Below are 220037 nucleotides of genomic sequence, written 5' to 3' on the forward strand. Positions count from 1 at the left end.
GAATCAACCTGTGGGGCGCAGCAGTCCACCTGGCGTGGACCGTCCCGACTGGCTGCCTTGGGCCGACGGAATGAATTGGTATTGGGGCGGGGCAGCCCAGGGGCCAAGGGTGGCAGGGCTGGAGCCCCGGGCGGGCCTGGGGCTGGCTATATAAGGCCGGGCTCTGGCAGGGGAGCTCCCTTCGGCGTTGGACGGACGGCGCACCGCGGAGGTCACTGCAGGCTGCGGCTCCACATCCCGAGGAACAGAAGCGGGCCAGCTCAGCTGTCTGCAAGGACCGGCGTTCCAGACCCAGTGGCCCGCTGCGCCGAGGACCCAGCTCGCTCCAGGTGGTGGGGACTCCCCGCCCCGAGGCCTGCGGTCCGCGAGGACCAGCGCCCCGGAACCAGTGGCCCACTGCTCCGAGGACCGAGCTCGCTCCAGGCTGCGACTCCACATCCCCAGGTCGCTGCCTGGCGACCGGGCAGCGAGGACCGGCCACCCCAGACTTCGTGTGTCCCGCCGCCCCGAGGACAGAGCCGCGACCGCCAGGGCAGCGACGCCCGCACAGCTCCGGTGAGATGGCGGCAGGGTCCACTACGCTGCGCGCGGTGGAGAAGCTGCAGGTGCGTCTGGCCACTAAGACGGACCCCAGAAAGCTAGAGAAATATTTGCAGAAACTCTCCGCCCTGCCCATGACGGCAGACATCCTGGCGGAGACTGGAATCAGAAAGGCGGTGAAGCGCCTGCGGAAGCACCAGCACGTGGGCGACTTTGCCAGAGACTTAGCGGCCCGGTGGAAGAAGCTGGTGCTTGTGGACCGAAACACCGGGCCTGACCCACAGGACCCCGAGGAGAGCGCTTCCCGACAGCGCTTCGGGGAGGCTCTTCAGGACCAGGAAAAGGCCCGGGGCTTCCCAGAAAACGCGACGGCCCCCAGGAGCCCATCTCACAGCCCTGAGCACAGACGGACAGCGCGCAGAACACCTCCGGGGCAGCAGAGACCTCACCCGAGGTCTCCCAGTCGCGAGCCCAGAGCCGAGAGGAAGCGCCCCAGAATGGCCCCAGCTGATTCCGGCCCCCAACGGGCCCCTCCGACGCGCACCGCTCCCCTCCCGATGCCCGAGGGCCCTGAGCCCGTCGTGCCCGGGAAGGAACCCGGAAGAGGCCACGCTCACGCAGCTCAGGGCGGGCCTCTGCTGGGTCAAGGCTGCCAGGGCCAACTCCAGGGGGAAGCCGTGGTGAGCCACAGCGAGGGGCACGAATCGTCCCGCTGGGCTTCGGCTCACAGATCGCCTCCTGTGCAGGAAAGCCAGTCAGGGAGGCTGCAGGCGGCCGGCGCTGATTCCGCCGGGCCGAAAACGGTGCCCAGCCCTGTCTTCTTAGAGCTCTGGGACCCCTCAGCGGCCTGGATGCAGGCCAACTACGATCTGCTGTCCGCTTTTGAGGCCATGACCTCCCAGGCACAGCCAGAAGCACTCTCCGCGCCAACGTTCCAGGAGGAAGCTGCTTTCCCTGGACGCAGAGTGAACGCTAAGATGCAGGTGTACTCGGGCTCCAGGCCTGCCTGCCAGCTGCAGGTGCTGACGCTGCGCCAGCAGTGCCTCCGGGTGCTTAGAAACAATCCGGACGCCCTCGGCGACGTGGGAGGGGTCCCCTACTCGGTTCTTGAACCCGTTCTGGAAGGGTGGACGCCTGATCAGCTGTATCGCAGAGAGAAAGACAATCACGCACTGGCTCGAGAGACAGATGAATTATGGAGGATTCATTGTCTCCACGACTTCAAGGAGGAAAAGCCACAGGAGCACGAGTCTTGGCGGGAGCTGTACCTGCGGCTTCGGGACGCCCGAGAGCAGCGGCTGCGAGTAGTGACCACGAAAATCCGATCTGCACGTGAAAACAAACCCAGCCGCCGTCAGACAAAGATGATCTGTTTCAACTCTGCGGCCAAGACGCCTCAGGATGCTTCCAGCAGGCAAGGGAAGTCCGCAGGAGCAGCTGACCCGGGAGATGGAGGGATCAAGCCAGCCCCCAAGCCCGCAGGAAGCAGCCAGGCTCCCTCCAGCCAGGGCGCCGGGGGGCTCGGGGACGGCGGCGGGGGCGGCATCATTAGCGGCGGCAGCAGCAGCAGCAGCAGCAGCAGCAGCAGCAGCAGCAGCGTCCTTCACCGGCTCCCTGAGGAGCGGGCCAACCCCTGCCAGAGCAGCAGCAATGAGCACGGGGCGCCCGCGGCCAACACCCGGAAACAGGCTGCCAAGAAAGTGGCCCCGCTGATGGCCAAGGCAGTTCGAGACTACAAGAGAAGATTCTCCCGACGATAAACTCAGGACCTGCCTTACAGATAAAATCTGGGGGGAGGAGGACCAATGCAAAGTCAATGCGGGTTGGGGAAGGAAACCTCCAATGGGCACCAGAACCCTTGGCTTGGTGCAAACTTGAGCCTCTGAATTCTGCAGGGGTCAAGTGCTGGCCCTGTGACTTTCGCCTCCCACACCCAGCCACTGCCTCCCTGCTTGGAGGACACCTCAGAATTCAGAAGATATTCTGAACGCATTCGAATCAATTCTACTTTGGTGGTTCACTGATTGTTTTCTAAAAAACGCCCTCGTTGCAATCATAAATCAGGTACAAGATGTGACGTTCCCTTTCGTCTTCCTTTCTTGGGAAATCATCGAGTGCATAAGGACTTCTTAGACACAAACTCTCAATCCATTAGTCGACACTGATAACTGCGACTACGCAGAAGGTTTTGTTGCTGTTGTTGATTTCTTTTAGATAAAAGGCCGGGCATGATCCTGTAATCGCGAGCCGTCCTCCTCTGGGAGGCCGGAGGAAAGCAGCTCGCTTGAGCCCAGGAGGTGGAGACCAGGCTGCGCCAAACGGAGAAACCCCATCTCCACAAAAGATACCAAAATTAGCCCAGCGTGGTGGCACGGCCCCTGTTGTCTCAGCTTCTTAAGGGGTTGAGCCATAATCCTATTTGCTCAGTTGGCTGAAGACCTTGCCAGGAAGCTATGTATTTCCTCATGTTATATTTTTGGAAGGAGTAACATAGGAGTCCAGTAGACTTAGGAAGCAAAAAATTTAATGCTTGGAGATAACTGTAGCACTTTCCCCAAACAGACTCCCGGAAGTTCAAGTGCCTAGCTCTTAAAAACTTCTATTCTTAGGAGAGAAAGCCCCATCTATATGCTCAATCATATCACAGGGTTGCACGCCCTCCTAGAAATAATCACTGACAAAACTGGCGGTGTTTTGACTCTTTTTTCCTAGCAGAAAGGCCAAATAAAAATGCCATGTATCAAAATAGACTGGCCTTGGACTCTTTCCTCTCACCTGAATAACGGGTTGTGAAAGATTCAACTTAACCAATTGTTGTCTGCAAATAGATTTTCAAAAATAGGTGGTCAAAAATATGGTCAGTGACCTTACAAAGTTGGCAGATGTGCCTGTACACGTTTGGCAGAGCTTTAATCCTATGTCTTTATTTGAAAAATCACTTCCAGCTGTGGGAGAATTCAATACCCTCATTGTACGTTTATTGCTAGTAATAAGAACTTGCTTGCTGCTCCCCTGTGTATTACCATTGCTCCCACAAATGATAAAATATTTTGTTGCTACCTTGGTTCATCAGAAAACTTCAACACAAGTGTATTACATGAATCACTGTCACTGTGTCATGTAGAGAGACTTAAAAAGTGATGATGAAAGTGAGAACTCCCCCTAATAAGTGAGATTCTCTGTGGGGGAAAATGAGGTGGGATACCACCACTTCTCCTGCTGCCCACCCCCACTCCCACCGCCCCTGCCACCTTGCCTAGTTTATAAGACGTGTGGTAAGGGAGAAAGCAAAAAGTTAAAAGGAAACAAAAGTAAGATAAATAGCCAGATGGCCTGGAGCCACCACCTGGTCCTCGTAGTTAAAGAAAAAAATTAAAAAATCTACCCCTGACCTAAACTACTTTTGTTATCTGTAAATTCCAGACATTGTATGAGGAAGCATTGCAAAACTTTCTGTTGTGTTAACTAATGCATGTAGCCCCTAGTTATGTCCCCCATATTTGCTCGATCTATCATGACCCTTTCACGTGGTCCCCTTAGTGTTGCAAGCCCTTAGAAGGGCCAATAATTTCTTTTTTAGGGAGCTCAGTTCTTAAGACGCAAGTCTGCTGATGCTCCCAGCCAAATAAAGCCACTTCCTTCTTTAACCCGGTGTCTGAGGGGTTTTGTCCACATCTCGTCCCTCTACACTTTAGTTACTTGCAGATCAGTTTCTTCATATCAGACCTTGTTGTTAAGCTTTGTTAGGTAAGGGATATCTAAAGTAGCCTTTATTCTAGGCTGTGCCTGGCTTTGCTTACTCTTATGCATAGCCTTTCTTGGAGCTCTACTAAATGCTCTTCTGTCCCACAAAATTTCTCCACTTAAGTTGGTCACAATTCAAATGTCTCTAAATGTTATGAAAGCAGTTTTATATGTTTTTCCTCTATGTATGTGCAGCCCAGTATTCAGCCAAAAGTCAATAATTGTGGAGCTCTTTTTTGCATAGCTCCTCCTCTCTGAAACTATTCCCTCCCAGTTCTAACCAACTCAGTCTTCCCAAACTCCAATCTCTATTGCTTCATCTTAGCAAAACTGCTGTGCATTTTTTTTTTTTTGAAGTTTCGCTCTTGGGTTGCCCAGGCTGGAGTGCAATGGAGCACTCGGTTCACTATAACCTCCGCCCCCCCAGTTCAAGCAATTTGTCTCCCGAGTAGCTGGCATTACAGGCGCCCACCACCACACCCAGCTAATTTTTTGTATTTTTAGTAGAGATGGGGTTTCACCATGTTGGTGAGATTAGGCTGAAACGCCTGACCTTCAGGTGATCCACCTGCCTGGGCCTCCCAAAGTGCTGGGATTACAGGCATGAGCCACAGTGCCCAGCTGCTTTTTTTGGGTTCTCCTTCCAGAACCAGAATCTAGTTATTGCTTCCAAATAGAAGGTCTTCTCTCATAATTACATTGTCCAAAAAATCACATAATCCAATGCTTGAAAAGAGTTTACTCATATATTTAGTCCAGTTTTCTAGTTTCTTACAGGAGACCTGGTCTGGTGCCAATTATGCCATCTCAGTTGAAAGTAGAAGGTCATATCAATTTTTTAAAATGTTTATAGGATGTATTTGGGTGGTGAAATTTATACTTTGGGTATTTAAAATTAAAAACTGGCCAGGCGTGGTGGCTCTCACCTGTAATCTCAGCACTTTGGGAGGCCGAGGCAGGCAGATCACTTGAGGTCAGGAGTTTGAGGCCAGCCTGGCCAACATGGTGAAACCCCATCTCTACTAAAAAATACAAAAATTAGTCAGGCATGGTGGCGGATGCCTGTAATCTCAGCCACTCAGGAGACTGAGACAGGAGAAAAGCTTGAACCTGGGAGGCGGAGGTTGCAGTGAGCCAAGGTTTTGCCACTGCACTCCAGCCTGGGCGACAAAGAGAGACTCTGTCTCCAAAAAAAATTAAAAGTAAAACCTAACAAACATTATTTTTACAAAAGAAAGCAAGTATGTTTTGACACAAAACATGAAATACACAAATTTATGTCTGTATATTCTCAGTTAGTTTTTAAAAAAAAGGTTCCAAGAGTACTAATGTGGCATTAGCAATGTGTTCCAGGTTGTCTAATTTGTCTCTTTTGTGGTCCAAGTATAAGAAGAAAGTGGTTCAATAGCAGCCACAGCATTTTAAGAGATGCCCACGAGGCTGTAGCAGTAGTCAGAATTGAAGGGGTTAATCTTCCTTGTATATGAGCAGAACAGAGCACTTAAAATGTAAGAGTTACTTAAAATTCAGCTTAGCTTTATGGTTATTTAGAGTTTGTTTAATTAGTATTTAGAACTGCACATTTTTTATAGCTATTGGTATTTCAATAGATGCTTAAATGTTTGAACATTTGAAGTTTAATAAGCTTCAGTTATTTGAAGAAAAGCACTGATGTAATTAAATTTTCAATTACTCTTTTTTTAGGAGCCCATGCAATTAATAAAAACTAAGGCATTTTAACAACACTCATGACCTTACTAATTAGCTAACACAGTCCATATTTTGTAATATAAAAGGTTTACCAAGGCAGAGTAACAACTTTTGAAAAGTATGTATAATGACACATGAGAATAAACAAACATGACTTTGTTTTAGGATTATTTTGTGCATACACATGAATGTGTGGATCAATTCCAGTTTTCCAAAAACCATTATCGTGCATTGACTCCAATTATTATTTTGTTTGTTTTTAATTATGCGGTCAAATTAAAAACAATGACATAATTCTTTGGCCTTAGAGCATTATAGAGGATTCTTACATTCAGTTAAGAAAAAGAAAGTGGCAGAGGTATACAGATTATGTACAGTCTTATTTGTATTAAACACTAAATTTAAAATGGAGTAGGAGAAAAATCTCTATTTCATATCTTTGCTACCAAAAGATCACCAGCAGCATCAGAAGTAAAACATAGAAGCTTGTGATACAAATCTGTATTAGTCACAGCTCTCCAGAGAGGCAGAACAAATTATATAAACATGCACACACACACACACATGCATGCACGTGTGTGTATAAATATATGTGTGTATATATATTTTTTACTAGATTTATTATTTACTAGATTATTTTGTACTAGATTATTACTTTTATTAGATTATTTATTATTTACTAGATTTATTATAGGGAATTTATAATTATAATGATTTATTATTATAACACTCATGTGATTATAGAAGCTGACAAGTCCCAAGATCTGCAGTCAACAAGCTGGAGACCCAGAAGAGCCAATGATACAGTTTCAGTCTAAGTCTGAAGGCCCCCGAACCAGGAGAGTAGATGGTGTGGTTCTAATCTAAAAGCGGCCAGACTCAAGACTCAGGAAAAGCCAATATTTCAGTTTGAGTCCAAATGCAGAAAAAAAAAAACAAAACAAAACACTGTCCCAGTTTAAAGACAGTCAGAAAGGAGGAATTCCCTCTTACATGTGGGAGGATCAGTCTTTTATTCTATTCAGACCTTTGACTGATTGGATGAGGCCAATCCACATTAAAGAAGGCAATCTGGCCGGGTGCGGTGGCTCACACCTGTAATCCCAGCTCTTTGGGAGGCTGAGGCAGGTGGATCACGAGGTCAGGAGATGGAGACCATCCTGGCCAATATGGTGAAACCCTGTCTCTACTAAAAATACAATAATTAGGCCACGTTCGGTGGTTCCCACCTGTATTCTCAGCACTTTGGGAGGCCGAGGCGGGCGGATCACCAGAGGTCAGGAGTTTGAGACCAGCCTGACCAACATGGAGAAACCCTGTCTCTACTAAAAATACAAAATTAGCCAGGCGTGATGGCGCATGCCTGTAATCCCAGATACTTGGGAGGCTGAGGCAAGAGAATCGCTTGAACCTGGGTGGCAGAGGTTTCAGTGAGCCGGGGTCATGCCATTGCACTCCAGCCTGGGCAACAAGAGTGAAACTCTGTCTCAAAAAAAAAAAAAAAAAAAAAAAAAGGGCCGGGCGCGGTGGCTCACGCCTGTAATCCCAGCACTTTGGGAGGCCGAGGTGGGCGGATCACGAGGTCAGGAGATCGAGACTGTCCTGGCTAACACGGTGAAACACCGTCTCTACTAAAATACAAAAAATTAGCCGGGCGAGGTGGCGGGCGCCTGTAGTCCCAGCTACTCCGGAGGCTGGGGCAGGAGAATGGCGTGAACCCCGGGGGGCGGAGCCTGCAGTGAGCCGAGATCATGCCACTGCACTCCAGCCTGGGCGACAGCGAGACTCCGTCTCAAAAAAAAAAGAAGAGGGCAATCTGCTTTTCTCAATCTACTGATTGAAACGTTAGTCTCCCCCAGAAACACCTTTACAGACAGTCAAGGATAATGTTGACTAAACGCCTGGGCACCCCATCGCGCAGTCAAGTTGACACATAAAATTAACTGGCAAAGCAGTCCCACTCCAAAACTTCTGGATCAGAATATGAATTTTCTTTTTCTTTCTTTCTTTTTTTTTTTTTTTTGAGATGGAGTTTCGCTCGTGTCCCAGGCTGAACGGCACGATCTCGGCTCACCACAAACTCCACCTCCCAGGTTCAACCAATTCTCTTGTCTCAGCCTCCCAAATAGCTGGGATTACAGGTGCATGCCACCACGCCTGGCTAATTTTTGTATTTTTAGTGGAGATGGGGTTTCATCATATTGGTCAGGATGGTCTGGAACTCCTGACCTCAGGTGATCTGCCTGCCTTGGTCTCCCAAAGTGCTGGGATTACAGGCATGAGCCGCCACGCCTGGCCTCAGCATATGAATTTTCAAAACCTCCCAGGCGTTTAATGTGCGCACTAAAGACTGAGAAGCTCTGCAAAAGCATGATCAATTTGCTAGTCAGAAAAGAAACTTGCCAGAGTTCTTGCTCTTAAGGAGCCTACAGTCTACTGGGATGGGGGGAAGAAAGCAACCAGTAAACATTCAAATATAATTTCCTGGGATAAGAATGGTGTGGTGATATCTACTCCCTAAATCAAGAAGGGACACTTTATTAAATTGGTAAAGGGGCTGGTCAGAAAAGACAAATTTAGATCCTAAAGAACAAGAATTTAAGGGGCAGAGAGAGAGCATCTCATCAAGGAGACCAGAAAGAAATGTAGGAAACAAAGAGACGGTAGTATCATGAAAACCAAGAGAAGATGGCCTTTCTAAAAATAATCAGTAGTGTTAGTGTCACTAATCCCATTTAGGCATATCTCAAAACACCAGTACCATGTTTTACAGAAAGTAGGCACTAAATTGTGTTTATCGTATGAGTTAATGAATAAATGATATAAATTCAAAAGCATCTAATACCCCCTCTCATGCTCAGCCACCAGACCCTACAATATCCAAAGAAATAACCATACTGAAAACTAAATTTGAATATGTAAACATGTGTGACAAATGCCTAGCTTGAAATCAATTTAAAAAATATTTTAGATATAAATCATATGTTAGTCAGTTTTTTAAATATTCACTTCTCTGAAACCACCCTCTGCAATAGCAACTAGTAGGATTCTTTGTACCCAGTAGGCACTCAATAAATATCTAAATAAACAGTGTTCTTGAGACCACTTATCTCTGCTCCCTCCCAAAGCCTTATTAAAATGATGGTAAAAGAATAAAAAAATCTATGACCCAAACCAGGCAAGCTGGCTCACACCTGTAATCCCAGCACTGTGGAAGGCTGAAGTGGGAGGATTGTGTGAGGACAGGAGTTCAAGACTGACCTGAGCAACATAAGGGACCACCATCCCTACAAAAAATTTAAAAATTAGCCAGGAATAGTGGTGCATGCCTGTGGTCCCAACTACTCCAGAGGCTGAAGCAGGAGGATGGATTGAGCCCAAGAGGTTAAGGCTGCAGTGAGCCTTGATGGCACCAATGCATTCCAGCCTGGGCAAAAGGGTGAGACCCTGTTTCCAAACAAACACAGAAAGAAAGAATGAAAGAAATAAAGAAGGAAGGAAGGAAGGAAGGAAGGAAGGAAGGAAGGAAGGAAGAAAGAAAGAGTCAGGCGTGGTAGCTCATGCCTGTAATTCCAGCACTTTGGGAGGCCAAGGCGGACGGATCACCTGAGGTCAGGAGTTCAAGACCAGCCCGACCAACATGAAGAAACCCTGTCTCTACTGAAAAACAAACAAAAAACAAAAAAAAACCCCACAAAATTAGCCGGGCGTGGTGGTGCATGCCTGTAATCCCAGCTACTTGGGAGGCTGAGGCAGGAGAATCACTTGAACCTGGGAGGCAGAAGTTGCGGTGAGCTGAGATTGTGCCATTGCACCCCAGCCTGGGCAACAAGAGTGAAACTCTGTCTCAAAAAAAAAAAAAAAAGAAAGAGAGAGAGAGAAAGAAAGAGAGGAAAGAAAGAAAGAGAAAGAGAGAGAAAGAGAAAGAAAGAGAAAGAGAGAGAAAGAGAAAGAAAGAGAGAAAGAGAAAGAAAGAAAGAAAGAAAGAAAGAAAGAAAGAAAGAAAGAAAGAAAGAAAGAAGAAGGAGGGAGGGAGGGAGGGAGGGAGGAAATTGACACATGGGAAGCAAATGGATAAACACCAGCTGACTTAAAGCAAAGAAAGCCAAAAGCAAAGAAAACCAAAAATAGAGAAAACCAACACCTACAGGGAAAGAAGCCAATAAGAAGCAGAGGCCAGGCACAGTGGCTCATGCCTATAATCCCAGCACTTTGGGAGGCTGAGGCAGGTGGATCACTTGAGGTCAGGAGCTCAAGACCAGCCTGGCCAACATGGTGAAACCCTGTCTCTACCAAAAATAAAAATAAAATACAAAAATTAGCCAGGTGTGGTGGCATATGCCTGTAGTCCCAGCTACTCTGGAGGCTGAGGTGGGAGAATTGCTTGAACCCAGGAGGCAGAGGTTGCAGTGAGCCGAGATCACGCACTGTACTCCCGCCTGGTGACAGAGCAAGACTCCATATCAGGAAAAAAAAAAAAAAAAAAAAAGATGAAGCAGAAGGAGAAGGAGAAGGAGCAGAAGAAAACATATATCTATAACAGAACCCTAGAAAGTTACAGGAATGGGGACACCAGGTTCCTCTGGAGTCATCAGGCACCTCCAAGGGCAGAAGTGAGGTATAAAGAGCATGCTGAACAGAGTATTGCAGATTCCCTCCCCTTCTCCAATCAGGTTACAATTCCTCCCCTACCCAGGCAGAAGATGGGACTACCAGGACTACCTGGACTACCTGAAGAAAGGCATAATTCAGTGGAAGCGTATATACTGAAGAGAGAGGTGAAACCCCATCTTCCATTCCCTGCTTTCACCCCCACAAAGTCTTCCTCTGTTCTCTCCAACACTGCTGGCAACCAAACTTATTTTGCCCTTATTCCCTGAAGGAGAGCATAGAAATGAAAGGCCTCAGAAAAAAGACCTACACATAACTGACATTTGGCATGCCCCAATGAAAAGGGCCCTGGTACCTGATTATCCTACAGAAAAACTGTCTGTGTGAGACAGGCCTCCTCTAAAACACAAAAATTCTAATTAACTTTTAGGTGTCTTATTCTTTTTTTTTTTTTTTGAGACAGGGTCTCCATGTGTCGCCCAGGTTGGAGTGCAGTGGTGTGATCACTGCTCACTGCAGCCTCAACCCACCGGCCCCAAGTAATCTTTCCACTTTAGCCCTCCAGGTAGCTGGGACCACCAGCACTTGTCACCATGGCCAGTTCATTTTGCTTATTTTTTGTTGAGAAGAGGTCTAACTATGTTGCCCAGGCTGGTCTCAAACTCCTGGACTTAAGCAACCCTCCCACCTCTAACACAGGGGTGGTGCCACCATGCCCGGCTAACTTTCTATTTTTAGTAGACACAGGGTTTCATCACGTTGCCCAGGCTGGTCTCGACCTCTGGCCTCAAGCACTCCACCTGCCTCGGCCTCCCAAAGTGTTGGCATTAGTGGTGTGAGCCACCATGCCCAGCCTAGGTGTCTCATTCTTAAAAATAAATGGACAACCATGTATCACTGACTTTTGAGGAAAATATCCCACATGAAAAACAAAACCACAAATTAAAAAATACAAAAAGGAACATAAGGGAAAACAGACAAAATGTTAGAAGAGAGAAAGAAAAAGAAAAGAAGGAAGGTGCCGGGAGCAGTGGCTCATGCCTGTAATCCCAGCACTTTGGGAAGTTGAGGCGGGCAGATGATGAGGTCAGGAGATCAAGACCATCCTGGCTAATACGGTGAAACCCCGTCTCTACTAAAAATTCAAAAAATTAGCCTGGCGTGGTGGCACACGCCTGTAGTCCCACTTACTCAGGAGGCTAAGGCAGGAGAATCGCTTGAACCCGGGAGGCAGAGGTTGTAGTGAGCCGAGATCATGCCACTGCACTCCAGCCTGGGCAACAGAGCAAGACTCCACCTCAAAAAAAAAAGAAAGGAAGGAAGCAGGGAGGGAGGGAGGGAAGGAAACAAAGAGAAGGGAGGAAGGAAACAAAAGAAAGAAAAAGAAAGGCAGGCAGGCAGGAAGGAAAGGAAAACCTCCTCAGAGAGACAAAAGAAACCATGACATCTTGCAAGAACAGGATACAGTGAAAAAGGAACATTCAGCCATCAATAAAAAACATACCTGGGCCGGGGGCAGTGGCTCATGCCTGTAATCCCAACAGTTCGGGAGGCTGGGGCAGGTGGATCATGAGGTCAGGAGTTCGAGATCAGCCTGATCAATATGGTTAAACCTCCATCTCTACTAAAAATACAAAAAGTAGCCGGGCGTGGTGGTATGCACCTAGAGTCCCAGCTACTCAGGAGGCTGAGGCAGGAGAATCGCTTGAACCCAGGAGGCGGAGGTTGCAGTGAGCCGAGATCGCACCATTGCACTCCAGCCTGGGTGACAGAGTGAGACTCCATCTCAAAAAAAAAAAAAAAAAAAAAAAACCATACCTGCAGGCTGAGTGCAATAGCTCATGCCTATAATCCCAGCACTTTAGAAGGCCTAGGTGGTGGGTAGGGGAAGATCACTTGAGGCCAGGGGTTTGAAACCGCCTGTGCAACATAGTGAGATCCCTGTCTCTACAAAAAATAAAAAATTTAACCAGGTATGGTGGTGCACATTTGTAGTCCCAGCTACTTGGGATGCTGAGGTGGGAGGATCATTTGTGCCCAAGAATTCAAGGCTGCAATGAGCTAAATCATGCCAATGCACTCCAGCCTGGGAGAGACTCTGTCTATCTCTAAAAAAGAAAGAAAGAAAGAAACTGGGGCCTAGCATGGTGGCTCATGCCTGTAACCCCAGCACTTTGGGAGGCCAAGGCAGGTGGAGCACTTGAGGCCAGGAGGTCGAGACCAGCCTGGGCAACGTGGTGAAACCTCGTGTCTACTAAAAATAGAAAGTTAGCCGGGCATGGTGGCGCACCCCTGTAATCTCAACTACTTGGGAGGCTGAGGCATGGGAATAATAGCTTGAACCTGGGAGGTGGAGGTTACAGTGAGCCAAGGTCGGGCCACTGTTGACAGAGCAAGACCCTACTCAAAATAATAAATAAATAAATTAATTAATTAATTAAAAAAGTAATGGAGCAATGCCTTCTCAATTGAGATGAAATCAGTCCCAACCTAGAGTATTAACGTCAGCCAAATCACCAATCAAGGTGAGAGGAAAAGTTTCATAGATACTGTGTTTACAAAGCTTTACCTCCCATATATCTTTTCTCAGATAGTTATTGGTTGATATTTTTCACTACAAGAGGGATATAGGGCAAGAAGGGGGAAGACATGGAGCCCAGGAAGCAGGATTTCTAACACAGGGAAGGGAGGAAGGGATTTCCTGGGGGAAAAAAAAAAAAAAAAAAAAAAAAAAGCTGTATAGTAAGCCCAAAGAGCAATGAGTTGACACAGCAGGAGAATCTCAGAGATCCAGAAAGGATGCCACCCAGTAAAAAAAAAAAAAAAAAAAAAAATAGGACTTAGAAATTACCTGATGAGCTTCCCCACACTGAGAATTTTACAGTTCTGTTGGAAAGGAAAGGAAGGAAGTGGTACCAGATATACAGAAAAGTGGCCGGGCGTGGTGGCTCACGCTTTGAATCCCAGCACTTTGGGAGGCTGAGGCGGGCAGATCACGAGGTCAGGAGATCGAGACCACGGTGAAACCCCGTCTCTACTAAAAATACAAAAAATTAGCCAGGCATGGTGGCGGGCACCTGTAGTCCCAGCTACTCGGAGAGGCTGAGGCAGGAGAATGGTGTGAACCCGGGAGGCGGAGCTTGCAGTGAGCCGAGATTTGTGCCACTGCACTCCAGCCTGGGTGACAGAGCAAGACTCCATCTCAAAAAAAAAAAAAAAATACAGAAAAGTAAACCAAAGAAGAATGCATTGGTTAATATATGATTGAGTCTTGTCCCAAAAGTTAAATAAAATATAAAATATAACCAAAGTGCACTGTATGGCTCAGCTCTAAATAGTATTTACGCAATCGGATTAATATTAATACTGAAAATTGATTTAATGAAAATTATGATAGAATTTCTCTCCGTGTTGAGAGAATGAGGGAAGGGAAGTACATACTGATGGTGGGAGGAGGCCAGGGACAGGGAGAAGTAGAAGAGAGTTCAGTGCTCATCTTCATAAAAGTGAGTAGACTATAACTGAGAATGAAAAATCAAGCTTCAGGAGTATGAACATCGCCAGGCGCGGTGGCTCACGCCTGTAATCCCAGCACTTTGGGAGGCCAAGGCAGGCAGATCACCTGAGGTTGGGAGTTCGAGACCAGCCTGGCCAACATGGAGAAACCCCGTCTCTACTAAAAATAAAAAATTAGCCTGGTGTGGTGGTGGGCGTCTGTAGCCCCAGCTACTCAGGAGGCTGAGGCAGGAGAATCGCTTGAACCCAGGAGGCGGAGGTTGTGGTGAGCTGAGATCACACCATTGCACTCTAGCCAGGGCATCAAGAGCGAAACTCTGTCTCAAAAAAAGAAAAAGAGTATAAACATGTTATTTTGAAGAAGCTGCTACAAGTCGAAGTAGTTGCTTCTGGGGAGCAGTAATTAAGTAAGGTCCAGTTGAGGTGAAGCAGGAGACTCAGTTTTTTTCAAATTTTGTTGAACTATTATAATTTTAAGTGATGTGCTGCCATTATTTTGTTAAAAATTAAAAATTGAAAATATATGTGTAAATAAATAATTTGAAACAACAAAAATAAACCAAGTACAAAGAAAATATTCCAAAAATCCCAGTATAGTAGATGATGTAGGTGATCAGAGTGTCTTGTGGACGTGCAGTCCTCTTTATATCTAACACACTGGATCACATCCCCTCCTCCAGCTTCTCCAGATCCCTACTCAGCACAATTCCTTGCACACAGACCCCAAGAGATCAAACCATCAGTGAGCATACCTAAATATTGCTCTTAGCACTATCTAGGGACTAAAACAAAAAATAAGGCTTGAATTCCTGTGTTGCTTTCAAGTTCCAAGAACAGATAACAATATAATTAATCCAATTAAATACTAAATGTATGGCATAAATGCTATGGAGTTGTCAGACGTCAGATTAGGGAGAATGTGGCTGGAGCACTGAGAGGCAACACAGAAAATGGAGAGGAAAAGCATGGAGGCGGAGGTTGGGCTTTATTGCAGTGCTTTGTAGGTCTTGTCAAGATTTGGAGGGTTTATCCCAAGTGTAATGGAAAGCCATTAAAAGGATCCCATTAAAAGAGTGGCACTATTTTAAGAAAATCACCCTGATCATTGGATGAAGGATGGACTGAAGAGAGGCAAAAACCAACGGGGAATAGCTAAGATGCTATTAACGTGGTTCCAGTGACAGGGCATGGAGGTTTAGATCAGGAGGTGGATGTGAATATATGGATTATTAAAGATACATTATAGAAGTAGAATCGATAAGATTTGCTGATGTCTTCCTCTTGTAGAGGACAGAGGAGAGGGACTAGGAGAAAGGAGGAGCTAAGAATGACCCCCAGAATTATGATTTGAGCAATCGGATGAATGGTGGTTTCACTGGGGTGGTTTCCCCTATGGGGAAAGACTGGGAAAGGTACAGGTTTTAGAGAGGACAGTTAAAAGTTAAGCATTAAGCCAGACACAAAGGCTCACGCTTGTAATCTGAGCACTTTGGGAGGCCAAGGCAGACGGATCACTTGAGCCCAGGAGTTTGAGACCAGCCCAGGCAACAAGGTGAAACTCTCTACAAAAAATACAAAATTTAACCAGGTGTGATGGCACATGCCTGTGGTTCCAGTTACTTGGGAGGTTGAGGTGGGGGAATCACCTGAGCTTGGGAGACGGAGGTTGCAGTGAGCTGAGATCACACCACTGCATTCTAGCCTGGGTGACAGAATAAGACCCTGTTGAAGAAAAGAAGAAGGAGAAGGAGAAAAAGGAGAAGCAGAAAAGGAAAAGGAGAAGGAGGAGAAGAAGTAATTAGGCATTAAACAAGTTAAGATGCAAGGCATAGTGGCTCATGCCTATAATTCCAGCACTGTGGGAGGCCGAGGTGGGAGGATCACTTGAGCCTAGGAGTTCAAGACCAGCCTGGGCAACATGGCAAAACCCATCTCTACTAAATATACAGAAAAATTAGCCGGGCATGGTGGTGCATGCCTGTAGTTCCTGCTACTTGAAAAGCTGAGGCAGGAGGATCCCTTGAGCAGGTTGAGACTACAGTGAGCCATGATCGCACCACTGCACTCCAGCCTGAATGACAGAGTGAAACCCTGTCTCAAACACACATACACACACATACAGACACACACAATGCAGATACTTGCAACACCCCAGTAGATATGTCAAGTAATCAGTTGATCCATTGTCCTATCCATATTTTATCTTCTGGATCATTGGTCTGGGGCTTAACAAAGAAGTCCAGTTGAGGTAGGTTGGGGGAGTTTTTGGCATATAGATAGTATTAGAAGTTTGGTCGAGCACGGTGGCTCATGCTTGTAATCCCAGCACTTTGGGAGGCCAAGGCAGGCGGATCATTTGAGGTCAGGAGTTCGAGACCTGCCTGACCAACATGGAGAAACCCCATCTCTACTAAAACAAACAAACAAATTAGCTGGGCATGGTGGCACATGCCTGTAATCCCAGCTACTCGGGAGGCTGAGGCAGGAGAATCGCTTGAACCCAGGAGGCAGAGGTTGCAGTGAGCTGAGATCACACCATTGCACTCCAGCCTGGGCAACAGAGCAAAACTCTGTCTCAAAAAAAAAAAAAAAAAAAAAAAAAAGAAGAGGAAGAAGAAGAAGAAGTCGAAGTCGGCCAGGCACAGTGGCTCATTTTATCCTAGCACTTTGGGAGGCTGAGGGGGGAAGACTGCCTGAGCTCAAAAGTTCGAGACCAAACTGGGCAACATGGTGAATCCCCGTCTCTACTAAAAATACAAAAAATTAGCTGGGCATGGTGGCGCGTAACTGTAGTCCCAGCTACTCGGGAGGCTGAGGCAGGAGATTCACTTGAACCCAGGAGGTGGAGGCTGCAGTGAGCTGAGATCATGCCACTGCACTCCAGCCTGGGCGACAGAGCAAGACTCTGTCTCCAAAAAGACAAAATTTTAAAAGATAGTACAAGAAGTCATGAAAATATATGAGAACGTTTACGGCTGTGTTTTTCAAACGTAGAGTTCGTTCTTAAAGTGCAAGTTTCAAGAAATCATCCCAGGGGCTTTCTGATTCAGTGTCTTCATGAGGCTCAAGAATCTGCGCTATTAAAGGGTAACCCAAAAGATTCTGAGGCAGGTAGTTCATGCTCAGATTAAAATAAGCTTAAGTACAATCCGGAGGTGAGGAATTAGCAACAACATGTGTAGCCAACCTTTTCTAGAAGATGGAGAGAAATGAACAGAGGCTGGTAACTACAGAGGGGTATGAAGCCAGAGGGTTACCTTTTTGTGTATTATTAGTCTTTAAAAGGTAGGAGATACTAGAGCTGTGGTTCATAACCTTGGCTACACACTGTAATCGCCTGTTGAGCTTTCTAAAAATATTGATGCATAGGACTCATCCCAAGCCAGTAATTCTGAACCTCTAGGAATGAGATCCAGGTAGAAGTATTTTTTAACTTGAATTTTATTTTTCCTTCCCCCCCGCCCCCACATTGTTTTTATCTCCCCAGTGCCTGGCAGACAAGTGTGTCCTCAATTCATGTTCATCGCTGTGGAAAGAATTGCTGGCCAGTAGCAGGTGATACAGACCACAGTAAACCACTTAATGTATTGTAGAGCTCATATAATCTTCGTGTGAAAAAGATTACAGTCCAATTCCCTGACTTTCAGAAGGAGAAACTGAAGCCCAAGAGGGGAATTAAATGCCTAAGATCTCTCGCCTTAGTAATGGCAAATCAAGATCAGAAGCCAATATTCTAACTAACTCCCAGGTCAATGTTTTCCTGTCTTTCAACAATCTAATTTTGACCACTCCCCAAATCCATTCACCCAATCAAGATCCAGTGTCTAATAACACCTCCCCCTCAATACCTCATTTCCTCAATCAGGAACCGACGCTGCCGTCCCTTTCATCCGACCCGTTGTCACCCCCAAACCCGCCTGTGTCTCATTTATTTTTCCCTCCATCATGGCTGCAAGCCCAGCCCGGGATTTAACCACACAGGCTGAGCGCCTCTCACTGCGTTTGCGCTGCTCTAGTAGCGGACTCTGTCGCCATAGCAACCGGAGACTCGGAATCGCCCTGCAGCAACAGCAGGCGAGGGGTTCTTGGTATAGTCATTTTTTATATATGCGTTCCTTACCGCTTCCCGCGCCTGATGCGTGAATTTGAGGGTCTGGTAGGAAAGCTCCATCAGACACTGTGCTAGGACCCTAGAGAAGGGAGAAAAGGAGTCAGTTACTGGGCTGACCGGTCGATCTAAGGAACCTGGCGCTTAACCAGCCCGCCCCTTTCCGGATTGGCTAGATCCTAGACACGCCCGCCAATCGCTGGCCACAGAAGGATTCTTTTAACATGCCAATCAATGTTAGACCATGCATGTTTAATCCAGAGTGTTTGCGTGACACTGGCCAATGAAGAGATCGAAGAGGGAAGATTGTTAGAGCATGGGGCGGGCTTTGCAATTGTTTCGGTTTTCTCAACTCGTTTCTAAAATACAAGCTGACCCAGGGCCATATACCATATTTGTCCTTGATTTCAGCAGTTGTTCAGGCCTTTGCGACCCAGTGCTTCTATGCCCAAGACTATATTTTGACGTCCCGTCTTCTACTCCCTGGATTAGGATAAAGGTTTGGAAATCTATTCTGCTTTTCTTTGAAATTCTCTGTGCATGGTCTATCTAGACTGGACGAATCTGCTGTGGACACTTTGGTTGTCAAGAGCCTTCTGGGATGCAAACTGTGCATCATCAAACTTCCCCTTCTCCTCCAATTCCTTTCACATCAGACCTGTTCTCATTAGACGTGGAAAAACATGGACGTGTTGTCCTCTGCTCTATTTTCTTCACGTGTTAATTAGTCTGTTTCTTCAATGTCTTTCCCTTCTGTCTCTCTTGCTGTGAATCCTATTCCAAATTATCCCTTCATCATTATCTTCGGTCTTCTTCATCCATTTCTTCTTTCAGGATACAAAAATATTCAAGTCTCCTCAATCTACAAAAAAAAAAGTTCTCATAAGTGTTGAACTGAATCACCTCTCTCCCATTCAGGGCAAGCTTTCTGAAAGGACTAGCTATCTTCTTCCTTATTTCCTCACCTTCCACCCATTTCTCAACACATTCTGGTTCTGCTCCTTTGAAGCAGTTCTTGCCAGAGTCGTCAATGACTTCCTAATTGGGGAATCCGATTATAGATTATTTAATATTCTTTATCTTATTCCAACTTGGCACCATGTGAAATTGTTGACCACTTTCTAATTAATAATCATAACTGTAACTTAGTAAACATCTACAGCACCAATGTACTATGTGATTTACTTGGCTATCTAATATAATCCTAACACAACATGGAGAAGTTATTAATGCCCCAATTTACAGTTATGCAAACAGGCCCAAAAAGCCAAATTATTAATAAGTAGTTCTAGATAGAGTTAGGATGCAAACCTGTTTCCTGACTGAAGCCAGTGCTCTTTTCACTATGCCTTGCTTCCACCCTTCCTGTCCAGTCTCACCTCTAATTCCCACCTGGATACAGGCAACCCCACTCTAACACAAGCGAACTGCTTACAATGCTTGTGAACGACCAATGAGTAGTTTATTTGGCTTGGAGGACCACTCTCACCCCTGCTGCATAAGAAAAGTCTATATTGCTTGCTAAGACAGCTCAAATATCACCTTCTAGGATAACTCAATGGCGTTTTCTCCTAACAATCACTATACTTACCCTAGGCAAAGCTTAGGCAGAGAACAAATTAGTTCCTGATTCCGCAACATACTTTTCATACTGCACTGATCACATTGTTTTGTTGACATGGTTTTCAAAAAGTTAAAAATGTGATTCTTTGATATGAATGAACACCTGTCAATGATTTTGCCTAACTCATTAATGAGGGAGCCAATAAGATGGTAAAGCTGGTTTAAAGAGCATTATAAGGAACTGAATATTTACAGACATTTTTAGAAAACAATGTTAGTATAGTGTCCCTTAGCATCTACTGGAAACTAGTTCTATGGTTCTCACTGATACCAAAATTGGGGATGCTTATGTTCCTTATATGAAATGTCATGCTACTTGCATATAAGTACGCACATCATCCTGTATACTTTATTTATTTATTTATTTTTATTTTTATTTATTTATTTTTTTTTGAGACAGATTCTTGCTCTGTTGCCCAGGCTGGAGTGCAGTGGCATGATCTTGGTTCACTGCAACCTCCACCTCCCGGGTTCAAGCAATTCTCTGCCTCAGTCTCCTGAGTAGCTGGGATTACAAGCGCATGCCACCACGCCCAGCTAATTTCCATATACTTTATTTTTAATTTTTATTTATTTATTTATTTATTTTGAGACGAAGTCTCACTCTGTTGCTCAGCCTGGAGTGCAGTGGTGTGATCTCGGCTCACTGCAACCTCTGCCTTCCTAGTTCAAGTGATTCTCCTGCCTCAGCCTCCTGAGTAGCTGGGATTACAGGTACCCACCACCACATCCAGCTAATTGTTGTATTTTTAGTACATGTGGGGTTAGACCATGTTGGCCAGGCTGGTCTCGAACTCCTGACTTCAAGTGATCCACCCCTCCCCCCGGCCTTGGCCTCCCAAAGTGCTGGGATTACAGGTGTGAACCGCTTCTCCCAACCCATCCCGTATACTTGAAAACATCTCTAGATTACTATAATACCTAATACAATGTAAATTCTGTGTTAATACTCATTATACTGCATTTTTTATTTGTATTAATTTTTATTGTTGTACTATTTATTTTTAATATTTTCAATTCTTAGTTGGTTGAATCCCCAGATGCCAAACCCATGGATACAGAGGGCCAACTTCATAAGACTGCTAGGTTAGATACAAAACTTGTTAATGTCTTACAAGGCAATGAAACTATAATCTTTGAAATTGTCTTTTCTAAGGGACGCAAATCTGTTAGTTAACATTTTGCTACAGAAATGTTTTCAAGGAGCTTCTTCCTCTGGCCATATCAAGTAACTAGTACTGGACTAGACCTGCTACTCTAAACAACTAGAAAACTAGACCACTACACAACAAACTAGACAAGATAAATGAGAAATAGTTTTCGCAAATAAGACAATAGGCATCACAGAACTGAGATACAAGAGGGAAGAAAAACAATTAAGGTGAGCCCTACAATCATGCTAGATCTCTGTGTGGAAGTCCTTTTTGGACTTTAGTACAGGAAGAAGGAACAAAAATAGAGCATGTTAGCTTCACTAAGTTGAGAGGTAGAAGTTTGGGGATGCTAAATCAGGTTAAACTTGCAGGACAAATTGTTAACAGAAAGGAGTCCTGATACAGACCCCAAAAGAGGGTTCTTAAATCTTGCACAAGGAAGAATTCAGGGTGACTCCATAAAGTGAAAGCAAGTTTATTAAGAAAGTAAAGGAATGGCTACTCCATACGCAGGGCAGCCCTGATGGCTGCTGGTTGCCCATTTTTTGGTTATTTCTTGATGATATGCTAAACAGGGGGTGGATTATTCATGCCTCCTCCTTTTAGACCATATCAGGTAACTTCCTAACATTGTCATGGCATTTGTAAACTGTCATTGTGCTGGTGGGAGTGTAGCAGTGAGGATGACCAGAGGTCACTCTCATCGCCATCTCGGTTTTGGTGGATTTTGGCCAGCTTCTTTACTGCAACCTGTTTTATCAGCAAGGTCTTTATGTCCTGTATCTTGTGCTGACCTCCTATCTCATCCTGTGACTTAGAATGCCTTAACCATCTGAGAATGCAGCCCAGTAGGTCTCAGCCTCATTTTACCCAGCTCCTATTCAAGATTGAGTTGCTGTAGTTCAAATGCCTGACAAAATTACTGGAAAAGAATGAGTACACAGAAAAAAAATTCTAGAAATTTGTATAGGAGTCTCCTTGGGTCTCTGGATGGATTCTAACTTGTGTGTGCCAAGGATGAGAGTCTATGAGACCATACACATCAAAAAACGCAGAAAGAACAACTTCCAGAGTGCTGTAAGTAGAAAAATTACCATTACTCACACAGGCCTGAGAGAAATTCATAGTTGGAGTAGTCAGAGTACTACTCCAAACCCTGTTGGCCAAACCCTGACAAGGTTTAAAACAAACCTCAAAAGGATAGAGTTGATCTGCAAGTAACTTATCTGCCTGACAAAATAAAACCCAGCATTCTTTAAAGGAAGAAAACAAAATTTAGGTACTCAACAACATCTTATTCACAATATCCAACATCCAACCAAAATTGCTAGACATGCAAAAAAAAAAATTACAAAAGCAGAATAATGTGACCAACGAACAGGAGAAAAATAAATCATTAGAAACATATCCAGGAATTACAGAGATGATAGAATAGCAGACAAGGACTTTAGAATAACTATTATTGTAGTCAAGCAAGGAAAACTATGAGCATAATGAGACAGATAGAAGATATTATAATAGAACAAAATGAACTTTTGTTTGTTTGTTTGAGATGGAGTTTTGCTCTGTCACCACACTGGAGTCTGGAGTGCAGTGGTGCAATCTCAGCTCACTGCAACCTCCGCCTCCAAGGTTTAAGCGATTCCCCTACCTCAGCCTCCCAAGTTGCTGGGATTACAGACACGCACCACCACGCCCGGCTAATTTTTGTATTTTAGTAGAGACGGGGTTTCTTCATGTTGGCCAAGATGGTCTCAATCTCCTGACCTCGCGATCTGCCTGCCTCGGCCTCCCAAAGTGTTGGGATTACAGGCATGAGCCACCGCGCCTGACCCAAAATGAACTTCAGAAATTAAAAATTTACTGGATGAGCTTAACAGCTGATTAGAATTGCAGAAAAAGGATCAGTGAAGTTGGTAATGTAACAGCAGAAACAATCCAAGATGAAATATATGGAGAACAAAAGGCTGTATTAGATATGAGTTCTAAATTTCTTTTCAAAGAATTAATATGTCAGTATGTTCAATTATTTGCCTTCTACTTTTAAACTTAACTTCCTTATAAAGCAACCTTTTTCGATTACCTACTTCACCCTGACTCATTCCGATTACCTGCTACCTGCTCTGCCCTGACTCCTGCCAAAGCACTCACCCTTTAATTTAAATTAGCCAATCGGAATTAGTTTAACCTGTGCCGTCTAACCCTAGCCGGTAGAGAACGACACAGCAGCAGGCGCACCCCTTCCCCTCCCTGTCCAAGTGTGCGCTCACCATTGCTACATCTGTAAGGGTAGGCACCCTTCTATAGAAGTAACTTGCCTTGCTGAGAATTAAAAAGAAAATTTTATATTCGAGTGCTATTCCTTTTGCCACACTGAAACTTTATGTGTAACAGCTGGAAAACAAGAATAAACAGAGCCTTTTTAGGATAATATTAGGCATTCTAATGTGTGCAAAATTGACTCCAAAATGGAAGAAAGCAGCACTTTTTTTGAAGAAATTATTTACACACCTATAGTCCCAACTACTCAACAGGAGTGAGACTCTGTCTCAAAAAAGAGAAACAAAACTATACTATTTGGTGGATACGAAAATAGAGCTCAAGCCTACCATTTGTTTCTCAAGACATATTATTTTTATTTTTATTTTTTGCTTTTCCTCCCCACCCCTCCCCACCTCCAAGGCACATTATTTTTTAAAGTATTGAAAAAATATAATCCAATTTTAGTTGGAGAAAACCAATTATTCCACTTATTCTTTCTGTGACAGCAAGGATGTTTTGTAAGGTGATTTCTGAATGGGTTTTTTTATTTGTTTGTTTGTTTGTTGTTTTTTGAGATGGAGCCTGGCTTTGTTGCCCAGGTTGGAATGCAGTGGCATGATCTGGGCTCAGTGCAACCCCCACCTCCTGGATCAAGCGATTCCCCTGCCTCAGCAGCCCCCCAACCCCTACCCCCAGTAGCTGGGATTACAGGTGCTTGCCACCACACCTGACTAATTTTTGTATTTTTATTACAGATGGAGTTTCACCATGTTGGCCAGACTGGTTTCAAACTCCTCACCTCAGGTAATCCACCCACCCGCCTTGGCATCCCAAAATGCTGGGATTCTGAGTGTTTTTTAATCATAAGTTTTTTTGTTTGTTTATTTTTGGAGACAAGGTCTTGCTCTCTCAGGCTGGAGTGCAGTGGCACCATCATAATAGCTCACTGCAGCCTGGAACTCCTGGGTTCAAGTGATCCTCCCACCTCAGCCTCCCAACTATCTGGGACTATAGGAGTGTGACACCATACACAGGTAATTTTTAAATTTTTCTGTAGAGCAGGAGTCCAGCTATGTTAGCCAGGCTGGTCTCAAACTCCTGGCCTCAAGTGATTGTCCCAACTCGGCCTCCCAAAATGCTAGGATTATGGCTAATCATAAGCTTTTTGTTTTATGAACTCTCTTCAAATCATACATTAATTCATCAAACCCTTTCTCTCCTCGTCCCCTCCCTACCTTGGAATTCTGTCTTCATAGCCTCATTTATGTCAAACTGTCTTCAGCAGAGCTTCTCTAGGCATGCGAGATTGAGAGGGAGTTTTCAAGAATGACAAGAAATGTGCCTGCCTAACTGCAAACCTTGTGACAGTCAACTACAAGCCATCTCTGAATATATATTGTTAAAACTCCATTTTTTTATGTTTCTAAAAAATGTATCCTGTCATTCTTTAAACACTGTCAACTCTGTCAAAGAGAGAGAGCGTTTTAATCACACAGACATTCTGTGTTGGTATATATCCTCTCTGCCAAAGATTGTTGGAATTTAAGACTAAAGAGCTTTTATTGGATCTTATCCACAGACAGAGTGAAATCTGGTTTTTGCCCCATCACTGTGTAATTTTCTAATTTACCCTGAATGGTATCAGAATGTTGGCCCTGGCTTCCCAACTTCATCTCTGCTGCAGTCCTATTACTGGCCTTCCTGTAGCCCCACATAACAGTTCAGAGCTCTGCTCTGGAGTCATACAGGCCAGGGCTGGAATCTTGCCCCATCACTAACTCCTAATTTTAGGAAAGGTATTGGACCTGTTCAAACCTTGTTTCTTCATATGCAAAATGGGAACAGTAATAATCTCTCATAATGTGGTAGGGATTAAATGAGTCAAGGAGTGGAAAGGACTGCTTTACTCAAGTTTCCTTGATTTAGAGATTGTTTGCTTTTTTTGTCTTTAAGAGAATGAATAATCAACAAAACAAAGAGACTTAGCTCTGTTAGTTTTAAAAATGAAGCGGGTGTATTTTACTGGAAGGATAGCAGGGTAACCTATGTCATTAAGCCAAGGAAACATTGAGCAACAAGGTTCAGAAAGGGCAGAGACCAGTGTAGCTTCAGGGGCCTCACAGCTGTTCCCTTCACTCAAAAGTGTCCTGCCATTAGTATGACTCATCTTCAAACTTCTTTAGCCTACACATCAATCAGCTCAAACTTGCAAGGAAAAGAATGCCATCTCTGACCAATGGATGGACTTTTCTCTCAATCAGTGTTGCTTTCAGATCAAATCAATTGTGGCTAGCATGCAGGATCTCAGATATGAATAGGTCTGCAGGGCCTGTAAGAAGGAAAACAAAGTTGACATGCACCCCAAAAAGTATGTGATTCCAGTGCTTGGAAATGCCTGGCACACGATGAATACTTTATGGGTTTTGGCTTTTAGTGTTGTGACTGTTGATAGAATACCCTGTAAGTTTCAGCCTCCATACATTTGATTCTGCCATATTTTACCACTGAGATGACATCCCTTCTCTTTTTGAATGAAAATAAATCATGCTTTTCTTTTTTCTTTTTTCTTTTTTAATTGTGAGACGCAGTCTCATTCTGCCACCCAGGCTGGAGTACAGTGGCACAATCTCAGTTCACTGCAACCTCCACCTCCTGGGTTCAACAATTCTCCTGCCTCAGCCTCCCAAGGCACTACAGGTGCGCGCCACCAAACTCAGCTAATTTTTGTCTTTTTAGTAGAGATGGGGTTTCACCATATTGGCCAGGATGGTTTTGATCTCCTGACCTTGTGATCTGCCCACCTCGGCCTCCCAAAGTGCCAGGATTACAGGTGTGAACCACCATGCCTAGCCTCATTTCTTCATTTATTCTGAAAATACTTATTTCATACTTGACGTGAGTCAAACAATGGGGATAGAATAGAGAATAAAGTCCCTGCCTTCATTGAACTCATATGCTAGTAAAGGACTGGGGGTTCAGGAATTGATCATACCCATAATACATGAATATAATTTGAGGTAGTGACATATTCCATAAAGAAAATCAAGCAGTTTGAGAGGACAGATAATGATACTGGAGGAAATATAAGTGAACCAGGGATAAAGGGAGTTGAAACAAGGGACTGCGGAATGTGGTAAGGCACTTGATTCTTAGAGTAATGTAAACCCATTGAAAGGTTTTGAATAGGAGGGTAGTGAGATCTAATTTATATTTATAAAATATTATCATGGATGTTATATGGAATGAGAGAGAAAGCAAGGAGATAAGAGAGATGGCTACTGCAAGTTATCCAGGTCAAATGGTGGCAGTAGCAGTGGAAGTATTGAAGAACGATCAGAGTTAGGATATATTTTGTGTTTATTTTGTTATAAAATATCTTAAGCATACAAATGTAGAGAATAATACACTGATATATTCACCTTCCAGATTTATCAAATCCTAACATTTTGCCTTATTTGCTTCAGATCCTTTCTTTTTTAAAGAAGGAAAACTGTGTAAGTATAGTGGAATCCCCCAAATAGCCTTTACGGATCCTATTCCCATCCCCCAGAGGTACCAGCCGTCCTGATTTTGATAGTCACCATTCACATGTAAGGTTTTGAATTTTTTATCACATATGTATATATCCATGAATATATAGCATTTATGTTTTTTGAAAAATGTATATAAAGAGTAGACAACTTTTTCCAACTTGACCTTTTCATTTAACATTGTTTTTGAGATTTGCCCATGTTTTTATATGTAGCTCTAGTTTATTCATTTTTTTCTTATTCTACACAAAGCATTTTTTTTTAAAGTTTTTTGAGACAGAGTCTTGCTTTGTCACCCAGGAGTGCAGTGGCACAAACATGGCTCACTGCAGCCTCAACTTTCCAGGCTCAAGTGATCCTCCCACCTCAGCCTCCCAATTAGCTGGGACTACAGGTGTGCACCACCATGCACAGCTAATTTTTGTATGAAGGGAGGTCTCCCTGTGTTGCCCCAGCTGGTTTCTAACTCCTGGGCTCAAGTGATCCTCCTGCCTCGGCTTCCCAGAGTGCTAGGATTACAGGTGCAAGTCACCAAGCCTGGCCTACATAGTATTCTTTTGCAGGAATATATCACAGTATCTACTATCATGTTGATGGACAGGTTCAGTTTTCATTTTTTCACGATTACAAACAGTGATGCAATAAATATCCTTGTACGTGTTTCCTAGTGCACATGTACATGTATGAGAGTTTCTCTAGGTCAGTGCTTCCTACACTTTTTCAGGTCATAGAACTCAGAAATGATAAAACTTGTGTGTTACACTGGTAAGCTGGAGGGAATTTAGAAGCATCTATATATGCGGCTTGGTGAAAAAGATCACACAAACATTGATACATTATTATTAACTAAAGCCCATACTTTATTCAGATTTCTTTAGTTTGTACCTAGTGTTCTTTTCTGTTTCAGGATCCCAGCCAGGATACCATATAATATTTAGCTATTAAAAAAAATTTTTTAAAAACAAAAATCATTTAGCTATTACGTCTCCTTAGTCTCCTCTAGGCTGTGACAGTTTCTCTGACTTTGTTTTTGATGACCTTTATATTTTTAGGAATACTGGACAGGTAATTTGTAGAATGCCTCTCAATTGAAATTTGTCTATGTTTTTCTCATGAAAAACTGGGGTTATGCGATTTAGGAAGATCACAGAGGTAAAGTACCATTCTCATCAGACCATATCAAGAGTCATACTCTTATAGTGGTTTCTCACACCTCATCAGAACCTGGAAAGTGATGAAAAACTGCCTCATGACAGACTTCCTGATAGAGAGGTGAGTGAAAAACAGATTTTTAGCAGTTCCTCACAAACCTCCCACATTGGTTTATAGTCACTTAATCTTGTTTTCTGGCATACCTAGTCATTTTTTTTTTTTTTTTTTTTTTTTTTTTTTGAGAAGAAGTTTTGCTCTGTTGCCCAGGCTGGAGTGCAATGGCATGATCTCGTCTCACTGCAACCTCCGCCTCCTGTGTTCAAGTGAATCTCCTGCCTAAGCCTCCTGAGTAGCTGGGATTACAGGCACCCGCCACCACACCCAGCTAATTTTTAAAATATTTTTAGTAGAGATGGGATTTCACCATGTTGGCCAGGCTGGTCTCGAACTCCTCACCTCAAGTGATCTACCTGCCTCAGCCTCCCAAAGTGCTAGGATTACAGGCATAAGTCACCGTGTCTGGCCCATAAATTTGGATATGTAGTATTTTCATCATCATTCAGGTAAATAGTTTTAAAATTTTCATGGTGATTTCTCTTTTGACCCCTAGATTATTTATTTGAGATGGAATCTCGCTATGTTGCCCAAGCTGGTCTCAAACTTATGGGCTCAGTCGATCTCCCCACCTGAGCCTCTTGAATAGCTGAGAATACAGGTGCATACCACCATGCCCAGCACCCCCAGGTTATGTAGAAAAGTATTTCTTAATTTTTAAATATAAAAATTAAGATTTTCTGGTTATTATTCATTATTGACTTCTAGCTTAATTGTGCACAGACCATACTCTGTATGATTTCAGTTCTTTAAAATTTATGGGCACTTGCTTTATTGTCAGAGTATGTTCAACTTTTACAAATAGTCCATGTGCGCTTGAAATAATGCATTTGTGAACATTAATATATAAATTGGGTTATGTTTGTTAATCATGTTATTTCAAAAATCTGTATCTTTAATGACGTTTTGTTTGATTTGGGGGCTCAGTTACTGAGATAGGTATGGTAAAATGTTCCACCACAGAAAAGTGGATTTTGTCTGTTTCTCGTTGTGGTTCTGTATGATACACTGAGGCCATATTATTAGGTGCATACAAATTGAAATTGTTATATTTTACTGGTAAATTTAAGTCACTCAAGGAAGTCTCAACTATGGCATCCTCAACAGATATTTATAGTTCATTTATAGTTCCTCCTGGTCCAGAGGGTCTTTTTTTTTTAATTTTGAGATGGAGTCTTGCTCTGTTGCCCAGGCTGGAGGGCAGTGGTGAGATCTCAGCTCACTGCAAGCTCTGCATCCCGGGTTCAAGCGATTCTCCTGCCTCAGCCTCCTGAGTAGCTGGGACTACAGGCACACACCACCATGCCTGGCTAATTTTTATATTTTTAGTAGAGATGGGGTTTCACTATGTTGGTCAGGCTGGCCTCGAACACCTGACTTTGTGATCCACCTGCCTCGGCCTCCCAAACTGCTGGGATTACAGGTGTGAGCCACCGTGCCTGGCCTCTTTTTTTTCTTTTTCAATGTAAATTTATTTAAATACATAAAACTATCCTGTTGCAGTGGCACATGCCTGTAGTACGAGCTACTCTGGAGGCTGAGGTGGAAGTCTTGCTTGAGCTCAAGAGTTTGAGTCCAGCCTGGACAATATAGTCCATTTAGCCTTTGAAGTCTGCAGAAGAGATATTTTTGCTGCCCCAAAAAGGTGGTGGCACCTCCTTAAAATACCTGTGCTGGCTGGGCCACTTTGTCAGAAGCTTCCTCAGGAAAAAATGGCTGCAGAGCTCACTTCCTGTTGGGCTTCCTGTGCCTTGGTCTCTCCTCCTAGCTGACTCAGGGAGTCAGTGGGTGTTGCGGCCCTAAGTAGTCTTCTAGCACGTGTTCTGGTTACTAATTATCTTAAACTGTGTGCAATATGCTATTAAATCTATACATTGAGTTCTTAAACCTATTAATTCTAGAGTTTCTATTAGGTTTTTTTTTCAAGCATGCACATGTGTAAGCATGCTCTTATTGCAGTCTTTTTCTGGTTGCTCTGGTAGGTTTCCTTTTGTTTGATATTTCTGTTAGTTCTGACTCAAAATGTTTGTTTCCATGTATGGTCTGCTAATTTTTGACTAAATACTGGTCATTTTTTGAGCAAATTATTTATAAGATATTTTGACATTTAGCCGCATATCTGCAACTATCTGATCTTTGACAAACCTGACAAAAACAAGCAATGGGGAAAGGATTCCCTATTTAATAAATGGTGCTGGGAAAACTGGCTAGCCATATGTAGAAAGCTGAAACTGGATCCCTTCCTTACACCTTATACAAAAATTAATTCAAGATGGATTAAAGACTTACATGTTAGACCTAAAACCATAAAAACCCTAGAAGAAAACCTAGGCAATACCATTCAGGACATACGCATGGGCAAGGACTTCATGTCTAAAACACCAAAAGCAATGGCAACAAAACCCAAAATTGACAAATGGGATCTAATTAAACTAAAGAGCTTCTGCACAGCAAAAGAAACTGCCATCAGAGTGAACAGGCAACCTACAGAATGGGAGAAAATTTTTGCAACCTACTCATCTGACAAAGGGCTAATATCCAGAATCTACAATGAACTCAAACAAATTTACAAGAAAAAAACAAACAACCCCATCAAAAAGTGGGTGAAGGATATGAACAGACACTTCTCAAAAGAAGACATTTATGGAGCCAAAAAACACGTGAAAAAATGCTCATCATCACTGGCAATCAGAGAAATGCAAATCAAAACCGCAATGAGATACCATCTCACACCAATTAGAATGGCGATCATTAAAAAGTCAGGAAACAACAGGTGCTGAAGAGGATGTGGAGAAATTGGAACACTTTTACACTGTTGGTGGGACTGTAAACTAGTTCAACCATTGTGGAAGTCAGTGTGGCGATTCCTCAGGGATCTAGAACTAGAAATACCATTTGACCCAGCCATCCCATTACTGGGTATATACCCAAAGGATTATAAATCATGCTGCTATAAAGACACATGCACACATATGTTTATAGCGGCACTATTCACAATAGCAAAGACTTAGAACCAACCTAAATGTCCAACAACGATAGACTGGATTAAGAAAATGTGGCACATATACACCATGCAATACTATGCAGCCATAAAAAATGATGAGTTCATGTCCTTTGTAGGGACATGGATGAAACTGGAAACCATCATTCTCAGCAAACTATCACAAGGACAAAAAACCAAACACCGCATGTTCTCACTTATAGGTGGGAATTGAATAATGAGAACACATAGACACAGGAAGGGGAACATCACACACCGGGGACGGGGACTGTTGTGGGGCGGGGGGAGGGGGGAGGGATAACATTAGGAGATATACCTAATGCTAAATGACGAGTTAATGGGTGCAGCACACCAACATGGCACATGTATACATATGTAACAAACCTGCACGTTGTGCACATGTACCTTAAAACTTAAAGTATAATAATAATAAAATTAAAAAAAATAAGTTGAGATCTTACTAAAGGTCTAAAAAAAAAAGTTCTGTATCTTGGTAAGAATTTTTCTACATGTACCTTAAAACTTAAAGTATAATAATAATAAAATTAAAAAAATAAGTTGAGATCTTACTAAAGGTCTAAAAAAAAAAGTTCTGTATCTTGGTAAGAATTTTTCTATATGGATTGAAGTGTTTACTTCAGATATAAGGATTTAACTATATTATGCTAAATGACGAGTTAATGGGTGCAGGAAATCAACATGGCACATGGATACATATGTAACAAACCTGCACATTGTGCACATGTACCCTAAAACCTAAAGTGTAATAAAAAAAAAAATTTTTCTATATGGATTGAAGTGTTTACTTCAGATATAAGGATTTAACTATATTATATATATAATATATAACATATATAATATTATATATTAGAAAAATATATAAATTTCTATATAAATAGAAAAATATATATAACATATATAAATTATATATTATATATTAAATTATAAATCTTATACAGATGACCATTCTGCTATGCTTTTGAAGTTTATGTTTCAACTTTTTATTATTTATTTATTTTTGAGATGGAGTTTCACTTTTGTTGCCCAGGCTGGAATGCAATGGCATGATCTCCATTCACTGCAACCTCTGCTTCCTGGGTTCAAGCGATTCTCCTGCTTCAGCCTCCCAAGTTGCTAGGATTACAGGCATGCGCCACCACACCTGGCTCATTTTATTTCTTTAATGGATAGAGATGGGGTTTCACCATGTTGGTCAGGCTGGTCTCGAACTCCCGACATCAGGTGATCCACCCACCTCAGCCTCCCAAAGTGCTGGGAATGTAGGTGTGAGCCATCGTGCCCAGCCTCAACTTTTTGTTTTTTAATTATTTGTTTTTTTTTTAAAAAAGGCTAGTCAAGTGATGCAGTGAAAGTGGAGAAGAAACAAATTTGTGATTAAGGTTTTCAGAATAAAAAGTTGAGGCTGGGAGCAGCAGCTCACGCCAGTAATCCTAGCACTTTAGGAGGCCGAGGTGGGAGGATCACTTAAATCCAGGAGTTTGAAACAGCCTGGGCAACATGGTGAAACCCGTCATTACAAAAGATACAAAAATTAGCTGGGAGTGGTGGTGTGCCCGTGGTCCCAGCTACTTGGGAGGCTGAGGTATGAAGATTGCTTGAGCTGGGAGGTGAAGGTTGCAGTGAGCTGTGATCATGCCACTGCACTCTAGCCTGGGCGACAGATTGAGACCCTGTCTCAAAAAAAAAAAAAAAAGTGAGGAAAAAAAAGTTTTAATTCCTTGTTCAGTTTCCTTGATATTAGTTTTGGTAAAGTCTAAGACTAAGACACTATTGGCAAAGTGTGTAGGAGTTAGGAAATGTGATATAAATAGATATATGCTTAGCAAAAGAAGAAAAGTGGCTTGGAAAACATCTGGGAGGCCTGAGCACTATTACAGGGAGAGAGGAAGTAATCAGTGGGAAGGAAAAGAGAGATATTAAAATCAGTAAAGTCTAATGGGTTCAGAGACAGATGTGAAAGGATTAAGAAGACAGGTGCTTGGAACTAAACTCAGTGTTACATGGTTGGTCTAACCAGGTTGGAATACTCTTTGCTAAAATTACTAGGATATAACATATGGTTCTTAATTATGTTTCTTAATGAAGTGCTTTTTTTTTTTTGGTATGTGTTTATCAGCTGTTTAGATTCAAAATCAGCTTAGTCAGCTGTTTAGATACAAAAAATTTACCATCTTTCACTTTATAAGTTTACAGAGTACACTCATATACCTGATCTATCAGATCAGGTATCTCATCCCAAGATAGGTGTAGTCATTTTTCTTTTCCAGATTAGAAAAATTGAGACTTTGCTAAAGTTACACAGCTAGTAAATGGAAAAGCTACTCCTGAGATTTTTGACTTCGTGTATTAAAATCTTATGACACTTTATGCCAGGCGCAGTAGCTCACGCCTGTAATCCCAGCACTTTGGGAGGCCAAGGCAGGTGGATCACGAGGTCAGGAGTTCAAGACTAGCCTGGCCAAGATGGTGAAACCCCATCTCTACTAAAAATACAAAAATTAGCTGGGCGTGGTGGCAGGTGCCTGTAATCCCAGCTACTTGGGAGGCTGAGGCAGAGAATTGCTTAAATTCGGGGAGCAGAGGTTGCAGTGAGCCAAGATTATGCCACTGCACTCCAGACTGGGCAACAGAGCGAGACTCTGTCTCAAAAAACAGAAACAGAAACAAAAAACAAACAAACAAAAAAACTTAGGACACTTTAATCACAGTACTTATAATGAATCTTCTAATTTGGAGCCATTTTAAGAGGGTGGCCTAGCCAGGTAATTGCCTGGAGGTTCAATCCATAAAGACCACTAAAACATTTTATCATTGGAAACGTAGTAAAGAAAAGGGTATATTTAATAGAATTCCTCTGGTAGAACAGTTCAGCATGTGGCTGGAACTGGTACTTTATTATGTGGCCTTTTGTGAGTGATGAGATTACTGCACCTCTCTCCTTCTCCACTCCCCTTTAAGGGTATATCACATTACTATGTTATAAGGAAGTTGGATTCAAGTAAGTGCAGGGATTTCTTTTTAATGAGGATATGTAAATCTAGACCAGAGCAGAAATGATCACAATAGTGAAGAGAGACATGCCCTTTCTACCCTTTACCACTCAGCCATTCTTTTGAACTTATATTGAATGATTATTGGGGAGTATAGATTAGAAAAAATGACAAATTAATAATCTGGTCTGGTGAGACAAAGTAGCACCCTATTTCAGAATTCTTTCTATTGCAACTGATAGAAATCCCAACTCAAACAATCTAAAACCAAGAAAGGCATTGGCTCAAGAAAACTGGCCAGTACAGAGGCAGGGTGAGTATCAAAATCAATGCTGAGATTTTGTGTGTGTGTGATTTTTCTGCTCACAAGAAGGGTTGGTTCTCAGGTTGGCTCTTCACTGTACACAATGGCGAGTGTTCCACATGCCAGAAAGTCTTATCTCTAATCACTGAATAAATGTCCTAGGCTTCCCTCTGATTAGCATACCTTAGGGCATGGGTCCACACTTGATCTACTTGGCAAAACCTATAAATGCTCAGTACTAATCAGATTTATATGCCCAGCTGTGATCTAATACTGTGGCCAGAATGACATAACAGTCCTTAATGACTCAGGCCAGTCTAGGGCAGCACCTAGAACTCTTTGCAGTCAAACCTACCCAACCCATCCAGGAGCTGCTACACATTGAGGAAGGGGCAGAATGAATGCTGGGAAGCAACTACAACGAACACTGCACGTGAGTTTCAGCGGGGCTTTGCTTTGCTTCTCTTAATTGTTTTGTGTTTATGTTGGTCCCCTTTATGGGTGTAAGCTCCTCTGTGGCAGGGCTGTATTGTACTCTGTTCGTCTATTCCTTGAAAACTCCTCCCACAGTGGCATTCACTTAACGTCTACTAAACAATGTTAAATTCTACTGAGGTGTAAATCGAGGTCTACGGAGAATAAATCAAGAGAAAGAATAAGCCAAGCTAAGATCACAAAGTTAATGGTGGAGAGACAGATTTAGAACCTGGACATTGTTCATTCATTCCTTTATTCATTAAACAACTACAAGGCCAACTATTTGTTAGGCATTTATCAGCCATTATAGTCTAATGGGTTTACAATTTTTTAATATAAAATTTTAAAATAATTATTTTTATTTTTTGAGACAAAGTCTCACTCTGTTGCCCAGGCTGGAGTGCAATGGCGCGATCGCAGCTCACTGCAACCTCCACCTCCTGGGTTCAAGCAATTCTCCTGTCTCAGCCTCCCGAGTAGCTGGGATTACAGGCATGTGCCACCACACCCGGCTAATTTTTTTTTTTTTTTTTTGAGATGGAGTTTCGCTTTTGTTGCCCAGGCTGGAGTGCAATGGCGCTATCTCCGCTCCCTGCAACCTCCGCCTCCCCGGTTCAAGCGATTCTCCTGCCTTAGCCTCCCGAGTAGCTGGGATTACAGGCATGCACCACCACGCCTGGCTAATTTTGTATTTTTAGTGGAGACAGGGTTTCTCCATGTTGGTCAGGCTGGCCTCCAACTCTCAACCTCAGGTGATCCGCCCGCCTCTGCCTCCCAAAGTGCTGGAATTTCGGGCGTGGGCCACAGCTCCTAGCCTAATTTTTATATTTTTAGTAGACACGGGGTTTCACCATGTTGGCCTGGCTGGTCTGGAATTCCCGACCTCAAGTGATCCACCTGCCTCGGCTTCCTAAAGTGCTGGGATTACAGGCATGAGCCACTGCACCTGGCTAAAACAATATGTGTGTGTGTTGTGTATATATATACACAACACACATACATATACACACACACACACATATATATCAAATAAACAATTACACAAATACCTACATAATTACCATGGAGACATCTCAGGAAGAAAAAGTTCAGGGTCCTAGGAGAGGATGTAACAGGGGAATTTGAATTAAAATGTGGGATGTGAGCAAGGGATGGTCTTCCTGAGGAAGTGACACTTAAAGTGAAACCTGAAGGATGAACAGGAGTTAGGAACAAAGAAGAGAGTGGGAAATTATTGTTGGTTCAAGGATCAACATTTAGAGGCCTTAAAACTTGCGGGGAGGCCGGGTGCAGTGGCTCACGCCTGTAATCTCAGTACTTTGGGAGGCCGAGGGGGGCGGATCACCTGAGGTCCGGAGTTCGAGACCAGCCTGACCAACATGGAGAAACTTTGTTTCTACCAAAAATACAATAGCAGCTACTCGGGAGGCGGAGGTAGGAGAATCGCTTGAACCCGGGAGGCAGGCACTGCGGTGAGCCGAAATCGTGCCATTGCACTCCAGCCTGGGCAACAAGAGCAAAACTCCGTCTCAAAAAAACAAAACAAAACTTGCGGGGTGCGGGGGCAGGGGAGTGGAAGGAAGACCTGGAAGTGCAGTGCGGATGAAACGAGGGGTAGTGGGAAGAGGCAGTAGGTAGGTGGCTGATTAAACAGGGCCTTAAAAGTTACATTGTTTTAAAGACCTTTCGTGGGTGGGTTCCATCCAATGCTTCAAGGAAATTGAACCCTGGACACCGTCCAGCGATTTTTCTGACCATCTTGACTCAGCATCTTTCTTCATCCTTTATCAGCACATTACGGGGGGCCATCAAGCTTCCTTCTATCTACTTACTCTGCTTTGGCGTTTGACTCCTTATCAAATTTCCCTGACTTTTTAGCATGGCCCCTCTGAGCGCTCTTATTTCACTTCTACCCCCAACCCCACCCCGTAACTCTCCCAACTCTGCAGTCCATGACCTTCAGGTGCCCTTCAAAGTCAGAAAAACTCGGCAAGGTTGGTACTTGGAGGACATTAGCAATTCAAAGAGGTGTCACACAACCTCACCATTAGATGGGAACAATAGCTTACCCAACACCCATATTTAGATTATTCCGCCACAACTACTCTGGGGGATGGTTTTATTTGCGGCGGCTTTCTCCGTCCATAGCCACCGCGTGAACGGCACCGTAAGAATATTCCCGAATGCTCCTGTCACGCGTCCCGGCCGCCTCTTCTTCCTCCCCGCCATTTCCCCAGGCCAGGCCCGCGGATAACGCCTCAGTTGCGACCCAGCTCTAGGCAGTCCGCAGGGGCCTCCGCCGGGGACGGAAGGCACGACCCGGGGCCGAGCGGGGCCAGGCCGCGGGGCAGGCGCGGGCGGGCGCTGTCGCCGAGCGGACGGAAGGCGCGGGCGGAAGGCGGTCGCGCGGGTGGGCAGGGGGCACCGCTAGGGGCGGGGCTTCGGCGCGTCGGAGGCGGGGCTCCCGCGCCGTTCACGTGACGGGCCCGGCTGTAGCGGCGGCGGCCGCGGCGTCTTAAGCGGCGCCCAGTGCAGGATGGTGCTGGAGGCGGCGGCGGCCGTGGTGGCGGCGGCGTCGTCGTTAGCGGCAGCGGGAGTGGGTGCGGCGGCAGCGGCGGCGGCGCCCGCGGGTGGTATAAAATGGCGGATTTCGAAGAGTTGAGGGTAAGCGGGGGCGCGGGAGTGGAGAGCGGAGGCCGCGGGGGAGGGGATGGGAGAGGAGGTGGGGAAACCGCAATGTCGCCGGCCGCCGCCTGCTCGTGCCTCCGGGGCCGGTTGGCGGAGCCCTGAGCCCCGGCCCGCGGACGAACGGGCGCCGAGGGCGCGGGGGAGGGGAGCGGGCCGGCGGAGGGCACGCGGACGGCGTGGGGGCGGCGGGCCTGGGCCGCGGCGAGCCGGTCCCTGAGTGCTGCCCGTGGTCCGCACACCTGGCGCGGGGGGCCGCGGCGCCCTCCGGGAGGGGCACATGGGGACCCGACATCCCGGTTCGCAGTGAGGGCCGAGGTGGGAAGCAACGTTTGATCTCGCACCTTCACTGGGGTGTACGTGTCTGTGGCGATTCACAAGTCTGCATGCTACTCACTTGGTGGAGGACTGTTTTCTGAAAGCTGAAGTTGCGTTTAGGAATCTCTCCTCTTCTTATGGCTGATGCTACCGTTTAGTCAGGTCTGTCACGAGAAAAGGCCCCTTCTCACACCCTTGCCTCCTAACATCTTCGAGAGGAGCCTGGTGTTTGGGGATCCCTGCCTTCAATAATCGGCCTTAAACCTCGATGTTTTCTTAGTGCTTTAGTAAGAAATCTGCAAAGTCTATGTTGTGAGGTTTGTGCATCCCTTTTACTCTTGAGGAAAAATATTTTTTTCTTCTTAGCCTTAAAACAAGATCGTAACTTTATTGCTGATACCTTTGTATAGCAGAGATCTGGAATAGGGCTGTGATGGGGGTGGAACAGAAAAGACTTTTTCCCCCCAGACTAATAATCTTTAAAGTCCTTAACTAAAACAAAACTAAGTGTGACGAATGAGATGGATTTGTGTGTATCGCTGAATTACTGGCGACATAAATGAGGTGTTTACAGACAGAAACCCTGATTTTTTTTTTTTTAATGTATCTTAAGGTAGAGATGAGTATAAACTTAAATTTACTGCAACTCGTTTGTGTAACACTTACGATGTTAGGATTTCTTTTTCAAATAAGGAAGAGGGATCCGGTAAAAGGTTCAGTTTTGTATATTTATTGTTTTCCGCAAGGGATGGGATGGGGGAAGGATGTTGGCTGGTTACCTGCTTAGTGGACATGAGCAAAAGAACGTATGCTCTGCTCTAAACGGAGATTGTTGGAGTTTGCACAGTGCCTGCCATATTCCCTCCTGCTGTTTCAAAAATAATTATTAAGTTCCCAGTAAACACGTATTCATACATGTTATGCCACATACTAGTTTATGCAGAGAACCATGATTGTAGGTAAAGGGTGTTAATACTTGATAAGTTTAAGGGTTTTAGTGGCTCAGAGCCCCAGCTGTAAAGCTTTTAACACCTGTGGAGCTTTTCAAACCACGAACCCTGAGCCTCACCTCTGTAAATTCATGCGTTAGATTTTGAACTCTGAAGTTACATATATTTTTACCTGCCATCTAGTTTTAATTTTTGTGTAGTAACAGATGTATACAAGTTTTCTAAGTTTTTTTTTTTGTTAATGAAAACTTTCCGGGATTTTTATTAGATCTCTTATGAATGTTGTTGGCCAAAGCTTAATGTAAAGCGGAGAATTTACTCGTTCTTATAGAGCAGAGTAAAAGCAGTCAGTGCTCAGATTGGAGTGCAGCCAGCAACTGGAAAGTGATAGAAACCAAGGAAGCTTTTTTCTCTTCCTTTCTGCCTTCCTCTCTCTCTCTGTTTTGTTTTGTGGATCAGCTTCATCCTCTCTTCCTGTAAATCAGCTGTCTTTACTTCTTGCATTTGTTAGAAGATGGCCCCTCTCCCACAATTCATATGACGTGTCCAGCAGAGACTAACTGGGGAGAATTTTCAGAGGAGGGAGGGATACAGGCTGGGCACATGCAGTAAGCATCATCTGATTTTCTTTGCCTTAACTGCTCTGTGCAGACCCGTGTCACCCTACACCTGAAGATGAACTGTACCCCGCTCCTACACCCCATTACAGACAGTAATGATGACGATGGTATATACCCATTTTAATATAGTGGTTATTCCATGCCTGATTCTGGTCTAAGCATTTTTTCTATACTTATTTAATTCTCACAATTTTTTGAAGAAATTGAAGCACAGAGAGGTTAACCTGACCTAAATCACACAGCTTGAGGTTTGAAAAGCTAAGATTTTTAATCTTAGACATGTAGCTTTAGAGTCTGGGCTTTTCAGAGCCCGAGCTACACTGCTTTGTTCTGGTATCTTGGGGTCTAGGTGGAGCTTCTAGCCATCATCCTGCGATTGTTCCTAAATTAAATGATTGGTAACATCTTTCTTGTGTGACATTATAATAAAGGAAGAAAAACAGACTAAAAAACTGAATAGAAAGAAAGAAAAGGGGAAGAAATAATCTTGGATTCTCAAAATGATGGTCCTTGGATCAGAATATATTGTGATGGTCAGAGTGATGGTCAAGTAAATTATAGGACAAGGAAAAATTGTGGGCATTAGTTTGTTGGCTAACTTCTTAGCAGTAGAGAAATTGGTCAGCCGATCTGGATGCCACATTTGGCTGCTGATATGCCACAGAGAGGATTTCCATTACCCTTCAAGGCCACTCATTTTGGACAAGTATAACCAGAGCAGTTCACATCCTGGCTAGTGCTGCATCTATACTGGAGGTAGGGAATTTTGGGAAAGGTCATCCTCAGTGTGGTTTGGTGACCCTTGTGCCTTTGCTTTTTAGACTTGTTTGGGGGGGTGGGGGAGGATTGGTTATTCGATTAGGCAACTGTTACGGGGGTTGCCTGACCATTTCAATTTGGAGACTGCTGTGTGAGCCAGTACCAGAGATCTTGGCTGGTCATAGCAGAATATGGCAGCTCTATACCTTGTTGCCTTTCAGTCCCGGTGACCAGAATATCAGCCCACCTCTCTTCCAATTCTTCTGGGAGAGAGAATCTGATTGGCTGAGTTTAGGTCAGGCTCTACTTCTGTGCTAATCATCCATAGCCAGGGGCTTAGAGACAAAGCACACAAACCTGATCAGCAGATTATCCTGATGGATTGAAGGAAAGGAAGTGGGGAAGTTCTCTGAAAAGGGAAAATGTGGCCTGTGTGCTCAAAGATGATTACAATAATGTGTTATATATTAGAAGCTTTCAAGGTGCCAGAGAAGAAATTACTCAATTTGCCAGTTGCTTATTTATGGCATCTATGTTGTTAGGAGTTGAAGGAGTGATTAGTTTGTGAATGAACAGGTTTTGAATTAAGTAGTTGTGAATTAATGTGGGACAAGATCATAAGATTTGATGGCCTGAACTTCTGTCACTGCCGCCTTGCTTCCTCCTTCAAAAATGGTCTGGAGGGCAGGGCGTGGTAGCTCACACTTGTAATTCCAGCGCTTTGAGAAGCAGGAGGATCGCTTGAAGCTAGGAGTTCTGGGTTACAGCTAGCTCTGATCTTGCCACTGCACTCCAGCCTGAGCGACAGAGGGAGACCCTGTCTCAAACTAGTCCGTAGAAGAGCTAAGCACAGGGATGGAGGAGAGCAGGAGTCGAGTTTCTGGAGTCACTTACCTCTTCTTTAACCAGAGCAGCTTTTTCTTTACCCTTGTATTTCCCTTCCAGTTGCATATTTCCAATACTGTGGTCTGCTGGTGGCAGTCATTCACAAAAAGGTCCCTGCTACACTTTAACCTGGTTAATCTACTTTCCCTACTTCTCATCACTCAATGGGGAGAAGGGGATCTATTGTAGTGACTTTTTTTTTTTTTTAAAGGATCTCCCTTCTATATTCTTCATCCTCTTCTTTTCAGGCATTGAGAATTTATTCTGTGTGTGTCTCAGAATGAGAGTGAATGTGCCTGTGAGAATCTGGTTGTGCATTTGGCCTGAGAGAGCCAGCGATGATAACTTTATCAATAGTTAATGGGTAAACCAGAACATTTACCAAACTGGGTAGATTTGTTGTGTCATAAATTGAAGATCAGATTTGGGTCTTTCATGCTAAGAAACTTAAGTAATTCTGTAACAGAAGGTCTTCTGTCTAGGAGGCTTAAGTGTTTGGTTTCCTTCCACCTACTAGGAGTCACCATCCTGATGACTTCAAGTGCTGTTAGGATGCAGAAGGAGAATGGGAAGTTAATGGGGGATTTGAGGTTAGAGGTCCTCATCACGCTCCCCTCCCCATTTATTGGGCAGGGATATAGACTAATAGCTATGATAGATATAACAGAATCTTCCATATGATCCAAAGCTATTATGGGACGCAACTAAAATTTCCGAGGCTTCACCTGAGCTCATGTCTATGAAAGCACGTTCGAAACAAAATATATTTAAAGTGAAATAGGCTGTGCGCAGTGGCTCAAGGCTGTAATCTCAGCATTTTGGGAGGCTCAGGTGGATGGATCACCTGATGTCACATTTTTTATTCTTTCATTTCCATTTCTCTTATTTTTTAAATGAAAACAATATTTGTGCAGACAGTACTGAAAAAATTCAAAATAGTGGAAGTCTTCCCTTTTCCATTAAATCCCACTCCCGTTATGCTTTTAACCATTTTTTTTTGTTTTTAGGGTTTTATTGTTGTTGTTCCAAAAGTCTAAAAATATTATACTATGGCTTTCTCTATATTTTTTCAACTCAAAAAAAATATTTCTTAACTTTCTGCTAGATAAGAAATTTAGGTCATTTTCCACCTGTCCTAGACTTTGATTTCTATCAGTTACATTTTTGTTCCTAATTTTGCTGTTATTTTTAACTTTTTATTATAAATTTCTGTTTATTGACCTATCACTTTTAGACAGTACATTTGGCCCTTCATGTCTGTGGATGAGTTATCTTTGGTTTCAACCAACCTTGGATCAAAAATATTCAGGAAAAAAGGATGGTTACATCTGTACTGAACATGTACAGACTTTTTTCCTTGTCAGTATTTCCTAAACAGTATAGTATAACAACTATTTTGTAGCATTTGCCATATATTAGGTATTGTAAGCTAGAAATGATTTGAAGTACATAGGAGGATGTGTATAGGTTATATGCAAATACTATGCCATTTTATATAAGAGACTTGAGCATTCTTGGATTTTGGTATCTGCAGGGGATCCTGGTACCAACCCCCTACGGATACTGAGAGACAACTATATTTCCTCACTTCCTGGTTTTTCAGAAAAAGATATAACACCCATCCCTTTCCTTTTGAGATTTAAAAGCCAAACCTTGCCTTTGTTTTTCCCTCCTCCCTTCCTAGCCTTTGTTTTCTTTTTTCCTTTTTTTTGAGACGGGATTTTGCTTTTGTTGCCCAGGCTGGAGAGCAATGGCGCCATCTTGGCTCACTGCAACCTCCGCCTCCTGGGTTCAAACGATTCTCCTGCCTCAGCCTCGCAATTAGCTGGGATTACAGGCACCTGGAACCATGCCTGGCTAATTTTTGTATTTTTAATAGAGACAGGGTTTCACCATGTTGGTCAGGCTGGTCTCCAACTCCTGACCTCAGGTGATCCACCCCCCTGCCCCTTGGCCTCCCAAAGTGATGGGATTACAGGCATGAGCCGCTGAGCCCGGCCCCAGCCTTTGTTTTTTGTTAGTACTATTACATTGGCAAGATTTATAGCATTTATATAATGTTTTATAACTCTTCTAACGTTTCCTGTGCTTCTACAGGAAAATCTAGAAATTGAGTACTAATAGCCACTCTTTTAAATATGTATGTTGACATGAGTATTAGTTACTATAGAACCAAGTACTGTGGAGCCATAGAGGAACTTTACTTCTGTTAAACCTGTGATCCTTAAAAAAGAAATATAACAGTCAGCTGGGCACAGTGGCTAATGTCTGTAATCCCAGCACTTTGGGAGGCCAAGGCGGGCGGATCGCCTGAGGTCAGGAGTTCGAGACCAGCCTGGCCAACATGGTGAAACCCCGTCTCTACTAAAAATGCAAAAATTAGCTGGACGTGGTGGTGGGCACCTGTAATCCCAGCTACTCGGGAGGCTGAGGCAGGAGAATTGCTTGAACTCAGGAGGCGGAGGTTGCAGTGAGCCAAGATCGTGCCATTGCACTCCAGCCTGGGTGACAAAGTGAGACTTGGTCTCAAAAAAAAAAAAAAAAAAAGAGACATATAACAAAGTCCTGCTTGAATGAGGAAAGCTCACTGAAGTTATTTTTAAAATTTAATATTATAATGGGTTCTCATCTTGTAACCATTCAGCTTGTCTTGGTAGACTTTCTGGAGTCTTGGCCTGCCTTTTCTAATTTAAGAAGCTTTGTAGACCTGTTACCCAGCTGTCGTCCTGGGATTACTTCACATTGTTCTCCTGGGTTAGATGTATTGTTATTTGGATCCCATGTTTTTCTCTTTTAGGTACCTTTTTTATTTTACAGGAATACAGTCTTCAATAGTTGTTTCTGGAAGGATATGCTGGTGATAAACTTTCTAAGTTCTTGAATGTTGAAAATGGCTTGTCTTTGTTCCTGATTGAAAGTTTACATGTGGAATTATAAATTCCTCAGAAATTTGAAAGCTTTGCTCTGGGAATTTAAAATACTCGGTGTGGTAATGAGAGGTCCATTGCAGATCTGATGGTTATTCTCTTGTAGAAGATTGTAATCTACAATTGTAGTCTACAATCTACGAGATTTGTTTACATTCTGAAAGGTTTCTTTGATTTTGTCTTTGAACTTTTCTATAAAATTTATTTCAGTAGTTATCTTTATAAGAGCTCTTCTATCATCTTTTTCATTTTTCTTTCTTTTTAAATAGCAACCTGTCCTTGATTTATGGGGAAATACCTTGAATTTCTCTGATGCTAATTTCTCTAGAGTTCTTGAGATACTTCTCTGAATTGGTGACTCTTAACAGTGGGTTCGTATTTAGGTATTCCATACTAATTTTTGTCTTTTAAATATTTAAGTTATTTGATAAGTACAAAAGATTATAACAGGTAAGGCGTATGTAAACAAACATACATGTAATTACCAACCAGTTTACTAATTCATTAGTATAACTTTAGAAGGATGCCCTTTCCTGATCACATCCACTGCAACCATGCCCACCTTCACCAATGACAGTAGCCAGTGTGCTGAATTTTGGGTTCGTCATTCCTGGTCTGTCTTTATACTTTTAACATATATACATATGTAATATTTATTTATTTATTTATTTTTTTATTTTTTTTTGAGACGGAGTTTTGCTCTTCTTGCCCAGGCTGGAGTGCAGTGACGCAATCTTGACTTACCGCAACCTCCTCCTGGGTTCAAGCAATTTTACTGCCTCAGCCTCCCGAGTAGCTGGGATTACAGGTGTGCACCACCGTGCCCGGCTAATTTTTTTGTATTATTAGTTTTCACCATGTTGGCCAGGCTGATCTTGAACTCCCGACTTCAGGTGATCCACCCGCCTCGGCCTCCCAAAGTGCTGGGATTACAGGTGTGAGGCATTGTGCCCGGCCATCCATATTTCTTAAATCCAAATGTTTGAAAATGAAGAAAAAAAAATTGTAAAGTTTCACCAAACTTATCTTGCAGAAAAACCCTGACCTGCACTGATATTGTAATCTTTGTTGATCTCACTTAGTGTGAATTTTTGTATGTTTCACTGTAGAGATTCTAGGAATAGAATTGCTGGTATTTAAGAAGAATATGTGCATATTCACCAATATTGGATAATGTCAGATTATCTTCCAAAGAAGGTGGTGTCAGTCTTCTTTCTCTCCAGCAATGCAGAAGTTTTCATTATTCAGCTTTCTTGCTAACATCTACTTTTGTCACACTTCAAAAGGTTTTATCGGTTGGGCACGGTAGCTCACATCTGTAATCCTGGCACTTTGGGAGGCCATGGTGAGTGGATGGCTGGAGACCAGGAGTTTGAGACCAGCCTGGGTAAAATGGTGAAACCCCATCTCTACCAAAACAAAACAAAATTAGGTGGGCATAGTGGCCCACACCTGTAGTCCCAGCTACTTGGCAGGCTGAGGTGGGAGGATCACCTGAAGCTAGGAAGTCAAGGCTTCAGTGAGCTGTGATCATGCCATTGCACGCCAGCTTGGGCAACAGAGTGAGACCCTGTCTCAAAAAAAAAAGTTTTTACCCGTGAGTATAAAATACCACCTTTTAGTTTTCATTTTCTTTTGCTAATGAGTTTGAGCATCTTTTACTATACTGATTAGCCATTCTTCTCTTTTCTCAGATTCATATTCATGTCTTTTGCCCAAGTTTGTACTAGATTTTTTTAAAAAATTATTTCTTACTGATTTTTAATAGTTTTACAGTTGGATGCATGTGGTGCAAATTTCTCCTTTCAATTGGGCTCACTTTTAAATCATTTTTATTTTTATTTTTTGAGATGGAGTCTCACTCTGTAGCCCTGGCTGGCGTGCAGCGGTGTGATCTCAGCTTACTGCACCCTCTGCCCCCAAGGTTCAAGAGATTCTCCTGTCTCAGACTCCTGAGTAGCTGGGATTACAGGTACCCGCCACCACGCCCGGCTAATTTTTGTATTTTTAGTAGAGACGGGGTTTCACCATGTTGGTCAAGCTGGTCTTGAACTCCTGACCTCAGGTGATCTGCCCACCTTGGTCTCCCAAAGTGCTGGGATCATAGGCATGAGCGACTGCATCCAGCCTTATGCATTTTTTGACGAGTACAAGTTCGTAATTTTTATGTGATTGCATTTATCAGGCTTTTCTTTATGGATAGTGCTTTTGAATCTTGTTGAAGAAATTTTTTAACAGAGTTCTCGAAGATATTTTCCATTATTGTAAAAGTATAAGACATAGTTTTTTTGTATTTTGTTTTTGTTTTTTTTTTACCTTTTCTCATTTAAGGTTTTAATCCACCTGGAATTGATTTTGTATACAGTATGAAGTGGTGGCCAAGATGCATGGTTTTTCCTCACAGAATAATAAATTGTTCCATCACCTTTCATGCAAATTTTTTTCTTCACTGGATGGGATGCCATCACTCATCTGTGCTTTGGTTCTGGACTCCAGGCCGTTAGTCTGTTTTTATAGAAATTGTTAAAAAGTTACAGTAACTAAAGCAAGATGATGCTGCTGCTAGCATAAACAAACTTCTTACCTGGTGAGGTGGCTCAAGGCTGTAATCCCATTACTTTGGGAGGCCATGGTGGGAGCATCACTTGAGCCAGGAGTTCAAGACCAGCTTGGGCAACATGTTGAGACCCCATCTCTGTGTAAGATAATATTTTTTATAATAAAAACCAAACTTCTTTTGATATGTAGCATACACAGAGAAAGTACACAGATCATGAAATTATAGCTGGATGAATTTTCTCAAAATAATAATCATGCAGGTCAAGAAAGAGAACATTACCAGCACTCTAAATATTCCCCTCCCCAGTGGCTAACCTCATTCTTCCAAAAGCGACCTACTATCCTAACTTTAACAGATTAGTATTGCCTGTTTTTGAACTTTATATAAATGGAACCTGTATAGTATATATACAGTTGCCCCTTGGTATACCTGGGGGATTGGTTCTAGGATCCACCCTCCCAATAGGAAAATCATATGTACTCAAGTCCTGAAATTGGCCCTGCAGAACCCATGTATAGGAAAAGTTGGCCCTCTGTATATGTGGGTTTCGCATCCTGCAAATGCCGTATTTTTGATCTGCATTTGGTTGAAAAACAAATATGCATATACGTGGACCTGCACAGTTCAAACCAGTTGACGGGATACAGTTGACCTTTGACTAACACAGGTTATTGTTATTGGATAATGAATAACAATAACTATATGTTATTGTTATGCAAAGGTCAACTGTATCCTGTTTCTGTATATGTATTCTGTTGTTTCTGCCTTTTTTTCTGTTTTGTTTGCCAGATTCATCCTTATTGTGTTGTCTGTAGTTGTAGTTGGTTCATTCCCTTTTGCTGGTGATATAGTAGAGTTCCAGTTGCTCCATATCCTTATCCACCCTTTTAATTTTAGACACTCTGGTGAATGTGTAGTAGTTTTAATTTGCATTTCCCTAATAAGTAATGGTGTCAAGCTCCTTTGAATGTGCTTATTGGCCATTTGGGTTTCTTTTGTAAAGTGGCTTGCCAAGTCTTTTACTCATTTTTATATTGGGACATCTGTCTTTTCCATACTGATTCGTAGGAGTTCATTATACATCTTGGAAACCATCTCTTGCTGGTTATGTTTTGCAAATACCTTCTCTTGTTTCCCCTGCCTTATGAGTCTATTCAGAGTTCTGCTGGACTTTTAACCTCTCCATTGCCCTTTTCCATTGGCAAATATCTCCAGGGAAGGCATCAAGAGACTCAGCTTTGCAGGCTCTCCTTCTTTTCACAGTCTTGGTGTCTCAGGTCCTTACTGCCTTTGTAGTGCCTCCTGCATTCACACAGATTTTTGTTTTTTAATATTATATTCAGTTGTTAAGTTCTCACAGGGAGGGTTGGTCTGAAACAGTCTAGTCAGTCATTGAGGGACACAGAAGTAACACAAATCCTCCTGGCTTGTAGTTGTTCAAGGAACTTCTTGATTGTTTGCTTCTCTGTGTAATTTTAGAATCATATTTTCATGTTATACGCCCCCCCACACACACACATACATTTTGTTGGTATTTTGATGGGAAATGCACTGAATCTGTAAATTAGTTTGGAGAGAATTACATTTTGCTGCTAGGTTTTCTTAACCACAATCATTGTAATCTCCATTTCTTTAAGGTTTTTTACAATGTCTTTCAATAAAGTATTGCAAATATTTCGTTAGATTTATTTCTAACAAATTATTTTTATAGCAAATCATAAATATTAACTTTTTATAATTTTACTTTGCTGGTGTATGGAAGTACAGTTTGTATAACAACCTTGCTATACTCCTAATTGTGATAAATTATCTTTAGATTTCTTTTGGATTTTTCTGTGCAGACAGTCCTATCTGTGAATAATGACCTCTTTGTTTCCTCCTTTCCAATTCTTATGCTTTTTTTTTTTCTTTCTTTTTCTTGTCTTAATGTGCTGGCTAGGATCTCCAGTACAATGTTGAATAGAAGCTGTGATGGGGGCATCCTGATCTTGTTCCTGATTTTAAAGGGAATGCTTTCAAAGTTTCACAGTTAAGTATGATGCTTGCTGTAGGTTTATTATAGATAATCTTTTCAGGTTAAGGATGTTCCCTTTCTTAGTTTGCTAATTAAAAAATCATGAATGAATTTTATCAGAAGCTTTTTCTGCATCTTTTAAGAAAATTATATATTTCTCTTTTGTAATCTGTTAACGTGCTGAGTTATATTAATTTTTTCCCAATATTTAAACAAACTTTGTGTTGTAAGTATAAATTCAACCCTGATCTATCTGTTCTTTTTTTTCATTGGGCTCAGTTTGGAGATACTTAGTTTAGGATTTTTTGTCTCTAATAATGAGTAAAACTAGCCTATAGTTAAAAAATATACCTTTTCTCTTCTGGAAGAGTTTATGTAACATTAGAAAGATCTATTTCTTAAATATTTAGTAGAACTTGCTTATAAAATTATTACTATTGTTTTCTTTGAGGAATGCTTCAATTGCTTTGGTTGTAGGACTGTTCATATTTTCAAGTTTCAAACCTGTTTAAGTAGCTCCTACTTTTATAGAAAGTTGTTCATTTCATCCACATTCTTGAATTTGTAGCATTTAGTTGTTAATCTCTTATTTTCAGTTACTTGTAGTTAATATCCCCTTGTCTTTTTTTAAAATGCCTTATTTGTTTCTTGATAATTTTTGGCTAAAAGTTTGCCAATTTTTAAAGATTTTTTCAGAGAATCAAGTTTTTGATATTGTTTATGCTCTTTAGTGTATTCTTCCCGTTTCATTAATTTTTGCTCTTCTTTTCTTATATTTCTTTTGGAGTTCTGTTCTTTTTTTCCAATTTCTTAAGTTGGGTGCCTGTCATTTTCAGCATTTTAACATGGTTATTTAAGATCATAAAATGTCTGTGTATTGCCTCCTTGTTATATGTTTTGATGTGTAATATTTCCGTTATTTTTACTTGTATTTTTCTATTTTCCATTGTGAATTCTGTAACTTATGAGCTATTTAAAAATTTAATTTCCAAACATATGAGAGTTCCTCTAGTTGATTTGGCTGTTGATTTGTAATTGCATTTTGGTTAGGCAGCCTGTTTGTGTGTGGTGCCGATTGGTGTGTATAATGCCAATTCTTTGAAATATGTTTAGACTATTAAAAATGTGGTCCATTTTAATAATTTTTATTTGTATATGAAGCGACTGTATTGCCTGGTTTTTGGTGCAGTTTATATATGTCGATTATGTAGGTTTGTTAACTATGTTGTTCAAATCTCATATCTTTATTTTTTAAGAGAGCAGAGTTCATCTTTTACTAGAATTTTGTTTTGTTTTTCATTTTTCTTTGTAGTTCTATCGATTTTTAAACCATATTTTAACATTATTACTAGCACATGAAAGCACCGTAATCCTGTAATCTTAGCACCTTGGGAGGCTGAGGTGGGAGGATCACTTGAGCCCAAGAGTTTGAGACCATCCTGGGTACCATAGTGAGACCCCCATCTCTTTTTTTTTTTTTTTTTTTTTTTTCGAGACGGACGGAGTCTTGCTCTGTCACCCAGGCTGGAGTACAATGGTGCGATCTCGGCTCACTGCAACCTCCGCCTCGGGAGTTCAAGTGATTCTCCTGTTTTCAGCCTCCTGAGTAGCTGGGACTACAGGTGCCACCATGCCCGTATTTTTAGTATAGGCGGTATTTCACCATGTTGGCCAGGCTGGTCTTGAACTCCTGATCTCAGATGATCTGCCCACCTGGGCCTCTCAAAGTGCTGAGATTACAGGTGTGAGCCACCGCACCCAGCCTTCTAGGTTATTTTTCTTTTTGTCAGTTTTGCCTAATTAAAAAAATTTCTCCTCGCCCTTACATTTTTGTGTCCTTTTATTTCAGTTTTATCTCTTTTGAATATAATGCCATTGAATTTTAAGAAAATTAAAAATCTAGTCTGATAGTCTTACTCCTTGTAGTTTTAATTAAACTTTTAATGAAGATAATTGTCAATTCACTTGCATTTCCAGGAAATAATACAGAGACATTCCGTATACTCTTTCTCTAGTTTTTTTCAGAGTTAACATCTTAAAGACCATAGTACAGTATCACAACCAAGATATTGACATTAACACAATCAAGATATAGACCATTTTATCACCATAAGGATCCCTCTCTCCAAAGTATTGTTATTTTATAGTCACACTTGTTCCTGTCTCATCCAGTTCCCTCACTCTCTGGGGCCCACTCATCTTTTTCATTTCTACGATTTTTGTCTTTTCAAAAATATTACATAAATAGAATCACACAATGTGTAACCTTTTGGGTCTGGCTTTTTCATTCAGCATAATTCTGGAAATTCATCCAAGTTGTTGTGTATAAACAGCTCATCCCTTTTTATTGCTGAATAGTTTTCCACGATATGAATTCACTATAGTTTGTTTAACCATTCACCTGTTGAGGGACATCTGGGTTGTTTCAGTTTTTTGATAATTATGAATAAAAATGCTATGAAGATTTGTGCATAGGTTTTTTTGGTAAACTTACATACACATCTTTCTCGGAGATAAATGCCCAGGAGTGCAGTTGCTGGGTTGTGTGGTCATTGTATGTATAGTTTTTAAAGAACTTGCTAAACTGTTTTCCAGAGTGGCTGTACCATTTTACATCCCTACCAGCAATGTATGGAGTGATCCAGTTTCTCTGCATCCTCGCCAGCATTTGGTGTTATCAGTGTTTTTCATTTTAGCCATTCTGGTAGGTATCTAGTGATATCTCAGTGAGGTTTTTATTTGCATTTCCCCAATGGCTGATGATGCTGAACATATTTTTATGTGCTTATTTGCCATCTGTATATCCCAATCCATGACATGTCTCTTTGTGTCTTTTGTCCTTTTTCTAATTGAATTCTTTTTCTTTTTCCTTTTGAGTTTTCAGAGTTCTAAGTATATCCTGGTTAGTAGTCCTTTGTCAGATATGTGTTTGCAAATGTTAATATTTTCTTTGAGTCTGTTGATTGTCTTTTTATCCTTTTAAAGGAGTCTTTTGCGTAGCACAAGTTTTAGTTTGTGTGAAGTCCAGTATGTCATATTTCCTTTTATGGATCTTGCTTTTAGTGTCAAATCTAAGAACTCTGCCTAGTCTTAGATCCTGAATATTTTCCTGCTTATTAAAAAAAAGTTTTATAGTTTTATTTTTACATTTGACTCTGTGATCCATTTGGAGTTATTTTTGTATAAGGTATGAGACTTAAGTGGAAGTTCATTTTTCTGTCTATGAGTGTCCAGTTGATCCAGCACCATATATTGAAAGGCTGTCTTTCTTCCACTGAGTTAATTTTACACCTTTATCAAAAATTATTTGGGTGTATGTGTATATGTCTATTTCTGGGTTCTGTATTCTGTTTGCTTGATCTATGTGTCTACCCGTCCACTAATACCATGCAGTCTGTCAGTCCTATCTAAGTTGTAAAATGGGATAGATTGATTCCTCTACCTCTGTTCTTTTTAAAAATTGTTTTGGCTGTTCTATTAATATTTCTTTTGCCTTTTCATATACATTTTAGAGTAATCTCATCTATATCTACAAAAATCTTGCTGGAATTTGGATAGGAATTATGTTAAACCTATATATGAGTTTGGGGAAAGTTGACATCTTTACTATGTTGAGTTTTCCAATCCGTGAAGAATGTATTTATTTAGGTTTTCTTTTCTCTCTTTTTTTTTTTTTTTTTTTTTTTTTTTGAGACACAGTTTTGCTTTTGTTGCCCAGGCTCACTGCAACCTCTGCCTCCCAGGTTCAAGCGATTCTCCTATCTCAGCCTCCTGAGTAGCTGGGATTACAGGCATGTGTCACCATGCACGGCTAATTTTTTTTGTATCTTTAGTAGAGACGGGGTTTCTCCATGTTGGTCAGACTGGTCTCGAACTCCTGGCCTCAGGTGATCTGCCCACCTCAGCCTCCCAAAGTGCTGGGATTACAGGCGTGAGCCATCGTGCCCGGCCTTTAGATTCTTAGTTTTTTTTTTTTTTTTTCCCAATGTTTTGTAGTTTTCAGCATATAAGTCCTGTACATGTTTGTTACATTTTTACATATGTATTTCAGTTTTCTTTGGAGTGTTATAAATGGTGATGTTTTTAACTTGTTTTCACATGTTCATTTTTAGTGTATAAAGATGTGATTGGTTTTTGTGTGTTGATTTTATATCCTGGGACCTTGCTGAACTCACAAGTTCTAGGAGTTGTTTTGTAGATTTGTTGAGATTTTCTATGTAAACAATCATTCCATCTACAAATATAGTTTTATTTTTTCCTTTCAACTCTTACTCCTTTTATTTCCATTTCTTGTCTTATTCTGCTAGGTAGAACTTTTAGTACTGTATTGAGTGAGTGGTGATAGTAGGCATCTTTGCCTCAGTCCCAATGTTAGAGGGAAAGCAATCTTTCACCCCTGAGTATAATATTGGCTTAATTTTATTTTGTTGGTAGACCTGTTTATCAAATTGAGGAAGCTCTCCTCTATTCTTGTTTTTGAGGGTTTTTAAATCATGAACAGATGTTGAATTTGTGAAAAGTGTTTTTCACATTGATTGATTCGATAATATGATTTGGTTTTTTGTAACTGTTAATATGATGTATTTTATAGATCTCAAAACAAATACACAGATAAGACACAGTGAAAATGCTGAGCAGCAGTGGCATGTAATGAACCAGCCATGCATACTGGAATAAACTCCACTTGGTTATGGTGCATAATGACCATGGTGTTTAATTCTTTTTATATGTTGCTGAATTTTATTGGCTAATATTTTGTTAAGGATTTTAGCATCTGTATTCATGATGAATATTGGTTTGTAGTTTAACTTTTTTTTGGAGACAGTTTCACTCTTGTAGCCCAGGCTGGAGTGCAATGGCATGATCTTGGCTCACCACAACCTCCGCCTCCCAGGTTCAAGCGATTCTCCTGCCTCAGCCTCCTGAGTAGCTGGGAGTACAGGCATGTGCCACAGCTAATTTTGTATTTTTTGTAGTGATGGGGTTCTCCATGTTGGTCAGGCTGGCCTGGAACCCCTGACCGCAGGTGATCTGCCTGCCTTGGCCTCCCAAAGTGCTGAGATTACAGGTGTGAGCCACTGCACCTGGCCTGTAGTTTAATTTTTTGTGTTGTCTTTGTTTTGTTTTCTTATCATGGTAATATTAGTTTCATAAAATGAATTTGGAAATGTTCTCTCAGCTTCTAATTTCTGGAAGAAATTATATTGAATTGTTGTTAGTTCTTCTTTATTTTTATTTTTTAATATTATTTCAGACAGAGTTTCGTTCTTATCACCCAGGCTGGAGTGCAGTGGCACGACGTCGGCTCACTGCAACCTTGCCTCTAGGGTTCAAGTGATTCTTCTGCCTCAGCCTCCTGAGCAGCTGGGATTACAGGCGCCTGCCACCCGGCCCAGCTAATTTTTGTATTTTTAGTAGAGATGGGGTTTCACCATCTTGGCCAGGCTGGTCTCGAACTCCTGACCTCGTGATTCACCCACCTCGGCCTCCCAAAATACTGAGATTACAGGTGTGAGCCACTGTGCCCAGCCTCTATTTTGTGTTTTTTTCAGATGAGGTCTTACTCTGTCACCCCAGGCTGGGAATATTGGCATGATTATAGCTCACTGCAGCCTCAAACTCCTGGGCCCAGGGTATCCTCCTGCCTCAGCCTCCTAAGTAATCAAGACTACAGGTGAGCACCACCAAGCCGTGGTAATTAAAAACAATTTTTTTTTTTTTTTGGTAGAACCTGGATTTTACTTTGTTTCCCAGGCTGGTCTTAAACTCCTGGCCCAAGTGATCCTCCTGCCTCAGCCTCCCAAATAGCTAGGATTACAAGGTTGGAGCTACTGTGCCTTGCCTATATTATCCTTTTTTTTTTTTTTTTTAAAGACGGAGTCTCACACTGTCACCCAGGCTGTAGTGCAGTGGCGTGATCTCGGCTTACTGCAACCTCCGCCTCCTGGGTTTAAGCGATTCTCCTGTCTCAGCCTCCCCCAGTAGCTGGGATTACAGGCTCCCACACCACACTCAGCTAATTTTTTATTTTTTGTAGAGACTGTGTTTTACCATGTTGGCCAGGCTGGTCACGAACTCCTGACCTCAAGTGATTCGCCTGCCTCGGCCTCCCAAAGTGCTGGGATTTCAGGCGTGAGCCACCATGCCCAGCCAATTTTTGTATTTTTAGTAGAGACGATGTTGGACCATGTTGACCAGACTGATCTCAAACTTCTGGCTTCAAGTGATCTGCCCACTTGGCCTCCCAAAGTGCACCCTTGCACCCTACTACCAATTTATATGCCTTCATTGCTCAGCATTTTCATTCCGTCTTATTTATTTTTATGTTTTTCCTGATGCTGTCAGGATGAGATCTGTGTTTTCTTAACCTCACAAATTTGATACTGCTATTTCATATAGTAAAGGTTTAGTTGACTACCTCCCTCCCCACATTTGTTTTCTGTGAAAAACGGACATCATTCTGTGATCTTAGTACTCATTCTGGGCCCAGCATGGTGGCTTATGCACTTTTAGAGGCCAAGGTGGGAGCATCACTTGAGCCCAGGAGTTTGAGACCAGCCTGCAAAACATAATGAAATCTCATCTTTACTAAAATTTAAAAAATTAGCAGGCATGGTGGTGTGTGCTTGTAGTCCCGGTTACACTGGAGGCTGAGGCAGGAAGATCACTTGAGCCCAGGAGTTTGAGGCTGCAGTGAGCAGTGTTTGCACCACTGCACTCTGGGCAGCTGAGCCAAGACCCTGTCTCAAATAACAACAAATACTCATTCCTCTAGATTACTCTGGTTCGGCAGTGGTGAGCTTTTTGTATTTCACTTTCATTGAGTGTGTTAGGCCTGCCTTTGTCTTCAGGACTTTTGCATTTGCTATGGAATGCCTTGGAATGCTTTTCCTCAGATATCCATAGAGTGCTTTCCTCCTGCTTCAGTTACTTATTCAGTTACTATTTCAGCGAGGCCTTTCCCCTTTAAAATGGCAGATTCTCTACTTCTTCACTTTTTGTGTCCCTTCCTCCTTTGTTTTTGTTCATTTTATTCATCATGACCTGCCATATTATATGTTTTATTTAATTCTTTATTAAGGTTTTGGTCTGTTAAGCTCTCCAAATCATTAACCAGTCGTTGGAATTTTTTTATATTTATAACTTGGAAACAATTGATACCTTTTCAGTGTTGAGTATTTTTATATAGTAACATGCATGATACAGTCTCTTTAATTTATTCAAAGCTTTTTTTTTTTTTTTTTTTTTTGAGATGGAGTCTCACTCTGTCATCCAGGCTGGAGAGCAGTGGTGCAATCTCGACTAACTGCAACCTCTGCCTCCCAGATTCAAGTGATTTTCCTGCCTCAGCCTCCCAAGTACCTGGGATTACAGGCACCCTCCCACCACGCCCGGCTAATATTTGATTTGTATTTTTAGTAGAGACGGGGTTTCACCGTGTCGTCCAGGCTGGTCTCGAACTTCTGACCTCAGGTGATCCACCTGCCTCAGCCTCCCAAAGTGCTGAGATTACAGGCGTGAGCCACTGCACCTGGCCTCAAAGCTTCTTTTATTCTGTAGTTTTTTAATGTACTCTTGCAGAATTTTAAAATTTATTCTTTTGCATTTTATGTTTCTGTGTTAGGTTTTTTTAATACTCTTTTTCAGTCATTTGAAAATATATTTGATATATGGAAAATTCAATGTTTTGCCTTAATACTATTGGGTTAAATTTTTCAGTGGATTGTCTTATATTTCTAATATAGAGAGTCTTGTCATTTGTAAATAGTAAATGTTACTTTTAAAAAATTTGTATTGCCTTGCCAGGCATGGTGGCTCATGCCTGTAATCCCAGCACTTTGGGAAACTGAGGTGGGTGGATCACTTGAGGCCAGAGTTCAAGACCAGCCTGGCCAACATGGCAACCCTGTCTCTACTAAAAATACAAAATTTAGCCGGGTGTGGTGGTGTGTGCCGGTAATCCCAACTATTTGGGAGGCTGAAGCACAAGAATCCCAGAGGCAGAGGTTGCAGTGAGCCAAGATGCTGCCACTGCACTCCAGCCTGGATGACAGAGTGAGATTCTCTCTCTCAAAAAAAAAAAAGAAATTTATATTGCCTTGGTGTAGTAGCTCACACCTGTAATTCCAGCAATTTGGGAGGTCAAGGTGGAAGGATCACTTGGACCCAGAAGTTTAAGACCAGCCTGCACAACACAGGGAGACTCTGTCTCTACGACAAGTAAAAATTAGCTGTGCTGGCCTCCCAGCTACTCTGGAGGCCGAGGTGGGAGGATCACTTGAGTCTGGGAGGTTGAGGCTGCACAGAGCCAAGATCGTGTTGCTACACTCCAGCTTGGGCAATAAAGCGAGATCCTGTCTCAAAAAAACCCCCAAAATTATATTGCCTTGTATTATCTAGAATTTTTGGAATACTGTCAAATGACAGAACATAGTATACATTTTAGAAGTCTTAGCTTTGTGATTTAGTGTTTCATTTTTAGTATATTAGCTATTGCTTTCTGACAGATACCAGTTATCGTGTTAACAGAATTTCCTTCTATTCTTGTTTATTGAGAGATTTCATCAGGAATGAATAGAATTTTATCAAATGCCCTTCTAGCATTTAGCCCATTAATCATATGGCTTTTCTACTCAAACCAAAAATCTTTTTGCATTTTCTCTCTTTATCAGTTGTCAGAATAATGATGAATTTTTCCCTTAACATCCTTTAAAGGAGATCAGTGATTTTTAAAGTATTATTATGAATAAAATGAAACATTACTATATTTAATCAGTTTGAATCCAATGCAATTATTATTCTTTTTGATGCTCAAATTTTCTCATCTTAGGCTACTAGGAGCCCATTCTGGATGTTTTCTTTGCCCTTCTGACAAGGCCCCTGTGATCTTTGATAGCTTCTCTGTTTTCTGGTGCGATAAAATGTTACAGGCTCATCTTGTGCATTTCCTGCCCCAGACCTGCAGTCAGCCGTTTATTTCCCCAAGGAGTCTGGGTTTCTTTTATGGGAAATAGTATTTATGCCATAATCACTTTTTTACCTCACCTTCAAACAGACTAACAGTTTTTGTTTAATGAAATCTAGAGTACCTTTAGATTACAGAAAACTTGGGAAGATAGTAGAGTCCCCACATGCCCCACACCCAGTTTCCCCTGTTCAAGCAAACTTTTGAGTTATTGAAACATTCTTAAATTTACAATGATAGAAAATTCTTTGTGTCCCCAGTACACAGCTTCAGAAGTTAATCAACTCCAGTCTTTTGTCATATATGTCCCCATCTACTTCCCCCGAATTATTTAAAAGGAAACTCCATATATTGTATAATTTTATACGTACTCAATCTTGTGACTGTAAGGATAGAAATAATCTTAACCAAGTAATTAATTTATGTTAAACCATTCTTATATTGGTAGATTAAACTGTATTGGGTGCATTGAGGACTTTCATGTCTACACTCATAGGAAATGTTGATGTGTTAATATTGGTTTATGAATTGTGTTACACAAAGACTTCTTACGGTCCATGTTGAGAAATGAGAAAGAATGTATGGTATACTAGGCCCACCATTTAATAGGCTTTTGCCTAAAAGTTTGGTTGGATAGGGTGGACTTCTCCCTGCTGAAGTTTGAAAACCAGTAATTTGCATGTTTTTTGAATTTTGTGTTTTGTGTTCATCATTTTTCTATATTTGTCTTCTAACACATATGTATTTGACTCCCTGGCTTTTATTCTCTTGAACAGTTTAAGGAACAGAATTCCATCCTTTCCTTGAAAGCTTGATGGAGTTTATTCATGAAGCTGTCTTGTTTGGGTAGATGTTTTTGGATGTGGAGGGAGGGCAAAACAATATACCTCTTCTTGAATCAGATGGAGTAATTTATATTTTTCTAGGAAACCACTTTTATCTATATTTATTAGAATATATAGTTGCATGCACTATTTTCTTTGTTCAAAGAAATTTGTTTAGTTTTTTGGTCTTTTTTTTTTTTCACTTATAAGACCATACATTTGTCTACTTTCGCTTTTGTGGGTCTGACTTCACTGCGTTTTGCTTTCTAATTAATTTTTTTTTTTTTTTTTTTGCTTTTTTGTTTTTACCCTGTAATGCTTCCCCAGCCCTTTTGGTTTATTTTATTATTACTTTTTTACTTCCTTAATTGACTATTTTAAATCTTTGTTGTATAGTAATAGAAGCATTTAGGGAGATGTTTTCCCTGAATTTGGAATGTAGCATTTTCTTTATTGTTTCTTTTAATAGTTGATTTTCAATTTGATTTCTTTAGCTTAGGAGTTATTGTAATCGTTATCTTGTAAGGGAGAAATCCATTAGTCTCTCAAAAGTGGATTTAATTATAGGGATTATATGATTTCAACAGGAATACAGGACCAGGAACTGGGGCCTCCAATGACCTTTGAAAAGAGTAAGCAGTTAGGAATTAAGGTATCTTTCTGGCTTGCCACATAGTTCCTCTTATGTATGGCATTAGCTTGGTCACTCTTTTTTGAGGGATTATGTTAATCTGGTAGTTTTTCTTTATTCCTACTTATAAATGAAGATGTAGATGATTATTATTCTTCTTTGAGATGGTCTTGCTCTGTCACCCAGGCTGGAGTGCAGTAGTGTGATCTCTGCTCACCTCAACCTCCACTTCCTGGCTTCAAGCATTTCTTCTGCCTCAGCCTCCCTAGTAGCTGGGATTACAGGTACAAGCCACCACACCCGGCTAATTTTTGTATTTTTAGTAGAGACGGGGTTTTGCCTTGTTGGCCAGGCTGTTCTTCAACTCCTGACCTCAGATGCTCCGCCTGCTTCGGCCTCCCAAAGTGTTGGGATTACAGCCCACAGTGAGCCACCTTGTCCGTCCTGAAGTAAATTATTTTAATATTGTAGCTGGAGTAGGCAATATTAATAATGCAATTTGTCAGTTGCCCTCAGCAGCTTCCCGTCTTCTCCTGTATTATATACGTCATAGCAGATGGGGATTCTACAGAGTTCATATTGACCTTTACCATGATTTCTAACCTTATTAGCACTTCCCCAAATTCTAGGCTGTTTTTGCAGTTTCTATCTCATGTTTTAGAATTGAAGAGCTATCTCAGGGAAATATTTTTATTCACTGGTGATTACATGTAACTATCATGTATCATGTATACCTGTTTGATGAGGGTTTTTTTTTTTTTTCCGAGATGGAGTTTCCCTCTCGTTGCGTAGGCTGGAGTGCAATGGCATGGTCTTGACTCACTGCACCCTCTGCCTCCCGGTTTCAAGCGATTCTCCTGCCTCATCCTCTTGAGTAGCTGGGATTACAGGCACCTGCCACCATGCCTGGCTCATTTTTTTGTATTTTTAGTAGAGACGGGTTTTCACCATGTTGGTCAGGCTGGTCTCAAACTCCTGACCTCAAGTGATCCACCCACCTCAGCCTCCCAAAGTGCTGGGATTACAGATATGAGCCACCGCGCCCAGCCTAATGAGGTATTTTCTACCTAATGAGGTAGCCCCTTCAGCTTGCCTTCATCTTTGTATGTAGTGTTGCAATTATGTAATATCCCAGCTTTAAAATTTTTAATAGTTTTGTGTTTATTTTCGTTTGATAAAGGAAAGTAGGCTGACTTGGGAGCCTTTGAGAGGCAGCACAGTGGAGTGGAAAAACCGCATGGAAAAAATTAGACTAAAGATACCGACATCAGAAGTTGGTAGAGAAAAACAACTGAAATCCATTCTTGGTAGTGTTCATAGCAGGCTAACCTTAACCCCCATGTGGGCTCTGGCGACCCTCTGTATTCACCACACCCATTCACTGTGGGGGAAGGGCTTGAAACTTGGTGGAAGACTAAGTTAAGAAAAAATAGGTATTAACTTCTAGAGGAAGTGGGATCTGGTAAGGTTTGCCAAACAGCGTATTTGTAGAATTTTACTTAGTAAGCTGCTTTGAGATTATTTTATCAGTAAGTGCTAAATAAAGGAAAGGGATTTTTGTTTTTTGCTTTTTGAGATGGGGTCTCGCTCTGTCGCCCAGGATGGAATGCAGTGGCTCGGTCTTGGGTCACTGCAACTTCCACCTCCTGGGTTCAAGAAATTCTCCTGCCTCAGCCTCCCGAGTAGCAGGGACTACAGGCATGTACCACCACGCCTGGCTAATTTTTGTAATTTTAGTAGAGATGGGGTTTCACCATGTTGGCCAGGCTGGTCTTGAACTCCTGACCTCAAATGATCCACCCGCCTTGCCTCCCAGAGTGCTGAGATTATAAGCCTGAGCTACCGTGCCTGGCCAAGGAGAGGGATTTTTTTGGGGGGTGTTTGTTATTTTAAAATAGAAATCGATGACCAGAGGGATGAAATGACTTTCCCAGGGTCCAAAGTCTTGGTGCTTGGGCTTGAACCAAAACTGCTGATTGCTGGCTTGAAGTTTTTCACAGGGCCCTTTTGACTTCATTACCTTTGGCTGTGTGTCCAGCAATACTTTATCTTTGCAGCATTTTGTAATGCAAAGACTGTCCCATCTACTGTTCAGAATTCTGTGATTCCACATTCATAGTCTAAGCTCTTATCTCTTTCTTACTTTTTGTTTGTCTATTTACAACAGCCCATAGAGCCAGCTGCATTAATATCCTTTGCCAAATAATGTTATCACTGGAAATATGAGATATGAGACCTCCTAGAAATTCCTTTGAGAGTCAAGCTTAGGTAGGGTGACTTTGTGCTTTGTTTTGTCATTTCTGTAAAACAGCTTCCCTTAAAATTAATATCTGACAGTAACTATAAGGAGTGAAGCAAAGTAGTGAATTCTGAGTTAGAAAAAAATCATAGTTATATCTGTGTGATTGCCTTTTTTAGTGTTAGTGTTCCACAATCAATTGAAGTATTTACTAAGATCGAGGGAAAGATGCATCGTATTACTCGCTTGGGTAAACCCTTCCCAAGAAGCTGTTGTCTTCCGTTTAATGCATGAGATGTTGAATAAGCTGTGACTGGTTTGTTATGAGATAGGCCAAAAGTTTTCTTGTTTTCCTTCTTTGTTGTCTGCACTGTAGAGGTGACACACATTGTGGTATGTGTTGCTATTAGAGTATGATTTAGAGCTGCACTGTCCAGTGTGGTAGCTAGTGGCCACATGTGGCTCTTAAGCACTTGAAGTGTGGTTAGTCTAAATTTAGATGTATTGTAAGTATAAAATATACACCAGATATTGAAGACTTAGTATGAAAAAATAACCCACTGACACTTTAAAAAATGATTATTCTTAAATTACAAAAATTGATTGCGTGTTGAGATGAAAAGATAGTTTTGATATATTGGGTTAAATAACTATGTTAATGTAAATTATCATTATTATTATTATTATTTTCGAGACAGTCTTAATGTTGCCCAGGCTGGAGTATGGTGGCATGATCACAGTTCACTGTAGCCTCGAATTCCTGGGCTCAAGTGATCCTCTCGCCTCAGTCTCCTGTGTGGCTCGGACCACAGGCACACACACCACCACGGCTGGCTAATTTTTAAATTTTTGTAGAGACGGGGTGTGTTACTATGTTGTCCAGTGTGGTCTCAAACTCCTGGGCTCAAGTGATTCTCTTGTGTTGGCCTCCAAAAGCACTGGGATTATAGGTGTGAGCCACCGTTCCTGGCGTAGTTTTTTTTTTGTTGTTGTTTTTTGTTTTTTTTTTGTTTTTTTTTTTTTTTTGAGACGGAGTCTCGCTCTGTCACCCAGGCTGGAGTGCAGTGGCGCAATCTCGGCTCACTGCAAGCTCCACCTCCCGGGTTCATGCCATTCTCCTGCCTCAGCCTCTCCGAGTAGCTGGGACTACAGGTGCCCGCCACCACACCCGGCTAATTTTTTGTAATTTTAGTAGAGACGGGGTTTCACCGTGGTCTTGATCTCCTGACCTTGTGATCCGCCCGCCTCAGCCTGTAAATTAGTTTTTTTAATGTGACTACTAGAAGGTTTAATGTGTGTCTTCTATTAATTTGTGTTGGACAGCACTGAATTAGAGTATAAAATGGCTTGCCAGGATTACAATTTAATATTCTCTCACTTGGACATTATGAAATATGGTGACATATATAGTACACAAAGTACAGTTATGATAGTGTACATGGATTACTTTGATATATTTAAATCTGTTTGCATTTTAGTAAACTAGCAAGTATTTATACCAACAAGTATTTAAAAACCATATAGGGTTTTAAACAATTGCTTCTGGGCTGTCCCAGACTTAAAAAGTACAGAGCAACTGCCCCACATTTCCACTCTACTGATGAGATGAGCAGGCTGAAAAGGAATCCCAAGTGACTGTGGAGTGTGTAGCACGGGCTGGGTTGGGGGAGTGATGAGGATGGGATGGGACACCAAACCACAGGTAGATCTCCTGGGTAGGTTTCTGACAGGGTTTTGGTCAGCTCCAGGTGTTCTTCCTTTTTCTTGCTAGATGGTGCATGTGTGGTATCTGACCCAAGTGTGATTTGTCTCTGAGTTCAGAATTGACTGGAAATCACTAAGTAGGTGGATTCCTGAGGCTGCAAGGGGTTAAAAATATTCATTAAATTTTGCTGAAAAAATAGAAGGTGTGATGTGAAGCTGCAACTGCTTATAACCTTTGTTTTACACCCAAGCACAAGGCAGTAGAGTAGTGTGGAGGAAATGTTGCCCTTTAAGATTGATGACTGCTCATTTCCTTGCCCTTCAGAGGTCTTTTTCTCATTTAGATACCCAGCTGGGAATTTCAGTCATTTTAGAAGTTTGACTGACTGCTAAATAAGATGTATGTGATTTTTAGCTTTAATATTTTAAAATGTCTTTATTATGTTGTTTGTTCCTTAATGTTTGAGTTGGGGTAAAAAATTCATTGCATTTTGGATCACAGTTCTGACTTGATTTTTATGGATTTACTACTCAGCGTCAAAAGTTACACATCTAACATTGTGAAAATCTGATTTTTTGTTTGGTTAATTGGTGATAATTCTGTAACAAACATTACATTGCATATTGGGAGAGGTTGGTTTTGAAAAGGAGTATATTCATTGGTGATAGATTTTATAGTCATAAAGCAAATAACTGTTTACATTAGAGCATAATCAGATTATGAAGTGGTTAGTAGAAACCAATAGACTATAGATTACCAAAATTAAGATCTCATACAACAAAATATAATTAACACCATAACTTGAATGTAATTTTTACGGGATTGTCTTATGAATGGTAATGATTCTAAGTGGTATGTGAAATGCTGTTACTAGCACATGCCAGTTGATAGAATGCTGGAAAAATCACATTTTACATTATATTTTAGAAAGGATTTTTGTATGCTTGAGGGTGACTTGGCTTATGTTTTTTTTTCTTTCCTTTTAGAATATGGTTTCTAGTTTTAGGGTTTCTGAACTACAAGTATTACTAGGCTTTGCTGGACGGAATAAAAGTGGACGCAAGCATGACCTCCTGATGAGGGCGCTGCATTTATTGAAGAGCGGCTGCAGCCCTGCGGTTCAGATTAAAATCCGAGAATTGTATAGACGCCGATATCCACGAACTCTTGAAGGACTTACTGATTTATCCACAATCAAATCATCGGTTTTCAGTTTGGATGGTAGCTCATCACCTGTAGAACCTGACTTGGCCGTGGCTGGAATCCACTCGTTGCCTTCCACTTCAGTTACACCTCACTCACCATCCTCTCCTGTTGGTTCTGTGCTGCTTCAAGATACTAAGCCCACATTTGAGATGCAGCAGCCATCTCCCCCAATTCCTCCTGTCCATCCTGATGTGCAGTTAAAAAATCTGCCCTTTTATGATGTCCTTGATGTTCTCATCAAGCCCACGAGTTTAGGTAAGTGTTAGAGAATTCAGTTTCTTCTGAACAAGGTAGTAAATGAAATGAGAGACCTTCAACTATTGATTAGTGATGTGCTGTTAATATAGTAAAATTGAGGCATCAATGCTGAATGCTTGAATATACGGATAAAAATTCGTCAACCATGACTGAAATCTAATAGAAGATTTATTTCGTATCATTTGATCTTTCTTCTTTTCCAATTCTTTTATTGTGGTAAAATACACATAATATAAAAATCTATCATGCTGATCATTTTAAAGTGTACAGTTGAGTGGTATTATGTTGGTAATGTTGTGCAGCCATCACTGCCATCCATCTCCAGAACACTTTTCATCTTCTGAAACTGAAACTTTGTACCTATTAAACAATAGCTTTCCTTTCCTCCCCTCCTACTAGCCCCTGGCAGTTACCATTCTACTTCCACTGTCTATGATTTTGACTATTCCAAGTACCTCATGTCATTGGAATCACACAGTATTTGTCTTATGACTGGCTTATTTCACTAAATGTAATGTCCTCAAGGTTCTAGCATGCTGTAGTTTATGTTAGAATTTCCTTCCTTTTAAAGGCTAAATAATACAATAGTATACATTTTTAAAGAAAAACAGTAATCTTTTGCTCACTCCACTACTCACCCCCAATCTCACTTTCAGGAGGCAACAACCTTAATTATTTTAGCTGTTTCTTCTGGTTTTACTTCTATATTTCTGTGTTATAGGATACCACATTTTGCTTATCCATTGGACACTTGGGTTGCTCCCACGTTTTAGCTATTGCGAATAATTCTGTGGACACGGGTATACAAGTATCTCTTTGAGACACTGCTTTTCAATTCTTCTGGCTGTGTACCCACAAGTGGAATTGCTGGATCACATAGTCATTCTGTTTTTAGTATTTTGAGGCGTCACTGTACTGTTTTCCATGGCAGCTGCACCATTTTACATTCCCTTCAACAGTGCACAAGGGTTCCAATTTCTCCACATCCTTAACAACACTTTTATTTTCCTTTTTTTTTTTTTTATAGTGGCCGTTCTAATGGGTGTCAGATGGTATCTTATTGTAGCTTTGATTTGCATGTCTGTAATGATGGTAATGTGCATTTTCATGTGCTTTTTGGCCATTTATGTATCTTTCAAGAAATGTATAGCCAAGTCTCTTGCCCATTTTTGAATTGGTTTGTTTTATTGTTGTTAAGTTTTAGGAGTTCTCTATATATTCTGGATATAATCCCTTATCAGATATATGAATTTGCAAATATTTTCTCCCATTCTGTAGGTTGCCTTTTTTACTCTGTTGATAGTGTCTTTTGATGTACAACTTAAAATTTTTTCATGAAATTCCAATTTGTTTATTTTTTGTTGTTGTTGCCTATGCCTTGGTGTCATATCCAAGAAATCATTGCTAAACTTCATGCTGTGAAGGTTTTGCCCTGTGTTTTCCTCTAAGAGTTTTATAGTTTTAGGTCTTACATTTAAGCCTGATCTCTTTTGAATTAATTTTTGTATATGGTATTAGGTGAGTGTCCAGCTTTGTTCTTTTGTTTGTGGATATCCAGTTTTTCCCCACCATTTGTTGAAAAGCCTGTCGTTTCCCTCACTGAATGATCTTAGCACCCTTGTCAAAAACTATTTGACTGTGTATGTGAGGTTTTATTTCCAGGTTCTCTGTTCCAGGGTTCCCAAGTCTCAGGCCATAGACTGGCACCAGTCCACAGCCTGTTAGAAACCAGGTCACACAGCAGGAAGTGAGCAGCAGGAGTTTGACCATTACAGCCTGAGTTCCACCTCCTGTCAGATCAGCAGTGGCATTAGATTCTCATAGGTGCAGGAACCCTATTGTGAACTGTGCATGTAAGGGATCTAGATTGCATGCTCCTTACGAGAATCTAATGCCTGATGATCTGAGGTGGAACAGTTTCATCCAGAAACCATTCCCCTGGTCTGTGGGAAAATTGCCATGAAACTGGTCCTGGCCAAAAAGGTTATGGACTGTTGATTTATTCCATTGGTCTAGATGTCTGTCTTTATGCCAATATCACAGTTTTGATTACTGTAGCTATGCAATATGTCTTCGAATCAGAAAGAGTGAATTCTCCAGCTTTAATTATTTTGTAAGATTGTTTTGGCTATTTGGGGCCCTGGAGATTCCACATGAATTTTAGAATGAGTTTTTCTATTTCTGATAAAAAAAAAATTGGTATTTTGAGAGGAATTGCAGTGAATCTGTAAATTGGTTTGGGTGGTATTGATATCTTAGGAATATTAAGTCTTTCTTTTCCCACATAGGCTGATGGGGAAAAAAAAATTAAGTCTTCCACTATATGAACATGAGCTGTGTTTCTGTTTATTTATGTGTTCTTTAATATCTTTCAGCAATGTTTTATAGTTGTTATTGTACAGGTTTTCATTTTCTTGGTTAATTTTGAAAGATTTTTTCTTTTTGATGCTATTGTAAAAACTGCATAATTTCCTTTTCATCATATTTATTATTAGTTTATAAAAATGCAATTGATTTTTGCATGTTGACTTTGTATTCTGCTACTTTAGTGAATTCATTTATTCTAACAGGTTTTTTGTGTGGAATCTTTAAGGTTTACTGTATATCAGAGCCTATCATCTGTGAACAGGAATAATTTTGCTTCTTTTCTATTTGTATGCCTTTTATTTCTTTTTCTTGCTTAGTTGTTCTGGCTAGAACTTACTCAAGCATTCTTATGGTGTAGAACTCAGATTGCTTCTGTGTGAATGGGAATAGATACAAATCTTATTTATTGATCCTGATTTTGTATTTTGATACTTTTCATATTTTTATAAAGGGACTTGCTTTCCATTTAATGTAGCTTTTAAACTGATTTTCTAAGAAATAAACCTTTTATATTTAATTTTATTTCTAAAGTGGCACAGGGAGTTTGACATGAAGTTTTTTAGCTTTTATTTAATGCCCATCAATTGCTTACAATGTGACTAAGAAATTTTTGCTTTGCTGTGTTATAATTCTTACTGCCTAATGAAATTATTTACAAATATATTTGGATTTCTTTATGAAATAAATTGGGAAGTAACATTTCATAGTTGATCTGGAAGATTGCTTTCTTTTCTTTCTTGGGAAAACCCTTTTTATTTTCAGTCATGTGAAAACTCTTAAACGTATCAGTGTGCTTTTTTCCTGTCTTACAAGATTGTACTGCAGTCTGTCTTGGTTAAATCAGAAGGTTGTGAGAGGTAGAGCTAGTTAGTGGCGTTAGTATGGCCTGACTAGTGGCAGGCAATGTGGCTATTTTCTTTTTTTCAATTTTTTGCTTTTTGCTTTATTTATGTTTTAGCAAAACTGGTGATCCAAGCAAGTGGAGTATTGCATTTTATCTCTTTATTACATTCACTTTGAAATAAGGGTTGAGTGTTTGTTCACGTTTTATTATTTGTTTGTACAGAGTCCTATGAGTAGAATTATTGGATCAAGTAATAAGAACGTTTTAGACTCTTGATAACATATTGCCAAATTATTTTAGTGCCAGTTTAAATTCCACAAGCAAAGTGAGAGAATGCCTGTCATATCTCATTACTTTTTGCCTTTGTTGGGTGCTATTAAAAACAGATCTCTGTGATTTTTAGATGAAAACTTGTATCTTGCTTAAATTTTTATTTTTAAAATTAGTAACAGGAGCAAGTATTTTATTTTATTCTATTTTATTTTATTTGTTTTTTTTGGGGGGGGAGGGGGGACAGAGTCTTGTTCTGTCACCCAGGCTGGAGGGCAGTGGCGCTGTCTCGGCTCACTGTGGCCTCCACTTCCTGGGTTCAAGCAGTTCTCCTCTCTCAGCCTCCCGAGTAGCTGAGGCTACAGGCGTGTGCCACCACACCGGGCTAATTTTGTATTTTTAGTAGAGATGGGGTTTGGCCAGGCTGGTCTCGAACTTCTGACCTCAGGTAATCCACCCACCTTGGCCTCCCAAGGTGCTGGGATTACAGGCATGATCCACTGCACCTGGCCAACAAGAGCAAGTATTTTAAATGCTTATTACCCAGTTGTCTGTCTTTTATAATTTTACTTTCATCTTTAGCCTTGTTTTTAAAGAGTTGATTTATATAGTTAAAATATTTCCCTAATTTGTTTTCTAATTCCTCCTTTATCATGGCATTTGGACAGTATCATGCACAATGTCGTGGCTCATTTATATGTTCTGTCCCAGCAGTTATTATAAATTTATTACTTTAAAAAAATTTTTTTTTCCTTATTTATGTTGAAGGACCAGCAAATTTATTACTTTCTGTTATTCTGAGAAAGATTCAGACTAGTGATATGCTTGGGTAGCCCTGCTTCATGAGGCCCCTCAGGAATGTGGCTAAGCACAGGACAGAGAGGATAAGAGGGTCTGTAGGGTAGTACAGTGGAATGTGTTTTAGAGACATGGACAGAAGACTGGGGACTAAGTGAAGATGCTGTAGTAGGCTTTTGCTCAGTGGTACTCCAAGAGGGAGACATGGGAGAGGCCTTGTCCTTTTCTCTTTCCTTACCTTCCTGCTTTGTTCACAAATAGAAATAGAAATTTTCTTACTTTGTTCATCACAGAGTTTCTCTTTTATTAACCTCAGTAAAGTTAAATAGTATGCTCTTTATAAATTTACTAAAATAAAACTTTTCATATTTGATATTCAAAACTATCTCATTTGGCGTAGATAAAATAATGCCAGAGATATTTTGTTTAGAAGAGTAACTAAACTCCCTGCATTTTGGTCATAGCTTCAGTTAGAATGCCAGAAATACATATCCTCATGGCTTATACACTTTCTACCCTTGAACTAAAAACTATTAATGTTTTTCAGGAATCCTACCTATCACTGTTTTTTTTTCTTTTTTTTTTTTTTGAGACGGAGTTTCGCTGTGTCGCCCAGGCTGGAGTGCAGTGGCGCGATCTCGGCTCACTGCAAGCTCCGCCTCCCGGGTTCACGCCATTCTCCTGCCTCAGCTTCCCAAGTAGCTGGGAATACAGGTGCCCACCACCATGCCCAGCTAGTTTTTTGTATTTTTAGTAGAGATGGGGTTTCACCATGTTAGCCAGGATGGTCTCGATCTCCTGATCTTGTGATCCACCTGCCTTGGCCTCCCAAAGTGCTGGGATTACAGGCATGAGCCACTGCGCCTGTCCCCTATCACTGTGTTTATAAACATTTTCTTATCTTGTCTTCCCAAAAGAGAAGAAAAAGTGATTTTCATAAGGTGTAATCTTAAGATGTCAGATTGATGAAACAATTGGATATAAGAAATTATCTCGTAGACTTTAGGTAGAAAGTTAAAATGTCAGTAAAATACCATATAGTTTGCCCAATAAAAGTGGAAAAATTTAATCATTTCACGTGATGACCTTTAATTGAATATTTTTAGAGCCACAGCATCTAGGGCAATGGAATTACTATTCAGAAGTTGCCTTAATTTTTGAATGATTAGGTTTTATGATGTTGAAACTACTTAGAAAAATAAAAGTTTAGTGAAAATCACATATTTAGAATAATGCTATGGAGAAACTTGCTTACATTTGGGAACTGAGAATTAAAAATCTTCAGAAGTCAAAAGAGATACAATCAAATCTATGTATCAGACCACATATTCCTGATGTTCTAAGGCCAGGCTGTGTATTGTGATTTATGCACAGTTGATTAAATGATTTCTAAGCCATCAACATATTGTTGAGTAGGAATTAGTTAACAAGGGAGAGACTGGAAGAGCTATGGTAGGAAAAACAGACACGAGGTCAAAAATGTCATTCCAGAACCTCTTGGGATTTTGAAACCAGTAGCCATATGTCAAAAAACCATAATGAGTATATGCTTTTTTTTTTTTTTTTTTTTTTTTGAAGTGGAGTCTTGCACTGTCACCTGGGCTGGAGTGCAGTCGCATGATCTTGGCTCGCTGCAACCTCTACCTCCCAAGTTCGAGCAATTCTCCTTGCCTCAGCCTCCCAAGTAGCTGGGATTACAGGCACCCGCCACCACGCCCAGCTAATTTTTTTGTATTTTTAGTAGAGACGGGGTTTCACTATGTTGGCCAGGCTCGTCTCGAACTCCTGACCTTGTGATCTGCCCGCTTCAGCCTCCCAGACTGCTGGGATTACCTGCATGAGCCACTGCCTGTGGCCCATAATGAGTATATTCTATTTAAGAAGATACATTAGTATATAGTTTTGCAGCTTGGGATTATTTCTATTCAAAAGGGTTGATATAAAATTTTTTTTATCACTTGAAGTGAAAAATTGTGGTATCTTGAAAACATGAGTGTATACAATAATACTAAATAAAGTGCTGTGTAGCTAAGGTTCTACTGTTAACAAAATGGATAATCCCCTAATCTAAAAACAAACTAGTAAAAATCTCCATTTTCTTTCCTTAAATAACTATCCTGATGTGCTCTCACAGGCAGTCTTGATTTCTTCTTCAATTTTTTAAGGTTGTTTTTTTTTTTTTTTTGAGACAGAGTTGCTCTTGTTGCCCAGGCTAGAGTGCAATGGCGTGGTCTCAGCTCACTGCAACCTCTGCCTCCCGGGTTCAAGCGATTCTCCTGCTTCAATCTCCCGAATAGCTGGGATTACAGGCATGTGCCACCACGCCTGGCTAATTTTTTGTAGTTTTAGTAGAGACAGGGTTTCTTCATGTTGGTCAGGCTGATCTGAAACTCCTGACCTCAAGTGATCCGCCCGCCTCAGCCTCCCAAAGTGCTGGGATTACAGGCAGGAGCCACAATGCCTGCCTGGCAAGATAATTTTTAAAAAACATGAGGCCAGGTGTGGTGGCTCACGCCTGTAATCCCAGTGCTTTGGGAGGCCAAGGTGGGCAGATCACGAGGTCAAGAGATGGAGATCATCCTGCCTAACATGGTGAAACCCCGTCTCTACTAAAAACACAAAAAATTAGCCAGTATGGTGGCGGGCACCTGTAGTCCCAGCTACTCAGGAGGCTGAGGCAGGAGAATGGTGTGAACCTGGGAGGCGGAGCTTGCAGTGAGCCTAGATCGAGCCACTGCACTCTGGCCTGGGCAACAGAGTGAGACTCTGTCTCAAAAAAATAAAAAATAAATAAAACATATCCTTTGGGAATTTTCTGTTTTAAAAATTTGTGTTCTATTTGTACAAAGGAATATGTATATAAAACATGTTAAGTTATAAAGATTCAAGGGAATGAACACTTGTGAAGCTACTACTTTCTGAAAAAGGAACATTACCATATCTTTAAAGCCCTCTCTTTTCTGAGTTAAATCACTATCCTGGATTTGTGTTTCTCTTCTTTGCTTATTTCATCATATACGTGTATTTGTAAAAACAGTTTAGTTAGCTTGCTTCTGAAATTTATATAAGGTATTCCTTTTGTTTTTGTTCTTTTTATAAGGTCTTGCTCTTTCATTCAGGCTGGAGTACAGTGGCATCACTGCACCCTCTACCTCTCAGGTTCAAGTGATCCTCCCACCTCAGGCCTTCCAAGTTGCTGGGACCCACAGGTGTCTACCACCACACCTGACTGATTTTAATTTATTTATTATTTATTGAGAGAGGGTCACTTAATTGCCCAGGTTAGAGTGTACAATCTTGGCTCACTTCAGCCTCAACTTCCTGGGCTGAAGCAATCCTCCTACCTAGGCTTCCTGAGTAGCTGGGACTACAGGCATGCACCACCATGCTTGGCTAATTTTTTTGTATTTTTTTGTAGATAAGAGATTTTGCTGTGTTGCCCAGGCTGGTCTCGAACTCCTGGGGTCAAGAGAGCTGCCTGCCTCAGCTTCCCAAAGTGCTGGGATTAAAAGGCATGAGCCATTCTGCCAGGCCTTGATTTTTTTATTTGTGGAGGGGAGGTCTCTCTATGTTGTCCAGGCTGGTCTTGAACTCCTGAGCTCAAGCCGTCCTTCTGCCCCGGCCTGCCAAAGTGCTGAGATTACAGGCATGAGCCACTGCACTTGGCCCTATATAATTATATTCTTATATGTATTCTTCTGTGACTCTTTGTTTGTTGTTTATATGCATTATAAATATTGATATGTCTGGCTGTTTGGTGTTATGTGAAATACCTTCAAAGTTTTATGAACCTTTGATTCCTTAGTTTCTTCATTGTTCTTTTCAGATTACAAAAGTAGTTAATATTTGGAATCAAAAATAATAAAGGGACAGTCCTTCATAATCTCATTCATTGCTCAGCTAGAGTCATATCAAGTTTATTTGTTCTCTGCATGTATCATGTTAATGCTTTTTCTCTTTTCTCTCTTTTTTTTTGTTTTTTTTTCTTTTGAGACAAAGTCTCTCTGTCGCCCAGGCTGCAGTGCAGTGGTGTGATCTTGGCTCACTGCAACCTCTGCTTCCCGGGTTCAAGTGTTTTTTTTTTTCCTGCCGCAGCCTCCTGAATAGCTGGAATTCTAGGCACCCGCCACCACGCCTGGCTAATTTTTGTACTTTTAGTAGAGACAGGGTTTCACCATGTTGGCCAGACTGGTCTCTTAAAACCTTTTCCAACTGCAGAGTGTCTGGTTGAGGGAGTGGGGGCACTATTCTGTTTGTAATATCTGTGAATAGTGTTCCCTAGAGTTTTGCACCGTGACAGTCTTTCTTAACAGTATTTCCTGGAAATTTATTACAGCAGATTTATTGTAGTAGTTCTAATTATCTTATAGATGTACTGTAACTTACCCGGTACTTTTTTGATGTACATCTTCAATGGGCTTTCACTGTTTAAATTATTCATTCAGAAGTATTTTTGTGTATGGCATGTATCAGGCACTATTCTTGCAGTTTTACAGACATTGCAGCTATGAACAACTTTTGCATATATTTCTGAATACTTGTACACATATATATGAAGGATAAATGCCCAGATGTGAAGTTGTTGGGTCAAAATATGAACATTTAATATTTTGATATTCACTTTAGAGGGAAATTCGACAGTAGCTTCCACAGCATTGCACCAATTTGTACTCCATTTGTGTGTGTGGAGGTACTGTTTTCCCTATACCCTCATCAGCATTGTATTGTTGGTCTTTTAATTTTTGCTAATCTGAAAGGTGAAAAATTAATAAGAATCAATCTCTTTTTTTTTTTTTTTTAATTTTTTTATTATACTTTAGGGTTTTAGGGTACATGTGCACAATGTGCAGGTTTGTTACATATGTATCCATGTGCCATGTTGATTTCCTGCACCCATTATCTCGTCATTTAGCATTAGGTGTATCTCCTAATGCTGTCCCTCCCCCCTCCCCCCACCCCACAACAGTCCCCGGAGTGTGATGTTCCCCTTCCTGTGTCCATGAGTTCTCATTGTTCAATTCCCACCTATGAGAGAGAACATGCGGTGTTTGGTTTTTTGTCCTTGCGATAGTTTACTGAGAATGATGTTTTCCAGTTTCATCCATGTCCCTACAAAGGACACGAACTCATCATTTTTTATGGCTGCATAGTACTCCATGGTGTATATGTGCCACATTTTCTTAATCCAGTCTATCGTTGTTGGACATTTGGGTTGGTTCCAACTCTTTGCTATTGTGAATAGTGCTGCAATAAACATACGTGTGCATGTGTCTTTATAGCAGCATGATTTATAGTCCTTTGGGTATATACCCAGTAATGGGATGGCTGGGTCGAATGGTATTTCTAGTTCGAGATCCCTGAGGAATCGCCACACTGACTTCTACAATGGTTGAACTAGTTTACAGTCCCACCAACAGTGTAAAAGTGTTCCTATTTCTCCACATCCTCTCCAGCACCTGTTGTTTCCTGATTTTTTAATGATGGCCATTCTAACTGTGTGAGATGGTATCTCACTGTGGTTTTGATTTGCATTTCTCTGATGGCCAGTGATGATGAGCATTTCTTCATGTGTTTTCTGGCTTCATAAATGTCTTCTTTTGAGAAGTGTCTGTTCATGTCCTCTGCCCACTTTTTGATGGGGTTGTTTGTTTTTTTCTTGTAAATTTGTTTGAGTTCATTGTAGATTCTGGATATTAGCCCTTTGTCAGATGAGTAGGTTGCAAAAATTTTCTCCCATTCTGTAGGTTGCCTGTTCATTCTGATGATAGTTTCTTTTGCTGTGCAGAAGCTCTTTAGTTTAATGAGATCCCATTTGTCGATTTTGGCTTTTGTTGCCATTGCTTTTGGTGTTTTAGACATGAAGTCCTTGCCCACGCCTATGTCCTGAATGGTATTGCCTAGGTTTTCTTGTAGGATTTTAATGGTTTTAGGTCTAACATATAAGTCTTTAATCCATCTTGAATTAATTTTTGTATAAGGTGTAAGGAAGGGATCCAGTTGCAGCTTTCTACATATGGCTAGCCAGTTTTCCCAGCACCATTTATTAAATAGGGAATCCTTTCCCCATTTCTTGTTTTTGTCAGGTTTGTCAAAGATCAGATAGTTGTAGCTATGCGGCATCATTTCTGAGGGCTCTGTTCTGTTCCATTGATCTATGTCTCTGTTGTGGTACCAGTACCATACTGTTTTGGTTACTGTAGCCTTGTAGTATAGTTTAAAGTCAGGTAGCGTGATGCCTCCAGCTTTGTTCTTTTGGCTTAGGATTGACTTGGCGATGTGGGCTCTTTTTTGGTTCCATATGAACTTTAAAGTAGTTTTTTCCAATTCTGTGAAGAAAGTCATTGGTAGCTTGATGGGGATGGCATTGAATCTATAAATTACCTTGGGCAGTATGGCCATTTTCACGATATTGATTCTTCCAACCCATGAGCATGGAATGTTCTTCCATTTGTTTGTATCCTCTTTTATTTCATTGAGCAGTGGTTTGTAGTTCTCCTTGAAGAGGTCCTTCACATCCCTTGTAGGTTGGATTCCTAGGTATTTTATTCTCTTTGAAGCAATTGTGAATGGGAGTTCACTCATGATTTGGCTCTCTGTTTGTCTGTGATTGGTGTACAAGAATGCTTGTGATTTTTGTACATTAATTTTGTATCCTGAGACTTCGCTGAAGTTGCTAATCAGCTTAAGGAGATTTTGGGCTGAGACAATGGGGTTTTCTAGATATACAATCATGTCATCTGCAAACAGGGACAATTTGACTTCCTCTTTTCCTAATTGAATACCTTTTATTTCCTTCTCCTGCCTGATTGCTCTGGCCAGAACTTCCAGCACTATGTTGAATAGGAGCGGTGAGAGAGGGCATCCCTGTCTTGTGCCAGTTTTCAGAGGGAATGCTTCCAGTTTTTGCCCATTCAGTATGATATTGGCTGTGGGTTTGTCGTAGATAGCTCTTATTATTTTGAGATACGTCCCATCAATACCTAATTTATTGAGAGTTTTTAGCATGAAGGGTTGTTGAATTTTGTCAAAGGCCTTTTCTGCATCTATTGAGATAATCATGTGGTTTTTGTCTTTGGTTCTGTTTATATGCTGGATTACATTTATTGATTTGCGTATGTTGAACCAGCCTTGCATCCCAGGGATGAAGCCCACTTGATCATGGTGGATAAGCTTTTTGATGTGCTGCTGGATTCGGTTTGCCAGTATTTTATTGAGGATTTTTGCATCAATGTTCATCAAGGATATTGGTCTGAAATTCTCTTTTTTGGTTATGTCTCTGCCAGGTTTTGGTATCAGGACGATGCTGGCTTCATAAAATGTGTTAGGGAGGATTCCCTCTTTTTCTATCGATTGGAATAGTTTCAGAAGGAATGGTACCAGTTCCTCCTTGTACCTCTAGTAGAATTCAGCTGTGAATCCATCAGGTCCTGGACTCTTTTTGGTTGGTAAGCTATTGATTATTGCCACAATTTCAGAACCTGTTATTGGTCTATTCAGAGATTCAACTTCTTCCTGGTTTAGTCTTGGGAGGGTGTATTTGTCGAGGAATTTATCCATTTCTTCTAGATTTTCTAGTTTATTTGCATAGAGGTGTTTGTAGTATTCTCTGATGGTAGATTGTATTTCTGTGGGATCGGTGGTGATATCCCCTTTTTCATTTTTTATTGCATCTATTTGATTCTTCTCTCTTTTCTTCTTTATTAGTCTTGCTAGCGGTCCATCAATTTTGTTGATCTTTTCAAAAAACCAGCTCCTGGAGAATCAATCTCTTTTTATCCTTAAATTCCTGAACATTAGGACACACTCATTAAGCTTCTGGATATGATTAAACAGTATTCAAATCATATGCACATTAATGTTAAAGCCATTAAAATAGAATATTCTAATTTACTGTATATATTATTTTTATTAATTCAGTTAACAAGTATATAATAAAGACTTAATTTGGATATGGCTGTGTAGTCTTCCCCACCGCCCCCCCCCCACCACCACCGAGACAAAGTCTTGTTCTGTCACCCAGGCCGGAGTGCAGTGGCGGGATCTTGGCTCACTGCAACCTCCGCCTCCTGGGTTCTAGCGATTCTCCTGCCTCAGCCTCCTGAGTAGCTGGGATTACAGGCATGTGCCACCAAGCCCAGCTAATTTTTTGTATTTTTAGTAGAGACAGGGTTTCACCATGTCGGCCAGGCTGGTCTCGAACTCTTGACCTCATGATCTGCCTGCCTTGGCCTCCCAAAGGGCTGGGATTACAGGCATGAGCCACCATGCCTGGTGACTGTGTAGTCTTAATTGTGGAGAAGCCAGAAGTATGAGATGGGCTTTAAGGTGTTTGTTACACAGTTAAGGAGGTAATGTTCACATTCGAAATAAGTAGCAAGTAGATATGTGTTTGCATGATGAAGCACTATCAATTGTACATTTAAAGGTCAGTTACTGCATTGGCCTAATGAATGGAGAATTCAGTCAAGGCTTCTTGTAGTGAGACTTGAGGGAGCTTTGAAGGATGAATGCGCCTACTTTGGATTGGCAGAGTTTGTAGGAGAAGAAATGCCAAGAAAGGGAAGAACTGTGAGTGGTCACAGAAATAGAAAATAAAATGGTTTATTTTAGAAATAAATAGAATAAAATACAGTTGCATCTATATAGCAATATTCAGTTTTTTACAAATATAGGTTTCACTGAACACTGCTTTAAATTATAATTCCATTACATACACCAAAGTTTTTCTAATTTAATCAGATTTATTTAATCAGAATAAAATAGAAAATAAAATGGTACACACCCACAGGTAGAGTAAGCCCTTTGAACTGAGTAAGCCCTGGAGGGGGCTTGAAGAAATGTAGGTTTGCTAGGAAAGAGCCTGGGGTCCTTCAGAGATAGGACATTGGTGAGCATTTTTGAGCAGAGGAATGGGGTTGAAAGTGATAAGATGGACTAACTCCACACTGATGGGAGACTGGCAGGAGTTGGGGCTCCTGTTTCATTTGAAGAAGGTTATAATAGGCTTCCAGTAGGGTGGTGGTAGTGAAAATGGAGAGGAAGCATCACTGGTGATTATTAATAAAATGATAATTTCTGTAAAGATAAATCACCTACAAATAACTCAGGTTTGCTATGTTCTATTTAAATCTGATTAAATTAGAAAAACTTTGCTGTATATAATGGGATTATAATTTAAAGCAGTGTTCAGTGAAAACTGTATTTGTAAACAATTGGATATTGCTATATAGATGCAATTGTAAAGTGTTTCTTGAAAGCATTGTGTGTGCCTGTTAGTTCCAACATGTTAAGAAACAGGTTATCACAAATGAGCTAGTTTGCTAATACAGAAGAGAGCCTATATTGACTTTATGTATATCTTCTGTTACAACTGTATGAGAATGTTCTTTTTGTGTGTGTATTTTTATTTCTACATGTTTGAGGGACAGCCCCTATTTATTTTTAAAGAAATTTAAATTTTTTGTCCCAATTTTTAAAAATTATTTTTTACTTTTGTAGTAGACAGGGGTCTCACTATGTTGCCCAGGCTGGAGTGCAGTGGTTATTCACAGGCATGATCATTGTGCACTGCATCCTTGAACTCTTGGCCTCAAGTGAACCTCCTGCCTCAGCCTCCTGAGTAGCTGGGACTATAGGTATGTGTCACTGTAGGTGTGTGTCACTGTACCCTGCCCTGCCCAGTTTTTTTTTTTTTGAGACAGGATCTCTCTGTCTCTCACCCAGGCAGGGTATAGTTGTGAGATCACAGCTCACTGCAGCCTAACCTTCTGTGCTTAAGTGATCCTCCCAAGTAGCTGGGACCACAGGTGTGCACCACCATGCCCAGCTAATTTTTACATTTTTTTTGTAGAGACTAGGTCTTGCCATGTTCCCTAGGCTGGTCTTGAACTCCTGGGCTCAAGGGATCCTCCCATCTCGGCCTTCCAAAGTGCTGGGATTATAGGCATGAACCACTGTGCCCATCCCCAATTTTTTTTTTTTTTACTGTGGTAAAATACATACTGTCTTGACCATTTAAAAATCCAGTGACATGAAGTATATTAATATTGTTGCAACCATCGCTGCCATCTATCTCCAGAGAACCCTTTTCATCTTGCAGAACTGAAACTCTATACCCATTTAACAGTAATTCACTATTCCCTCTTCCCCCAGCTGCTGGCAAACACCGTCCTGCTTTCTAAGATTCTGACTACTCTAGATTTCTCATATAAGTAGAATCATACTTATATGTCTTATTATTTGACTTACATGTCATATTATTTGTCTTCTTGTAACTGGCTTATTTCACTAAACGTAATGTTCTCAAGGTTTGTCCATGTTATAACATGTCAGATTTTTTTTCCTTTTTAAGGCATGGTAATATTCTATTGTATGTATACACCATGTTTTATTCATTTATTCTCCAGTGGACACTTGGATTGCTTCCACATTTTAGCTATTGTGAATGATATTGCTGTGACTGTGAGTATACAAACATCTCTTCAAGATTCTGTTTTTTAATTCTTATGAGTATACACCCAGAAGTGGAATTGCAGGATCATATGGTAATTCTATTTTTAATTATTTGAGGAACCACTAAACTGTTTTCCACAGCAGCTGCACCATTTTACATTCCCCACCAGCAGTGCACAGGGGTTCCAGTTTCTCCCTGTCCTCATCAGCACTTATTATTGTTACTATTTTTTTTTTGATAGTGACCATCCTAATGGGTGTGAGGTGGCATTGCATTATAGTTTTGATTTGCATTTCTCTAATGATTAGCGATGTTGAGCATGTTTTCATTGCATATTTGCCATTTGTATGTACTTGGAGAAATGTCTATCCAAGTCCTTTGTCCATTTTTGAATTGAGTTGTTTTTAGCTGTTGAGTTTTAGAAGTCCTGCTCCTACCCTACCCCCTTTTATTTTAGTGCAACATTGCAGTGGGAGAAGACATTCTTTAGTTGGTGATGACACAGTAGCTGGTAGGTGATGAGAACCAGATAGCTCAGGTTCTTAGAAAATGCAGAGTAATTAAACTGATTCATTCGTTGTTACTTTATGAATTATTTTACTGTTAGATTGGCTAGACTGAGCCATTTTAATCCACAAAGCTACCTATAAAACCTCTTGGTTTATCTTTTCCCTATGTTAGCCATATTATGAGCCCCTATTAACCTGGGCAGTAACTGCTAGGAAGCATTCTTGTTTTTGTTTTTTTATAGATGGAGTCTTGCTCTAGTTGCCCAGGCTGGAGTGCAGTGGTGTGATCTCCGCTCACTGCAAACTCTGCTTCCCAGGTTCTAGTGCTTCTGCTACCACAGTCTCCTGAGTAGCTGGGCTTACAGGCATGGGCCACCATATCTGGCTAATTTTGTATTTTTAGTAGAGACAGGGTTTCGCCATGTTGGCCAGGCTGGTCTCGAACTCCTGACCTCAGGTGATCCTCCTGCCTTGGCCTCCCAAAGTGCTGGGATTACAGGAGTGACCCACCACACCTAGCCTAGGAAACATTTTTACTGAAATATAAACCAGTTTATTAAAAGGTGTCAATATAGTGATTGCAGGGAGTGATGCTGGGGGATGACTTGGCAGGTTTTATATTAAGTGTACTTAATATTTAGGCACATTAAAATATTAATTTTTACCTAAATGTCTTATCAAGATAAAGTCAATGTTATGAAATAGGTGACAAAATATATCTGTTGAACTGCTTGTTTTTTCCTGAAATTTTGGTATCTTTTAAAAAGCATAGGCTTTTGATGAGGACTTCCAGAAGTGAAAATATATTATATGTATAGTATCTTACTGTTTTCAGAATGCTTTCACATGTTCCTGCATTTAGTCCACAAAACCATCTTAAAAAGGCAGGTGAGAAAAGTGTTGCTCCCATTTCAAATGAGGAGTAGAGAGACTTGTAAATTTCCTAAATAACTTGGATAGTAACCAGTAGGGCTAAGGCTAGGATATAGGACTGTTATATTCTGGTCTAGTTAAGTTTAAAAATTTATAAAGAGGAAAAAAGGATCCATAGACTGAGCTGTCATAACTTTTATACCAGTAGCCTACTCATTTAGTAATTATAAGTGAATCTGAATATAATACTTGGAATTGATAAGATTATGCAAAAATTCATGAAATTGTGGCGTTATTTCATGTACTGTTGCTGTATAATATAGTCTTCCAAAACATAGTGATGTAAAGCAGGTATTTTATTATGCTTGTTAGAAACGAGCTCGGAGGGGGAGGAGTCAAGATGGCCGAATAGGAACAGCTCCGGTCTACAGCACCCAGCATGAGCGACGCAGAAGATGGGTGATTTCTACATTTCCAACTGAGCTTTGAAGAGAGTAGTGGTTCTCCCAGCACACAGCTTGAGATCTGAGAATGGGCAGACTGCCTCCTCAAGTGGATCCCTGACCCCCAGGTAGCCTAATTGGGAGGCACCCCCCAGTAGGGGCAGACTGACACCTCACACGGCAGGGTACTCCTCTGAGACAAAACTTCCAGAGGAACAATCAGGCAGCAGCATTTGTGGTTCACCAGTATCTACTGTTCTGCAGCCACCACTGCTGATACCCAGGCAAACAGTCTGGAGTGGACCTCTAGCAAACTCCAAGAGACCTGCAGCTGAGGGTCCTGTCTGTTAAAAGGAAAACAAACAGAAAGGACATCCACACCAAAAACCCATCTGTACGTCACCATCATCAAAGACCAAAGGTAGATAAAACCACAAAGATGAGAAAAAAACAGCAGAAAAACTGGAAACTCTAAAAATAAGAGCACCTCTCCTCCTCCAGAGGAACACAGCTCCTCACCAGCAACGGAACAAAGCTGGACGGAGAATGACTTTGACGAGTTGAGAGAAGAAGGCTTCAGACGATCAAACTACTCTGAGCTACAGGAGGAAATTCGAACCAATGGCAAAGAAGTTAAAAGCTTTGAAAAAAAATTAGACGAATGGATAACTAGAATAACCAATGCAGAGAAGTCCTTAAAGGACCTGATAGAGCTGAAAACCAAGGCACGAGAGCTACGTGACAAATGCAGAAGCCTCAGTAGCTGATGCGATCAACTGGAAGAAAGGGTATCAGTGATGGAAGACGAAATGAATGAAATGAAGTGAGAAGAGAAATTTAGAGGAAAAAGAATAAAAGGAAACGAACAAAGCCTCCAAGAAATACGGGATTATGTGAAAAGACCAAATCTACATCTGATTGGTGTACCTGAAGGTGACGGGGAGAATGGAACCAAGTTGGAAAACACTGTGCAGGATATTATTGAGGAGAACTTCCCCAATCTAGCAAGGCAGGCCAACATTCAAATTCAGGAAATACAGAGAACGCCACAAAGATACTCCTCAAGAAGAGCAACTCCAAGACACATAATTGTCAGATTCACCAAAGTTGAAATGAAGGAAAAAATGTTAAGGGCAGCCAGAGAGAAAGGTCGGGTTACCCACAAAGGGAAGCCCATCAGACTAACAGCTGATCTCTCGGCAGAAACTCTACAAGCCAGAAGAGAGTGGGGACCAATATTCGACATTCTTAAATAAAAGAATTTTCAATCCAGAATTTCATATCCAGCCAAACTAAGCTTCATAAGTGAAGGAGAAATAAAATACTTTACAGACAAGCAAATGCTGAGAGATTTTGTCACCACCAGGCCTGCCCTAAAAGAGCTCCTGAAGGAAGCGCTAAACGTGGAAAGGAACAACTGGTACCAGCCACTGCAAAAACATGCCAAATTGTAAAGACCATCAAGGCTAGGAAGAAACTGCATCAACTAACGAGCAAAATAACCAACTAACATCATAATGACAGGATCAAATTCACACATAACAATATTAACTTTAAATGTAAATGGACTAAATGCTCCAATTAAAAGACACAGACTGGCAAATTGGATAAAGAGTCAAGACCCATCAGTGTGCTGTATTTAGGAAACCCATCTCACGTGCAGAGACACATATCGGCTCAAAATAAAGGGATAGAGGAAGATCTACCAAGCAAATGGAAAACAAAAAAAGGCAGAGGTTGCAATCCTAGTCTCTGATAAAACAGACTTTAAACCAACAAAGATCAAAAGAGACAAAGAAGGCCATTACATAGTGGTAAAGGGATCAATTCAACAAGAAGAGCTAACTATCCTAAATATATATGCACCCAGTACAGGAGCACCCAGATTCATAAAGCAAGTCCTTAGTGACCTACAAAGAGACTTAGACTCCCACACAATGATAATGGGAGACTTTAACACCCCACTGTCAGCATTAGACAGATCAACGAGACAGAAAGTTAACAAGGATACCCAGGAATTGAACTCAGCTCTGCACCAAGCAGACCTAGTAGACATCTACAGAACTATCCACCCGAAATCAACAGAATATACATTCTTTTCAGCACCACACCACACCTACTCCAAAACTGACCACATAGTTGGAAGTAAAGCACTTCTCTCAGCAAATGTAAAAGGACAGAAATTATGACAAACTGTCTCTCAGATCACAGTGCAATCAAACTAGAACTCAGGATTAAGAAACTCACTCAAAACCGCTCAACTACATGGAAACTGAACAACCTGCTCCTGAATGACTACTGGGTAAATAATGAAATGAAGGCAGAAATAAAGATGTTCTTTGAAACCAATGAGAACAAAGACACAACATTACCAGAATCTCTGGGACACATTCAAATCAGTGTGTAGAGGGAAATTTATAGCACTAAATGCCCACAAGAGAAAGCAGGAAAGATCTAAAATTGACACCCTAACATCACATCACAATTCAAAGAACTAGAGAAGCAAGAGCAAACACATTCAAAAGCTAGCAGAAGGCAAGAAATAACTAAGATCAGAGCAGAACTGAAGGAAATAGAGACACAAAAAACCCTTCAAAAAATCAACAAATCCAGGAGCTGGTTTTTTGAAAAGATCAACACAATTGATAGACCACTAGCAAAACTAATAAAGAAAAAAAGAGAGAAGAATCAAATAGATGCAATAAAAAATGATAAAGGGGAATCACCACTGATCCCACAGAAATACAAACTATCATCAGAGAATAATAAACACCTCTACGCAAATAAACTAGAAAACTTAGAAGAAATTAATAAATTCCTGGACACATACATCCTCCCAAGACTAAACCAGGAAGAAGTTGAATCTCTGAATAGACCAATAACAGGCTCTGAATTGAGGCAATAATTAATAGCCTACCAACCGAAAAAAAGTCCAGGACCAAATGGATTCACAGCCGAATTCTACAAGAGGTACAAAGAGGAGCTGGTATCATGCCTTCTGAAACTATTCCAATCAATAGAAAAAGAGGGAATCATCCTTAACTCATTTTATGAGGCCAGCATCATCCTGATACCAAAGCATGGCAGAGACACAACCAAAAAAGAGAATTTTAGACCAATATCCATGATGAACATCGATGCAGAAATCCTCAGTAAAATACTGGCAAACTGAATCCAGCAGCACATCAAAAAGCTTATCCACCACGATCAAGTGGGCTTCATCCCTGGGATGCAAGGCTGGTTCAACATATGCAAATCAATAAATGTAATCCAGCATATAAACAGAACCAAAGACAAACACCACATGATTTTCTCAATACATGCAGAAAAGTCCTTTGACAAAATTCAACAACCCTTCATGCTGAAAACTCTCAATAAATTAGGTATTGATGGGACGTATCTCAAAATAATAAGAACTATCTATGACAAACCCACAGCCAGTATCACACTGAATGGGCAAAAACTGGAAGCATTCCCTTTGAAAATGGGCACAAGACAGGGATGCCCTCTCTCACCACTCCTATTCAACATAGTGTTGGAAGTTCTGGCCTGGGCAGTTAGGCAGGAGAAGGAAATAAAGGGTATTCAATTAGGAAAAGAGGAAGTCAAACTGTCCCTGTTTGCAGATGACATGATTGTATATCTAGAAAACCACATCATCTCAGCCCAAAATCTCCTCAAGCTGATAAGCAACTTCAACAAAGTCTCAGGATACAAAATCAATGTACAAAAATCACAAGCATTCTTATACACCAATAGCAGACAAACAGAGAGCCAAGTCATGAGTTAACTCCCATTCACAGATCCTTCAAAGAGAATAAAATACCTAGGAATCCAACTTACAAGGGATGTGAAGGACTCTTCAAGGAGAATTACAAACCACTGCTCAACGAAATAAAATAGGATACAAACAAATGGAAGAACATTCCATGCTCATGGATAGGAAGAATCAATATCATGAAAATGGCCATACTGCCCAAGGTAATTTATAGATTCAATGCCATCCCCATCAAGCTACCAATGACTTTCTTCACAGAATTGGGAAAAACTACTTTAAAGTTCATATGGAACCAAAAAAGCACCCGCATCACCAAGTCAATCCTAAGCCAAAAGAACAAAGCTGGAGGCATCACGCTGCCTGACTTCAAACTATACTACAAGGCTACAGTAACCAAAACAACATGGTACTGGTACCAAAACAGAGATATAGACCAATGGAACAGACAAGAGCCCTCAGAAGTAATGCCACATATCTACCACTATCTGATCTTTGACAAACCTGACAAAAACAAGAAATGGGAAAAGGATTCCCTATTTAATAAATGGTGCTGGGAAAACTGGCTAGCCATATGTAGAAAGCTGAAACTGGATCCCTTCCTTACACCTTATACAAAAATTAATTCAAGATGGATTAAAGACTTAAATATTAGACCTAAAACCATAAAAACCCTAGAAGAAAACCTAGGCAATACCATTCAGGACATAGGCATGGGCAAGAACTTCATGTCTAAAACACCAAAAGCAATGGCAACAAAAGCCAAAATTGACAAATGGGATCTAATTAAACTAAAGAGCTTCTGCACAGCAAAAGAAGCTATCATCAGAGTGAACAGGCAACCTACAGAATGGGAGAAAATTTTCGCAACCTACTCATCTGACAAAAGGCTAATATCCAGAATCTACAATGAACTCAAACAAATTTACAAGAAAAAAACAAACAACCCCATCAAAAAGTGGGTGAAGGATATGAACAGACACTTCTCAAAAGAAGACATTTATGCAGCCAAAAGACATGAAAAAATGCTCATCATCACTGGCCATCAGAGAAATGCAAATCAAAACCGCAATGAGATACCATCTCACACAGTTAGAATGGCCATCATTAAAAAGTCAGGAAACAACAGGTGCTGAAGAGGATGTGGAGAAATTGGAACACTTTTACACGGTTGGTGGGACTGTAAACTAATTCAAACATTGTGGAAGTCAGTGTGGCGATTCCTCAGGGATCTAGAACTAGAAATACCATTTGACCCAGCCATCCCATTACTGGGTATATACCCAAAGGATTATAAATCATGCTGCTATAAGGACGCATGCACATGTATGTTTATAGCGGCACTATTCACAATAGCAAAGACTTGGAGCCCACCTAAATGTTCAACAACGATAGACTGGATTAAGAAAATGTGGCACATATACACCATGGAATACTATGCAGCCATAAAAAATGATGAGTTCATGTCCTTTGTAGAGACATGGATGAAACTGGAAACCGTCATTCTCAGCAAACTATCGCAAGGACAAAAAACCAAACACCACATGTTCTCACTCATAGGTGGGAATTGAACAGTGAGAACACATGGACACAGGAAGGGGAACATCACACACCAGGGACTGTTGTGGGTGGGGGGAAGGGGGAGGGATAGCATTAGGAGATATACCTAATGCTAAATAACGAGTTAATGGGTACAGCACACCAACATGGCACATGTATACATATGTAACAAACCTGCACGTTTTGCACATGTACCCTAAAACTTAAAGTATAGTAATAATAAAATTTAAAAAAAAATGAGCTCAGAGTCACAAGGAAAATGAGCACTCAAAGGAAGGATTTCTCAGCAAGGCAAATTTACTTCTGCAAAAGGGTGCTGCTTGCACTTTTGGCCACTGTGAGAGCACACCAAACAAAGGATGGAAGGGGTTTTTATCCCTAACGCAGTTAATCTCTGGTTCTGTGTCCTGTCCCCGTTGGCTGGAGTCAGACTGCACACTCTACACTGACTCAGTTGGCTACTGTTTAAAATTGAATATGGCTGAATAGGTAGGAAGGGAGAGGCTGTCTGTTATGGTACAAGACATGTTTGGGCACGTCAGGGTGTGGCAAAGGCAGGAAGGGTAGTTTTGGTGGGAAGAGCTGTTTCGGCAGGAGGGGCAGTTTACAGAATGGGTGGTCAGGAGTGAAGAGGATGCTTTCCAAATAAGGAAGAGATGTGAGTTACAGATTGGGACTGGTGGGAGAAGTTGTTTACAGAGCAGGTAGCTTAGAAGAAGAGACAAGGAAGTTGATCTCGAGAACAAAGAACAAGGAAGTTACAAATTAAACCTTTGAAGAGGAACTTACCATATCTGACAGTTCCCTTCTTTTGATTTTTATAATTCTTCCTCTTCAAAGGTTTTTAACATTTCTTGACTGTGTTATTCTGCCTGGTTTTCTAAAAGTAGGAGCTTATCTGAATAAGGTGGTGGGGGGATTGAAAAAGTTTTTAGTAAGAGCTGTTTCAGTAAGCCTTTGTGCTAGGCTTCCGGCACAGGGTATGATATAACATCCTACAAGGATAAGCACACCTGTTACAAAGGCAAGAGAAGTAAGGATTGAGGACATAAGTCCTTTCCATTTGCCAAACCATTTTTCCATTAAATTAGTGAAGGGGGCTGGGCGCTATGGCTCATGCATATAACCACAGTACTTTGGGAGGCTGACGCAGGCGGATCACGAGGTCAGGAGATTAAGACCATCCTGGCTAACAGGGTGAAACCCTATCTCTACTAAAAATACAAAAAAAAAAATTAGCTGGGCTTGGTGGCGGTCACCTGTAGTCCCAGCTACTCGGGAGGCTGAGGCGGGAGAATGGCGTGAACCCGGGAGGCAGAGCTTGCAGTGAGTTGAGATAGCGCCACTGTACTCCAGCCTGGGCGACAGAGCAAGACTCCGTCTCAAAAAAAAAAAAAAAAAAAAATTAAGGGATCATTTATTCCTGAATTTTTAGCTAGTTCATTGGATAAAGCAGTAAGACCTTATAATGCTTTTGTTGTTATGGTTCCATCGGGAGCAGTATTTTTAGGTATAAAAGTACAACACTGAGTTCCAGTGACGACACAAACTGCACCTTTCTCTGCTAGTATCATGTCTAATGCTATTCTATTTTCCAAAGCCATTTGGCAGGTAGGTCCTAATTGTTTAGCTATCCCTTTAATAGCATGTCTAATATAGTTAACAAATCATTGCTGGTTGTAGTAGATGTAATGTATCCAATCTACATTTTTATTTACAGTTAACCACCAGAGTAGTATGGACTCAAACCCTGCGCTATCTGATTTTGCACCTTAAATTCATCTGGCACTCCTCTGGGGATTTCAGTGGCATCTACATAAACATGAGGGTCAAAGGACCCATGAGGGCTATCTCTTGTTTTACGATCCTTTGTCTTTATCCTTTTTGGTTGATGAAATTCTAGGGTGAAAGGGATGGCCAATTGAATCAGAGCACAAGTGCTGCTCTAGTTACTTGGCAGTGTGTGCAGTAATGGTCCGCCACAATACCACCATACATCCACTTGGGGATGGATCAGGGCAGACTGGTAGGTCAGCTCTCAGAATGACTTAAACTGACTGTATCCCTTTAGGTCTCCAAGAAATGCTAAGTTGTCCCCTTGTCGTGAGAGACATGAGGTAAAACTGACATGGCCCTCAGGGCTGACCCATAGGGTGCCGAACTTCAGGGAATAGCCGAGAGAGAGCTTGGCATAATTCATTACCCTAGGCTGTGGGGCACTGGAAGAGAGCTACCATACAGTTCATGCCTGGTCGGCTGGAGGACCATCTGAGTGGAAAGGGGACAATCTGGGCCTCTGGCCTGTGGTGTGCACAAGCATAACAATCTCTTTTGTTTAGAGTGCGGATGGAATATTTAATCTATTTCAGCCAGGCATTTGCATCTTTGTATCCCGTCTCTAGAGCTATAGTCTGCCTTAATTCTTTTACCTCCACAGCCATTACCTTATTTGGGTGATTCTGGAGATGGGAGGAGAATGCTGAGCATGATATGTTTGGGGAAAGTGTTGGATCCCATACATTCCCTGGACTCTGGGTCTGGATTCCTTGATTGTTTTTAACCAATGGTCTAGCCTACCTCAGAGAGAAGATTCCTATGGGGTCCCATCCTATAACATCTGCTTCTAACCCATACCATTCGAATATGGAGGGTTCTTGGGCCATTGTTTGGGGATTATCTATAATTAGCAATAAGGGGATAAGGGGTTACATTGCAGTGACTTACAATTTGGTGGGGTGGGACCACGAATAAGTTGGAGTTTCTGTTTCAGTCCTTGCAACTTGTTTGAAGAAGGGGGCCTGGCTGTCCATCCTCCATATTGGGTGGTCCGCCAAACATCTGTCCAGTCACCGCAGGGACTTTTTAAGGCTCCATACTTAATACTTTGTTGATTTACTACAGTATGGGCGTAGATACTTATCTGCATTTGGTAGCTGCCTTTGAGTTCGTTCATCTCCATATGAGATGACTGAACAAGCGTCAAACTGAAGGGTTAAGGGATGGTTAGTTTGAGTCACATAGATGACAAGGTGACCTTCTGTTGGAAAGAAAAGGGAAAATAATATTAAGCCCTTTTTAGAGTTAATTTGGTGCGGGTGGGCCCTGGGGTGACGGCTCATTTTGCTCTGGCTGTGGAAGCCACTCCTTTGACTCGCGTGTGTGGTGTGTCCATCCCCTTTTGGCCGTGCAGATAGTGGTTTCTGTAGTTAGAAGCACTAGATAGGGTCCTTCCCAAGCCAGTTCGCGTTTTCCTTCTTTCCAGCTTTTGATGAGAACGTGATCCCTAGGCTGATGCTGACATGCTGGGAACTCCAAGGGTGGTGTCTCTGCTAAAAGGCCTTTAGTTCCGAGGGAAGAGAAAGTGGAAGACAGACCAAGTATATAACTCCTGAGAAATTGATCTTTAGTTTCAAACGTAGGAATGTCAGCAGTGGAGTGTAAATAAGGCAACCCGTATAGCATTTCATAAGGAGATAAGCCAATATCTTTCTGAGGGGCAGTTCGGACCCTCAGTAAGGCAATAGGAAGGCATTTGGTCCATGGTAGTTGAGTCTCTAAAGTTAATTTGGTTAGGTGGCTTTTTAGGGTTTAGTTCATTCTTTCTACTCTTCCTGATGAAGGTGAGTGCCAGGGGGTATGGTATTCCCATCTTATTTCTAATAGCTGGGCTAGCTTTTTAATGACATGTGCAGTGAAATGGGTTCTATTATCTGAATCAGTATTTTCTAGTAATCCAAACCTAGGTATAATATTTTTGATTAATGCCTTAACTACATTACTGGTGGCTGCACTTGAAAAGGGAATAACTTCTACCCAGTGAGTAAGGTGATCTCGTATTACTTGTAGATACTTTAGGTGACCTATTGGGGGCATTTCAGTGTAATCTATTTGGATGCTTTGGAATGGCTCTAATCCAGGGTTTCTTCCTCTGATGGGTGGTTTTCTTAGGGTTTGCTTATTAGTTTTTTTTGCATATTAAACAGTTATCTGTAACTTGTTTTGCTAGAGTATAAATTCCTATACATCCGTAGACTCCAAGAACTGCATCACACAGAGCTTGAGGTCCCCAGTGGGTTTCTTGATGCAACTGAGATAAAACCTCCCTCATGAGACATTTGGATAGCATTTCTCTTTGATCTGGTAACACCCATTTCCCTTCTGAGTTTTCCTTGGCTCCTATTTTTATTAACTTCTCCTATTCAGCGGGGGAGAAGATGGGAATGGTGGTAGGGGGAGAAAGGCAAGGAGGGAGATGAAAAACGGGCGTTTCAGAGGAAACGGCAGCTTGTTTGGCTATTTGGTCTGAAGGTTATTCCCTCGACTTTCAAAAGAAGGATTTTTCTGGTGTCCTGGAACATGAACAATAGCTATTTCTTCTAGCAACTGAAGGTTATCTAATACCTGAGTGATTAATTCTTTGTGGACAAGGTCTTGGCCTTTGCTATTAATGAGACCTTGTTCAGTCCAAATTTTTCCAAAGGTATGGGCTACCCCAAAGACATATTTAGAATCAGTATAAATATTCCTTTCTTGGTTTTGTAAATGTTTTAAAGCCTGATTTAATGCAAACAATTAACATGTTTGGGCCAACCAGTTATTGGGCAACTTCCTGACTCTACTTCTGCAAGAGCTTCTCTGTCAACCACTGAATACCCATTACTTCTTTTTCCCCCAATTACCCTAGAGGGGCCATCTATGAATAGATGTCCTGTTGTGAAAAGGGTCTCTCTTAAATCGGCCTTGACCTTTGTGTGATAATCAATTAAATCTAAACATTTATGCTTAAGTCCTTTTAGATTTGGGTTCCCTGTCAGGAAACCTGCTGGGTTAAGTGAATTATCAGTGGTTAATGTTAAGTTACCTCTTTCTAGTAAGATAGCATCGTACTTTAAAATCATTAAGTCGGTGAGCCATCTTCCTGCCTTTTAAGATTGTCCTAACCTGATGGGGTGTGGTCACCACCAAGTTTCCCCCAAAGGTTAGCTTCCTGCTTTCGTTAGTTAACAAGGCGGTAGCCATGATAAATTGAATACATTTGGGTCAGCCACAGGTTACTGGGTCAAAAACTTTTGATACAAAGGCCACAGGTTGTCAGTGGCCCCCATGTTCTTGAGTAAGCACCCCTAAAGCTACCCCCTTGTTTGCGTTAATGAAAAGGTGAAATGGTTTTTCTAGGGAAGGAAGGGCTAAGACAGGGGCAGTGATGAGTAGGTGTTTTAGCTCCTCAACCTGGTGGATTTCATCAGAAGTCCATAGGAGAAGGTCAGGCTTTTCCTGGGTGAGCTTCAGGTATAAGGGTTTCATCTTTAGGGCATTTAATCAATCCATCGTCAGCAATAGCCAACTAATCCCAAAAATTTTTTGAGCTCTTGCTTGGTTTTAGGCAAAGGTAAGGACACGATTCCTTCGACCCATTTGGGCCTTATCCTTGGCTTGCCTTTACTTACTAAGTGTCCTAAATATTTAACCTTGGGTTCCACAGATCGGAGCTTTCCTTTTGAAACTTGTAACCCCTTCTCTTGTAAATGGTTAAGAAGGTGTGTGGAGAAGACAGCCACCTGTTCTATAGCTTCACCAGATATAAGCAGGTCATCCATGTATTGGAGCAAGCATAGGTGTTTTGGGCGTACAAATTTGTTCTAGAATCTGTTCTAGGATTTGACCAAAGAGGTTAGGTGAATCTGTAAACTCTTGGGGCAAGACTATCTATTGGTATTGTTGCTTTCGCTGAGAATGAGGATCTTCCCATTCGAAAGCAAATATGTCCCTGCTGTCCTCAGCCAAGGGGCATGCCTGGGAGGTGTCTTTTAAGTCTATCACTGTAAACCATTGATGGTCATATGGTATTTTGCTAAGGATAGTGTAAGGGTTGGGAACAACAGGGTGGGTAGTCTGGACTATTTAGTTAATAGCTCTGAGGCCTTGCACTAGTCAGCATGCCCTGTCTAATTTCTTTACAGGCTATATTGGAGTGTTATAAGGGGACATACAGGGTTCAAGGCACTTATCTTGAATGAGACCTTCGACTACAGGTTTTAGGCCTATCCTGCCCTCTAGGGGAATTGGATATTGCTTTCTTCTTACTATTTCCCCTGGAGATTTTAACTTCATATGTATTGGAGCGACTTGAAGTCTTCGTCGATTTCCTTCTCTCGCCCATACATCAGGATGAATATATTTTTCATTTGCAGTGGTAAGTAGATTTAATGAGGTGAGAAATCCATTTGGACTGACATATAAGCCTATACCTAGTTTTAGCATAAAATCTCTTCCTAATAGGTTAGTTCCTGCCTCAAGGATTAACAGAAATTGAAAGTGGGCTGATCAATTTTTATATTTGACCTCTGTGTCTTCTAAGATTCTTGCTTCAAACCTTTCTCCTTTCACCTCCAAGACAAAAAGTTCTTCTGAGGAGCAAGGGACATTAGGTAAAGGGAAAGCTGCTCCTGAATCTGTTAAAAGGGTTATAACTTCATGTTTGGGTCCCTACCTCTAAGTTTATCAAGGGCTTTTGGTAGGATTCAAGATAAAAAGAATAGAGCTCCTGACTCCCTTAAATGGAATGACTTCTTTCTCCTTCTCCCATTCAGGACATTCTCTCTTAAAATGACCACTCCTCCGCATTTGAAGCATGTATTTTGTCCCCCCTCCCTTCCTGTTCTGAGGTTACCTGGTCTTGTCTCCCTATGTCCTTTATATGGTTTAGCATGTGAGGACTTAAATCCTTTGTAAGCTTTGGCCCCCTGTAGGCCTTGTTTAGGGGTGTGGGGTCCCTAGGTAATGGAGAGTAGTATCGGTGGGCCTTGTCTTTTGGAACCCATGTTGGAGGGTTGGTAACATAATTTTTCCTTTTTGTTTCTGCTTTTCTTCATCTCTTCTCACATATACTTTTTGAGCTTCTCTTAAAAGCTCTTCTATAGTCCAGTCTTTCCAATTCTCTATCTTTTGTAATTTCTTAGCAATATCTGGCCAACTGTTTGTGTAACAAAATGTAACTTGAGTATTCCGTGCCCAAGAGGGTTTTCTAAATCTAGGCCTGCATATTGTCTCATTTGCTCTTTCAGCCTCTCTAGGAATTCCATAGGTCCTTCATCCTTTCTTTGTTGTATATTGAACGCTCAGGAAATATTTTGGGTCCGAGGTACTGATTCCCGAATTCCTTTTATTACCATTTCCCTGAGATCTTTCATATTTTCTTGGTGAGCTGCATTGTTATTGTCCCATCGAGGGCCTTGGGCTGGAAATATTTGGTCGGCTGCAGGAATGTTTTGGCCAGGAGGATGTTCACATTCCCAGACTACCATAGCAACCCTATGGATCATGCTTCTTTCTTCCCCTGAAAAGAGGATGCCCAGGTTGGTCATTAACTCTGCCCAGGTATACAGCTGTGGCCCTAAGAATTGATCAATTTGATCTGCTACCTCACATGGGTCATCTAATAATGACTTGAGTTCCTTTTTTTTTTTTTTTTTTTTTTTTTTTTTTTTTTTTTTTTTTTTTTTTTTTTTGAGATGGAGCCTTGCTCTGTCGCCCAGGCTGGAGCGCAGTGGCGTGATCTCAGCTCACGGCAAGCTCTGCCTCCTGGGTTCCTGCCATTCTTCTGCCTCAGCCTCCCGAGTAGCTGGGACTACAGGCGCCCACCACCATGCCTGGCTAATTTTTTTGTATTTTTAGTAGAGATGGGGTTTCACCGTGTTAGCCAGGATGGTCTCAATCTCCTGACGTTGTGATCCGCCCGCCTCGGCCTCCCAAAGTGCTGGGATTACAGGCTTGAGCCACTGCGCCTGGCCTTGAGTTCCTTTTTTAAATTTCGAACTTCTGAGCTAGTGAAGGGAGCATTTACGAAGCCAATTCCTTCTCCTCCAAGGGGCACTTCCCTTAAGGGGAAAAGAGTTGGGGCTGATTCCTTAGAGGTGGAGGAGAAAAGGAGTTCTGAATATCCTTTTTACACTGTTCTGTCTCACGCTAGAGCCTTCCTGGAGGAGGCATAGACTCAGACGTGTGGTTAGGGAGGTCACGGGGCATTGGGGCAGGCATTGACTCAGGGTTATATGGAGGAGGAATTGAGTGAAGGGGGTCATGTGCACCCGCTTGGGGTGGGGGATTTGGCCAGAGGTAGGTGGTCTGGTGGGTCTCATACATTGGTGGATTGTTTTGGGGTAGAGGTCTTACTTTCCTCAGAGGAACTGATTTCTGGCTTACTTCCTATAGCTTTTAGGGGGTAAAGAAGGACGGGTCCCTGCTGCCAACACAGGGCATAATCTACTTCCTCCTGGCAGATGGGACTCTTGTCATTGACATACTCTATTAGAAGTTGATAAATCCAATCCTCATTTGACGGAAACTTTGGCCAGAAAACTGAGGGTTTGAGGGTGAGCTCTATGGTCCAAATGAAACAACAATATTTTATCATTTGTTGTTTTTTCTTATGTTTAGTCCTTTCACTGTCCCTCCAATATGTTAACATGAGACCTAAGGGACTACCAGAGGGAATGTTGTTATCATCACTAGCTTTATATCTTTCATTTCCTGTCTTACTTGGGGTGTTTCCCATCCTGGAGGTTTGATGTGAGGCTCAATGCCTCATGTTAGAGATTTCTTGCCTTCTCTCCTCTAGAGGCTTGCTGAGGCTCAATCCCTCGTATTAGAGATTTCTTGCCTTCCCTTCTCTAGAGGTTTGCTGAGGCTCAATCCCTCCTCGTATTAGAGATTTCTTGCCTTCCCTTCTCTAGAGGCTTAACCCCCCTCTACTGGAGGTCTTTTTCACTCTCCTTTGCTTTGTCCTTCTCTGGCTGCTTCCCTCGTGGGAATTTAAGTCCCTCTTAGCATCGGTGTGTCGGTATAAGCCCCATAACAGGAATCTGCCATAAGCCGTATGAGGTGACCACGGAACTGCAGCTCCAGACTCCACGCTTGCTTTGTGCTTAATTTTACATCTCATTCACACACATTCAACCTCCAAGTTGTCCCAACCACCAAGGAAATACTTTGTCGCCCCCATGACTTTTCTTACCTTGGTTTGTGCACAGAGTTACTTGGTGGCCATGGTGTGTGAGGATCCTTTTCACCCGCGTTGCTGAGAGTCCAGGTTTATTCGTCATGCTGGGGGAGGTCTTGATCCCTCATCCGTGAGGCCACCACAGTGAGGCAGGGGGACATGTTTCCTCATGAGAGATGGTCAGGGACCTCTTCCTGGATGAGTAAGGCAATCACAGATGAGCCCCCAAGTTAGAAACAAGAGCTTGGAGTAGCAGGGAAAACAAGCACCCAAACGCCAAACGAAGGATTTCTCAGCAAAGCAAATTTACTTCTGCAGAAGGGTGCTGGTCGCACTTCTGGCCACTGCGAGAGCACACCAAACAAAGGAGCGAAGGGGTTTTTATCCCTAACACGGTTAATCCGTGGTTCTGTGTCCTTTCCCCATTGGCTGGAGTCAGACCGCACAATCTACACTGACCCGATTGGCTACCATTTAAAATTGAATATGGCTAATTAGGTGGGAAGGGAGAGGCTGTCTGTTACAGTACAAGGCACGTTTGGGCATGTCAGGGTGCGGCAAAGGCGGGAAGGGTAGTTTCGGCAGGGAGAGCTGTTTCGGCAGGAGGGGGAGCTTACGGAATGGGTAGCCAGGAGTAAAGAGGACTCTTTCCAAATAAGGAAGAGATGTGAGTTTACAGATTGGGACTGGTAGAAGAAGTTGTTTACAGAGCAGATAGCTTAGGAGAAGGGACAAGGAAGTTGAGCTCAAGAACAAAGAACAAGGAAGTCAGAAATTAAACCTTTGAAGAGGAACTTACTGTGTCTGACATGCTCATGGATTCCTTAGGTCAGGAATTTGGAAAGGCAGTGTGTGGTTGGCTTGTTTCTTATCCCAAGATCTCTGGGGTCTTAGCTGAGAAGACATATGCTTGAGGCGCACTTGGCTAGAAGCTCAGATCACTTGGAGGCATCTTCCCTGACGTGTTTGGCAGCTATGCCACCTGATGACGTGGACTTAGCTTGGCTGTGGGCTGGAATACCCGTATGTGGCTTCTTCACGTGGTCTAATTTGGGCTTCTTTATAGCATGAGAGCTAGGTTCCAAGAATGAGTGTCCCCACAGAGCAAGGAAGATGTGTGTGGTATTTTTATGGTTCAGCCTTGGAGCTGTATAGCATCACTTAAACTGTACACTGTTGGTTGATGCTATTACAAAAGGTCATTCAGATTCAAAGGGAGCGTGATAAAGACCCCACTACTCAATTGGAAGAATGTCAAGTTTACATGAAAAGGAGGACATGATGGGAGATAATGTGGTTATATTTGGAAAATAGAATCTACATTATGAAGGGTTATTGAAAAAGGAAAGGTTTGAATAAAGCCACATTTAATTCATGCCCTTGAGCCATGATCTTTTTTCATTTCATGTACTCTTAAAGGCATTCATGGAATCTCTGCAGAATTGGTTTTCTGATTCCCAAATTGTAGACAATGGGGAGAAAATAAACTGCAAAACCTGCATACTTTACTTTGCATCCTGCATTCTTTCTCATGGTTTATGTTAAAATGACCATTTAACTAACAGATTTACTTTATGGAAAGTTTGGTATGCTTTTGGCTGCTGTTCTGTCATAAAATTGACTTACCTAAGAACTGTCAATGTTAATACAAATTAGATTTTTATTAGCATATGTGCTATTTTTTGTTGCTGTAAGTTCCTGGAGTCTGGTTATAGTATATAGCAATGACACAGATCCATTTTTCTATAGATACAGGGTGGTTATTTGAGATCATAATCTGGATTGAAAATTTGACAGCAAATATAGGTAAAGTCAGAGATAGGTCAGAAAAATAAAAGGCACACCAAGAATATGTCTTTTATGACACAGACTAACATTAAGCTGCCAGTTCCATAAATTATACATATATGTTGCATATGTGCAACATGTAAGTACAGTTTGACATAAAAGTACATGTTGAACATACATGTACAAAATGACTGTGGAACCATTCTCTTTTCAAATGTTAAGGTTCATGGTTTTTGGAAACTTCAGGGTAGGTTGACTCCAGTCATTCAGACAGAGCCTCAAATATTGGCATTTATCCTGGTGAATTCACAGAGGGTCTTGTGCCCAACTTTACAGGTGTAGATACCTGCTGCTTTTGGCACGCGAAGAGTGGATTGGTCTTTAGAGAGATTTAGTTAATCAGGTTTATCAGATAAAAGCAGGAAACACAACTGTGGAGGAGATAATTTCCTTTATCTACCCCCTCCATTCTTTTTGCTGTTCTCATATTTCCTCCCTGTGTTAGAAATCCTGCCTTTCAATGCTATCACTTTAGCTGTCAACAGTTTTTTGAAGGAAATTACAAGAAGAAAATACAGCATACTGTTTTACATTTACACCTATTTACTGTATGATTTTCATTCCCAGAGATGCAGTTTTGAATTTATATGTTTTTAAATAATCCTGGTGATTTTGTTTTACATTTCTTGTAATGCATGTCTGCTGTCAACAAATTCTTATGTCTTCTATTTATCTGAAAAGTTATTCTTCCACCCTGCTTTTGAAGGGTATTGAATTTTCAGTTGAGTTTGTTCTTTCACCACTTTAAAGATACCTTCTGGCCTATATTGCTTCGGATGAGAAGTTGGCCTTGAATTATATTGTTCCCTTGTTTCTTTTTTCTCTTGTTGCTTTCAAGATTAATCAGACATAATCAGTAGTTTGACTATGATGTTACTAGGTAGTTTTCTTTGTATTATTTTACATGGAGTTTGATTTGTAAATCCTTTTTCCCCCTCCATCAAAGGTAGAATTATTGATTCATTATTTCTGCAAGTAGTTTTCTTTTTTAATGCCTCATTTTGCACTGTCTTTTTTTAGTTCTCCATTTGTACTTACATTAGACCTTTTGAAGTTTCTGGCTCAAGAGACTGGATGCTCATGTCATTAATTAATTACGACTAAAATACAGCATGTTTACTTGTAATTTCAAAATACACGTTATTACATTTGGCAGTTAAGAGGTCATTGGTGACCTTAGCCACAGATAGAGAGTGAAAAGTGGAGTCCGAACAAGAAAAAAAGGGTTGAGGAGTGAATAGGAACTGGATAAATGGAGAGGCTTACTTATGTTTCTGTGTTTGATGCTCCATAATTATGTTTATAATCCAAAGTTTTATTTTACTTTTTGGCCTTCATCATAAATGGCATCTCCGTCTTCCCTCCTTTTTAAAGTGTTCGGAAAAAATATGAACCGTTTTGTGACATGATTTCTAGGAGAATAATTGCTATAATAAACTGTGCTTAAAAGAATATTTTAGCTAGGGAATTAATATTTTTCTGACTTGATGTGACTTGTGGTTGAACCTCTCTGACATTGGATATCCAACTGGCATCTTTTTTATCTTCATGTAGCAGGAAAACTGGACAGTGTTATATACAAGGACCATTTGCCTTTTTTTTTTTTTTTTGAAGACTATCACTGTAGTGCAATGGTGCAATCTCAGCTCACTGCAACCTCCACCTCCTAGGTTCAAGCGATTCTCCTGCCTCAGCCTCTGGAGTAGCTGGGATTACAGACACATGCCACCATGCCTGGCTAATTTTTGTGTTTTTAGTAGAGATGGGGTTTCACCGTGTTGGCCAGGCTGGTCTTGAACACTTGACCTCAAGTGATCCGCCTGCCTCGGCCTCCCAAAGTGCTGGGATTACAGGTGTGAGCCACTGTGCCCGGCCCCATTTTGCCTTTACTTGTGTGATGTTGCAATTGTTAGGAAGCAAAAGACTTGAGGCCTCTATATATATTAACTTTTTTGTTTGTTTTAATGGACACTAGAACATTATTGAATAATTCATTATTAACCTATTACAGGTTTTTGTGAAGTCATAAATACATTTCAGGTAATAATATACATAAGGATGACTTCATTAAGCAATATTTTTTAACTGGGCAGACTTTTGTATGCAAATTAGGAATCTTCAAAACTTAAAAGTTTTGACATTCAAAATTTTCTTATATGAGTGTTTTGTGTAATTAAATACAGAGCACCAAAAGCAAAATACAACAAAGAAAAATAAAAAGCATTTAATTCTTGAATAGAGTTCTCCTGGGGAGCATTTTGACTTCCTTTCATTAGATAATATTATAGTTAAGAATGAAATGTAATATTGAAGGGTTTTGTTATATTTTTACTGTGCATTAGTATTTTTTTTTTTTTTTTTTTTTTTTTTTTTTTTTTGAGATGGAGTTTCACTCTTGTTGCCCAGGCTGGAGTGCAGTGGTGCAATCTTGGCTCACTGCAACCTCTGCCTCCTGGGTTCAAGCGATTCTCCTGCCTCCGCCTCCCATGTAGCTGGGATTACAGGCATGCACCACCATGCCCAGCTAATTTTATATTTTTAGTAGAGATGGGCTTTCTCCATGTTGGTCAGGCTGATCTCGAACTCGCAACCTCAGGTGATCCACCCACCTTGGCTTCCCAAAGTGCTGGGATTACAGGTGTGAGCCACTGCACCCAGCCTGCATTAGTATTTTAAAATAAAGAATGGTTACATACTTAACGTTAAAGAAACCCCTTTGTAGTGACTTTACTCATGATTCCAAGATGAATGCAGTTTAGTACTTCCTGATTTTGGAGTATTTTAACCATAACGTTTCAGAATTTGGCAGGTACTTTATAAAAAATGCCTGGTTATTGCAGGTGGTTGTAGTGTTGGATTTGTTATTGAAATACTATCTTTCTTTTTTTTTTTCTTCCCAGTTCAAAGCAGTATTCAGCGATTTCAAGAGAAGTTTTTTATTTTTGCTTTGACACCTCAACAAGTTAGAGAGATATGCATATCCAGGTAAGAGGAATATTTGGAATATATTTCTCATGAATATTGGTTTATTCACCTGTAGGGCTGCCATAACAAAATTTCACAGACTGGACAGCATAAACAACAGACTCTCGTTTCTCAAAATGCTAGAGGCTTCTGTCCAAGATCAAGGTTTTGGCAGGTTTGATTTCTCCTGAAGCCTTTCTCCTTGGCTTGCACGTCTCAGATGGCCTTTTCTCTGTACTAGTACATCCCTGGTGTCTTTCTTTTCTTGTAAAGACACTGTCATATTGGATTAGGGACCTACCCTGTGGCTTTATTTAACCTTAATTTCCTCCTTAAAGGCCTTGTCTCCAAATACAGTCACATTGGGGGTTAGGACTTCAACATATGAATTTTGGGGATACACAATTCAGTCCATAACAGTTGACTTGTTTCTCTTATGAAAGGGTAGTATACTTTGACTAAAGTCAGCCAAATATTTAGTAAATACTGTGTATTAGAATAAAATTTTTAACCTTTGAATAAAACCTCAATGTCTTTCAGATTACTTTTTGTTATATTTGGCAATACTTTTTTAAATGAAAAATTTATTCCCGGGCTGGGCATGGTGGCCCGTGCCTGTAATCCTAGCACTTTGGGAGGTGGCAGTATCACTTGAGCCCAGGAGTTCAGACCAGCCTGGGCAACATGGTGAAACCCTGTCTCTACAAGAAATACAGAAATTAGTGTCACCTACTCAGGAGGCTGAGGTGGGAGAATCACTTGAGCCTGGGAGGTCAAGCCTGCAGTGAGCTGTTGTGATCGTGCTGCAGCACTCCAGACTGGGCAACAAAGCAAGACCCCGTCTGAAAAAAAAAAAAAATTAGGTAAAGCAATATAAAAAGAATTTATAGTAGCCCAAAGACGGGGTGACCGTAAGCTTTATCATTCCAAACTGGGGCATTTTTGAGAGTGAAAGTAAACATTACTAATAATTATTCTGGGATAAGAACATAAACTGAGGCAGTTATGGGTAAAGTGAGCTGTATAGTCATCCTGACCAAAAAATTACTAGATATATGAAAACAATTATGCAAAGTATTGGTAGACCCATTTGTAAAGAGCAGATGAACTAAGAGATGTAAGAAGAAAGAAAAGGAAATCTGTAGCATTTAATTTTCCAATTAAAAATATTTTTAAAAAGGCTGGGCGCGGTGGCTCATGCTTGTAATCCCAGCACTTTGGGAGGCTCTGGTGGGTGGATTACCTGAGTTCAGGAGTTTGAGACCAGCCTGGCCAACATGGCAAAACCTGTCTCTACTAAAAATACAACAAATTAGCTAGGCATGGTGGTGGGCGCCTGTAATCCCTGCTACTCGGAAAGCTGAGGCAGGAGAATCACATTAACCCAGGAGGCAGAGGTTGCAGTGAGCCGAGATCGCACCACTGCACTCCAGCCTGGGCAACAAGAGTGAAACTCTATCTCAAAAGAATATATATATATATATGTGTGTGTGTATATATATGTGTGTATATATCTGTATATATATGTGTATGTATATATATACGTATATATGTGTGTATATATATACATATGTATATATGTATACACACACACACACCTTTAGTGTTAACAAAATATTATTTATATGACTTTAAAGTTGCATTCTTAAAAGATTCAGCATAATAAAACTAAGGCTTCTGGAGGTTAATGATTTTTGGGGACTGTAATGTTAAAAGCAGAGCAAGGAATTGAGTAAATTAGAGGTGTTTACTTCCTTTTCAACTATCCATTAGAACACTCTTTGAGATGATAATAAGAGTTTTTCAAAAATAAGATTGTTGCAGTTGAGTAAGTTTGGGAAATTCTGTACTTAATTACGTAATTTTTTTTTTTTTTTTTTTTTTTTTTTTTTTTTTTTTTTTTTTTTTTTTTTTTTTTTTTTTGAGACAGAGTCTCGCTCTGTCATCCAGGCTGGAGTGAGTGCAGTAGCATGATCTCGGCTCACTGCAACCTCCACCTCCCGGTTTCTCCTGCCTCAGCCTCTTGAGTAGCTGTGACTACAGGCAAGTGCCACCATACCTGGCTAATTTTTGCGTTTTTAGTAGAGACGGGGTTTCGCCATGTTGGCCAGGGTGGTCTTGAACTCCTGGCCTCAAGTGATCCACCTGTCTCGGCCTCCCAAATTGCTGGGATTACAGGCATGAGCCACCATGCCCGGCATAAAAACTTTATATTTTGTAGTAATTTTTATTTAGATAAAAATTATAGAAATAGTACATATATTCTTTATCCCAGTTTCCTTTAATATTAAATCTTTTATCACCATAGTACAATGATCAAAACCATGAAATGAACATTGGTACAGTACCATTAACTACAGACTTTATTCAGATTTCACCAGTTTTTTGGCCAATAAATGTCTTCTGTTCCTAGATACAGTCCCAAATTACATTTAATTGTTGAGTCATCCTACTCTGCTTCAATCTGTTAGTTTCTTAGTTTTTTTTTTCCTTTTTTTTTTTTTATTTTTTTTTTTTTGTCTTTCACAGTGTGACACTTTGAAGAGTACTGGTCAGGTGTTTTGTAGACTCTTTCTCATTTGGGGGTATGGTTGATGTTTTGCCATGATTAGATGGAGGTTATGCATTTTTGAAAAGAATACCTCAAGTTATGTGCCCTTCTCAGGGTACCATATCAGGCAACATAATATTGATATCTTATTTTTGGTGATGTTAACCTTAATCACTTGGCTGATACTTGCTGCCAGGTATCTGCACTGTAAAGTTACTGTTTGTTCCTTTGTTAATGATAAATATTTTGTGAAGATAACTTTGCAACTAGGCACCTAGTATTCTGTTTTTCCTCAAACTTTTGCCGATTAATTTAGTGTTCACTTGTGAATCTTGGCTTTAGTGGTTACTTTAGCAAAAACATTCTTGTGTTCTGTTGTCCTTAATCTTTTTTACATTGGGGTTATTTTATTTTTACAAGGAGGAGCTGTCTCCTTTTCTTTCATTCATTGTTTTGTTTGTTTGTTTATTTTTTGAGACAAAGTCTCGCTCTGTTGCCCAGGCTGGAGTGCAGTGGCACAGTCTTGGCTCACTGTAACCTCTGCCTCCCAGGTTCAAGCGATTCTTCACCACGCCTGGCTAATTTTTGTATTTTTGGTAAAGAAGGGGTTTTACCATGTTGGTCAGGCTGGTCTTGAACTCTTGACCTCAGGTGATCTGCCCGCCTCGGCCTCCCAAAGTGTTGGGATTACAGGTGTGAGCCACCACACCCGGCCTTTCATTTTATTTTATTTTTGAGAGAAGGTCTTGCTCTGTTGCCCGGGCTGGAGTGTAGTGGTGGTGATCATGGCTTGTTGAATCCTTGACCTCCTGGGGTCAAATGATCCTCCCATCTCAGCCCCACAAGAAGCTAGGACTACAGGTGCACAACACCACACCTGGCTAATTTTTGTGGTTTTTGTAGAGATGGGGTCTCACAGTATTGCCTCGGCTAGTCTCAGACACCTATGCTCAAGTGATCTTCCCTCCTTTGTCTCCCAATCTATTGGGTTTATAGGTACGGCTTTACAGATGTGAGCCACCATTCCCAGCCCATTTATTCGTTTATAACAGTGTGGACTCATGGGTGCTCTATGAGTTATATTCCAATGTTACAGTAATTGATATTGCTCAAATTGTTCTATCTGTGGCTATTAGAAGTTCTTTCAGGTTGGCTCCTATGCCCTTTTGATACACTTCTCTCCCTGAAACTCACTTTGAGCACTCTTTAATATCTTGCGCCAAAAATGCTGAAGACTTATCTTGTATTTTCTCTGCTGCAACTGTGGAATTGATCAGTTCTCCAAGGAGCCCTGGTTTCTCTCACTAGACTTTATTTTATAACACTACTTTCCAAAAAAAGGGATTTATTTGATCTAGCATATTGTACATTCTGGATTCGGATGATTGCTTCTTGTGTCATTTAACTACTTCTCTCCCCATGCTTCTCAAACTTTGCTGCATATTAGCATCAGCTGGGGAGATTTAGGAACTTCACATACTCAGGTTTTATCCCACATCAGTTAAATTAGAATCTCAGGATTGAACCCAAACATCAGTGGTTTTTAAAGTTTCCCAGGTTTCCGGTATGCAGCCAACTTGAGAACCACAGCCGTGTTTCTAGCTCCCTCCCCTTTGCCTGTAGTGGTAGTAAGATCTAGACTAGACGCTTGAATACATTCTTGTCCAGGTTTTTTTGTTCTTTCTGTTACATCTTGTGAAGATTGAACATTGGATTCAGTTCTCTTTTTGGCCTTAGTGCTGCTCCTTCCATTTGGTACTAGTATATTTTTAACCATGCTCTCAGTTCCTCATACTGACTTCTTGTACCCATTTTAAGGAATCAATCTGAGATTCTCTTCTTGCTACTCTATGATAATATTCATTAATGTGTTTTGTTATTTTTATATTGGTGGCTGCAAAATTACCAACACCTCCCTCCAGACACCTTTTTCAGTGCCTCTCCTTTGACCTACAAGGGCATCAAGCACAACACATCTAAAATTGAACTTGCCTTCCGTCAAACCTGCTTGTCTTTTGTTCTTTTATTCGTTCATTCACACATTTATTAACTGTCTACTATGGACCAGACAATATTCCAGGCACCAAAGATGCAAAGTTGAAAAACAGATTGGCCTCAAGGAGATTTTTGCTTAGTATATTTCCTTCTGCATTACTCGTTTCCTTAATGGCATTGGAATCTGCCTTGACAGAGACCTCTTTGTGATAGGCCACTCATCATTTACCACATCTTGTCTGTTTGCTGCACTTCATTGATTCTTTTTTTTTGAGATGGAGTCTCGCTGTGTCGCCCAGGCTGGAGTGCAGTGGCGTGATCTTGGCTCACTGCAAGCTTCGACTCCCGGGTTCACGCCATTCTCCTGCTGCAGCCTCCCAAGTAGCTGGGACTACAGGCACCCGCCACCACGCCCGGCTAATTTTTTCTATTTTTAGTAGAGACGGGATTTCACCATGTTAGCCAGGAAGGTCTCGATCTCCTGACCTCATGATCCACCCGCCTTGGCCTCCCAAAGTGCTGGGATTACAGGCATGAGCTACAGTGTCTGGCCCTTCGTTGATTCTTTTATGTCATTCTTAATATTTAAAACTCAGCAAGGCAACTCTACCTTTGAGGGAGCTAGTATGGTCTTTAGAGTACTACTAAGTAGAAAGTGAATTCTGACCTTTGACCCAACCACTTAGGTCTGTATGCCCCTAGACAGGTGACTGAACCTCACTTTCTCAGCATGCAAAATTGGAATAATGATCACCACCTCATTGGGTGGTTTGGGAGACTGATGCTATAACTTGCTCTGCCTCTTATTGTCCTGGTGAGTAGCATGGCCATCTCTTCAGTTGCAGCATTCCAAAACCTGGATACCCTCCTAGAAACTCCCCTTCCCTTATCCTGCCTTCTCACATCTAGTCATTCATCAAGTCTTACTATTTTTTATGTTTAAATATCACTCAGTGATATTTATGTTTAATAGCTTTCACGCCCTCATTTGAAATTACTATTATTTTTTTAGCTAGGGTCTTGCTCTGTCACCCAGGCTGAAAGTACAGTGCCGCAATCAAGGCTCACTGCAGCCTTTAATGTCCGGGCTCAATTGATCCTCCCACCTTAGCCTTCTGACTAGCTGGGACTATAGGCATGCGTCACCATGCCAGGCCAACTTTTCTATTTTTTGTGTAGATGGGGTCTCGCTGTGTTGCCCAGGCTGGTCCTGAACTCCACCTACCTCAGCCTTCCTAAATGTTGGGATTACAGGCGTGAGCCACTGCATCCAGCCTCAAGCCCTTGTTTTTGCCTCTTCAATTGTAATGTTTTCCTAATTATGAGATCTTTCTATTAGAAAGCTCCTATGTATGATCTTTCTGAAGCCCATTCAGTTTTTTCTCTTTGATGCTTTAAACACACTCTAATGGTACCTTTTTCTCTTTGATGCTTTAAACACACTCTAATGGTACCTCATAAAGTCCACACTCCATTCCCTGGCAGTTGTTTTCAACATCTTGCTCTGTTTTTTTTTTTTGTTTGTTTGTTTTTTTTTTAAATCTTATCTCCTGTTACTCTTTTCTAACAACCTGTACTCTGACTAGGCTTTCCCATTTGTGTTTCCTAGGTTAACTATGGTGTTCACATCTTTGCACCTTTGCTGCCTTTTTTCTCTGTACTCTGTCTGGCAAACTTCTTGAGCCATGTTTCAAGGGCCAGTTCAAGTCATATGTCCCCTGTGATGCCTTTCCAGATTTGCTTTAATGTGTCCTTTGTCTCTCACTGTGCCATGTACTTATTTTCTGTTAAGGCGTCATTGCATTTATTTCACTGCTTGCATTTGCAGCCTTCTTAACGAAAGCAGCATCTTTTACTCATTTTTATCATCTCACAACCCATTACAGTACCTAGCATATAGTAAATGCTTCTTTTATATCTGATGGACCAATACGTATAACCTCCTAGAACAGTGATTGGCAGAAAATGAATGTCAGAAGATGCCTTGGTCATTACTCATAATGTTTGTGAAGATATTTAGCACATTGTATTTCCCAGTTTTTGTTAATTTCCCTTGCCAGAATAAAGTATAACTCCTTAGTGAGCTGTTCAAAACCCTTTATGCTCCCATCCATCTTTCTAGGCTCATCTCTTGTCTTTTCTCTTTCTTCACATCATGTTTCCCATCTAACAAGTTTCTGATCTGTATCTCTGGCCTTTCTTTTTTGCTGGGAATTACCGCACTAGATACCCACAGTTACTCATGTTGCCAGTGGAGCCACTAAGCAGAAGTAGGCAGAACCACTGCTGTAAAAACCCTGTTTTCTAGTTAGATTGGACTAATTGTGATAATGACCTTGAACTTTCAATACAAAAATTTTCCCTTTTTCTGTAGCACTTACTTTTCATAATGTACTGTACCACTTACCATATTTTATTTTAGGTGTTGTATGTCTGTTACCCACTTAGCATATAAATCCTTTGAAGCAAATACTCTGTCGTATTTGTCTTTGAAGCTCCAGCGCCCAGAATATGAAATGTTTCTTATTTGAATGAGTGGAGTGATGTGGGTTGCTCAGAAGAGGTCAGTATTGTCAAGGATATGGGGATGTTTCGAATAGCCATTTGAGAAGGCTGCTCTTGGTAAGGAGAACAGTGGGAGCAGTGGAAACAGTCACAGCAGCCAGCTGCTCCGATGTGTTGAGCACATCTTATATTTAGGCACTTGACATGTGTTGTTAACATGTTTAATTGTCACAGCAACTTGATGAGGTTGGTGCAGTAATTTTCCATCTTTAACAGATGTAGAAACTGAGGCACAGAATAGTTAAGTAATTTGCACGATGTTGTGCAGCTTGGGACTGTAGAACTTAAGGGGTTGTCACTGGTGTTCTTTACTGCCTTCCAGTGGAGCTTGAGGATTGGGAACAGTGAGAAGACTGGCCCAGTTAGAGCACCTTGAGGGCTCAGTGTACTCCAGTCTTCTCAAGAAAGGACTACACTCTAGTGATCTCTCTGACAGAGTCCAAGATTTATGACAATGGCTAAGGATGATACTTCTTAAAACTGTAATGGGTATACATGTCACCTGAGGATCTTGTTAACATGCAGATTCTAATTCTATAGGTCTAGGATGGGGCCTGAGAGTCTGCATTTCCAGCAAGCTCCTAAGGAATAACAGTGCTGCTTCCCCGTGGACTCCATGTTGCGTGGCAAGAGTTTGGAGGGTTCAGTATGAAATATATTTTACATGGGACCATTAGATTCTCATCTAGAAATTGTAAGAGGTTCTGTATCTTTAATTGGATACATAATTATGAAGTTGCGTGGTATGGAGATGCTGAGACTCTAGGCACTAATTCTTTATCCTGGGTCTATATTAGAATCCTTCTAGTAGCTATAAAAACTAATGCTTAGGCTGTACTTGAGATCAATAAGAATATCCAGTGAATAGGTCTTTATATTAAAAAAAAAAAAAAGTCTTCGGCCAGGCACAGTGGCTCACGCCTGTAATCCCAGCACTTTGGGAGGCCGAGGCGGACAGATCACGAGGTCAGGAGATCGAGACCATCCTGGCTAACACGGTGAAACCCCATCTCTACTAAAAATAAAATCAACTGGGCGTGGTGGCGGGTGCCTGTAGTCCCAGCTACTCGGGAGGCTGAGGCAGGAGAATGGCATGAACCTGGGAGGCAGAACTTGCAGTGAGCCAAGATCACGCCACCGCACTCCAGCCTGGGCGACAGGACGAGACTGTGTCTCAAAAAAAAAGAAAAGAAAAAGGAAAAGTCTTCAAGTGATTAGAATGCTCTAAGCAAATAGATTTGTTGATTAAAACTCTTTCCGAACTTAGGCTGCTTTCTTGCATGTTACCAAGTTTGATGTCTATTGAAATAAATTTTGCATCATCAAAGTTCCTGTGCATTGAAAGTAACTTAAAATTGCCATAAAGACATGGCTAGAAGTTAAGCAAATCAGGTTTATCATCATTACAGTGATTTCATTAAGGCTTGTATTATTGGCAGTGTATTGATCACCTTTCAGGGAATAAGAAAAATATAAATAATGCTTTTTCCTTTTTTTCCTCCTGGGGAGACTGTTCTGAGAATTCTCATTGTACTTTTTTAACCCATTTTCTTTCTCTTTCCAACAGGGATTTTTTGCCAGGTGGTAGGAGAGATTATACAGTCCAAGTTCAGTTGAGGTGAGTTTGAAATTTTCTGTTACCTTAGTTTTATACTTGCTTACTAGGTGCATGTAGTTCTGAATTTTAAAACATATAAGAATGTTTGAGCACACTACTTAAGAATACTTTTTTCTTTTATTAATGCAGACTTTGCCTGGCAGAGACAAGTTGCCCTCAAGAAGATAACTATCCAAATAGTCTATGTATAAAAGTAAATGGGAAGCTGTTTCCTTTGCCTGTAAGTTGCTTTTTATTCACCAGATTTGCATATAAGTTTAATATAAACACTGACAAGGCCTAGAAACAGTGCAACAGTGACAACGGAATACCAGTGAACAGTTTTAGCATCCAGATTAAATACTATTTTCCACTAGAGTAACCCATGGCTTCTTGGATAAATAATAAATGGCTTATTTCAGGTCTGAAGGAGATGGAAAACATGAGCCTGGAATATCTTTTTTTTTTTTTTTTTTAAAGAGACAGGGTCCTCCTAGGTTCCCCAGGCTTGACTTGAACTTACAGGCTCAAGCAATCCTCCTACCTCAGCCTCCTAAGTGGTGGGGACTATAGTTGTGCACCACTATACCTGGCTAGAGCCTGGAGCATCTTACTTAAGAAATCAAGGATGCTGTGAAACACTCTTGGGATCATATCAAACAGCATTGTTGAAGGGGAAGACTTGGGCACTTTCATGTATAGGACAGCATGTGTGGGATGTCTGGATTAGCTGGGCCTGGCCTGTGAATGGCATGGGGAAAAGCAGAGGCTGCTGAGAGTGGCTAACTACAGAGATCAAAAATTCCCAGCTTGAGCCTTGATGATGCATTCACTTGTGGTGGGTGGGTGCAATGATAGTTGGTTGACAACACATTTAAGCAGTGAGAGAGTATATGGGCTTCAGCACCTAGGATGTATACAATGTAAATGCATGCAGCCTGTCTGTGGCCTAATAGATGGCTTTTGACTCTTCAAATCCTGATAGTCAAGTCTTAATAAAATAAAATAATAAATGTAGAACTGGACTATATATTGGTTTCCATTTTGGATACATTACTAAATTGATACCATTCCGTAAGAAGGCCAGCAAAGCCATAATCAAAAAAATAGTACAACATGGCATGTTTGTCAAGCACTACAAAGTTGGAGGTGTATTTACTGTAACCGAATCACTAAGAGAGCAGTGACTCCATGACTAGGCCCAGTTGTCATTTCACCAGAGCTGACACTCTTTGCAACTATTGAGGAAATGGGGAAGCTGTGTAATATCCCTGCTGAACATGAGACTGGGCTCTGAACTAAATATATGAGCAGTACTCATGAGTAGCCAAGCAAGTCAGACAGTATGATCTAGGACTCTGGGCTCTCCAGAGCCAAGTGCTAAGAATTGAGCCCCAAAGTGAAGAAATTCCATGACTGAGAGTGACCCTGGTCTTGTAGACAGAGGGATCTGACTTCTCTTGGTTGTCAGAGTCTCATTTGTTGCATACACAGCCTGTGGACTTAGAGACCTGAGAAGTACTTGTTTTGTGAACTTTTAAAGGGCTTGAGTAACACTGCATCACTGACGTGACTCTTTTTGAAAGATGTGTCTGATACTGAAATCCATTGAGACAGTCCTGGGAATGAAGGGGAATTGCAGAGGCTGAGTAGGTATGGTCAGGGGGGATTGCTTACGTGACCCATACATGTTTCCCCAGGTGGGACATTTAGTTTGTCAGGTTTCTGGCTACTAGCAACAAGATTCTCAGGAGCTATCCTTTTTTTCTGCTCCCCTCCCTTCCCCACCCGAGATAGAGTCTTGCTCTGTCACCCAGGCTGGAGTACAGTGGCGTGATCTTGGCTCACTGCCTCCTGGGTTCAGGCAGTTCTCCAGCCTCAGCCTTCCGAGTAGCTGGGATTACAGGCGCCTGCCACCACACCTGGCTGATTTTTGTAATTTTAGTAGAGACAGGGTTTCACCATGTTGGCAGGCTGGTCTCGAACTCCTGACCTCGTGATCCACCTGCCTCGGCCTCCCAAAGTGCTGGGATTACAGGCATGAGCCACCACACCTGGCCGCTATCTTTTATTTGGCTAGTTTTCACAAAGATCTGAACCAAGGGAAGAAGCAGCCCTGCTTGGAGCTGAAAGATACCAGTGGGTAACTGCATGTGTGGCAAAGAAAGCCTGGCAAAACAGATTAAAACACAACCCTGTGCACCTGTCCCATGGCCTTTTCATATCCATTTTTCTTTGCCCTGGATGTGCTAAGATTTATTTTTTCCTTTTTTTTATTAAAAAAAAAAAAAAGGCTCTCAGGTCTGTTGCCCAGGCTGGAGTGCATTAGTGTAGTCTCGGCTCACTCTGCAGTCTTAGCCTCCTAGAGGCTCAAGCAATTCTCCCATCTCACTCTCCTTAGTAGCTGGGACTACAGGCATGCACCGCCATGCCTGGCTAATTTTTGTATTTTTTGTAGAGGCAGGGCTTCGTCATGTTGCCCAGGCTGGTCTTGAACTCCTGGGCTCAAGTGATCCACCTATGTTGGCCTCCCAAGGTGTTGGGATTACAGGTGTGAGCCACTGCGCCTGGCTGCTAAGATTTCTTTGACCTTTGACTCTCATTGCTATTTGCCCCTCCCATTATCTATGATGAAAGATAAGACTATAGAGGGCTTCTTGGTGTCTGTGGACTCACCTTGAAGGCTTATCCTGTATCATCGTGTGACTGTGCCAGTGATGGGAGCTGCATCTGAAATGTGTGAGGTTGTGCCTAAACTCTGTGGCATTGCTATGGAAAATATGGTGGCTACAGATGTGTAAACATAGAAGTTACCAGAATTTCCAAATGGACCAGTCAGTGTCACATTTTGGGATGATACCTTCCTGTAGGAGGTCTACAGCACCACTGAGGATGGCTTGGAGTTTGTTACTCTTCCAGTTCTTTTGAGGCAGAAGAAATTAGGCAGTTGAGTACTTCCTCTGGGGCACTGTTACTTAGTTACTGCTGATTTCTGTCCCAAAGCACCCACTAACCCTTGATTACTTGTATTAGGCTATTTGTGAACATATTGACTACTACATAAAGCACCCTTTGTCTGATGAGTCTGGCATCCCTGGAGCCAGGGGCCTGCAGCAGCTCCATGGGCAGTTGTGAAGGAAGAGAAGAAATGGAGCATTGAGAGAAAGGCAAAGACATATTTCAAAAATAGAAGGCAATGGGGATGACCTGCCTGACTCTTATAGGGCCATCCCGAAGAAAATCAAATGCCTGCCTTTCCCAAAGAGTCTCTTTACCCTAGCTCCATAAAGTCCTGTAGAACAGCTGATAGAAATTCACATGCGCATCTGATGGAAAACATCTTAAACCACCATTTGATCCACAGTTGCTATTGATTGGGATAATGAAATATGGAGTCTTTTTTAATGTAAAACAAGATTCTGCAGTTTTTAAGAATTACATGAGTATGCTGCAGCCTCAGAAGAAGAAAGCTGCTGTGGCCCTATAGGAGTTATATTGAGCTCTTGCCACCATGGAGAGCCTCAGGGACTTTGTTCCAGTTTTAAGAAGCATCAACAAGCCACAAAAGAAGTTCGATAGGTGGCCCTTGCCCGTGATCCTGGTGTATCGAACCATGAATCCTGGAGGGAGAAGCTTGACACAGTCATGAATTGCCCATTAGAGCTCTGAATATGGTGGCATTTGTCTGTGTCCTAGAGGAAGTCCTTATATGTATTATCTTACTGTAATATCCAGTCTTTATGGACCCATGGCAGTTGACCGCTATACTTCATGTACAAAGTAAACATAGGAATGTGAAATGGTATTACTTTGAAAATGGCAACATGTCCCTAGACTGTTAAGGATCAAATAGTGATGCAAGCAGCATATGTGCTTTTTAACCTATATCAAGATGCTGAGTTTTACAAAACACCTTCATGCATTCATTTTCCAGGTTCCCTTGGTGCAAGGAAGACAGCAGCTCATAGTAGGGCTTGTGGGATGGTGACAGGCAGTGTGGACAGACAAGAACCTGCTGCAGCGACCATCTCCCATCTTTGACTCCAAGGGCTGCCAGTGTACAGACTGACAGCCAGATGAGAACATTCCATGTTTTTAATGGGCAGAAGAAAGAAAAATGCCCTCTTTGTTTAGGGAGTTATTTTAAGAAGCTGGATTATTTTTCTTCTAAACAGTTTGTGAGAAATGTCTATAAAACTTGTGTAGCTCTAAGGTTGAAGAAAGGAAGAAGGGTTGACAAGAATATTTCTTTGAAAGATCCCAAAGAGTAGAGAGGATATGTGCTGTAATTCAGCTGGCAGCAATCTCCAAGTAGTTCCTTTGGTGCAGCCAGAAGACTTATCAGTACTGGCCCCCTTCTCCTTACAAATTATATTTCTGAGCTCATGGATTTATGTTCCCTGATGCTGTGTGTTAGTTACCCTGATGGCCTGCCTCATAGTAAATCAGGACTGACATAAACTCAACATTTCTTCTTTTAAAACACATACTTGTGTGCACACTCATCCCAATTTGAAGAGGCACCTCCTTACCTGAGAAGGGATAATTTTGACATCTGAAAGAATAATGATTATAGTAGACTCAAAACTATCAAATATGTAAGTGTGTTTATAATAATTATACTAAAATAAGCCACTGGAGGTTACACTAACCCACTGCTCTGAAGATTGATGAAGGAAGAGAGTCATTTATTTCAAAGTGACCAGCTGTTGATGTGGTCAAGCTCTTTATGGAAGCATTTTGGCTAATACAATCAAAAGGGTAATAGAATTAGAAAACCATTATTCCACAATTCATAATCATACAATGGGTCTAGGTAGCTATCATCAATGGATGCCAAAACTTGACAGGGAACTTTATAGTGGAGGGATCAGGCTGACATCCCCTGAACTCCTGATCAGTCCTGACACCACTGAAAACAGGGCAAACAACCTTCTGTGCCTTATGATGCTTAATGATGTAGCACCATATGAAGCATGCAACATTTTCTGTGAAGTTTTTTGTTTCTAAAATTTTTACCCCCAGTTTAATCAAGCTTATACAACTAATTACTGGTTTTAAAAATATATGGGAGGTAGAGCAGCAAACCTCATACTTCAAGGAAGCAATATACCTAATCTAGAATGCGAAGTCATCAGGTCAGAAGTCCTCGTTTCTCCGATAGAACAATAGCATTGGGGAAAAAGTGTGTGTGTTTGGAGATGGCAGGGGTTATGTTTATAGAATAAAGGAGACTTCAGAGACCTAACTAAATGCGGTGTGGGGCTCTAGTTTTGAATTCTGATTCAAGCTGTAAAAGGACATCTATACTAAACTACATCTGGAGAAAATAGAAAATATATCTGAGATTTGCTTTAAAATAATCTAGAGTGGGAGTTGGGTAGAGTAGGTAAAGATTGTTCCTGGGTAAATACCTTACTAAACTGATAGATATACACGTATTATACTTTTTTCTCTATTTTTGCGTATGTTTAAAATTTTCAACAATAAAAGGATAAGAAAAGAAATTTTGAGGCACCTGGGAAATCTGAATCGAAAGACAAGGTATTAGGTGATTTTTTAAAATTGTGGTTATTTTTGTGGGGTTGTAATACTGTGGGTTTTTAAAGTCTTGTTAGAGATGCATGTTAAATACCTGGGATAAATGTCATGTCTAGAATTTGAGTTTAAATACTCAAGGACAAAAAGAAATGTGTATTCTTGTGGTGTGTGTGTTTTAGGGCAGATTGGCTTTGGGGCCAAAAGCATTTGAAACAAGAATGGCAACATGTTGATAATTATTGAACCTGGTTGGTGGGTCCCTGTTATTTGTTCCTTTCTTGTGTATGTTTGAAATTTCCATAATTTAAAATTAAAAAGTAAATCTGTGTTAGAAGTATTCAAGTAGTAGTGGTATTTAGAAAATTTGGAGGAAAATGTTAAAGTACAATAATTGTGGACAACTTTTGTCTCAGTTGCAAGTAGGGTAGGGTGTCATCAGAGCATGAAACATAAAAAATTCTTTGAGTGTGTCACAGGACTACCACAAAGTCTTCTGCTGGTGCTGTCCAGCGGCCTTTGCTTAGAAAGCTTGCAGATTTGCCCCACTGGTTCCCTGTCACATGAACTTGACTTTATTTTTGCTTGAAATATGGAAAATTGTTAGAAATATGTGTGAAGGCTAAACTTTATATTTTATAAAATTCCAACTATTAATATATTATCAATAACCAGGAAATTGATGGTTGGGTAGGGGTGGTGCTGAGGTAGAATACAAGTTATCAGATAACTCAGAATTACCAGTAAAGTCACACTACTCAAATGGGATACAGAATAGATTGAAAACACTTTATGCTGAGTGAGACTAACATGATTCTGAGTTTGCTGACACTTCATTCTTACGTGAGTGTTACTCTCCCTGCTTCTGTTGCCCTTTTCTACTGTGTCAGACAGTGTTATGTCTTAAATTCTAATTTCCAGAGTGCACATTTTAGTTCATGAGTTATTTCTATCCTTCTGACAGACCCTGTATCATTATTTTTATTTGGTTAACCTACCAGTGGACATACCAGCAGACAGAATTATCTTCCAGGCCCAAAATAGACAAAACAAAAGTTTCGTTCAAAATTACCTAGATACTGGTGTCGATGCTCCTTGTGCTTGATGCTCATTCAATCAGTTCCTTGAGTCTTTATAAGAGGACTTTTCTTAGGAGTTGTTTTTTTTTTTCTGAGCAACTTTTTTTTTTTTGCTTGAGCAACTTAAGATGGGCATAACCTTCCTTCTCTCTCTCTCTCTCTCTCTCTCTCTCTCACACACACACACACACACACACACACACACACACACACACACAGTCTCTCTCTTTCATTTCTGTATTGTAATGCAAGTTATTTAAGTTCTTCTCTTTGTCTTTTACTCCCCTGCTCAAACGTTTTTAATGATTTTCAAAATTTTGTTGCAAGTTATAGATTACCCATTATCATGTGGACTACCATTTAATAATTACTGTCTTGCCTCTTATGCGACAGTGAAGGGTGTTCCCAAGTTGTGGTAGACAGGGTGTGTTCCTCTTTGCGTGTGATACTACCAGTACTAGTTTTCATTGGTTCTAAGGTGCATATTTTAGCATTGCCAAAATCCAGAAGTGTCTTAAAATTGCTGGTGACCAGGTGTCAGCTGTGATGTATTATCGTTGCCTTTATCTGTACAACTTTGATGTTATTGCCGTGGCATGACTGGTTAGCTGTACTCCCTGGCTTTTCAGTTAATAAATAATTTAAGGACATTTTGAGAAAGAAGCATGAATCCTGGCTGTTGTCTGAAAACTTTTCATTGATGAATTCTCATAAGATCCAGATTGTATCCCCATTAACACATCCAGTTAATGGTGTCGGTGACTTGCAGAGAAATCTGAGACATTAGTGGAATGAAAGACAGTTTTAAAAGATACTTTTCTCTCTAAAATTCCTGCTTGCACATAGGAGAGTGTCATGTGGAAAAATGTATGCATTAATGACTGAGTGAAAAGTGATTCAGAAGATTCTTGTGTACAAAAGGGAATATGTTAATGCATTTTGCTTCCATTTCTTTGCCATATATACATAGTATTTTCTCTCTCAATAGTACATAATTAAATTAGATCAATGACATCCTAGCATCAGTGAAATATGGTATCTACTTTTCAATATGTAGATTTTTTGCAGCTAAGACATTTTAATTTTCTAAAAAATATGTTATTTTGGCTCTGAAAAATCAGAGTGAAGTCTTGCAGTAATTGGGAATTGGATATACTGCGAATCAGAAATGAGTATACTTGCTATTTAAAACAAACGGTTGGCTGGGCGCTGTGGCTCATGCCTGTAATCCCAGCACTTTGGAAGGCCGAGGCAGGCAGATCACGAGGTCAGGAGATCGAGACCATCCTGGCTAACATGGTGAAACCCTGTCTCTACTAAAAATACAAAAAAATTAGCCAGGCGTTGTGGTGGTGCCTGTAGTCCCAGTTACTCAGGAGGCTGAGACAGGAGACTGGCATGAACCCGGGAGGCGGAGCTTGCAGTGAGCCGAGTTCGCACCACTGTACTCCAGCCTGGGCGACAGAGCCAGACTCCGTCTCAAAAAAAAAAAAAAAAAAAAAAAAAACAGTTGATGACTACATAAAAGTAGATTAAAGCATAAATAGCAGTATTATGATCGCCATCAAGCTCATTTAATGACAATTGAAATGTTGATTATCCTTATTTGTTAACTTGACCTGGTTTAAAAGATTACCATTTCTGTTCCACCCAGAGAAAAGGCAGTGGAAAATATTTTTATCACTCACCAGATTTTAAAAATGAAATTCATTAGTTCTTTCTTTCCCCTCAATTCCCAGTTTGCTTTCTTTCTTTCCCACCCCCAACATATGCATGTATTTTGAATGGGGACTGCTGAGGATGAATCATTATAAAAAGTTGTGACTTTATCTGTGAAGCTTGGTGTCCTATAAAAAAGGAAAACGATTCATAGCCAATGTGGCAAGATGTCAGCATCTTTAATTTTAATGATGGAACATGGATTTTTTTCCTACATTTCTGGACTTGTGAAATATTTCGTAACTTTTTTTCAAAGGTTATTTTCCTATTTTGGGTTGATAATGATAATAAGGGCTATATGATTTTTAGGCTAAAATAAAAATAGTGTAACTGAAATTGGGCAGCATCCTGTATCTATCTTGGAGAAAATGTTTAATCTTCCTGCAGATAATTTGAAACAATTTTTCTTTCTTACGGTTATAGGGCTATGCACCACCGCCTAAAAATGGGATTGAACAGAAGCGCCCCGGACGCCCCTTGAATATTACATCTTTAGTTAGGTTATCTTCAGCTGTGCCAAACCAAATTTCCATTTCTTGGGCATCAGAAATTGGGAAGGTAAAAGCTCTCCATTTTGGATAGCAGGACAGTGACCCCACTGAGGGTTGATTTACTGTGTTTTTTCTTAAGCTGTTGGCTTCAGCTCTTTTTGTTTTTGGATTGTAATCTCTAAAAAGCAGTAATTTTCAGTTCAGACACGGCAGTGTGGAGATTCTTAAAGTTAAAAACTTTAACTCTGAGCTTTCCTGAATATCATCTCTTTATTTTCCTGGAAAGGAAATATGCATATTTATATTTCTTAAGGTAATGATTTAACCACAATTGTATGTATGTTTGTGTTTAGTATTTTAATAGAAGCTTTGGATGATAAATATTTATGAAGAGGAACAAATAAAGTTTTATCAGTTTGGGGGAGAAATGGTTAAATGTACACATGTTGTGATTAGAAATAATCTGTTCTAGCCTTTCTATAAACAACTGATATTTCAGATAACGTGTAAGCATTTGTATAAAAATATTTACTTAGGATTATAATATTTTCTCTATACCTTCAAGTTGATAAACTTGACTTTCTGCTGATTTTTGGTCTTATAATAAATTTTGTCAATCTTGAGATACCAGTTAATACAACAAGGAATTTATATTTTAGAATTACTTGTTTATATAACTGAAATAACGAACGGACAGGAGATTTCAGTTAATTTCTGACCATCAGCTTCAGTGTTAATATTACATGAAGCATCAATTTCAGTGTTCCTATTACATGTTCCTAAACAGAATAATATTCCTGTTTTATGGATGGAGAAATTGAGGCATTATTTATAGCAGGAATTTTTTGTGTTTACCACCAAGGTAATTGCAGAGCTGGGAGTAACTTTACAGAGATTGGAATAAATGATTGTAGACATTGAAAACTTTTGCCATGTAATGGGGATAATACTCTTCCTTATAATGAAAATGATTAATTGACCTAAAATTTACACCATAAGTTGGGTATTTAGATATTTAAAAGAACATTAAAAAATATTTTAAATACTTGGTTTGGCAGCTATTAAAAGTATTATGTTTATTGTAGAATCAATTGAATGTATTTAATAAAATGGGAAGATAGGTTTTTTATTTTTAGCATTTATGTGAAATTATATTTTGTCTCTTCATAGCTCTATAAATAGCTAATGAAGGTTCCTTTGTGCCAGATCTAACAGGTATGGGATTGGACGCTGTTGTTTTCTGGCCTTGACTTTTTAATTTTTATCATTTCTTCATGTGTCTTACATACTATAGTAGCTGCTGCTTGTCAGTAAAATACCCATTTGGGGTACAGGAGTTAATTTATCAAAGCTTTCCTCAAAAGAAAGCTGATACCTGGTTCATTTGAGTGATTTACTCAAAGGCCATGTAGTAGCAGGTGATCTCTTCTGCCAGAATTAGAACTTTGGAACTCTGGATTTGCAGTGTTAATTCAGACCACTGGCCTTTGGAATTTGTTTCTGCAGTGGAATTCCTCTTTTAAGTGAAAATATGAGAGCCCCATTACATAAAGTCGATAAAAGCAGAATGATTTTGGTTAGCAAGATTCTGGTTAGTCATAGGAGGGTACATTTTCAGGGTGGCCCCCAAGGTACCAGTTTTGCTAAATAAGAACCATAGTTTGGAAACCATTGATCCAACCTATGTTCCCATACCAGCGAATGTTTTAAAGTGATAAATGATCAAGAAATACCTTTAAAATGATTGAGCTTTTATTTTCACTGAAGTAGCTTGGTGAATTTTGTCCCCTTCGCAGTCATTGACCATTTCATGGAAGTTATTTTGAATGTTATTTTTAGAAACCAGAGTTTCTTAAATAAGTATTTCATGTAAACAAAGAGAATATTATCTCTCATCTTTAATGCAGGTTTTTTTTTTTCCATTTGTAGAATTACTCCATGTCTGTGTATCTTGTACGGCAGCTTACATCAGCCATGTTATTACAGAGATTAAAAATGAAAGGCATTAGAAACCCTGATCATTCCAGAGCACTAAGTAAGTAATGTTTATAAGACCAAGCATTTATAAAAAAAAAAAAAAAGATTGAGCATATGAGATGCTTTAATGCTTTAAATATTGTTCACATCAATATATTAGTATATATTTGTTAGCTTGTGTATATACTAATTTATATACGTTACTGGTGAGTAAAATTGTAGACACATTACCACATAGTAGTTTTTAATTATCAAAGGAAGTATAAATATTTTTATCTTTTCTGTTTACAAATTTAATAATTGTTGGAAACAAACAATAGTGCATAATAAAAACTGTGATGAATGTGTGTTGGAAAAGCTTTGAAGCTCAGGGTACTTCCTCTCCTAATTGTTGTTCTGTTCTTAAGTCTTACACAGCTTTCAATTTTGAAAATCTTGCTTACTAGCAGTTTTACTTTTAAAAAGAAATTTTAAGAATTTAAACAAAGAAATTTGCATGTTCATAATTCTTTAACTTATATTGGGAGTGTGATTGTGTTGTCAATACATTAATATTTAACATTTTGTTTTAAGATGCTGTATATTTCTATAATTCCATTTCTTTGTCACCCTTAATTTAAAAAAAAAATTTTTTTTTTCTCTTCTTTTTAAAGTTAAAGAAAAACTTACTGCAGATCCTGATAGTGAAATTGCTACAACTAGCCTTCGGGTATCCCTGATGTGCCCTGTAAGTAAAGCAACAAAACATTCTGGGGAATTTGACTTTTTGTAAATGATTAACTTTCCTTTAAAAGTAAGTGTGGGAATGAATGATATATTATGAAGAATTCTGAACTTTTATCTTTTCCCATTAAGGAATCTTCATGATTAAGTCACAATTCTTTGTATCATTTGGGCATGCAAAGAATACAAAGGGGGAGGATAGCTTTAGGCTCAGAATAATCTGTTGTAATTAATGTTGTAGATAATACACAGCTAGTAATAAAAATATATTAAGAGCTGACTCCTTTTATCAGAATATAAATGATACTGAAAAATAGCAATAAAGTGACTAGGGCCTGATAAATGCTAATTGATGGTCTTGGTTTAGTGAGTTAGGATGTGTAGGATGTCTTTGTAATGTTCTTTTAAATTGCACAATAATTTTTCTTTTATATCTCCTTACATAGAAAGTATGAGGGAGAAATCAGTCAGCAACTCTCACATCCTCCTGTGTACTTGCCACTGAGCTAATTGTGGGAGAAAATATTGAGGCTTGCTTAGAATGTTAATAATTGAGTTTGAAACATAAAACCAACTTCCATAAAAATGGTGCAGACTTCACTTACAGTTAGGCTGTTTTACTACCAAGAGGAGATGGGAGGGTCAGGAGCAGTGAATGAATTGGAGGGGATCCCTTTCTGGTTAAGAAGAACTTAATGAGAAAAGTCGTGGAATCAGGAATTTATAATGTAGATTTGTGGGCATTTGATGACTACCCACCATTTTGAGAAATGTACAGTTTTTTAAATGGGAAGAAATTGTGTCAGAAAGAAAAGAGAATGATTTGTTGAGTTTCTACTGTATGTTCTTTTATTTAACTGTCTTAGCAAACCTGTGTGGAGGAGTTGTCTTCATTTTGTAGATGAAGAAACTGAGACTGAATGAGGTTGGCTAACCCAAATTACACAGTTATTGGTAGAACAAGGATAAAGATTCTAGTGTTCTGATATTCCTGTTCTTTTTCCAATATACCATGCTGCCACATTGGGCTAAAATATACATGTCCTGATTACAAGTACATCTCTTTTATTCTGGAAAGTGGTATTTGCAGATCTTTTTTTGAAGTGTCACTCTTTTAATCTTCATTAACTTAAAAACATAAATTTGCCTTTATTGAAATAGAATTTTTTGATATCAGTATTGCTTGGATACTGGGAACCTGCTCTTAGCAAACACAGGGAAGAGGTGTGCAGTTCCAGTAGGGTAAGACCTGAAAGTCCTGAGGGTGTTGGCAGAGGCTCTAGGAGGCATGCAGAAAGACCCACGACTTCCTCTGAGTGCAAGCTCTATGCCAACCTTCAGGCATGAGTTCTTTTCATGTCTTCAGGTTATTATCTTTTTCTTCGCTCTCATGTTAAAATTAAAATTGACAGTAGATTGAAACAAGTGAAATTCCCTTTTTGTTGGTTAAAAAATGGTTGGATATTGACGATTTTTTATTATGTATCCCTAGTATATTCAAGCAAACATTAATTGCCAGCCCTATTCCACATACAGTCACCATATGGGGAGGAAACTTGTGTCACCATTATGTTTTAGATGTCAAACTATTGTATCAGGAAGAAAGTCTTCTATACAACTTACCTAAGGAGTTTCACAGTTGTGCAGTACCATTTTCTTAGAATCTTTTAAATTTTTTTTCTTCATACAGATTGCCATTCTACATGAGAGCAACCAAAACAAAATGCAGTGGCCAAACATACTAACGGATTCTCAGTCTTTTTAAATTTTTTTTGAGACAGGGTCTCTCTCTGTCACCCATGCTGGAACACGGTGGCATGATCACGGCTCACCGCAGCTTTGACCTCCTGGGTTCAGGTGATCTTCCCATCTCAGCCTCCTGAGTAGCAGGGACTATCGCCACACACCACCACACCTGGCTAATTTTGGTGTCTTTTGTAGAGATCTTTTGCCATGTTGCCCAGGCTGGTCTCAAACTTCTGACCTCAAGTGATCTGCCCACCTTGGCCTCCCAAAATGCTGGGATTACAGGCATGTAATCCAAACTTTCAATAATAGTGAAAGTAGTGTATCAGAGAAGTTAGGATTCCTTCTATGTAAGAATAGGGAGCAGTTCCTTCCAAACATTACCAATTTTTAAGAAAATTAACTTTTCAGTTACTTGAAGAAATGAAGTAACAGATCAAATAGGTTTTTGAAATCTTGTTTTAAGTTTCTTAAATGTTTTTTTCTCTCTGCTCAGAAGTGACAACAGGTCTATTCGTGAGACTGTCTTTTGAGCTTTTCCTTGGGGTTCATCAGTCTTTTCAGAGCACTTTCTAAGAAAAGAATGAATGCTACTCTTTGGGCTATAGTAGTAGTGTTAACTACTTTATAGTTGGGTAGCTAAACTGTAATATGTGGTATATATTAATTAGAATACCAGACACAGGTGTTTTGATTAGATTTGGTGGATGGATGGATGACAGAAGTTAGATGATGAAAGCAGTGTTTGAGAAAGAGTTAGTCCTAGTATCAGCTGGAGAAAGCAGAATGGAGTCCAGCCAGCTAACAATGGAAATAACATGGGATCTGGTGCAGTAATGGGAAACGGAGAAGGAAAAAAATAAATCCCGGGCACTTGAATAAGAACTGAACCCTGGGTTATTTGGCAAAAACAAGAGAAAATGAGAGTGTAGGGTAATAGAATAAATGTTTGTTACATTTCACAATGTTTTCGTAAAGTGATTTGCAGTGGAAGTGAGTCTGAATAGTGGGAGCAAATTCTAAAACCTCTGTCCTTGGAACTAAGGAAAGTAATGTCTCACAGTAGTTATTGAAGAGGATCTAATTGAGTGTGCATAATTATATTTCTGAACACCATATCTGAATTTTACGTAGGAGTTTCACTTTCGTGATTTCAGCTAGTGATTTTCAATCTGTCCTGCAGAGGTGGGCTGGGTAGCTGGGGGAGAGAAAAAGAAAGAAAGCTAGGTTTGATTTTATCTCTTGAGATTCTAATATGTTTTAAAAAAAAAAAAAAGTCCTGCTGAAAATAGTTGGAAACCATCAGTTTGGGCCTTTTCAACTTAAAAACTCTCTTAATTTAGATTGGTAGTAATCAGTCTACAGTGAATAGAATTTGGATAATGCCAGCTTAACGTTTTATAGGAAAAAAGTGTTGCATTACTTAGATAACCATTCATAAAAATAATAAATTTCAAAAAAGCATCATCATCAGATTAAATTAGAATTTATTTTGATGGCACATTCAGGTCCTTTTTAATAACATGCCATAGTCACTAGGCAATTGATAAAATTTTGCTAGCTAGTAACAAATGCCTTCGTAGGAAATGCTCATTAGTTCTTATAAGACAACTAGAGTAGGATTAAATTTAGGGTCAGCAACTTTTATAATCCTGGATATTCTCGTTTCTGTATGCTGTGGAAATTTTAAGGCCGTGACAGGAGAGATGGAAACAGCATGGAAGAAAACGACAAAAACAATCCCTAAACAGCGGTTTGCAAAATGTGGCCCATGGATACATGAAGGTCCCTGACACTCTTTGAAAAGAACTACAAAGTTAAAACCTTTTATGATAATATTGACACACAATTTTGGCTTTTTGTGTTCTTTTTCTTTTATGAGCATAAAGTGATGTTTAACGTGGGTTACCGGATAGATGATGATGATGTCATTGCTCTGATGGCTAATGGAATGTGTACTTGTGTACTCTTGTCTTTTAAAAATATGTTTTAATTTCTAATATACAAATATTGATAACTATAGCCCACATACATAAAACATCTTTGAAGTCTTAATTTTTTTTTCTTTTTCCTTTTCTTTTCTTTTCGCCCATGCTGAAGTGCAGTGGTACGATCTCAGCTCACTGCAACTTCCGCCTCCTGGGTTTAAGCAATTCTTCTGCCTCAGCCTCCCAAGTAGCTGGGATTACAGGCGCCTGCCACCATGCTCGGCTAATTTTTGTATTCTTAGTAGAGATGGAGTTTCACCATGTTGGCCAGGCTGGTCTCGAACTTTTGACCTCGTGATTCGCCTGCCTCGGCTTCCCAAAATGCTGGGATTAGAGGTGTGAGCCACTGTGCCCGGCCTTTTTTTTTTTTTTTTTTTTTTTTTGACAGAGTTTTGCTCTTGTCGCCCAGGCTGCAGTGCAGTGGTATGATCTCGGCTTACTGCAACCTTGCCTCCCAGGTTGAAGCGATTCTCCTGCCTCAGTCTCCCGAGTAGCTGGGATTACAGGTGCCCACCACCACGCCCAGCTAATTTTTGTATTTTTAGTGGAGATTGGGTTTCACCATGTTGGCTGGACTGGTGTCGAGCTCCTGACCTCAGGTGATCCACCCTCCTCGGCCTCCCAAAGTGCTGGGATTACAGGGGTGAGCCACCATGCCTGGCTGAAGTCTTAATTTTTAAGAGTCTAAAGGGGTTTTGAAACAGAACAGAGCCCTCAGAAATGATGCCGCATAGCTACAACTATCTGATCTTTGACAAACCTGACAAAAACAAGAAATGGGGAAAGGATTCCCTATTTAATAAATGGTGCTGGGAAAACTGGCTAGCCATATGTAGCAAGCTGCAACTGGATCCCTTCCTTACACCTTATACAAAAATTAATTCAAGATGGATTAAAGACTTATATGTTAGACCTAAAACCATTAAAATCCTACAAGAAAACCTAGGCAATACCATTCAGGACATAGGCGTGGGCAAGGACTTCATGTCTAAAACACCAAAAGCAATGGCAACAAAAGCCAAAATCGACAAATGGGATCTCATTAAACTAAAGAGCTTCTGCACAGCAAAAGAAACTATCATCAGAATGAACAGGCAACCTACAGAATGGGAGAAAATTTTTGCAACCTACTCATCTGACAAAGGGCTAATATCCAGAATCTATAATGAACTCAAACAAATTTACAAGAAAAAAACAAACAACCCCATCAAAAAGTGGGCAGAGGACATGAACAGACACTTCTCAAAAGAAGACATTTATGCAGCCAGAAAACACATGAAGAAATGCTCATCATCACTGGCCATCAGAGAAATGCAAATCAAAACCACAGTGAGATACCATCTCACACCAGTTAGAATGGCCATCATTAAAAAATCAGGAAACAACAGGTGCTGGAGAGGATGTGGAGAAATAGGAACACTTTTACACTGTTGGTGGGACTGTAAACTAGTTCAACCATTGTGGAAGTCAGTGTGGCGATTCCTCAGGGATCTCGAACTAGAAATACCATTTGACCCAGCCATCCCATTACTGGGTATATACCCAAAGGACTATAAATCATGCTGCTATAAAGACACATGCACACGTATGTTTATTGCGGCACTATTCACAATAGCAAAGAGTTGGAACCAACCCAAATGTCCAACAACGATAGACTGGATTAAGAAAATGTGGCACATATACACCATGGAATACTATGCAGTCATAAAAAATGATGAGTTCGTGTCCTTTGTAGGGACATGGATGAAACTGGAAAACATCATTCTCAGTAAACTATCGCAAGGACAAAAAACCAAACACCGCATGTTCTCTCTCATAGGTGGGAATTGAACAATGAGAACTCATGGACACAGGAAGGGAACATCACACTCCGGGGACTGTTGTGGGGTGGGGGGAGGGGGGAGGGACAGCATTAGGAGATACACCTAATGCTAAATGACGAGTTAATGGGTGCAGGGAATCAACATGGCACATGGATACATATGTAACAAACCTGCACATTGTGCACATGTACCCTAAAACCCTAAAGTATAATAAAAAAAAAAAAAAAAAAAAAAAAAAGAAACCAAATGAGAACTGATAACTGTAAAAACCGTGGTAGGCAGAGTTAGAATGTTATTTTAAAGAAAAAATTATAAAAATTGACAAATAATACCTACTTTTAGATTATTCAAATAGAACCGAAAAGTAAAAATGATAATTTTAAATTCTTCACAAGGTCTGTTATTCAGAAGTAACATTACTAGTAGCATGATAGATTTTTCCAGATTTAATTCTCTATAATTATATGTATGTTTATTGGAAAGTGTATATACTGTCCTATGGCTTACTGTTTTTTAATTAACAGTGTATCTTAAGTATATTAGTATGTGTAAATTGGTCTTATTTTAATCATTGTGGGCATTTTGTTGAATAGGTATAGGGTAATTTAATAACGAGTTTAATGATTGAGTTGTTTCCACACAGTGATTGTGTAAAGAAGCCAACTCACTTATGTTGGTGGAAACTTTCTAAATAACCAGCCCATATTTATGTTGGTACTACCTAAAAAGAATAACATGTGATTTTTAAAAAGGATAATATGAAAATCTATTAAAATTATTCATTTTATAATTGAAAGGATATAAAAACCCAATTATCTCATTGGGCGCTGAATAGGTATTTAGTCAACATTCATTTTTAATGGAACAAAAATTTAGCAAAAGAGGAAAAGGTGGGTAATTAAATTAAAAAGCTAACACCATTTGTAATGTTATAAAACTGGGATGTCTCTGGGATATGAGGACCATTTGGATTTGTGATATAGCTCCATCAGCTGTGTCTCAGTGAGTGTGTGGTTTTAACCTCTTATAGCTTCAGCATCTTCATTTCAGAAATAGAAATATAGATACCAGCTTTTCTGGAGTCATAGAGTTATGAAGATTTTATGAGATTTATATAAAAGCCTTGGGCGTACTGTAAGATTGTGTTTAAGAAATTTGTTTTTAAAGGCAGGAAAAATATAGAAAGATGTATCATAAGAAGAGAAGCTGCCCCAGGTTTTATTCTGACCTTTTTCTGTTCTAAGTGATGAGTTATATTGTGCCACATACCTTAATCGAATCACAGTAATTTCGAGGCTCCCTTTTAGAACTCTGGTTAGACACTTAGGTAGAGGCAGTATAGCAGTGAGAGAGTGGACTCTGCAGGGCCAGAGCTTCCCAGGTCAGACCTGCTCTGCCATTTTCTAACTTTGTTGTGTTAGGTTACTTAGTTTCTTTGTGCCTTAGTTTCCTTATTTATAAAATGGGGATGATAATAATACCATCCTTTTAGTATAATTGTTATGTAATTGTAAAAGTGTTTTTGAGATTAATGTGAAGTAGTCAACACTGTACCTTGCACGTAGGTGGAACTATATAAACGTTACGTCTGTGTTGATGATTCAGCTAAATTATTTTCATTTTAAATTACCACATTACCAGGTGTTCATTTTAGAGGAATTAGAAATTACAGATGAACCAAAAGAAAAAGAACATCCTAAAAAGCCTACCTCCCAGGCAGAGCTAAGAATGTTTTAATTTTGCCATGAATTCTTTCAAACTTTATAACATAAAAAGAGGTCTGTCTTCTTCGTTTCCTGTTTGTTGTTTTCCCCATTTCCAGTCCGTCTCCATTCATTCTTCTATCTGGTCAACAAATACTGAGCACATACGGTGAGCTAGTATTGTGCTAGGACAGTGGGATTCAGTGGTGAGCGGAGATCTAGACCATCTTTTTGGAGCATAAGATCTAGTGGGAGAAACAAATTTTCCATAAAAATAGCAGGACTGGTTATAAATAGTGATATTTTCTGTAAAGGAAATATATGGGGAGATTTGAAGGATTATGTAGGAAAACCTGGTCTGATCATATCTGGGTGTTGTGTACGTCTTGGTGCCAGTGGACCACTACTGGTTGGAATAAGAATTTAACAGCACTAGAGTTAATCAAAAGTATATTGAAAAATTGACACAGTTGATTATATAAAAACAAATTTTCACAAATGAAAAATATATTTGCAGTTCATATTACACACATGGCTGATTTCTTATATAAAGAATGCCTATAAATAGATAGCAAAAGATTAATAACCAAATGGGAAATGCGAAAAGGTTATAGGTAGAAAGTTCTTAGAAACACAAGTGACTCTTAGAAGTAAAAGAAGAGGCTCAACTACCACTTATAATAAGAGAAACGTAGTTCACAACTGTAATGGGATATTTGTCACCTTCCAGATTGGCAGAGACCGAAGAATTTAATAACACTATATTGAAAAGGTTGAGTGGAACAAAGCACGTTAATACACATGTATGCATAACCCAATAGGTACTTTTTGTGGAAGATAGTGTGTTAATGTGACAAAAATTACAAATGTACTTTTCTTTCCACCAAAAAGTTATACTTCTAGGAATTATAAATATTATAAATATAAAAATCTTAGAAATATTCATTACAGCATTGTTTGTAGTAAGAAAAGATTGGGAACAATTTAAATGTCAGTCATTAGTGTACTGATTAAATAAATTATGATACCTTCATATAATGGTAGCTTTTTATATACCGATTTGTGTGCAGTAGTCACCAAGTTATATGACAGAAGTGAGTTGGAAAACAGTGTGTATTGTATACTATCATTCCTGGGAAAATATTTCTTGAAATACACACTTGGTTTATGCTTAGAACATCTATGAAAGGACATGCAAGAGATGGGTAACAGTGGTTCTCTAAATAGGGAAACTGGGGACCAGATAGGAAGGAGTCATACTTTCATTGTATATGAATCTGGATTTACATGTTACCTGTTTTGAAAAAGTGAAATGGTTTTCAAAAATCATAGGGCAATCAATGAATAAAAATATATTGTAATCTTCTTGGGAATACATTCTGATTTGGATTTCTGTTTCATTTTTATCATCTTCTTGTATGACATCTTCTGACTTTTACAGCTGACCATGTTCCCTCTGAGCTCCTTCTCCTTTCTGAAATAGTTTTCTTTGTGTTTCCTGTCCCGTAGTTAGGAAAAATGAGGCTGACAATCCCATGCCGTGCTGTGACTTGTACACATCTGCAGTGTTTTGATGCTGCCCTTTATCTACAAATGAATGAGAAGAAGCCCACCTGGATTTGTCCTGTGTGTGACAAAAAAGCTGCCTATGAAAGTCTAATATTAGATGGGTAAGTATTATCCCTTTTAACAGCTGACATGGACTAATACAACAGCTGTTGGCAATGCCTTTGTTTACTACAACTTACTGAACTAAATTCTAAATAAATTCTACTCTAGTATAAATCCAGATGTTTGTATGTTTTCTGTCTTATACATAATTATACTCAATCTTATTTTTTAAACTGTGGCTAGTGGCATTTTTATCTCTATAATATGATTTGCTTTGAGGGCAATGTTTTTGCTTTCCAAGATTATATTTTATAAAGCCCACAGGAAAGAGGGAAAAGTTTGCTTTGTGATGTCATTTTGCTTACCTAGAATTTCTTGAAGTAGCATTTAGGGTCTGTGCAAAAACCAGAGGAAGTGATAGGGTAGATACAGACATAGCTCTTAAGTTCAAAACTGGAATTCATGCCCAGGTATTTCTGACTCTGGAGTCCAAACTTTAAGCATCATCTCTCATATTATATTGCATATCAGAATTTGGAAAATGACGTGAACTAATTTTTAGTATCTTTTTTCAAATAATACTTTTTAAAAAATTGTACATCATCCATGTACCATGTAAGATTTAGAAAACACAGTTAATGAAAAGATGAAAATAAAATTAGCAGTACCATCCTATGGTGGTGATGACTTTGTTATTGACATTAAAAAAGACTGAAATGATACTTTATGTAATGATTTATATTAATATATACATATGATTTTCACTCAATATATAGTGAAAAGTATCCTAGATTTTTAAAGATACTTGTACAACTTGAACATGTTTTAAGCCAGGCACTGTGGTACATGCCTGTAGTCCTAGCTACACAGGAAAGTGAGGTGCAAGGATCACTTGAGCCCAGGAGTTCAAGGTGAGCCTGGGCAACATAGTGAGTTGCATCTCTAAAATAAACAACAAAAGTTTTACAAGAGTATTATCTGTGGAGAGGAATGGAGAATGAAGAGTGAGTGGGACTTTAATGTTCCTTTCTGAACTTTTCCTTTGCTGAATTTTTATTTTTAGCTTATTTTGAAAAAATTTCAAACCTACAGAGGGGTTGGAACAGTAGCACAAAGAACCTCCCATGTAACTATGACCCAGATGCTTCAGTTGTTAATGTTCTATCACAGTTGTTGTATCACTTTCTCCCTTAATATGTGTGCATATACACATTTTTGGTGTGTGCATTTATGAATGTAGAGAGAAATGATTATTACTATTTTTAGAATTCTTTTGAACCATTTGAGAGTTACATGTCATGCCCCTTTGCACATTAATATTTTGTGATGTTTACTAAATTCTTGATATTACATATTTGTTTCTACTTTTTCAATTTAAAATTGCCCTGTGATGTTAACATTTTTGAAGGTGGCATTTTGTCTATGTCTGTGGAGTTTTCTTCAAGTTCTTAGAAATAGAAATACTCAAAGGGAATGTAAGACTTTTACTATTTATTATTAAGATGCCTCCCAGGAGGAGTAAGCTATTTTTCCCTTCTAGTAAATCATTTCACTCTCATGCCAACAGGCATAACATCGTCCACTTCTCAGCCCTCTTAGCAGCCTTACGTATTAAAACTTACTTTAAAAATGTCTACTCGTGGGTGTGGTGGCTCACACCTGTCATCCCAGCACTTTGGAAGGCCAAGGCAGGACGATTGTCTGAGACCAGGAGTTTGAGGCTGCAGTGAGCAATGGTCATGCCATGGGTGACAGAGCAAGACTGTTTCAAAAGTAAACAAAACAAAATGGAACAACAAATAAAAATGTCTACAAATTTCCTAATTGAAAAGATAGCTATTTTAATTTTTGTATTATAGGAGTTCTCAGATATTTCTTTAATTCCATATATTGGTCATTATCTTTTACAAATTGCCTCTTAATATTCCTTTTTTAAAAAAGATTTTGCTATGGGCTTGCTCATCTTTTTCTTACTGGCCTATTCATAGTCATTATAGATTGAGGATATTAATTTCTCTGTCCACATGGGCCAAATGTATTTTCCCAGTTTGCCTTTTATTTGTATTTATTGTGACCTTTGTTTTCCATTCAGAAGCTTTACATTTTTTTCATCAAGTCTTGTCTTTTCCTTTTTGAACGTCTTCCTTGAAAGTGTTTAGAAAGTTGTAGAGATTTTATATGAGCACTTGCTTGTTTTCATCAGACACATTTGTGATTCCTTTTTCCATTGTGCAGTTGTTCCGTCATACATTGCTTCATGAATTCATTCAACACAGTACTTACTAAATACCTATCGTGTCAGATACTAGGTCTAAAAATGGTGAGCAGAGCACTTCTAGTATGGGAGATGGTAAAAAAAAAAAAAGCATATTAAGTGTAAAGTGCTGTGAGGGTAAGGAGTGACACCGTGGGAGGAAAATTGGGGATGAGGAAGGAACATTACAATAGGGAATAGGTGATGCCATTAAGGTAGGGATCACCTCACCCTAGCACCCAGGTTATTCTCAACCACATTTACTTGAATAATCTCTCCTACAGATCTGAGATACTACTTGCATTATCTAATACATTTCTTGTAAATACTAGTGTTAACTTCTGAACTGCTATTTGTTCCATTGATCAGAGTATTGGTGGGCCAGTACAAGACTATTTTAATTATTAGATTTCTATTCTGTGGTAGTATCTCTTAGGCCATTTCTTTTCAGAATGTTTTTGACTAGTGTCACAATACATTCTGCCATATTCACTTGAATAAAAGCATTCTCAAATTACACAGAACCTTTTTGGATTTTGATTTTCATTATGCTGAATTTTCAGTATAATTGAGAAAAATAAACCTTATGAAGTAGGCATTTTTGGCATAAGAACTACTCATGTAAAATGTACAATTTGATAAATTTTGACCTATTATAAACCTATGAAATCATTATCCCAGTCAAGATAATGAACACACCCATCACACCTAAAGTTTTCTCATGTATGTTTTCAATCTCTCCCTCTCAGTCCTCAAGCAAACACTGATATGCTTTCTGTTTCTGTAGTTTGGATTTTCTAGACTTTATATGAATGGAATCATAAACTATGTGCTTCCTTTGTCTAACTTCTTTTACTCAACATACTTGTTTGAGATACATTTATGTTGCATATACCAATAGTTCATTTTTATTGCTTAGTTGCATTCTAACCCACAGTTTGTCAGTTCATGCGTTGATGGGTTTTTTCTGGTTTGGGGCTGTTGGAAATACAGCTAGTGTGAACATTCATGCCCAAGTCTTTGTGTGGACTGTTTTCATTTATCTTGGGTAAATACTTAGGGTTAGAATGCCTGGTCACATGCCAGGTGTGTGCTTAACTGCAAGAAACTGTCAAACTGTTTTCCAAAGCGGTTGTACTATTTTGTATTATATTTCCACCAGCAGTATATGGAGAGTTCTGATTTCTCCTCATTCTCATTAACATTTGGTATGGCTTATCTTTTTTTTTTTTTTTTTTTTTTTTTTTTTTTTTTTTTGAGAAGAGTCTTGCTCTGTTGCCCAGGCTGGAGTGCAATGGCACCATCTTGGCTCACTGCAGCCCCCGACCCCAGGTTCAAGCAATTCTCCTGCCTCAGCCTCCCCAGTAGCTGGGATTACAGGCATCCGCCACCACGCTTGGCTAATTTTTTGTGTCCTCAGTAGAGATGGGGTTTCGCCATATTGGCCAGGCTGGTCTCCAACTCCTGACCTCAGGTGATCCACCCACCTCAGCCTCCCAAAGTGCTGGGATTACAGGCATGAGTCACCACATCCGGCCAGTTAATCTTTTTAATTTTAGATCATGCTAGTGGTATATAGTGGTACTCCATTGTGGTTTTAATTTGCATTTTCCTTATTACTAATTGTATTGAGCATCTTTTTGCGTATTTATTCTCTATCTGTATGTCTCTTTGGTAAAGTGACCAAACTTTTGCCCACTTTTGTTTGTTTGTTTTGAGATGGAGTTTCGCTCTGTCACCCAGGCTGGAGTGCAGTGGCATGATCTCAGCTCAGCTCAACCTCCACCTCCTGGGTTCAAGCAATTCTCCTGCCTCAGCCTCCCAAGTAGCTGGGACTACAGATGTGCACCACCACACCTGGCTAATTTTTGTATTTTTAGTAGAGACAGGGTTTCACCATGTTGGTCAGGCTGGTCTCGAACTCCCGACCTCGTGATCCACCCGCCTTGGCATCCCAAAGTGCTGGGATTACAGGCATGAGCCACCGTGCCCGGGCTTTTGCCCACTTTTTAATTGGGTTTTGTTTTGATGTTATTGAATGTTGGTGATTCTTATGTATTCTGGATACAAACGTCTTACCAGGTATATGATTTTTAAATGTTTTCTGTCATTTTATCTTTTCAGTCTTTTAACAGTGTAAGTCAAATAGCAGAAGTGTCTACTTTGAATGAAGGCTAGTTTACCAAGTTTTTCTTTTATGAAAGATTGTGCTTTTGGTATTATTTTAAGACATTTTCCCTAACTGAAGGTCACAAATATTTATCTGAGCTTCCCGTAGGAGTTTTATAATTTACTTTTACACTTACGTTTATTATTTCTGTCAAGTTAATTTTTATGTATGGTGTAAGATAAAGAACAGAGTTTTTGTTTTTGTTTGGTATATGGCCATGTGATTGCTGCACCATCATTTGTTAAGATTTGTTTTTCCTCATTGAATTGCTTTTGCACCTTTTACAAAAATTAATTGACTATATGTGTGGATCTCTGAACTGTTCTATTGATTTATTTGTCTGTAGTTATGTCAATACTGCATTCACTGGAAGTCAGGTAGTGTGACTTTTCCAACTTTGTTCTTCTTTTTCAAAATTATCTTGGCTATTGTAGATTCTTTGCATTTTTATACAAATTTTGGAATCAGCTTGTCAATTAGGGGAAAAAACCTGCTGGGATTTTGATTTGTTTTTCATTGACTCTGTAGATAAGTCTGTGGTGACATAACAATATTGAGTCTTCTGATTTATGAACAGGATGTATCTTTCTCTTTGTCTCAGCAGTGTTTTGTAGTTTTCAATGTGTCTTGTACATCTCTTGTCAAGTTTATTCCTAAATATTTCATATCTCTGTGGTATTTAAAAAATTTTTGTGATTATGGCTAATATATAGAAATGTAGTTGACCTTTGTATATTGCTCTCATATCAAGATATGTTATTCACATCCCTTAGTAGTTCTAGTAGCTTTATTATAGATTACATAGGATTTTCTATATAGTCAGTAATGTTTTTTAAATAAAGATAGTTTTACTTCTTCTTTCTAACGTGGATGGCTTTTGTTTTCCTGCCGCCTTGCATTGACTGGTCTGGTAATATGGTGAATTATGTTGATTGACTTTTGGATATTAAACTAATCTTGTATTGTGGGAATGAACCCCATTTGGTCATGATTTGTTATCCTGTGTATATTTGTTGTTGGATTTTTTTTGCAGAGTTCATGGGGGATGTTGGTATTTAGTTTTGTTGCAATGCCTGCCTGGTTTTATTATCAGAGTAATGCTAACCTTGTACAATGAGTTTGAAGTAGTGGTGTTATTTCTCCTCAAATATTTGGTAGAATTCCCTAGAGAAGACTTTGGGCCTGGGATTTTCTTTGTGGTAAAGTTTTTAACTACAGATACAACTTATTTAATAGACATAGGGCTTCTTAGGTTATCTGTTTCTTTTGGAGTGAGTATAAATAAGTTTGATTAGAAGCTGATTTTTCTGGTTTTCTTTTTTTCTATTTGTTTTGTTCTTTGTTATTTCTCTTTTCTTGCTTTTACCATAATTTGCTTTTTTTTCTAGTTTCATAAAGTTACTGATTTGAGACTTTATTTTCTAATTAGGGAAGATTAATGCTATAAATTTTCCTTTAAATACTACTTTAGCTACAGTCCACAAATTTTATTACATTTTTTCAATTAAGTTCAAAATCTTATTTTTATCTTTGACTCATGTTTCTTTTGTTTCGTTTCCAAATATTTATGAATTTTTCAGATTTTTCTGGTACGGACTTAATTTGAACTTAATTCAAATACACTTTGCTTATTTTAAATTTATTGAGACTTCTTTTATTTCTCTTTTATTCCCTCCTTCCCCTACCCCATTATCCTTTTTTCTCGAAGTTAAAGTTTATAAATTATTTTACTGTATAGTAACCTTTGTCTGCTGATGTTTGTTTTGTGTGCTGTGTTAGAGGTTGTTCTTACTGCCAGCCTCAGCTAGGAGGCTCCAGGTATGTACTTCTCTCTAGCCATTTATACTCATTGAGTTACACAGGTGATGCTCAGTAAGTTACTTAACTATTATGTTGCCTGTTACAGATTTAAAACATAGGACAAAGGGAGTGTAATAATTGTTGTAAAGTATAAAGTATTGCAATACCAAAAGAAAAGGGGGTCAGCTAGTATTACTTATGTTTTCAAGGTAATGTGTATTACTTTCTTATTTCACCTTTAGGCAAAGCTGTTGATCACATGTATGTACTTCTTAATTGTTTTTTAGGCTTTTTATGGAAATTCTCAATGACTGTTCTGATGTGGATGAGATCAAATTCCAAGAAGATGGTTCTTGGTGTCCAATGAGACCGAAGAAAGAAGCTATGAAAGTATCCAGCCAACCGTGTACAAAAATAGAAAGTATGTGTAGAACAGCAGCAGAGAGCAAAGCAGTGAGACTCGTGCAACATTATCATTAATCTTGGACCCTAGAACTATACATTTGGAATTCAGCTTGTTGACTCAGTCTTTTGATTATATATAATTTTCCCCCAAATGATTTTTATTCTTTCCTGAATGAATGTGCTAAAGTTTATACCATCTTATCAGCTATTTCATAGTATATTTTTCCTGTGTAGAATAAAGGAAACATTCATCCAAAATCATTTTAAAATATGATGTTTGTTACAAAACGAAAAGTTACAAATGAATTTATATGGACAGTTTTTCAGAATTGTTCTTAGAGTATCTATAGGTGGAACCCTAGGTGGAGGTGAGGTTAGAGAGGCTGCATCATTGGTTAATGGCCTTGGTGGTTTGGGGATGGTCACAGGTTAGTTGCTGAGAAAGTAAACAAATTGTTACCTTCCATTTCTTTGTGGGGAAGAATTTTAACATTACCTTGATTACCTAGAATGTATACTCATCCATCAGCTGCCTGCATCCATCCACACTAGGGAAACTGAGGGCATTTGGAGTAATTGAAACGCACAGGTGAACTTAAGAGTTTCTTTTTATCTAACAGTCTCATTGAAACCCACATGTGAACTTAGAGTTTCTTCTTATCTAACAGTCTACTCACTGCATTTCAGTTTTGTTCTGATTACATTTGAAGTTCTAACAAACAATGTAATGAATGGAGTAAGAAGAAAGGGGGAAAAATAAAGGATTTATGCCATTATTAATTATTCCTCTGTGATTGACACTGAACCTGAGTGCAGTGACCAAGGTTTCTCTCATCTTTCAGAAAAATGGGGAGTGATTTAGTTGATAAGTTTCTATTGCTTTTCCATTATCAACTGTCATTCATTTTTAACTAAATACATTACAGATAATAACACACTTTTCTATGAAAATGTGAGTTAACAAATATGATATGTGAGACTATCTTTGTGGGTAGAAAGAACCTATGTGATTAGCAGGTAATTCATAAGAAAAGTTTAAATGTCTGAGTAACTTAATTGAGAGGTTTGGGTTTTTTTTAACTTATCAAGATGAAAGTTTTTATTAAGTTCTGGTTTATGGTGAAAAGTCTGTACTTTCTTTGATATGACCATAATTGCTAGACTGGAAATGTCTGGTTCTGAGCTAACTGTGCCACATGTCTGTGAGAATACATAGCTGGTGAACTCACCCATTCTTGTCCCATGGCCTGAGACCAGTTCCCTAACTCTACGTGTCTTTCTATAAAATGACTGCTGACCTGCAGAGACAGGATGAGCAGTAGGAGCTGCACAAATCCTTCAGTGGTATTGGAGGCATAACTAAGAACATTCTGTCTGAATGAGACTTCTAACCTTCTGTCAAGGAATAGTGCTCATCTGTCTCCCTAGGTGAACAACCATTTTACAGACAGAGGTTTGGAGTTAGGGAGTTGGTATCTGTCCATGGGTTGGAGCATGTGGCTTCCCTGGCTATATGTTGTCAGGAACATACTATACTGAATATACTAGACTCTACCACTAGAGTTTATTTGTGTTATACCTTTAATTTTTTTTTTCCTTTTGTTTCCTTACATGCAGATTCAAGCGTCCTCAGTAAGCCTTGTTCAGTGACTGTAGCCAGTGAGGCAAGCAAGAAGAAAGTAGATGTTATTGATCTTACAATAGAAAGCTCTTCTGACGAAGAGGAAGACCCTCCTGCCAAAAGGAAATGCATCTTTATGTCAGAAACACAAAGCAGCCCAACCAAAGGGTTTGTTAATTTATAGTTCACTATTGTTCATTACACTTGCAACTAAATGCTCTTGGATAGATTTATAAATGTCTCTTTGGGAAATGGCATAACTGTAGAAGGCTATTTTAATTTGCCTTTGTTGAGTTGAAATATTTTCAAGTAAGCACATTGTTTATAGGAAGCAAATTTTGATGGAGAAAATATTTACATCTTTGGAAGGTGAGCGTGTGAGGTATTTATTTCCTACCTGAGACTTTTTGTTATTTTCTTGAACCTGTTTGTAAGGAAATTTGGCATCTCAGACTAGATGAGGAAGTCTGGTGTAATGGAGTGTGGAACTGGGAATCTGACAAGTATGGATTCCAATTTTGGCACACCATTTCTTACTTCTGTGATCTTAGATGAAATACTTAATTTGATTGAGCCTCTTTTTTGTTTTCTGTTAAATGGAGCTAAATAATGCCTATATTACAGGATCATTTTCAGGTTTTAATGAGATGAAAGAAAGCCTCAGTGTCAGGCACATGGTAATTTCCCAATAAAAACTGATTCCTTTCCCTTCTCACCCTCTCCAGGGCAAAATATAGGTGTGTAGGATGGCATTCTACCTGAATGTTAGCATGGATTCTCTATAAGTTATCTGGCAGAAGGCATTACTGACCTGCATTAAAAATCAGGTTTGGGTATTTAGCAATAGTTGCTTTTTCAGAGAGGTTTTGAACCATAAAAGGAGGTAACAGGAGAGTTCTCCTGGCTGTCTACGAACACATACTTTCAAACTTGGGTTTGCTAGTGTCATCTTTTTGGCCTCTTGGTCCACTTGGTTTTCTGATGGCTTTACTGAGTTATAATTTACATAGCATAAAATGTACCCATCTTAAGTATATAATTGCACAATTCAGCGATTTTAGTAAATACATAGAGCTGTGCAATCATCACGATTCAGTAGTAGAATATTTTCAACACCCAAAAAACTTTCTTCATGTTGTTTTGTAGTTTATTCCTATTTACACCCCAAATCTAGGCAATCGTTTTTTTTTGTCTCTATAATGCCTGTTTAGACATTTTATATAAAATGTCTCCTTTTGCAACATTGTTTATTTTTATAATTTTATAAGAATTAAACCTTTTCAGCTGCCTTCTTTGCTGTTAAAATACTTACATTTCCAGATATAATTTACACATATATTAAAGGCATATATTTACTTCTACCCGTTTAATTAGAATGGGGTGGGGTTTTTGTGTGTGTGGAACAAAATGAGGAAGTATTTCAAGTGGATTTTTTCCTGGTGTGCCAATCATTTATTGCTCCTTTGAGACAAATTGGTTGGTATATCTATAATTTAAATGATAAACAGAAAATGAAGTTATAATTTTGAAATGGTTACGTTCAAAATGTATCTTAAGGGGAATGAATGCTTAGATGTGATGTTTCTGGATTTTACTCTGTAATGATACCCTTTAGAATATAGTGGAAAAACATGAGTTGCAAGTACTGTAGTTGGCTGAATTCATGCCAGGTTGAGAGGTCGTGCCTAGTGATGCTGACTCATGAGTTGTTGTGATCTTGGAGCATGTCTCTGGTGGCATGCCACAAGGGTCTACCCTCTGTCCTTTACTACGTTTTTATCTATGTTTGTAACATAGATATTGTATTGTAACATAGTCTAGTATATTCAGAAACAGGAGGGATGGCACATACACAGTGGGCGACAAAATCTGAAATGATCTCAGTATGCAGAGGAATAAGGATAGTTTATATCTGTGATCAGCTACTACAGAGATAAATGTTAAGGTTCCTCATTTAGGCTGAAAAGAAAACAAAAACTAACTCTGGTAAGTATAAGGTAGAAATTTGTGACTAAACCAGCAACACATGAAAGTTTATTTTAAAAGTCTGTATAAAGCGCAGCTACGTAGTTCATTCCATGAAGCTAATGTAGCCCTTAACACCCAAACTAGACATACATACACATTAATACACGGAAGAACTCTTAAGAAACAGATTCACGTAGAAAGATAAATGAAAATTCTGAATTCAGTCTTAGGAAATCATTTAATTATATATTAAAATGACATCTGTGACCAACTAGAGTTTATCCTAGGAGTGTTTTAATATGAGGAAATACATTGATAAGATGGATCTTGTCATAAGGACAACTTTGTAGTCATCTTCATAGATATTGGAAAGGCCTTCAGTAAATTAATTGCCATTTCTGATATAAACTCTTTCAAATGTCAGGTTTCAATTAATGGTTTGAAGAGTTCACCACTGAAATCAATTTGTTCTTAGCATTAATAAAATAAGCATAGTGTCCAGGATCCATACCATGCCGGTTTTGTTCCATTTTAGGCTATATGACTCTCAGAGCATTTGAGTCAGTGCCGATCATCAAGAATGGTATTAACAAATGAGTATGGCCAGAGCAGGGGAACAGGAAGGTGAATAGTGGAATCTGGAGCAAGATGGATGAGTGGATCTTAAGGACTGAAGCTGTTAAACCAGGAGAAGAGATTATTTGATAGCCACCTTGTAGTTCTTAAAAGGGAGACAATGGCTAGCTGGATTAAGTTTGTTCTTTATTACCAGATTTAGGTCCAGTGGACTAAAGATACATGGATAAACTTTCTATTAGAGCTTTCTGAATACTAGGAAATTTAATCTTTTGTCCCGAAATCGTATTTTCTGTGTTAGAGTGGCTGCCACCTGTCGCAGTGTCATAGTAGAGGCTCATGCTGTAGTTACATCATCTCTGTGATCCCCTCCTACCCTTAGACTTTTGTGGCTTTGTTCTTGGTTGTCCTTTTCATATCCTTTCTTGTAGTTCAGCATCTAGAGTTTTTATGGTTTTCCTATGCTGTGTTAAGTTTATCATAGGATTTCTTGGCCATCAAAGATAGTAAGCAAGTGAGAAAGAATAGAGAATGAGAAATTAGGAAAACTTACTCTAATTTACAGCCCCGAAATTATGTGAGCAACTATTTTTTTTTTTTTTTTAATTTTTTGAGACAAGGTCTCAGTTTGTGACCCAGGCTAGAATGCCGTGGTGTGATCGCAGCTCACTGCAGTTTTGACCTCCTGGGTTGAAGCGATCCTCTTGCCTCAGCCCTCCAAGTAGCTGGAACTACCACCCCCAGCTAATTTTTTTTGTATTTTTTTGTAAACATGGGGTTTTACCATGTTGCCCAGACTGGTCTCGAACTCCTGAACTCAAGCCATCCACCTGTCTTGGCCTCCCAAAGTGCTAGGTTTACAAAGTGCGTAAGCCACCATGCCTGGCCTGTGAGCAACTATCTTTTAAGAGGTATTATTATTTTAGTAAAAATTATTCTTATAAACAATTTTACAAAGCACCAAGAAGAAAGCAAAAAATATCTCACCTAGAGAGAATCATTGCCATTTTGATGGCAGTCCTATTCCCTTTCTTTGCATATGAACCGGAGTTTTAAATGCAGTCTTATAATACCTGTCAGAAGAAACTTGTATGTTAATCTTAAGACATTTAGAAAACCTCTGATGTTTTTCCATATTAAAAGATAATTTTACATATTATGCCCCTTCTGAAAAATGAGTGGTTGCTTTGCCTTAATAAGAAGGTATTCTAAAGACAGGAAACATAATAAGGATAAATCTATATGTCTCCAGATTAATAATCGTTAAGAATTGGTAGCAAAATTGCATCTTTTTTATACTTTTATGACCATAAAGTGGGAGCATACAGTGAACTTCAGGGTTATAAATAGAAATGGTCAACCTATTTTCAGACATCCAAGTCTGAGCCAAATGTGAGTTTCATGCAATTCTCTGATCCAGCATATAATCCGGAATACTAATATTTGCTATATAGCAGCATTCTAGCAATTCACTTTTGTGCTGTGATATTATGGATAAAGTTACAAACGTTTAAAATATAAATGATCACTTGCATAATGTATACACGTATGTGTGTGTGTTTACCAATCCTATGAAGAGGCAGTAACAAGTTTTAAAAGCTTTAAATCTTTTTATTAACATGTAGCATCACATTTTTACATCCATCATTTCACCATCCATAGCCATTTACATTTTTTCATGGAATCCGTTACTCATATCTATTTTTTGCATAGGCTTTAGAATCATTTTGTTTCTGAATGTGGTCCTTGTGAGGATTCTGATAACAAAAACCTGCTACCAGTATGTAATTTGATAATCCTAACTAATGTCTACTTTAAGCCATTCCATGTAAAGTTGAATTTGTATTAATGGTTGCAACATTCAGGTAATGGGAATTAACCAACACTAAATAGTTTAGCTTTTCATATGTTTGCTGAGATTTTATATGTTGATTTACTAATTTGTACCCCCATTGGATTTTCACATTTCACATATTTTGGCAGTCAACCTTTTGGTGTTGCCTAAGTAAGGAGTAGCTATTTACTCATTTAAAGTTTCATGTTACTGACAGGACACGTACAGTTATTAGGTGTTACTGTAGTGACAGACAGGTGTGTAGGGACATTCACTTGACTCCTTTATAGATGTAAGTCAAAGGATCAGGGAAGGAAAGGGAGCTCTGTTATTGTTGTTACGTATAAGTCTATTTCAAGTTGAAGGGTCAATCAGAATCAAAACAAAAGAAAATCTCCAGTGTGAAATAGCAAAGGAAGAGAAGGGGGAGTGGGAGAAAGACATTCATTGGCTTTTTCTTGTACCAGAAAGTCTTTTAGTTTATTTCAGTGGCAGAGAAAAAAAAAACACGATAGGTTAAATGTACTTTTTTTTGAGACGGGGTCTTGCTTTGTTATCTAGGCTAGAGTGCAGTGGAGCATTCATGGCTCACTGCAGCCTCTACCTCCTGGACTCAAGCAGTCTCAGCCTCAGCCTCCCAAGTAGCTAGGACCTTAGGCATACTTCAGCACGTGTGGCTTTTTTTTTTTTTTTTAAATTTTTTGTAGATACAAGGTCTCCCTATGTTCCATAGTCTGGTCTCAAACTTCCAGCTCAAGCAATCCTCCTGCCTTGGCCTCCCAAAGACCTGAGATAACAGGTGTGAACCACCTTGCCTGGCTCTAAATGTACTTTTAAGTAGAAACTTTTTAAATTAAATGAAACTTTATATATATTTGGTCTTCAAAGCCTGCCTGTTAACATTTTAAAAACAATAAGATATTAATACTTTGAGACAGCCAGAATAATCAGAGCCACTTCTTTAGTCCCCTCCCCAGCACTCACATATACCCCAGTTTCTCTCTCTCTCCTCTTTATCCACTGTGTCCTTCCTCCAGTTTCTCATATAAACTCTTGTGTGTGAGAGGTGGTCTCATGTTATTTGAAAAACTTTTGATGATGTCCTGTTCTCCTTTGATCCCTGTGGAGGACCACTGTTTTCAAACCTCCAAAAAAGATGAGCTTTAGATACAATATAACTTATTTTATCTCCTCCCAACTTCTCTTTTTCCTCCAGAGTCTGCCTTTTCTAACATTGCTCAAATACTGCTTGTGGTTTTAGGTCTTCGAGTAGCACTGGAGGCCAAGAAATCTCCAGATTCTAACCTACAGACATGTGGTTGATTTTTGGAAGATAACTTCCTTCTGTCTTTATCTACCTCGGGAAAGTGTATTTTCAAATACCAGGCTTATGTTATTGCCTCAAACATATTATATGTCATAAGCTTCCTAAATGGATCAGTTTTTGATCAAAGATTTCTGAACTCTGACCTAGGTTATTTATTCACTTTTCTGAGACTAACATAGTTGCCAACTCAACAATGTATGTACTCTCAAGATGACTGTTTTCCACATTTGTAGTGATATCCATATTTAAGTGGTTTGACATTTAAATCGAGGTTATGAAATAGTTTGTCAGAGTACAAAGAATATCATGCAATTTGTCATCATTTCTTATTACTGATATTTAATAATCAGCAATAACAGGAAAGAGAAAGGATGCCCAGAGGTTATCCCAGTCTAGTTTTGTGACCATGGTTCCCACCATCAACCATAAGACCAGTAACGATGCTCAGTTTCCTACATACATTCAAGGATGTCTTTCTTGTGAAGTTGTAGTTATTTACCCTGGGCTAAGAGAAAATGCAGGTTAAATAGGAAGAATGCAAAAAAATCTCTGTTTAAGCTTGAACTTTTTCAAAAGTATGTTTAATTATACTGCTTCTTGAAATTATAAAGTAATTCTATAGTGTATATACAGTTTTATATAATACCAGTTGTGAAGTATTTATTACATATGTTTAATTTGTATTTTTGGTAGCATGAACAGCTAATTTTAAAATCATAAACTCTCTTGGGATTTCACCTACCCGGTAGATGCTATCATGGTAGCCAGCATTTTTATTTCTGGATATTATATTTTAAATCCTGAACACTCATCCTTGTTTCTGATTGTGGCCTATTGCCATCAAGTTGGTCGGCCTTAAGATTGGGTAATTTTGCTCAGATGATTCCCAGAAAAGATTGCAAATAATTAACACAATTCAAGTTAGACTTGAAGAAATTTGGGTTGTGCTACAGTGAGTAGCTTCACTTCTCAAGGTTCCCTGATTTAAATCAAACCTTAGGGATCTTCTATGTTAGTTTTAAATTTCTTTATAGATAAAATCACTGCTACCCATATACATATTACATATACATTAATAAAAGTGATATCTATTTCTATTTGTGGATGGAAGTGTTATATCTCACTCCAGCACTGTACATTGTGTTTGAATATCAACTTGCTCTTATGTCGCAGCTGCTGTTGAGAACCAAGATATGTTCATGTTAAAATGAAGACTGTTATGGGAGAGGAGAGTAGAGTGGAGTGCTGTGTAGTGAGTAGCTGCCGTATAGTTGTGCTGAAACTGGTGAACAAACGACTGAGAATGCCCAGTGGTGCCGCTCTTCTCTCCTGTGAACTAACAGCCAGATTGTTTGTAATTTCCCATGCTATTTAAAACAGGGTTCTCATGTATCAGCCATCTTCTGTAAGGGTGCCCAGTGTGACTTCGGTTGATCCTGCTGCTATTCCGCCTTCATTAACAGACTACTCAGTACCATTCCACCATACGCCAATATCAAGCATGTCATCAGATTTGCCAGGTATGTGGAGTGTTTTTGTTTTTTTTTTATGAAAGTTTTTTTTTTTTTTAATCTTAATCTGTGAAGCCAATATAGTTTTGAAATTTTCAATAGAAGTGCTAAGGAAATTTGAAGGCTTCAGGTAAAGGTCTTATCTGTTTTTATACATCACATCCAGTTGTTATTTTAACTACAGAGCAATCTGTAGATTCCTGGTGATAAGAAATATAGTAGAATAGTAAACATCAGAGATTTTATTCTCCCTTTTGGAGAATTTGTACTTAGAAACTTTTTCTTGGTTTCTTTATTATAGAACCTCACAGGTGAAGGGAAAATATTTTCTCATACTCTTCTTGGTAGCTCATCAGAACTTCAGAATATACTGATGTTGTTTGGGGCTGATTTTTCCTACAAGCTGTGGGTTTTATTCTCCTTACAAAGATAGGGTCTACCATTTGTTTCCCTAGAGTGGGGCTTAATACTTGGGATATCTTTTATATGTACAGTAGTTTCCCCTTATCCACGGGGGATAAGTTCCAGGACCCCCAGTAAATCCTGAAACCACAGATATTACAGAACCCTATATACTGTTCTTTTCTATACAGATATACTCATGATAAAGTTGAATTTGTAAATAAGGCATAGTAAGAGATGAACAGCAATAACTAATAATAAAATAGAACAATTATAACAATATGCTGGCATCACTACTCATGCACTTTGGTGCCATTATTAAGTTAAAATAAGGGTTACTTGAACAGAAGCCCTGTGTACTGAGATAGTTAATCTGATAAATGGCTACTGAGTGACAAAGCTGGGAGCCACTGGACAAAGGAATGGTTCATGTCCTGGGTGGGATGGAGCATGATGGAGCCAGTACAGCATGAAATTTCATCAGACTATTCAGAATAGTGTGTAATTTAAAACCTATGAATTATTTCTGGAATTTTCCATGTGGTATTTTCTGACTGCAGTTGACCACAGGTAACTGCAATCATAGAAGGCAAAACCTTGGATAAGGGGGAATCTACCGTAAAATATTAAGGTTGCTAGAATTACCTTAGTATGAGGACTTCTGCAACCAAGGCCATATTACAAAATTTAAACTTCCCTCCTTTACTCTTCTTCCCTCTCTCCATAGCTATTGCTTTTGCAGACATTTCTGTCGATTATATTTGAGCAAATTAGAACCAGTACATTCATGACTTCCCTTCTCTCTGAAGGCCCTTTTAGTGGAATACAATTCTCTCCTCATGTTACTAATTTTCTTCTCTAGATTTATGAAATTAATTTTGACCTATGATTTATTATTTTTCTCCCCTTAGTGAGGTCTTTATTTTAAGCACAATGCTTATCCTGTTGGTGAAAATTTATGTTATTGAAACAGTCGATAATTGGTTCAGTATAATTTTGCTACTTGAACTTTGTTTAGATTATGTGAATAAAATTTAGTGGAAAAGAATAGACATTTTAAAGTATCCATTGAAAAAAATGGCTTTTAAAATTATTTTTTGCTTCTTAGATATAGTTACTCCATATGTAATTTGGGAGTTGGTATTTTAAGAAGTTCTTTGTAGACCCAGCTAACACAAATTGTAAAGTATTTGTAAAGTATATACAAAGTCTGATGCTAAGGTACAGGTGAGGATTCATGTCGGTGACAAAGATGGAAATTCAGAGATTCTTAATTCCCAGCTGCCTTTTATGGCTGTAACATTGGCTAGTTGGAAGAGTGTCTGCATGTCATCTCAGTATGTGTTATAAGCAAGCATTCTGAAAGGATTTGTTTCCTAAAGACCTTGAATTAAAAATTAATCCTGAAAAAAGATAATGAGCATTTCTGTTCATTAAAGTGATCCTACCGTTTAGCAGTAGCATAGACACAATTTACAAATCACTTGCCCTGTTAGTTTTTCAGTTCTGTGAACCTGGATTAATTTTTAATTGGGGGAAATTTACATTATTTCAAAATTTGGGCATAAAGTGAGACTATTTCTTTTTAGAAATGTGCAAACTTGAGAAAAATGCAGTAAAATATGTCTGAACTGGGCATTTGGTAAAAATGCATTTCAAGCTGATATTGAGCAAACAAGACTAATATCCAAGGCTGATATTTAGCCAATATTAACAATTATGGTGATATACTGGTTGTTATTATTGAAAAGCTTTCTTACCAGTTGATAACTGAATAGAATAGGATCTATTGTACTTTAGAAGAATTGCTAGTTTATCATCATGTATGAATTATGTAGCAGTTACTTTATCTAAATAGTTTAGTTTTACTTTGATTTTATTGTTAATGTGCTCTTTTGTGATTAGTAATTTGGTTTTATTTTTATGCATAATTTTTATGTAGTTAGTCATACTGTGAAGAGTTTTGGTATTGATAAACTTAATAATTTATAATAAAATATTAAATAGAACACCAAGAATGGAGAGATAACAAAGTTTTAATACATTTCTTAACATTCCTTTTAAACATCATAAACATGAATCTTCTGAATCTGCAGGAGAACAAAGAAGAAATGATATTAATAATGAACTGAAGCTTGGAACATCTTCTGATACTGTGCAACAGTGAATACAAAATAAAACAAATAATTTGTATTTATGGAGTGGAAAACAGCTTGATTATTTCAAGGAAAAATATGACTGCCTTATTATTGCTAGTGCCATATTGTCAGGTGTGAATGGTGCTCAAAAGTTGTATCATTAAAATTTGAAAGTGCTAAACATTTACATATTTAATCATGTAGCAGTTATGTTGTGTTAAAGTTTATGACTCAAATAAGGAAAATATGTTGTCATCAATGAGAAAAAATCTGAGTCAATTTCACAGTGAAGCACTTAAAATTTTTAAATTAAAATTTTATCAGTGTTAATAAAATAATGTTAACACTACCTGCTTTTTAGTTAAAAGTAATTGAGCATTTTCAACCATGAAATACTTAGGAGGGCATAAAAATATATCAGTATGACACGCTGCAATTGAAACTTATGGTGAAATAAGAAACAGCATTTTGCTAAACTTATGAAACAAGGCAGTAAAATTTTAATCACTACTGATGAAACTTGATTTCATATAAGAGTTTTAATATTCTGCTTAAAATGTAAAATGCAAGAAGACTTTGATGGTTTCATTTTTTGTTAGAAAGAATAGCATCTAAAATACCATATCAAACTTCACTGTTAGTACTTGAGAAAAAAATGGTTTCAGTGAGAGAAATATTTACATTAAACAGGTTTTATATAGACAGCACCCTTGTAATGCTTGGTAAACAATCTAGAATTCCAACCAAAATTTTAGAAAAATTTCTAGGTATTTTATTATGGTGTTGTATAAGTCAGCACATTCAATTTTCCATGGATGAGGTATCAATATGCAGATAAGTAAATCTCTTAATTGTTTTCTAAATAAACTTTATATTTACCACACACATGAAATCATCAAAGAGAATTACAGTACATCTGAAGAACTGGAATTGAAATAACGAAAATAGGATCCTCAGTGGGTATTCTCTGGTGATAGAGCTTCAATTTTTAATTTCAATTAAAATAAATACACAGTCTTGATATAATTTTCAAACTGTTTTATATCAAGCTTGCATATTTATTTTAATTGAAATTATGAAATTGAAATAGTTGAACATTTAGAAAATGAGCATTTTTGAGTGGCTTGGCTTCAGTACACAATATTCCAACACCATTGTCAATACTTAGCGTTATAAAAAGGTTTCAGTTACTAACATGAACTGAGAGATACAACAAATATTAAAGGTGATTGAACATATGAAACTGAAAAACTATAAAAAGGTAGAAGCTATTGTAAAAATGAAGAAAACTGAAAAACTGAAAAGATAGAAGCTACTGTAAAAAGAAAACGGTTATACCATTTGAAGCAGAACAAAACGTTCCAATAAACTTTTTTTACTTAATAATAGAAATATTGAAAGTGCAAAACTCTGAAGGTATTACAAGGGCTAGACAAATTTTGAATGACAAATTTGGCAGAAGCAGAGAGAGGATTTACTGAATAGTATTAATATGAAGACAAAGTCTGCTTATTGAGATATCTCACCTATTGTCATTTTAATAGAGAAGTCATTGGAAAAGTTTGTTGTAATTCTCTTTGGTTTAGTATTGGCTCAAACCACCATATCATATAGCTAGTGACAGACATATGAAATGAAAAATTACAGCAAGCTGGGTGTGGTGGCTTATGTCTATAATCCCAGCACTTTAGGAGGCTGAGGCGGGAGGATTGCTTGAGCTCTGAAGTTCAAAACCAACCTAGGCAACATAGCGAGACCCTCTCTCTACAAAAAAAAAATAATAATAATTAGCTGGGCATGGTGACACATGCCTGTAGCCCCTGCTTCCTGCGAGGCTGAGGCCAGGAGGTAAAGGCTGCAGTGACCTATGATTGTGCCTCTGCACTCCAGCCTGGGCAACAGAGCAGACTCAGTGTCTCCCAAAAAAAGGAAAAAAAAAAAATCTATAGCAACAATTTTCAAAAGGCTTTAGAAATCGTTGGAATGATTTCTTTCAAATGATTGGTGCTATAGCTTGTATCACTTGATAAGCATTTTTGTAATACCTTATTTGGAGATTATGAGAGAATAAATATATTTAAATTTTTTGAGTTATAAATTCATACTGGTTAGTAAATATTTTAAATGTCCCCACTGATATTCTCTATTTTGCATAAAAGCATAATGTCAGACTTTCTCTGTGTGGTGGTTATATTTGGGGTGTCTCTGAATGCCAACATAAAAATTCACAGAATTGAATAGAAATTGGCCTGTCTTAATGACCTGTGGTTTCTTTTTTAATGTTTTGAAATAATTAAAGGGAGTTTAGTCACACAGGGAGGTCTAGGTGAACTGATGTTGAAGTTTATTGCTAGACTTTTAAAACCTAAAAATTTCATTTATTGTTATTACTTGAATACGTCAAAAGTATATTACCGGACAACCTTTTACACATTCCTCTTTCTAAAATCGAATTGGACAATTACAGTTCTCTGGCTCAAAAAATTATATTAGCTCAGAACCCAGTAACCCTTGATAACCCTGTCAGCGCAGCAATTCCCGAGTGTGTGCTTTATGCAGAGCGTTGGACTATGTACTGCTCTTGATGTGGGGACAGCGGGGACAGAGAGCTATCATTGAAATAGACATCTGTTTAAGAAGCGATACTTAGATGAACCTCTGTATTTCTGAAAAATAAATGTGAAATATCTTAAGAGCTTAAGTATGTTTTGTTTTTTAGATGGTTCAAATCCAGATCATTAGCTCATCATTTTTATTGCTTCTCATTCTGTTAAGCGGCAGAGGGGGAAACATTTGTTTTGACTAGTCCTTCGCTGGAAATTTTTGGACTTCTGCCTTTGAGTCTCTGGGAGCTAGTTTTTCCAGTTGTTTTATCGGAGAATATATTCATCTTTGGGTTTTAAACACTTCAAGTATCACTGATCATGGTATAGAACTTCCCTGTGACAGAGTGGTAAGCACTTACCACAAATGTTTTGTGATTTGTGATAAATAAAGATGATTTAGGGAAATAATTCTGGTCTCCCAAAATAAGAGACAACTATTAACAAAGCATTTTTGTTTTAGGTTTGGATTTTCTTTCCCTTATTCCAGTTGATCCCCAGGTATGTATCCTGAATTTAAGCAACTAATTTATATTTGATTGTTGGTTATGTCATACTAACTAAAAATGACCAGTTGCATAAAATCAGGACAGTCAACTCTGAATTACTTACATTGATGGGAAGGAAGTACTGTGCAAATATTTCACAATTTTATTTGAAGGAATAAAGTTGTTTTCAGTTTATGATTTTTGTCTTTAATATCTGAATTTTAAATTCTGTTTTATTTAGCTTAATCAGTTGGCATCTCTTACAAGCATTTGAATGAGTAGAATGAATAGAAGCAGTGCTGGGTGGCTAGAAGTTAAAATTTTAAAAATATAGTTTTATTTTTTAGCTAAAACATTCTGTACATAGAAAATCAATAGTTAAACCTGATTAGACAGACTTGACTCATTAATTTGATTCTTCATTGTTTTTAAAGACATTCAGATTTGGACTTTGGGGAGGCCCCAGTTTAAAGTTGCTATATGTCAATCATCCCCGTTTTCTCTGTCAAAGATGAGAAAGCCTAATAGCCCGGTGTCCCAGCATGAAGACCTTGCAGTGAGCATGGATTGCACAGACAGGCTTATAGCAGAGGCAGAGCAGAGGAGGAGAAGGCATGAGAAAGTGAAGGGAGAAAATGACATAGAACAAAAGACTTTGAGAGGAGTTGAGTATAGGGAGGGATAGAGGAAGAACCACGGGTCACTGCTTCATGGGCTGCTCAGTCAGCTAAGCACAGGTCCTGTATCAGCCTCCTGTTTCAGTACTCTGTATCTGATTACATGAACAGCACCAGAAATTTGGGCCCAAGGTAATGTGCAGACTGAGGAATTTCTTGTCATTCGGAGTTGACCTCATTATAGCAGTATATATAACAAAGGTACCTAGTGAAGGTATCCATGTATTTTTCTAGGAAATGGATTCTTCAGATATAAGGATTACTAATTGTTATGTGACCAGTTCTTTTAAAAAAAATTATCTTGGAACCTAGAGGTTTTTATTTCGTAGCTCTGTTTTGTATATTTAGTAGTGGTCTAACTTATTTGATGAGTCAGTAGTAGAAGGGTGATGTGGGGCCTTCAGTTTGCCATAGAATCCTTAGGTTTTACTACTTGACCTCCATTATCCCTTAATTCTTGTCATTGTAGCTACAATAAGGGATGCAGGGTTAGAACTTAAGTGGCTGCAATCTGAATACTACTAAGAATTCAATGCACAGAGCCTGTTGATGGCAGGACTGTAGCATCTAGCACAACTTTCATAAATGAGTATCTTTTTCCTATAAGGCAATCAAAAACTGAGTGAGAGGCAGCAGGAATAAAATGTAAGTTTCTGGGCTTTGGTCTAGATTTACCCCCCAATTTTAGTGGAAAGTTAGAAATTGATTTGATTTTAGAAAAGAGTTTTAATACCGGACAATTCAACTATCTTTAGAGCTCCTTGGAAGCTCTTTAAGAACTGTTCTTCTCCCTGTAACTAATGTCCCTTGACTCTGTGTGTGGCATTCATTTTATTGATGAACCAAAACAGTTGTCTGTCCAAAGCATTAAATAACTTGTTCTTTTGAAGGGCAGTCTGAATTTTACTTGTTACTGTCCCTCTGACTGGCAACTTAAATCTGGGACTGTTGTTCCTGTTTTATTCACCGGCCTTGGAAATCATGTAGTCTAAACAACTTGACTTTTAAATTCCTGTTCCGTAATCCAGTGTCTCTAATGATAAGCTGCATAATCTTTAGAATGGGGAATATGAATCAGATATCCTTACTGATCTTTCATACAGTTGAACTAATGACAAACTTAAAACATCTCCTGCAGGATATCACTAGACCTCTTGTTTTGCTAAAGTTAGTGCAGTCGTTTCTCACATAAAATATTCTACACTGATATAATGCTTTTGGCTCGCCTCTCTTCACTCCTCTGTTAATATTAGAGTAGTACACTCAGGTTTGTACTTGTTTGGCATCAGTAACCAGGATTGTAAGGGGACTTGTGAAATATGAGCACTAGGAAAGGGGTGTTAAGCAGGCATCACGAGAAGATTAGGTTAGATCTTCTTTAACGTTTATTGTAAAACTTTGTGATTACCTGAGATAATTTTCTGTCCTGAGGATCCTGTGATAGCTAGCTACCGTGTACTCTGTGTTTTAGAATGAATGTTGTCATTCTGATGACACAAGTATTTTATGTTTATGTACAAAGGAGTCCAATGCTATCATTCAGCTGGTCAGCCTTAACATTCATAAAGGATCTGTTTGATACTCAGTTCACACCGGGAAAGGCTAACAAATATTTTTAAAAATGTTATTAAGCAAAAATGCCGGTGTAAGCTCAACAATTCTTTCAAAATTGACACCCAACTAAATACAGTTAGGGAGCAAATTCTTTTTGAGATGAGGGCCAATATTTAGTATTTTACTTTACCTTTTGTATGTGGTCAGCAAACAAGTTCCACAAGTTTAGAGAGAATCAAGAATATATGCTGCATTCTCTAAATAATGTTAAATAGCTAAATTCATGCCACCTTCCACCCAAAGATGTGAAGTTTTGAGCAATTTTTAAATCCCACTGGGATTTAAGTATGTGACTATTGTTTGTGCATATCTAATAATTTCTAGTCTCTTTATTTAAAATCAAGTAGCCTCTTCCTCATTGGCATCATTGTTTGTTTCAAGCAGTACTGTCCTCCTATGTTTTTGGATAGTCTTACCTCACCCTTAACAGCAAGCAGTACGTCTGTCACCACCACCAGCTCCCATGAAAGCAGTACTCATGTTAGTTCATCCAGCAGCAGGAGTGAGACAGGGGTCATAACCAGCAGTGGAAGTAACATTCCTGACATCATCTCATTGGACTAAAGGAGGACTCACTTGATTCTGGGAATCATTCATCAGAACTGCTTTTTCTTGGATCTCTAGTCTGTGGAAACTGTTTTTTTTTAAATAATTTGGTATTTATTGAAAGTCAAGTGGATTCTTTTGCTTTCTGAGAGGTGAACACAGAAGACTGCAACAAGAACCAAATGACATGTAAGGATTTTTCTTAATTATGCTGTATTCTCAGCATCAGATACATTCAGCCATAACTGTATTTTCCTGAGAGATGGATTTCACTTTCATACGTTAATGGATGGAGTCTACAAGTCAGTGAAAAAAGTTTTTGTTAAAATAAAGAGCAATAAAATCATGTAAATATTCAAGTAACCTTTTTTCTAATTAAAAAAAAAACATTGTAATCACTGATTCTAGAACGACAGCAACTTCTGTTTAACCTTACGTGAAGGAAAAAAAATATATGGAAAGAACTTAATGTTTGCTGAATGAGTCCTTTCCATGGAGATTTGCTCTGTTTCATTGAAGTAATGAAGTTTCAGTACGTGGCCAAAGCTTGGATTCCACTTTTCGTCCTGCATTTCCACTTTTCTTCATGAGCCCATCAAAGAAAAATGGCATTTGTGTTACTTGGTTTTTTTCCTGCGTATCATTTACACTTTGACGTTGTTTGCTAATGAGTGCTGTGTGAAGTTCTGGAATTTGGCTACTCTTCATTGGTGATTATGTTTAAAAGCACTATGCAGATTCTGCCCGGACATAATGTGTGTTATTATGTTTTTAGTAATTGTACATTTTTCATTCTAGAGTTTTCTATAAATTTGAGGCTTGCCTTCCCAAAAAAGAAACCGTGCAGCCATTGAATGAAATGTCTTTGGGGTATGGTGTGACTGGAATGTTTGTTAGAAATTTGTTCACACTATCAAATATTGATATCTTGGAGCCAGCAGAAGAGCAGATTTTGGGAGGTGGTAATAACAAAATTTAATTTCTTCCCAAGAACTTAATTTTCTCATTTATTTTACAGAATAGTAGTGAAATATTTGATGAAACTTTGTATTTTGGTAGCACTACATAGAAAATGTGTTTTAGATTTATGATGATCATATTTCTCACCAATGTAATTTCAACCTCAGCAGTGATTTTCAAACTTAGGGAAAGGGACAGCATTAGATTTTTTTTTCATTTTTTAAAAATGATATCTTACATGAAACTACAAAAGACAAAAGAGAATTAGAAATGTTCGAATTAAAGTGAAGAAGGGTTGGGGAAGATGGGCCTGAACCCACTTCCTGTCTCAATCTATGCTACCCCAAACACTCCAGGGAACCTCTGAGGTTTTATTGGGTGCACTTTGAAAATTTCTCTTCTATAGTGTGTTTGTTTGATTTTAAATCACACAGAACACTGGGTTTTACTCTTAGAGAAACATTTTCATCCAATTTTTTAGTTTGCTTCATTTGACTTCCTAAATCATTTTTGAGTTCACAAGGATTTAGTACTTTTCTGTTTAGCTTTCTCTCTCTAAGCTTTATCTACCTTAAAAACAAAGTCTTTTTTTAATGGTCAGTCCAACCAATTGATTTCTCAAACTGAAGTGCCCAGGTGTGGACTCATCAATTTCAGTTAGAATAGGGACATGCTACTTAAGAGTTGGTGCAACTCCAAGGAGCTGACTTGTCCTTGCTTGGGTTTTTTTTTTTTTTTTTTTTTCTTTCACCTTCTCAAGTTTCCATGGCCTTTGTGTGTTCTTTTTATGTTGATTTAATTTCATGTAGTTTTCCATATCATCCCTTCTTTGGCTACATCGTCTCCTTATTCAATGGATTATCCCTTTGTGGGGGCTGCTTATTTTAAGGATGTTGGGGGGAAAAAACCCGAATCTACGAGCAGTAGTTGCACATAGTTGCCAGTTTTACCTTCTTAGTCATTAGATTTCCAAACCATGTTGCAGTTTTTTGGTCCAGATACAGTATTTCTTTCTAATAAAGTTTTATGTTGCTGCTGTAAATACAGATGCAATTTTTATTGACTCTGTAATCAGATAGAAAAAATTTAACTTGATTTGTGTGGTATGATTAATAAAGAAATGATGTATATTTGTTATTTTGTTACCCTTTAGATTGTCAGAGACTCCCCGAATTTAATCAACAAAGTTTTATAAAGTAAATGAAAATATTAATAGAAATTAGTTTATTTACTTGGTTCTTATAACTGATACCTCTGTGCGTTTGTAATTGTGATTTGTTTTTTTTGTTTGTTTGTTTTTTTCTATTTTCTGTGAACAGTTTTAATGTTCGGTTTTGGTGTTTTACACTGAAATTACATATAAATTTTTAACTTATTTCATACAGGCAACTTGCATTTTAAAAAATACACTTCAAAGTTTATCATCTTCAAATTGGGGCTTACGTTGTTTATCTGTCTTGAACATTAGTACTTTATGACTTTGGCCTTATGGCAGTGTCATGATTATTAAGCCATCAGCCTTTAATATGGTCACTGTTTCTTATCCAGACCCTGACTTTCTAGTAGTTTATTTTGCCAGCCCAGATTTCTGCTTAACCAAATATAAGGGAGTTTCAGAGGGGTGATCTTAGCTGTCACCTAGATTCTGTCAGCCAACCAGTGATTGTCTGGAATATCTTAGGAAATGAACTGTAATTGTCAGCCTCCTAAGATCAATTTTTTTTTTTTTTTTGAGGCTGAGTCTCACTCTTGTTGCCCAGGATAGAGTGCAATGGCGCGATCTTGGCTCACTGCAACCTCCACCTCCAGGGTTCAAGCAATTCTCCTGCCTCAGCCTCCCGAGTAGCTGGGATTACAGGCATGTACCACCACGCCCGGCTAATTTTGTATTTTTAGTAGATATGGGGTTTCTCCATTTTGGTCAGGCTGGTCTCGAACTCCCGACCTCAGGTGATCCGCCTGCCTTGGCCTCCCAAAGTGCTGGGATTTACAGGCGTGAACCACCGCGCCTGGCTGAAATAAAATGTTTTTATCTTTCTTCACTTAGAACTATGAAGGCCTTTTCTTGTTCTGGTAACCCCCCACAGTGTAATTGGTGCTGAAAATAGCTTCGTGCCTGAGGTCTGTTTTCACTCACTCACTTTCTGACCATTAGGTGAGCCACTTCAGGATTTTCTGGCCTGAAATTATAAAAACTTGGCATCTGTCCTAAGATAATTGTAAAGGCAAAATGAAAGCATTGAGGTGAATTTAGGTTATATGGCATTTATCTGGCAATGTGTTTCAGAAAAGCTAGAATGAAAATGTGATGTAAGGGATAGCGAATATAGGTTGATTCATAATTCTTGGTATAAAACCAAGTTTTCCTTAGTCTTGAGGAATTTGAAGAAAGGTAAAATGTTGGATTTTAAGCAAAGTAGGATTGACCAGAGACTGTTCTGACTTTGACATTCAGACCTTTCAGATGTTCTTCCTTCAGACCAGTCCAAGACACTCACCATTTCCAGCCAAGTTGTCTTTTTTTTTCTGCCAATAAAGTATTCATTAGTTGACATTTGTTTGTATATTAAGTAAAGTCAATTTTTTTAACGCATTAATTTAATTCACAGGTATGCCTTCATTTAATTTATAAATTAAATTAATTTAATTCACAGGTATGCCTTCATTTCTCTGGCCTTCAGTTGGTAAAAAAATAAAAAATAAATAAATAAATAAATAAATAAAAAGGCACTTAGCCGGACCATTCTTCCTTGAGTAAACATTTTTATTTTAATTGTTCCTGCAAGATTTTCTCCATTTTCATGGAATGTCGTAATGACACTACCATTATTTTCTAGCTCTTTTCATCATAGAAAAATGTAGAGCAGTGCACCATTTAAACATGTCTGACATTGGATTTAGTGGTCCTAGGTTCATGTGATTTGAGAGCTTTAAGTTGTTATTTAGATTGATTCAACCTGATTCACCATCTTTTTTACTACAGTTCTACATGAATGTGGTGAAACAGGTAGAAGAAAATTAAGCATTTCTCTGCTTTTGGAGTCTAATGTTCCTGCCTAGTGACTGGTTTGTAACACCCCCTTCACCCCCACTTTGTTAGGAACCTGCAATTCCTAAAAGAAATAAAGCTGTATACAATGTCCATTCTTTAATGCTTGCCTGGTTGAATAATGTTTGTTTTTTCTGTTTATGTCAGTAGTACATGCTTATTGTGGAAAATTTAGACAATACAGAAAAGTATAACAATTAATTGCCTATAATTCTGTCACCAGAAAAAAAAGCACTTGATATTTTTGCATATTCCTTGCCAGTGACTTTGCTGCTTCTGCATATTTTTACATAGTTTCATCATTCTCAGTGTAATTTATATCTTGGGGTTTTTCCCCTCAATCTACAGGCATTATTCCATGTCATTAAAACTGTGTCAACTATTATTAATTTTATGGTACTCCATTGTTATGGATGTGCCATGATTCATATAACCTTTACTTATTTTGAACAGTTTAGATTGTATCTCATAATGCCGTGATGAATGTCTGTGTATAAATTATTTTCTTAGGATAAAATACTGGAGGTGGAATTTCTGGTCAAGGGTATATGAACACTTTTGTAGTTCTTGACTCATACCACTTTTCCACATGGGTATGCTAATTTATACTGCAGCTAGATGGTATGGGAAGAGTGGTCTAGCCATATTTTCCAAGAACATGCAACATTTTATCTTTATGCAGGCATCTGCACTAAGACCCTCTGCCTTTCTGACCCTATGGAATGGGGTTAACTGATATGGAGATCATTGGCGGAGATTTTCCCAAGCTTTCTTAGTTTTAAATATATCTGACATGGGCCGGGTGTGGAGGCTGACGCCTGTAATCCCAGCACTTTGGGAGGCCAAGGCGGGCGGATCATCTGAAGTCAGGAGTTGGAGACCAGCCTGGCTAACATGGTGAAACCCCATCTCTAGCAAAAATACATAAATTAGCTGGGTGTGATGGCAGGCGCCTGTAGTCCCAGCTACTTGGGAGACTGAGGCAGGAGAATTGCTTGAACCTGGGAGGTGGAGGATTTGCAGTGATCCGAGATTGTGCCACTGCACTCCAGCCTGGGTAACAAAGCAAGACTCTCTCAAAAAACAAACAAACAAATTATATATATATATATAATCTGGAATGTTTCAGAAACACCTACGTATGGCTATCCAAGCTTTTCACATTTTACTGGCACTGTAAAGTTGCACAAATATTCTTTGTCAGACTACGTTTTCCATTTTTAGTTCAAAAGTTTTGTCACTTTTTTTAAAAAAGCCTCTTGTACCTAAGGCCTGCACTTAAGAGGTCAGCTCTCTTTTTCCTCTTCCTGTAGGCCCCATTATGGCCTTTCTGAGCTCCCCAAAGCCAGTAGAATCTACTGAGCCAAAGGCATTCCATCCCCAAACTCTAAAGTGGTAAGGCTAAAAGCTATAAAAACAGGCGAACATTGCCTATTTTCACTTTATATCCCCTTATGTTTCCAATAAGGGTAGCTGCAGGGAAAGAAAAAACAGATTGCTACCTTCAGATGTTTCAGGTACAACATTTTCTTGATTGGCATAGCACAATCATTATTTCCCAAACTGCTTCCTATTTCTGAATGGCTTTTTAAAAAAGCGTTATTTTGTGTTCTCAAAGCTTAATTATTTTAAGTGATGAAGAGTGTTACCGTGTTGTAAAATAGCATATGCCTCTTTATTTTGGCCTTCATCAAACTGTTTAATAAGTGTTTAGAGTGTTTTGTAAGTACACGTGGGATAGAGTGTTACAGAAGTTTTGGTTCCAGACATCAGGCAGCTTATAATCAAGGTTCCAAAAATCAAGAATTCTTAGGCTGGGCATGGTGGCTTATGCCTGTAATCCCAGCCCTTTGGGAGGCCAAGGCAGGCAAATCACTTGAGGCCAGGAGTTTGAGACCAGCCTGGCCAACTTGGTAAAACCCCATCTCTACTAAAGGTACAAAAAATTAGGGCATGATGGCTCATGTCTAATCCCAGCTACTTGGGAGGCTGAGGGATGAGAATTGCTTGAACCTGGGAGGCGGAGGTTGCAGTGACTCAGGATCATGCCCCTGTACTCCAGCCTGGGTGACAGAGTGAGACAAAAAAAAAAAAAAAAAAAAAATCAGTAACAGGCATTGTGCAAAGAACTTTCCAAGAATGTCTCATTCTTGCAGTGGCTCCTCAGAGGAAAGTGGTGTTATTCCCCATTTTACAAATGTAACAGGTTTAGATAAGTTTCCCAAGGTCACAGTGAATGAGTAGTGGACTTGGGAGTCTGACCTAGACTTACCCCAAAAGCTCTCTGCGTAAACTGAAATGATGTTAATTAGCTCTGCTATCCAGGAGACTGATATGGGAATCTAGACTTAAAATTATGAGAACTGGTTTCAGATGATGGCCAGAGTAATAAGGAAGGAGTGGATGCTGAAGCCATTTCAAAGGAAGACTCAAGATTCAGTGACTGAATATAGGAGTAAGGGTTGAGTCCCATTTTTCATCCATTTTTCAAGCCTGGGTAACTTGGATGTTAATGGCACTATTTACAGAGACAGGAGGCAGTTTAGAGTGAAGACGAATCATGTATGGGAGACAGTGATGAGTGTTAAGCATGGGATTTCAGAAATGAAGCATCCATGAGGCTCATTCCTGGTTTTCCTGCAGTCTTTTAAATAAAAGTACAAACCTCCCTTGTCATCCATTTTTGCCTTCACTTATCTCCATTCTGTATTATGTTCTAGTCACCCCCCAGTCACTGATCCCCTTCCTAGGCCATACTTGGCTACATCTTAGCCTTCTCTTCTGATTTTTCTCTTCACTGCCTTGCCCATTACAAATTTGGCTGCCACCTGAGGCCCTGCCATACCCTACAGCTCACACCAGCGTGGGCTGTGTTCACATTCTACATATCTCAAGATACAGTGGTTGCTGTCCTTTCCCCCTACTCCATCGTTAAGCATCTCTCAAAAATCTCTGCCTCTGAAGCTCATGCCAAGAGGTTATACTATCAGCTACCTCTAGTCTTACAACTGCCTGATCATTCCCTTTGATTTGCTGGAAGCTTTGGCTCACAGTGTTCCTTGCCTGCCTTGATTCTGGTCATTATTCTCAATATCTTCAACATTCTATAGGTGATTTATCCAAGTTGGTCTGTGAGGTTTTGGTTACTTTACCTCCAGCATTTTCTTGTACTGAACCACGCCTTCTGTTTTCCTCTTTGCTCTTTGTCCAGACTGCTCTTTCATTATTGCAGCCTTGAAGAAATCCTCAGTAACCTATCCATCCTCCGACATGACGTAGCATAGTTCCTTTGCCCATTCTCATCAGTTATAACAAATGTTATTGCTCTCTTTTCAGACCACTTCCTTCTCAGAAGATGACTTTGCTGCTTAATTCAAACAGAAGGGACAGTCCAAAAGCATGATTTCTTCCCCATCTATGACCACCTCCATCCGTTTTTGTTTCCAGTCTCAGAGAATGAGGTAGGCCTTTAAGGCCAACTGACTCTGGTCTCCTCCTGTCATCTTCAGGACCTTCCCCTGTCAGACTTCCTCTCTCTTATCTCCGTGTCCCTCACCTCTCTACTGCTGCTTTTCTTGGCTTACAAATGGTCTCAGTCATCAAGTGTTTGAGATTATATTAGGTGCCAGGCATTGTATCAGGCACTTGGAACACAAGACAGGATCCTGCCCCCACCAAAGTTGTGCTCCAGTAGCATCAACAGAGGTGTGAAATAGGGAGATTACAATGTTAATGGTAAAAGGCAAAGTATAGGGTGCTACAAGAGCATGTAAATGAGGCACCGCAATGATTTGATAGAAGTAATGTGGAGAAATGTGAGGACTGATTAAAAGCTTGTCCAAAAAGAGGGCCGAAAATGTTTCGAATTGCTGGAAGTTTGCTAAGGAATATTGAGAAATATGCATAGATAGATCGTGAAGGGCCTTGTAAAACAGTGATGAGACATTGAAGAGTTTTCATGATCATTAGTAGTAATGAGAATTTGTTGAGTTTGGTATGATTATCTCCGTATTACCAATGTGGAAACAGATTCTGAGAGGATAAGCGACTTACTTGCCCAAGGTCATGCAGCTTGTAATTGAGGAGTCAGGCTTCAAATCCAGTTTCTCAGAGGCCTTTCTTGATCATTCTATCTAAAAAGCAAGTGTTTCCTAGTTATTATCACAGTACCCTGTTTATATACTGTTAATACATAAAATAATCCTTGCATGTTGTGTGTTTCCCCTACTAGATTGTAAGCTCCATGAGGGCAGAGGTGATAACTTTTTTCACTTGCATCCCAGAGCCTAACATGATATGTGATACATAGAAGGTGCCCAGTAAATATTGGTGGATGAAGAAATGGTGGATAACCATTTGCACTTGACTTATGCTGACTGGAAATTCAATACCTTTGGAATATATAATACCTCAGCAGTAAGCATTCACCAAGAGAGGAAAACAGAAGGAGGTGCATGTTTAGGGTAGGTGGTACGGGAGATGGATGCTGGGGTGTTGGAAGGCAGCATACTCAACTTCTGAACTCCAAAAACTTACAGGCGCAAGGGCCATTAATGGGTGGGTAGAGCAGTGCACAGTGGGGATAATAATGTGGGAATAGGTGTTGTATTAAACCTGAAAGTGTAAGCGACTCCTTGTAGACCCACCCTACTGTGTATAAAAGGCTGGAGAAATTTTTCATATGATCTACTCTAGGTTATGTACTGAGGACCACCTTATCTGGGTCAGGTACACTACACTGAGTGATACAATATGATTGTAAACATAATTTATCCTCACTCTGATGGCTAGCCACCTGACCCAAATGATTATTAGACTCAATACTTTGGAACTGGAACAAAAATCAGTTGACCTGATATCTGAAAGACATGCCTACCTGCTATTTGACAAGCTATAGACATATCCTACCAATTGGTGGGTAGTAGCACTGAAACTATGAAAGTGGATGAACTCATCCAGAGGAGTTGATGAGTGAGAAAAGAAGACTGGAAAAGGAACACAAGGAGATCAAGAAGGAGCAGCTGAGACTGAAGGAAAATAACGTGGTATTACAGAGGCCAAAAAATAAGAGTATTTCAAGAAGCAAGTGGTTAGTGGAGTTTAAAAGCTGCTGATACAACCTAAAAAAGTAAGTATCCATTTTTTAAAAAACTTTCATTTAAAACAACACCATATTTGATTGAATCTAAGTACCTGATTGTAAGACATTAAAGAAAAACCTGCTAATTAAACTGACCCATTGCTTTCATTGGTCAATGAAAGTACTTCAATATGTATCCTATTAAAATGTAGGGGAGGGATGAATATGAATCTTATAAATGAGGAATTATGGTAATTTTTGTCTTCCTTTGGCTTTCTTAACCAGGCCGTATCTGGTAATTTCATCAAGAACAATTTCAGTGGAGTGATCAGGGTCTACCTAGTTTGTGGTGGGAGAGGACCCCAAAGTAAAGAAATGCAGTAGCAAGTATGGGCAACTGTTTAAAAACTGTTATGAAGGGCAGAGCTACAGCAATAGAATTGTATGTGGTTGAAGGATTTTTTTTTTTTTTTTTTTTTTTTTTTTTTAATGCGGAGCCTCTCTGTTGCCCAGGCTGGAATGCAGTGGTCTGATCTCGGCTCTCTGCAACCTCCACCTCCTGGGTTCAAGCAATTCTCCTGCCTCAGCCTTCCAAGTAGCTGGGATTACAGGCACGCGTCACCACACCCAGCTAAATTCTGTATTTTTAGTAGAGAAGGAGTTTCACCATGTTGACCAGGCTGGTCTTGAACTCCTGACTTCAGGTGATCCGCCCGCCTTGGCCTCCCAAAGTGCTAGGGTGGCTCACACCTGGCGTGTTTTGTTGTTGTTTGTTGTTTTTTTTTTAGTGGAAGAAACTTGAATTTCATGTTTAACTGCTAATAGGATAGTGAGATGGAATCAGTAGAGGTAAAAATGCGGGAGGTGCAGGAGGGGTTGACTAAGATCATTGGTACACCAAGGTTCCTGAACAGGAGGAGAAAATTGGGATCCAGATCAAAGGCAGATGAAAGGATAGGTGTGGACATAGGCATGTGTGTCATTTGAATGGCAGAGAGTTAAAAGAGTTATTTAGTGGTTTGGCTTTCATGTCTTTGAGAACCATGTGACTGATGTGATTGGTTCCAGAAGCGAGGAGGAGGTAAGGATGATGTATGAGGGTAACAGCTAGTTTGAAATAGCAATACTGGAGAATTAGAGAATGGACTAGCAGTGAGTTGGACCCTGTAGACTTACAGTGATAGCTAAATGGCAGAGCTTTCTTCAGTAATGCCCATTGTTGAAGCCATAGTTGTAGAAGAGGTCAGAGGTTGGATTTATTCAGGGTTGGGGTTTTGTCACATTGGCGCAACAGAGTGGCCCAGGTAATCTCCTAAAGTTGCTGGCAAGTAGTTTACATACTAGAATCTCAGCTGCCATCACACTCCTGGAATTATTTTTGTTGAAGTCAAATGTGCTCCTAATTGCCAAGTCTCTTGGACTTGATTTTTACTAGCTTCAACATCTGCAGTTGACACAGTCTCTTCCATTTCTTGGTTATTGTGCCAACACGTCTTTTTCTATCTTTGGGAACTCATTTTCTTCTCTCTGCCCTGGAAATGTAGGTGTAATCTTGCTGGTCAGTGGCATTTCCCCCAGCCACTTGACCTACACTCCTTGATATGCTCAACTATTAATATTCCACTAGAATGTAAGTTCCGTGAGGGCCAAGATTTTTTGTTTTGCTAATCAAGTGTCTACAACAGTTTTTACTTACAACTTAACTATGCCATTATATTTGAAGTGACTTTCTTATAAGTTGTTTATGTCTGTGTATATGTATATATTCATGTTCCTTCGTGTGTTTATACATATATATGTAAAGTTGTACATATGTGTATAGCTATACGTACATATGTATACATGTATATATGTGTATATATACACAGTATGCAGGTTGCTGTGTATGTGTATATATATACACATGTAAAGCTTTACATATATAGCTTTACATATATGCTGGGGCTGCCTTTACAAAGCTCCACAAATAGGGTGTCTTAACAGAAATGTATTGTTTCAGGATCTGCAGGCTACAAGTCTGAAATGAAGGTGTCAGCAGGGTTGTTTCCTTCTAAGGACTCTTAGGGAAGAATGTGTTCCAGGTTTTTCTCATTGGCTTGTAGGTGGCAGTCTTCTCCTTGTGTCTGTTCATATAGTCTTCCTTCTGTGCATGTTTGTCTCTGTGTCCAAGTTTCCCCTATTTGTTAGGACAAGAGTCATATTGGATTAGGATCCACCTTAATGACTTCATTTAATTAGATTACCCCTGTAAAGACCTTATTGCCAAGTAAGGTCACATTCTGAGGAATGAAGGGTCAGGATCCCAACATATATATATATATATTGCCCCCATTGGTGTGACACATTTCAACTCCATAACACATATACAGTTCACCCATTTAAAGTGTACGGTTTATTGCTTTTTTAGTGTTTTTCACAGCATTGTGTAATCATCACCACGATCAATTTTAGTGCATTATTAAAAGAAACTACATACCCATTAGCAGTCACTCCCCATTCATTGCACTACACTTCCCAACACTAGGCAACCACTAATCTACTTTCTGTTTCTAGATATTTGCTTGTTCTGAACACTTCATATGGAATTATATATGTGGTCTTGTGACTGGCTTTATTCAATTAGCCTAATGTTTTCAAAGTTCATCCAAGCTGTAGATTTATCAGTATTTTATTCCCTTTTGTGGCCGAATAACAACAACATTGTATGGATATACCATGCTTTGTTTATTCATTCACTAGCTGATAGACTTTTGAATTTTTTCCACAGTTTGGCTATTATAAGTGATGCTGCTGTGAACATTCATGTACACGTGTTTGTATCCACATGTTTTCACTTCTCTAGGGTATATACCTAGGAGTAGAATTGATGGGTCATATGTAATTCCATGTTTGACATTTTGAGGAACTGCCAGGCTTTTCCAAAGTGGCTGTTTACCGTTGTAAATTAACCCCTGCAATGTGCGATGGTTCCAGTTTCTTCAATTCTCACCATTTGTTACTACTATTTTTTATTACAGCCAGCCTAGTGGGTTGGAAATATTATCTGATTATGGTTTTGATTTGTGTTTCTCTAATGATCATTTATCAAATGATGTTGAACATTTTTTTTCATGTGTTTATTGGTCATTTGTATTTTTTCTTTCTTTCTTTTTTTAGAGACAGCGTCTCACTCTGTCACCCAGGCTGGGGTGCAGTTGCATGATCTCAATCACTGTAACCTCCACCTCCTGAGTTCAAGTGATCCTCCCACCTCAGCCTGATGGAACTACAGGTGCATACCACCACACCTGGCTAACTTTTTTTTTTTTTCCACCACGTGCAACTAATTTTTTTTTTTTTAATTTTTTGGTACAGATAGTTGCCCAGGTTGGTCTGAGACTCCTGGGCTCAAGTGATCTGCCCATCTCAGCCTCCAAAAGTGCTGGGATTACAGGTGTGAGCCACTGTGCCCAGCCTGGTCATTTGTATATTTCTTTGGAGAAATATCTATTCAGATCCTTTGCCTATGTTTTAATTGGGCTATCTGACTTTATTATTTAGTTGTAAGAGTATTTCACATATTGTAGATAAAGGCCCTCGTTAAGAAATATGAAGTTGCCAACATTTTCTCCCATTTTGTGGATCGTCTTTTCACTTTCTTGATACTATCCTTTGAAGCACACATAAATTTTGATGAAGTCTCCAATCTGTCTTTTTCTTTGTTGTTCATGCTTTTGGTTTTATATCTAAAAATCCACTACCAACCAAATTCGAGGTCATGAAGACTTACCCTCATTTTTTCTTACAAGAGTTTTATAGATTTTAACTCTTACATTTAGGACTTTGATCCAATTTGAGTTAATTTTTGTGTAGAGTATGAAGCCTGTTTGTAGACTTATTTTTTACATGTGGATTTCCAGCTGTTCCAGCACCATTTGGTGAAAAGATATCTTTTTTCCATTGCCTTTGTTCCTTAGTCAAAAATCAGGGCCGGATGCAGTGGCTCGTGCCTGTAATCCCAGCACTTTAGCAGGCTGAGGCGGGCTGATCACTTGACATCAGTAGTTCGAGACCAGCCTGGCCAACACGGTGAAACCCTGTCTCTACTAAAAATACAAAAATTAGCCAGGTGTGGGGGTGTGCGTGCCTGTAGTCCCAGCTACTCAGGAGGCAGAGACAGGAGATTCACTTGAACCTGGGAGGTGGAGGCTGCAGTCACTCCAGATCGTGCCCCTGCATTCCAGTCTGGGCAACAGAGCAAGACTCCATCTCAAAAAATAAAAAAATAAAAAATAAACTAGTTGACTGTATTTATGAGAGTCTATTTCTGAGCTCTCTTTTCTGTTCCATTGATCTGTTTGTCTCTCCTTTTGCCAATACTACACTGTTTTGATTACTGTAGCTTTATGGTTAGTCATGAAGTCATGTAGAGTCAGTCCTCAGACATTATTCTTCTTCATTATTGTATTTGTAGGAATCCACAAAATAACTCGCTGAGATTTTGACTGGAACTGTGTTGATTCTATAGATCAAGTTGGGAAGAACTGACATCTTGATGATAATTGTCTTCTTACTCATAGACATGGAATATCTCTCTACTTATTTAGTCCTTTGATTTCTTTCATCGGGGTCTTATAATTTTCCTCATGTAGATCTTTCCTCATGTAGATATATTGTGTTAGGTTTATACCTAAGTATTGCATTTGGTAATGAAATACTAATGTAAATGATGCCAGTGTAAATGATACTGTGTTTTTATTTCAAATTCCAACTGTTCATTTCTTATATATAAGAAAGCAATGGACTTCTATATATCAGCTTTGTATCCTCCAACTTTGCTGTAATCATTTATTAGTTCCAGAAGTTTCCCCATCAATTCTTTTGGATTTTCTTTATAATTGTAATAATCATGCCATCTGTGAAGAAAGTTTTATTTCTTTCTTCCCAGTCTGCATACCTTGTCTTACCTTACTGCATTAGCTAAGATTTCTGGTATGATGTTTAAATATGTTACTCCTTTTTTATTGCTTAGGTGGTTTCTGAAGAGAAGTACAAAGTAATTTTTATTTCTGCCCCTGTATAGGTGGAGTGTTCTTCTGGATTCTTTGAAGATTTTCTCTTTGTCTGATTTTTTGCAGTTTGAATATCATATGCCTAAGTGTAGACTTTTTTGGTGTTTACCATTTTTGTTGTTCTCAGAATTTCTTGGATCTGTGGTGTGGTATCTATCACTAATGTTGGGAAATTCTCTGTCATTATTTCACATATTTGTTCTGTTCCCTTTCTTCTCCCTCTAGTATTCCCATTTGTGTATTACACTTTTTATAACTGTCCCATAGCTCTTGAATATTTTGTTGTGCATTTTTTCGTTTTTCCTCTTTGCATTTCAGTTTTGACAGTTTTTACTGACATTTGTTCAAGTCCATCAGCTCTTTCCTCAGCTGGGTCCTGTCTGTTGATGAGCTCATTAATGGGATTCTTCGTTTCTATGATGGTGTTTTGATTTCTAGCTTTTGCCTTTGACTCTTCTAGTTTTCATCTGTCCTTGCATGTTGACCACTTTTACACTAAGTGAAAATAGACTAAATGCTCCAGTTATGAGACAAAGATGATCAAATATTAAATAATGTACTATTTATAAAAGACATAAAACATAAGAGTAATAAATTTTGAAATTTGAAAGATAGCAAAAGCTACACTGAGCAAATTGTAACCTAGAGAATTCTGATGTAGTTGTATTAGTATCAAACAAAACAGCCACAGAATTATTACTAGATAAAACCATCCTAAAGTTATATGTGGCTGGGCTTGGTGGCTCATGCCTGTAATCCCAACACTTTGTGAGCGTAAGGATGGCTTGAGCTCAGGAGTTTGAGACCAGCCTGGGCAACGTGGCAAAACCCTGTCTACAAAAAAAATGCAAAAATTAGCCGAGTGTGGTGGCATGTGCCTGTAGTCCCATAAATAGTTACCGATTCAGTACAGATTTCACCAGATGACAGAGCAAATTCTCAAAAAAAAAAAAAAATAAAAAAAAAAAAAAAAAAAAAAAAAAAAAAAAAAAAAAAAAAAAAAAAAAAAAAAAAAAAAAAAAAAAAAAAAAAAAAAAAAAAAAAAAAAAAAAAAAAAAAAAAAAAAAAAAAATCAGATTTCAGAGACCAGAAATGCAGAAGCATATTCTCTCACCACAGTGCAATTAAGCTTAAGTTCAGTGGTAAAATGATCACTTGAAAAATTTCATGTCTGGAACTTAAGGAATGTGGTTCTAAGTAACTCATGACCTTAAGAGGAAGATATATTGGAAATGGAAAGTATTTATAGTTGAATGACAACATGATGTATCAAAACTTTGGTGGGAGGGGGGCAGCTAGAGTATTATTTAGAGGGAATTTCATAGCCTCAAATGTATTAATATATGTTAGAAAAGCTAGGCTGAAAATGGATGAGACAAACATCTGTATTGTTAGAATAAGAGTACCACAGTAAGTTTTAAAAATGAAAAATATGAATAAATGAAACAAATAATATTTAAAAGTGGAAAGATTAATAAAAATGACAAACCGGTGAAACTGATCAAGAAAAAGAAGGAATAAATATTAACTATCAGTAATCAAAAAGGAAACATAGAGATGCTGTAGCCATTAAAGACATAAAGATATGTACAAGTTTATGCCCATAAAGTTGAAAATGTAGTTGGAGTGAATGTAATAGAAAAGCATAATTTACCCAAAATTGACTCAAGAAGAGATTGAAAATCTAAATTGTCTTATAGTCATGTAAAGCAATTGAATGAATGGACAACTCTGCCCACAAAGAGAACTCCAGGCTCAGCTTACTTCACCAGTGAGTTCATCATACATTCAAAGAGAATAACTGCTGTTTTACCACAAGCCATTTGTGAGTGGGGAGGCAGTTCGGGGAAGGTGGGTGGGGAATACTCCCTTGCTCATTTTAAGAAGAAGAAAAAAAAATGGAATGCTCTCCAGCTCATAACCTTGACACCAAACTCAACAAAGATAGTATGAAAAAGAAAAAATATAAGCTAGTATCACTGATACAGTTACAAAAATTTGAAATACTTGCAAACTGAATATGAAGTTTTAAAAAGGATAACAAAATATTGATTTGTTGGATTTATCCCAGGAATTTAATGATGGTTTTACATCAGAAAAACTGAATGCAGGCTGGATGTCATGGCCTGTCTCCAAAATTAAATAAATAAATAAATAAAAATAAAAGTGAATTCAATGTTTTGTTAACAGATTAATGTAGTTAAGAGATGACCCTCATCAGGTAAGAAAATTCGCTCCTATTCCTAGGAAAATGGATGCTAAATGATATCAAATGCTTTTTTCTGCATTTATTTTATGATTTTACTCTGTTAAAGACTGCCTCCTGCTTTGGGTGAGGTAGTTCACATCTGTAATCCCAGCATTTTGAGAGGCCAAGGCAAGAGGATCGCTTGAACCCAGGAGTTCGAGACTAGCCTGGGTAACATAGGGACTCTGTCTCTACAAAAATTTAAAAATTAGCTGGGCATGGTGGCACATGCCTGTCATCCCAGCTGCTTGGGAGGCTGAGGTGGGAGGATCACTTGGGCCGGGGAAATCGAGGCTGCATTGAGCTGTGATCAGGCCACTACACTCCAGCCTGGTTGACAGTGAGACCCTGTCAAAAAAAAAGGTTTCCTCTAAAGATACCAGAAAGAGCGAAAAGACTTATGATATGCTGTGAGGAGATACTTGGCAACATTCATCATACAAAGGACTAGAATTCAGAAAATACAAAATCTTCCTGTGAATTAAGACACAGACTATAAAAATTTTTAATATATATTTTTTGAGATGGAGTCTCATTGTCACCCAGGCTGGAGTGCAGTGTCGCAATCTCGGCTCACTGCAGCCTCCCACCTCAGCCCCCCAAGTCTCTGAGACCACAGACATGCACCACCACACCCAGCTAAGTTTTTGTATTTTTGATAGAGACAGGGTTTCACCATGTTGCCCAGGCTGGCCTCAAACTCCTGAGCTCAAGCTATGTGCCCACCTCGGACTCCCAAAGTGCTGGGATTACAAGAGTGAGCCACTGCACCCAGCCAGACTACAAAATGTTAAATGGGTGAAAGACTGAACAGGCAATTCACATAGGAGGTATCTGAAAATCTTCGTAAATGTAAAAAAAAAAAAAATTTAATCTCATTACAGGGAAAAACAGAAACAGATGCCATTCCACACTTTTTTGTCTGAGTTGTACAACACATAAAATTTACCACCAACCATTTTAAAGTGTACATTTCAGTCATTACACACTTTTAATTAAAATCTAAAAGCACTGAGAATGCAGGGCAAAGGGGACTTTAATTCACTATGGTAGAATAAGCATAGCTATTTTGGAAAAGTTTGGCATTATCTAGTAAATTTATACATGTGCACACCCAGTAGACCCAGCAGTTTCATCAAGAGAAATATATGTAGGTTTTGCACCTATAAAATAAAGCTACATGCTGATTATCAAAAAATTGGAGATAGTGGTTGCTTCTGGGGCAGGGAAGAGGATGAGCCACAGAGGAAGACTTCAAGGTCCTGGCATTATTTTCCTTACCTTGGTGGTGATTACAGAGATGTTTTCCTTATTCTTCAAAATGTACATGCTTATATACATATTTTATATGAACTACTTTTTACTTTAAAAATAACCCTATTATGATCTGAATCCTCCACCAATGCCTCCTTGTCCTCATCTTTTAACGTTCTCCCTTTATTCCAGGCACCCTAGCTTCCTTGCTGTTCCTCAAATACTTTGAGCATGACCCCACATCAGGAGCTTTTACCCTTTTTTTTTTTTTTCCTCCTAGAATGCTTTTTCCTCCAGATATCTACATGCTTTGCTCCCTCATTTCTTTTAGGGCTCTACTTAAAAGCCACTGAACTAGTATTAGTTTCTGTCACAAATACCAAGACAACCCAAGCTGTCAGTGGCTTAAATAATCTAGACATGTATTTGTCTAGAACTTTGCTATCCAGGGCTGGTAAGGCTCTGCTTCATCGTCTTATGGGACCCTGGTTCCTTTTGGCTTACAGCTTTGCCAGTCCCGGGACATGTTTTCTGTCCTTAGGGTCTAAGGTAGCAGCATTCACAAACCAAGCAGCAGGATGGAGGAAGGGAGGAAAAGGAGGGACAAAGGCTAATCCTCCTCAGAAAGGTTCCTGTAAGTTGCAAATTGATGCCTACATGTCATTGGCAGGAACTTAGCCCTGTGGTCTCAGCAGCTGTAAGGGAGGCTGGGAAATGTAGTCTGTTTTCTGGATTGCCATGTGCCCTGCTTATATTCTCCTGCTTTGTAAGATGAGAAAAAGGGATATTGTAGGACAAGCATCAGTCTGCCATAGTTGTCTTCACAGAGAGCTCTTACCTGAGTACTCTGACCCAAAGAGCCTCCTACACTCCTTTTCCCCCCTCACACTGGGGGGAGAAGTGTGAGGGGGGAAAAGGAGTGTAGGAGGCTCTTCATTGAATTTGTCACTTTCAGACAATGTCTGTTGTCTGTGTTCCCGGACAGGTAAGCTCCAGAGAGAGGGACTTTGCTGTGTTCCTTCCAAGAGCAGCACCTGGCATGTAGCTGGTGCTTGAGTATCGTTGAATGTTTTCATCCCATTATCCACATCCTTCAGCTTGCCAGCTGTTACCTTTCTGATTCCAATTTGGCCATCCTTTCCTCTAGGACAGTGGTTCTCATTAATTGTGCACCCTGACAACCAGTCAGAAATGCATATTTTTGGTCCCCACCCCAGACCTATGGAACTAGAACCTCTGGGGGTGACCTAGCAGTCTGGGTCTGAGTATGCTTTATATACAGCGATCTGTATTTTAAGCAACCCTGAAAGGATCCTGATGCCTGTTTAAGCTTCAGAACCACTGCTCAGACTTTAGTTTGCATCGAAATCCCCTTGAGGGCTAGTTTAGTAGATCTGGCATGGGATTTCTAACAGGTTCCCAGGGGATGCTAATGCTGCTCTTCAGGGACCACTGCTTTAGGGCATGAGAAGTTCTAATGTAATTAGACTGGTTTGTGGTCTGGGGTTGGCAATCTTTTAAAGTCTTTCCAAATGATTCTAAGACGTGGCCAAGGTTAAGAGCCACCTCTCCAGGAACACTTTCCCATCAGTCCTGCCCTCCCCAGCTCCGGGTCCTTTCCTGTGTCAGGAGCTATGTTAGCAGCATGTGCTTCCCTCCATTGTAGCAATTATCTCACTGCCCGGCAGAGGCAGCTTATCTATCTCCCTCACTAGGTGGTAAACCTCTGGGCAAGGAAAGACTAGATTCTTCTCTCCTTTATCTCAGTGTTTTGATAGGTGCTCAATATTTGTTGATTGGATTAATCGAATACATGGACCGCCTCCAACTCTTAGAAGCAAACGTAAACGGGATCAGTTAATGTGCTCACCAGATGGAGGACGATATTCTTCTTTGATACTGAGAAGTGCAAAGAAGGACAAGTGTTCTGTGGTTTGGGATGATGTTTCTGGAAGGAGAATAGAATGGAAGCTGAATCAGATGTTCCACCTCACTCGGAATTGAAATTAAGATTTTTGAGCAGGGTCTAGCAGGATAGTGAAGTCATTGTTAAGAGCATGGGCTCCGTGGCCAGACTGCCTGAGTTTGAATTCTGCCCTCTTTTCTATTGCTTGTATGATCTTGGCAAAGTTACATAATTATTCTGTATTCCAGTTTCCTATTGTGTAAAATGAGGTTAATCGGAGTACTTTCCTTTTGGGTTTGTCAGTTTTGAGGATTAGAATACATGTAAAGCTTTCAGAGCAATACTGAGCACTTACTAAGTGCTATTACACTACCTTTTAATTAATGGAAATGGATAGAAATTAATCTAATTATTAAATCTTAGGTTATAATAAATGGTTCTCATTTTCCTAGCCCCTACTTAAGCCCAAATACGAACATTTTCCCTCCTTAGGACCATGAATGCAACTAGAAATGTAAAAAGCAGTGAAGCAATGCAAGCTGATAAAATTATGAGACCAAAGGCATCAAAGTATTTGCCAGCATGAGCTCATTCATATATTTCACTCAGTTTGAATTTCTAGTTTGAAATCAACCTGGTTTTAAACTGCTCATTAGTATATTTTGTAATTGAATGTATTTTGTGTATAGTAAACTTATTACATTTTACTTATTTTGTGACTAGTGCTAGGTTACATTTTAATTGCTCTTACTAACTTGGCAATACCACCACCGATTTATTTCCTTTGAAGGTCTCAGAGCTGAGAGGGGATAGTGTTTTAAGCTCTGAAGAGAGGTAAAGGTATTAAAACATGCTGTTCGTATTAGGGTACTGACGTTTTTTAGGGATATTAAAACGTCTTTTATATAACTTTTTCCCAAAAAATTTACATTCCAGAATCCCGTGAAGAATACAGGGCAGAAATCTTTTCACCTCCTAACTTCTTATTTTGTAAAGGGAAATCAGGCCACAGACTGTTCACCAAAAATGAAATAATTAAGACTCCAAACTGACTTTCAACCCAAGACATTTCCCATCAGGCCCTGCCATCTCTTGGAAGAACAGTAACTACACTATATAAGGCTAGGGAGGTGGTGCTAGTGGGCTCCAAAGGACAGTGTAACGTCTCTTTCTATATATAATACACCCATTGCATCCATATCCACAAATCCTAACCCAGTGATTCCCAGCCCTGGCTGCACGTCAGTTACCTGGGGAACTTGCAAAAATTCATCTATGACTGAACCCTACTTCAAACTGAGTCAATGTCTGGAGGATGGGGACCCAGGCATGGGCACTTTTTAAAGCTCCCCTGGTGGGATTCTGAGGTGCAGCCAGGGCTAAGAACCGTAATGCCTAGTAAGTTTGGATGCCTTTGATAAATAACAACAACAATTGAGTAGCAGAATGAACCTTTAGGGCTGTAGGAAATTGTAGCTTCCTGAAGCTCTCCATCTGCCTGTAAATAGGCCTACTTATTCCAGAGGCTTACATCTATGCAAGAGAATCCCAGTTGCAGTGGAAAGTCTGCTGGAGTAAAAAATAGGGGTAGTAGGAGAAATACACATTGAAGCCCTCTGTTGTCCCCTTACACCCAAGTCTAGCTGTTGGAGCAGGTGCCAGGCTTTGGGGGAGCTCTTATTAAGATAGAAAGCCACCCTGGCCTTCCCAGTTGCCTCATAGCTGCCCTCCCTTCTAGGGAATGTTGCTGGAGGTTCTGCAGGGGTTGGGAGGGAGGACAGGATGGTTCTTCCTGCCCAGACTAAGACAGTCTTCCAAGACCGGGAGAGAGGACAGTAGATATTGAATGAGGACTCCAGAGCAGCTGTAGGAGCTGATGACCAATACCTGGGACCTCTCGCAGCACCTCTTAGACATGGGCGTGGGGGAGCTCTGTCTGCCCGAGGCTGAATTTTCTGCCTGCCCTGCCATAGAGGTACAAGCAGGATTATATTAATTTAAAGGAAATAAACACAAATGCCCAAGTCTATGCACAGATTTATGCCATAAAACAAAGGAATTAGCCTTCATTGAATGTCTAATAGCCAATATTTATTGATTCCTTCTTATGTGCCAGGCACTGGCTAGCTCATTTAACCATTCACAGTGATCCTGTGAGGTAGATGCTGTTGTCTCCATAACATGATAGACACATTGAGGTGAAGTGAAATAACTTGCCCCAAGTCACACACTAGCAGGTGAGAAAAATGAAATTCAAAGTCAGGGCACCTCATTCCAGATCCTGTGCCCTTAGGCTTTACCCAGATTGCTGGCTAGGTCTTTTCACCTACATCTTCTCAATCCTCAAAACAACCTGTAAGGGAAGTGTTATTTCAGCAAGTGGTTTTAAGGCAAAGAAACTGAAGCACTGAGAGAGAAACTTGCCCAACATCTCACAGCTAGTCAGTGGTGGACTCCATGTCTGTCTGGTGATGAACGCAAATTCTGGTTCTCTACCTGTCCTCTGTCTCTTCTCCCTCCCTTTCTGAGAGAATCAAAATGACAGAGCCAGTCCATTCCTGGTCTAGCAAGACACACACACATGCATCTGTAATGTAAGGTAACCACATTCTAATGGAGTAAGTGCTAAAGCAGTTCTTTGTAAAGTATTATGGGTGGTGGGGATGGAGGAACTGCTCTGACAAGGAGAACAAACTTCTGGCAAAGAACCAAAGAACAGAATTTTCAGGTGGGTCAGTTCAGCAGACTCATTCCAAGTGAAGATAGCACCATGTGTGAAGGCTCAAGATGTGAGAATATACACAAGGGTAAGTCCAGGTTTTGTGGAGGTGGAAATTATACAATTTAGGGTCCTTATTTAAGAAAATGCAGTACTGGGAATACTAGTATTATACTAAGAGGTATGAAAGTCAGTGTTCATTAAGAATGAGAAAGGTCATGGCAATTCAAGATTTTAAAAGCTGATTTGTTGGAGGTTCTTAAAGAGTACCCACAGGCCCAATAATAAAGGGACTCAGAGAAGATGTTTTGGACCAGGCACAGTGGCTCACGCCTGTAATCCCAGCACTTTGGGAGGGCAAAGCAGGTGGATCACCTGAGGCCAGGAGTTCAAGACCAGACTGGCCAGTATGGTGAAACCCTGTCTCTACTAAAAATGCAAAAACTAACTGGGTGCAGTAGCTCACGACTAAATCCCAGGTACTCGGGAGGCTGAGGCAGGAGAATCACTTGAACCTGGGAGGCAGAGGTTGCAGTGAGCTGAGATTGCAACACTGCACTCCAGCCTGGGTGACAGAGTGAGACTCCATGTCAACAACAAAAGCTGTTTTGCTCATGGTAATGGTTTACTACAACAGAAGGGTATGGATGAAACTCAGCAAACAAAAAGGCACATGGAGTGAAGTCCAGGAGAAATTACGTCCAAGTTTTCATTTGTCTTCTTCCAGTGGAGTTGCACAGACAGCACTGAATTATCCCAGCAACGATGTGTCATTGTAGGTAGAGTGCAGCCAACCAGAGAAGCTCAGGTGAGCCTTGGTGTCCATGGTTTTTATTGGCGGGGGTGGGGGTCAGTCACAGGCATCAACATCTGAATGACTGAACTTAGCTACTTGGTCTCTAGTCCCCAGAGGTCAAACTGATACAGCATGGCTCAGGGACTCAGACACACAAAAACAGGATATTCTAGGGGGTCAGAAGTTCTCTTCCCAGGAGCTGATCAAGGGACAATCCTTTATTTGGCATGTGCAGGGTTTGAACAGTCTGAGCCTGCTGAGTTAACCCTTTTTGGCACATTGAGCAATACCATAAAGCCTAGAAAAAAATTTTATTTAACTGCTTGACATATCACTATAAACATTTTTTCTACATTTTTGCATTTCTCGAGTGCATCTTCATATTTTGACATTTTCTATAGTGACAAAAGATAATTCATTGTTCTAGAAAAGTTGGTAAGAACTTAAAGAGCATGCAGTTTCACAAATCTGCTGTTTGTAATACTGTTTCTAGTGGAGGGTGTCCAGGTTCCTGGCATCTTGAAGAAAGAATTGGACAAAATGCAGAAAGCAAGAAAAGAATGAAGCAACAGAAGCGGAGATGTATTGAAAATGAAAGTACACACCACAGGGTGGGAGCAGGCCCAAGCATAGGGTCTCAAGAGGCCCATTACAGAATTGTCTGGGGTTTAAATATCCTCTAGAGGTTTCCATTGGTTACTTGGTGTACACGCTATGTAAATTAAGATGATGAAGTAAAGTTACAAAGTCATTTACTTGGTGTACACCAAGTAAATGGAGATGATGTTTCCTGTCATACCTGAAGTGTTTCCATTTGATTTAGTTCTAGGAAATCAGCATGAATTGGCCTTATGTTCTCTGCCTCCAGACCCCATTGTCCTGCCTCAATACCACTACAGGTTGTGCCTGAAAAACACAGGCATTCCAATAAATTGTTTTTCACAATTCCTATTAAAAAATAATAGTGCATTTGTTTATAAATGTATATGCTACATTATCTACAATTACCTGTATTTGTATACACATGACCAGGTAAACACATTACTAGAGTTTTTCTGAGGCCTTTGAAGGGGCCATAGAGCTTGGACTTCTTCAACTTCATGGTAAAGCCTCCTCTCAGTTCAAGAATTTTCTTTTTTTCTTCAAGATGGAGTCGCTTTGTTGCCCAGGCTGGAGTGCAGTAGCTCAATCTCAGCTCACTGCAACTTCCACCTCCTGAGTTCAAGCAATTCTCCTGCCTCAGCCTCCCAAGTAGCTGGGACTACAGGCACGTGCCACCAGGCCTGGCTAATTTTTGTATTTTTTGTAGAGATGGAATTTCACCACGTCAGCCAGTCTGGTCTTGAACTCCTGACCTTGTGATCCACCCACCTTGGCCTCCCAAAGTGCTGGAATTACAGGTGTGAGCCACCGCGCCCAGCCTGCAAGAATTATTTACTAATACCCTACCCTGTACTTAGCATGGTGCTGAATTTTTATGGGAGCGTCTGAGAACTGTACCAATCCCTGCTTATAAGTGTACATAGTCCTGTTAGGGAGAAACCAAATATAAAATTGCACAAGTAAAGTACGTATATATGACCTCAAAAAGGACTTCCAGACCCTAGGAGAACCTAAGAGGTCTACAAAACTTTCCCTCTTGAGGCCCCTTGCCCCATTTCCCCTTCCAATAATTTAGAATTCGAAGGTAAATTAGAGGATAACTGAAATTGACAAATCATGAGCTTTTCTTTTACTAGAATGAATTTTGTAAAACTCAAATCTGAATTCCTACTTCTCCAGCACATGATAGTTTTTTAATAAAACTAAGCAAGATAGAAATTTATAAAATTCAGTGTATATTATTTTTAATGTGTAAATGAAACGATACAAAAGGCTAGTATTATGATAAAGGTAACTTAAAAACCACCGATGTGAACTGATGAATAAAATAAGTTTGACACATATTTTTAAATAAATGAGGTTTAAATTAGTTAAATACAAAGTGGAGAAACTTAAAAATATTACAAAGTTAGCTACAAAAATATTTTTAAAAGGTGACCCACAAGGGATTGTGAACAGGTCAGCGTGCTTTTACATTAAGATACAGAAACAGAATGCATGGCTGCTCAAAAAAAGTATCTTTTTGTGCTTTCTTGAGAGAGGGTTGTGGAGGGGAAACCCTCCAACTCGGGCTGGCTAACAGGGATGCTTCCTTATGAAACGTTGCTCACCTAAGAATACCAGTGAGAGACCATCGGCACTTTCTGTAATTTGCAGCAATAGAGCTATTAGAAGAAACATGAAGGAGATAGATAGATCTGAAATCAACATTTGTAACAAAAGGCCTCACCGTGTTCCCCAGCACAAATGTGCTACTGATTAGCAGCTAAAATGTGAGCATCCCTACTCAAATTCACCCTGTTCTCCCCATCCTGAAGGTTCTGATATTAATGCATAGCATTGTAGCTTATAATGCTTTTACTTAACATTATCTTATTCATGCATCATCAGAGAATGATTTACCAAAATTTATGGAGAAAGAGCTAAAAATGTGAAGTGGCTGTTCTCAATCTTAGCTGCATATTAGAACAACCTGAGGGGTTTTTAAATTCTGTGATAACCACACTGCCCTCAGACCAATCCGAATTCTGGGGCTTAAATCCAGGTGGAGTGCTAGCCACATGTAGAGCAGCTTTCTGCTTTCATATATATCTGGGCTTAGGCCTCGGTAAGGGTTGGGAAGGGCCTGTGGCCTCTGAAGAGCCTTTGCATTACAGCCCAGGAACAGCTGGCCCACAGCAGGAGCGATGCAGAGCCTGAGGCGGAGGGCCAGACCTGGGGAGGAGGGGGTGCTTTGAAGAGCTTGGTGGTGAATGGAGGCTTAATGAAGCAGAAACTCTACTGCTGTCCAGCTGCCCCAAATTACCTGAATTTAGAAAGGAACACAAAGTTACAGTGAGTGCATTTTATTTTAGCCCAGACAAATCCAACACCATGGATAGAAGGAGGGAAAGTAAAGATCCCATTCAGAGCCTTCCTCCTCCAAGAATTGAGGGGCTTTCTCATTTTTCTCCCTGTAAAGGATCATTTCATAATTCAGCTCTCTTATAAGCCACTTTTAAAACCCACATTCCTGTGTGTATTTATATCTCTTTCTGTGCTTTCTATTCTGTTCTATTAGTAATCTGTCCATTCAAGTGTCAGTACCATGCTGTTTTAATTATGGAGGCTTTATACTGTGTTTTAATAACAGGTCAAGCTATGTCCCTTACTTTGCTGCTTTTTTCAGAGTTGAAAAAGATTTAATAAAATCACAAATTTGATTGGATTTAATCCTTCATGTAAACAATATACAAATTATTTTCCTCCTTGCCTCTGGTTCTTATTCTTTTTAAATCATCTTTGGTGAAATTTTTTCTTTCATATAAGATCTTAGGAGTAGATGGAGAGGAGTGACTAAATCTCACAAGAACAGACTCAATATTACCACACAGTACCAAGGGGAAAATCCACCCCCATGATTAAATCACCTCCCACCAGACCCCACCCCCAACACGGAGGGTTACAATTAGACATGAGATTTCAGTGGGGACACAGATCCAAATCATATCAGCTACTTTGGAAGACAGAATGGAAGTCTCTCTTAAAACTGAATGTACTCTTACCATATGATCCAGTAATGATACTCCTTGGTATTTACCCAAATGAGTTGAAAACTTAACACACACACAAAAAAAAACGAACCCGCACATGGATATTTTTAGGAGTTTCATTCATAATTGCCAAAATTTGAAAGCAACCAAGATGTCTTTCAGTAGGTGAATGGAAAAATAAACTGTGGTATATCCAGAGAGTGGAATATTTTTCAGTGTTAAAAAGAAATGAGCAGGCCAGGCGCAGTGGCTCACGCCTGTAATCCCAGCACTTTGGGAGTCCGAGGTGGGTGGATTGCCTAAGGTCAGGAGTTCGAGACCAGCCTGACCAACATGGTGAAATCCCGTCTCTACTAAAAATAAAAAAACTAGCTGGGCGTGGTGGTGGGTGCCTGTAATCCCAGCTACTCAGGAGGCCGAGGCAGGAGAATCACTTGAACCCAGGAGGCGGAGGTTACAGTGAGCAGAGATCATGCCATTGCACTCCAGCCTGGAAAATAAGAGTGAAACTCCAGCTCAAAAAAAAAAAAAAAAAAAAAAGAAGGAGCTATCAACCATGAAAAGACATGAAGGAACATTAGATGTATGTTATTAAGTGAAGGAAGCCAATCTGAAAAGGCTATATAATGCATTATTTCAACTATATGATATTCAGGAAAAAGTAAAACTATAAAGACAGTAAAAAGATCAGTGGTTCCAGGGGTTAGGGAAGAAGGAGGAATGAACAGGCAGGGCACAGGATCTTTACAGCAGTTAAACGATTCTAAATGATGGTGGAGGTATTTCATTATGAATTTGTCAAAACTCATAAAATGTATAACACAAAGAGTGAACCCTAACGTAAACTATGAACTTTAGGTCATAATATTTTGTCAATGTAAGTTCATTGATTATTAACAGTTGTACCACTCTGGTGTGGGATGTTGACAGTGGCAGAGGTTGTGCATGTGTGGGGGTAGGAGGTATAAGGGAACTCTGTACTTTCCCCTCAATTTGCTAAGAACCTAAAACTGGTGTAAAAAACTGAAGTCTATTTTTTTAAAGTGTGCACGAGCAAACAGTTTGTAAACTTCATTTGCTTAAAAATTGCATAAAACATGTCAATAATTAACAATGAGTTGACTCTAAATGAAGGCATTATTAAGAAAAACTAGATTATATACTAAAAATAATTCCTAAAACTGAAAAATATAGAGGAAAACATCTTTATGCTCTTGTGTTAGGCAAAGGTTTCTTAGATCAACCCCATAGACATCCATCTTTAAAAAGATACACAGACCGGGTGTGGTGGCTTATGCCTGTAATCCCAGCACTTTGGGAGTCCGAGGCAGGTGGATTACCTGAGGTCAGGAGTTTGAGACCAGCCTGGCCAATGTGGTGAAACCCCGTCTCTACTAAAAATACAAAAATTAGCCTGGCGTGGTGGTATGCACCTGTAATCCCAGCTACTCGGGAGGCTGAGGCAGGAAAATAGCTTGAACCCAGGGGCAGAGGTTGCAGTGAGCTGAGATCGTGCCATTGCACTCCAGCCTGGGTGACAAGAGCAAAACTCCATCTCAAAAAAGAAAAGAAAAGAAAGATACACAAAGCTTCAGAATAAAATTTGATAGGGTTTGGCTCGTGTACCCACCCAAATATCATGTTGAATTGTAATCCCATTAATCCCCATGTGTTGAGTGAGGGACCTGGTGGGAGGTGATTGGATCCTGGGAGCGGTTTCCCGCATGCTGTTTTCATGACAGTGAGTGAGTTATCATGGGATCTGATGGTTTTATAAGTGTCTGACGGTTCCTCTTTCATACCCTCTCTTTCTTGCCTGCCACCATGTAAGACCTGTCTTGCTTCCCCTTCAACTTCCACCATGACTGTAAAGTTTCCTCAAGCCATATAGAACTGTGAGTCAATGAAACCTCTTTCCTTTATTAATTACCCAGTCGCTGGTAGTATCTTTATAGCAGTGTGAAGATGGACTAATATAAAGCTTTATTAAAAAAAAAAAAACACATTGTTTAAAAACTGAAATGATGAGGTCTAGGCTGGAAGAAAATACTTGCAAAAGACATGTCTGTATCCAGAGGAAAATACAATGTATATGTGTGTAAACAACTCAATTCTAAAATAGGAAAAATAGTTGAATAAAAATTTTACCAAAGAATAGATATGGGCCAGGTACAGTGGCTAATGCCTGTAATCCCAGCACTTTGGGAGGCTGAGGTGGGTGGATCACAAGGTCAAGAGTTTGAGACCAGCTAGGCCAATAGTAGAAACCCCCGTCTCTACTAAAAATACAAAAATTAGCCAGGCGTGGTGGCAGGAACCTGTAGTCCCAGCTACTTGGGAGGCAGGAGAATCACCTGAAACCGGGAGGCAGAGGTTGCAGTGAGCCGAGATGGCTGGCACCAGTGCACTCCAGCCTGGGCCACAAAGTCCGTCTCAAAAAAAGAAAAAATAAGTAAATAAATATGGATGGCAAATAATCAAAAAGGTGCTAAACACCATTAGTCTTTAAGCAAACGTAAGTTAAAACTACAATAAGATATCATATGTGCCTGTTAGAATAACCAGGAAATAATATAATGCTAGTATTCACAGCTAAAACTCTCATACACTGTTGGGGGAATTAAAAATGGTACAGCCACTTTGGAAAACATTTTGGGACTTTCTTTATGATGTTAAACATACACTTACAGTATGACCCAGCAGTTCCACTAAAACCTGTATATGAATATTTATAGCATTTTAAATTCATAATTGCCTTGAATTGGAAAATTGAAATATTTTCAGCTGTGAGGTCATTAAAAACTGTGGTACGTCTATGCAACAGAATACTTAGCAACAAAAAGGAAATATACAATAACATGGATGAATGTCAAAGGAAATTCATTTTTCAATTTTCAAATGAATTGCTAAATGAAAGAAACTAGACTCAAAAGACTACATATAATACCATTTATATGACATACCAGAAAAACTATAGGGACAGAAAGCAGATCAGTGATTTCCAGGGAATGGTGGTGGCAGAAGGAGTTGACTACCAAGGGTCACATGGAATTCGCAGGGTAATAGAACAGTTATTTAATTTTTGTGGCAGTTACACAACTCTGCTTTTGTGAAAATGCATAAAATTGTATACTTGGGGAATTTTACTATTTAAATTATATATCAACGTGACTCATCTAAATAAAAAATTTACATCAACAAAATAAAGGAGAAAACATCTCAATAGATTCAGAAAAATGCATTTGAAAAACTTGTTAAAAATCATAACAAAAATAAAAATAATATCAACACCCATTCATGATAAGGGCTCTTGACAAACTAGGAATGGAAGGTGTGGGGAAAAGAAAGAGAGATCAGCCTGTTACTGTGTCTATATAGAAGGAAGTAGACATAAGAGACTCCATTTAGTTCTGTATTTGAGATGCTGTTAATCTGTGACCCTACCCCCAACCTTGTCCTCGCAAGAGACATGTGCTGTGGTGACTTAAGGTTAAAAGGGTTTTGGGCGGTGCAGAATGTGCTTTGTTTAAAGATAAAGGAGAAAACCGCCTTTAGGAATAAGGTGGGGCTTGCTGAAGCAATACTGCTAAAAGGTTTATGGAGATGTTCGCATATACATTTCAAAGCACAGCACCGGTGATGGTAAAGATAATTATGAATAAATACTAAGGGAACTCAGAGGCCGGTGCCGGTGTGGGTCCTCTGTAAGCACAGCACCGGTCCCCTGGGCCCCGCTTTTCCGTCTCTACACTTTGTCTCTGTGTCTTATTCCTTTTCTCAAGTCTTTCGTCCCACCTAATGAGAGGCACCCACAGGTGTGGAGGGGCAGGCCACCCCAACAGAAGGGATTTTCCTCAACTTGATAAAGCATATCTATGAAAAATTTACAGATAGTATCATTATTAATGGTGAGATATGCGCTTTTCCTTTAAAATGTTAATAACAAAGCAAGAATGGCCACTTTCTCCAGTTCTATTCAATATTGTTATGGAGGCCCTAGCAAATATAAGAAGACAAGACAAAAAGATAGTAGATTTACAAAGGAGAAAGAACTGTATGCACAGACAAAATGATCATGTATGCAAAAAAACCCAAAGGAATCTCTAAAAAATGTCTAGCACACCAACATGGCACATGTACACATATGTAACAAACCTGCACATTGTGCACATGTGCCCTAAAACTTAAAGTATAATAATAAATTTTTAAAATGTCTAGAACTAGTAAGTGACTCACACTATCGGATACCAGGTTGTATTAGGGTTCTCTAGAGGGACAGAACTAATAGGATATATATATATATGTATGTATAAAGTGGAGTTTATTAAGCATTAACTTACACGATCACAAGATCCCACAATAGGCTGTGTGCAAGCTTGAGGAACAAGGAGAGCCAGTCCCAGTCTCAAAACCGTAGAACTGGGAGTCCAACGTTTAAGGGCAGGAAGCATCCCTCACAGGAGAAAGATACAGGCTGAGAAGCTAGGCCAGTCTCAACTTTTCATGTTTTTTTGCCTGCTTTATATTTGCTGGCAGCTGATTAGATGGTGTCCACCCAATTAAGGGTGGGTCTGCCCTTCCCAGCCCACTGACTCAAATGTTAATCTCCTTTGGCAAAACCCTCACAGACACACCCAGGATCAATACTTTGTATCCTTCAATCAAGTTGACAGTATTAACCATCACAAGTCCACTCCTTGTCAACTTGAACCCATACACATCTCCTGAGATCATACATAATCTTCAAATAAAGAATAATAAAGTCATAATTACGCCTAACATAATACAACTATTGCTCGTATAACCAGAAATGCACCAATCCTCAACCCAAATACTATTACATAAAGTTAACAATACTTAAATGCTGATATCAAGTCAATAAATCTTATGTCACGTGATGAAGGAAATGAAGATATTTTCTTAGTACAAGTGTAGACATGCACAAACATGTTTTTAACAAAAGAAGGAGGAAATACTCGTGACAATTACAGTCCCCGGTTCTGCAGCTAATCACATGGTCATAGCTGGTATTGATGACTACCTTCTCTATTACCCATCCTGTATTCTCTCTGCCTTTAGCCAGCACCTCAGCAGGTCATGGTTTTTTTCCTGGTGGAGTGACCCAAACCTTCACTCCTGAAGGGTCTGGGCCATTTGTAGTCCTGCCTGGATTGGGCCATTGTAGTTTCCCATTGACCTTAATCACAGGGCATGGTAATACTAAGAGACACCCTAATGGATCTCCTGTATTCCATGCATACTATTCCTTACCTCCGTTGTGGAGTAGTGGACTGCTTTCATCTTGGTAGTCCGGGTCCATCACCCCAGCCAACACTAACTCCCTTCTTAGCCTGTTGACTTAAAGGTAGGAGGAGCCCAAAGTGTCCAGGTGGCAATCTTAACCTCCAGTTTAATGGGATTGTTGTCATGTCTTCTGGTGGCAATATCCCTCCCTCTGGAACTAAGACCTCTAGGCCAGAAGAACGTAATGTCGTGGGAACAGGAAGCAAAAATTTTGCTAGTGGAGCACTAGGGGAGATGATGAGTGGTGCCACTTCCACTTTCACCCCTTGATTCCTGGACCTGTGAATCCTGGCTATGAGAGAAACAGTACCATATATTGGACGCTGATTCAGAGCATATACGGCCTTCTGGAGAACAACAACAACAACAAAAACAGTAGAAACAGTAGACACCTGGCGAGGCTGTGCATGCACCTTTTATTGCAGGTCAGCCACTCGCATGATAAGAGCTTGGGTCTGTTTTTCCGCAATTTCAGCTCTTTCTCTACAGGAGATAAGATTCTCACTCAGGGCAGTCTTAGCAGATTTGGGGCTCAGTATCTGCTTCTGAAGCCAGGAGACAGAATCCCTGAGTTCATCGTTTTATTTCATCACTTTGTCCAGTGAACTTAGGAGCAACCAACCAGCTTCATTATGTTCCTTAGTTCTCCACATACGGTCAAAAGTATTATGTATAGAGTCACTAAACTCCTTGCCTCTCATGAGTGGTGACTCAGAAGTGTCAAATACATTTATTTTGCATAACTTTCTTAAACAGTTTATGCTAAGGACTATCAGTGTTCTCCATACTATTAGAAGTAGAGTCCTTAGCATTTTTGAGCCAAATCATATTAAGCTGCCAACTCCAGAAACCCCAAAACCAACGAAAGAACTCCATCCTTAATATTCTGTTCTTCTAGAACCACTCCTGGTGTCAAAATCTGTATTAGGCAGGGTTCTCCAGAGGGACAGAACTAATAGGATAGAACTAATAGGATAGCCTTTATATATGTATAAAGGGGAGTTTATTAAGTATTAACTTACATGATCACAGAATCCTACAATAGGCTGTCTGCAAGCTTGAGGAACAAGGAGAGCCAGTCCCAGTCTCAAAACCATAGAACTTGGAGTCCAATGTTTGAGGGCAGGAAGTGTCCCACACAGGAGAAAGATATAGGCTGGTGGGCTAGGCCAGTCTCAAATTTTCACATTTTTCTGCCTGCTTTATATTTGCTGGCAGCTGATTAGATGGTGTCCACCCAATTAAGGGTGGGTCTGCCTTTCCCAGCTCACTGACTCTAATGTTAATCTCCTTTGGCAAAACCCTCACAGACACACCCAGGATCAATACTTTGTATCCTTCAGTCCAATCAAGTTGACACTCAGTATTAACCATCACAGAGGTAAATGTTTAAAAATTATTTCTATTTCTATATGCTAGTGACAAACATTTGGAAAATGAGACTTAAAAGATTCCAGGCCAGATGTGGTGGCTCATGCCTATAATGCCAGCACTTTGGGGGTCTGAGACAGGAGAATTGCTTGAGGCCAGTGGTTTGACACTAGCCTGGGCAACATAGCAAGACCCAACTCTACAAAAAAAAAATAAAAAATAGCCAGGTGTGATGGCACTCTTCTGTCGTTCTAGCTACTCAGGAAGCTGAGGCTTGAGGATCACTTGAGCCCAGAAGTTTGAGGTTGCAGTGAGCTACTATTGTGCCAGTGCACTCCAGCCTGGGTGGCAGATGGAGACCCTGTCTATAAAATAAAAATTAAAATTAAATAATGAATAAATATAAAAAATGTCATTTTTATACAGCAACTCCTCAGTAGCAGTGAGCACACCTAGTTGCCAGATCTTGGTTTCTAAAGCCATTCTCAAACAAAAGGAACCAAGGTTCCTTGGAGATATGGCTGATTCTAAGACTGGGGCATAACATAGATGAGCCTGGAGCATCTTGTAGTGTCAGAATGTTAGGGAGTGATAAAGAAACAAACAAAAGGAAAAATCACTGATGGAGGTATGTCAGAGGGACACAGAAGCTTACTGAAAGATGTCCTAAAGACCAAAGTTGGGACAATTTGTGCAACAAAATAGTATTAGACTATAATCCAGATTTATAGTAAATATCCAGTGTCCACACTGATATAAACAAATGATTGAATAAATAAATTCGTGGATGATAAGAGAAAACTCTATGCAGAAGAATTCCAAATAATTTATGTAGCTACACTACCCTAAAAGAAATGGAGCATAACTCTCTACTACTTAAGTGTGGCTATGCATAGTGACTTCCTTCCAATGAGTATAGTATGGAAAGGGGAAACAAAGTAACTTTACAGTGGAAAACATGACAAACACTGCCTCAGCCAGATAATCAAGGTCAAAATCAACAGTGATAAGTCATGTTGATAGTATGTCCCTGTCTTAGTCTTTTTAAAATTTTATTTTTATTTTTTTTGAGATGGAGTTTCACTCTTGTTGCCCAGGCTGGAGTGCAATGGCGTGGTCTCAGCTCACTGCAACCTCTGCCTCCTGGGTTCAAGCGATTCTTCTGCCCCAGCCTCCCAAGTAGCTGGGATTACAGGCGCCCACCACCACGCTTGGCTAATTTTTTTGTATTTTTAATAGAGACGGGGTTTCACCATGTTGGCCAGGCTGGCCTTGAACTCCTGACCTCAGGTGATCTGCCCACCTCGGCCTCCGAAAGTGCTGGGATTACAGACGTGAGCCAAGGTGCCCAGCCCCTGTCTTAGTCTTTTTTGTGCTATAACAGAATACCACAGACAGGGTAATTTATAAAGAAAAGAAATTTATTCTTCACAGTGCTGGAGGCTGGAAAATCCAAGAGCATGGTGCCAGCATCTGGCAAAAGCCTTGTGCTGCATTATCCCATGATGGAAGAACAAGAGACAGATAGAGGAAACCTGGCCAAACTCATACTTTTTTTCAGGAACCTACTCCTGTGATGATGACATTAATCCATTCATTAGGGCAGAGGCCTTATAACCTAATCACCTCTTCAAGGCGCCACTGCCTGATATCATTACATTGGCAATTAAATTTCAACATGAGTTTTGGAGGTGACATTCAAATCATAGCAGTACCATTGATAAGATATGATGAAAATGGCAATTTATTTCTGTGGTCTTCCTGCCAAAAACCCATAACCCCAGTCTTATCATGAGAAAAACAGACAGTTCCCAACTGAGAGACATTCTACACAATACCTGACCAGTACTCTTACTCCTCTCACCTGCCAATATCATCACAAACAAGAAAAGTTTGAGAAACTGTCACAGTCAAGAGGAACCTAAGGCGACATGATGACTAAAAATAATGTGATCTCCTGGATGGGACCCTAGGACAGAGAAAGGACTGTGGGTAAAAACTAAGGAAATCTGAATAAACTCTGGAGTCTGTATCAATATTGGTTCATTAATTGTGACAAATGTACCATACATTATAATGTAAGTTGTTGACAATAGAGGAAACTGACTTTGGAGTATGTGGAAACTCTGTTCCTCATAATTTTTCTTTAAAACTATTCTAAAAATAGAGTTTATTTTAAAAATACCACAGAGCATCAAAAAGCATAAAATACTTAGGAAGAAATATAACAAAAGATGTGGAAGGCCTCTATGCTGAAACTATAAAACACTGCTGGGAGAAACTCAAGAAGATATGAATAAACGTAGATCTGTGTTCATAGACTGGAAGAGTTGATGTAGTTAAGATGTAATATTGTTAAATGAATCCCAGTTTTAATCCCATCAGACTTTTTGTAAAAATTGATATGCTAATTCTAAAATTTGTAGGAAATGTCAAAAGGACCTAAAATAAGCAAAACAATCTCAAAGATTGAGGTTGGATGATTTCAGGATATACTATAAAGCTATAATCGTTAAGACAATATGTTATTGCATATGGATAATTATATAGATCAACGGAATAGAATATCAAATTCAGAAGTAAACTCATACATATTTTGTAACTTGATTTTCAACAAAAACACCAATGCATTTCAATAGGGGAAAGGAATCTTTTCAGTAAATGGTACTAGAATAACTGAATGTCCTTATGAAACAGAAAAGGACCTTGACCTCTACTTCATAGCATATGCAAAAATTAATCTGAGATGGATCACAAATTTAAACATGAAAGGTAAGTCTAAAAGTCTTCTTTTAGAAGAAAACAGGCCAGGCATGGTGGCTCGCTCCTGTAATCCTAGCCCTTTGGGAGGCTGAGGTGGGCAGATCACGAGGTCAGGAGTTCGAGACCAGCCTGGCCAACATAGCAAAACCCTACTAAAAATACAAAAATTAGTCAGGGGTGGTGGCATGTGCCTGTAATCCCAGCTACTCAGGAGGCTGAGGCAGGAGAATCTCTTGAACCCGGGAAGGGGAGGTTGCCGTGAGCAGAGACCACGCCATTGCACTCTAGCCTGGGTAACAGAGTGAGACTCCATTTCAAAAAAAAAAGGAAAATATTTTTTCAACTTTGGGGTAAGGGGAAAAGATGTCTTAGGACACAAAAATCCCTAATCATAAAAGAAAATGATAAATTTGGCTCCACCAAAATCAAAACTTTCTGCTCAGCAAAAGACAATGTTAAGAAAAGAGAACACAAGCCACACTGTGGGGGGAAATGTTCACAACATATAGAGACAGAGATAGAGAAATCTACAAATCAATAAGAGAGAAAAAGCAACATTATGGCTCTTCATGAAGGAAGGCTCTCCACAGAGGAAGGTATAAAAATGGATAATAAGCATATGAAAAAGCTATCCACTTCTCTTCCTCCAACACCTTCTTTAGCCGCAGGTATCAGATAAGTGTGGGGGGAGGGTGAAGAGAGGGGGAAGGATTGAATTACTTAGTGTATTAGTTAGGTTTCTCCAGAAACATGGAACCAATCGGGGGTGTGTGTGTGTGTGTAGAGAGAGAGAGAGAGGGGGAGGGAGAGATTGATTTATTTTAGAGAATTGGCTCATATCATTGTGGAGGCTAGCAAGTCCAAAATCTGTAGGGTATGGCTGGCAGACTGGAGCCCCAGGGAAGAGTTGATGTTGCAGTTTAAGTCTGAAGGCACCCTGGAAGCAGAATTCCCTCTTCCTTTGGGGACCTCAGTCTCTTTTTTTTGTCTTAAGACCTTCTACTGATTGGATGAGGCCTACCCACATTTTGAAGGGTAATCTGCTTTACTCAAATCTACTGATTTAAATGTTAATGTTAACCTCATCTAAAAAATATCTTCACCAAAAGATCTAGAATAGTGTATAACCAAATATTGAGGTACCATGGCCCAGGCAAGTTGACATGTAAAATTAATCATTCTACTCAGCAAACATAAACTGAAGCTGCCTTCCCTGGGTGTGTCCATTGATGAGACAGCAGGGAAGGAGGGAAAGGTTCCTGCTTCTGCTATGTTACAATCTCATCAGGTGTAGCAGATTGCACACCAAGGAGGCAGTGATCTTGCCCTGCAAGAAGGCATAAGGCGTGAAGTGAGAGAAGGCTTTCTGGGAGAGGTGACAATTGAACTGAGTCTTGAAGGCTTATTGATGTATCCTGATCTCCTAGAACAGTGCTTGACACATAGGAGGTGCTTAATGAATATTCGTGAATGAAGTCAGAAGCTATAATAAGAGAGGTAGATTGAGATGGTGGCTGAGAAGTTGGATGCAATGGAAAGAAAGCAACAAATAGATTTTAAATGGAACATGAGATCAGCATTGAGGAGTGGTCCAGGGGCAAAGGGGAGAACAAATTGCAGGAGGTTAACCCTGGAGGCTGGAAGAACAGTCCAGAGTCTACTACATTAGACCAGACATGTTGATAAATAGGCAGTTAACTAAGGCATTGGCGAGCCTAAATGGTGAGAGATGGAAAGGAGGGAGATCTAGGAGGTGGGACCGAATGTGGGAGAGGCTGCAGGCATGGACCCAGCACTGGAAGGGCCTTCTTATACCCTTATTTTTACAGATGAGTCAGACCCAGAGAGGGGAAGCAACTTGTTCATGGCCACACAGCATGCTGACAGTGTACACTGAACCAAAAATCCAGGTCCTGTCTCTGGTCACATGCTCTTTTCATGCCATATGGCCTGTGCTGTCTCTTGCTCTCCTAGCCAAGCTTGTCTCGGAGTTACCAGTGTCATCCCAGTAGGGTCCTGGGGCCTCCTCACACAGCGCCACCTCTGACTACTGTTGAGAGTCTTGAGAGTCAGTAGGATGGTGATGAAGCCTCACCTGAAGCTTCTTCTGGGCTCAGTCCTTGTCCTGGAGCTGCTGCCTGCTATGCATGGCTGTGAGGCTGACCCCAAGTGGTGGTTGTTATTTTAAGTAATTCATGTTGGAGGGAGGAAGTGACTGAGGAAAATGTGAAAATCAGTAGCTATTGCAAGATGTGTGTGATAAATGAAACAGGGAACATAAAGACAGACGAAGAGGCACATCTGTTATTTTTGCTCCTTTTTATAGCAACCTCTAAGTTTGACTTTTCACACTAAGTAGGAACCCTTTAGTTCCTGAGCAATTTCCTGACCCAATCCCTCATTAGCTCAGTGGGAGCAGAGGAGGATGGAGGGGGCCAGGGCCCTGAGAGCCAATGTGAGTCCCTAGAAAAGAGTCCCCCACCCCAGTCCTCCAGGTTCCCCAAGTGTGGCAGGAATTGGAGGCTTTGTGCAGACGAGGTTTGGTGGGCTGAGAATCCCAGCTCTTCTCTGGCTTCTGCTTCCCCTCCCTTTACTGAAGGATGGTGTGGCTGACCTCAGTCAGTCTCTAAACCTAGGACATCTATACCCAGGCTGTTCCTAGCAAAGCAGCCTGGTTGCAAAGGAGATGCTTTCTGTAAGAATATGGACACTTTCTTTTTAACATGGGACAATACTGGCATTCTCTCCTGAGTCATTTTTCCTTTTTGGAGGTGGACAGTATGCCCGGTGCCCATGTGCTAGTAGGGCCTTAGCATGGGGACTGGCTGAAGTCATAGAGGAGCAGGGGCGATGGTGTCACATGATTCTGGACTTTTTTCAGGGGGAACTGTTCTGCATTTGGAGGTCCATCTGCTGCTGTGAGGAAGGGTTTGAGGGCTGCTAGGGGAAGGGGACCACTGTCCCTGAAATTACCCAAGTTGGTCTGCTTGGTCCCTTTGATTCCCCCTGAGGTGCCTCCTTTGGAGTGGAGCACCAAAGGCTCTGGTTAAAACCAGATCATCGTGGGAGAGTGTATAGATTAAGCTGTTTAGTTATTCACAGCTCAGCTCTCATCAGTTTGTTTCTGTTGATTGTATGTTCGGCTCTGTGCTAAGTCTCACCATGTGGTTCAGGGGGAAGAGAAGGCCCACTCTTGCCAGGGAGGAAGTCACCCCCTGGGTGGAGCTGGAGCAGCTTCAGAGGAATGAAAGGGACGTCTGAAGGCTGATGAGAGGGAGGATGGAGGCAAGACTGCCTGCCAAGAGCAAGGGGTGGGAAGAGCGATTCAGGAAAGTGATTGAATACTTGGAATAATTGCCATGTGGCATGCAAAAGAGAGGAAATGGCTTTTTCTAGGAGTGTGGGGGGCTCGGTTGGGCTGGAAGCCAGAAGTCTGCAGAGCTGCCTGTCAGCTCAATTATGTTATTTTCTCCAGTAGTGGGGACAGCTTGGAAGCAGAAGTGGATGACGAAGTCATCACTGACTGTGGATTGGCCAGGAAGCAGGTACAGCAGTAGAACCAACCTTCCCCTGTTCTCCTTTTATTTGGGACAGCAAGTAAGCAGCAACTAGGTGTGGCTATGGAACTGAGTTCTCACCAAGGAGATATGAGAGGAAGGCACAGGATGGAAAGGCTCCTGAGAAGAAGGATGGACTGCAGGGGCACTCTATTTTGTTCTTCCTTCCTCTTGCTTCCTTCTCATGCTGTCTGGAATGTGGACCTCATGGCAGGAGCTCAGGCAGCCATCTTGGACTACAAGACAGTGTGCTAAGAATGGGCAAACAGCGAGAGAGGAGGAGCAAGGGTTCCTCAGGCATATAGAGTCTCTATGTTATCTCTGGGCTAACCACCTCTGGATTTCTTTAATTTTAGAGAGAAACACTCATGATTTTAAGAACTGTTATTTTGGGTTTTCTGTCATATGTCATGAACCTAATCCTAATAGAAACAGACCACATGTGAGGAAACCATGGGTATTATAAGAAAGTAAGTTAAGTGATTGACCCTGGGGTCTTAGCAAAGGAGAAAGGATGAGAAACCAGGAGATGGCCAGAATGCTGGAGAATGGGGACCCAGCCCTTGGGCTACTAATACAGCAGAGTAGCTAGTGGGGGTAGAAGGTCTTAAAAAGTGGAGAACAGGAAGTTGTGGTTAGAAAGCAGAATATCTGATTTTATGATTTCAGACTTGTTTGACTAGATGTGGTCGCAGTAAGTGCTAATATTTCCCAAATACTTCCTATGCAGCCAGCTCCCTTTGAAGTAATTGGCAGGCCTAATCTCACTCCTGGTATATAACTCTGAAAGCAGTTGTTTCTTTTTTATTGGCCTATCTCATAAATAGGGAAACTGAGGCTCACAGAGGTCAAGAAACCTATCTGAGGGGACAAAACTGGCAATGGGCTGGGTTGGCATTGGAACCCCAGCAGTGTGACTCCAGAGCCCAAGCTCTTAACACACCCGCTCCTCTGCCCTGTACCTCCTGGGGACTGCCTGGTGGACAGGAGAGCGGGCAGCAAGCAAGGTCAGAGGAGGTGGAGGCCTGCGAGGCTGGCTGCTGGCCACAGCTCTGGATAGATGTTCAAATCCCTAGAACGGGAGCAGGAGGTGAGGTAGAGGGAAAGACGGCAAGTTGTACCAGACATTGAAGATACAGGCCAGGGCAAGGAATGGCATGGTGCAGCTGGGCGACCAGAGCCTTGACAGGGCATGAAAGAGCAGAGATCTGGTCTCCAGGAGTGCACCGACCCTGCCTCTGGCCCCGGGGTTCTGAGGGCTTGGAAAAGTCGGCAGGAGTCCAGGGAACCAGCACCCTGCACTGATGATTTTGATGGAAGCAAAAGAAGGGTGGGCTCTGGGAACAGATAGCCTGGGTTCGGGTCCCATTTCCACCTCCTCCTGGCTGTGTCACCTTGGACAGTTACTTAACCTTTTGTGCCTCAGTTTCCTCGTGTGTATGGGGATCATAATAGTTCCTACCTCATAAGATCGTGAAGACCAAATGCACTAACACCAGGGAAGCACTTACAACAGTGCCTGGCACCCAACAAGAACCCAGTGATGCCGTTGTTGCAGCTGTTGTTGCTTTTCAGAGCTTTGTGGAGAACCCGAGGAGCAGGGACAGGGTGGAACATGGTAACGACAGACAATGAGGGGAGGCTCTGAGTGGACCAGGAGAGACCACAGGCTATACCTCTCTTCCCGTAGCCAAAGTCCCTGTCACGGAAGGCTCTGACTTCTGTACATCACTCTGGACAGGCTCTTGGCCTCCTCTCCTAGGATTGTTTGCATGGTAGTCTTATGTTTCCAATGTAAGGAAAGGCTCGGTCCCTTCTAAATAAATGTCTGAACATCTTGGGGAAGGTGAGGAGTTTTCCTCTGAACCCCCAAACTCCACATGCCCACATATTACCCAGCACCCGCACTAGGGTCACTGTCCTGTAGTACTTATTGGTTGATGGCATGGACTGCCTCAGCTTTGCCTATGTGGCCAGGATGGGGCCTGCTCTCCTTGTCCTGCCAGGTGTCCCGTCACTGGCCTCAGGCCCTGGGTGCAGACGCTGCCTTTGGCACTAACTGCTCCACATTCTGTCTGGCCCTGGAGGGTCCCACACACTCTTTGTGTGGCCAGCTGTTTACTCATTCACACATGTAGCTATTATTAGGCACCACGGGAACCCAGTCCTACTGAGGGGGTTTATTTTTATTAGCAAGTGTCATAAAGTTGGCATTCGTGTGTCTGTTTAGGAAACATTCTGGGAAGGCTGAAATAAATATTGGTGAGGACGACAGTGAATCTTTTAGAGAGACAGGCACCCCTGGGCCAAACAGGAGTCTAAACAGCCACAGGACCATGGCAGGTCTGGGGCCGGAGGGCACAGCTCCGGGTCCTGTGCTGCTGTGGCCTCAGATCCTAGGGTCCAGGCTTCACTCTGCCCTTGCCCCACTGTGTGATGCTGGGCAAGTCATTTCACCTCTGCAGGCATCATCGTGGCAATCTGTGAAATGGAAACAATGAACATCCCTCGGGAGCTTTCAGAGACCCAAGCAAAGGCATAGAAATGAAAATGCAGTGGGTGTATTTGAGCCCCATGCTGAGCAGCAGGCACTCCGTAGGCACTCTGGGAAGTACCCAATCAGCACCTGTGACCCCAGGACAGTGCCTGGGGAGCTGAGAGGGGTTAGGTCTCTTGCTTGGATTCACAAAGCTAGTGAGTAGGTGGGCTGAGATCTAGATCTTGGAGAGCTGGCTCCAGAGCACATGCTATTTCCACTGTGCCAAAAGGCAAACCAGCCTCAAAAAGCCCGCCACTGCCCGGGGTATCCGGGAGGCCTGGGAAGTGAGGTGGGCGGAAGAGAAGAAGGGGCTAAGACAGACTTGAGGAGAAAAGCAGAGAAAAGGAAAGCATTCCGGATGGGCACATGAGGCTGGGAGGAGCACAGAGTGGGTTCTGGGGTGTGATGGTTTCTCTCTTTTTTTCTTAGTGATAATGACATGGGTGTCTTCACTCTGTGATAATTTATGGAGAGCTGTACGTTATGATTTGAGCACTTTTCTGTACATATGTTACACCTTTTTGAAAAGGTTAAAAAGATGGTGATTTTGTAGCATGCAGTTTTGAATCCTAATGTATTTTTAAAGTTCATACTCAATTACTTACACAGCTCTCCTCTGCATCCATTCAAATGACATTAAAAATTATGTTTAAGAATCTGAACATATCCAGGTAAAATTCCCAAGAGTCTGGGTCAACATACAGACTTCAGAACTGAAATTCTGGGAATTTCTGACCTTTCCTTGTGGCTGGCAAGCCCCTGACATGGAACCCACCACTGTTCATAGGTCCTCCTTCCTTTCCTTCTGCCCAGCAAGATGACTGTCTTCTTCAGCCTCCCTGCATCCAGGTTGACCATTTGACTCATGTTAGCCAATGAGATGTGAGCAGAAGAGTTCTGTGAGACTTTGGGGAATGTCCTTCTTTATCTCTTCCTCCGTCTTGTTAACTAGACTGAAACAGGCATTAAAAGAAATTTTAAAATGGGTAAGCAAAAAATCAGTTGTATGTAAAAAACCTCATTCCCCCTGAGGAAGAGAAAGAAGTGGAGTCCTTTAAAAATTAACTGCCTGCTTTTCTGTCTGTGGCTAGTGAGCCTTATCTCTCCCTTTCTAGGCATTGTGAAGACCTGTTTTCAGCTATGCAGAAGAGAAACACCCTGTTTCTCTAGCTGTGCAGCTGCAAGGTCACTAGGCAGATAAACTCAAGTCATACATGTTTTTCCTTGAAAAGTAAGAAATAATGTAATGCATGTCTCAATTGAATACTGTCTTTGTTTCTCGCTTCTGTAACACACTTCCCTCTGCACAGATCTCCCGCGGCCCCACGAAATGCTTAAAAGGTAACCTGACTCTTTGTTTGGGGCTCAGTCCTTTAGATGTTAATCTGACTGGGCCAGTGCACCTAAATAATAAATAATAAGTATCCTCCTCAACCCCTCAGTCTCTCTGATTCCTAAATTATCCCACTGCAGGACCTTGGATGTGATGGCTAGAGCTTTAGTGTCCACCTTAGAACATGAGCACAGGGATACATCTTTGGGATATTAGAGTAGTGAGCTAAAACGGCCTGGATCGTCAAAGACTTTTTAAATGGAGCCTCTCTCCCAGCCTTGTATTGGTTACCCCTGAACATCTGTCACATGGTAAAGAAAAAACAACAACACATATGTATCTTTATATTAAGTCTTGTCATTTTGGAGATTTCTGTCCTTCAAAGCTGAACCTGATTCTAGCTCATGCACGCCCCATGAAAGACATAATAGCCTTTCCTTGACCTCCTTGGGCCACATGGTCAACCAAGGATCTGATAGGAACCTACTCATTGATGTGCCAATACTGGGAAACCAGGAGGTCATTCACCACCCTGAAAATGCCATTCACCACCTCAAGCAATTAAGCCCTATATGATCAGTGGATAACCCAAGTGGTATGATTTTAGGAAACCTAGGGAGTCTCCCAACTACCTCTTTGACATACATGGTACCCGAAATTCCATCTTTATATATTAACTAATAAGATTATACAGCTATGAGGATTCCTACTCAAATACAAGTGATTCTAGGTAGAGGTATTATATCATCACCTCTCACATTAGCATGAAGCCATTTCTCTTAGAATGAGAGACTAAGGTACAACATTTTCAAGATGAATAAGAACTTGGGGGACCATTTGGCCCAGTTGTTTTCAAACTTTGCTGCAGCAAGCCCTTGCATTCTGTGATGGTACCCCTGGGGCTGCCATTTATGAGAAGGGGAATGAGGGCAAGAGGAAGGTCACAGAGTCAGGGTTTGAGGCCAGCATTTTAGTATTAGAAAGTTTTAGAAACTGTAGCTCTTTTTTATTTTATAGGCTGAAAATCCAAGGTTGCTGATAGGTTAATGAAGCCTGAATTCAGACAGCCAGTTAGTGACAGAGCCAGACCTAGAATTCAGGTTTCTGACTCTTGGGCTTGAGCTCTTTCCACAATCCCAGGCTTCCTTAGCATTAGTTGCAGACCTGTATTAAGGCAATGAGATAGTGAGACTCCGAACAGGTGAGTCTTGGTGAGCAGAGAGTGTAGGGGCCGGATCCTGGTCTGGGCTTCAGTGGGGAGCGTCATGGTCAGCAGACAGTCCTAGGTACTTGGACTAGTCAAGTGTTGAGGAGAGGAAAGGGAGACCACTGAAGATACCTGACCAAATTCACAAATTTGTTGAGACTCAACATTTGTGAAATTTCCTTCCTATCTAATGTCATAGTAAATAATGCTGTTTACCTTAGGACTGTATAGCTTCACAGTTTTCAAAATGCCCCTACATTTTTAGTTTGACCCTCACAAACTCCTACTTTGAGGGTAGGTATTATTTTTCCAGTTTACAGGTGAGAAAACCAGTGCATTAGGGATGTTAAGTGTCTTTCCTGAGCTCGCAGAGTTGTCACATAAAGCATGTCTCCTCCTGACACCCCATTCTGAGCTCTTTCTCCCATCCTACAGCACCTCTCACATTCTAGGACATTGCCAGCCACTTTCTTCAGCCTTCTCACCTCCTTGCAGCTGGAAACCAAGGTATTTAGGCAACAAACGTAATCTGTTTTCACGCTTGTAAGTTGGCCGACCTGTTGCATGGCTTCTTGCTTTTCCTATGAGCTTCATGATTGTAGTCATAGGTGCTAGCACCAGTAAAGAGAGAGAGAGAGAGAGTTGGGGGGATGGGCAGGAGACTGCCACAATTCTGCATACGTTTCTGAAACAACATTTCTGGGAAGTTGGAGGAGGACATCTCACCATCCTCTTGTTTTTCTGCCATCAACACTACTCTTAATCACAGCAACCATGTTCCATTGAAAGGAAGAAAGGGGAAACTAAGTAGAAGAAAGTGCTGCTCTGGATCATAGAGGACATGCAGGTTGACTCCAACATCCATTGCCTCTCCATCCAAGTAGCAGCAATGTGGTTCTGGACTTGACCCCAGCTCCTGGGATGGTCTTAGCCAACTAGCCAACTATGAGCTATCATCCCCTTGTTAGTGATTGGTTCAGGAACGCAGGCATAAGCCATTCACAACATGGATCCTCTGGTGATTATTATTTGTCTCAGGATGGAGGAGAATGTTCCCTCCCCTCCCCTTCCCTCCCCTCCCCTGCCCTCCCCTCTCCTCTCCTCTCTCCTGTCCTCTCTCTTCTCTCGTGCTATTGTCCCAGTTACAGCTGGCCTCTATCCCCTACCATGAGGACAGCTCCTCTTAGGCAGAAGCCTATATTGTAGATGGTAGAGCAAAGGATGGAAAGAAGCTGGGGTCATAGGACACTGATCAGCCATTGTGGAGCCCACCCTCCTCTAGATTTCCTGATATGTGAGATAATGAATTTCTCTATGGTTCCTGTGACTTTCGTAAAAAGGACCTTAACTGACACACCGACTTTTAGGACACAAGAATTTATTGTCTCCATAAGTGGAGGTGAAATCTCACCAAGCAACCCATATTTGTTTAGTTGTCCATGGTGACCTGGGACGTGTATTTATGAGACCGCCAGTCAAAGTTAGAGGAGAGTGTATGCATAGAAAGGTCATCCTGTGATCTCCAGGTTCACTTCAAGGATAAGTAAAACTGTGCTAACATGTTGATGGTGGATAATAGATTACCATGTTATTATTTATTAGGCCTTTGTAAATATGATGTCTAAACATGGAATACCTTTTATGGTGACTCTTCAGGGAAATGAGGTGGGACTTCTTGCATGGGCTCTGCATATCACAAAGTATGGGGCAGGAGTTAGCAAGCCTGCAGAGCAACTCTGGCCATTCACATTCGTTCTCCATTGTCTGTGTTTTCACACTATAGTGGCAGAGTTGGGAGTTGCAACAGAACCTGTCTGGGCCACAGAGTTTATGATATTTATCATCTGGCTCTTTCAGAAAAAGTTGGCTAGTTTCTGGCATTCACCACAGTCTACTTGGCCTATAAGTAATGGCAATCCAGGCAAACTCACAGCACAGCAAGACTAGGCTGTTATATTGGTAACTACACTTGTGGACAATGATCTATTTTCAGGGCGTTCAGGCAGTATACATCAATCTTGTTGTAGCTGTTCTTGTTGTAGTTCATATATAAATATTGACATATTAATAGTTAGAGGGCAAGACATTTTCTATAAAACAAATCATATTCCATTTATTTCTGTTATAAAATCAGATATGTAGTCTTTCAGAAAATCATTCTCCACTAGATTGCATTGAAAATGTTTGAGGATGTGGTTAAGGTGATGGCTGCTTATATAATTCTTTACAGTGCTCTGAGTGCAGTTCTAATAGGACATCACCTTTATTACAGTCAGAGAGGATGCTTCAGGTTAAATTTCTCCCATCAGGAACACTAGTATTTAAGAGAAAGCTATCAAAGCCTTTCCCAAGAGCAGAGGTTCCAAAAGGAGGGGAAGAGAGTGTTATTATACCAGGAACCTATGGAGCAGAGGGGGCTGCAGAGTAACAAAAGGGTATGTGTACCAAAAACAAACTCTGCTAACTGCACCGTTTTGCAGTGGACCAGCTTCAACCAAGCTAACCTAGTTCCATGCATCTCAGGTGAATTGAATGATGAAGCACTTTAAATGGTGACAGCTTCTATAAAGCAGTAATCATGTTTCTCTACTCTTTTCCTGCTGCCCTGGAAGGCGGCAGATAATTAATTCTCAAATTGGTACAATAATATGAGCTTGATAGTAGGGCTGCCTGCCAATGAGGTATGTGGTGGGAAGGGGAGGCCAGGGAAGGGGTCTGGTCTGATCAGGGAAAAGAAAGACAAGCCGGCATCTCCATGCCTTTTCAGTCTTTGCACCTCAAACTGTGCTCCACTAGCCTGCAGCTTGATTATCTACAATGCAAATCTGATCATATCATTCCCCTGCTTTAAATCTTGCAATGGTTTCATGGATAAAATCCCAACTCTCTGTGCTCTGTCTCCCACTCCCCACCCAGCCTAATCTCTCCAGCCGTGTTGAGCCGACTGTACCCCATCACCACTGCCAGCCTCCACCTACAGTACCTTGTCCCACCTTCTTTACCTGGCTGAACGTCCTCACCCATCACAGTTCAGGTCAAACGCTACCTCCTCTGGAACTTCCTTGCCATTCTGCCCCCTGCCCACTGCCCTCTCTGTCACTCCCATTTGGGTTAGACAGATCTTAATCCTACTATAGGCAATGTCCTGTCTTCCTCATGGGAATTTAAACTCCTTTCTAAGCACAGACTGTGAATGACTGATTCTTGTTTCCCTAGCATGTCATACAATGTCTAGCACACAGTGTCCATTCTAGCCTTGTCTACCCAATGCATGGAGCTTTTAGAATTTAGGATGGTGGTTAATGACACATACTTTGCTGTGGCCATGGTGTTAGGATTTGAAACTCCCTTGGTGCATCAGAAGTAGATGATCACAGTGGAACACTCATCCCTTTTCTCTTCTCAGGTACCCAAGGAACATTAAACATTTTTAAGCAGCTATATTTATAGGGCATTCCTCTGAAAGTCTCAACGTTATACAGACCACCAACAAACGCGTCTAGGGGCTTGCACTGGCTTGGAAATTAAAAAAATACATTCTCTTAGCTGAATTCATCAAGGGCAGAACCTGATCCAAGTGTTTCTACCCCACAGCCCAGCCTTTAAGGTAAGAAAAGGAGATTCTAGGTCCATTATGGTCCAGCATGTCATCTGAATGTGATCTGAGTGATCTTATTCCAGTGATGCTGTTCTGGCAAGTACAGGAACATACTGTAGGAGTGTGACATGCCTGAGGTGCAAGAGAATCTTTCTGTACTATGATGCATCAGGTGGTTTATGGATTAATAATATCTCTACCCTTTGAAACAAACTGGATAATGGGAACAAATGCAGGAGAAGAATATCTGGGAGTGATGCTGAGACAGCAGGAGGATGCTTCTCAGCTTGGAGATATGAGGCTGAAAGGTGGCTTCATCTCCAGGTTCAAGATTATAAATGATTTTTCATAAATTATATTGGGATACAATTTGTACTTAATAAGGGGACTTAACAAGGGGTTTAAATCATTGTTTGTTATATAATGTATTAAAAACAAGACTGATGAAGTAGAGTCTTGTGTCTGCAGTTGACCATGTAATGGCAAAACCCTGGCTTCTCTGATTACAAGGTTATAACTGGGGCATTTCTGCTCCCTGACAGCAAGATATCCTTATCACAGATAAGTGTCCTAGAGTCAGGAATCGCCTCTTGAAGGCTGGCTTGTTACCATAAATGTAAAGAGGCACAAACAGCATGTACTTATCACATACTCCTCGAACACATGGGTGAAATGTCACTTACATAATCTGACAGGTTGCAGTTGTGCTGGTATGATATAAAAACTGGCTTTTTAAAACTGGTAGAACCCTCTAAGTTTTTGAAAAAGTCTTTCCCATTTTATTTGGAGACAATGCTTACGCTGAGTATGCTCATCAGTTATCAGTAATTTAGCAGATGGTGCCAGTGTTGACATTTGGTTCTGGCTTAATTGTGCATGAGTGTGTGTTTTAACCAATGATGCAGCTGTCCCCATTCCTGGCAATTAGAATATAAAAATGGTGTTCACTGATCTGGCATAGTGATCATTTATCCATGTGTTTACTCTTTTGTTTGCAAGGCCTTCTAAGTGTTTGCTGCAATTCTACAATCAGAATATAAATTTGGCTTAAAATGGAATCTAGCTCCAACTGATAGAACAAAAGGGATTCAGACCTCCATGTTTTGAGATTTAGGTCTCCAGCTCCACTAGAGACGCCTGTGAGGTGTTTTGTGTGTGTGTTAAAGATACCTCTGATATGAAGATAGTCAGATTAAATGCCATTAGGATTAGAAAAGCAATATCAGCAGAGACCACTGGACTATTGCTGATCATGTGCAGAGGATCAAGTGACCAAATCTATTCTGCGTAGAGTCTTGCTGCAAAGTTCTAGCTATTCCTAATGCCCTGCGTCAATCTCATTCACTGCTAATTCATTCAGGAGACCTAACTGTTGAGTACTCCTCAAGGAGAGTGGGTGCTTGGGGCTGTTGTTGTCCCTCAACTATCTTGGCTCTTGATTGGGTGGGCTTTTTGCTATTAGGTTGCCAGTTAGTTTTAGTGTGGGGACAATTCCTTGTTAGGTCATGGCAAATCTGGATAAATTACCTATTAAAAAATAATTTACCCTTTTGGAAAACTTTGGCTAAGTTAATCGCTAAAGCTGAACATATGTATAGCTCTCTGCCTAGCAATTTTTACTTTAGAAATGATACCCAGCAGATATGCATGTATGTTTTCACCCAAAAAAACCATGCACTGGAAGGCTGATGGCAGCACTACCCAGATGTCCATCAGCTGTAGAATGGATAGTTGTGCCACAGTCGTTTGATGGCATACTATACAGCAATAGATTGAACAAACTATAACTGCACACAGAAGTATTAGTTTTATATTGCAGTGAAACATATTACCACAAACTTAGCAGCTTAAGCAACGCACACTTACAAGCTCACGGATGTGTAGGTCTTAAATCTGGGCACGGCATAGCTGGGTTCTCTGCTGAGGGTCTCAACACTGAATCAATGTGTAGGCGGCTGGAGCTCAGAATCCTCCTGAAGTGTATTCAGGTTGTTAGCAGAAGTCGTGTCTGCTTCATGATTGGAGGACTGAGGTCTCATTTCTTGCCTGGCTGTCAGCCAGGAGCCAGTCTCAGCTCTAGAGGCTGTCTGCATCCTTTGCCTTGTGGACCTCTTCTGTCTTCGAAGGCACAGCAAAGAATTTCCCTCGTATCAGCCCATCTCATGATTCAAATCTTTTTCACCAGGAAGAGCCCAGTCCCTTGTAAGGGCTCCATATGGCCATGCCCACTGAGGACAATTTCCTGAATTAAAGCCAATTGATTTAGGCCATTACATCTGCAAATTCCCTTCACAGCAGCGCCCTAGATCAATACTAGGGGATGTGCATACAAGAAGGGTGAGGAATCTTGGGGGTCATCTTGTAATTCTGCCCACCACATGCAACAGCATGGATAAATCTCAGCAACGTTAAGCCAAGAAGGCAGCACAAAATAATATATAATGTATAATTGCATTTATATAAAACACAGACAGGAAGCACTGATCTTTGGGGTTAGGATTCAGAACAGTGGTTACTCTTGAGTACATAGTAATCAGAAAGAACATAGGGGACTCCTGGAGGCCGATATTGATCTGTGGTGCTGGTTACATGGGTGTGTTCAGCTTGTGAAAACCAGCGAGCTGACATTTTATGATTTGTGTATCTTTTCTGTAAATGCATTTATATTGCATTAAAAAGTTCTTAGGATAATTTGGATTCATTACTTGCAATAGATTTGTTTTGTTTTTCCAAGAAAACAGCACTCAGAGACAGGTATCAGAGTGAGCGCCTGATGGGGTGGGAATAAACAGGAATACAAAAGACACAGTGCGTGCTGGAGTGAGAGCAGTATCTCAATGAACTTGGCACAATAGAGAAAAAAGTGAATTTACTGTCACTTGGAGCTGTTTAGCCTACCTCTAATTTGGCCCGTGCAGTGAAATCACCCCTTGTTCAAAAAATTTGAAGACAGCAAGAGTGGGCAATCATCAAAATCATGGTGGTGGTGGGGACAAATGAACAGTCCCACTCAAGAAGCCAGCCTGCTGGTGTGTGTGGATGAGCCATCTCAGAATCGAGACTTGCTGCTGGTGAGTTATTTGGGCATGTTGCTTTAGTCCTTTCAGCTGTAATGGGTTGCCCGGGGCTAGGAGGTGAAAATTCATTATATATGCAAGTGAAGCACGTTTTTATTGTGCCAGACAGCAAACAATACAGGAATATTATATAATGGGCCTCTAAATGTTTGGAGTTTTTCTTTATTGGTTAAAAAGCCTACCTTGACCTTGCAGAGAAATACAGAAACTCTTCATGGATAGCACAGGGGCCATTCTGGCCTTATGAATTAACACAAATCCCGAATTCTTGGTGGAACCCTTATCATGAGATTTTACTGTGCTTTATTTGATCTTTCCAGTTCAAAGAAGAAACTCTAATGCAAGGTCGAGGGTATTGGAGTCTGGGCACTTCCCCCATCCAAAGTTCTTGGTGCTGAAGTTTGAAGTTTCGGTCAGGTTCGCAGCTGAATCCCCCGGCCTGACTCTAGAACCTCCCGGGAGTGCCTGCTGAGCCTGGGAAGGGGCAACCCTAGAATCTTCCAACCCGGCCTCAGTGGCGAGCGCCTGGGGCACGCGACTCCCAGGCCGCTTGGAGGCCTCTGCAGTGTCAGGATGACAGGACTGTCGCCTGGCCGGGTTGGGGCGTAGGGACGGTATTTCAGGCTAAAAATTCTGAAGAGGCACGAACGTTCGCATTGTGTTTCTGTGATTATTCTCCCTGGCTTGCATTCAGAAACACGAATCTTTCCGGATGTAGTAACTGACTTCCTAAAGCTTTGGGGGGACCGTGGTCCCCGAAGGCTGCCGGCTGCCTGACCTAAGATTTACGCAGTGGTTCCAAGGATGAGACAAGGTCCCAGTGTCTCGGTGACAACAGGGTCTTTGACGAACGGCTGCCGAGTTGCAGCTGGGGAGGGGAAGAGGCCTGTGGGCGGGGACGGGCAGCCCCTGAATTTCTTCCTTGCAGAAGTTGGGCGCCGGGGCGCGGGCAGGCAGCCCGCAGGCCATCAGCATGCAGGAGCGGCGCGCGCCGTCCTTGAAGGGCTGCCCGGCTGACCTTGCTCCGCTTTCTCCGGAGAAATCGCAAGGAGAGCGCGAGGACACGGCCATGGCGGTGACTCAGTGCCCTGCGCGCCCGCACGCAAATGCTCCCTTCCCTCAAGTCCAGCTCCGCAGCTGCTGTTTCCTCTTCCTGCCCTGTGTTTTTTTTTTTTTTTTTTTTTTTTTTTTTTTTTTTTTTTTTTTTTTTTTTTTTTTTGAGACGGAGTCTCGCTCTGTCGCCCAGGCTGGAGTGCAGTGGCGCGATCCCGGCTCACTGCAACCTCCGCCTCCCAGGTTCAAGCGATTCTTCTGCCTCAGTCTCCGAGTAGCTGGGACTACAGGCGCGTGCCACCACGCCTCGCTAATTTTGTTTTTTGTATTTTTAGTAGATACGGGTTTTCGCCATATTGGCTAGGCTGGTCTTGAACTCCTGACCTTGTGATCCACCCGCCTCGGCCTCCCAAAGTGCTGGGATTACAGGAGTGAGCCACCGCGCCCAGCCCCTGCCCTCTTTTTAATTCCAAGATTCGAACCCGGCGTTTTTGCGCTCCGCCCCTCCCCCTCCCCACGGCCCGGCCTATCATTAGCCAGACTTGCACGGGTGTTTTGTACCCCCCTCCCCCCGTCCCTATCGGCAGAACCGGAGGCCAACCTTCGCGATCCCTCGCTGCGGGCCCGGAGATCAAACGTGGCCCGCCCCCGGCAGGGCACAGCGCGCTGGGCAACCGCGATCCGGAGCCGGACTAGAGGGGGCGGTGCGCGGCGCGCTGGGGCGCAAAGGGGACGGAGCCCGGGTCTCGCTCCCCATTGGCCGCACCCCGGCGGGAGGGGCCGCCTCCGGCTCGTGGCACCTGGCGTCGCCCCTCCGCGGGGAAATCGGCGGCTACGGCACGAGCGCCTGGAGGTAAAGGTACTCGGGGGTGGGGAAGGCCCCGGGCCGCGGCAGAGCTCCCTGCCACCCGCCCTGTCCTGCTTGCTGCCGCAGCGCCTGCGACGCTTGGATGCCCCCAGCTCCGGCCGCGCCAACCAGAAACTTTGCCCCTCGAAGTCCCCCGCCTGTCTGACCGCACCGTGAGGCGCCAAGTGGCCGCGCGCCCTCGGGGCCCGGAACCCCGCGAGTCATTGCCTGGCCGCCCCGTACCCGCGCCCGCGGCGCCCGATAGCCAGGATGCGCTACGCGGACCCCTCGGCTAACCGGGATTTGTTGGGGAACCGAACTTTGCTCTTCATCTTCATCTGCGCCTTTGCCTTGGTGACCTTGCTGCAACAGATCCTGTATGGCAGGAACTACATTAAGAGGTAAGAAAGTCCGTGAGAGGGCAGGATGCGTGGAGCTGGCCGGCAAGCCCCGGGTGGCAGTGGCAGTGGCAGCGGCGGCTTCGGTCGCAGCGCCCCAGGGTGAGTGGCTGTGGGTTCGCTCCTAGCCCGGAGCATGGCCGCTTAGGCTTGGGTCACCGCGTTTCCAAGAGCATCCTTGCTTGCTCCTGCCCAGCGCTGGCTGGAGGGCCCAGACAACTTTGTTCCGCTGTGAAAAATGAAGGCCAGAATAGAATTCCAAGCAACTAGGCTGACAATAATCCATTTAATACCCGGAGAGACCGCATGGATCAGAGCGGTGTCCTCCAGACCCACAGTTCTATGGCCATTTGTTTGGACTCCAGGGTCAGAGGGCTCAAAATCGTATCGATTGTTTGTTTGTTTGTTTGTTTGTTTATAACTTCGCGAGTCCTGAACTTTCGTAAGGACCCTTGGGAGAAAAAGCATTTTCCCCTCCAGGAGCTTCGGGTTCGGTGGGGGTGGTAGTGGGCTGTGGCGATGCGACAGGGATAGTGATAGTGAAGTCTTATAATCCCACAGCCACTGGATCTGTGAAACTCAACAACCTGATTCCTTCTGAAACAGATGGCTTTTTTTTTTTTCTCATCCTTAGTGCAAAAGGTCAGAGCTGCAGCAGAAGTTAACCCCTCGTTGGGCTCTCCCCCTACTCCACCCCAATCCACGGTTAAACTCCAAGAGAAAGAGCAGCAGGAGGTGTCACTCAGAAAATCAACTCGGGCACAGCCTCAGCCTCTCTGTTTGCAGAAGATACACTGAAATGCCAGCCACTTCCTTCTGCCGGCTCTGCTGGCTTAAGGAAACACTTGGGGTTTCTCCGCCTGGTTTGGGAGATTAGGGGAGGTTCCTGCTCTAGGATACACCCACATCAGAGCCTCTCTCGGCAAGAGCCCTCTCTCCTAGCTGCTGGGGTGTATTTTTCTTTGCTGCTAGTGTCTCCCTACTCTCACCGCCCCTCCCCCAGGTTGATAGGAAAATAAATGTCTCTCTAGCTAAGTAAGCATCCCACCTTCTTCTCTAAACTTCCCCATAACGAAACAGCCCTCTTCTCATCCTTTGGGTGAGGTGGATACATCAGGTATGGGTGCTCCCAATCTGGGCTGCCCACGAAGATGGGAGGGTGAGGATCGCTGCTGGGTGTCGCTGTCCAGTGGAAAAGCCGAGCACTTAGGCTGTTTCCCCTCCTTGTGACTCCCCTGAGCTGGGGAGTAATGAGGCACCTTGTTCTGAACATTTGTTTACAGCCAGTTGCTGCTCTGGACCTTCCCAGGGAGCGTTCCCTGGTTGGTAGCAGCTCCTGAGTGCTATCTGGCACTGGTGCCTTTAAAGGCCATCTTCGAAGTCTCCTGGCTTCTTGGATCTGATTGGGCCTGCCTCTTCTTTTGGTTACTGCTATTTGGGGCAACAAAATAGCCACAAATGAAATAGAAAGTGAATGTTAAACTGTCCGAGAAGAGAAGCACTAATAGGCTGGAGAAGTTAGGCAAGACTGTGCCCAGAGGAAGTTGAACTTGAGTGGGCCTTGAAGGAAGGGTAAGATTTGAGGGTGGGGGCAGGGGGCATGCACATCCAAAAAGTGGGCAGGAGCAAAGGCGCAGAGATACAAGTGTGTCACAATTTCCTCCCGTCTCTCCCACACCTGACCCTACCTGCACTGCAGCACTTGGCTTAACCATTGGTTAGTCCTGATCTTGAACTGGGTGTGGCTGCCACATCAGTGTCACCCCTAGCACCTGCTTACCTATCTTCTTTCCTCCATATATCATGATTGTAATGAACTGGCCTGATGTGAGTATCATCAGCCTGTCTCCTGTCTACAAACACTTGACCAGTGTTCTTCAAGCAGAGGCTCTGGGAGGGCCTGAATCAGAACCAACTGGAGGACCATTGAAATGCAAACTCCTGAGCCCCTGAATCTGACTGTCTTCAGGTGGGATCTACTAACCTGCCTTTGTAACAAGCTCCCCAGGCGATCTGCAAGCTGCAACAAGCTCCTCCTGCTGCTCTAGACCAGTGGTTGTCAATCCCCTATTCCCCACGGCAGTGTTTGGAGACTTCTGTGGCGTTCGCACTGGGGAGAGGAGAGTGCTGCTGCATGCAGAGGGAAGAGGCCAAAGATGTTGTAAAGACCTATAATGCATAGTTTGCCCCCAACAACAAAGAATTTTCCAGCCCCAAATGTCAGTAGTGCTGAGGTTGAGAAACTGCTCTAGACTGAAAGCTCCATGCGGTGGGGATTTGCTTTTTTTTTTTTGAGATGGAGTCTCACTGTGTCACCCAGGCTGGAGTGCAGTGGCGCGATCTCAGCTCATTGCAAACTCTGCCTCCCGGGTTCAGGCCATTCTCCTGCCTCAGCCTTGACGAGTAGCTGGGACTACAGGCTCCCACCACCACACCCGGCTAATTTTTTGTATTTTTAGTAGCGATGGGTTTTCAGCGTGTTAGCCAGGATGGTCTTGATCTCCTGACCTCGTGATCCACCCGCCTCGGCCTTCCAAAGTGCTGGGATTACAGGCATGAGCCACTGCGCCCGACCAATTTGCTCTGTTTTGTTCCCAGCTGCACTGTGAACACCAAATATGGTGTCCAGCACATAAGATGTTCTCAATAAATATTGGATAATGAATAAATAATTGAAGGTAGGATTATGTGTGTGCGCTCAGGGATTGTAACTGGAAGAGACACAATGAAGAAATGGATACAACTGGTGTGAGGTGGAAGGAAGGGACGAAGGGGGCAGATGTAACAGTGGGTTACTAGCCTCAGCAAAGTGTTTTGAAGATTGAGAAGAACAATTTGCATTTGGTTCATTGGGCCATTGGGAGCTGTGTTTGGCCCTCGAGTAGGATAATGGCAGGATAAAAGCCCCTAGGAAGGACGTTAGCTGGGTCTCCTACAGGAAGGGTTAAAGAGGTAGAGAGGCTGGGAGGTACTGTCACAGCCCAGTGAAAGTGAGAAGAACTTGTTGCAGGGAGCAGGTCCACTTCAGAGCCAGAGGATTCCTGAAGGCTGCCATTCTTTGCTTCTGGGCTGAGCTGGTGCGATGCCACCTCACAAAGAGTTCAGGGATACGGCAAAGGCAGGCTCTTCCAGGGAGAATTTAGCAACAGCCCAGAGCAAATGGCAGTGGGGCTGTGAGTCGACGTGTGCTTACTTCTTTGGACCCTGGGCTCTCCCTGTGCTCTGCAACGGGAGCTTTTGGGAGGACCCCACTGAGAGCAGTCAGAACTCCGGGGGTCCATTTGCAGCACCTCCCTTGGTCAGGAGGGGAGAAGGTGGGGCAGTGCAGGTGGCTTAGTGGGCTCAGTGTCTCTAATGGAGAAAGCATGCACTATGTGAATGAGGAGAAAAAGACAAGAAACAAAGTTGTGAACGTTCCCCTTGATGCTCTTGGCTTCTCCATGTCTGTTTTTGATTGATCGAACAAATACTTCATGCAGATTTACTCTTTAAGTGCTAAGGGTACAATGCTGTGCAAGGCAGGCACAGTCCAGGGTCTCCAGGGAGCCCGTGGCTATTGGGAAGACAGAAAGGCACGCAACTGATATATGAGCCATGCCTAGAGGAATGGACGAGGGACTCTAAGAACAAGGAGGAGGCGCCAGAGCAAATCACTGTGTTTCAAGGTACATGGAGGCATTTGAAGGGGTCTTCAAGAAAGGGGAATGATCCACAGGCATAGGCAGAGGTGAAAGGAAGGGGGATGAAATCGAGTTTGAGCAAGGATTGACAAGTGCAGGCAAGAGTTGAGTGAATCTGCATGACTCTGGTTAGAGCTATATTGCTGGGGGCAGAGTGAGGCAGGCAGGGCCCAATTCCTGAGAAGAAAGTAGGGACCTTGTGTGGATGGCGTGTCTGGGGGAGGGAGCGGGGAGGGTGACAGCTGCGGGTCTGGATCCTTGTGCGTGGAGCTACCCAGAACTGCGCTGGGAAGAGCCAGACTAGTAATGTAGATTTGGAGTCACCAACCACTGACATCAGTGTTTTTCAAACTTTTATGATTGGGAAGCACAGTATGGCATAGGTTATAGCCGGGGACCTTGAACACAGTTATGTACACACTCAGCTGAAACATTTTGTGAAGCAATACTTGGCCTTATTATGAGAAATGTGCTCTAATGTTTTCTACTTTACTTCTTTTAAAAAATCCATTCGCCATGTGCGGTGGCTCATGCCTGTAATCCCAGCACTTTGGGAGGCCTAGGCCGGTGGATCACGAGGTCAGGAGTTCGAGACCAGCCTGACCAACATGGTGAAACCCTGTCTCTAGTAAAAATACAAAAATTAGCCAGGTGTGGTGGCACACACCTGTAATCCCAGCTACTCAGGAGGCTGAGGCAAAAGAATCGCTTGAAACTGGGAGGTGGAGTTTGCAGTGAGCCAAGATTACACCATTGCACTCCAGCCTGGGTGACAGAGCGAGGTTCTGTCTCAAAAAATAAATAAATAAAATTTAAAAATTAAATAAATAAATAAATCCATTCTACTTCCTTAAAAAATGCAATGGAATATTGGCCTTAAAAAGAAAGGAAGTTCTGAAATGTGCTACAACATGGATGAACCTTGGAGACCTTGTGTTAAGTGAAATCAGCCAGGCACAAGAGGACAAATACTCTATGATTCCAATTATATGAGAGACTTAGAGTTGTCAAATTCATAAAGACAGAAAGTAGAATGGTGGTTCCTGGGGCCTGGGTGTGGGATGGGGAGTCATCTTTTAATGGGTATGGAGTTTCAGTTTGGAAAGATGAGAAAGTATTGGAGATGGATGGTGGTGACGGTAGCACAGCAATGTGAATGAACTTAATGACATTCAATTGTAGACTTAAAAAATGGTTAAAATGGTAAATTTTATGTTATTGTGTATTTTGCCGCAATAAAAAGAGTTTTTATTAAAAAATCTGAGAGCAACCCATTAAATTTTACAATCCGTTGGGTTGAAACTCTCAGTTAGAAAACCACTGATGTGAGCAATGGGATTGGATGAGTCACCAAGGACAGAGCAGAGTGGAAAATGATGATGGGTCTGGGCACAAAGGAGAGCCTTGAAGGATGTCTGCACCTACAAGGGGTCGAGAGAGGAGAGCTGGCTCTGGAAGCCGAGGCTGGAGAGAGGTGGAGGGGAATGAGGAGAGGCAGGTGTTAAGGAAACCAAGAGACGAGGGCGTCAGAGTGAGAGTGACCAGCTGTGGCATGCCGGGAAGAGGGCTCGGGTGGGATAGGATTGAGGTGTCCGCTGGGTTGGCAGTAGAGGCAAAGACAGTTTGGGAGAGAGAAGTGGGGACAGAATCCTATTTCAGTGGGCAGGGAGTGAGTGGGGAAAGACAATGTGGAGACAGGGAGTGCAGGTTACCCTTTCTAGGTGTCAATGATGAGAAGAAAAAGCGTTAAAAGAAAGATTTTCCACAATGAGGAGCATGGAAATTGTTCCGTCTTAAGTCCCCCACTGCCCCCAATCCCCTTTGTTAGTGCTGAAATCTTCATATAAGCTCACAGCCCTAAAGTATTACAACTTCAGGTGTTTACACTTTAACAGAGGGACAGGGAAAGGGCAATGTTTATTTAAAGGTAGAAAGAAAAGACATCGTAGATTTTAATAATCTGGTCTCAGTCCATCTTTTAAACTTAATCTCAGGAAAACCAGATAACCTTGGCCTTGAATGTCTTCCCGTGTCTTTCAATGGAGTTTTATAATTCTCCATAAAGAGTTTGAATGTTTTCTGTTAGATTTACATCTTTGTTCGGGCTGCTGTAACAAATTACCATAGATTTGGTAGCTTAAGCAACAAATGTTTGTTTCTCACTGTTCAAGAGGCTGAAAGTTCAAGATCAAGGTGCTAGCATGGTTGGGTTCTGGTGAAGGCCCTCCTGCAGGTTGCAGACTTCTTGTTTCCTCATGTGGGGATGAAAGAGAGGGAGCTAAGTCTCTGGCCTCGTCTTATGTGGGCACCAATCCCATTTGTGACTGCCCCGCTCTCTGACCTAATCACCTCCCCCAAAACTCCACCTCTAAATACCATTGCCTTGGGATTCAATTTCAACATAGGAATTTTGGGGGGACACAAACAATTATTTAGTCCATAACAATTCATGTCTAGCTACATAGTGTTTAACTATTTAAAAACTGTGTAAAATGTTTACTATTGTACAAATTATCTTTTAAAAAGTTATATTTTCTAACCATTTGTTGCTGGTATATAGAAATAAATTTGTTTTTTGTGTATTAATTTTATAATCAGCAACCTTGATTATGCACATACTGATAATAGTTTATCTGAAGATTATCTGAGGATTTCTATGTAGACATTTTTCTTTCTTTCATTACTACCATTATACCTTAATATATAGTTCTTGTTTTACTGTAGTGGCTAGGACCTTTGACATAATATTCAATAAAAGTGTCGTAGTGAACATCCTCATCTTAGTCCTCACCGTTTTCTTCTTTCTTTTTTTGACAGCTTTATTGAAGTAAAATTCACCCACTTAAAGTGTACAGTTAAATGGCTTTTAATATATTCATGCAGTTGCACATCTACCACCACAGTCAATTTTAGGACATTATTATTACTCTGCAAAAGAAATCCTATACCCCTTAGCCATCACTTCCCAGACCCCCATCCCTCTTGGTCCTAGGAATGAACAAACACACTAACCTGTTTTCTATCTCCCTAGATTTTCCTCTTGTGAGCATTTCATATAAATGGAATCATATGCTACGTTGTCCTATGTGATTGACATCTTTCACTAAGCAGAATGTTTTCAAGGTTCATCCATGTCATATCATGTATCAGTACTTCATTTATTCCTATTGCAGAATAATATTTCATTGTATGGATAGACTGCATTCTGTTTCTCTGTTCTTCAACTTATAGACATTTGAGTTGTTTTCACTGTTAAGTTTTTGTGTGGACATAGATTTTCGTTTCTCTTGGGTTTATACCTGTGAGTAGAATTGGTTATATGGTAACTCTGTGTTTGCCGTTTAATGAACTGCCAGGGTTCTCCAAGGTGGCTGTATCATTTTACATTTTCTCCAGCATTGTATGAGGGTTCCAATTTCTCTACATCCTTGATAACACTTTTATTATCTTTTTTTGGATTATTGCCATCTCAGTGGTTTTGAGGTGATGTCTCACTGTGGTTTTGATTTTGCATTTCTCAGATGACTAATGATGTGGAGCATCTTTTAATGTGCTTGTTAGCTATTTGCTTATCTTCTTTGGAGAAATATCTATTTAGGTTCTTTGCCTTTTTTTTGAGAGGGAGTTTTTGCCCAGGCTGGAGTGCAATGGTGTGATCTCAGCTTACTGCAATCTCCGCCTCCCGGTTTCAAGTGATTCTCCCAACTCAGCCTCCTGAGTAGCTGGGATTACAGGTATGCACCACCATGCCTGCCTAATTTTTGTATTTTTTAGTAGAGATAGGGTTTCACCATGTTGGCCAGCTAGTCTCTAACTCCTAATCTCACGTGATCCACCCTTCCCGGCCTCCCAAAGTGCTGGAATTACAGGAATGAGCCACCGCACCAGCCAGACACTACGCCCAGCCCCTTTGCCTATTTTTATCTATTTATTTATTTTTGAATTATACTTTTAAGTTCTAGGGTACCTGTGCACAACGTGCAGGTTTGTTACATATGTATACATGTGCCATGTTCGTTTGCTGCACCCGTCAACTCATTATTTACATTAGGTATTTCTCCTAATGCTATCCCTCCCCCAGCCCTCCACCCACCGCCAGGCCCCGGGGTGTGATGTTCCCCACCCTGTGTCCAAGTGTTCTCATTGTTCAATTCCCACCTATGAGTGAGAACATGTCGTGTTTGGTTTTCTGTCCTTGTGATAGTTTGCTTAGAATGATGGTTTCCAGCTTCATCCATGTCCCTGCAAAGGACATGAACTAATCCTTTTTTATGGCTGCATAGTATTCCATGGTATATATGTGCCACAATTTCTTAATCCAGTCTATCACTGATGGACATTTGGGTTGGTTCCAAGTCCTTGCTACTGTGAATAGTGCTGCAATAATCATATGTGTGCATGTGTCTTTATAGTAGCATGATTTATAATCCTTTGGGTATATACCCAGTAATGGGATGGCTGGGTCAAATGGTATTTCTAGTTCTAGATCCTTGAGGAATCGCCACACTGTCTTCCATAATGGTTGAACTAATTTACACTCCCACCAACAGTGTAAAAGTGTTCCTATTTCTCCACATCCTCTCCAGCATCTATTGTTACCTGACTTTTTAATGATCGCCGTTCTAACTGGTGTGAGATGGTATCTCATTGTGGTTTTTATCTGGATTTCTCTGATGACCAGTGATGATGAACACTTTTTCATGTTTCTGTTGGCTGCGTAAATGTCTTCTTTTAAGAAGTGTCTGTTCATATCCTTTGCCCACTTTTAGATGGGGTTGTTTGTTTTTTTCTTATAAATTTGTTTAAGTTCTTTGTAGATTCTGGATATTAACCCTTTGTCAGATGGGTAGATGGCAAAAATTTTCTCCCATTCTGTAGGTTGCTTGTTCATGCTGATGATAGTTTATTTGCCGTGCAGAAGCTCTTTAGTTTAATTAGATATCATTTGTCTATTTTGGCTTTTGTTGCCATTGCTTTTGGTGTTTTAGTCATGAAGTCCTTGCCCATGCCTATGTCCTGAATGGTATTGCCTAGGTTTTCTTCTAGGGGTTTTATGGTTTTAGGTCTAACATTTAAGTCTTTAATCCATCTTGAATTAGGTGTAAGGAAGGGATCCAGTTTCAGCTTTCTACATATGGCTAGCCAGTTTTCCCAGCACCATTTATTAAATAAGGAATGCTTTCCCCATATCTTGTTTTTGTCAGGTTTGTCAAAGATCAGCTGGTTATAGATGTGTGGTGTTATTTCTGAGGTCTGCCTCTGTTCTGTTCCATTGGTCTATCTCTCTGTTTTGGTACCAGTACCATGATGTTTTGGTTGCTGTAGCCTTGTAGTATAGTTTGAAGTCAAGTAGAGTAATGCCTCCAGCTTTGTTTTTTTTGCTTAGGATTGTCTTGGCAATGTGGGCTCTTTTTTGGTTCCATATAAACTTTAAAGTAGTTTTTTCCAATTCTGTGAAGAAAGTCATTGGTAGCTTGATGGGGATGGCATTGAATCTATAAATTACCTTGGGCAGTATGGCCATTTTCATGATATTGATTCTTCCTATCCATGAGCATGGAATGTTCTTCCATTTGTTTATGTCCTCTTTTATTTCGTTGAGCAGCGGTTTGTAGTTCTTCTTGAAGAGGTCCTTCACATCCCTTGTAAGTTGGATTCCTAGGTATTTTATTCTCTTTGTAGAAATTGTGGATGGGAGTTCACTCATGATTTGGCTCTCTGTTTGTCTGTTATTTGTGTATAGGAATGCTTGTGATTTTTGCAGATTGATTTTGTATCCTGAGACTTTGCTGAAGTTGCTTATCAGCTTGAGGAGATTTTGGGCTGAGATGATGGGGTTTTCTAAATATACAATCATGTCATCTACAAGCTGGGACAATTTGATTTCCTCTTTTCCTAATCGAATACCCTTTATTTCTTTCTCTTGCCTGATTGCCCTGGCCAGAACTTCCAACACTATGTTGAATAGGAGTGGTGTGGGAGGGCATCCTTGTCTTGTGTGAGTTTTCAAAGGGAATGCTTCCAGTTTTTGCCCATTCAATATGATACTGGCTGTGGGTTTGTCATAAATAGCTCTTATTATTTTGAGATACGTTCCATCAATACGTAGTTTGTTGAGAGTTTTTAGCATGAAGTGCTGTTGAATTTTGTCAAAGGCCTTTTCTGCTTCCATTGAGATAATCATGTGGTTTTTGTCGTTGGTTCTGTTTATGTGATGGATTACGTTTATTGATTCACATATGTTGAACCAGCCTTGCATCCCAGGGATGAAGCCCACTTGATCGTGGTGGATAAGCTTTTTGATGTGCTGCTGGATTCAGTTTGCCAGTATTTTACTGAGGATTTTTGCATCGATGTTTATCAGGGATATTGGTCTAAAATTCTCTTTTTGTTGTTGTGTCTCTGCCATGCTTTGGTATCAGGATGATGCTGGCCTCATAAAATGAGTTAAGGATGATTCCCTCTTTTTCTATTGATTGGAATAGTTTCAGAAGGCATGATACCAGCTCCTCTTTGTACCTCTTGTAGAATTCGGCTGTGAATCCATTTGGTCCTGGACTTTTTTTCGGTTGGTAGGCTATTAATTATTGCCTCAATATCAGAGCCTGTTATTGGTCTATTCAGAGATTCAACTTCTTCCTGGTTTAGTCTTGGGAGGGTGTATGTGTCCAGGAATTTATTAATTTCTTCTAAGTTTTCTAGTTTATTTGCGTAGAGGTGTTTATAGTATTCTCTGATGATAGTTTGTATTTCTGTGGGATCAGTGGTGATGTCCCCTTTATCATTTTTTATTGCATCTATTTGATTCTTCTCTCTTTTTTTCTTTATTAGTTTTGCTAGTGGTCTATCAATTGTGTTGATCTTTTCAAAAAACCAGCTCCTGGATTTGTTGATTTTTTGAAGGGTTTTTTTTTTTTTTTTTTTTTTTTTTTTTTTTTTTTTTTTTTTTTTTTTTTTTTTTTTTTTGGTGTCTTTTAGTTTTTTTTTTGTGTTTCTATAAATTTCCCTCTACACACTGCTTTAAATGTGTCCCAGAGATTCTGATATGTTGTGTCTTTGTTCTCATTGGTTTCAAAGAACATCTTTATTTCTGCCTTCATATTGTTATTTACCCAGTAGTCATTCAGGAGCAGGTTGTTCAGTTTCCATGTAGTTGTGCAGTTTTGAGTGAGTTTCTTAATCCTGAATTCTAATTTGATTGCACTGTGGTCTGAGAGACAGTTTGTTGTGATTTCTGTTCTTTTACATTTGCTGAGGAGTGCTTTACTTCCAACTATGTGGTCAATTTTAGAATAAGTGTGATGTGGTGCTGAGAAGAATGTATATTCTGTTGATTTAGGGTGGAGAGTTCTGTAGATGTCTGTTAGGTCTTCTTGGTGCAGAGCTGAGTTCAAGTCCTGGATATCCTTGTTAACCTTCTGTCTTGTTGATCTGTCTAATATTGACAGTGGGGTGTTAAAGTCTCCCATTATTATTGTGTGGGAGTCTAAGTCTCTTCATAGGTATTTAAGGACTTGCTTTATGAATCTGGGTGCTCTTGTATAGGGTGCATATATATTTAGGATAGCTCCTCTCGTTGAATTGATCCCTTTACCATTATGAAATGGCCTTCTTTGTCTCTTTTGATCTTTGTTGGTTTAAAGTCTATTTTATCAGAGACTAGGATTGCAACCCCTGCTTTTTTTTTCTTTCCATTTGCTTGGTAGATCTTCCTCCATCCCTTTATTTTGAGCCTATGTATGTCTCTGCACATGAGATGGGTCTCCGAATACAGCACACTGATGGGTCTTGACTCTTTATCCAATTTGCCAGTCTATGTCTTTTAATTGGAGCATTTAGTCCATTTACACTTAAGATTAATATTGTTATGTGTGAATTTGATCCTGTCATTATGATGTTAGCTGGTTATTTTGCCCGTTAATTGATGCAGTTTTTTCATAGCATCGATGGTGTTTACAATTTGGCATGTTTTTGCAGTGGCTGGTACCAGTTGTTTCTTTCCATGTTCAGTGCTTCCTTCAGGAGCTCTTGTAAGGCAGGCCTGCTGGTGACAAAATCTCTCAGCATTTGCTTCTCTGTAAAGGATTTTATTTCTCCTTCACTTATGAAACTTAGTTTGGCTGGATATGAAATTCTGGGTTGAAAATTCTTTTCTTTAAGAATGTTGAATATTGGCCCCCACTCTCTTCTGGCTTGTAGGGTTTCTGCTGAGAGATCCACAGTGAGTTTGATGGGCTTCCCTTTGTGGGTAACCCAACCTTTCTCTCTGGCTGCCCTTAACCTTTTTTTCCTTCATTTCAACCTTGGTGAATCTGACAATTATGTGTCTTGGGGTTGCTCTTCTCAAGGAGTATCTTTTTGGTGTTCTCTGTATTTCCTGAATTTGAAGTTTGGCCTGCCTTGCTAGATTGGGGAAGTTCTCCTGGATAATATCCTGAAGACTGTTTTCCAACTTGGTTCCATTCTCCCCCTCACTTTCAGGTACACCAATCAATGTAGATTTGGTCTTTTTCACATAGTCCCATATTTCTTGGAGGCTTTGTTCACTTCTTTTTACTCTTTTCTCTAAACTTGTCTTCTTGCTTTATTTCATTAATTTGATCTTCAATCACTGATAACCTTTTTCTTCCACTTAATCGAATTGCCTATTGAAGCTTGTGCAATGCGTCACGAAGTTCTTGTACCATGGTTTTCAAGCTCCGTCAGGTCATTTAAGGTCTTCTCTACACTGTTTTATTTCTAGTTTAGGCCATTCCTCTAACATTTTTTCAAGGTTTTTAACTTCCTTGCAATGGGTTAGAACATGCTCCTTTAGCTCAGAGAATTTTGTTATTACCTACCTTCTGAAGCCTACTTCTGTCAACTCATAAAAGTCGTTCTCTGTCCAGCTTTGTTCCGTTGCTGTGTTAGGAGCTGTGATCCTTTGGAGGGGAAGAGGGCACTCTGGTTTTTAGAATTTTCAGCTTTTCTGCTCTGGCTTCTCCCCATCTTTGTGGTTTTATCTACCTTTGTTTTGTTGGTGACCTACAGATGGGGTTGATGTCCTTTATGTTGATGTTGATGCTATTCCTTTCAGTTTGTTAGTTTTCCTTCTAACAGGTCCCTCACCTGCAGGTCTATTGGAGTTTCCTGGAGGTCCACTCCAGACCCTGTTTGCCTAGGTATCACCAGCAGAGGCTGCAGAGCAGCAAATATTGCAGAACAGCAAATATTTCTGCCTGATCCTTTCGCTGAAAGTTTCATCCCAGAGGGGCACCCGCCTGTATGAGGTGTCTGTCGGTCCCTACTGGGAGGTGTCTCCCAGTTAGGCTACAAGAGTGTCAGGGACCACACTTGAGGAGGCAGTCTGTCTGTTCTCAGAGATCAAAGACCATGCTGGGAGAACCACTGCTCTCTTCAGAGCTGTCAGACAGGGACGTTTAAGTCTGCAGAAGTTTCTGCTGCCTTTTGTTCAGCTATGCCCTGCC

The 220037-nt window shown here is 40.4% G+C and overlaps 4 protein-coding genes across 11 annotated transcripts in view; 3 read left to right on the top strand and 1 right to left on the bottom strand.

Annotated features, from left to right (window-relative positions):
• Positions 1–19091, bottom strand: part of KATNAL2 (katanin catalytic subunit A1 like 2) — a 219792-nt gene extending 200701 nt beyond the window's left edge. For both annotated transcript variants that reach the window (XM_030810487.1, XM_012506288.2), the window contains exons 1-2: positions 18888–19091; positions 18242–18311 (exon numbers count right to left, since the gene is read on the bottom strand). In XM_030810487.1, the coding sequence (XP_030666347.1) occupies positions 18242–18292 (51 nt within the window). In that variant the 5' untranslated portion in view covers positions 18293–18311; positions 18888–19091. The remainder of the gene's footprint in view (positions 1–18241; positions 18312–18887) is intronic.
• On the top strand, positions 22–2878 carry LOC105739615 (elongin-A3). The gene has a single exon (XM_030810486.1). The coding sequence runs from the start codon at positions 561–563 to the stop codon at positions 2298–2300; it is 1740 nt and encodes a 579-aa protein (XP_030666346.1). The 5' UTR covers positions 22–560; the 3' UTR covers positions 2301–2878.
• Positions 19092–36932: 17841 nt separating the features above from the next.
• On the top strand, positions 36933–155354 carry PIAS2 (protein inhibitor of activated STAT 2). Of its 6 annotated transcripts, XM_030810489.1 has the most exons (16): positions 36933–37521; positions 48501–48589; positions 51171–51279; positions 63926–64400; positions 100042–100126; positions 108784–108834; positions 108964–109054; positions 117573–117707; positions 119570–119675; positions 120271–120344; positions 129110–129270; positions 135723–135856; positions 137458–137629; positions 144547–144686; positions 150284–150321; positions 152981–155354. In XM_030810489.1, the coding sequence occupies exons 4-16, from the start codon at positions 63929–63931 to the stop codon at positions 153161–153163; spliced, it is 1842 nt and encodes a 613-aa protein (XP_030666349.1). In that variant the 5' UTR covers positions 36933–37521; positions 48501–48589; positions 51171–51279; positions 63926–63928; the 3' UTR covers positions 153164–155354. The 6 variants fall into 6 exon arrangements, with proteins under 6 accessions (XP_030666349.1, XP_030666351.1, XP_030666348.1 ...); XM_030810491.1 differs by lacking the exons at positions 150284–150321; positions 152981–155354 and adding an exon at positions 147176–149918; XM_030810488.1 differs by lacking the exons at positions 48501–48589; positions 51171–51279.
• A 50752-nt stretch (positions 155355–206106) lies between these two features.
• The window catches only part of ST8SIA5 (ST8 alpha-N-acetyl-neuraminide alpha-2,8-sialyltransferase 5), an 88897-nt gene continuing 74966 nt past the window's right edge, over positions 206107–220037 (top strand). The window contains exon 1 of one of the 2 annotated variants that reach the window (XM_030810494.1): positions 206107–206893. In XM_030810494.1, the coding sequence (XP_030666354.1) occupies positions 206763–206893 (131 nt within the window). In that variant the 5' untranslated portion in view covers positions 206107–206762. The remainder of the gene's footprint in view (positions 206894–220037) is intronic. The other variant, XM_030810493.1, reaches the window with a different exon arrangement.

This window comes from Nomascus leucogenys, chromosome 4 (genome assembly GCF_006542625.1).
Source record: "Nomascus leucogenys isolate Asia chromosome 4, Asia_NLE_v1, whole genome shotgun sequence".
Classification (NCBI taxonomy): domain Eukaryota; kingdom Metazoa; phylum Chordata; class Mammalia; order Primates; family Hylobatidae; genus Nomascus; species Nomascus leucogenys.

Bases quoted from the DNA above. Each gene is read 5' to 3' on its own strand.
- PIAS2 (XM_030810488.1), top strand. From the start codon at position 37,498: ATGGCGGATTTCGAAGAGTTGAGG. The intron at 108,835-108,963 runs GTGAGTTTGAAA...TTATTAATGCAG, and splicing joins ACAGTCCAAGTTCAGTTGAG to ACTTTGCCTGGCAGAGACAA. The intron at 137,630-144,546 runs GTTTGTTAATTT...TATTTAAAACAG, and splicing joins CAAAGCAGCCCAACCAAAGG to GGTTCTCATGTATCAGCCAT.
- LOC105739615 (XM_030810486.1), top strand. From the start codon at position 561: ATGGCGGCAGGGTCCACTACGCTGCGCGCGGTGGAGAAGCTGCAGGTG.